General features: G+C 37.7%; 24 protein-coding genes and 6 pseudogenes across 34 annotated transcripts; 15 read left to right on the forward strand and 15 right to left on the reverse strand.

Moving 5' to 3' along the window:
- Window positions 1-3,436: 3,436 nt before the first annotated feature.
- LOC149010532 (uncharacterized) lies at window positions 3,437-4,030 on the forward strand. Its single transcript, XM_089162441.1, has one exon. The coding sequence runs from the start codon at window positions 3,437-3,439 to the stop codon at window positions 4,028-4,030; it is 594 nt and encodes a 197-aa protein (XP_089018567.1).
- Window positions 4,031-5,578: 1,548 nt separating this feature from the next.
- Window positions 5,579-7,691, reverse strand: LOC149010533 (putative indole-3-acetic acid-amido synthetase GH3.6). The gene is made up of 3 exons (XM_089163416.1): window positions 7,267-7,691; window positions 7,006-7,113; window positions 5,579-6,920 (listed from the first exon to the last, which is right to left on the reverse strand). The coding sequence occupies exons 1-3, from the start codon at window positions 7,593-7,595 to the stop codon at window positions 5,579-5,581; spliced, it is 1,779 nt and encodes a 592-aa protein (XP_089019542.1). The 5' UTR covers window positions 7,596-7,691.
- A 5,961-nt stretch (window positions 7,692-13,652) lies between these two features.
- On the forward strand, window positions 13,653-14,574 carry LOC149010534 (protein DMP2 pseudogene; annotated as a pseudogene).
- A 4,079-nt stretch (window positions 14,575-18,653) lies between these two features.
- Window positions 18,654-19,546, forward strand: LOC149010535 (protein DMP2 pseudogene; annotated as a pseudogene).
- A 5,441-nt stretch (window positions 19,547-24,987) lies between these two features.
- Window positions 24,988-25,893, forward strand: LOC149010536 (protein DMP2 pseudogene; annotated as a pseudogene).
- Window positions 25,894-30,527: 4,634 nt separating this feature from the next.
- On the forward strand, window positions 30,528-31,156 carry LOC149010537 (protein DMP2 pseudogene; annotated as a pseudogene).
- Window positions 31,157-32,202: 1,046 nt separating this feature from the next.
- LOC149010538 (protein DMP2 pseudogene) lies at window positions 32,203-33,227 on the forward strand (annotated as a pseudogene).
- A 3,754-nt stretch (window positions 33,228-36,981) lies between these two features.
- On the forward strand, window positions 36,982-37,671 carry LOC149010539 (protein DMP2-like). Its single transcript, XM_089162442.1, has one exon. The coding sequence runs from the start codon at window positions 36,982-36,984 to the stop codon at window positions 37,669-37,671; it is 690 nt and encodes a 229-aa protein (XP_089018568.1).
- Window positions 37,672-43,287: 5,616 nt separating this feature from the next.
- LOC149010540 (uncharacterized) lies at window positions 43,288-45,292 on the forward strand. Its single transcript, XM_089163283.1, has one exon. The coding sequence runs from the start codon at window positions 43,476-43,478 to the stop codon at window positions 44,520-44,522; it is 1,047 nt and encodes a 348-aa protein (XP_089019409.1). The 5' UTR covers window positions 43,288-43,475; the 3' UTR covers window positions 44,523-45,292.
- Window positions 45,293-45,352: 60 nt separating this feature from the next.
- On the reverse strand, window positions 45,353-48,423 carry LOC149010541 (uncharacterized). The gene is made up of 4 exons (XM_089163282.1): window positions 47,034-48,423; window positions 46,501-46,708; window positions 46,288-46,417; window positions 45,353-46,200 (listed from the first exon to the last, which is right to left on the reverse strand). Exons 1-4 carry the CDS (start codon window positions 47,942-47,944, stop codon window positions 45,962-45,964), a joined length of 1,488 nt encoding a protein of 495 aa, XP_089019408.1. The 5' UTR covers window positions 47,945-48,423; the 3' UTR covers window positions 45,353-45,961.
- A 3,288-nt stretch (window positions 48,424-51,711) lies between these two features.
- On the reverse strand, window positions 51,712-56,798 carry LOC149010542 (RING/U-box superfamily protein). 6 transcript variants are annotated; one of them, XM_089163293.1, is made up of 4 exons: window positions 56,626-56,798; window positions 56,256-56,293; window positions 53,833-56,094; window positions 51,712-53,201 (listed from the first exon to the last, which is right to left on the reverse strand). In XM_089163293.1, the coding sequence occupies exons 3-4, from the start codon at window positions 56,008-56,010 to the stop codon at window positions 52,662-52,664; spliced, it is 2,718 nt and encodes a 905-aa protein (XP_089019419.1). In that variant the 5' UTR covers window positions 56,011-56,094; window positions 56,256-56,293; window positions 56,626-56,798; the 3' UTR covers window positions 51,712-52,661. The 6 variants fall into 6 exon arrangements, with proteins under 6 accessions (XP_089019419.1, XP_089019422.1, XP_089019421.1 ...); XM_089163296.1 differs by having other exon boundaries at window positions 56,596-56,798; XM_089163295.1 differs by having other exon boundaries at window positions 56,550-56,798.
- A 2,797-nt stretch (window positions 56,799-59,595) lies between these two features.
- LOC149010543 (piezo-type mechanosensitive ion channel homolog) lies at window positions 59,596-130,032 on the reverse strand. Its single transcript, XM_089161559.1, has 21 exons — window positions 129,434-130,032; window positions 121,974-122,054; window positions 119,610-119,769; window positions 119,346-119,503; window positions 118,472-118,628; window positions 118,157-118,343; window positions 115,094-115,209; window positions 106,268-106,352; window positions 92,695-92,910; window positions 92,427-92,604; window positions 90,208-90,336; window positions 89,832-90,005; window positions 89,446-89,691; window positions 81,928-83,478; window positions 78,688-81,191; window positions 77,884-78,279; window positions 75,436-75,594; window positions 60,967-61,467; window positions 60,674-60,818; window positions 60,428-60,572; window positions 59,596-60,154 (listed from the first exon to the last, which is right to left on the reverse strand). The coding sequence occupies exons 1-21, from the start codon at window positions 129,480-129,482 to the stop codon at window positions 60,019-60,021; spliced, it is 7,473 nt and encodes a 2,490-aa protein (XP_089017685.1). The 5' UTR covers window positions 129,483-130,032; the 3' UTR covers window positions 59,596-60,018.
- A 3,964-nt stretch (window positions 130,033-133,996) lies between these two features.
- Window positions 133,997-137,857, forward strand: RPH1 (resistance to phytophthora 1). The gene is made up of 4 exons (XM_089162940.1): window positions 133,997-134,322; window positions 134,912-135,122; window positions 137,110-137,279; window positions 137,365-137,857. The coding sequence occupies exons 1-4, from the start codon at window positions 134,092-134,094 to the stop codon at window positions 137,389-137,391; spliced, it is 639 nt and encodes a 212-aa protein (XP_089019066.1). The 5' UTR covers window positions 133,997-134,091; the 3' UTR covers window positions 137,392-137,857.
- Window positions 137,858-138,147: 290 nt separating this feature from the next.
- Window positions 138,148-140,969, forward strand: LOC149010545 (phosphoglycerate mutase-like protein AT74). The gene is made up of 2 exons (XM_089162939.1): window positions 138,148-139,818; window positions 139,906-140,969. Exons 1-2 carry the CDS (start codon window positions 139,362-139,364, stop codon window positions 140,364-140,366), a joined length of 918 nt encoding a protein of 305 aa, XP_089019065.1. The 5' UTR covers window positions 138,148-139,361; the 3' UTR covers window positions 140,367-140,969.
- Window positions 140,970-144,195: 3,226 nt separating this feature from the next.
- On the reverse strand, window positions 144,196-144,893 carry LOC149010546 (uncharacterized). Its single transcript, XM_089162443.1, has 2 exons — window positions 144,597-144,893; window positions 144,196-144,375 (listed from the first exon to the last, which is right to left on the reverse strand). Exons 1-2 carry the CDS (start codon window positions 144,891-144,893, stop codon window positions 144,196-144,198), a joined length of 477 nt encoding a protein of 158 aa, XP_089018569.1.
- A 1,493-nt stretch (window positions 144,894-146,386) lies between these two features.
- LOC149010547 (uncharacterized) lies at window positions 146,387-146,929 on the reverse strand. Its single transcript, XM_089162444.1, has one exon. The coding sequence runs from the start codon at window positions 146,927-146,929 to the stop codon at window positions 146,387-146,389; it is 543 nt and encodes a 180-aa protein (XP_089018570.1).
- A 1,373-nt stretch (window positions 146,930-148,302) lies between these two features.
- On the forward strand, window positions 148,303-149,843 carry LOC149010548 (phosphoglycerate mutase-like protein AT74). The gene is made up of 2 exons (XM_089162239.1): window positions 148,303-148,975; window positions 149,071-149,843. The coding sequence occupies exons 1-2, from the start codon at window positions 148,534-148,536 to the stop codon at window positions 149,520-149,522; spliced, it is 894 nt and encodes a 297-aa protein (XP_089018365.1). The 5' UTR covers window positions 148,303-148,533; the 3' UTR covers window positions 149,523-149,843.
- Window positions 149,844-150,183: 340 nt separating this feature from the next.
- On the reverse strand, window positions 150,184-155,071 carry LOC149010549 (peptide methionine sulfoxide reductase B5-like). Its single transcript, XM_089162241.1, has 3 exons — window positions 154,814-155,071; window positions 150,759-150,915; window positions 150,184-150,661 (listed from the first exon to the last, which is right to left on the reverse strand). The coding sequence occupies exons 1-3, from the start codon at window positions 154,906-154,908 to the stop codon at window positions 150,509-150,511; spliced, it is 405 nt and encodes a 134-aa protein (XP_089018367.1). The 5' UTR covers window positions 154,909-155,071; the 3' UTR covers window positions 150,184-150,508.
- Window positions 155,072-155,379: 308 nt separating this feature from the next.
- LOC149010550 (putative protein phosphatase 2C 35) lies at window positions 155,380-162,199 on the reverse strand. Of its 3 annotated transcripts, XM_089163552.1 has the most exons (5): window positions 160,192-162,199; window positions 159,829-159,960; window positions 159,159-159,367; window positions 158,973-159,041; window positions 155,380-155,957 (listed from the first exon to the last, which is right to left on the reverse strand). In XM_089163552.1, exons 1-5 carry the CDS (start codon window positions 161,134-161,136, stop codon window positions 155,954-155,956), a joined length of 1,359 nt encoding a protein of 452 aa, XP_089019678.1. In that variant the 5' UTR covers window positions 161,137-162,199; the 3' UTR covers window positions 155,380-155,953. The 3 variants fall into 3 exon arrangements, 2 of the variants coding, with proteins under 2 accessions (XP_089019678.1, XP_089019677.1); XM_089163551.1 differs by lacking the exon at window positions 155,380-155,957 and having other exon boundaries at window positions 158,204-159,041; XR_016174652.1 differs by lacking the exons at window positions 155,380-155,957; window positions 158,973-159,041 and having other exon boundaries at window positions 159,279-159,363; window positions 159,748-159,960.
- A 2,225-nt stretch (window positions 162,200-164,424) lies between these two features.
- Window positions 164,425-168,273, reverse strand: LOC149010551 (uncharacterized). The gene is made up of 3 exons (XM_089163967.1): window positions 167,637-168,273; window positions 165,503-165,526; window positions 164,425-164,759 (listed from the first exon to the last, which is right to left on the reverse strand). The coding sequence occupies exons 1-3, from the start codon at window positions 167,845-167,847 to the stop codon at window positions 164,443-164,445; spliced, it is 552 nt and encodes a 183-aa protein (XP_089020093.1). The 5' UTR covers window positions 167,848-168,273; the 3' UTR covers window positions 164,425-164,442.
- Window positions 168,274-170,055: 1,782 nt separating this feature from the next.
- On the reverse strand, window positions 170,056-177,351 carry ABP1 (endoplasmic reticulum auxin binding protein 1). The gene is made up of 5 exons (XM_089162135.1): window positions 177,120-177,351; window positions 176,714-176,820; window positions 175,885-176,088; window positions 171,056-171,123; window positions 170,056-170,858 (listed from the first exon to the last, which is right to left on the reverse strand). Exons 1-5 carry the CDS (start codon window positions 177,199-177,201, stop codon window positions 170,756-170,758), a joined length of 564 nt encoding a protein of 187 aa, XP_089018261.1. The 5' UTR covers window positions 177,202-177,351; the 3' UTR covers window positions 170,056-170,755.
- An 899-nt stretch (window positions 177,352-178,250) lies between these two features.
- Window positions 178,251-178,592, forward strand: LOC149010553 (putative carboxylesterase 5). The gene has a single exon (XM_089162445.1). It carries the CDS (start codon window positions 178,251-178,253, stop codon window positions 178,590-178,592), a length of 342 nt encoding a protein of 113 aa, XP_089018571.1.
- A 3,279-nt stretch (window positions 178,593-181,871) lies between these two features.
- On the reverse strand, window positions 181,872-183,278 carry BUD2 (Adenosylmethionine decarboxylase family protein). Its single transcript, XM_089162136.1, has one exon. It carries the CDS (start codon window positions 183,218-183,220, stop codon window positions 182,192-182,194), a length of 1,029 nt encoding a protein of 342 aa, XP_089018262.1. The 5' UTR covers window positions 183,221-183,278; the 3' UTR covers window positions 181,872-182,191.
- A 10,650-nt stretch (window positions 183,279-193,928) lies between these two features.
- On the reverse strand, window positions 193,929-203,824 carry RRP4 (ribosomal RNA processing 4). 4 transcript variants are annotated; one of them, XM_089164475.1, is made up of 9 exons: window positions 203,565-203,824; window positions 203,326-203,482; window positions 202,883-203,171; window positions 202,684-202,785; window positions 202,498-202,543; window positions 199,757-199,846; window positions 196,448-196,513; window positions 195,173-195,241; window positions 193,929-194,876 (listed from the first exon to the last, which is right to left on the reverse strand). In XM_089164475.1, exons 3-9 carry the CDS (start codon window positions 203,044-203,046, stop codon window positions 194,415-194,417), a joined length of 999 nt encoding a protein of 332 aa, XP_089020601.1. In that variant the 5' UTR covers window positions 203,047-203,171; window positions 203,326-203,482; window positions 203,565-203,824; the 3' UTR covers window positions 193,929-194,414. The 4 variants fall into 4 exon arrangements, with proteins under 4 accessions (XP_089020601.1, XP_089020600.1, XP_089020598.1 ...); XM_089164474.1 differs by having other exon boundaries at window positions 202,883-203,174; XM_089164472.1 differs by having other exon boundaries at window positions 203,282-203,482.
- Window positions 203,825-209,703: 5,879 nt separating this feature from the next.
- On the forward strand, window positions 209,704-210,771 carry GATL4 (galacturonosyltransferase-like 4). The gene has a single exon (XM_089164476.1). The coding sequence runs from the start codon at window positions 209,704-209,706 to the stop codon at window positions 210,769-210,771; it is 1,068 nt and encodes a 355-aa protein (XP_089020602.1).
- A 782-nt stretch (window positions 210,772-211,553) lies between these two features.
- LOC149010557 (glutathione synthetase, chloroplastic-like) lies at window positions 211,554-217,940 on the reverse strand. Its single transcript, XM_089164477.1, has 12 exons — window positions 217,407-217,940; window positions 217,144-217,313; window positions 216,107-216,182; window positions 215,874-216,004; window positions 215,370-215,492; window positions 215,204-215,285; window positions 214,185-214,264; window positions 213,964-214,033; window positions 213,164-213,285; window positions 212,673-212,812; window positions 212,402-212,594; window positions 211,554-212,217 (listed from the first exon to the last, which is right to left on the reverse strand). The coding sequence occupies exons 1-12, from the start codon at window positions 217,770-217,772 to the stop codon at window positions 212,094-212,096; spliced, it is 1,677 nt and encodes a 558-aa protein (XP_089020603.1). The 5' UTR covers window positions 217,773-217,940; the 3' UTR covers window positions 211,554-212,093.
- A 20,396-nt stretch (window positions 217,941-238,336) lies between these two features.
- On the forward strand, window positions 238,337-248,873 carry LOC149010558 (uncharacterized). The gene is made up of 11 exons (XM_089161869.1): window positions 238,337-238,683; window positions 239,020-239,184; window positions 239,268-239,386; window positions 240,648-240,722; window positions 241,193-241,286; window positions 241,378-241,437; window positions 244,572-244,637; window positions 244,725-244,823; window positions 246,975-247,019; window positions 247,828-247,930; window positions 248,360-248,873. The coding sequence occupies exons 1-11, from the start codon at window positions 238,564-238,566 to the stop codon at window positions 248,446-248,448; spliced, it is 1,035 nt and encodes a 344-aa protein (XP_089017995.1). The 5' UTR covers window positions 238,337-238,563; the 3' UTR covers window positions 248,449-248,873.
- A 2,769-nt stretch (window positions 248,874-251,642) lies between these two features.
- On the forward strand, window positions 251,643-252,611 carry LOC149010559 (uncharacterized). The gene has a single exon (XM_089162446.1). The coding sequence runs from the start codon at window positions 251,643-251,645 to the stop codon at window positions 252,609-252,611; it is 969 nt and encodes a 322-aa protein (XP_089018572.1).
- A 3,192-nt stretch (window positions 252,612-255,803) lies between these two features.
- On the reverse strand, window positions 255,804-260,262 carry LOC149010560 (RNA demethylase ALKBH10B-like). Its single transcript, XM_089164212.1, has 7 exons — window positions 259,614-260,262; window positions 258,699-258,817; window positions 258,466-258,583; window positions 258,184-258,300; window positions 257,910-258,025; window positions 257,617-257,771; window positions 255,804-257,225 (listed from the first exon to the last, which is right to left on the reverse strand). The coding sequence occupies exons 1-7, from the start codon at window positions 260,167-260,169 to the stop codon at window positions 256,748-256,750; spliced, it is 1,659 nt and encodes a 552-aa protein (XP_089020338.1). The 5' UTR covers window positions 260,170-260,262; the 3' UTR covers window positions 255,804-256,747.
- A 10,470-nt stretch (window positions 260,263-270,732) lies between these two features.
- Window positions 270,733-272,179, reverse strand: LOC149010561 (BI1-like protein pseudogene; annotated as a pseudogene).
- Window positions 272,180-273,280: the final 1,101 nt, after the last annotated feature.

Genomic DNA, 273,280 nt, shown 5'->3' on the forward strand with positions numbered 1-273,280 from the left:
ATGGCATTGTTTGATCTTAAAGGAGATCTTCTATAATTTAATAATTTGACTTGTAAATGGACCTCAATCTTTTGATGTGATGTTGGAACACATGTCACACATCTACAAGAAGAAATTGACAGGATATTAATCTGAGAATCTCCGGGTTGAAACTACATCAGAATTGTTTATAAAATACAGTGGTTTTAGCCACCAAGTCTTGGAACCCCAGTTTACAAGAGTCAGTAGTTGAAATCTGCAAGAAGATTTTTAGACCTCTAGGTATACAGGATTTGAATAGAAGAAGAGAATGTAAAATTAGAGCTAATTTTGTTGAATAATTTAACAAAAAAAATTGTCATATAAAATAGAGTTTTTTACGTGTGTGTCTCTTTAGTGGATCATAAACTAATGTTAGATCTCCTTAATGCAATATGTTACGTGTGGGTCCCAAGCAGACTAACACCGTTAGTTGCCGTTAAGTATATTGAAATTTCAAACGTGAAAATACCAGAGTACCGCTCAAGTTATTTAATACATTATATTAATATATGGTTCTAAAAAAAGATAATTGATCATTAAGTGTTGATTATATGGTTATATATTAATAGTACAATGTATTTAGTAATCTTGAGGGTTATTTTGATATTTCCACGTTTGAAATTTAAAAATACTTAACGGTAACTAGCGGTGTTAGTTGATTAAGACCTACATATAATATATTGCAGTAAGAGGATCTAACATAATTTGTGGTCCATTAAGGAAATCTACACGTAAAAAACTTTATAAAATATGAAAGTAAAATCTTTAAGGAAAAAAATATTTATAAAATATAAAAAGAAAAAGCACGAACAAAAGCAACATGATGTTGAATTTAAGAAATGAAAATAAAATGAAGGAAAGAAAAAATTTTAAAGGAAAAAAGTGAGTATCCTTTTGGGAGAGTCATGATAATGTTGTCTTGGTACTTTACATTTTAAAAATAGAGGATTATTTTAGATAAATTTTAAGTTTAATAATACATTAAAATTTAAAAATATAATCAAAATTTGGGGTATCTTTCTACTTGCCCGTTGCCACTTCCTTTTTAAGGAAATCTGGAATGGGGGAGTCATTGAGCATTGAGCAATCATCATGCAAAGCTTCATGGAATATTTTGAATGGTTTTGTATTCTTATTTAAATTAATGACTTACAGCTAAGGTGCTCGACCGCTCCGGTCCAATTGGATCTGTAAATTGACATTTAATTTACATATAAAAGTTCCTCTAAGGATGTAGTCATGGTCTGCGTAAGCTGGTCCGGATGAACCTTTGATTAAATAAAATAAAAAAAAATCAAAATCAAAATCAAATCATTTAGAATCGGTCAAAATTAGATTCGTTTTTTATATTCAGTTCAGTATATTAGTTCTTACTTACTGTTCATTTGCTTCTAATTATAAAGATACTTTTTAGATTTTATTTCTTTTATTTATTATTTTTTTTCTTCATGTTTAAGTAGGGTAAAAACTCTTAATTGTTAACTAAAGTGCTGTCTACTCTATCTTTTTTAGAAATTATACGTTACCCACTCTTACATTTTAACGGTTAAGTTTTTGAACTTTAAATATTTTAAGACAAAATATTCTCACTTATTCAAATTACATTGTTGTCCTTGTAAGTCACTTCCCTCCCATCGTATCTTTCGTGGTTCGTGCGATACTGCGGTGATGGCTTCAGTCTTGGTGATAATAGCTTCGATAGGACTCCATTTCTAGTGGAGGTTTTGAAGCTCGAGTAATCGTGCTAGTTGTATTTCTCCAATTGCAATCATGAAGGAACAATTCAAGTTAGAATCTCAAATAAAATAGAAGAAGAAACTGAAATGGGGAATTGCGTTGGATGATAGATGTTCTTATTTGAATAATTTTAGGGCTTTTTTTTTCCTTCTTATTTCTTGATCGAGCCTCTCTGGTCTTTCAAAGGAGAAGAGCCATTGATCAGCCAACTGATTTGAAGCCATTGATGGTGATGGTATTCCGCTGTTCTTGAAATTAAGAGTCTTTTTAAGTCTTTAACCCTTGACGCAGGTTTGAGTTTCTCACATGAAGTTTGATATTCTTTTTAAATTTACCATTAGAATTATGGGTGATCCTACAAGCAGAAGCATCTAGTCTTACTATTTGATTAGTTTTTGTTCTCTGACCCGTTCATGTACCCAAAAATAATCTTATTACCTTCCATATATAATATTAACTTGTCACAATTCATTGATGCATTCATCTTTGACCCATAATTTATGGAAAGGGTTCCCCACCACATATACAGAGAATCTATTTTTATATGGTACGAATTGCAATGTGAAAAATGTAACAATCATATGAAACTGCATGATTGAAGCAAGAGAAAGAGAAGAAAATAAAATTTGACAATTTCAATTTTTTTCTTTTAAAAAAAAAAAAAAAGATTTCCATGATCCATAAGAATATCCTATCATATGACACCCGTGATTCTCTTCATTAAAACCAAACCAATTTCCCAACCCCTTTTTCTTTGGCTGGGAAATTGCACTCTAAAGTCATGGGGACCCACATCCACATATTATTGTAATTTGTAAATATAATAATAATAATTCAGAAAGAAGCAGACAAAGACGAATTTAAATATAGTGAAGACTGGGCAATTAGGTCAATAAAGAAAAAGATAGTGGCTCTTTTGTCATTTCGATAAAATCAGTAGGTGGCCAGAGCGTAGTTTCCGAGTAAACCCAACCCAAGCCAAACGAGCTTTCCCCGTCAGACTTGAGACCGAACCCCGCAGGGGCCCACACGAACGTGAATCGCACGTTGTTCATTAAATAAGATTTGATTCAACAAGAGATGTCGGACATGTGGGGTCTCTTTTAAACGTCAGATTGGAATCGACACTTGTATACGTGGACATGAACTATTGGCCAGGGGAAGCGTGGACCAGGGGTCCAGGACCACGTCCACGCTGCAGAGGTGAAAGATCCGGTCGGGTTCAGGTAGGCCGGTTCGCGTATCCGCGTTTGGAAAGTGACCCACGAGCAATCGGATCCAGGTTGGTTCCTGGTAAGTGACGTGGCCGGGCCAGGGACAAGGAGGGAGAAAGAGAAAGGGAAGGTAGGTTTGTAGCTTCCCTCGAAAATCTGACTCACATTTCTTCCCACCCACCCACCTTTCCAGGCTTTGCTTTCTCTTCCCAGTCTCCTATAAATAAACCAAGATCGAAGCTCTGTAATTGCAGAGTCGAGGAAAGAAGGTTTAAAGAACAGAAGAGAGAGGAGCGAAGAAATCCCTCCCGTAAAGGAGGAAGAAGGAGGAGGGCTCGGCAAGAAACTGGAGGAATCTTTGTTCCCCCTTCTCTGTTTTTTTGTAGTTTCTGCAAATAATTTTCAACTTACTCATCCCCTTCCCTCCTTCAGTTTTTAAGATTTGTTAGTAAGATTATCACCAAATGGGAACGGAGGTTCTTCGTCCCCAGGACTTTTTAATCGAAAGGTTCGGGGTAGGTGGCCCGGCTGTTTTCCCTCGCCGTAAGCCATTTTCCGCCGGTAATTCAAAACCTAGCCGGAAACCGGTTAACCGGCCAGAACCTAGAAAACGTTCCCCCACCAGATTAGAACCATCGGTTTCAAGAAAATTGAGCTCCGATGATTCTTCAAGATCTCCCAAAAATTTAGTTATGGGACAGGTGACGATCTTAAAGCGTGGAGAGCCTCTGGATTTCAAGAGGAAAAATGAATCTTCTTTGAAGAACAACCCTTGCGTACCTTCTTCATCCGCTCCAAGCGTGGATCCGCTCGTCTATGGGACGGAACGGTTGGGACCAGATCCAGAAATGGTTCCTAAACAGATCAGGATCGCGGATCTCAAGGCTGTTCTTTCTCCGGTGGCTGTTCGGGCTGATGTCTACGCCGGAGCTGCCTTCTCTCTCTCCCCTTCTCCAAGTAGCTTGCCGCTGCCGTCGTTTTTCAGAAAGAAAGACGGTTTCACCATCGTTGACGACTCCGCTACCAAAGATCTGAGGCGTCTGCTCCGGCTTGATTAATCTTTTGTACAAGATTAAACAGGGCATTTATAGATGCAGAACGAAGGTTAAAAAAGACTACTGCTTTCCACGGTTTAGCCTGCTGTCGTCGTCTCTTATATTCATCAGATCTGTTCTCGTGGCTTATTTTTTTTACTGCACACGAGATGAAGATCCGAATTTTGAGATGGAACGAAATGGTGAAGCTGAGAGATGGTATGTCTGACCTATCATCTGTCTATCTATTTATCGATATGTTCACCCATATAAAAATGGAGGTACTAGGATGGATCGGTTGAAGAGGGGTTCCTCTTGAGTGGAGAAAATCCTGAAGTTTCTTCTCTGTGAATCTGTAATATGTTGTTGGATTAATTGTTTTGGGTTGGGTGTTGGATATGAATCTTCTGCTCTGCTATTAGGGTTTTGTAATCTTCATCATCTGTAATATATATAAAGAGATGAGAGACAAGACGGGGACAAAAACTGGGAAGGGTTTACTCTCAGTTTATTCCCTATTTTAGCTTTTGAAATCCTAGATTTTTAGTTGTATTGGGTTCGGTGTTAAATTTTCTTATGTAGACGGAATCTCTTCCGCTAAATGTTCATAGATTTTAGGGGTTAGGCTTGTGTCAATGGCGATCATTGCTCTTACATGCTGTGCTTCTGGTAAATGCATATTCTAATTCAATTTTCTTATTGAAGACAATTTCTGGTACCCATTCTTGCAGATGATGATTGATAGAATTTTCAATATATTATTTCAGTCCTGTATTTTTTGATTGGATGGAGAATCAAGCTGAAAAGAATTGTAAAAAATTGCAAATTTTCGCACTTCACAGGATTATGATCAGATCTGTTTGGACTTTGGAGCATGGACTTGAATACCACCAATCACAAAACCAGAATATTATTAGGTTAGAGTTGGTATTCTACTTCTACAGATCTGTGTGGATGATGATGGTGATTTTGGGAGGGTTGGCGTGTCAGCACTCAACACAGCTCAGCTCTAACCCTAGTGAAAAGGATGGCTTTCTATCTTGTGGACCTCGTTCTGTTCGTCATAATATCCACAGAGCTATTGAGCACCACCGAAATCTGTGTGTGCATAAATTTCCAAATACCATTTTTGTTTGGTAGAAATTTTCCAAATACCATTTGCCCATTATAAATTCCAACAGATGTTTTAGCAAAGAGGATGTCTGATCAAGTATCATATCTTAATTCGTACATGATAATTTCATCAGTTGGGAGGTTGTCGAGATAGCCTAACACATTCATGGAATTACAAAATCACTTCCCAATAAATCCACTAGCTGAATTTCGGGTTTTAACATAGAACCAGACACTACTAATCCTGGCAAATGTTACAGATGATTTTGGTGGATTGGCCTTTATGATTCTTTCAGCCTATGGTGATATTGAGCGTCTGAAAGCTTAAAATGGTGTTGGATGATCGAGCTTTGATTTAAAAAGAAGAAGAAGAGAGGATTATGAATCAGGCTTAAGCTTCAGAGAAGCTGAGAAAGTAACATTAATGTATACGTATCAATGATTAGGGAACTGGATAATTTACTCAATGGTAGCGCGCAGAACAACAGAAGCTTCCATGAATTCGATCATCCAATGGTTTCGAATGATTTTGGGAGGTTTGTATTGATTTGCAGGTGCTCCTTTCTCCAAAGCAGCTTGTAGCAATCCGTCGAAGCTATTTGGTTTCACAATGGAGAGCACCAGAGGTCCAAGATCACCCCTTGTCCTCTGCGCCTTGTATATTCCTCCCAAGCACTCTTCAAGAAAGGAACACCACCTCCTTACAACATCAATAGACATCTCGTTCGGTAGGGACTTACCCTCTTCACCAAATTCGACAAAAATTGTTACATGCCTCGGATTCAATTCCAAGTTGGTGTAGCTTGCAAATTCTACAATCTCTCCTGTGCCTTCTTCTCTTAGCATGACCTGGAATTGGTCCACGGCAGACATTAAATCCCTCTCTGTTATGTCTTCAGCAGTAGATGCAGGAGCTCTCATGACAAACTCCAGTTGTGGGGATGAGTTATAGAAACCAACAACTCTCACAATGTCACCCAGACGATACCTATACAATCCTCTGTAAGTAGTCACAACCACTTCATATTCCTTCCCAATTTCTACTCCCGAGATATCTACAGTTTCGTCGCCTGCTAAACCAGTGTCTTTGCCATCCAGATCAAAGGGCAGGAACTCATAATAGGCCGCAGTGGGAAGGATCACGTATTTGGTCAGCTCAGGTGGTTGGGTACGATCCAAGTTGATACCCACAGGGCATTCTGAAGCGAAGTAGTCACTACCCAATACTGGTGTCTCTCCTGCATAGAACTTGAGCTTCTGATGATACTGCTTCATGCTTCCAGTGGCGACACACGAAACGTAGCGTGCATTAGGCCAGAGCTTGGCCAAAATCCCACCCCACTGCCTTGCTTCAAAAATGGTTCGAAATCGATTGGAAAGATGAGGTTTTGGGCCACCAAGAAGTCTACAGACGGCTTCTCTCATTGAAACATCAGTAATGTGGGGACTAACAGAACCGTGTTGGAGATCATCACAAAGCTGCTCCCACATTGATTCAAGAAGTCGAAATGCGCGTATTAAGCCAGCAGCATAGGGAGCTCGAATGGCCCTGATCGAATCGGGGTCTCGGAGTGCACAGAGGAGGTGGCAGTACGTTTGGTGGTGAGTTTCTGTGGTAGCTAAGATGACTTCTTGGGGGCTGGTGCACATAGAGAGTATAGGAGACGGTCTATTGCTATTGTTGAAGTGGAAGGGAAAGGCAGAAGCTGCCATTGTTTTAAATCCCCCTTTGGTTTCAGTGACACTACCAGCATATAGAAACCAGAGGATCTTTTCTCCAGAAGATTGTGGAGGAAACAACCTTAAGAAAATGTACAATTATTAGCATTATTCAAAGAGTAATAAAATTGAGAGCAAAAGGAGGGTCGAGGGAGTATATTTGTTACCTTTTGATGATAGCAGCACTTCCCTGGTGAGCTATAAAACTGGCAGCTCTAGCATGCGGTGAATCGAAGTAAGGGATCAATTTTGGTCTCATTGAACTCGTTCCTGAGCTGTCAAGATCAAGAACAGGTCCCAGTCAGGCACCAATTATAGCTTTTGTTTCTTCCCCTTTAAACCCTAAATTATAAAATGAATTGGGTCTGGAAGTCTGGAACAAAACAAAAAGCGAAAGAGTCTAAAAGTAAGTTAAAAGAGATGGGTACCTGTAGAAGAAACAGAGGAGAGGATCAAAGGAGAGGAAGGAAGGAGGTTGGTGCCCATCTGCCATGGCGTTGATATAAGGGGCATAATCTTTGTATGAAGAAAGCGAGACAAGGCGGCGGAAATTGTCTGTGTCGATGAGATCGCTTAGGGAGAGTTGCAGATGCTGTTGAAGGTAACCGACGCCGGAGTTACGTTCGAGGATGGATTGAAGGGTTTGGAGTTGGAGATGGTGGGCATCGCGGGTGCTATCATCCAGTTTCTTCAGTATTTCCTTGTCTACGTCCATCATCGTATTTCTTCCCTCATTCGTCTCCTTCTCACGATTCATTTTCAATGGCTTCTCAGAGAATTGAAAACAGAACAGCTAGCAGAGGCCTGCTTTTGACTTCTTGTGGATTTTAGGGGGTTTATTATATCGAAGTTGTTTGTTGAGTCAGATGCACGCCATGCAATGACCATGGAGAGGAACCCAAGTGTATAATATTCACATTTAAATCAAAATCTGATTCATATATATATATATATATATATATATATATATATATATATATATATATAATTTTTTTATTTGTAGAAAAATCTGATTCATTTAATCTTAGGGATGATGCGAAGCAGTACGCACCAAACACAAAATACAATTTTTTTTTTTTATATGTAGGGATTTTATTAAGTCGGAGATGGGATATTAAAATGCCTTAGAAAGAATTGAATCACGACCTTCACTAAGAGGTGTTGGTTTCAGCCATATTGAAACAGCTCTGCATTGGCAAATACAAAAATCAGGTAGCACATCACAGTTGATGTTCATGAGAGGCGTGATCAAGCTTCACACCAAATTGGATCGAACCTTCGATTCAATGGGTTTATAATCAAGTTGACAGCCGGGCCAATGGTCGTCAAATTTTATCCCAACACTCATTAAAAATGATATCTTTAGAGTTGGTTTGACATTAGATTATAATTTCATGTGTTGTATTAATTTGAAGTCCATATTTTACTCGAAAATGACACATTGAATTATCAAATCTTAGATAATCTTGATCTGAAGTCCTCCTTTACTTTTTAACTCATAAAAGGGTTAGGAATAAAGAGAAAGGCAATCCAAGTAAAACATAGAACCAAAGACCAAGTCCTAGGCATATCAAACTAAAACATAAAATACTCAAAAATCAAACATCAAAAATTTTCAAGCAGTATTCACGACTCGGGTCTTGGATGAGAGGGCCTAATCAATGTTCATATCAAATGGAACGTGGTATTTGAACAACAATGGTATGTGTATAACGATGCACCGTACACGTGTGATGTATTCTCGAATGTTATTTTTTAATTGGGATAATTACTATTGCTTCCTTGTACTTTGATTTTATTACTACTGTATCCCATGTACTTTCAAAATTACTAATCTAACCTTTAACTTTGTCTACAATTATTATTGCCCTCATACCATTAAGTTCTGTTAGTTTACTGATGATGTGACGTCTTTATATATATTTTCTCAAAAACCCTAAAATACCTTTATGCTTATCTCTTTACTTATTTACCCTTTAGTCAAGTTACAGTAGAACCCTTAATTAATTGTGGAGAAAAAAGTAACTATAATCCATTTTATTCTAAAAAAAAAAACACCAAATAAACAAGAGTAAATTGCATTGACACCCCAAAACGGAGGGGTAAAAGCACTGACACCCCATTTGTTAACATGGTTAGTTGTATAATCTTAAAGACTATTATACCCTCATGTATGTTAGCTAGGTTGATTGATCAAGGAGAAAGCGAAGAAAGATGTTTGATAAAATCTTCTCTGGTTTTTCTAAAATGAGAAAAAACCTAGCATATACCAAAGAACTTGAAGAGAAAGATCGATGTCGTAGCTACTTCTCTACTGGAATCTTGCCATACTTATCGAATCTGTAGATAAAAGAAGCTCTGTCAGTATCTGATTTTGGTCCGAAAATCACGATTAAGGTCGTAGAACGCTTGCAAGACGACATTTATGCCGGGAAGCTTAAATCTGGAACTAAAATTAGGGAAACCGGCTTTAATCATGGCATTTTGTTTCAATGGAGGCAGGAAGACAGCTTCTCTTAGGCTTGATTTTGATTCTTGGACGAATAGGAGCATCCAATGTCATAAGAACTTCCACTGCCAGTGATCTGCTGAAATCATTGAGTTTTGATAAGATTTTTGCTCTCTTGCATAATCCGATTTTGTTTGCAAGTAGCTTAGCCATCTCAATAGAATATAAATTTGGTGGTAGATTAGACTTGCCCATATCTCAAAAGAATTAAACTGCAGTTGATGAGGTACAGTGTTCGGATTCCATCTTTGAAGGGCCAATAAATGGTTCTTATTAACCAAGCTCCTTGTTGCAGGAATGGTGCCGAATCAGAAATAATTTTTGTCCAATCTGTTGCACTTCAGGTTCCTCTTGCAAATTCCAAGTGGGTATGAGGGATCTAGCCGTTGTGGTCGAGGTTATAGATTTATTTATCACCATTTTCCTCACTAGGACTCTGCTTTCATCAAATTCACCTTCTTCACTAGTGATCAGCTCGAAGTTTGGGCTGAAAGAACTGGTCCGAGATAGTCATTGGCGAAGGAGAGAAGGTCAAAGCATCATCGAGTCTACACACAAACTATAGCTTAATGGAAGAATTGATCGTGTGCAAGTAGGCCATTAGTAAAGTCATTCCTGGTGCAACAAATTGTATAGGTGAACTAAGAGGAAGAAAAGGATGACGCAGCTACCGCCAACAATTTCTCACCCGCGAACTTGGCGAGACGAGGCCAGCTCCTCCTTCAGCAGAGATTCCCGTAACACTTAGAACAGAGATCTAGGGTTGCGGGGCTTCCAAAGAAGCCGGTGTTGATACTAGAAAACGCAACACCGGATGTCAAACCCGGACTCGCAAGCGTGAACTCCACCAGATCTCGAACCAGACTCGCAAAGCAGGATTGCATAGTAAACGGAGACGAAGATATAGATCCCAACCGAGAAAGGCACGAATCAAAAAAGCCTTGACCCGATTTAAGAACAACAATCAAATTTTCAAACCAAAAATAACGAAGCAGCAGTAGATTCACTAAACAAAAATAGCAATTAGTAAGCAGAAACGAAGAACACAATCGCCGGTGAAGCCCTAGAAAGTAGAAACCAGGACCAAAACAAAGAACCTCATCTCCATTCTGATTTCAGATTTTGGCAAGGTTATTTTGGGAATTAAAAAACTATAAACAGAGACTTAACGGCCTTTGCTAACAGGTTGGACTAAAGTGTTTAATCAAAACTCAACATTGGGGTGTCTTTGTTTTTCAAACATAAAGTGGGGTGTCAGTGTTTTTAGGTCTCTATTTTGGGGTGTCAGTGTAATTTGCTCAATAAACAAAGGATGATTGAATAAAACTCAAATAAAAATTGAAAAAAAAGGAAAATCGAATTCAACTCAAATTGGAAACTAAATATCACCTAAAATATTATCAAAATAAATGAAGTTTAGTAAAGTTGGGAAACCAAAATAGATTTGGATTTTGCTCATTTCTTTAATTCAAAATAAATGAAGTTATGTGAATGTGGGAAACCAAATAGGATTTGGATTTTGCCCATTTCTTTAATTCAAAATAAATGAAGCTTAGTGAAGGCGGGAAACCAAATCAGATTTGGATTTTGCCTATTACTTTAATTCAAAATAAATGAAGTTTAGTAAAGGTGGGAAACCAAATCGGATTTGGTTTGCCCATTTCATTAATTCAAAATAAATGAAGTTTAGGGTAAAATTAACATTTAATCTGATTTTTATAAATGGGGTTGCATTATCTTTTGATTTCTTAATTTTAATGAAGGATAAATTAGACATTACATATTCAAATTTAACGGCTACTTAACACTGTTATAAAGAAGGGGGCAACAGTAATTTCGTAAAAAACATGATTTTATTAGTAATGAAATAAAACTACAGGGGGGGCAACAGTAATTATCTATGATATATAATCTTATGTAGCCATGATCATTTTTAAATTTTATTTTTGTACAATGCTTATTGAGCAAAGCATGTGTTTTTATTGCATTTTACTACTATTGATAAGTCACCTATTTGTCTTGGTCAACAAACATTGTATGAGTTTCTTATTAGGGTTTGTAATTGTATGTTTGTCTATGCTTTGGAGGAGCGTCCTTTACGTTTATGTCTTGTACATTTGTGTATGATAATATTGCCTATATTTAGTCTGTGGTTATTGAGTTTGTTCGTAGTACATTCTGCAGTAGTAGCAGTAGTAAGGAATGCTTAATTAAAGATGGATGAATGGTTAAACTAGAAAGGATAAAATAAAGAATGCTGATATTATAGCTAATTTGGACATAATCTAATAGGTGAGTAGATATGCATAACGCTTGAGGTGACATTAACGTGTTTAATAGAAACCTTTGGAAGCTGGGGTGAAGCTTGAAAAATCCATTACAGCTCTTGATATAGTCTTATTCATCTTCCGATTCTATTTCAAGAATTAGACTTCAATCATCGAATAATGAGATGATCACTACAAGAAAATAGACTAACAATGACAATTATAAGTGTAGTTGTAGCTTAAACAAATGTCGAATTATATATCTTTCATCATTTTCTCAAGTTCTTGCTGGAGAATATGAGGTTAGGAATTTTGCCATGAATTAGAAGATCGAGACTTCAATTTAAGTAGCCATTTTTTTCTAGTTAAATAAAACGATTCCACAATTTAAGAAGCCTTAAAAAGAAAATGTTAGATTTGAGATATGGATTTAGGGTTGATTGAAGTCATGGTCTCAAGGACTCCCGGCCTATTGTTAGTGACCAGATTCCATACACAGAAATATTAAATTTGAATGAAGAAGGGAAGTTTAAACATACAATCAAGCTTTCTACTTTCAACCTAAAGCGGCAACCGGATACTGTTCTTGGGGTGTTGGATGATTCAAGGGTTGTGAAAACTGTGCTATCCTCAATCCAAATTGACAATTGGTTTTGGGAATCATGGGAGAAGTTATACATATAGATTCAGGTTGTGTGAATGGTCATACTCCACCCATCAAATTGGATTAAAACTTTGGTTCAATGGGTTTATAATCAAGTTGACAGCCGGGCCAATGGTTGGCATATTTTATCCAACACTCATTAAAAATGATATCTTTAGAGTTGGTTTGACATTAGATTATAATTTCATGTGTTGTATTAATTTGAAGTCCATATTTTACTCCAAAATGACACATTGAATTATCAAATCTCAGATAATCTTGGTCTAAGATCCTCTTTTACTTTTAACTCAGAAAGGGTTAGGAATAAAGAGAAAGGCAATTAATCAAAGTAAAACATAGACCCAAAGACTGAGTCGTATTAATGCATAATTCTGATTACGTTTCAAACTAAAACACAAAATACCCAAAAATCAAACATCAGAATTTTCCAAGCAGTAATAAGGACTCGGGTCCTGGACAAGAGGGCCTAATTAATTAATGGTCATATCAAATGGAACATGCTATTGAAGAACAATGGATTGATATTAACATCAGCTTCAGTAATGTCCAATGCTGTATCAATGTATATAAAGTATCTTATTTAGCTATGGTCATTTTTAAATTTTATTTTTATACAATGCTTATTGTGCAAAACACGTTTTTATATTGCATTCTACTACAATTGATAAGTCACCCACTTGTCTTGGTCAACAAATACTATATGAGTTTCTTACCATGGTTTGTAAATTGTATGTTTGTCTATGCTTTAGGGGAGTGCCCTTGTATGTTTATGTCATATATGTTTATGTATGATAATATTTCATATATTTAGTTCATGGTTATTGAGTTTGTTCATTATCCATTTTATAGTAAGGAGTGCTTAATCTAAGATCGATGAGTGGTAAAACTATAAAGGATAACGTAAAGAATGCTCATACTATAGTTAATTTGGACGTCATCTAATAGGTGAGTAGATACGAAAAAAGCTTGAGGTGAGATGAAAATGTTTAATAGAGACCTTTGGAAGCTGCAGTGAAGCTTGAAAAATCCACTGCAGCCCCTCTTTATGGTCTTAATCATATTCCGATTCTGTTTCAAGAATCAGACTTCAATCATCCAATAATGAGATGATCAAAGATTCAAAATGGAAATGAATATTGAAGTTTATCCTATTAACAGGGTTCCTTGTAACTTAAGAACTCCTGAGCAAGGAAAAATATGAAGTTGATCGAGTTCGAGTATTCTTAGTTGAGGACTTGTTGAATTTACCAAGTCCATTCTCCTGATCTGCCGGCTGCTTTCAACAAATTAATCAACCACTTCTATGTCTGCTACAATCACTATATATACCTTAATAAGGTGGAGAACCTTTCATAATTGAGAAAAAAACAAACATATATACACCCATTTTGTCTTGTCTTTCCGCCTTAGCTACTAGATTCAAGAAGATTAGAAGAGAGTAAATAAGAGCCAGCTGCAGATCAGAGAAATGGCCACAGACATGAAGTCTTCAAGTTCTGTGAACACCAAACAGAAGGCAGGTCTAACAGGCATGGCATTCACAGGGGTGGCAAACCTCATTAAGCTTCTCCCTACCGGCACTGTCTTCTTGTTTCAATTTCTGAGTCCAGTCTTAACCAATAATGGAAAATGTCACCCTATCAACAAGTTACTAACCGGTATCCTCCTTGGTGTCTCTGGCTTGTCTTGCTTCTTTTCATGTTTCACGGATAGCTTCAAGGGAAGTGATGGATCGATTCATTATGGTTTTGTCACCATTAATGGGCTCTGGACATCTTCAGGAGACTCAAAATCAATGAACTTGTCATCTTACAAGCTTAGGGTTAGTGATTTCGCGCATGCCTTCGTGTCACTGATGGTGTTTGTTACGGTTGCTCTATTGGACTCCAACACCATGAGCTGCTACTATGACTCGTTTGAGTCCACACAACATATGCTAGTGACGGTGTTGCCTACCGTTGTTGGCACCATTGCTAGTGCAATGTTTGCTTTCTTCCCTACAGATCGTCATGGAATTGGGTACCCTTCAAGCGAAGCTTCTACTGCTCAAGACAGTTCTAGTGACCTTCCTTCTCCAAAAAAGAAAGAGTCGGTTTAATGATCAGCCTTCTTATTATTTGATATTTCCCATACAGAATTTTATGATGTTGTGTCATCTGTAACTACACCATGCAAATGTTTTAAACAGTGAATCTAGCAATTCCAGCCTTAACAGTCGAACTATAATTGTAATGAGTAGCAGGTTTCTTTCTTAACTTCTTGCGAAGCTGATCATTTGAATAAAGTCAAAAAATAGTATGTCACCACCAAAATTGTCATGCATGTTGAGATTAATTAATAAAGAGACGACAATTCTCCTATTACATATTTCTCCATATTCTCCATTGCATCGATCAGCTGTATCATATTAAAATAAGAATTGGAGAAGAGAGTCAAAGCACTCACCTTCCTCGCACAGTGAACTGGGGAAAAAGGAAGATTGAGGCGGCTACAACTTTGACCATATGCAGAATATATATATGGTTCAAACCAAAGGAAGACGGAGTCCATCTCTTTTAGGGCCTGTTTGGTTACTTGAGTCTGTAGATTTCAAAAATTTAGAGATTTCAAATCTACAGACTTCAAATCTCTAGAGTCATGGTTTGTAAAATTAACTGTTTGGTTAGTTTGAATTTTTGGAATGAAATTTCTAGATTTATCCTAAAAAAATATTTTTTGAATTATGGTTCAAATCTTTAACGCTTTGATAGTATGGGTGAAATCTCTGGATTTCACCTCATACCCATAAATCTACAGATTCACGTTTTTAGTGTAAAAATGTGAATCTCTAGATTTCATGAATCTAGAGATTCACACAACCAAACAGGTAAAAATCTCCCATTTGTGAATCCAGAGATTTCAAATCTCTAGATTCGCGTAACCAAACAGGCCCTTAGGTATTTATCAATATCTCAAAGGGTGAAAATTTTCCTGATCAAGAAATATATCCACCTAAGAGAATTGTGTTGATGAGTTTGAATCTTTAAAAATAAGCTGATGCTTCCAAAATCTGTCCTCAATCAGTTAAATGACCTATGCTCACAGAAGAGTCAGTGTGGTCGACTGACCTATGGTAGGATGGAGAACTACCTCCTACGATCAAGTTAGTCTAGACACAATAGTGAAGGCTTTGAGTAAGGTTCTTAATTAGAGCATAAGCAATAGTAGTAGAGAGTTGCCCATATCTGCTGAGACTTAAAGAACTTGGTTTATATAGGCATTACATTAAGTTGTTTAGTTCGTGTATCTCGCTCACTTGATGATCTGGACAGTCATATATGATCTTGGCTTTCTTTGTGAGCACGTCCCCACTTATGGGAAGTTCCCTACTTTGGCTCCAATTGAGTCGTTATTCCAAGAGTCACTCCCCATTATCTGGACATTATAAGCTGATTGGGCAGTTATTTCTTCAATTGTCTATTTGATTTAGACACTCCCCATTATAGGTACATATAGTTTTTTTGAGAAAATTACATATTGTACGCTTTAGTGGGGTTTAAACTTTGGGTTGCATGTATGTGCCCTAAATTATAAATTGCACACTTTCAAATTTACAAATGCAGACTCCTAACATTCCATCTAAGATTCTGTAACTCATGTGTGAAATGTCCATATTACCCTTATTAAAGTCAAGTGACATAAATACCCTTTTAAACCATCTCATACCCAACCCTTTAGGTGGTCAGGTGACCCATCTTCAACCTACACCTTGCCAGAAACCACCCCTTGCCGGAAAAATATTTTTGCCTGCCGTCCCCTGCTGTAAAATCACTCACTCTCTCTCTCTCTCTCTCTCTCTCTCTCTCTCTCTCTCTCTCTCTCTCTCTCTCTCTCTCTCTCTCTCTCTCTCTCTCTCTCTTATTCCATTCGAGCAATTATGCATCTCTCTCTCTCTCTCTCTCTCTCTCTCTCTCTCTCTCTCTTTATTCCATTCGAGCAATTATGCATGAATTCTCTCTCTCTTTTTATTCCATTCGAGCAATTATGCATGAATTTTTTTTTTCTGGGTTGAGTTCTAAATCTTCTTCTTCTTCCTCTTCTTTTGTGTTGAGTTCTAAATCAAAGGGAAAAGGAGAAGAATGAGTTCCGTGAACATGGGTTCATCGGTTCAAACTAGCTCAATACTCAGTTGTACAAGCATTAACAACAGATTCCTAGTTTGTTCGTTAGTTAACCTTTTTCCAGAGAAAACCCATGCCGCTCTTATTTTCTAGGGCTGATCAGGTCTTTGCCTTTTTCTCCGATTCATAAATCCTTGGATTCAGATAACCAAACAGGCTCTAAGAACATCCAAACCTCCAACCTAAGATATTGGAATAAAGTTTAAAATTGAGTAAGAGTCAACGGAATCTTTTTGTAAATTTTAAAACTTAAGATCCTTAAATATAAAAGATAAATTATATTTACCAGTGCATCATAGGCAAAATGACCATTTCAAAATTTTAAATTAACATAAAAGTTAACCGTAGGTAGCTTGAAATTTTGAGGAAAGTGACCTGTGGACGATTTGGAATTTTTTTAGTTAAGTAAACAATTAAGAATTTAAGCTCAACTTAAGTGGCACCAAGAAATTTTTTTTTAATCTTTTTTCTTGGTCTTACACGGAATTTTTTATTTTATTTTTTTTAATGAACTAGAATGTAAGAATCCATAAATCTAATAAAATAACTAAGATGTTTTTTTATGTTAGAAGATGATAATGAAAAATGATACTAAAACAGTTTAAGGAGTCTAATTTATTTCTAATTTTTTCCCCAAGAACTAGAGATACCTAATGAATAAATATCTTTTCTCTCTTTTTTTTTTGGGTAAACATTATCTTCGGTTGTCCCAATCTAGTCTTTCATTCCAATGTGGCGGACGAATCAGTCAAACCGAACTGATCGAAGTAATTGAGGCCGGGCCTCAAACACATGCTTTGGAAAGGAAACGAACTTGAGGACATATGTTGAGTCGAGATAAGGAACTCTGGCAGCCAAAAGATAGTCAATCCGGACCATTATCCTGTCCATTTCTTGTTGATATGTGACATGTGTCTCAACATTAAATCAAAATGTTCAGGTCCATTTATAAGTCACATCATTTTTTTAATGATGTGACTTGTAAATGGATTTCAACCATTTGATATGATGTTGGTACACATGTCATACATCTACACAGGGAAATGGATAGTCCATTTATTTACTGAACAAAATTACGAATGCTGCATGGAAAGCAGGATGTTTCAGCATGGAGGAAGTGGCCACAATGGAAATCTGAGAAATCCAAATAAAATCAACAGATACCCACAAGGAAAAGAATGATGCTGATTGGGAAGCATAATATAGAACTGTACCAACCCCAAAATGTACTCCGATATGTACAGATTGACAAGGTTAATCTGTATAAGACAAGGTTAATAAGATCGAACAACTGAAATAAGACAAGGTTAATCTGTATTAACCAGAAATCTACCCCAATGAAGGTACCTGGTTTTCACTCCAATGCTAGTGAATTCACCTTTTTGCCTCTGTAACTTCTCAGTTCAGAGTTAGTAATTCCATTCATTAGAAAAAGTGTTGCTCTTTTTGACTGAATTGATTGTTGTAGGCGATTTTCCAGTCTTTGAAATTATCCCCTCTCACTCTTTTGTCTCTGTGGATAGGTCGAAGCCAGTTTCAACAAGAAATTCACCATGATTCAATTCGCCCGGAGAGTTAGTCTGAGACCCAATTAACATCTTTCAACATAAGGTAACAAATTTTCAGGCTTCTAATGCCCAACTCAGACATGTTTGTTCTGAGATGCCATAAATTTCCTAAATAGATTTGAGGCCTACAATTGAGTTTTACAGAAAGAGTTTGAGATTACTTTTCCCAATCTTATGTTGTTTAAGCAGAATGGTTGTATACCCAACTATCTTTTTCCCAAATTAATAAAAATGAATGTGATACATATGATATATAAATAATGATGATCACGCTTCTTATGGATAGAACAATCCCTATATCTAAATATATAGAAGACAGGTTCCTAATAATATAAGGTAAGAAACAATTGATCAGATGTCTCAAATTGAATAAGATATTGTCCAAATCGTGATCCAGTACTTTTAAGGATATTTTGGAAAGAATTATTTACTTCTCTTCCAAGGGCTTCACATTTAAGAATATATGGTTGGAAAATATTATGGATATATAAACAAGAAGAAGCACACATCACATTGTCCAGCACTACAAGTAAACCAAAGTCCTCAGGTAAACTTAATTCTATTTGACGTGCAAGCTAGCTAGCTACCAAACTAGTTCTCTATCTCCCACTCTCGTGGCATACCCCTTCAGCTATTATATATACCTAATCAAGTTGAAGATCTTTCAAACTTGAGGAAGAAACAATCGCCCAGTATTGCACTTGAAGTCCTACAGAATTGAAGAAGAATGGCGAGTTACGAAGATCTTGAATCTTCTAGTTCTGTGAAGATCAAACCACAGGTAACCATGCTAGACAAGACAATGAAGGGGATGGGCAACCTTCTTAGGCTTCTGCCCACTGGGACTGTCTTCTTGTTTCAAGTCCTGAATCCACTCTTCACCCATAATGGAGAGTGTCATACTGTCAACAAGGTCTTTACCGCTTTTCTCCTTATCATCTGTGCCTTCTCCTGCTGCTTTTCATGTTTTACAGACAGTTACGTGGGCAGCGATGGAGTTGTTCATTATGGGATTGCAACCATTACTGGGCTCTGGCCATCACCATTTTCAGATTCCGTGAATATATCTTCATACAAGCTTAGATTTGGGGACTTCGTACATGCCTTCTGGACTCTGATTGTATTTACAGTGGTTGCGTTATTGGACCAAAACACCATGAAGTGTTACAACCCAGCCTTCACGATTGGTAACAAGGTTCTGTCGATGGTTTTACCACCCGTGGTCGGTTTCCTTGCTAGTGCAGTGTTCTTCTGCTTCCCCAGAAAACGTCATGGGATTGGGAACCCAGCAAGCTAGTTAATCAGACCATGCTTCTTTCACAATGTTATTGTTGTTTCTTATTTCAAGTTGATTTGTTCATCTTCTACTTCTTCTATCTCCCATTAGAGAACCTGGGTACATGCGTTTGCTTGCAGGGTTAAGTTTCTTTCTCATTTCTGTAAATATGATGATAACTTTCTTTTTCCAATGGCTTCCTTGAGCTCTCAACTCAATAAAATTTGTTATTTCTCAGTTCAATCTCTTACCCTGAAAGAATAGAAAGAAGTCGAGAGGAATATTCTTGTTAGAGACTCTCCCGTTACATAAAAAAATAACTCGACAAAAGATAATACATATATTTAACGTTGGTTTACACGTCAATATCTTATAATATGTTTGTGGGTGAAATTGAGTATGAACGTTGAAATAAGAGCAATTTTAATTATTTTTCTTAGTAAGTCAGAAATTTATGTAAAGTAAGCAAAGAGGAGAATCAGTAAAGTTCAATCAACCTCACGGCCAATTTTTGGGCTCAAAGGCAAAAGAGTCCTCTTGGCTAAGAAGTCTAAAGTCGGGATCATCTTCCCGTTGGGGGAGCACTCTGTGCTCTTCTATGGCTTTGTAACCACACTTTGTGCTCTTCCAACAGGGAGATGATCCGACTCAAGAAAGTCTATTACAAGATGAGACTTCCTAAACACATATTTCAGATAAAACCCTTTAAACTTAGAAGCTAGAAAATTTATAACCTAAAGATTGGTAGGATGTGAACGGGGTTGGGGAGGTCGCATTTTTAATGTACTAGGCCAATTGTTGGCAGTCATATTCCAGCTTTACAAACTCAAAGGAGTCTGTAAATGCCTCCAACAAACTAGGTATAAACACCGTTGTCTCCCCACAAGAGCCAAGCTAAACTTCCTTTGTTCCAATCTTGGCATCAGGAGAGTTCTTTCATAGTCTCTAATGATAATTCCCATCCCACATACTTTGGTCTTCTCCTTCCATGTTGCATTGAAGTTCAATTTTAATTGTTATAAAACTGAATAGAGTCCAAATTAATAATAACTAAATGGGGGGAAAATGGCTTCAAGTGTAGAAATTACTATCTAGCATTTTCTGAAATTAAAAGTTCCATCTATACTAATATTCCTATGCATATTCTCATTAGCAGTTGACCAAAACAAGGATCTCTTAGTTATTTATATCATCTATCTATTTCTCTAGTTCTAAGTCAACCATGGTAGGTTGCAGAAGTAATATAGCTTATTCCTTTCGTTGTACTTGTATGTTGCGTATCCTTACTAACGACCACCTGATTGTAAGAAAATCGATAGATTCCATGGCTTTCATGGATATATTTATATGCATTTCCATACTTTGTTAGCAGGATTGCACAAGTTAACCTTTTAAACTTTTCATCTATTAATAAGATTATCTATCTTGTACCCGAAGTCTTTTGAAGAAGGGTTTATATTCAATCACCATCTAATTTTTTTTGCTGTTACTTGGATAATTGAAATGTACAAATGGAATATTCACTTTTTTACAAAAGTTTTATTTATTTATTTTAATTGCATACTTCACGATTCTTTTTCCTTGTCTACCAATGAAGTAGCCACACAAATTTCGTCTTTTGATACCATTCCAAATGATTGGAATCTTGAATTATTTGATTATCACATCAGCTGCGTTGATCGCTATTGCAATGAATCCTTACCCAAAAAAAAAAAAAAAATTCCTATTGCATTTCTCGCCCAATTTTAGTTCAAGCTGAACAATTCAAAACTTATCCTTAAAACCTTAATGTTTGAGTGTAGGATTAAAGATGGCAATTTAAAATTAAAGTTTAAAGTTTGCCATTAGAAATTAATATTTGGCTTCTCTTCTTGGTGGAAATCTTTTGAAGAGTACCCAATCAATTATAGGATTTAATTATGCGTCAATGACACTTTGAATTTATCTTATTTTAGATTAGAATATTACATGTGACTATATCACATAATTCATTGGACACTAATTAGGAAAATCCCTCCGGTCGAAACCCAGAAATTATGTTGAGTTCTTTTTTTTTCAATTCTTTTTGGGTTGGGGGGTAAAGAATTATATTGAGTTGAAGTGCACACATAAGTTTGTAATCTCATCTGGTCTTAAGGTTGATATAAATCTGCTTTAACCGAATGAATGTTTGAATAATGTAAAGCTTAGGAACTTTCTCCATGACATTTAGGTACACTTTTGTTATTGGCATTTCCTAATTATTCATATATGCTTTTCTTAAGTGGAAAATTTTCAGTAGCATTCGATTGATACAAATATCTATAGTATTTTGGATAAGTAAGAAGTATGTTTTTTTGCAGCAGATAAATAGGAAGTCTAATAGCACATTTTTTTTGCTTAAAGATGTCTAAGCTGAAGCTTAATTTGTAAGACTTGATCAGTCACTTCACCAAAATTTCATGCAGACTCATATATTTTTGATTGAGAGTTACTCTTTGGATTATTTTTCTTAATCAAATTTAATATTTTTGATCAAAAGAAAAACTCTAAAATATATGAAATCAATTTTGAACATATAACTAGGTAGGAAAAAATGGCTTTCAAGTGTAGGATTACTAACATTTCCTGAAATTAAAAATTTCATGCATTCTAATATTCCAATGCATATTCTTATTAGCACCTGACAAGCAAACATCTCTTAATTATTTATACAATAACTCACAATTATGGTAGGCTGCGGAAGCTATATAACCTACTCGTAGTTGTTTGTTGCGTACCCCTTACTGACGATCACTTAATTGTGAGAATGTCAATAGATTCCGTGACTCTCATAGATACGTTTGCATATATTCTTGTTGATTCTTGCATTGTTAGAGGTCCCGTACAACTGCTTAACTTTTTAAACCTTTTATCACTTAATAAGATTATCCATATCTTGCACAACAACTCTTTGAGCATGGTTTTATATTCAAATACAAACCAATGGATAACAGAAAATTTAACCACAAAAAAGAAATTGGAATAATTAACTTTTCTAGGTACTTTCTGAAATTAATATCCTTCAAGGTTCTTTTCCTTGTCAACCAAAAAAGTATTGATTGGGAAATTTGAAGTATTGATTATCACATCAGCTGTTTTGTAATGAACCCACTTGCAATCTTTGCCAATTTTTAACTGAGGACGAACCATTCAAACATTATCTTTAAAACCTTAACTTAGAGTGTTGGACAAAAAATGCCAATTTAAAACCAACATGAAAAGCTTGCCATTAGAAATTAGTATTTGGCTTCTTTTCTTGGAAAAATCTCTCATCAATGAGTATCTAATCAATTAAAGGATTCAATTACATATAGTATTATCATTGGATTTATCCTAACTTTTGAATTAGAATCTTATATATGACTATATCTGTTGACCAAAATATATTATATATATATATATATATATATATATATATATATATATATATATATATATATATATATATATATATATATATATATATATATCTTCTAATTCATTAGACTCATTGAGAGAGTCCCAAAAAGAAAATCCAAAATCTAGACATTATGATGAGTTTTATTTTTTGGTAAAAATAATATTGACTTGAGCCGCAGGCTTGCGTTCAGTTTTAGTTTCAAATATACAATATGATCTGATCTTAAGGTAGATATAGTTAGTTTTAACTGAATCAATGTTTCACTAATGTAAAGCTTATGAATTTTCTACATGACATTTAGGTACAGAGTTGTTATTGGGATTTTCTTATTCATACTTTTTTTAAGTGTCAAGTTTTAGCAGCACGGTTTGGGCATCGGATGATATCTTACTAGACATCCCTAGTATTAGTATGTTTTTCAATTCAGTTTTTTTTTAGTTGGATGACTAGGAACTCTAATAGTACTATGGATTTTCTTCTGCTAAAGGAAAGCTAAAGCCATGTAAGACTCGATGAGTCACTCTACCAAAATTTCTTATAGACTCTTTCTCTTTTTGATCTAGGAGTTATTCCTTAGACTCTTTTTTTTTTTTAATGAAATTTAATGTTTTTTACCATCAAGAAAAATTGAAATTCATGAAATCAAATTTTAATATATTAATTTATAATTGAAGCATGAAAATGAGAAGAAGTTTAGAATTAACATTAAAAATCTCTCAAACAATGAAAATTGGTAAATTAATCATTGAAAGTGACTGTGTTTTTATTCTGGAACTCATAAGGTTTTTGGGATATTCCATTTTGAACTAGTAACTTTGTCATAATTTTGATCACATTAGAGCATCAATTTGGTTTAAAAAAATCAATTTCTTGATTGAATTAAATGAGTTGAAACGAACTGCAAATATTATAATACTTGAAAAATTAAAGATATTACTTAAATAGTCATTCCTGAAGATTAGCATATTGGATATTCTCCATCTAACTATGCATACTTAAGATACGTTAACGTATCACCTTGCAATGTAAACCATATAAAAGTATACAAAAGGTCAGGAGATCAAATTAATGCTTTGATTAAAAAACATTTGATTGAAAAGGATTTTAAATTTGGAACAATCAATCAATAAATAAATAAATAAATAAAACCAAAGTATTTGTAGATCAAGTAATTCCAAAAGCATATGAGATATTCTCCATGTTATGCATACTTAGAGAAATGTATCTCAATATGATATATACCATATAAAAGTGTTAAAAACTAATAAAAAATAAATAAAACTGATACCATTCATCATACTTAAGATTAATTTTCATCGTCATTGTATGAAATATAAAAACACATGTATGATTTGCATTGTGTTTATTTTTGTAATATACAAAATAAATAGATATAATTGCATTTCTAATGATGTATAAGATAACAACAATTTGGACAGATACCTATTAACTAAATTCACATAAAAATAAAATAATCATTCATTCAATTAATTCGAGTTTGATGAACACAAATAATTATTTTTGGTTGAAAGTCCTCATCAAAATCTATTTGACTGAGTAACTTTTTATATAAACAAAATCAAATCTGAGGACCCATATACTAAGTTATCTGATAAACATCATTTCTACTAGGAATTCATCATCAACAATAAAAAAAAGTGCATGGTCACTAAATTTTTGTTTTTATTTATTTTTATTTTTTATTTTTGCTGGAATGCATGGCATTATAATTTGTTTATTTTAATCCTCACACTCAAAAATTGGTTCGCTAACCTAGCATATGAATCTTACATAGAGTAAGAAGGCCATGGACAAACTATGTAACTACAGCTTAATATCTAATATATAATTTTCTTCTCTTTCATTTAAGAAAAACATAATTTCTCCTTCAATATCCATTTTATTTTCTACTTAACAGTATTATCTGCTGTGCTGACTTCTGTTTACTGGTAGCTGGGAGATTTCTCTTCCACGCAAATATTTTTCAAACTAATTTACCAAATCACTTATCTATATGTTAGACTATTAGTGCACCCAGAAAGGGATTGAGGATATAAAACTTGATTACCGTAGATAAGAAGAATTCTGATCCTCTTCGTTTAACTCTCTTGTCCATTGAATTGGTTTGATAATCATGTATGGACAAAGAGATGACAAGTATTAGATGCAAATAAAGATGGCTAAAGCTGACTAATTCAAGGAGATTACATCAACTTTAAGATTTTAAGTTAACCAATTCAAATAGTCAGCTTCCTTATTCCATTTTACGTGTAAGATAGAAATGCTCTTTCTCTTTCACTGCAAATGCTGCTTCTATAAATGGACCTAAATATGATTTGCAGCCTTATACGGCTAGTTTCTGTGACATCAAAGAGGAGCAGATTTTAGAGCAGAGAAAAAATGGCGAAAGACAAGAACCAATCTTCAACTTCCGAGCCGAGCAAAGAAGGCCTGAAAGACAAGGCATTTAAAGGGATGGGAAACCTCCTCAAGCTTCTACCAACTGGAACTGTCTTCTTGTTTCGATTCCTGAGCCCACTCTTAACTGACAACGGCCGTTGTCCTCACAAAATCAATAAATACCTAACTGGTATTCTTCTTATCGTCTGTGTTTTCACCTGCTGGTTCTCAACTTTTACAGATAGTTACAAGGGCAGTGACGGGTGGGTTCACTATGGAATTGCAACCTGGAATGCGATCTGGCCTTCACCAGCTTCAGACAAAGTGGATTTGAAGGCATACAAGCTTAGATTTACAGACTTTGTGCATGCATTCTGGACAGTGATTGTGTTTGCAGTTGTTTCTCTGTTGGACACAAACATCATGGAGTGCTATTATCCATCTTTTGAGTCTGCTCAGAAGGTGTTGGTGATGCTTTTGCCTCCTGTGGTTGGTTTCTTTGCCAGTGCAGTGTTCTTCATCTTCAAGAACAAACGTCACGGGATTGGGTATCCAGCAAGTTAGCGGACCGGTCCTCAACGTGTTTAGATCTTCTATCATATGGTAAGAAAAATTTCCAATCTATATATATGGTTGGAACTTGGCACTATCTAATCACAAAACAAGAATTCTTATTTTGGTAAGATGATTAATTCTAGCTTATCTAATTTCCACACCTAAAATAAATCTCACTTTGAGAATGTTGACGTGACAAGAATCCAATCAAATGGGTTGGAAAATTTTTTTTAGACTCGCCTTCAACTCAAAAAGATCGAGCCTGGTTCCCAAAAAATAAAACAAATCTAATAAGTCTGTGTTTGGTTTCTTTTTATTGTAATATGTTGCATCAGATGTTAGAATTCTCTTTTCTTTAAACAATTTCTTTGTGTTCTTCCCAGACAAAAAAAACAGACGAACGATTTCCTTGTATGCAAGTCGTAATTTGAATGGTTATTTCCGCCACGTTCCAATATTCTTTTAAACCGAAGGTATATTCTCTGTGTGTCATGCATAGAGCAAATACAAGTTTTTTCTTTCAATAGCCGGCCAAATGACTGCAGGATCATCAGTCTACTCTTCCTCAATCCACCGCCATTTCGATCAAATATATATAATATTGTAATTCTATAGACTAATGATAAAAAAATACTGCTACTATACAATACATACACAAAAATGAAAATTCAATATGGTTGATCAATTAAACTAACCATGAGTGACAGAGCAAATCCTAAGAGAAGGAAAATCAAATAATTCTTGTTGAAGTATATTGAATTATACCCAACTTATGTTTTAATATTATAGGTCATCAAATTGGTTATAATTCAATGATACAATGGGCCTCATGGGAGAATTCAATTAATCTATAGAATCTAGTGTTGTGTATAATAATAGCTAGAAGCAACGTACAATATCGATATTTCAAATTAGATACTCAAGATATAATGCTTTAAACAATCTTTGCTTAAACCCTAACTCTAACAATTCTATCATACTTGACATAAATAAGCTGATGGAGACATAACTATAAGAATAAAATTTCATGTAAAATTTCATGCAGACTCATCTCTTTTTGATTGTTGAGTCACTCCTTAGACTAATTTTTTCTTAATGAAATTTAATGTTTCTCAACAAAAGGAAAAGTCTAAAATATGTAAAATAAATTTTTAACATATAACTAGGTAGGAAAAATGGCTTCATGTGTAGAGATTATTAACATTTCCTGAAATTAAAAATTTAATCCATTCTAATATTCGTATGCATATTCTTATTAGCACCTGACCAAGCAAATATTTCTTAATTATATTCATAATATATTTATCTAATAAATCACAACCATACTAGGCTGCATAAGCTATATAACCTACTCGTAGGAGTTGTATGTTGCATACCCTTACTGATGATCACTTAATTGTGAGAATGTTAATAAGTTTCGTGACTCTCATAGATGCGTTTACTTATGTTATTGTTGATCCTTGCATTGTTAGAGGTCCCATAAAACTATTTGATTTTTTACACTTTTCATTACTTAATAAGATTACCCATATCTTGTACCAACAAGCTTTTTGAGCATAGTTTTATATTCAAATACGAACTATGGGTAACAGAAAATTTAACCCCAAAAAAAGAAAAAAATTTGGAATAATTAACTTTTTGCAAAAGTTCTGTGTACTTGTGAAGTTCATATCCTTCAAGATTTTTTTTTTTGGTAAACCAACATTCATTTCAAAGAACAAGGAAATGACAATGTGTCAGAATTACAAAGATCCAACAACCAAGTAATGGAATTTGGCCAGTTAGTCCTCCCTGTTAAGGTTCTTTTCTTGTTAACCAAAAACGTAGCAGCAAAAATTTTGTCCTTTCATGCCTCTCCAAATGATGGGAGGCTTGAAGTATTAATATCACATCAGCTCTTTTGCAATGATCGCTCTTGCAATCTTCATAAGTTTGACGCAAGATGAGCCATTCAAGCATTATCTTTAAAACCTAAACTTTGGAGTGTCGGACTAAAGGTGCCAATTTAAAATCAAAATTCAAAGCTCACCATTAGAAATTAGTATTTGACTTCTTTTCTTGGAGGAAATCTCTCAATGAGTATCCAATCAATTAATTATAGAATTCAATTACATATAATATTATCGTTGGATTTATCCTAACTTTTGAATTAGAATATTATATATAACAATATCCTATAACTCATTAGACATTCATTGAAAGAGTTCCTCCACAAAGATAATCTAAACCCTAGACATTATGATGAGTTTTATTTTTTGATAAATAATAATATTGACTTGAGCTCCACACATACGTTCGGTTTTAGTTTCAAATATACAATATGATTTGATCTTAAGGTTATTAGGCATGATAATGATGATTTTTCATCATTTCCCTAGTTGTCTCTAATTTGAATTCTTTCCATACAAACATTTCCATGTATTTTATTTCCATATTTTATATCTTTCTTTTATTGATCATAGTTACCTAACTAAATGGATGTATGCTGTCTATATATTTGAGGTTCTCTCATATGAAATCATTCAACCATTTTTCCCATTGAGGTTGTTTCTTAATAAAGGTAGATATAGTTAGTTTTAATTGAATCAATGTTTTACTAATATAAAGATTAGGAATTTTCTCCATGACATTTAGGTATAATGCTGTTATTTGGGATTTTCTTATTCATATTTTTTTAAGTATCAAGTTTTCAGTAGGGGTTTGGGCTCGGTTGATATCTTACAAGACATCCCTTGTATTAGTATGTTTTGTAGTTCAATTTTTTTTAGTTGGATAAGTAGGAACTCGGACATTTAACTTTTTTTTCTATTATCATTTGACATATTTCACTTTATATTATGATTCTGATAGTTTCTTCAATTCCATGGATTATACCTATTTGTACAAATACTTCGACGATTTTCGATTGTTAATACATAGAGTCCCATTATGTATGGATTTTTTTTGCTGAAAAAGGAAAGCTAAAGCCATGTAAGACTTGATGAGTCACTCCACCCAAATTCCTTATAAACTCTTTCTATTTTTGATCAAGGAGTTACTCCTTAGACTTTTTTTTAATGAAATTTAATGTTTTAGACAAAAAAAAAAAAAAACTTGAAATTCATGACATATTAATTCATAATTGAAGCATGAATGAGAGGGAGTTTAGAATTGATTTTAGAAACTCTCAAACAATGAAAATTGGTAAATTAATCATTTAAAAGCTTTATTTAAAGTGACTGCATTTCTATTCTGGAACTCATAAGGTTTTTGAGATAGTCCATTTTGAAGTAGTAATTTTGTTATAATTTTGATCACATTAGAGCAGTAATTTGATTTTTAAAAAAATCAATTTCTTGATTGAATTAAATGAGTTGAAAGGTACTGTAAATATTAGAATACTTAAAAAATCAAAGATATTGCTTAAATAATCATCCCCGAACATTAGCATATGGAATACTCTCCATCTAACTATGCATACTTGAGATATGTATCTTCACCAAAAAAAAAAAAAAAAAAAAAAAAAGAGATATGTATCACCTTGCGATCTGATCCATATAAAAGTATACAAAAGGTCAGGCGATCATATTAATGCTTTGATTAAAAAACATTTGCTTGATTGAAAATGATTTCAAATTTGCACCAATGAAAAAATAAATAAATAAACAAAACCAAAGTATTTGTAGATCAAATTATTCCAAAAGCATATGAGATATTCTCCATGTTATGCATATCTAGAGAAATGTATCACCGTATGATGTAGACCATATAAAAGTGTTAAAAAAAAATAAAAATAAATAAATAATAAATAAATAAAACTGATACAATTTCATCATACCTAAGATTGATTTGCATGGTCATTGTATGGTATATAATAACGCATGTAAGATTGCAATGTGTTTATTTTTCAAAAAATATAAAATAAATAGATATATAATTACATTTCTAAATAACAACAATTTGGACATGATACCTATTAACTAAGTTCACATAAAAATAAAATAATCGTTTATTCAATTAATTTTGAGTTTGATGGACAAAAATAATTATTTTTGGTTGAAAGTCCTCATAAAAATTTATTTGACTAACTTTTTATATAAACAAAATCAATCTGAAGGACCCATATACTAAGTTGATCTGATCAACGTCATTTCTACTAGGAATTCATAATCTACTTCATCAACCATAAAAAAAAGTGCATGGTCACTAATTTTTGATTTTTGATGGAATGCATGGCATTAAAATTTGTTTCTTTTAATCCCCACACTCAAAAATTGGTTCACTAACTTAGCATATGAATCCTTTAAGAAGGCCATGGACATAAACAAATAATGTTACTACAGCTTAATATCTAATATATAATTTTCTTCTCTTTCATTTGAAAAACCATAATTTCTCCTTCAATATGCATTTTATTTTCTACTTAACAGTATTATCTGCTGTGCTGACTTCTGTTTACTGGTAGTTGGGAGATTCCTCTTCCACGCAATACTTATTTTTTCAAACTAACTTACCAAATCACATATCTATATGTTAGACTATTGATGCACCCAGAAAGGGATTGAGGATATAAAACTTGATTACCGTGGATAGGAAGAATTCTGATCCTCTTCGTTTAAGTATCTAGTACATTCAATTGGTCTGATCAACATCAATATGTATGGACAAAGAAGATGAGAACTGTTAGATGCAAATAAAGATCGCTAAAGCTGACTAATTCAAGGAAAATACGTGAAGTTTAAGGTTTTAAGTTAACAAATTCATAGAATCAGCTTCCTTATTCCATTTTACGTGTAAGATAGAAATGCTCTTTCTCTCTTACTGCCAATGCTGCCACTATAAATGGACCTAAATATGATTTGAAGCCTTATACGGCTAGTTTCTGTGACATCAAAGAGGAGCAGATTTTAGAGCAGAGAAAAAATGGCGAAAGACAAGAACCAATCTTCAACTTCTGAGCCGAGCAAAGAAGGCCTGAAAGACAAGGCCTTTAAAGGGATGGGAAACCTCCTCAAGCTTCTACCAACTGGAACTGTCTTCTTGTTCCGATTCCTGAGCCCACTCTTAACTGACAACGGCCGTTGTCCTCACAAAATCAATAAATACCTAACTGGTATTCTGCTTATCGTCTGTGTTTTCGCCTGCTGGTTCTCAACTTTTACAGAGAGTTACACGGGCAGTGACGGGTGGGTTCACTATGGAATTGCAACCTGGAGTGCGATCTGGCCTTCACCAGCTTCAGACAAAGTGAATCTGAAGGCATACAAGCTTAGATTTACAGACTTTGTGCATGCATTCTGGACAGTGATTGTGTTTGCAGTTGTTTCTCTGTTGGACACAAACATCATGAAGTGCTATTATCCATCTCTTGAGTCTGCTCAGAAGGTGTTGGTGATGCTTTTGCCTCCTGTGGTTGGTTTCTTTGCCAGTGCAGTGTTCTTCATCTTCAAGAGCAAACGTCATGGGATTGGGTATCCAGCAAGTTAGCCGACCGGTCCCCAACGAGTTCAGATCCTCTATTGTGTGAGGAAATTTTCCAATCTATATGGTTGGATTCTTGACACTATCCAATCTCAAAACAAGAATTTTTATTTTGATAACCATGATGCTCTTACTTAGTTTCTACACAAAAAATTAAAAAAAAATCTTAATTTGAGATTGTCCACGTGACAAGAATTTGATCAAATGGGTTGGAAAATTTATTGGAAACTCATCTCCAACTCAAAAAGATCGGGTATGTTCCCAATAAATAAAACAAATCTAAAAAGTCTGTATTTGGTTTCCTTTTGTTGAATATGTTGCATCCGATGTTAGCATTTTCTTTTCTTTAAACAATTCTTTGTGTTATTCCCAGATAAAAATAGAAGAACGATTAATTTCCTTGAATTGTTATTTCCGCCTCATTCCGATATTCTTTTAAATAGAAGGAATATTCTATGTGCGTCATGCGTGGTTTTATATATATATCTTACAAAATAGAGTAAGCCTAATATTGTTATTTTATAGACTAACGATATGAGTGATAGAACAAAACCTAAGAAAGGGAAAATCAAATAATTCTTGTTGAAGTATATTGAATTATATTCAACTTATGTTTATAATATAGATGATCAAATTAGTTATGATTCAACAATAAATGAGTTTAATGGAGAGTCTAATTATATTTTGTATACAATATGGATATTCCAAACTAGATACTCAAAGTACAATGCTTTAAGCAACCTCTTGCTTTAAACCCTAATTCTAATACTTCTCAATACATCACATAAATAAGGTGACCGAGACATAACTATAAAAATGAATATCCTCAAAGCTTGGACAGCCCATCTGCCAGTCCCATTAGATGGGTGAGATATAATCTGCCCAGGTACCAGGCAGCCACGCGTCTCATCAAGGGGCAGACAGGATATGAATTCTAAATATAACAAGCGTGGAGATGGCAACAAGTTGAGAACTTCCTGAAACATGCAACATTATCTGCATCCCCACAGGATAAACCCTCTAAGAATGGAAGTGATAAGACGGCTCGGAAAACCTAAAATCGGTCATGTGTGCCTTTCTTCATCTAACGTTCTGCAGACTTGTGTTTACTGGTTGTTATGAATTATGTACTCTTCCACGCAAAGATGCAGGTGGTAGATGCAACCCAATGAAACTTTTCCAAAGGTCAGTTCAACACCATTTTACGTAACCATTAGAAACTCCCTCTCTCTCTCTCTCTCTTTGCTACTATAAATGTTCCTAGATAGAGCTGAGAATCTACCAAAGTTGTGGAAGCAACAACCATCCACTACACTTGCAGCACTATAGCTAGCTAGGGTTTGGAAGATCAGAGAGGAGCAGCTTTTGCAGCAGACAAATAATGGCGACAGACAAGAGTCCTTCTTCAACTTCTGGGACGACCAAAGAAGGCATGACAAACAAAGCCTTTAAAGGGATGGGAAATCTCCTCAAGCTTCTCCCCACTGGAACTGTCTTCTTGTTTCGATTTCTGAACCCAGTATTCACCAACAATGGCCGTTGTAATCACACCATCAACAGGTGTTTAACAGGGATTCTCCTTGTTGTCTGTGGCTTCTGCTGTTGCTTTTCAACTTTTACAGACAGTTACGTGGGCAGCGATGGGTTGGTTCATTATGCGATTGTAACCATTAATGGGCTCTGGCCAGCACCAGCTTCAAGCAAAGTGAATTTGAAGACGTACAAGCTTAGGTTTGGGGACTTCGTGCATGCCTTCTTGTCGCTGGTTGTATTTGCTGTGGTTTCTCTATTGGACACAAACACCATGAACTGCTACTACCCATCGTTGCTGTCTACTCAAAAGGTTTTGGTGATGGTTTTGCCTCCTGTGGTTGGTGCCTTCGCCAGTACTGTGTTCTTGTTCTTCCACAACACACGTCACGGAATTGGATATCCTGCAAGTTAACTAGTCACCCTCTTCAAAAATAATTCTCCTAGTAGCTACTGTAAGTATAAAATAAAATGAAAAAACCAACCAAACCGTCCCCATTGAATAAAACAAACCTAGTCTTTGTGAATTTCTCTTATTGGTTTTTCTTTCTTCCACTAGGGAAGTTTGAGTTTGGCTGCATAGTGGAATTTCTTGTTTTTCTGATATACATATCTCTTTCTTCACTGGCTTAAGTTGAACACAATCTAAGATTAGTGGCTCAATGAAGCCAAATATTCATAAGCAAAGTGAAACCCATTATAGGAATGAAGAGCTTGCGAGGAATAAGTAACATTCAGATTATTCAATGATAACAAGAAATTTGATCAGGGCTTTAGCTTAGAGTTCGATGATGCCATGAACTCTGGTGACCTGGATGTGACCTGTATTTGATCAGGCTTTTAGCATAAGAGATTACTTACCATTAATTTATTATTGTAGCTGGAGTTAGGGGTTAACTCTCTCACTTGAGTCCAACTTGGTTGCTGCGCATGAACCATGCTGGGTTCAGTAGACATCAAAACTGGAATTAGGATTAATTTCAATCTTCACTTTTTGTTTTGCCTAAGTGGTTCAAAGCAACTTTTGCGAAATCTCGACCGCGAGTTCAATCTCCACCATGTAAAGTATGTTAATGCACAGTACGTACCCATGCAATTCTAGTCTAACATGACTTAACCTAGCGCCATCATATTGTTTAGTGTAACAATGTCAAGGTCAAACTAAGATTTCAAGGTCACAGCGAGAGTCTGGCTTAAGGTCTAGAAAACCAACCCCAATCCGACCTATTGCAACATCCTTTTATTCAAGTGTGCTCATTAGATTTTCATCCCTCAAATCTACACTTAAAATTAAGGAATTTTCAAATTTGGGTTTTGAGTACTGACTAATAAAATAAATGAAAAAAAAAAAAAAGGAAGAATGTAAAATTAAATTTATTTCAACAACAAAAACAAATTTTCCCACAACAAATTTAAATAAAGACTGCGTTGTTTTGAATAGAATATCTGTACACACGAATGGGATTCAAAAGATGTATGTCAATGTAAAAAAAGTATTTAATTAAATTAGACATATGAGCTTTACCCAAAATAAAATTTTTAAAGGTATGATTAAAGTAAACCATGTCCTCCATGTCCAATAGTCAAATGAATACATCAGCCGTTCACATAGTAGAAAGTGTTCAGAAGATAAGTGTTCACAAATGAATCTCTTTTATCCGACCATAGTGGAATAAATCCCGTCCCAGGGTGACTTCAGTTGTTTGAAAACCAACCCCTTAGAGCATTGAAGGCTTGCTCAGTCTGTAATGACTAACATTTCTCAGTGACGAGGTCGTAAATTTGACACTCTAGTGGTATACCCCATTTACTAATATAAAGCTATCAATTAAAAAAAAAAGAAAAAAAAAAAGTTTGATTTGTTTTGTGGTCAAAGTAATATGTATATCCCAGTTGAATTCGTGAAAAATAATGATAATATTATTATGACAATAATATAATTAATAGTAGTACGGCAATAATATAATGCAATAGGAGCTTCCACGTCTACTTGAGTGTGAGATCAAACTTCGAAACTAAAATGGCAGCCTTTATGTCAGACATGGAATCGGTGAAACGAATACAAATCAAGAAGATATGGATTGAGTCGGTGTGACTGCGTAGCTATTGTAGTTCTGTCGTTTCAGGAAAAAGTTTTTCCATGGTGGATTCAGAAGCATTCGCCTGGAGAGGTCTTAGTGCATACTTTCTATTGAAGATATGGGTTTTGCTTCAGGAAAAAGCATTTGGATCCAGCAACGTTGACCTGGAGAGGTCTTAGTACATAGTTTCTATCATATGTTTGGAAAAACTCTCATTGCTATAGGAAGACAAATCCAATTGGCAGCTAGGCAAAAAAGTTTGATCATGGAAGTAACCTAGCCAGCATTGGGGATGGATGATCTTGCTTTGAGATTCTCTTATCGTCCAATATATCACTTCTGAAGTCTGATTATAGTAGAATATTCTCTTTATAAATCCTTTGATCAACTGTATCTTGTTCTTTTAGAGAATCAGTGAAGTTGGGTGTATTGGGAGTAATTGCTGTTACACGTTATGTGATTGTGGTTCCCTTTCACGGTGTATATATAACATGTCCTTTTTTTTTCTTTCTTTTTTTCTTTTTTTTTAATACAAATTAATGACCTTTTAGTGAAAAAAATAATTTACATTTTCATATTATTTCTTAAAATAAATATGAAAAACGAATAAAAGTCAGTTAGTACAACTCCAGACCAGCCAGACTAGAACCCAAATCTCCACAAATTCCGAACAGTTTCTAAGAAGTTTGGCTTCAGTTAAGACCAGCACATACATACAAAAAACCAAGCGAACCAGACCAACTCATTGACTTGCATTTTGGGATACAGTTGGTCTAACAATAATCATTTACAGTAGTGAAATGTGTAATCGCGTTTGGTTGCATGCTAGGAGAAAGTACCTTCCTTTCTTTGTTTTTATTCTAATTTCCTCCAGTTTTAGACTCCTGTAAGCAATTTAGGCCATTGTCTCTCAGAACAAGTAAATAGCTGGAGCCTGGAAACGCTTCTTCTTTTTTCCAGATGAGAAGCGTACAATGGCAATAACACTTCTTGAAATTTCTCATTTGGTGCCTGTCTCTGTGACATCACGGCAGTTTTATATATATCTTTTGTAACTGGGCCGAACTAGAAACTGATGTCAATATGCAATATATGAAGTCACCACAATTCAGGACAGAATCTCTACTGCAAATGGATGGGTTTAGGCAATTAGGCCAGTGTGTTTTTGTGTTAATGTTGCTTGTATGCCTATTTGTTTTTGGGCAACGTCGCTTCTATATATGCCTTAAGGAGTGATGTGAGGCATTAAAACATTCCCAAGAAAGAAAAAAGAAAAAATGCAGTTCAATGCGTGATGGCATGGAGATGTTGCTTCTTTGGTTATAGATCAGCTACCCCTCATCACTGGTTGCTTCTGTCTTGCTGTTTTATGACAATGGAAGTTTTGGCTTCTGATACGATGGATACCAAATGTTATGACTTTCTTTTGTTGGTGGGTAAGGGGAGGGGAAGTAGTTTCATGTATAGATGATGAATGGCAAGTATTGATACCTTGTTTTGTCAAATATATGTGCTAATGAAATTTGGTGGCCTCAAGAAATAGTCTTCCACAAATTATTCTTTTTCATTGATAATATAAAAAAAAATAAAAGGAAGACCAAGTAAATTTATAAATTTCTAGATATTTCTTGGTTTGGACTCTAGTATTTGTCACATCATAAGTTATATACATGAGGCGAAATTTTGGATGATACATAAATAGTAAAGCCTCCTTCCTATGTCAAGTTTTAACTAACACAAATGCTTATGTGAGACTATGCAAGACCAGTTAGGCCACACATCACTCATTTGCATCACATAAGTATGTACTTATATGAGATTATGTATTCTACTAGTACCTAGTATGAAATTAAAATGGAAGATTTGAGTAATTCGTGGTCAAGTGTGACCAAATACACTTCAAATGGATTAAGGTGTTAACATATATTTTCGTGTGGTGCATAAATTAGGCAGGCATAACTGCCTCTCTGAGTTAATACGGTCACGCTAGTGGCTAGTCACCCATGCATACAAAATGTACCACCCTCAAGCAAGTCTCTCCTTCCTCACCCACATGCAAGAATCCATCAAATTATTTGCTACGTATAAGCTTCGACTATATAAGCTTTCATACCCAACACCATTCCCTTCTCCACTCCAACCTTCCATCTCAATTCTCACAGGAAACCTCTCTCTCTCTCTCTCTCTCTCTCTCTCTCTCTCTCTCTCTCTCTCTCTCTTCAGTATTATCAATCAATTTCTCTGATAAAATGATGGCAGAATTATCAAGTGTATCTGTTTCAATTCCACCCCTACAAACAACAACCTCAAGAACACTACCATTGGTGGGTCAAAATCAAAACCCAGGTTCCCCAAGGAAGCAATTAGAACAACCAGCAATGAAGATGATGGTTGGCACATCACTCGGGCATGCAGCAAACCTAATAAAACCATTACCAGGTGTAACAGTGCTTGCCTTCCAAGCCCTTTCTTCATCCTTCTCCAACCGTGGTGCTTGTCATGATTCCAATAGGATTCTCACCGCCATTCTCGTCGGTCTCTGCACACTCTCCTGTTCCTTCTTTGCCTTCAGTGATAGCTATGTAGGGAAAGATGGTAAGGTGCATTATGGCATTGCAACACTCAAGGGTCTTTACGTCTTCAGCAGAATCAACAAGACTGACAGTGACGAGGAAGAAGAGGAGGTAGAAGAAGAAGAAGAAGAAAGAGATATGGGCAAGTATAAGATCTGTGTATTGGATTTTGTTCACGCCATCTTCTCAAGTTTGGTGTTCTTAGCTCTGGCGTTGAGTGATTCCAACGTCGTTGAATGCTTCTTTGCAAACAGTGGGGTTAATGTTCATGAATTAGTGTTGAATATTCCACTTGGGATGTCTTTCTTGTCTGGAATCGTCTTCATGGTCTTCCCTACATCCCGCAGAGGGATTGGCATCTCCAGATAAATTGGAATCTCCAGAAACCACCAGTTAAAAATCAAATCGGATTGAACAAATAGAATCATGCAGTTCGGTTTTCTTGATTTTAGGTTTTGGTTCAGTTTGGACCAAACCTACTAGGGTGTAAACAAATGACAAACTTCATCTAAACCACAACTGTATATCTGTGTGGGATCATGTGGGTTTCTTTCTTGCACATTGTGATCTTCATGTTGTAATATTCTTCACAAAATGTTTTTAATTAGTATGTTCATTGCTCTTAAATCAAATATCAATCAAAACATCAACCCATATATGAACTAAATGGATCCAAATAAATAAATTTTATAATGAGTAATAAACAAAAAAATCAGTAAAAAGACAAGTAAATGTGGTTCACCCAATATTTTTTTTGCTAAACAGATCATTATATTAAGCGAATAAGAAAAAGAAAAAAAATACATCAATTAGTACTTTTGAGGAACCAACCTCTCTTATCCACAACAACTGTTGTCCCCAATACACCCTTCCTCACTGATTCCTACTCAGATTAGTAAACTACAAACTCATAAAACGAAATCTAGGACGTCTAGAGGCATCCACATCAAGTTCATTAAGGATTGAAGCTGACCAATGAATGTTAATATCAGAAGTTCATGTCCTAACTGCCGAATTTGCCAAAAAATTTGCCGTTGTTGAAAATAATTTACTAGATAGTGAAAGAAAGTATAATGAAAATCCCTCAAGAACATGCACCAAGATTGGCAGTAGCATTAGTAACTCAAAGAATCACCAAAACTATTATTTATTTTATTGTTTGCACAAGACATATGAAAACATGTAAATACATATCCAAAGCCCTCGACCACAAATACGAACCTGGGTCCAAAAAATCTCATTTGGATTCAACATAGAAAATGTTCAAATCACTGAATCTCCTAAATTGGTACAAGAATGCAAACACATAATAAGATAAAATTAACCAAAATTGATTAGATTTGCTTTTGTTTAGGGATATGAAATTTATTTGGCTTCAATTTGTTCAGATAATATAAAATCCTCGGCCCCCATGATTTTTTTTTTCAAAGAAAACCAATTAATGATGCCCATGGCTTCTCAACACAACAAGTTTGGAAGTTTCTACATATGCTGGTCCAGGAAGTGCATTATGGTGTATATTTCCACCATATATTAATAAATATATTCGAGCTTTATATATTCCATACATAAATGATCATTTTTAAGATCCTTGGCTAGCAGGAAGCATTAGACAGTGATATGAGATGATTTCACCCGATTGGGAGTGGACCCGGCCATTGGTACCCTGTCGGGACATTGGCCCATAGAACGGATGGAAGGCTCCATCTATGCCGAACCTGTATGACAACACCGCCCAAAACAGAAGGTCAACTCCGAAGATGATTAGGCGGGACAACCGATGGAGGAGCCTGTCCAGGGCTGATTGGAGGCCACCGTCAGGGAAGCCTGTCAGCAATCGAAAAGGTAACCCGCATACTATTTAAACAAAGACTCACCCCTCTAGTAAGACACGAACTCATTATTAGCAAACTCCTGTGTAGCTCTTGCACGGGACCTTAACCTGATCACTATCTAACTTAGCCATCGGAGGCGGTTACCCGACATCCTAGCAGGCCCGCGTCTGACCTTTCTTGCAGGATTCATCGTCTTTGAGCACCGGAAGGCACTCAAATGTTAGTGCGACTTTGTTAGAACCAATATCAAAACTGAGACACATCATACACAATATTACATGTTTTTCTCTTTTCATCAAACATTATGGTAATGATTATGCACAAAATCTTTTGCCTAGATAAAAACATGTTTATTCAAAATCAAATAAAGTTAAATCAAGAATAGATAGATAGATGCTAAACTCTTTTCCATGAAATTAACATGCATCTCCATAAAACTAGGTTTCTATGAAGATGACAGATAACATACTTGATAGTACCCTTACCAATAATTTGTTGCGGATAATGAGATCAACTCTCCTAATTGGGAGCGGTTAGGTGGTTAATTTAGGAGTTTGTGGTTTGATGTAATTTGTTTTCCCAATTTTGGAAAAATGAAAAGTAGGCTGCTGATGACCCAATAGATACTATTAGGTAATTGAAATAATAAGAGTGCTGCTATGAACCAACTTTCTCCTTTAAATATTTCTTGTCTTCCTATTAATAACAATCATCCATCGATTGCTTTAAATTATTTTCTCAAAAGCTTTTAAAGAACTATTTACATTGACCTCATTTGATAGAAAACTTAGACATGTAATTAAAGAATTTCAACTCTCAGTTGACCTAGTATATTACTTGCATTTTTTTTTCGTCTAAGGTTCATCTGGGCCAGCTTGTGCACACCTCAAGTCATCTGCAAAGGTCGAACCCATGACCTCTCTACTAAGAAATTGAGGAGGTTCTTTCCTAGACACTTGTGAAGATATACAGGTCACCACATATGCTTCTTGAGTACATCACTTGCATATCTTTTTATCTTTGAGGACTCTTTAGGTGGACCATTACAAAGTAAAACTTCAGTTTTACCATCAAAGAGCTGGCTCAATTGGCAATGATCTGCTACATCAAGACTTAGTGAAGATGTCAAGGTTCAACTCTTTTTAATTATGTCTGTAATAGTCTCATAATCTCATCACCATGATCAAGACCTTTATGATCTATGATCAATGTCATGAAGAGCCTCATAACCAAGGTTATGAAAAGCCTCTTTTACTCATGGGTGCCTCATTACCACCCTTACCTCACGGGTCCCATACACTAACAAAACAATTAAAATAAAATAAATGCAAAAACTAATTTTGAAACTTATTATAGATTTTAATAAAAAAAACCTAACACACATCAATTGAAATAATGAGATCGTAAACTTGATCACTTCTTGTGATAGACCAGTTTATTGCATGATCCATAAGCCTGCGGTATTCATATTTATTCAATAACAATTTTACATCATTTTAAGTTCTTGGTTTTCCAAAGAAATCATATAAATACAAAACTCTTATCAATCAGTGATCTATTTTAAGCGGTTTAGATGAATCCCATGTAGATGAATTTGAAGAACAAGTCAACTGAATGACTACAAACTTTAAATATCTAAAGTGATGTAAGAGGGATTTGAATATAAGTAGTGGAATAAAGAAAAATTAGGTTAATCAAATTCATTTTTCCATTGATCCAACTACAATAAGAAAATCATACATGCGTCTCATAAAATGACAAGAAATTAAAGAAAAAGGAATAAAAATTCTAACAAGTCACAATTGCGTCTACTCTGCAAACCCAAAATATTTTAGAATTCACCAACGGCTTGAACATAAAATGAGAAGGTTTCAACTTTCACCACACAAATACCAGCACAGAACCCCTTCGTCGAAAAAGCTGAAGCCCATATCATCATCAGACTCCTCTTTCTCTTCAACCTTCTCATCCTTCCTTGGTTTTTCTGCAGAACCAACACCAGCACCACCGCTGGTAGCTATAGCAATTGCACCACCTCCGCTGGCAAGAACTGAAGACAACTTCTCTCCCTTCCAGATGCAATAAGCTTGAGAGGAAATTAAGCACTCTTTCAGAGTGAATTCCCCACTTGATCACACGTTGAAGCAGTGAATGGAGCGGCCGAAATCAAGAACACAGGGTCTCTCGATCTCGTCTCTCCCATAGTGGAATAAGAAATGTTTAACGTGAAATTTTTATAAAATAAAGTAAATTTACATTTTTATCTTCATTCATAACCATTAGTCATATGCTTTTAAGAATTAAGTACCACAGAAAAACAGATGAAATTGATTTTCATTAAGAAAAAAAAATCAAAAGCGAATTAAAACCTGTTTTTAACTTTTGATTTTTTGAACTCATTTTAAAAAGAAATAAGCTCTATAAATTGGAAAATTTATTAGGTACACTTCCTTCGTCCCTATAAATTGTACCGCATACTACCATTTATATTTAGTTGGTAAAAAATTAAAACTACAAATCATGTGAAACACAGCCTTAATTACTAATTAAGTTATAATAGTTGGAGTTAAGGGTGTCAATTGCGTATCGAAACCGTTAAACCGTATCGAATCACGCCGTCTAAAAACATACCCTATCGCACCGTTTAACGTACCAAAACCGATTTTTTTTTTTTTTTTTGAAATGAGGTTCATCCGGGCCAGCTTGTGCGCACCACGACTACATCCTCAAGGTACTTTTTATATAATTAATACAGACAGGGCTTCGCCCCTGGCCCCGAGGAGATTCGAACTCTAACCTCTTACACGTGGAAGCGTGAAAGTGTTGGACTTTGCCAACTGAGCCACCACTCGGGGTTACCAAAACTGAATTTCTTCGGTAAAGTTTCAATTTTAGGCATTCATACCGTCAATATAATCGAAATCGTACCAAATCATTTTTGGAAATACTGTACTGTAATCGTACCAAATTACCGTACCGATTGAAACGGTCAAGCAGGACAAAGTAATTATCCTCATTTTTCATCGAGAAAAACTGAAAAGCGTTCGTCACGCATATGTGGAAGTGTGGAACACTGTCTTCCGCTTGGCAAGAGGAGAGCCTCTCCTTCAACTCTGCGTATACTGGTATGCATAACTTTGGCTCTTTCACGCGAGTCTTGTCTTATCCACCTTCTTTGTCTAGTAGAATTAGAACGAAAATATCTTGTTTCGAAGTGATCTCTGGCTTTACAGTGTATATATGGATTTTTATTTATTTTTTAGTTCTGCACTTCTGCTACCATTTTGTTCTTATCTGGAGGTAACATTCAGTAATGAAGAATCTCATTGGTTTTTCTTTTCTTTCACTCTTATCAGTATGTAATTAAATACAGAAGCTCTTAATCTACTGAGCATGAAAGTTTCAAAATTAAATCACTAGCATTCTTGATTAAGAAGAAGAGGATTTTTTAACGAAGAGATAAAAAAGACGAATAAGGAAAAGATAAGGAAGAGAATTAACGGCACACCTAAAAACCAGAACCGAATTAACAATCCTTGTCGTTACTCTAGCGTTACCCCCAAGAAAAAAAAAATCTCTATTTTTGGAGGGGAATGAGATTCCAGAGCTCCACACAGATAAGATGGTTGTTTTAATGCCACACAGAAATCCCAGAATCAATGTGGACAGAAACCCAAACTGCCAGATTACATAATAAACATCATGAGGTGTCCCTTCTCTCCTCGGTGATCTGGAAATGGCAATTCCGAATATTACGAACTGTGGGTGGCTTTTATCGCCCTTTTATGGTGGAGAAGATGTTTAGATGGCTCATGGCCCCAAGGAAAGGGATCTCCATGACTCCACCGGCATATTCTATCAATCCAGATCATACACAAAGCTGGGAAATTTTTTGGGATCCGTGAGCAAAAGCTGGATATTTGCTATTAATAGAAGCAACCAAAGATGGAGAAATTGACAGAGGGAAGCTACCTGGTGGGTGGTAAAGATGGTTTTTTGTTGTAAACTTGTAATGCTGGCAATCATCTCTCTCCTTCTACACACCAGATCACCCAGAACCATGTATAGCAAATTCTCAACCCCAACCAAGTTGTCTTTTTTCTAATTTAATTTCTCTGCTCTGCCATACTATCACTTTTTGTTTCCGCGTAACTCAACTCTTATATTTGGCTTATATATCGAGGATAGTAGTTCTTCCAACCCAACTCTTCTGTTTTTGTCTTTACAATCAATCACCTTTTCTTATCTCTTCTATATAACAATCTTCCAGGCTCAAGGACTCTCAGAGAATATCTATCTCCTCTTGCATCTTTTCAGGAAGTGATTAAAGTTTACTTCATGATGAGTTTGTGCAAGAAGAATGTCCATTCATTCTTATCTCACTCCACACGCACCAGTGCTTACCCCTGCCACCACCATGGATGCCATTTTCCGTCCACCACTGGTTGCTTTGGCTTGCTTGCCGGAGAAACCCAAAACCCTCCAAATATATTCGTTCTAGAGTCTTCTGCAATTAAACCCACTCTCACCACCTCCGCCTGCAACAAGGATTCGACCAATTTCAAGCTCTACGACAGTGCATACAATGGGTCGTGCACAGAGAGCCTGGGCTTCGAAAGCTCTGATTACCCAATTGAGGAATCTTTGGAGGAGGAGGAGCTGTTGAGGTCCAGATCAATGGCTGCAAGATCCAGGTGGAAGTCGAATATTGTGAAGGCCAGAACGCAGGAAACCAAATTTCCCCCTCCTCTGCCTTCTCTGAACCAGAATGGCAAACCGCGTTTCTATCTTAAGCCTCTGAGGCGGAACGGGAGGCTGGAACTCACTGAGGTTAGGGTCGAACGTCCCGAGATCTTCAAGGCTTTCCGCCAAGATGGTAGACTGAGATTGCAACTTGTCAGATCAGAACCACAGATTCCCTCTCCAGCATATGAAGATTGTGACCAGGTGGAGGAACAAGAGTCACTGCCACTTCCTCGTCAACAAGAAGAGGAAGAAGAAATTATTGAAAACCAAGAAGTAGAAGAAGAAGAAGAAGAAGAAATTACAGAAAAACAAGAAGAAGAGGCGGAAGAAATTATAGGAAAACAAAAAGAAGAAGAAGAAGATGAGGAAGAAGAAATTACAGAAAAACAAGAAGAAGAGGTGGAAGAAATTTTAGGAAAACAAAAAGAAGAAGAAATTACAGAAAAACAAGAAGAAGAGCTGGAAGAAATTATAGAAAAACAAAAAGAAGAAGAAGAAGATGAAGAAATCAGTGAGGAGGAGAAGGAAGAAGAAGATAGGAGATTGAAGCAATGGAACTTAGAAGGAGTGAGGTGGAGGTGTCAGGAGGTGAATAACCACAGGCCACACCACCTGCTATACGGTGCCACCATTGTGTGAAACAGTGTCCATCCCCATGTGGTTGGAAGTCTGAAATTGTTTTGTGAAAGCTTTTGCATGTACATTTCTCTGTTGGAAGCAATTCCATTTTCCCATGTTTGGAGCAGGGCGAGATTATCTCGGTTGCTCTTGTGGAAATGGCGGATTTCTGTGTGGAAGAGACACTTCTGAAGGAAAAGGAAAGTGGGCAAAATGGGGAGGGTGGTTTACAGTTGAAGCATACATAATTGGCTTACTCAGAACTCGAATAATGGGAATAGAAATAAACTTTTCTTTGTTTATTCTGAGCTGAAATCAAGGTTGATTCATGATGACTTCATGATTGAGAGCTCCTAAAACCTCTTTTGGGTGGGGAGTGGAGAACTCAGTCATGGGAATAGAAGAAAATTTCCAAACTGGGAACGAGTAGGGTTAACCACCCCACCCCACCCCACCCCATCTCATACCGTCCATGGGTTGTGTGCTTGGTGCTTCGGTGGGACCATAACTCATGGATGCAGGTGATAGCCGTGGTGGGGAAGAGGATTAGAGTTTAGGGGTTTGTGCTGTAGCCTGCAGTTACATACCGAATGCAAGTTTTGTCTTTTGGGTAGGTTTTTTTGTACTCTTAGGGGCAACCGTGGTATTCTATGTTCTTTTTGATAAGTAAAGTTTGGGCAAATGACAATTATTTTTGAATGGCATTCTAGTCTTTTTCACAATATGATGATAGCAGTTACATCTTCTCTATCATTGAAAACATCACAATAAGGACCTTATCTTCAATTTTCTCACTTAGGTGGTATATTTGCTGTAAAATATTCTTTTGAAGCCTCAAAATACCCTTAGCTGATATGACAGTACTAACCTCAAACTACTCTTACTTATCCTAACAATTACCCTCATAGAGGTGGGCTTGGGTGGAATTCCTGGTACTTAAAGTTGACAACAAGGGGATTATTGTCTCCTTTTTCAGGTAAGAGGGGATATACTTATAATTAGCATATTAAGAGGGCGTCTAAGTGTGATTTAGCTAAGTAAGAAGGGAAGTAACTATCATTTACCCATGAAATTTTGGATTGTGGTCATGTAATACATATGGGTGTTGTGTTGAATAACAGAGACCACTGTGAAGGCATAAATTAAACAGAACATTATAAGAAGAATAGGACTGAAGAAAACCTGTGACAAAAAACTCTGGACTTTGAAGAATATTGTTCAGATTGACTTGAACCAGCCAAACTCAAACCACTGAGAAAAAGGAGCACTTCAAATCTTTTTCTTTTCTATTATTTCTTTCAAATCTCGTTTCAGATATACAAGATTATTAACATGATAAGGCATCTCTCAGGATGATGAAGCACTTCAAATTTCCTATACATTTTCCACCCCCAAGAAAAGAATACCAAAAATTTATAATTGTAAAAAAAGTAGCATAAGGAGAAGAATGAAGAATTCCCTTACCAGCAAGGATTTGTTATCTTTACAACCTTCTGTTTACATTTTTTTCTTCGCCGTGAAGCGACCTTTTGTTCATCGCTGTCATCAGCCCTTACCACATCAACCTTCACAATATGGTGATCAGATGTGCCTTTTGATGACATAACAGCATAAGACCCTGGAACAAACTTGTACATTGAGCCTGGAGATGACATTATGTAATCAACTCTAGTCCCATACTTGCATGTTCCCTGCACATCTGCATTGGTGGAATTCATATTACCATAAGCATTCAAGAAGTATGTTCTCCCCAATTTCACTGAACTTATAACCCATGAAATCTTACTTTGACCTTTGGCAATTATAACCACTGATTCACATTCCCCTGAAAAGTCCTTGGAATCCACATATTGCTTCCCCTTCAAGAACTTCATCACATCAGTCTTCGGTGTTGGCTTTCCAATCTCCTCATAGTACTGCAACATATTGTAGGCTTAATTAAGATTGGTCTAGTAGAGACAAATTGGTAACAGAGGTAATCAATATGAACTTCTTCTACCTTCTTAATATCTGACCATCTCTCTGCAGAGTAATCTGTTTCGTCAAGGGCATTGAGACCTCCGGCTAATATGTGATGCTGCTCACTTGATTGGATGATTGCATTTACCTGCTTCATCCTCCAGTTCTCATCCAAATGATCAAGATGAGTGCAATAGAAGTTCACTTCTCCTGCCTGGGGCACATCAATTGTTGCCTTCAGCACATTCCTATGTCCAATGTCAACATACCAAAATGGATTTTGAATTCATTTAAAATTTCAAGAATCATGAAAACCTACACTTTCTATGTGCTACAAACAGTGGAGACTGTAAAAGTGGAAGCCATATGTTTCTGATCACAATTCCTGAACTGGATAAGTCTAACAGAAGGCAAGTGGATGAGCTCAATAACAGAAAGGATTTCAAGTGGTCTAAGGAATGAGTTTCTCCTTTAACATAAAGAATCAACAATCTCCAACATAACTGTATCTGTTAAGTAAACAGAGGAAATGAATTGAAGGAGGACTACTTCAGGATAAGGATAAGGATTTACCTGAAGTCTGTATCGTCAAAAATTTTCTGAGCTTTCCATTTCTTAATCGGCCACTTGGACAGTATAGCGTTCCCATACTCTGGTGCCCAGCTCTCTGCAAATGCATATGTCATACCCAAGCCACTGGCCAGGTCTGATAGAGGTTTCATTGCTTTTGCTTCCTCCGCTTTAACATCTTGCAGAGCTATGATATCTGCGTCCACTTCCCTGAGGACTTCCAGAATGGATCGACGGTACCTCAGGCTCTCATCAACTCCATCAGTGATTATCATATTGGTGGAACTGGAGAAGCTGAAACTAGACCTTAGAGGAGTTTTGCCTTTCTGGTTCCTGCTTCTTGTCGTGTCTGACGAAGAAGGCCCCTCGCCGTTCCCTTCTGCAAAACTCGCCCGTCGACTGCGCACCAATGAGATTTCATTGTCAGGGAGGTTGATGGAGACCCTCAATTTTGATTTGGCGAAGTTCTGTTGCTTGGTAGCATGATCAGGACTGTTCATGGAGTCAGTATGGAGGGGAGATTGCTTTAGTATACTCTTGGGACGATCATTAACAGACTTGGTTCTGATATCAAAGTCTATGGAGCGCCTCATCTTGTGATAATCTACCTCCCCATAATCAAAGACAAGAGGGTTCTCAGAGTGGGGGATAGCAGGAGCCATGGAGAACAGAGCTGTATTGAAAGTGGCAACTCGAATTGGCCTCTCGAATTTATAAGTAGGAGTGCCTAATTGACCATTTTGATGGATGCCAGAACCGTTATTGGTGATGGGTTCTTCTACTTTTTCCTGAGAAGATTTTGAGTTGCACTTCCCAAACCTTCTGATGACAATTTTGATCCTGGAACGCCTCCGTATTGGCCAGTGTAGTCTTGAACACAGCCGCCCGAGTTTATGGCTGATGGTTCTCAGCATTTCAGAGAAGTGGGAATTGCAGGAAATTTCTTTGAATAGCCCCTCTTGATTGCATTACAAGAAGAAGATTGATGGTAACTTCTACTAACCTCACAACTAAATGTAAAAAATTAGTCTAGTTTGGTCGATTGTGGCTGGAAAGGAGTGGAAGGAGTCTTCTGAGAAATAAGGCTGGTCTACAATTGGCAGATAAAGAATGGTTCAAAAGGGTTGTGAGGTTTTCTGAGAAGTTGCTGTGGAGATAGAAAAGGAGTCAATAGAAAGAAAGAGAATCCCAACTGCCCCGGAGAAGATCTAACCACTCCCAATCAATATACACGGCCATGCAACTCAGATTCTTGTTTGGAACTCCGCGTCAGTCGAAACCCAGCACACCAAACTCCTGGATGCACTCTCTAGTGGAGTCCACCAACCCATCATGTCACCAGAAGATTACCTGATTCGAGTCATTTGTGCTTTCTCTCTCTCTCTCTCTCTCTCTCTCTCTCTCTCTCTCTCTCTCTCTCTCTCTCTCTCTCTCTCTGTGCATTCACATTCAATCTACCCATTTAAAAGCTTTAAAAAAGTTCTCGACATGACTTCCACGAATCCCTTTACTTCTCGTAAAGATTATACCTTGGTAAAGCTGTGACTTTTCCGCATATAGACATTTCCTAAAGTAAATTTGATGTCTCAGCATCCATGTAGGGTTATGACCTATGTGGTTTCAGTTTGGATTGCCTGAATGCTTCTCATTTTATGGCCTTTGAAGCAAAGATGGAAGAGCCTATCATGCTTGCTGTTTAGACAAATAATGGATGCAAAATAAAAATTTAGACAAGCAAACGTCAAAGCTCGACGAATATAATTTGGAAATATCCATGGTGGTTTCGTTGGAAAGTAAATTAAAGAGTACGAAAGTGTCTAGTTTGATTTTTTTTTCTTTTTCTTTTCTGTTATAGTGTAGGTTTGAGCTGGACTTGTTTCACAGAAAGAAGATGAGTAGATGACCAAAGCAAGGTTGGTTTTGAGACGTTGATTTCTCAGCAGAAGGCCACTGTTTCTGAGTTCTCTGGATGCTTCGTGTCGTTGGGTCCCTTCTTGTTTCATATTAAAAGTTAACCAAAGGGACAGGACTCTGTACTGTTCTGGAATATTAAAAAGGATATCTTAGATTATAAATATGTGAAAAGTAGAATGAGAGTAAGGTTACAGAAACAAGGTTCTGACTTCTGAAGAACAGAACCAGCGTGGCTGGTTTGCCAAAGGCAACACTGAAATGTTGTGTCTCAAGGAATCTCCATCATCAATTTGGCTGGCGGCACAGCTGAGGTGGTGTTGTCTTGCTGATGAAATGGGTTAACAGTATAACATTCACCACAGCATTGAAATTGAGCACCAGATTACTGAGCTTACTGAGCTAAGTCCCCAAGGAAACAAGAAAACCAGATGGCCAAGCTCAACTGGATGATGTTTAGAATCATCCTGTAAATCTATCAACCAGTTCTCCTAGATAATCTATAAAAAAACAAAACAAAACAAAGAGAGTGAGAACAGAGGATGGAGGAAAGCATAAAAGAATGCGTAAAACGTCGACAGCAGGGTTCGAATCTGCGCGGGCGAAGCCCAATTTCAAGTCTGTCTCCTTAACCACTCGGACATATCGACAGATGTTATGTCCACTGTGGTCACCCAAAATAACTTTCAATCAAACTATTTCATAACGACTACAGAAACGAATCTGGAATTGCATGAGGTCCTTTATTCTAAAAAAGTTGAAATAAAACAATTGTAACAACTTAACTTAGCATTTCTCAATCAATTAACTATTTGTATGGTTTTTTTTTTTTTTATGTCCTTCTATTCAACGGGAATTTGTTATTATCCCATACTACTATTTTCCAGCTAAATGGCAAAATACATACGAAAATCATCAAAAATTCATGGAATCTGAGATCACTCATCACTCTCATGTTTGTCAGAGATGTCTGGCACAACATCCGTACTTGGATGCACCGTTGAGACTGTTGTGGGATCATTTTTTTTTGCTAGAGATGTCATAGAAAGGATGCTTCGCAAATAGAGGTGGGAAGGAACAAATGAACCCTCCTTTTAACAACACCAACTAATTTCCAAGAAGGGATAGAAGATGAGAAATATAATGGAACAAAAATAGAGGACGGTGGTGGGAATCGATTAGAGCTAGAGGTTCTACAAGTATTCGAGACTTGCAGCTTTAGAAGAATAAGCGAAGAACTGATGAACGTGGCTAACGTTTCAATCTGTAGACTAAAAGAAGTGATGGTTATTTAGAGTGGGGCCCAAGCATTTATGACCGAATGAATGACTTGACCTCAACATTTTATCAATTAAATTAATACTGGGACCAGTCATTTTTGACCAATTGAGTGACTAGACCTCAATACTCCACCACCATCTCATGAATAAAATTAATAATGGCAAACTATCTTCTAAAATATCAGCGAGAAACCAGCAAAATTCGTCGGTTCGTTAGGTTTCGCCCCTTGGCAAATCGACAAATTCCGCCGAACTTTCATTCACTAGGTATCCCAAGTTACGTATTTCTTTATTATTATTATTTTGTAAATTGATCACATTTTTATTAAAGGGTGAGAATTATTATTATTATTATTATATATATATATCATAGGGAGAGTTGAACTGGTAACCTCTTCGCTATGAGGTGCTGGTCCTTAGCAACCGTTCGATGGCACCAACTCATGCATTTCTTTCTGCATTATTTTTCTTAAAATCATATTTTATTAACTTCTTCTAAGAATTTGAACAAGAAGACACTGTGATCCAGGAGGAAAGTTTCCATCTGTCTTGCAAGTTTCCATTGCTTGGTCACTGAAGAGTTTACGATATCGAAAGGAGGTCGAGAGCCAAGGAAGTAGCCAACAATGCAATGGGAAAAAAAGGAAGATTTCATCATCAAGCATACCTTCCAGACAAACAACAACTGGCTGGCCATCAACCAGCAAAGGGGGAAAAGGCGAAGGGGGAGGCCAGCATGAGGATTTGAGGAGGCAAAGAGTGAAGAGTAGGGGAGGGGATGTGAGGGATGAACAGAGGGGTGGAGGTGGAGGAGGCGTGGGGGAGGAGGGTCTGGAGGAAGGTTGGGGGGGGGGGGGGGCTCAGTGGGAGAGAACCCAGATTCCTTCCAACAGTTATATGTTACTGTAGTTGCTTTATTCAATTAAGATAGGCAAACATGGTTATTCAAGCACAGTTTTGTCTTGAGCATCTCCAGGATCAGAGTTCATCTCATGTTTCCAAAATGAAATATCACAGGGCTGCACATTTTATCAAATGCATCCTGATTTGTGAGTGAGAATCCAATATGGATCCTATAAAGGCTTGACAAGAAGAAATTGCCATTTCCCGTATGCGTATTTCATGTCTCTGAATTGGTGATTCTGCACCCCGACACTGGGTTGACCACTAATAGACAGATCCAGATTGGTGTCAACACAAAGGAATGAATGACTATGGATCGTAGGCAATTGCAGTAGTGCTTTGTTTCAGTAAACAATTATTTATTACTGAAAGATAAAGTCATCAACAGGGGAGGGCAGAGAAGAAACATATGAACATGAATGAGGTGTTCTGCAAACACCGGAAAACAGAGATTCAGCTTTCATGGTGGAAGGAAAGAGCATTTGATACCTAAGATGTGAAGCTAAGGTAACAGATGACGATTATAAAATGATATCCTAGAGACAGAGACAAGAAGAGGCACTATTAAGGTACAAAAATAGAGGTTAGAACTATATTGGTTAACCATACCGAAGATTCGTATGCCTGAGATTTTTTACTATCTATTTGAGGGGATGAAACTTAAATTCCTTATTTTCCTTTTCAATATTAAATGGAGTAACAACTCATTGGAAAGGTCAAAAGGCAAGAATCGTATAGGTAGGGAAACAAAGAATACCAAGAGGAATGATGAATGTGCCTGATTTTGATCAAAGCAATTGCAGTCATAGGGAAACATGAGGGATCTCACACAAGAGACCTGAACGAGGGCTGCATAAAAAGAACAGATGAACTTCAAGAATAGATAGATGGAGTAAATAACAACCATGAAAATGTCCAATTCTTTTTCCACCGGTAAATCCATCAAGAGCTCGAAGAAGACTATTCTGATCCAGTGCCCAAAAACCATCATTTAGGACAGAAAGGACATACCTGATGACAGGCCCCTGCTGAGGTCAATGCCCCTTAAACCAGCCGATTATATTTGCTTGCTTTCTCTCGAGGTGATAGGGTGACTCATAAAAGAAAACCAGTTGGCCTAACTAGAAAGAGAATTGGCCAATTGTATTCATAACAATACTACTATCTAGCCTCACTAGGTGAGACAGAAATTGACAAGGGGCAAACAAGATGGACTTAACAAAAGCATCCCCTATAACAGGAAGATTTAACACTGGGACCTCCCACACAAGTTGATGGCTGCTGGAAAACAATATTGTCGGGAACTGACAGAGAAAAACATCGTAAAATTTGTATTTAGGAATCCAAGCTGATGAAAATTTACCTGGCTAATATAGCACCCAACACAGGGAAATTTATAGAACACTCAGTAAAACTTCTTACTTTATAAGAAAACTTGACTGTCCAAACTCTTCAGATGCATTACTCATTTCCAAGGGTCAAAACAATTCGATATTCAGATGACCCAACATAGTTTTCTAAGGTAGGTGTATATAAGCTAAGAGTGAGCATAGCGTACACAAATACGCCGTTGGATGGGGGTCCTACAAGAAGGACAATCTTTCATACCCTGCTTCTCATGAAGCTCATTGCACTTGGTGCAAACAACCTGATGAGAACATGGAAGGAAAACCACAGACATTTCTTCAGATAAGCACATTACACACTCCCTTTCACGCTTCAGGCTTCCAGTTCCCAAGCAATCCTGGAAACTAGTCACGTCTGAGATAGACGGGGACTGGACGCCTGTGAGACCCAATGCACTTTTGCGATCTGTCAGACAGCTAGAATAGCTTCCATCAATGCCCCACCGTAGTGCAGCAATTTTTGAGGAGTCAACCTTCAATCTCAACTGAGATATCTCATTCTCGAGCTTCTCAATATCATCTTTATATTTCTGAAGATCATTATCTGCTTTCTGCCTGATCATGTCTTCCTCCTTTTCCAAAGAAGCTTCAATTTGCTCTCTTTCTTTCCTTATGGAAGTTGCCAATGTCAGATACTCCACCTTGGCTTTCTCTTCCTGTTTTCTTCTAGCCTGTAATTTTTCCATTCTCATCAGACAGCATCAAGAAAATAAAGAATCTAACAGTTAAACAAACTCAAGCAATGAAAGGAGAAGAAAATGTTAAGGCAAGATTCAATGCATCTGAAAAGCATGGTTGTTCAGTTAGAAATGCATGCAAATTCTTGAAGTTAGTTCTATTTTATATTTCATGGAGGCAAAGAGAGGGGGCGGGGGACTCTTTTGTTCATTTATTGACAACAGAAATAAGGTGGGGCAGATAAAAAAATATGCTTCCTGGTAGTATATATTTCAAACATGCTTCAAAGGATTGATTGCAATAGAAATTGTATATTTACTCATGGATGGGAGTTTAGGGCCCAGTGTTTGGTGATAACTTCAGCCTAATTGGATTCTACAGAAATTTTTCAGAAAGAGTTTCAAATTTCAACAATTTTCACCATCCAACAAATGCAGTAAATTGTATTGCTATAGCATCCAATCCGGTCAATTTGTCAGCACAATAAAGACCCTGATGTAGCACCAACAAGAGGCTGGTTGCACTCCCACCCACTCATCCTACTACACCTGTGCCATGCATGACATCATGTGTAAATGTTAGATCAAATTATACAGTTCAATTATCTGTCAAGCACATAGCTACCTCAATTTGTTCTTGCAATTCGTTAGCTTGTACTAGTTCCTGTTGCAGCTGAGTCAGCTTCCGCCTCTCAGTAACAAGTTCCTCCTGAAGCAACGCTTTCTGCCTCTCCCATGACTGGAACTTCTTCAGAGTCTTTGTTTCCCGTTTTGATACCTCCTGGCAGCTTGCAGCAGACTCTGCAGCACGTACTTTAGCAGCCTCCATCTCCTGCCTGAGCTCAGCATTCTCTACTTCAAGCCTGCGAACAGCTGTGTTAGCCCTCTCAACCTGGCCAGTAGCCTTACCCAGTGCATACTCCATCTCAGACAGTTTTTTCATGGTGTTCTCCTCAAGTGTTTGCTTTTCTTTCTTGAGACGCACTACCTCTTCTTTCTCTTGCCTCAGGCTCTTTAGTTCATCCCTGTCCTTGCTCAGCCTACGAGCAGCCTGCATGACCTTTTGATTGGCCCATTCAGTCCATTCATGGAGTTGGTTCTGCAGCTCTCTCACCCGGGGAACCAATCTAAGCACCATCTCATCCTTCTCATCCTGTGGAACCCACCTACCCAAGGTCTTGTCATAAGGAATTCCATATAAGCTGCCATCAGTATTGCAGCTGAGGGAAATTGGAGCAGTGTCGCTTCCCGATGGCAATGAGAGAGAGAGTTCGGTGTTTGCTGCTGGAAGTGACGACGAGTTATTTGCTGAAGGCACTGTAGATGGAGTATTGGATGTAGTAAATGCAGATGAGGCATTTTCTGTGGATAGCGGAGTATTGGCAGTTTTTGTGTTAAAAGGTGATTGTGTAGAGGATCCAGCATTAATTGACAGATTATGGATTCCATCAGTTTGAGACACATTCACTCCAACTGCTTTACTTGTCTTTGAGGATGAACTCTTCAGGTTTATGCTACTTGTATCAGTGACTGACTTCAGTTTTTTGTCCAAAATCAAACCACCCAAATTACTGAGCTTCCCTGTCCTCAGAGCCCCTTTAGAACCATATGCACGATAGTTTTTTTCCAGGTGAAGTGATTTCTGCCGCAGGACAGACTCTCTTTTGGAACTGTTTGAATGACCCTTTCTACTTCCTGCAGGTTTTTCCTCTAAAGCAGAAGACTTGGATTTGGTCTGGACATGGTCACCGGTAGCATTAGAGGGTTTCTCTGCATTATCAGATTGGGTAATCTGCCCTTCTTTCTCTGGCGGCCCTTCAAGTACAAGGGGGTTGCCAGGATTAGGTAAATTTGGAGAACCTGTCGCAGTTGGTGTTTCAGATTGAGATGTATGAGGACAAGCAAACAAGGGGCTTGGTTTGTTCTGATTTAGGAGATCGAGTGCAGAGCTGTTTGCTTCTGATTTCAATTGGGTAAGCGTAGAAACAGAGGAATTCACCCCAGAGGCCTCGTCACTGCCAAAATTACTCGAAGGATCGCCATCCATAGCACAAGCATGGGATACATTCATGTCACAAATCAACAAGCACCACATTGCATCTCCAACACTAAAGAATGGCCTAACTTCTCTGAGTACACAAACCATCTCCGCCAAAATATACTTCTCCAGCTGCTGCAAGTCTTCAAAGAAATTCTCTCTTGACGAGTCAATGTCTTGACCATTTCTCAAAAATGACAATGTGTAGTCAACAATGTTTGATACAGTATCCTTACAACCATAACAAAGGCCAGACCTTAACACAGCCTTTGTGGCTACCTCTTCACTGTACCCACACGCAGCAATCTTTTTAATGGCAGTCTTGAAAATCGTATCCAAATTCTCCAATACAAGTTCTTCAAGCTGGCTTTCTGTAAGATCATTCCAGTCAGCCTCTTGGAACTCCTCTGATTCTATTTCCTCTCTAGGGCGAGTGGATCTGAACTCAGATGACCCCAAGGCATCTGACAAGCTAACATCAGGTTTTAAAGCATTGGGTTGGTCCTGATTAAGGCCACAAAGCTCACAGACACATTTTTCATGACTAGGGTTCGGTGGTGATTTCTCAGCAGAGAATTCATAACCAAGACATTCTGAAGAAGGAAGCTTGTTTGGGTCAACTATAGGTGGATCAGCACGAAATTTTCTCTTGTTCCTACTTCCTTTCTCTTGGACTGATAACGAAACAGGCAACTGAGCACTGGGGTTACTGCTTTCAGTGCTACTGGTACCACTACCATTACCCCTAGCCACCATCGCGGCCATTCTGTAATGCACAATGCAAATTTCCTCTAGATCTCACGAAAACTTCTACCTATATATCCACAATGCAGCACCAATTTCCGGAAACTAGTACGAGAATACAAGAGAGGAGAGATGAAAAACGAATTATCACCATGAAATAAACAATAAATCGAACAATCAAGAAACAGTGCCATTAGACAATCAAATAAACAAAATCAAGAATCGATCATCGGAATCATCAAAAAGGATAAATCATAGAACTATACCTCAAAGGAACGGCAAGAAATGAAAAATATCCAATTTCCTGCATCGAAATATTCAAATTGATTAAAAAAACGGAGCTAAACCAGAACTTAAAAACTAAAAACCAACCCGTGAATAAGGAATATCCTGCAAATTATACGATAAAAACTTCGCACATGAAACACAACAAACCCACAATCAATCGTATCAAGAAAAGGAGATGGATAACAGAATATATTGATCAAAAATCTAACTGGAAACACGGAAGACGAAAGGGAGAAAAAACAGTAAACTCAAATGAATTTAACAAGGCTTACAAGAAAAAAGGATCCGTAACAGAAGAGAAAAATAATAGAACTGTACTTGTAAGGAACACCGATCAATCGAGATTACCCAAATCAGTCGATTGAATCCTGAGTCCAATATGATCAGAGACCGTAGAAAATCGACAAATTTTTTATTATTTTTTCCTCTTCTTCCTTTCTGTTCCTTTTACTTAGAGCATTGCATGAGCCTTCTGCCCTGCGCTTCTCTCTCTCTTCTCTCTCTTCTCTCTCTTCTCTTAAAATGTTTGTGGAAATGGAATGTTAAAAGGCTTTGAAGAAGGGAGAAATAATTTTAGGTGTTAACTGACCAAGTAACCATGGTTACTTATCCTTCTTATACTGGCTAACCATGGTTAAATACCATACATGCACTTTGTGTTCGAAATTTCTATAACTTTGCCCAAAGAAAAAGAAATTGCTAACCTATATGCCGCACCACATTTATTTTTCTGGGTACAATTATCTCACATGACATATTAATGACATAACTCCTCAATAATTTATGAAACAATAAGAAAAAAATACATAATTCCTATTATGTATAAATAACCTACCTAACATTGCTAGCATGTAGACTTTTGTCCGCTGCTATGCGAGAGATATTTGTGTGGCAGTAAAAACCTGACACATGAAGGGTGTTTCATCTAGATAGGATGTACGTTAACATCACGATTTACTGAAACACCTCCATGTTTCGAGTTTTCATCACCACGCGGATATCCCTGCATGACAGCAAACAAAAAAAACTGCAAACATTGCGGTAAGTTGACTGGTGGCATCAATAGGGGCATCGAAGGAAAACTCATATGATGCGAGAGGAATGTTTTTCCCCCATTATTTGGATGAGAGAGAGATTACCAACATCTATATCCTGTATCTCATCATTTTTGTAGAATACCCTGTATTTGACATGAGTTTAAGCTTTTTGCCTAACTATTTCCTAGGTCCATATTGATCATATAGCCACATGACTTAGGTCATATTGAATAAAAATTGTTCAACTTTCACTAAAAGTTGAGTGAAGGGTATTAAATACTTCCACCTGGGCAACCCCAGCTAAAGGCATATGTCAATAGGACCTTCGCTTTCTAAGGTAATCATCCCTCGTCAATTCGACTAACGTCTCTAGGCAAATATTTCATAAGATGGGAAAAGTGTATTTACTATGTTAAGACCGGCACTTTAATGACATGTGCATCTTCTTCCTGTGTTATTGAGAAATCTACAACTGTATAATTCTATTTTCAGTAGAAGATAGAAAGAAAAAAATTAAGATGATTCCTTAAAAAGAAAGAATATTTATCTCAAATATGATTTTAGATTAATAGGAATCTTTCATTTGTTAATTGAGGCAGGCAGGGAAACGAATGTTGTTTTCTTGTTGCATGGAGTGAGTGGTACATATTGATATAAAGATTAGCGGAAACATAAGTGTGAGACCAATACAGCTTTCACAAAAGGGCATATGCTCTTCCCACCATTTTGTCTTCCCCAGATTCTTGGTACACTATTAAAAAAAAAAAAATTATCATAATTATTTTGAATCATATAATATGTCTTATTCCTCAAATATTATTCTACATATATCTGTTGACAAGTGAGGAGTACATACAGTGACATGAGGCTTTATTGTTTATTGCGCAATGGCTGATGTAAATGTAAATCTGGAATCCGGATCCTCACCCCGAGTGCTATCCCGACGGGTTCCTGACCACACAAAATAGTGGGGCCCACAGATGAAATTTTAATTTTTTTTCTTGTTTTTTTCAAAATGTGTTTTTCACTATGGACCCCACTGTTTTATGTGGTCGGGAACCCGTCGGGTTTGTGCTCCCCGTGGGGGGAGCTGATCCGGACTCGTAAATCTGAATCATCTGATAGTGGGCCAAGTCTTTTTTCAGGGCCCACCCTATATACATGGTCGTGTTTAATTATTGTGTCTTAGTCCGGGCCTGGCCCATGCCCAGGCCCAGGAAACTTTCCCATTTTATGGGCTACAGCTTCTAACTCTTTCCTTTTTTACTTTTCTGGTTTGTCAGACGTGTTTGCACATGGAATTAGAAATGTTCGATATCTAGACTTTCATTTAGTAGATTTTAATTTTCTTGGAAGGATTGTTTAGTCTGTAATAATCAATACTTTTTAGTGAAAAATTTGTAAATTCGACTCTCCTTAATAGTTTTCACCCCCTAATGTAAAGCTACCAATTCTAAAACAAAGGAAAAAATTTCTTCGGAACTAGTGACAAAATACCGAGGTATATCTATATATGAAAAAAACCTACCCAAATAATATAGTTGTCTGCCTAAAGGAAAATCATGATTATTCATAAAGATTGAAATTTTCTTCAACCCGAAAAAGAAATATCTTCACCAACCTTTCTGGACCACACAGTCCCCGGGGTACAAAGGGTCTGTAAAGGACCACATATTAGTCTGTTCACAAATAAAATTTACTCTACTTTCAGTTACAGCCAGTTGTTTTATTTTATTTTGTATTTTTTGTGGGATCCAAGGCTGGAGTTTTGTTTCAGGGAAACCAGTTATCAAAATGTGTTTCTCCAACATTGAAGGTTCACAATGCTGATTCAAGTTGTCTATAAAGGTGAGATCATGTAATATTACAATGATATTTATGTTTCTAAACATGAGTTTTGTTTGCAGGAAAAATTGAGATATATTATTTAACAGAACAAACTTGTTTAAAAAGAATTTATAAATTTCCCTTCGAGAAAAAAAAATTTTCCCCAAAAGATTCATTTATGCCATTTCTACACTATTTAAAACTTCTGAAGAAAAATGATATATTAGATGTAAGGTATGATCCAGCAGTGCCAATTCACTCATTCTAAAAAACATATGGAAGTTTGTCAACAGGACATGGAATGGCAAAATCCTATTCATTAACAAGAAAGAACATTACAACGCCGGCCACAACATCCGTACATGAAGCCCACCTTGTCCTCCCCCCCCCCCCCCTTCCCAAAATAAAATAAAATAAAATAATAATGATAAATAAATAAAAATAAAAAAGAAGAGGAAGAAAAAAAATCATTTACATTTACTTAAAAGAAGATTGTTTCATTTACATATAAGAAAAATAATTTAATTTACATTTAACTCAGAAGAAAATAACAGAGCAGCGTGGGACATCCTCAACCGAAAGCTTGCAATCATCCAAGCTGATGCTATTGCTTTGGAGATAAAATGTAACATGCCATCAGACTTGATAAGAAGACTAACCTTAACTTAGAGACTCGTCCAGTGAATCATACATGTCGAGACATGCTCTGCAAACTCTTCGATGAGAGTCCACTTAATTGTTAAACCTTCAATTGGTAAATATGTCTCCTTCCAAAGGTTTTCCACAGACATTGTCATTCTATTGCTTCAGTGCTTGTCAAACTACTGTCAGCATAAGATCCCAATAAATTGCTCTAGGGCTCCACTGAGTTCAGAATCTAGTCAGGCTTGGTGTACTCAAGAAGCATATGTGGTGACCTGTATATCTTCACAAGTGTCCAGTAAAGAACCTCCTCAACTTCAAGTTCGCCCTCTGCTCTTGCAGCGTAGATATCCTCACAGATTGCTAGCAATCTAAGAGTGTCAAACATAAATGAAATTATTAGAGAGAAAGAAGGTGCAGGCCTTAGCAATGCATTCTCAAGCGCCTTCTGTTTCCCTCCCCCACCAGATTACTCTTCGCTGGTTTTTTTGTCCTTTTTTTTTTGGAGGGGGGGGGGGGTGGTTTGGAGGGGAAGGGTTGAGGTGGGAAGAACATAATTAATTAATTCAGATTTTTAACTTATATGTCCTATTTTAAGTTAAATAATAAAAGACAAAGGTTAAAGAAAGTAGAAGGTAGTGTACCTCTCACAGGAAGGGAGATTTTCAAACGGTATTCTCATCCGCAGGTTAGAGCATTGAATCCTGATGAACCGACCAACTGCTAGCACAAAGGTAATGTAGAGACCCCATATACTGAACTTGCTAAGAGTTTCACCAAGAATACCCTCTGCAGAAGTAGAGACAGTTGAAAGTGAAACCAAAAGAAATGTAAACCAAAATGATGTCAGCTTGTAGAAGTAGAAACTGAAATGCTCCTTGGCAACTTACGTGGTGTTTCCTCAGAAACAATAACAGCCATTGGTCCTCTCAATCCCTCACATACATTCAACTCGGACATACTGATATCATGGAAGGACCACCATTTAGGACTCCCACTGTTCATTAAAAGATCGCCACTGACTGAGTCATTAATCTGTATGATATTAATAGTTAGTGGTGTGTCCAACACAACATAATCATAATATTAAAGGAAGCCTATTGGATGGCCAGAAAAGGAGATGAGCTAAGTCATGGTATCTGTATTTGTATAAGGAAAATGAGATATTTTTACAGAATAACACCTGTTCTAAAAACCGTACTTCTCCAGAACCAGTAACACGGAAAAATCTTGGGTAAGCATTATATATCCTGAAGCTGTCAGTCACACCATCTAGTACTTCCTTGATTTCTGATGGTTTTGGAAGATTCTCATTTGTAACGCTAAATTCATACTTCACAACTTCCTTCCCTTTTGGTCTATCCCTGGTAAATACCCAGGAAAATGTAATATTCACGTATGTGTCAAGTGATTGAACAAATTTGGCCTGAACCACAGGGGGAACAAGCCACAAGGTGCTTGCATCACCTTGGCAGCAGATCAGTTGGATGTCATTCACGTCATATGAATCCAGATAACCCTGCTGATCCAGGTTAACAACATAATCTTGGTTGTCCCATGGAAGTGTTTCACAAAGGGTCGTTTGGTACAAGGTCAATCTTCCACCAGCTGTCTTAATGTCAATCTGAACACTTGCATCTTTAATAGGGTTTGCAATATTTGTTGGGTTACCACTGCTGTACATCTGCAAATAAAATAGAACAGCTCTTATCCATTAAAGTGTACCCCATTATCCACTTATGTGTATATAATAGAAGATGTCTCACACACATGTAAAAAAAAAAAGAATTGCCAGACATTAGCAAGAACTTTATTTAATCCTTGTCAGATGGTTTAAAGTAAAAGGGTTCCAGTTTTTATCAGATTCAGTTCTCCACTCTATATACATAGAGATTGTGGGGGTATGGAGTAATGACTTGTGTTGATCCTCTCATAGTCTTTATATTTATAATAATATAAGGAACATTCTAGAATAAGTTCACCTTAATGAAAAAACTAACCCTGAACCCATATTACAACACCCCTCCTCAAGTTGGTGCATAAATTTCAGACATGCCCATCTTGCCAATGATAGATCTAGAACTCTTATTATTAATTACCCAAGTGAGAATATCAGCTAATTGATCACTTGACTGAGTAAAGAGAATACAAGTTAATGACTCCTTGCACTAACTTCTCTGGATGAAATGCTAATCCACCTCAATGTGCTTGTTTGATTATGCAGGACTAGATTATGTGCAACACTTATTGCTGATTTCTGTCACAGAATTGGTGCATAGGCACTTCACTACCTACAAATAAATCTTGAAGGAGTCTCTTGAGCCACAGAAGTTCACATATCCCATGGGCCATTGCGCAAAATTCAGCTTCAGCACTAGTTTGTGCAACAACAGCCTGCTTCTTGCCATGCCAAGTTACTACATTGCCTCAAGAAAACATACAATAGCCTACATAGATCTCCTGTCATCAGGATTTCCTACCGAGTCAGCATCACTGAATGCCTCACCTTGTATAGCTGTAAAAGTACCTTCTCATATTTTAGCATACTTATTGCTTTCTATACTTTTGTGTATCTTTGGGTGCATTTGTTTTGTCCATGCTTTAAAGCCTGGAATTGAAAAACTCTCTCTCATGCTACCAAATGTAATTCTCTTGGGCACTCTCGCACATAGAAAGCTGACTGGTGCCTTTTTTGAGGATACACCATATTACTCTCCTTCCAAAGATTTCTCCAGTGTTTTTCCTGTCAACCAGGTTGTAGCCCATGTGAGCGGACTAGGAGTCAGGGTCACTGCTGGTATAGAGGAAGAGGCAGCACCTGAGCCCCCTCCAGTGCCTTATGACATTACAGCCTTGTACAAGTTCTTCCTGATCAGCTGACTAATTTTGCGGATTCACCAGACTTGCCAGTCGCTCTTCGTAAAGGTACTCCTTCATGCACATCAAAACCTTTTCTGCTCATTCAAATGCTAAATATATCTCTACTTCACATCTACCTTATATGCATAAGTCCTTTCTCACTTCCTTATCTACTGCTACCATTCCTAAAGCTCTTCATAAGGCACTAGTGCATTCTGGGTGGAAAGCTGTGAAGGCCATTGAGATGGACCAATGTAAACCCAGGTTTAGGGTTTGCTTCAAGGACCTTCAAATAGGGTTGCAGCAACTAAATAGGGTTTAGGGTGAGCTTAGGGTTTCAGTTAGGGCTGAAATTGGGACTAGGGCTGCTGGTTCTGTGGCCTTTAAGGGCTATTTGATGGTTTACTGTAGTTCAGAACTGAACTAAGAAGAAAGGGATGGGAATCGGGAGTTTCAGAATTTTCTGGTAATTTCGAAATTTTTACAACTCTTCAACGAAGAAGATGAAGTGCAGAAAATTCCAAACTCAGAAAAGAGGGGCTGGTTAGGGAAAAGGAGGTTAGGACTGGCTTCTACAGGCTACTGCCACTCTAGAGAGAGTAGTAAGGAGGGTTTGGGTTTGGGGTTGGGAATCAGCAAATCCTAAGTGGGTTAGGACTTACTGTCGCAGGGAAGAAGAAGGGTTGTAGGAAATTCTGGTTTTAGGGAAAGCGGGTTATTTGGGAAGGGAGCTGTAAGGGAACATTCTAAGGCCTGGTGTGACTCTAGGGAAGGGAACTGGGGTCTCAAGGGGCTGGGGGAAGTAGGGGAGGTGAGGGAAGGTTGCGGACAAAAGAGGGAGGGCTGGGATGGAGTGGGGATGCTTCTCTGACTTACCAGAAGACTTGAAGATGCTTGATTACTTGAAGGAGTGCTGCTGGAATGCTTTGAAGAACATGAACTTGCTGCTGGAGTTTCTAAACTTGAGAATTACTCTCCAGCCCAGGCCATAAGGGTTTCCTTCCCCACAGCCCAAGCCTCTCTTTATTCAAATCAACCAATCTACTTTCTTCAGAATTAAAGAGGCTATTTATAGCCTAAATACAAGACACTTTGACTCAATTGGGATTCCTTATTTGATAAGGATCCCACTGTTGAACTAACTCTTGAATTTGGACTCTAACTAAAAAGGAATTGGACTTAGGGTGGGTTTCCTATATAGTTTAGGATACCATCACCTTACGTAGGCTCTTACTTTATTAAAACTCTAAAAAAAAAAAGGAAATTACTACGAGATTGCAACTCTTAGATTGGATTCTTTTACAAACACTTATTTTAAAAAAATTAGGGACTTAACTAAAATAGAACTACTTTAAGATAAGGTTCCCTAAAATTAAGGAACCCTTTTTTAACAACTCAATGCTAACTTTAATGGACTTTAACTCCTGACTATTAACTTAAATATAAAAATGAATATAGATCCCTAACATTGGGATCATGGGGAGTAAAATAAGACCCATACTGGGAGCCAAAAGGGGGCTTGGAAAATGACCAAGATACCTCTTGGGTATTCGGCCAGCTTTAGGTGCACCTTTTGGGGTCTAATTTTTTGTCCAATTTTGGGGGGTACAACCCAAGATACATCGTGGACGCTTTGTTATCTAGACAAACTTGGTCTCTACTGGACTTACTTCTTGGTAAAAATCTTGTTTGGTGTTGCTAGATTCATATCATCAAATATCTTTTTGAGGGGTCCATCTAATGCCTTAAAGTCTTAAAGCACAGTTGGGCTATATGTAGACATATGGCGAGGACTACCTTGAGAAATTCTCCCCTATGGCTGGATTAAATTTCATTGGGTTCATCATTTCCTTGGCAGTCAATTTATATTGGCCACCCTACCAACTAGATGTCAAAAATGCTTCCCTACATGGTGATCTTCAAGAAGAGGTGTATATGGAGCAACCCTCGGGATTTGATGCTTATGGTAAGACATTAGGCAAGGTGCATAAACTTCACAAAGCAATTTATGGGCTAAACCGTTAGAGCTTAGTTTGACCAGTTTTTAGTTCTATCATCACTTAATCGGATTCTGTTAATGTTATGCTAATCATTCTATTTCTGTTCGTCGCATTGACAAGGATCTTAAGTAGCAATTCTTGTTGCGTATGTTGATATCATTATTCCTGGCAATGATATTAGAAGTATAGCTGAAGTAAAAACCTATCTTCACCAGCATTTTCACACTAAGGACTTGGGTCATCTCCAGTGTTTCTTGGGTATTGAAGTGCTTCGCATAAGAAGGGAACTAACTTGTCTCAATGGATTTATGTCGTTGATCTGTTGACTGATACTGGGTTACTTGCTGCTAAACCAATATAGACACCAATGGGACCTCATCAAAAGTTCAGTACTACTGAAAGTGTAGACTTTGATGATGCTAATTGAAATAGCAGTTAGCAGGAAAGCTGAACTATCTCACTATAAGAAGGCCTGAAATATCTTTTGCAATGGAATTGGTTAGCCATTTTAGGTAGTCTCCCAAGAAAATTCCAATGGAAGCTAGCATCCTTCATTATCTTAAGCAGCTCTAGGCAATGGGCTTTTCTATCATCCTTATCAAGACACTGAAATTATAGGATATTAGATGCTGATTGGGTAGGAGCTGATGGCAACAAACAATCAACCACTGGATATTGCCCTTCGTGGGAGGAAATCTTGTCACTTAGTAGAGCAAGAAACAGACTATTGTGGGAGCGTAATCTTCGGAGATGGACTTCTAAATCCCACTCTAAAGATATGATTTGGAATGCTGATAGAGCCCTGGGATCACAGTATTATGCTATATTGGGAGAGGAATGATTTGCTGAATATTTGGCGAACAACAGTTAGGGAAAGAAATCAGATCTGGTCCTAAGGAGGTTGCTGAATAAATAATGATTTGCATGATATTGCAGAATATTTACTATTGAATAAGAGGGATTTGGGGACAGAGAGAATATTGTGAATGATTTGCAGAATATTGCAGAATATTTACTACTGAATGAGAGAGATTTGGGAAGATTAGGGGTTATAAATAGGGTAAGATGTGAGTAGTAGTTAAGGATTCTTTATGTGAGATTTTGGGCAGCCGTAGGCTGAGGGGCAGCAATGTGCTGTGGGGGTGACTAGCACCATTGTAACTAGTTTATCATTGTTCTTCGTTATTCTATCAATTAAATAATATCAGTTTTGCATTTGATTCATGGGTTCTTATCAAATGCCATCTATTTTGATGTTCCTTCTAAACTTGTAGCTTCTCCCCACCCCCAGATTGATGATACCCCAAGGAACAGGCTTATTGTTGTCTCCTGAGGCCTTAACTCTTCTTTCCGGTCTTCCTCCTAAAGATCGTTTTTATTTGTTCCTCTTTCATTAATTATATTATTTATTCATCCAAAAAAAAAAAAAAAAAAAGAAACAAACTATTGTTTCTCGTTCTAAGTGTCAAAGTTGAATATAGAGATATGTCTCAAACCTCTTCTGAATTACTGTGGCTAAAATCCTTTCTCCTTGAGTTGAAAATTTCAGTCGATCCACCCACAAAAATGTTTTGGTGGCAATCAGGCTGCAGTCCACATTGCCAGTAATCTTGTGTTTCATGAATGCACCAAGCACATTGAGATTGACTGTCATTTTGTTTGTCCTCAAGAAGAGGATTGTCACACTGTATGTTCCTTCCTCAAATCAACTTGGTGACTTGTTGACCAAACCTTTATTTAGTCATACACTCATACTTTCAACAGTGGCTGTTGCAAGCTAGGCATGGGTGATTTATATGCTTTAGCTTGAGGGGGAGAGTGTTAAAACAGTAGCCATGTAAGGGTACATGACCCAGTGTACCTCCATGGTACACAAGGTCATGTAAACTTTAGTAGTTTAAGTGGTGTTTTCCCTTTTTTACCCTTGGATACTTGAGTCTAAGTATCCTATCACAGGCTCTATATTGTGAAATATTCTGTTCTGATTTATTTCCTTATTATTTAATATTTTGGGTCAGAAAACTTTTCCTAATTCCAGCTCTTATAAATAAAGCTTCTTTTTTTTGTGGGGGGGGGGGGGGGGGGAGTTTCTACTGCAGCTTGCACAATTCTCCCTCCACCTCTTTTCCTTCTATTATCCATCTCTTCCCCTCTTGCTCCTCCCCTTTTCAGGTCCTGGTTTCACAACTGTTCCCCTTTACAGTTACTATGATTCATTATTTGTCAACGTATTGTCATGGCATAGCTGTATATAGTGCATCCTTCAAAATCCTTTTTCGAATTCCTATGATATTTTGTTGATTTTGATCTTGCTAAAATTGTCAAAACTTACCATAATATTTTCCTCTAGATAACAAGTATAAAGAGCATGGCTTTGAGGGGTTGGGTCATGAATGGAAGAATCCCGCACCATTGATGAACCCCAGTGCCCCACCCATTTATTGTTTGTTAGGATTTCAAAGATGTTCTGTTTACTTCCAAAGAATATGGAATAACTTATTAAACAATTTTATTTATAAATGTAATGCTTTGTTTCATTTAATTGATATTTATAAATATGTTTATAAGTACTCTAGATAGTTCGGGTTTAATCTATGTATTTTATAGGTTTACCATTTTGTCTCAGCTAGATTTGCTACCTAAATGAAAATAATTCTTCGATTGATCAACAGCATTACTTCCCATATTAGAGGCAGGGGGTCAACGATTCAAATGAAGATACAAGGTACCCTTCTAGGTCTTCAAATCTGTACCCAAAAGGTATAAGGAACATCTCCATCAGCTCTGATTCAAAGTTGGCAACTGGTATAACCAATGATGATACTCAAGGGCCATGGGGGATTTAGGCAACAAAGGAAAGAATCAAGCAGGTAGCATTCCCTTATTAGAGGCAGGGGGTTAACTATACAAATGGAGATACAAGGTACCCTTCTAGGTCTTCAAATCTGTACCCAAAAGGTAGAAGGAACATCTCCATCAGCTCTGATTCAAAGTTTGCGACCAATATAACCAATGGTGATACTAAAGGGCCATGGGGGATTTAGGCAACAAAAGAAAGAATCAAGCAGGTACCAAGTGGCAACTATGCTACATGATAGGAATTTAAGCATGTTTGGAGAGAGAAAAACCAACTGGTAGATTACATGATGGCGATACAGGTGGGGCAAAATCAATTGCAATGGGAACCGCAAGATTTTTTTGGAGAACTTGAAGACCTAATTCAGAAGTAAGCAAAAGGAAATGTTTATTACAGAATGTAATTGGGCTTGTTTTGTAGTTTGGGATAATGGTTAGGAAGGAATGCCTTCCTAGGTTCTTCTCCTTAGGAGAAGGTCAATTTCTGTAGAATTCTTTCTTACTACCAAGCCCACTTATCAAAAAGGGAAGAAAAAAAAACAAGAAGAAGAGAGGAAATATAATTTAATTTAAGCTTTCACGAAGACCTCCTTCAATTTCCTTCAAGATTCATGTTAAAATATGTAACATGAAGGTAATCTGTCTTTCGACTAAGTGTTTTTGTTTTTATAGTTTACTTTATTTAGGCTGCGAGTAAGATTAGATTGGAATGATTCTCAGGACATCTTTCCTTAGTGGGTTTCAGATTATGTAAATACTCTGAGAATATATCAGAATATAACTTTCCTTATTTTGTAATATTCTGGGAGATCACCCCAGATCTATGAATAAAGTAACTAAGGAGAGTTGAAGCATCTTGTGCAACTCTCCCTCTTCCCAATTCTCTGCACCTCTTCCTTCTCTTCTTCAATCTTTCTACTATTGGCTGGTTATAGAATTTAGACTTCCAACATGGTGTTGGAGCAGGTTTAATCAGCACTTGTTTCTCTTTGTGATTGCCAGTTTGAGAGTCGTTTAAAGCTTCTAATTTGAAGAAAGAATTCCTATCTACTGCTATATGCTATGTTCTTTGTTGTTCAAGTACTACACCTTCTTTTAAACAAGTCATGAAGCTTTGAAGACTTGAAGTCTGGTTACATGAAGAACATGTCTGCTATTCCATATACCTGAATATCCTGCCAACAATTTGTTTTCTGGGCAGCACTCTCCAGAATTTCATGAAGCTTTTGTCTTGAACCATTGATCCAGTCGATGTTCATGATATTTTGGGGGTTTACTTTCAGCCGAACCAGATTGAAGAAGAAGTGAGTTGTTATAGTTGTTTAAATTTGTTACTAAAAGAGAAAGATCTCTGACAAGATTGAGCATGGCTGTTCTTCTGCTGGAAAAAGTTTGGTTCTTTCCTCTTGCTGCCAGTACATTGATTATGGTAGCTATTTGCTATCTATTGATCGTCCAGGGCTGTTGCTTTATTGGTCTCCTTATGGATGTAGGAGACAACTGCAGCAAGGTTTCCTTATTTTATCTTTTATTTTCTAGTTTTCCCTCTCGTTACATTCTTCTTCTTCTTCTTCTTCTTCTTCTTCTTCCTTTTGATTATCTTTACTACTCTTGAGTTTAGAGGTTGAAGACAATGGGATCCTCCTACTGCCATAGTTTCTATTTTGTTGGGTGTGTCACTTTCAAGAAGTTAAGCTGTCTCGATTTGACTTTCCTTTTTTCCCTCTTTTCATGGTTAGTTGATTTCCTGGTTGAGGTTTGACAAAATAACAAGTTTTGCTTTATTTGGTTTCCTTATTACTTCCAAATCTGTTTTCCATTATTACTCCATTCAACCACCTCTCTTTCCTTGATTAATGCTCTACCTATTGCCCCTTTTTCATCCTTAGTCGTCTTTCTTTCTTTATTTAACATTGATCATGCTTATGTCATGCTTATTGTCTCTCTTTGTTTAGATTCCTTTTTATTTCGGTTGTTTTTTATTTGGAAAGAAAAAGAGAGAAGAGGCTCACATTATGACTTTTCACTCTACTTTGCCATTATTTTGCATAGTTGATCCCTCTTTGTGGCCAGAATTTACAGAATTGCCATTGGGATTATTTTGCATGGTGGATCCCTCTTTGTGGTTAGAATTTACAGAATTGTCATTGGGCTTATATGTTAACCATTTTATATGGTGGACTCCTATTACATCAGCTCAAGAATCCAATTTTTTGAAGATCAGCACTAGTGCGGCCATTATTTTTTATCATGAAAGGTGCATTGGTAATTATTCGAATTTGGTTGTAGTGCTATTTTTTGTTATTATTTTGTCTAGTCCACACGTAATGCTACACTTGAGAGGGAGATTGTAGCAATTCAATATCTACGCAAGCTTTGTTGAAGAATATTATTCTCCTAAAATGGTATTCTACAACAATATCTACCTATTGGATCTGTAGTACTCTATACTACCTTTTACTACCTACTTGGTTTGCAATAATCCACATTACCTTTTCACAACCAACTTGGTCCGTAGTAACCCATACTACCCTTACCTACCTACTTGGTCCGTAGTAACCCATACTGGCTTTTATCCACCTACTTGGTTTGCAATAACCCATACTGTCTTTTACCTACCTACTTGGTTTGAAACTACCCATATTGTCCTTTACCTTACTTGGCTTGCAGTAACCCATATTGTCTTTTACCTACCCATACATTTAACTAGTACTTGCTTTGTGAAGAACTTATATGCAACATTGGAGATGTACGTTTTACCTACTTATGTGGACAATGGAACTACACATTTTCATTGTTTGGTTCATTTGACATTAAGATTTTTTTTCTTAAAAGTTGTTGTTGATTATCTCCTAGGTGTTTAGTGGTGTTATCTTGTGCAAAAGAGTGATGAAGTTTTATATATATATATATATATATATATATATATATATAAATTCTTGTTATTCCAAGCTGGAGCCTTTGACTTGTATGCTCTAGCTTTAGGGAGAGCATTAAAATATGTACCATGACGGGTAATCTATCTTTCTACTAAGTGCTCTTTCTTTTATAGTTCACTTAGGCTGTGATAGGGCCTTGGGGTACAGTATTATGCTACATTGAGGAGAGAGAGGGGAGATTAGGGTTGATTAGGGGTTATAAATAGGGGGAAGATGTGAGTAGTGGTTAAAAATTATTTATGTAAGTGTTTGGGCAGCCATAGGCTGAGGGGCAGCAATGTGCTGTGGGGGCGACTGGCACCATTGTAACCAGTTTGTCATTGTTCTTCATTATTCTATCAATTAAATAATATTAGTTTTGCATTCGATTTGTGGGTTCTTAATAGGCTGCAAGTAAGATTAGATTAGAATGATTCCGAGAACATCTTTCCTTATTTGGTTTTAGATTATGTAAATATTTTGAGAATATATTAGAACATATTTATAACTTTCCTTGTTTTGTAATATTCTGGGAGATCATCCTAGATCTATAAATAAAGTAACTTAGGGAGAGCTAGAGCATCTTGCGCAACTCTCCCTCTTCCCAATTCTCTTCACTTCTTCCTTCTCGTCTCTTGCTTTCTCTTCTTTGATCTTTCTACCATTGGCCAGTCACAGAGTTCACACTTCTAACATGGTATTAGAGCATGTTTGATTAGAATTCCCCTTCTTTTGCTTCTTCTTTAACCTTCTTCTTCTCCATCTCGTGGTCTATTCAACCTTCTTGTCTCTCTTCCCTACTTTTCTTCTCCCCCCTGAGATTTTTCTATCCCTTTTATTTATTCATCCCTACTTTTGCTGTCCCCTAATTTCTTTTTTTAGTGACTGTAATCAAAACATGCTGCAATAAACAGTCAAATCCTTTTTTTTTGTGAGGCCGATCATGAGGCGGACTTTTCTATGGAACTCGAGCACGAGCTTCCCCCCCCCCCTTCAAGTGAAGGAGAATTAATGCAAGACAACCATCGAGGAACCTATTCGAACCACCATTGAAGGCCACCTCAAAACGTGAAAAAGGGAGACGAAAATACGGATTTTTGTTCGCCCCTATGCGGATATCCTCCGCACAGGCATAATATTATAACACCTGGCGCATAGAAAAATGAATTGCTAGATGGACGGATAGTTTGGTAATTAGACTTATTAAGTTTAAAATCTTCTTAAAATTACAAAAACTAAACCTGATTGAGAAATTTACAAAAAGTGGGCTCATCTTTGGTGACGAGTTCATCCTCTCCGTCCCGGTTGCCTTTGATGCTTCAGTTATTTTCAGCAGTGGCCTTCTCAGTGGTACCTTGACGCCTTATATTCTGCCGGCAAGAAGCTTTGAATCTTTTCGTTGTTATGACAAAATACTGACTACACAGAGTCTCTCCACGTATCAGCAAAGTCTTTAATAAAATCGCTATTGTTCTTCAATTAAGGAGGTTGTTTATCCAATAATCATTATTGGATTCAGATTTTCACTTCTGATGTAATTGCACCTCCTGTTTTATTTATGTTTTTGGACTTCATAGAACTAATTTGGAGGGAAATTTATAACCCCTTTTTTTATGTTGCTCTTCTTCGTGTTCATGCTCTTGGCAGAATGGAGGCTAACATCCCAATTTAAATTATCCAATGACTAGTTTGAGTTGCCACTTTGTAGAAACTCTGGCTTGGACAATAATGCCCATATGAAGAGAAGTTCTGTAGAACTCATAGCTTTTGTAGAAACATCTGTTCTTCTCTCTTTTCTCCCCTCTGAGGAGATTGATTATCAACTCTTGATGCTGACGAAGAAAATGAAAGGAACTTCGATTTTCATGAAGGGTCATTTAACAAAGAAGGCAACAAGGTACGAAGAGGATGAACCCGTTCACCACCAGAAATGAGAAAACCAGGTAACAGGGGTTAGGGTTCCTTAGCAGCCCTCTTTCTTTAAATTTTGATTCAATCAAGGGTTAGTTTTTGTAATTCTAGGAAACTTTTAAACTTAGTAACTTTAATTACCAAACTACCCGTCCTCCAACCATTTAATTTTTCGTGCGCCAGACGTGCCTGCGAGGAGGATATCCGTGCAGGCACAAACAAAAATCCCCAAAATACTGTTCATAACACTGTATACGTGAACAGTATCACAGCCCATTATTTGGCATATTGAGAATATTTCATAGAGGATTTGTGGGGCCCAAAATCAGATAGCATGAAGATTTTATTCTTAGGAGATTTATGACCTTAGTTTAGTCTCTAATTTTAATTACTTCCTATTTCCATAATATTGAATTATCACTAATTACTAGGATATTAGTTTCTATTTTCAATCTACTAAGTTTCTATTTCTTGTAAAGCTTTAGCCAAGTTATAAATAGGCCCTTACCACATTGCAACAAAAAAGAAGACCTTTGGATAATAGAAAAAAATGGTTTGAAGCTTTAGCTTTGTGCATTGCAACCCCCTCTTACTCTCTCCTCTTTTCTTTTCCTTTTTATGAGTGTTCTTTTCCTTCTTCTCCTTCTTCCCGTTATTCAAGTTTGATTCTTCTCAGATTTCCCCTTCTTTCTCTTCTTCTTTAACCTTCTTTCTTCCCTATTCCTCCCCTCATTAGAAAGAGGAAAGAAAAGAGAAAGATCAAGAAAAAGTGCCCAAGAATTTTTCAATATCCACAAAAAACCTCCAATACCTAACCGCTAGCTTCCTTGATCACCCTAGGATAAATCCAGGTATCACTAAACACACCCCATACTTCATTGTTACAACCAAGGTATGACATTTTGACGAAACTTTGGGTCACCAAAACCCTGAAACTTTGGCAAAATTTCACCGACATTTGCAAATGTTTTGGTGGAATTTCGGCCCCCAATTTCAGGTGGTATTTAGGGACATTTTGGGTTGGTTTTTAGTGTCTAGCCTAATTTGAGGCCAATAAACATATTGGGAGTGTTAATTTTTCCTAAAACCTAACATAAATTGGTGTTCTTGATAGACACATGCTTAGCTGTATGTAGGCAAAACTAGAAGTTTGGGACAAGAATTTTAACCAATGTAACCATGAATATTATACAAGATAACACTAAGATTTTCATTAAAATGCTACAACACAAGCAACTAGTAGAATTCAATATACAAGATGTGTTGGGTTGGATCCATCCCTTGGGTGATGGAGGAGTACTTTGAATACGGGACATAAGCAATGCCATGACATGATATGGATAAAGTTATCCATATAGTTTGTCACTGGCATAACTAGTTGTGCTGGTCCTAAAGGATATCCAAAGATAGAGTCATAATGATGCATCCGATCCATCTCCATACTCATGGAAACATGCTACTACAATCAGAAAATGAACCACCATATGCTCCACTATATCCATATCCATCACCATAGGCCCAATATGCCCTTGGAATTTTCAAACTTTCATTGGAGTTTTTGAGATTTCAGTGAAATTTCCAAAATCTTCCCGAAATTTTGGCAAATTACTGCCGAAATTTCACTGAAATCTGAGACTTTCTGTTTCCGCCCCATGTTTCATGTCGCCAAGTAGCAACACAGTGAAATTTCACCCAGTTTAGGCGACATTTCATTGATATTTTGAAATTTCACTCAGTTTAGGTGACATTTCATTGATATTTCCTACCATACAACCCATAGTGATTTAGGAATCCCAAAACCAGCCCAAAAGAATTTGTTAAAACCCCAACATTCCCCAAAACCAACCCATACCAAATTTACCCATCTCAAACTATCTCAAACCATACCCATATAGACCCAAATACACCCCCATCCCTTCACCTACCAAACTTAGGGCATCCCACACCTCTCAACAAAACCTTAAACCTATCCCACATTTCTCTGGTAACCAAATTCTACAACCCATTAGATTTTTTCAATCCCCATCTTTACCCAAAACCCAAATTAACAATTTCGTCCATCCCATTCCTAGATTTGTTAATTAATTTGCTGGTCTCCAGAGGAAAGGATTATTGGCTAACCTTAATTCTAAGGAGACAATCTCAAAAACCTAACGCTAGAATTTGGTTACACCACACACACCAACTATCCATATCACCAAAGTTTATTCCTAAATTAATTTTTTCGGATGTCTTGTTCATATTAGATCCTGATTTATTGACTCCTAGTTAACCTCTTTAAATGTAGGACTACATCAGGAACCATAGTTTGTTTTCATGTTATTACCAACTAGGGCTTCATAGAGTATATATGGAAGTATAGGTTGCTATGAAACATGAATAAAATCCTCTATGAGGCCATCAAAAGAGATTGCAGAGGAAGAACCAAAGAACTACTTAAAAGACCTTTGAAACCAGATAGCGACAGAGAATCTTAGAATGAGTCACACAGCTATAACTCATAAGAAGGGAGGAAGGAAGGAAGGAAGGGAGAGAGAGACAGAGAGAGGGCAGAGGCTGCTAGAGCCACAAAAGGCTTTAGAATGATTATCATCGTGGCTTAGGCCCAGTACGTAAGATTAGAAAACCTTCGTTGAGTGAAATTACAAATAGAGACAAACTAAGCAAATACTAATGACCAAATACAAAATAACTCTCACAACTTAACAATGACTTCCCTTAAATGTACACTTCAACCATAATAAAAAAGTAGGATACCTGTCTATTAGGTTCACTATTTAACAAAAATATATGCAACTGCAGACTTAATAGGAAGACAGTACAACTTTGTAAGGTTTCTTGAGAAGTTATTCTTTAAGGTTGGAGTTTATGATTCACCAAGCATCAATTATCAGCACACAACCGTTAACAACATAAAAGCGTTTGATTTTGAAATGTGGAGTAAAAACTAATGTAAAAAGTTTCTTTTTCTTCTTGACACCTTGCTTTGTACAGTTCTTACAGACTCTGGTGGTATTATTTCTGGTTCCTGAACAAATCTCCTGATATTTAGCAAACTACTTTTATGAAAGATTACATTTGAAAAATATTAAGCTTTAAAGTTCTTACCAGCATAGGTGCCCAAATAACACAAATTAAAATAAAGAACAGACATATCCCACTGCAGAATTTAGTCATTTTCGTTTGCTTCTGTCCTTGTTGATGTCTAGCTCTATTCAAATCCACATCACATTTGACAAGATACAAGCTTGAATGTATATCCTCCAACTGGGGAAAATAAATAGATATCAGGCCTCAAAATAAATATTCACATAAAACAACCATTTTATGATAAGATAGTCAATTAGACAACGTAGGTTTTATTAGATTACAATCAAAAGTAAAAGTAATATACCAAGTTATTAATCTATGGGCTACGTGGTTTTTTGGATTCCAGAAATATTATTTTGGACATTGGCTTTGAAGCTCAACCACTGGCACACACAAGATAGAGACAAAATGCACACTTATCAACCACTATATGTTCTTAATAAAGAGGCAATTTGAAAAAAATAGATGAAAATATTGCAAAAGATACAACAACAATAAGCATTTTCCCAACTAAATGGGGTCGGCTACATGGATTCTTGCCATCCAATCAGTTTTGTTTGAGGTCAATGCTAGATTCAAGGCCCAAGCTATGCATATCCTTTCTCACCGCGTCTCTTTAGGTTATCTTAGTTCTGCCCCTAGCTTTCCTAGTTCCTTCAATTTGGATTATATCACTTCTCCGTACAGGGGCATTTAAAGGCCTCTGCTGAACATGACCATGCCACCTCAAATGACTTTCTCATAGCTTATCACTTATAAAAGCAACTCCCAAATCACCTCTAATATGATCATTCCTTATCTTATTCTTCTTATTTTTGCCACTCATCCATCTTAGCATTCCTCATTTCTGCTACACGGAGTTTATCTACATGATTAACAGCCCAACACTTTGCACCATATATCATAGCTGGTCAAACGACGGTCCTATAGAATTTTCCTTTAAACTTTAATTGAATGCGTCGATTACAGAAGACCCTGGATGCACCTCTCTACTTCATCCACCTTATTTTGATTCTTTGGGAAACATCATCTTCTGTATCACCTCTTTTATTTACAATTGAACCAAGGAACCTAAAACCTACCAAAAGAGATATTACCCACTTCTAACAAGAATCATGTGGAGTAAACCGACTTCCAACTTGGGCACAATAATTCAAACAAAAACCGAATATAAAATGAAAGGAGTCGTCCAGAAGCTTAGGTGGCTCAGGTAACTGCAGATTTATTCTTTGGAATTGTCACACAACTTAAGAGGCAAGTCATTCGCTTGTCAGCCTATGGAACAACAAATATCACCAGCAGGAATTATTACCAAGGGCTAATAAATAAGCATTTCCCGGCTCCAAATATTTTCATCTTTCAAATGATAAGGTCCATTAGTGTGTTATATCATCTCCCATGGGCTATGGATGGTCCAAGAGAACCACAGGTGTTGATCCAAAATAAGCAAAGGTTAAATTTTTTTTCTGCCACAATACAACATCCAGCCGAATCACAAATACATTTTTATTGAGTCTGGACCTGGGAAAGATTTAATTATCTGCGGGGCTGACAAATGCATCCATAAAAAATATTACATCCCATGGCTGCTGACCTTTGTGCAAATACAGTATCCAAAAATGAGCAGAAATTTACATATGCTGCTTGAGTGCACAGATGCCAGGAAACAGAGTGGTTCATCCTTTCTATCATTTGTTATGTGATATGTTTTGTGCTGTGGAGTATATATTCTAAAGCAACATAACGTTTCATTCTTGTGGTCAAATATTGCGATAAGACTGAACTTTAGACAAGATTATCAATATGGATTTTCAAGAAAATAAAAAAAGTCAAATAATGATCCCCGTTGTAGGATTTTATCAAACCATGAATTTTTTTTTTAATTAAATGAATTTCTGGGTCTTTTTTTTTTTTGGGGGGGGGGGGTGCATGGGAGGGGGAGGGAGCCTTACGAGCATAGTATTAAATCTTGTTTCAAAAGACCATTTCAGCCATGTTATGATTTTCAAGATATCAAAATTTCACTGGAACATTGTAATGTTTTTTTTTTTTTGAAATTTGCTTTGCCTTTTAGGGGTGCAACAGGCAAGATGCCAAAACAACAGAAAGATTTTTTTTCATTTTAAAGTACGATCTCATCTCAGTCATATGAAATGAGTTCTGTTAGTCAAGGCCAAGCTGGGAATTGATGGTATCCTGACTTGAGGGGAGGGTTGGGATAACATATACGGAATTTTTGGAAGATTTATGCAATGCATATCCATAAGAAGTCAAGATAATTAGTCCTTTCACAAGGGGGAAATGTAGGCAGTGGACCGAAAACCCCATCAAACCTACCAAAAGATTTGTGATAATCAGATGTGGTAATGACACATTAATGACAACTTTAGTAGCAGGCTAGCAGCAACATAGGATATATAAAGATATATAGTTTGAACACAGAAAAATAAGAATGTAATAGCTCACCTTCAGCCAGTCATACATTGTCAGAGATGTGGTTGTGCATGACCAATCAAGTACACATCGCAACTCATATAGGAAGGGCAGGGCACGGTAGAGTCGAAAGCCCAAGTAATAAACTTGAGAAACTTTACTTGTCAAGAACTGCTGATATAAAGTGCTTTTATGAGCAATTCCATACCGGATTTGTATGGCCTGCAGTGCCAGAGAAACTGCCTTTGTGAGATAAATAGCACGAAGTGCTAATCCTCCAGCACGTCGGTGTAAAGGCTCCATGTACCAAGCATACTCTGTGACCGAGTATGTAAAGAGCACAAGGTTGAAAAGATAGAATATAACTTTTCCAGTTGCAAATGAACAGAGGTAGATAATGCGATCAAGCACAATCAAGAAAAACAGAATCTGCAAGAAGAAACCAAATTATTCGATTATGGAACCTAGACAAGTTGAAGAAGTCATGATCCATGCACAGAACAAACTCAAACAATTGTTACAACAACTGGTCAATGAAATTAGGTGATGTTTGAATCACTAAATGTTCACAAATGTAAAAAATTTACTAATAACACTAGTAAATGAACAATGCAAGCATTCAGAAAGTACATAGAATCGAGCTCCTTTTACTTAGCCCAGTAACCTCGTCTTGCAAATTCCAATACTGTTAAGGCCCAGAAGTAAAGTCTGACTTAGCACAACCATGATAAGTCTGTTGCATTCTCCAGCTACTTATAGGAACTATATTAATGTCACACCAAATTCAAAATAATACAGTACAGAAACTCAAATCGATTGACAAAAAGAGAGATTTACCATCAAGATAAAGACAAACTCTTTTGGGAATTGATCGTCAAGCTGATACACCTCGAGAAATTGGCTGTTATTTTTTATGACAGAATGATAGAATATGGCAACCAAAAAGAAGACAGTCAAATCTGCACCAAATATGTAGGCATAGAGATCAATTTCTCTTTTTCCACCCCCAATCACAGAAACTATAGGGTAAGGAAATCCTATCCCTTCAACAAACCCTCGACGATTAGCTGCATCTATTTCCTTTGCTACATCGGATGCAGGAGTTAGAGATTTATACCACTCCTTCGGGTGGCACTCTGTCAAAGGGGAAGCATATACCACCTCGAAAACAGCCAGGGCCACATCTGGATTTTCTTGACTTCTTTCAATGCTTTGGACACGAACCCTGCTTGCAGAATGGCGAATATCTGGATTTGTTTCCTGGCATCTTTCACTATAAACATCCTTCAGCAACTTATTTATGCATGATTCAACCTTCTCTGGTTGAATGCCATCCTCCGGCCATGGTTTAACTTCCATTGAAAGCTGCACGAAGTAAGGAGGAGACTCTGCTCCTTGTGTTAGTGATTTCCAATATCTACAGAAACTTCTTATGATCATTCTCGTGACATTTTTTACTGGTAATAGTAATTGTTGAACTCTCCCCTTCCAGCCAGAAATCAAAAGAAACTCCCCCTGGTAAAGAATTCTCTTCTTAAAGGATTCCAATTCTGTAACCGACACCCATTCACCATCTTTTGCAGTTATTGAGCTCTGTAGAAGGGTAAATAAGTAGACCAAAAACAGAGGCCATGTGCTGACAACAAAAGACGACTTAATTTTTTCAGAGGGAAATCCTAATTCCAGCAATAGGTCCCACTGGATGGTCAACCCACAATGTTGAATGATAATTTGATAGAGGTACTGGAGTAAGATATAGAATTCTGTGTAGATCAGCATAATAACCCAGAAAATGTAACTTGGGTCAGTACTTATGCATAGTGCATATAAGAAAAGAGCTGCAAGGTAGACCATTGAAAGAATGCTGAAGTTCCAGAGGAATACAACAATAAAGCAACAGTAACACACAAGATCATTATTGGAACGAATCTGGGACCATATGTAGCGGAAGATTCTTCCTATTTGCAGGCTCGCAGCTTCAGTCGTTGTCTTCTCACTTCCAGATTGCATAGAAATTGTTCGGACCAAATGTTCGTGCCTCACACTCTGGCTCTCTATCTCATCATACAGACTATCCTCTGCAGAGGAATAGTGATCATTAGAATCTGAATCTTCAATGTTCAAGAAACTCACAAGGTTGGTCACTGCCTGATTTCCCAATGATTGTACCTGAGAAACACCGTCACCAATGAGCTGTACTGCAGATTTTAATGGGTTGTCCTTTGCTTGGCCTTTTCCATTCTCTCTTCCACCCAACTCAAAAAATGCACTACTAGCACCCTTCTCTTCAAGTTCAATGATTTCACAAGGAGGAGAATCCATTGAATTCTGAGTAAACTCAGACACCAAAAGACTTTCACTTTTTACACTTCTAGGAGAATCATGCATTTCAAAATGGAATAATGAATCTGTACTAGTATGCAAATCCTGCTTCTTCACGATACTCTCTTCATTATCTGGGGTTGCACTTCCTCTATTTGAACTTAGAGAACTAGTTTTCCTTCTTCTGAGGCCTTCATTTAAGGGATGTGTATTGTCATAATTAGTGGAGTTCATGTTTTGAAGCTGGATTTGTAGGTTAAGCATCTCAGACTTCATCTTTTCCACTTGCAAGTTGCGTTGACGTTTTTGCTCCTCACATTTACGAATATGCTGCAATTGTGCAGTCTTCCATGCTGCTTTCTTCTCCTGTTCACGGACTAAGGCTCCAATCTGCTCAGCTTCAAGGTATCTTGAAACATAATCAAACTCCTGGGAAGAAAACATGTATGATTGCAATGCTACCAGCATAAATATGACAATTTCAACCAGTGCAGATCTTGAAGTTATTTGAAAGACATAGCCACATTTGTAAAATCCAATGACCTCATATATGTAATCAACTGTTTCGCACTTGCCAGCACTGAAATCTCCTAAAAAAGGAGATTGATATGCCAGAGAAAGAACAATAAGAGAAAAATTGTACATTCTCAAGAACTTGAAGATTTTATTTCTCTTCTTCAGTATTTCAAGTCTCAATCGGAAAAAGAAGAGAGCAAAACCGAGATATCCAAGGTGCAAAATGTCATACTGAAGAGTTCCTGTCACCAGAATTAGAGCAAGAACAAGATCCAACAAATGACAGTAGCAGTAAAGCCTCAGATAGTCTAGAAATGTCCACAGGCTTTTAGTTTCAAATGATAGATCGCTCCAAAGAGAAGCATTACTACGTTGAGATACCATTTGATGGTATGTCTGTGATCCCGAGAAACCAGATAAATGATCAGAACGAAGTTTGAAACATGCAAGCATAAAAACCCCATAATAGCTGACAAGCATTTGCGGATCATCAACAACAATTCCTACGAAAAAAATATCAGATGAGATAATGTCAAAATATTTGGGGAAGAGGGCGGGAAAATCCTGACAATCAGACCAGTGGAATGGGGAAGTGAATTAAGCCCTGAATAAATATTGAACCCAGATGTCTCTGATGATTAAACAAGAATTGAACATGGTACTATGAATATGTTAAATAGGTCTAAATATGACCCAATCTCACCTACCTACCTACCACTTTAATGTAATCTCATCAAGATAAACATCCACTCAATCCATACGTCAAGGAAATATATACCAAAATAGGTTACCGGTTCAAGGTTTTTCTTATTCAAAATATTTGTAACCTGACTTCTAGGCCTTTTAGTATAACACCTTTTAATCTTCAATGAGGGAGAAATTTGTCATTTCACATGTATGCTCAAAATACATTCAAAACAATAACATGTTTTGATGATGATGTAATGATATATCACTTCTCAAAAAAAAAATTTGGAAACCCTTTTTTTATCTGTAACTTAGTGAACATCTATGAATAAGAGGTGGGGCAATCAAAAGGAGGTGTCAAATACTAAATACAGCTATAGAGGTATCATTTAGATAGGCACTTTTTAGATTCAATTATCTGCTGCTGTTGTGAGGATCCAGTCCAATTAAGGTTGACATTATAAATTTGATGTTCTGAATCAAAGACTGTACACGAAAAAGGAAGTACTAATTGCATGTTAGTATAGTTGTATGACAAAGAGAGAAACATACCTAGCCAACAGTCTTTGCAATAGTTGAAATAAACACTCGAGCTGCTGCTGCAGCAGTCATGACAACGGATCTTTTCCTCGTTGGGAACATGTCCATTTGAAGACACCAAATTTTTCCACACAGCGAAGTACTCAAGAGTCAGAATTGCAGCAAATGACAAAACAAACATGGGCCATAACTTCCGGATAATGCGCCTGTCCAAAAGGACACAAGCTGCCAGGGATGCAATATATAAAATAGATATGGCATTCAATACAGCAAAGCTTGCAAGAAGTAAAGCAATCATGTTAATCTCAAGCCCAAAGAGGTTGAATAAATTTTCTATCCAAAACTTCAAATATATTTGCAGGGTAACCTTCTGCATGTCAAACCTCTCCTTTCTCAGAAAAAGAATCCTCTTCTTATTCCACTTGTAACTTTCTCTAGAACTTCCCCAGGTACATTCAAATGAATATTTTCCTAGGCTACTGCCTTGCGGTTCTGTTTTAAAGGACACAGGAGCAGACCTTTGATGCATAACAGAGCTGAAAGATGGCCATGATTTGCTAGTTGTAGCTCTTTGTTTCATAGGTAAAAAGCCAGTACGTGATGATGGTTTACTTTCCTCTGAATGTACAGAAATGCAGGTTGGTTTGTCTTCTTTTGAGACAAAAAGTGGGCAAGGCTCTTCCCCTTTCCCTGTATTGACAAAAGCACTTGGCATCTTTTCCAACCAATGGAAGACATTGTACTGAAGTGCACAAGCGACTATAACAAGAACTTCCCCCCTCAATCCTGATTCCAGACCCCAAAATCCAGGCTTAAAGAGCTGAAAACCAATAAAAAAGGATAAAGAAAAATGCCTTTGACCAGGAAACATCTCAGCCAGTTTACCCCACATCTGGAAAAGATATTCAACTAGTACCAAGAGTCCAGCATAAACTAAAAATAATTTGGATGGAACCCTAGAATCTTTACGTAAAGTTGAACAGATGATCAGGCCAAGAAGGTAGAGAAAGCCAAATGCACTGATGGGAGATAATGATGCATAGAACAAGGAAAGATATAAGATCTTATCACCGTGCCAAATTAACAATCTTCTGAAAAAACTGAGGGCTCCATGTTCCAACTGATGGGCATCATCTACTCTGTTGTACACGCTTTGTCTCCTTTCATAGCTATAAAGTTGCATGACAACCAAAACAGCCAGGGATTCCCAAATGTTCTCCAATAATGAGGCTTCCGGGTTGTAGCCCATGTCAGGGTAAAGGTTAATCATTCCAGATAACCATGTCTCAAAGCTGGAGAAAATGCTCAAGCTATAGATGAAGATAAACACTATAAGCGAATACACTTTAAGGGGAAACCATAGGCGCTTTCTTGTCTTCTCCACAAGTTGTCTCCCAATGATCCAGAATACAAGAAAGAAAAGGTATCCGAAAGATATATAATTAGGTTCTACCAGATATACTGCAATGAGAATGGTAAGGAATGCTATGTAGGTTCCACATGACCGGTATACAGACTGAAACTTCTGCCCCATTCTGCTGAGATAAGTTGCTATCCTTCTCTCTGAAAGCACACACAAGTATGTGAGTGAAGCTACCAAAAAATCAAAACAGGAAAAGAAATAAAAAAATAAAAAATAAAAAGGTTGAAAAAGAGTATCATGAAATGTCAATAGAAGTTTGTGCCTATCACTCTCAGTACTGAAAACATTTAATCACTAGGTTCTCAGAGCCAGAGGAACACATTTTAAACCTGTTAAAACTGTTGAAGTATACGTAAATTTGGAGTTTACTGTTCACGTGAACAGTGTTTTTACTGTTCACGTGAACAGTATAAACAGCTTTTACTGTTCACGTGAACAGTATTTTGCTGTTGTTTTGATTATATTTTCTATTTCTAATGTGGGAATCTTGCTACATAAGTTTTGGGAGTTTTTTAGAAAGCATAGTTTCTATTTTGGCGGTAGTTTCTATTTTCAGAACTTTCTATTTTAGGAGTTAGGAAGTTACTAAAGCTGTAATATTTTGTTTCCTTCTTCTAGAGGACAATTACTTGTCTCTCAAGTTGTATTAGATTCATTAGAAGCTATAAATAAAAGTGCTCTGTGATTCTAGACTCTTTAGCTAAGAATCACAGGTCTTTTCTACTAGTTCTTCATCTCTCTTCTCTTCTTCTTCTTCTTCTTCTCTCTTTTCTTTGTTCAAGTTCAACTGCTATTTTGATTGTTTAAAGCTTGTTTTCTAACAAAAACCAATCTGGGGATTAACTGTAATTCAAATCAATATAATCAATCAACTGAACCAATTAGGAGGATTCCTTGATGAGAGTCTCATTACATGGACAACCATTTCCGTAAGTCCTACAGCTGTGTTACAATCAATTATTAAATTAAACCTTCCCATTAATTGAGACCCAACCTTCCACAATTTCTTTAAAAGAAAAGGGAAAACACAGGAAAGGCCCAATCCAATACAGATCAAGAAAGAAGACTTATACAATAGAAGAAAGATAAAGACCGTCCAGCGCTGACATATAGAGTGGTTTGCCAGCTACTTAAAAAACTCTCTGGTGATAGTCACTTTGAATAACCTGTGGAAGAAATGGCCAGCCTTGGCATCACCAAGAACATATTCAAGTTGACCAATATCCCAACACCTACCAAGTAGGGTGAGTATTCCCAGAAGCCTCCCAACTAACGGGAACTCCAAGCAACTGTAGTTTATGAGTCACCTTACATCATCAAGCAACATGATGCCCTGTACATGGAGAAACTCTAATCCTGGTTGGGTTCCTCCCCCCCCCCCCCCCCAAAAAAAAAAAATCAAACAAAAGCCAAAGATAGACATTAGTCTCTCTATGTTTGTTTCTGAAAATATCTCCCATCCCAAACGATCAAAGACCCCTCAGCAAACAATTCATCATATGTAACTTAATGGGTTTCCAAGGAGGAAGCAAGGCTCATTGTTGTCTCCCCTGGGGTCTCAGCTCCATATTCCGGCCCCCTACTTAGAGGCTGTTTCTGCCCCCCCCCCCCTCTTGTATCATTCTTTGTATCTTTCTTCATTCTTTCGGTTTAACATATTATTTACTCATCCCAAAAAAAAAAAAAAGGAGGAAGCAAGGCAAACTATCTCCAAAATAACAGGAGTGCAATCAGGCATGCAAGTCCTCCTGCTAATATTTCTTTCTCCCATTCTGTTTTTTCCCTGATGAGTATCACTCCCATATGATTTTAGATTCATCTAAGAATTTTATGGCACAAAATACATCATCTCAAATTTGACCAGATCTATAATCTACAGAATGACCCTAAAGTTCCTGGAGCTATGCTCCTGCATACTCAATAGGAGTTTGTGCTCTTTGTTATAAGCAAATTGATCCATGAGTAATCTCTACATCCAAAATGATGTTCATTCATTGGAAAATCAATGCTTACCCAAGAGATTTGAGATTGTGATTTCATAATTCACAATTCATAGTTTCATGCTAGTTATTAAGTAATAACCTAGTTATTGTTTTCCTTTATATTAAATGAAGGCATTTAGGGATGCTAGTGAGAGTTTCGGTCACTCCATGGCCATATCGGGACGGTAATCCACCCCTAGGGGTAAGTTAATTCATTATATTATTTAATTATTTATATTCTATATTTTCGTTACTTAAGTATTGACTTCAAGTCTATATTTGTTGCAGCTGAATGGTAGTTGCAATATGGCCATGACTCAACCCACATGAGTGCGATTGCATGTAGAGTGCTCTCCCAAACATGTCCTACCACTAGGTGTGAGCAGAATTGGAGTAGCTTTAGCTTCATCCACTCAAAGAGAAGTAACTGATTGGGTGTGAAACGTCTAGAAGACCTTGTTTATATACATTATAATATGAGACTGCGGGAGAATCATTTTAAACAAGGGATGGACAGAGAGTAACATGATCGAGTTGGCTGACATATTTGAGATGAATGATGATGATAACCCAGTAGTTGAGTGAATCAGGGATAGTGGAGAGCTGGATAAGGAGGGAGGTCGTCCCAGTAGACATACTGCAAAGCATATGGGGGATGATATGGATGACTTATTGGCTCAGGAGGGGAGTGCACATGCAATGCCTGCCCATCCCTTCGTGCCACACTACATCCACACAGATTGAGGATTTGATTGTGTGGTCAAAACACCGAGGATGATGCGACGACTCAAGCATACCCTCGCTTTAATGATGATGGAGGTGATAGAGGGGAGGATGATGATGTTGGACCTCGTGATTAGGATTCGGCTGATCCTAAGGAGAGACCACAACCACCAACACTAGCTGAGAGTCAGGGACGAGGAGGACAACCACCGAGGTTCACCACAGAGAGCAGTTTATCCATGCGACACAAGATTCAGACCATGGTGGAGCTGCATCTCGAGGTCCTACTGCTTCAACATATACTAGTAAGGGGAAGGGGAAGAGGAAAGAACACAGATATGGCACGGAGGAGACATCATCATATAGGCCTTACCGTCCGGTTGATGTAGGAAGCTTGGTGTGCTGTATGGGATCCATGAGCTTAGATGATTCCAGAGCCTGTACCTCCAGAGGATCAGGATGGTATAGACTCACCGATTCCCAGTCACATGATAGTGCTATTGAGAGTGTTGGTTCTGCTTCTGGTTCCAGTTATGGACCTTTTAGTCATAGACTTTACAGTGTCCCTCCTGGCTATCAAAGTCAAACACCAGTTGGACCTTATAGTTATGCTCATTATGGCATCCCTTCCGAATACCAATGCCAGGGCTCCTCGGGGTTACATTCATTTGTGAATCAAATCTTTGACATTCAGCCACCACCACCAGCCCCTCCAACAGCATTTGTTTATTCGAACTTCCCACCATCAAGACTTCTAACACATGTGGATGAGGCAACGTATAGAGCTGCAATTGTCAACCACCTTGACAACCATATGGTCCATATGTCATGGGATTGTATTGTGCTTGGTATGGGAGCAGACATTACAGCGACACATGTATTAGATGGGAGCAATCTATCCCTTTTGTTCATTTGTTGTCTATTTGTCTATGTACTTGTATTTCTTGAAACTTTGTAACTTGTTAGTTTTAAGTTATAACTTAAGTAACTTCTAACCATTACCATGCTATATAAATGTAAATTACGCAATACAGTTAGTACTTCTTGGTTCTTGTCATGTGGTAGTATATACTTGAATGTTAGCTTTTCAGTGGATTTTTGGGGAAAATAGTAGTTCCATTGTGTTTATTATGCTTTGAATAGATAGAAGACAAGAATTTAGACCATTTGGAGGTCATGTAAGGCCTAAAACCTAGGGTTGAAACTTTCAGATTAAGTACCAGGTTTCGACCAAAATGATTTCAGTCTGGGACTGGATCAAAACCTTGGTTTTGAACGAAATTTTCTCCATGATTAGGACTCCCTCTCACAACATGACAAAAAGAATAACACTAGTTTATGCAAATCCAATTCTAGGGTTAGGGTTTCTTGGAAGATTCCCTAGAATTTAGAATTTGCCCAGAATCTTCCCGCAAATTATTCCAATAATCTTAAGGAATCCTATGGGTAGGTGAAAATTGAAAGAAAACTAAAGAAACACAAATGGGTTGAAGAAGGGATCTTATGATGGGTATGGATTGAAGAGAAAATTTAGAAAACTTTGGAGGGAAAGCAATTCAAGATTTCTTGAGAAACTTAAGCAACTCAATTCTTTCTTTTCTTTTCTTTTTTTCTTCTTCTTTTTCTTTACTTCTTTTCTGTTTTCTGTTTTCTTTTTCTGCCGCAAGAAAGAGATGCACACACACACACACACAAAGAGAGAGAGAGAGAGAGAGAGAGAGAGAGAGAGAGAGAGGGTGAGTGGATTGGGAGGGGATGGGTTCCTAGGGAGGAGCAGGGAGAGGAAGGGGCTTAAAAGTGTTGTGGGAGGGCAAGAGAGGGAATGGGGGTGTCATAGGGGGGCTGGGTCGCTGCTGTTCTGGTGCGGCAGCCGGGGCAGGGGGTGGGAGATGTCACGCAGGACAGGGGAGCAGCAAGGGACACCTTTCAGGGGGGGAGGTTATGAAGGGGCTGGGGGCTTGCTGGGAACCTGTGAATGAAAGGGAAGAGAGAGAGAGAGAGGATGCAATCAGGTGGGGTGGGCTTTCTGGGTCTGCGCAAGGCAGAGGAGGGTGAGAGAGGGCTTGCACGAGAGAGGCAGGGGATGGGGTGGGGAAATTTTGTACTTGGTTGGCTGCTTCTGGAACTTTGGAAGAAGCTTACTTGAATGTCTATAGTTGCAGGAATGAAGAAGAAGAAGTTGAACTTGATGATAGATATGCTGATCCTTGAACAAACTCTTACTCAACCATGGCCTACTCAACTAGCAAACCATGATCCTCAAACTCAATCAATTTTATTCAAATAATCAGACTTGAAGAATTACAAAGAATACTAGGCTATTTATAGCCTTCAAAAGACCCTACGACTAAGTGGGAACAGATAAGGATCTCGCCACATAATCCTAACTTTTGATTTGGAATCTAAACAACTAAAGACATGTGCTGAAAAGAAAAGACCAAATAACTCAAGACTCTATCTAAGGAATTCCACTTGAAAAAGAATTCCCTAAGACACTCAATCACCAACTACTAAAAGACAACTTTTAACTAAAGGTTAACTCTTAAAAGATAAGATCCTCCTAGAAGATAGGAATCCTCTTTTTACAAAAGTCAAGTCTTATCCAAAACCTAACCAATTGAAACACAACTCAAATTAAGAAATAAAAACCAACATAAATCTAGAAAATACATCTGGAAATAATTCCAGCACCGAAAAGAGGGCTAAAATGCCGTAAATACCCCTACTAGGTAGTTCGGCCAGCTCATGGGGATTTCTTGGAGCCATCCTGGGGGTCCACCTAGGGTTTCGGCCAGGTGGGTCCCTGTGTTCACATCACTAGTACTGCTCATTTAGCCATTGCAACTAGTACTGCTCATTTAGCCATTACATTGACATGTGTCCGTCTCCACTGTAACCTAAATCTTACTGTCCTTATATCCCATCCTTGACCATGTATACTCCAGTGTGTCTTTATCAATTAGTTTCATCTGAATCAGGACTGACTCATAAGGTCACACTGTAACATAATATGTGTATGACTACATGTGACTATTAGTTGATATCTGGACAAACTACATACTTGATTTTAGAGAACATGGCTACAAGTTCATCAATGATTTTGTGACTATTAGTTAATATCTGGACAAACTACAAACTTGATTATAGAGAACATGGATACAAGTTCATGAACGATTTTACTATAAAAAATATACTTCCACTGGTAGTTTAAAATATGGCTTAAATATCAATCAAAGAGATCACACAGGATGAGACCGCTCTATAGAGTCCAGACTAAAGAAGATTGTGAATTTAATCTAGAACAGTTATTTTCCTATTCTTAATCAAACAGGAAGTGCAAAAAAATAAGGTAAATTAATCATTCTAAGATACAGTAAATCTGGAGAACAGTTGTAGTTATACCATAAGAAGGGTAATTGGAATGGCACTCTCCAGCAAATGAAGAAGAACAAACTGACACGAGAACTGATTTCAGTGATTTGTTCAAACCGGCACTCAAGATACTAAATCCAAATGGAGGGCAGGGAGTATGCTGCACAATTGCAGAGAATGAAAAGAGCACATCAAACCCATGGTTTTGAACTGCACAGAAACTTGCAAGTACAGCAATTTCGAAGAAATCCCAGAAAGTAACATGGTCCATGAGACCTGCATCAATACATTAGTTACAAAAATTGCCAATAGAAATAATAAAGCAAATCATGTCTTACAAATGTCATACACTAAAGATCAAGCTAAACAATCCATGACCAGAGAGTTAGGGGAACCAACTAAATCCACAGTCATACCTAACTGTGAGAGGACTTCCATGGTGAAAGAACCCTTTTGCTCCAAAGCATTGGAGATCAGATGAAGCTGAAGGATGTACAACAGAGCAAAGTGCACCTCACATAGAAGAATCAGAGATTGACGTAACTTTCGGCTCACAGTATGATTCAATAGGTACACCAAAAAGAATGCCACTGAAGTATTGAACAGGATTTGGCATTAATTAGTAAACTCCTTAATGATGTCACATAATTTCATTCAAGCCTCATGAGATGGCTCATTGGAGGATTACCAATCAACTTATGCTCACTATTAAACTTCTTAGATGTACTGTTAATGCAAAAAGAAGAAAAACTTAATTAAGCATAAGATGGAGAAATCAAATATTGAACATACTATATATGGCATGGATAAAGCCAGGCTTCATGGCAAGAAGAAGTATCAGAGCCAACGTAATAGCTCGAGAGCTTCTGCGTAGACCCCATGCTATTGTAGCTACAATCAATACTTTTGTTTCTTCCATCTCTGCAATTTAAGATAAAATGAAGCACATTTATGTGATGCTGAAGTACATTAAAAGTACTAACAATAGTAAATTAATAATTAAATGTAAGTAGAACTACAAAGTAATCAGACTCCATGCGAAAGATGCGAGTGTTCCTATCTAGACTTGTAAACGGATCAGATTCAACTTGAATACACCAACATCTGAATCCAAATCCAAATTTGAATCCGAATCCGATTAGCAAAACCGCTATTTGAATCTGAATCCGGCAGAAATTTAGAGAAGGCATCCAAATTCAAATCCGGAACTTTATCGGATATCCAATAATAATCCGATCCGATACACTATCCGATTATTGATTGGAGTTCGTCATTTTTTTTTATCTTTTATTTTCGATTTCCAATTTCCCAATCCAATTATTAGCCCCTTTTTTAGAGAAAAATGTTCAATACTTTACTCTAACCGGATAATTTCCGATTACCGGCTTCCAAATCCTATTATCATCCCTTTTTAGAGAAGAAAATGTTGAATACTTTACTCTATCCAAATATTATCTGATCCGATAAGCAATAATCCGAATCCGAATCCGCCCACTTAGTTGACAGATCTGAATATTTTTCAGTAAGAAAAATTACGGATATGGACACCCTTAAATGAATATGAATGCGAATTCGTCGGCGGATTTCAGCTTTCCATTTATAGGTCGAATCCTATCCCATTTTCTATGAGCAAAACAAGGCTTCAAACCTACTCACTAACATCTCCAGAATGGAGTTTAGGAAAGCTCCAACAAAGCCTTAAACTCATGACATTCCCACCCCCCCACCAAAAAAAAAAAGAGAGAAGAAAAACATTATTAAAAAAAACACCACGAAAGAAAAACTGCAGCTCAAATACAGATTGCCTCCTCTTCCATTTTTCCATACAACTTACTCATGTTTCTTAAGGCTTATCCCCCCCCCCCCCCCCCCCCTCCCTCGCCACTTACAGATGTGAGAAACTCTCTAGCGCTGCTATCCATAGAAAGCAAACACAAGGGGCTTGAAACTATTTGGCCCTATCTAGGGAGGCATTACCACCACCTTGAAGTATATTGAAAAATGACTTCCACCGAAAAGATTGCATTGCTACTACCAGCCCATACTTCTAGCGTCACATTCAGCTTTTCAACTCATCCGTTGTTCTTCCACTCTCCAGAACTTGCAAGTTACAAGAGCCCCACCACTCTCTCCATCTCATACAGTCATACTAGGCGCTCAATAATCAGTTTTGGTCTCAGTCTTGGTTGATGCTGACCTGAGTCGGCCCATATGTAAGGCAGGTGTGCAACATCCTTAATCCCATACAGGACCACTGACCAACTACAAGACAACTACCAACTACAGAACTAATACCTGTACAAGTCAAAAGGTAAAAAATTAGCCTTTGCTGCCACCATAAATCCATACATCCCTTATCAGTGTATGGACAGCTATCTCTCGAGCACAGATTTAGGTTCGGCCTCAATGGGAAAAAGGAGCACCTAACAACGCATCTTCACAGACCAAGAACTACGAGATCGCACTTAAATGGAGCAAGACCTCAGGAAATGTATCTCCAACTCCAGACCTTTCCGTCATATTTGGGACTCTGTAGCTGTGTTTTGTAATGTTCCCCCCAGTAATAGGCAAATCTTAGCCTCCGGAGGCATCTCCCACCCTCTCCCCTCCTTCGCACTGATGTGAGGCTTGTCTGCTGTTGTGCTTCTCTTTTCTGGAGCTTTTCTTCCTTCAATTATATTATTTCATTCACCATAAAAACATTGGTAGACAGTAGTTAGGGATATTTACAATTTTTCTCTAGAAATATCGAAGTTTTACTCTAGTACCTTTCTGAACCTGCCTAAAACCTAAAAGTAATGCTTTCCAATAAAACAGCTATTGTGCTGAACTGCTGATTAGATGAGTCATGAACATAGAAAAAGCAGCAGATATTAGTCTAAGCTTCTTTGACACACTACCCAAGAAAAATGCAACTTTAGAAACAACATGATCAGCTACCATTAGAAATAAACTTGTCACAGTAAACAATATTACTTTGCATAACTAATCATACAAATGCCTTCTCTCACCTTCTACAGTACGATCATCATTCAAGGATTGCCCTTCCGCATCAGATAAGTACAGAAAAACAGAATTATTCACAAGATTGCCCAGGGCAACAAGAATTCCAAGAGAAAATTGTGCAAGTAGATAGAATCCAGGAATAGGGTAATGCCACAACCCAATGGTTTCCCACATCTCTGTGTCCTGAAATTATATCCCACAAAAAATTATATTAGTCTACGACCTCCATGAAAACTGAGCAAAATTCTATGAAGTGACAAGGCATGGAATTACTTTGCGCAGCTTCTTGTTTAGGTAAGCAAATGCCACATTGAATATATACGTGCTGGCAGCCCACAAAAGAATAAACACAAGAACCAACCCATGCAACCGGTGCAAGCGGAAGAGAGAAGGGAAGGCATAGAGAATGTAGCCAACATAGACAAGCAGCCCAAATGCACATAAGCTTGCAAAATGGAAACTCCAAAATGAAAGAGCAAGCAAGGAAACCTGTCACATTCACCACTGAAAGTTTTACACATAAGATAAGAACACATTTCAACTGAATATCGAGATTGAATTTCAAAAGTACAGCCAACATTGGAAAAAATTACCAATAAAGTATGAACAAGGCATTTTTGTTGTAGAGAAAATCCAAAATATTTGAAAAAAGGGAGCACCCAGAGCATGAGACTCCTACAAGATTACTACTGCACGTATGGGGAGGGTCATAATGTACACAGCCTGTATCCAAACTCAAACACTAGACCACTTGGTCACACTGAATCAAAGCTTATTGTTGCACCAAAGGCCCATCTTCAGAGGGGAAAACCGTTCCCATCACTCAGTTTCCAAAAAATATCTAGTTATGGCATCATTTTCCTGCGTGAAATTTTTGTCGAGTGTCTAGGGGTAAATTAGTCTTATCTGCCGTGACACTGTTATGTGGACAGTGTGTACAGGTACAGGGCTAGTTCCATCCTTTCTGCTTCTGTAATCAGATCTCAGGATTTCTCCAGTAATTCTCTGCTAGTCCTATTTATTGGTTCTCCCAATGGTATGCAGCCGCCTAATGCTGCATACCTATAACTTAATCACTCCTTCCTTAATATATGGGGTAACAGAACCAGTATTTCTTCTAAAATGCTGCACCTAACTGCAATCTACATTGAATTCTACTTCTACCTTGACAGATTGAGTCCTCGCAAAACCTGGTGAAATCGACCTCTCTTTTGGCTGCTAGTTTTATATATATATATATATATATATATATATATATATATATATATATATATATATATATATATTAAATGAGACTTATGCATTCCTTGCTTCTTGTTGCTGAATCTAATTCAATCTACATTTTAATATCGTTGATGTTGATGAGGCCATCATCAATTTACTCCAGGTGTTCAACGTTTTTCCTGAATGAGTGGAATCTGTTTTTATACCTCAGGTTTGTGAGACCCATCAATTTTTCACTCCAGGTATTCGATATTTTGTCTGAACAACTGAAAGTTTGTCCTTCTATTCGATGTTTGGCTTGCCCCAATTACCTTGTTGGATTCTATTAGGAGTCCAATTAGAGTTTGTATAGGAGTTAAATTAGAGTTTGTATTCAAGTAAAATTCTATTCCTTGTAATAGTATACTTTCCACTTAATTATAAATAGAGGGCTTGAGATCATTGATCAATAAGCCATTCTACTAATATCGTGTTACTCAACATGGCATTAGAGCCTAAGTTCGATTAGGGAAGGGAAGAGAAGAAAAAAAAAATTCTCATTGAGGAAGACCTACCTCCATTACCGAGACATCTCTTCAGAACCCATCGCCTCTGCTATCGATTAGGGTTGAAACGGAGCCGTGCGAATTTAAATCGTTCGTTGTTGAGTTCGTGAGTTACAACGAGCATCTTTGACTCTGCTTTCGGTGATTTGAGAGATTTTTTTCAGATTCCATCTTCTTCTTCAACAAGAAAAACTAAACTGCAACTTCCGTCGCCTGCTTTCGTCACCTGCTTCCGCCAGACTCTACTTCCGTCACCTGCTTCAGTCGCCGTCGCCGTCGCCGCTTCAGTCGCCATCGCCTACTTCCGTTGCCATCACCGTCACCTTATTCCATCCCCATCGCCATCGTGTTTCACACGTAACATATGAATGATATGTTAATGTCAAAACCCATATTTTCATATCCCGCCTGATGAAATAGACCAGACCAGATTTTTTTTGTCTCTGTTTCTATTAGCCAAAAAAAGCCAATAAACCAGACCAGACCAGACCCATCCTTTGACCGAACCATATTTTGATGTCTCAAGGGTTGGTTTATTTGTAGTTTCTTTTATAACTTTTGCACCTTAAAAAAAAAAAAAGGTGTTCCTTATATGTATTTTTGAATTGTTTGGGCTGTTCGACTATTGCATTCTGTGACGTTTCTGTTACTTCAAAAGGGTGAAGACAGAAGAACAACAAACAATTTTGTCAACATGACAACCATTGATGGTACTCCTGCTCCCACTGGCTACGAACATTACCCCACTCTTCATTCTTTTTCCGTGAGATTTGATGGAACAAATTATTTGATCTGGTCTCGCTCTGCTTACCTGACTATTACTGGAAGAGGACTAGTTGGATACATTACGAGCACCACTATCAAACCCACTACCGCAGGTGTTTTACAGGATAAATGGATATCAAATGACTCTTTTATTATGTCATTCCTTTTAAATTCCATGCATCCAAATATTGCACGGGGTTACCTATTACTTAATACTGAAGCCCAAATCTGGAAAGCTACTACTGAAACCTATGGACAGTTGGGGAATGATGCACAGGTTTATGAGTTACGAAAGAAGCTCCATAAGACTACCCAAAAGGAACTGACTGTGGCCCACTATTATGCTGAGTTGCGCTCTCTTTGGCAGGAGTTGGATCATTATGGGGATTATCATCCCACTAACCCAGATGATGTGACTACTTATAGGAAGCACATTGATAAAATCCGGGTATATGACTTCTTAGCAGGTTTGAATGTGGAGTACAATCAGATCAGAATGCAAGTCTTAAGTCGTTCTCCCTTTCCTACACTAGAACAGTCTTATGCTCTTGTTCAGTGTGAGGAAAGTCGTCGATTAGTCATGCTTCATACTCCTATTATGGAGAAATCAGCCTTACAGTCTATTCACACTAAATCTGATTCGGCTAAGGAGATTGTCAAGTGTGAGCACTGTTACAAACCATATCATACCAAGGCAAATTGTTGGAAACTGCATGAGAAGCCTACTGATTTTGAGCAAAAACGAGCACAAAGAACGGGAAAACCAAAGGCTAATCTCTCTGAGACAGTTTCCACCACACCCTCTGCAGACGTTGGTTTTTCACAAGAGGAGTTTGCTACTCTGCGACGTATTATGCAGTCTTCTACTACTGGTAGAGCTTCGACCACTGCTTCCTCTACTAACCATACCAACTCCTACCTTGCTACTTCAGATAAAACTTTTACAGGCTTTCAAGCTTCTTCAGTTTCTACTCCTTGAATCATTGATACAGGAGCCACAGATCATATGACAGGTTTATCCACCTCTTTCTTACAATATTCTCCAACTTCTGTAAAGGATAAAGTTCGAATTGCTGATGGCTCCTTTTCTTCCATTACTAGAAAAGGGACCATTCAGCATTCTCCATCACTTTCTTTGTCTATAGTTTTACATGTTCCCTCTTTCTCTACTAACTTGCTCTCTATCAGTAGTCTTACACATGACTTGAATTGTAAAGTGACTTTTTTCCCATCTTACTGTGTCTTCTAGGATCTGGTCACGGAGAAGGAGATTGGATGTGGTAAACTAGACAATGGACTTTATTTGCTCGAGCCGATTGGAGAATATGCATCTGCTTTGACTACATCTTCTAATCCGGTCCATTCGGTAATATCAGACCTTCATCAGTGACACCGTAGGCTAGATCACCCCCCTCTAGGAACTCTTAAGAAAATATTTCCTGATTTGGTTTCTTCTTGTAATGAGGATAATTTTTTTTGTGAAGCTTGCATTTTTGCAAAGCAGACTCTTTCTACTTATTTACCTTCTCTTCATAATAGAAACCTATTCCTTTTATGCTAATTCATACTGATGTGTGGGGTCTCTGCCGACGTGTGTCTATTACTGGCCATAGGTACTTTGTTCCTTTTATTGATTGTCATTCTCATTCTACATGGATTTATCTTTTAAAACAAAAAAATGAGGTTTTCCGATGTTTTCGTGATTTTCAAAATATGATTAAATCTCAGTTCAATGCCATTGTGAAGACCCTTCGCAGTGACAATGGCACAGAGTATATTGATGGTGAATTTCAAAGATATCTCTCTAACTCTGGCATAATACATCAAACCAGTTGCGTTGATACGGCTGCCCAAAATGGGGTTGCCGAAAGGAAGAATCGGCATCTCTTAGAGATAGCCCATTCCATTATGATTGCTATGAATGTACCTGACCAATACTGGAGTGATGCTATACTCACTGCTTCTTACCTTATAAATGGATGCCCAGTAGGATACTTGGTTTTAAATGTCCTAATGAGATTCTTCAGGGAGCCTCTTCTTTTGTTATTCCACTAAAAGTTTTTGGATGTGTGTGTTATGCCAGAATCACAGCCCACCAGAGTAAGCTTGCTCCCCACGGCCTACGCTGCATATTTTTGGGGTATTCTGCTACTCAAAAAGGGTACAAATGTTATCATCCTCCTTCCAGGAAAACCATTGTATCTATGGATGTAATTTTTCATGAGTTTTGCCCTTACTATACACCTCTCCAGGGGGACAGTTCTAGAGGAGAGGTGTTCTTTCCGACTCTAGATCTTCCCATCACACACCAACACAACTTAAGAGTCCCAGAAGAGTTTCCTGACCAGGGGGAGACTTCGGCCAGTATACCTGAGGACTCTAATCCTCCCCCTTCAATTTCTGAACCATGTGAACAACCTAGCCAGGGGGAGACCACTCCTGTGAGACACGCTGTTGGGGTCTTTCAAAACCAAATTGACCAGAATAAGGAGGCACAGACTTATCAAAGGAATAAATACAACCGGCTAAAGCAGTGGAGAAAGGTGATAGGTTACCACTTTAGTCTCCTGCTCCAGAATTAGATTCGACTCTTCCCCTTAAGGTATCTTCTTCTAATCTTCCTATTACTGTTAGAAAAGGGGTCAGATCGTGTACTCAACATCCCATAGCTAAATATGTTTCTTATAACTCTTTGTCTGACTCCTACTGTGCTTTTATATCCTCTCTGTCATCTGTATCTGTTCCTAAAAGTTGGCAGGAAGCCTATGCTGATAAGAGATGGAAGGCAGCTATGGTAGAGAAAATGCAGACAATGAAGAAAAATGACACTTGGGAGCTGGTTACACTTCCTCCAGGAAAAAAACCAGTGGGCTGCAAATGGGTATTTGTGGTTAAACAAAATATGGATGGATCAGTCAACAAGTTGAAAGCTAGACTAGTTGTAAAGGGGTTTACCCAGACTTATGAGATTGATTATCAGGAGACCTTTGCCCCTGTTGCGAAACTAAACACTGTCAGAGTTCTGTTGTTTGTAGCTGTGAACAAAGACTGGAACTTGCACCAATTAGATGTAAAGAATGCCTTCTTACATGGGGAGTTAGCAGAAGAGGTCTATATAGAAATCCCACATGGTTTCTCCGATGACAATACTGCAGGGAAAGTTTGTCGGTTGAAGAGGTCAATTTATGGGTTAAAACAGTCTCCTAGATGCTGGTTTGGACGCCTCCTGAAGGCAATGACTTCTATTGGGTACAAGCAAAGCAATGCTGATCATACACTATTTGTCAAGAAGTCAGGTACTAACATCACACTTCTCATTGTCTATGTAGACGATATTGTCATCACAAGGAATGATGGTGAAGAAATTCAAAAGTTGAAGGACTTTCTTCGCAGAGAGTTTGAAATTAAAGATCTAGGGAAGTTACAATATTTCTTAGGGATTGAGGTGGCTCGATCAAAGAAAGGTAAATTCCTATCCCAAAGAAAGTATGTCCTAGATCTATTATCAGAAGTGGGAATGTTGGGGTGCAAAGCAGTTGATACCCCTATTGAAGTTGGAGCTAAACTTAAAGAAAAAGAGGGAGAACCAATGGACAAAGGAAGATACCAAAGGCTGGTAGGGAAGCTTATTTACTTGTCTCACACCAGGCCAGACATCGCTTATGCTGTAGGTATAGTGAGCCAATTCATGCATAATCCATATTTAGCTCATATAAAGGCTGTTATTAAAATACTATAGTATTTGAAGGGAACTCCTGGAAAAGGAATACTTTTGTCACCTACTGATAATCTAAAAGTAGAAGCATACACTGATGCAGACTTGGCTGGATCTCCAGACAGGAAGTCAATTTCAGGTTATTGTACCTTTGTTTGAGGTAATCTAGTTACTTGGAGAAGTAAGAAACAGAATGTGGTAGCTTTATCTAGTACTGAAGCTGAATATAGAGCTATGGTTCGTGGAGTTTGTGAGCTACTATGGTTGAAAGGCTTGCTGCAAGATATTGGAGTCCAAGTTCCAAACCCTATAATGTGTTATATTATGACAACAAGGCTGCTACTAGTATTGCTAATAATCCGGTGCAACATGATCGAACTAAGCACATTGAAATTGACAGGTTTTTTGTGAAAGGAAAGTTGGAACAAGGGCTTATCTGCATGCCTTTTGTAAGATCTGGAGACTAAGTAGCAAATGTTTTCACTAAGGGTTTGAAAGAAAGAGATTTCCTTCCTATTGTAGGCAAGTTGGGCATGACTAATATCTATACCTCAACTTGAGGGGGAGTGTTGGATTCTATTAGGAGTCCAATTAGAGTTTGTATAGGAGTTAAATTAGAGTTTGTATTCATGTAAAATTATATTCCTTGTAATAGTATACTTTCCACTTAATTATAAATAGAGGGCTAGGATCATTAATCAAAATTGATTTTTGATACTATCATGTTATCTTTGAAGAAGATAATCTTCTTTTGATGTAGCTGAGAACAAGAATACCATGAATAATGTTAAGTGTCCAGATTACTTCCATCAAGCTCAGAGGGATCCCCAGTTATATCATGACTAAGGGGAAGCCCAGTCATATCACTTCAAATCACCCTGCCTCGGATTCTAAAGGCTAAAATGCATGGTCAAAGACAACGCAATTATCCTCATCTGGTTATGGAATAGTGCATTAGTAGTATTTATTTTGCTACTAAGGGTAGAATTGTCTTGTTAGGTTATTATTTTCTTTGTAATATGCCCACAATGGGAAGATATGTTCTATTCTTAGTAAGTTTCCAAGTATAAATAAAAGACCTGCAGGATTGTTGTTTTCCAAATTACAACAAATAGTATGGAACCCGATATTGTTGCCAATGTCATATCTCACACTACTACAAAGCATAGTCCAAATATCGGTTGGGAGTCTTGAGACCACCAAAACTTCGACCGAAATTTCAGTTTTTTACCCAGCCAAGACAAAACCAGGGAGCGAACTTTACTTCCCTGGTTTCAACTGAGGTCTATGAAACCTGTTTAAAAATCCCAAATCTTGGTCAAGTTCTACGAAATTTTGCAAAACCCACAGGTCCTACACTCCTACCAATCAAAATCTCGAGGATTTCCCCCTTTTTATGCCATTTTTGCCTCTTTCAACCTCTTTTTCACTAAAAAATCATCACTCCTTTGTTTTCCTTCACCTTGTTCGTTGCTTGCTCCATGGTTGTAGTCCTTATGGAGTACATGGTAGAGCTGCTAGATATGGGGGTTCATCTACTAATGCTAGTAGTATATCTACATATGGATATGGGGATGAATCGGGATAAGGTGCATTATTTGTGGACTCCATATTTGGATACCCATCACACTTAGTTGGGCTAGTTTAGCCATCATCCTCTTACAGTCCATTCTCAGATGATACATTCCCTAGGTTGGGATATCTAGTTTATGCTAACGATGACACCTATAGATTCATAGTATAAGGCTGCCTGAATAAATATTCCAAGACCATGACATGAGAGTTTTTTGTCCAATATTCAGAGTGATGGATCAGATCTTACTAATATGAACACAGTGACTGCTGGCCCAACCCTAAAGCAGGGCCCAAAGGTCCACCAATCAAGCTGGCCAAACTGGCAAACTCTATAAAGGGGTATTTTGGGCAATTTAAGCCCTAGTTTATTGCTGGAATTAATTTCAGTTTAGTTTCAGTCCTTGAGTTTACTTCCTCAGTTTGAGTTATGTTTGAATTAGTCTGGTTGTGGATAAGATAAGAGTCCTTAAGTCATGAGTTTAGCACATATGACATGTCAATTAGAGTTCTAATTAATTAGAATTTAGCATGTGCTAATTAGAGTTTTAAGTTACTTAACGTTTGTTTAGTTGAGTCGTTGCTTATCCTAAATTGGCACATGTGATTAAGAGTTTTAATAAAAAGACAATTCAGCATGTGCTTACATAAGTTAAGAGTCTAATTTCAGCATGTGTCATTAAGTCAGTAGATTTCAATCCAAGGGTTTAGGTTAAGTGGTGGGATCCTTGTCTAAATAAGGATTCTCACATAGGTTCCAAGTCTTTAAAGGCTATAAATAGCCAAGTAGTCTTTGTAATTCTTCATTTTTTATGATTAATAAAGTTGATTGAGTTTGAGGATCAGGGTTTCCTAGTTGAGGGGGGGCCCTGGTTCAGTAGAGTTTGTTCAAATTCAGCTTCTTCTTCTTCATTCCAGCAGCCTACAAGCATTCCACAAGCAGCCACAATCGAATTATAGCAGCTTCAAGTAAGTAACAGAGATCCCCTACCCTTCCCCCCACCTGCCCTGTGCACATAAGAAGCCCCTTCCTTTTTTCTGCCGCACTTCAACAGCAGCCTTCCCTCACCCCTGTGACTCCCTTAACCATCCCCCCAAGCCCTACGACCCTCCCACCCCCTTCCCCCACTTCCCCTAGCACCTGCAGGTCCCCCCAACCCTTCCTCCTTCCCATGGCCAGCCCAAGGATCCCTCCCCTTTGAATTCCAAATCCCCAGCCCCTAACTCCTCTTTCTTCTCTCCCTAGGATCGCACATTCCCCCAGACCCTAGCCCTACTTTTAATTCCCCAATTAAACTGAGTTTCCTTAGTCTAGAAAAATTCTGCTTATCATCTTCTTCCTTAGAAACTTCTGCAGATCTCCAAACTTCTGAAATCTAAACTTGTTCACACTTCACACTTCGACAATACCCTATAGTCCAGACCTACAAAAATCAGTTCTGAAATTAAAAAAAAAAAAACAGCAAGTGCAGCCCTGTTCCTACCCTAGCCGAAACCCCCTCCTAGCTAATTCCTGGTTCTTTTACGCTTTTCAGATCTGGAATTCATAACACATTAAAATTCAGATCTGAGTTGGCCATTGCAGCAGGATTTTCAGAGCTATAAAATGCCACACATATCCTAGAATACTCTAACATCAAATTAAAAGATGTCAGCAAAAATTTCTTTTTGCTTATTTAATTTGTGGCTATTGTATTTATATGAAATATTTAAAGTACTTATGTTATTTGTTCAATTTTAAAGTCTTTGTATTTGTCAAAACCTCTCAAGTACACTACCACTTGAATGATAACTCTTCATTGGTGTTTTAGCAAAATACCTTTGCCGTTGTGTTCTTTATGTTTTAAATAGGTAGTATACAAGGATCCAAATAAAAGAACCATGAAAACAGGGTCAAAACCATCCATTGTGTTGTCCTCAGAAAATTTCCTGGCTTCATCTGAGATGGTCGAAATTTCGACCTCATATTGGTTTCAAGGCAGGTCGAAACTGGCCTCAAAACCAAAATTTTGGTCCTTGCTACAAATGGAATATGGATGATCTTAAGGAGACATTTTCTAATTTCTAGAGAAAAGAATATGACACAAATATATGACTTCTATGAGAAGTTGATCCAGTTTCAACAATCTGACGTCACTACAAGAGTGCTACGGTAGCACTGTCAAAAGAATTGTAGAAAAGCAGAATGTCTTTCAGCCACCTACTATAGATATTGAGAAGCTAGAAGCCCAATATAATGAATTTTCCATATCTAGATTTCTTGCTGGTCTGAACTCCACTATGAAGGCTGTAGAGGGTCATTTGCCTGCTGGTGAGACAGTTCCTACTCTCAGCAACACCTATTCCAGACTTCAGAGTATTGCATCTCCTTCCAAGCCTGAGTCCAACACTAAAGAAAATTCTGCATTCACTGCGGTCATGGCTGTCGTAGAGGTCATGATTCACGGAAAGCGCACCTAGAAGCCAATGCTCAGCAGCATTTCAAGTAGTTGAAGTCTACCGTACACTTAATTTTATTCAGTCTGTTAATTTTTGGCTAAGGATGACAAACTTGTGATTTCTGCCAAGTTCAAGTCAGGGGAAAGTGTCCTTCATTCCTTATTAATATGTTTTAGTACTTCTAACAGCCTCCACGACTTAGGGGAGTTATAAATGTTTTGAAGTGTCCAAGTCATAGTTCCACAGAGTCCTACATCAAATAGGTTTTCAAGTTTTAGGTCTTTTGGGATTTTACTACCTAGTTCTTTTACAAGCTGCAAGTCTGTTCAGCCATCTATACATACCCCCTTGAGGAGAACACAGCTACAGTTCAGCTCATGAGATTCAAGCTTTCACTTGGGTCTTGTTCCCTTTGTGAACTATTGATCTAGTGTTTAAACTCTTGATTGAAGTTTCTTGGTTTTAAAGTCCAGGTACGTGAGATCCTGTGTTTAAACTGCAAGGTGGTTAAGGTCATAGTTTGAAATCTCAACTCCTGTGAAACAAGATCAGAGGTGGAAATGAAATTCTACCAAATCAGACCAAATTTCGAGATATATTGAGATTTCGGAAATTCAAGAGTAAAATGTAAAAAATAAGAGACAACCAAGTCTCCTTGAGATTTCGACAGAGCCGTCATTTCATCTCTTGTTTCAACAATAAAACCAAATAAGTGTAGTTTTTGGACCATTTTGAGCAAAGCATACATCAAATCAAGAAGACTTGACAAAAATACTGGCAAACTCATGATTGCAGTGGATTGAAGTGTTTACTTCAGTTTGAGGTAACCCATTGATATGATGCGACATACATGTTTGTCGTGTCAGATTATGTTTGGCTCTTCTCAGAGTCTATGACGTGGGATTCGTATGTGTCACAATCAGAGAGCAATGCACATCATATCCAACGGACTTACAATGGGATTGAGCGAGCCGACATGGCAACTTCTGTAAGTCTATATTGTAGAGGAACTTCTTTGGTTATCTATCTCTTATGAGTTAAACTCTTGTTCCTGCATAGTTTGCACATGAGTTGTATTTGATATTTGGCTACTCATGGTGTTTCTGTGTATGTTTTAGTTATGAGTCACGCACATTTTAATGTAGGCTTATATTCCAAATTCGTTCTTTATATAACCTCCGCAAAAGAGAAGAGGCTCTTGGAAAGATCAAAGAAAGAACTTTTTCTTCCTCCATGAAGAATTCAGTTCAGTTCAGTTAGATGTGAAGAATGTTTTCCTCAATTGAATCTCCACTAGGAAGTCTATATGAAGCAACCTCCAGGGTTAGTTTGTGCAGGAGGAGAATGATTTGGTATGTTGTCTAAAGAAGTCACCACACGCATGGTTTGGTCAATTTACCTCAGTTGCGACTTATGATAGAGTTTGGTTTGACTCAGTGTGAGTCCGTGAGAGTGATCACTCAATGTTCTTCTGTAGCCAATACAAGGAGGATATTCTTGGTTGTGTATGTGGATAATATTATTATAATATTGCATATGATTCAGTCAGTATTGATGCATTGAAGAACCATTTTGCAGAAACAGACTCAGACTGAAGACTTGGTCAAGTATTTCTTGGGGATAGAAGTGGCTCAGTCAAGGAAGGGTATCTTTTTGTCTTAACGTAAATATGTGACTAACTTACGATCTTAAACAGGGATGCTTGGTTCAAAGCCTTTAACTACTCCGATAGATCTAAATATAAAACTCATGCCTGAAGATGGAGATGCTCTTGAAGATCCAGAGAAGTGTCTAAGGTTGGTTAGAAAGCTAAACTATTTGGTTGTGACTCGACCTAACATTGTCTTTCTAGTCATTGTGAGTCAATTTTTGTCTAGCCCTCCAACCACTCATTAGGATGCAACTACGCACATATTAAGGTATCTTAAGAGAGCTCCTGGACATGGACTCCTCTACACGGATCATGGCCATTGGAGAGTTGAGGAATTTTCTGTTGTAGATTGGGCTAGTTCACCAATTAATAGGAGGTCTACTACAGGTTATTACACCTTTGTTGGAGGAAATTTTGTGTCTTGGAAGAGTGAGAAGTAGATAGTGGTTGCTCGATCCAATGAAGAATCAGTCTACCGTCCCGTAGCACTTGGTGAGCAAGCTTCAAAAACTCATTTCTTTTTCATGTTTCGACCAGGTCAAGAGTCTCAAGACACCAAATTTTCAAAATTTCGACGCAACCCAATACAAGATGGTGCCAGGTTTCAGTTGATGGTTTTGGTGGGTTTTAAGACTAATTTTAACCTGCCTATTCTTTGGGCGAATAAACCCATTTCCAAGGTTTCTTTTTCCAGTAAAACATAATAGAAGTTGGTTTTCTTGATTTGCACACGCTCGGTTATATGCGGACAACACTGAATGTTGCATTTTCACAAATCCAAATATGGTTTAAGTATGAATTGACATAAATGAAAAGCTATTTCAATTGATAATCAAGAAAACATTGAAACTCCATTAAAATGTGCATGACAAACAAGTACGATATAAGCAGAACATCCTAGAAGTAGTCAAATCTCAATTACAATTACAACTCCTTGAAATTCTTGAAATTTCACCAAAATTTCAGTCAACTGACTCTTCTTCATTTCACATCAGGTTTCATTTCAGTAGCTTGAGGCGACCAAAAATTTCAGTGAAATTTTATGAAATTTAATACTATGCCTGTGAGTTGGTCGATTAAGCAGTTTTTTGGAGAGCTTGGCTTTGATCACAAGTCACCTATGTGTCTTTGATGTGATAATCAAGCAGCTATCCATATAGCACCAAATATGCTTTTTTTCACAAAAAAATGAAGCATATTGAAGTAGACTGTCACTTTGTCCGTGAGAAGCTACAGCAAGGACTGACGGTCATGGATCTCTGCTCATCATGTGTGAACCAGAGAACAACAGGCTGATTTATTCACCAAAACTTTGGGGGCAATGAGAGAAGAGTGTATTTGTAACAAGCTGGGAATGTTTGGTGCTTACTCTCCATCTTGAGGGGGAGTATTAGAAGGGTGTAATTGGAAAGCAAATACTCCACTCGAGATTTAGCGCAGGGCTAAATCTCAAGAGAAGAATCTGGCAGAAAATAGAGTTCAGATTGGACTCCATCGCAAGTTAGTAAGTTCCATTTTATGTATGCAGATTATTCTATAAAATAAAGTGATCAATTCTGAGGTTTCTCACATCGAGAGTGAGGCTTCCTTCATTCTTCTTCTTCTTCTTCCTCCTCTCATTCTCGTGCTCTGTTTTTCTCAGTTTTCTGATCCTTAACAACAGAAGGGGAGAGCAATGGTTTTCACTACCCCTAGTTTTGCTAGAATTGGTAGTGTTCCTCTCCCCCAATAAGAAAATCCAAGCTCCACCTCCGCCCATAAATCCATTAGTAATGGAAACCATACTTCATACGCTAACCAGAGAAAGGACACAAAATAATGAAATATAGTTGAGATCAAAATCTAATTCATCACAATAGCACATTAACATAATTAACTTACGAAAGAATGAAGTATCTGAAAAAAGAGGTGAAATAAATAGTGCAGACTGCCTACCGGGAAACCATAGGTGAAAAAATTGATGCTAAAAGTCCGGAAAACAGCTCCCCTCAATAAAAGATTGGTATGTCTTACACCAGATCTGCGAATCATCACATATTTCATCACAATTTTCACAGCAGCAGAACACCAAGTAACAGTGAAATCAGTAACTGCCATCTAGTAAACCCCCCCCCCCCCAAAAAAAAAAAAAAAAAACCCTTTCTATTATGAAATGGATGGGAAGTGCAATAAGAAATTATTTTTAAAAAAAAGTGGAGAAATTATTCCAGTAAGCTTTGCATTAGAAAGAGAAGAACTACACAATAGATAGCCTGGGACCCCAAACAATGTGAGGAAGGGGCTCCAAACTAGGAGGCATTTTAAGCATTGTCCCAAATTGGTAAAAACACCCAACTACACCCTGTAAAACACATGTATGTCTGCGTCCTCCTGATCAGCTCTAGGAGGTCAGTTGGTGGCTCCTCCGGTGTCCACACTAGCTTCTTATTATCCACTCTAACTACAGTCACTTAATATGCAAGCTGATTCCGTTCTCTCCACATATCTGCATTTTCATGTGCTTGCCAAATTTCTCACGTTATGCACTGTACCCCCCAAGGACCTTGAATCTTCCATTGATGTCAATTGCTTGGGAATCAGATCTAATCTTCCATTGATGTTATTATGTTAATTGCTTGGGAATCAGATCTAACTGAGGCCTCTATATAGCCCCTCTCAGTGACACAAGAAAAGAAGAGTTGGACATCTAGAAACAAATGGAGAAAGACATATCGACAATCCACAATATATAAGAAAAGTTAAGGATCATATGACAAAAGCATAAAGATCCAACTGAAGATCTTCTCACAAAAATTTAGACAAGCAATCTTGAAGGCAACATATATCAAGAGAATGCATTTAAGAATCTAACCAAAGGCTAAGGCCCCACACATAGACTAAGACACTTGGTGTGATGTGATTGCATAAAAATTCATATTCGTGTTTCAAAGATAGGAGTGTCCAATAAATGTGCATTAAAGGCCAAAAACACAGAAATACAGTCAAATTGGTCAAAATTGACCTAACAAAAAATACTGCTCGACATGCTAGTCGAGCAATATATCAGACTACTTCGACCAACAAAGTCAAAAACCTACAGACAGCAACCAATATGCAACTAGTTAACCAGTAGGCAACCATCTGGTCATAAGCCTCTAACAGCTATAATGGCTAGTTCTACTAGTGGACCAACATATACACTGATTGACCAACACGCCAAAAATATGACCATCTTCTATTAGTTGGAATACAAATTAATCCTACATTTTGCCTACAATTGGATGTTTTGATGACCCCTTAATGACCCAGTGGTTAGCCCATGATGTTAAGCTTGCCTCTTCCAAGCTTTGACTCCCTAGAAGTCCAAATTTACATCTTAAGTTCAATTACACACATTGAAGAGCTTGTTGTACAGAACTCAAGGCTTCATTCTTTTCTTCCTCAAAGCTTCATCAAGAGGAAAGAATCATTGGAAGAGACTATCGATGTACTAGACTTGCACTCATATCATTATGCATCATCAATCACTCAAAGGTTAATGTGTTACACCCTTTGCTAGATACTCTTCTATCTCAATTCAGACTAAGTACAAGGACTCTCGAAATCCTTAAGAGATTGAGTGCTCTTGCCGGAAGCAAGAAGGCAAATAGATAAGGCAATAATGGCTCCCCTTGCCTGATTCTCTTACCTCCTAAAAAAATATACCCTACAAGGCTCCCATTAACTAGGATACAAAACATAGAAGAATTTAAACATGCTTTCACCCATCCCAAGAACTTAGAAGGTAACTCCATCCTCTCCACAACACTAACAAGAACTTGCTACTAAGGAATAATAGACCTTTGTGCAAGTCAAGCTTAACACTGCCGATGGAGAGGTTGCCTTCTATTCAATATTTCAAGCTTTATTAACAAAACAACAGATCCCTCATGGTCGCAGCACATGCACCTTCTTGACAATGGCGTATTAATCTTTAAGTTCTTCTCGAAAGAAGCTAAGTCCCATTCGTCGAGTTTGTCAGCTAGCTCTACGATGATCTTTCTCGAATAGTGGAAATCTTAAATACCTCTAAATAAGTGGGCCTAAGCTCCATTTCTCTTTTCCCTTTTTGGCCCCGCGCCATTTATGACTCCTGTATCCCCAAATTCACCCCCTTGTCTACCTTCACTTCTGATGGCACCTAGTCCCCCTCCCCCCTCCCTAGTCTCACTCAGGTTTGGGATTCCCTCCCCTCTATTTCTCCAACAACACTACCATTCGGCTCCTTTCCCCTTCTAAAACCTTCACCACCTCTTCATCCTAGAACCTTCTCCGTGCCCATAACCTAAAGCCCCCTTGGCCTTCCCTAGTTTGGTTTAAAAATCACATCCCACGGCACTCTCTTACCCTTTGGAGGGCCATCAACTTTGCCCTTCCCACCCAATCCTTCCTTATTGGCTACCATATCCTTATTAACCCAAATTGCATCCTTTGTTGGAATGCCTCGGAGGACCTTGACCATCTCTTCTTTTCTTGCCCTTTTTCCAGATCTATCTGGGAAAAAGCCCTATCCTATATTTGGCCCCGTTCGAGGCGATCTTTTGGTTTTGCAAATGAGTGGTCTTGAATTCTGAGAAACTTTCCAAGCTCTTCCATTTGCAATCAGGTTGGTAACACGTGTTTAGTGCCACTGTCCATCATCTTTGGTGGAGCATAACCTTCGAAGATAGACCTCCAAATCCCACTCGAAAGATATGATTTGGAACGCCATCTTTTTTTATGTTTCTTCTAGGCTTGTTGCTTCTCCCCATCCCCGAATGGCTGATACCCAAGGAACAGGCTTGTTGTTGTCTCCTAGGGTCTCAACCTCTCTCCTCGGTCTTCCTCTTAAAAGGTTGCCTTGTACTTGTTTGTTTTCCATTTGTTAATTCAATTATTTATTCATCCAAAAAAAAAAACTCCCTCAAGTCAATCACCTCAATTATCGGTTGCCTCTGTACATGGGGACCGAAGCTCTCATAAGCTTGTATTTGTGTCGATGTCTTTGTTGACTCCCCTCCCCCTTTCCTCCATTTCTATTATGGATGAAGATGGCAATGGGTTTGATCAACCATCTAAGTATGACTTGATTCCAACCACCCCTCCCCCCCCCCCCCCCCAAAAAAAAAAAATTTTAAAAAAGGGCATAAAAAATGTATCCATTACACAAGTTTTGCAATCTTTCTAATGTCTATTCAGGTAAGAACCCCTTGATTCCAGGTTCTCTTGTGCATAGTTCAAGTTCTACCACGACCTCATTTTTTTGGGACTGCGAGACAAGATACAAGGCAAAATAAAAAAACTTCAAAATCTCGATCGAGATCTCGAGAGCTCAGTTCAACCAAGATTTCAGTCAAGCCACACCTTAAAAAATGCCTCTCGTTGGTCGAGATGAGTCGAGATATCTAGATCTCGACATGTCTTGCAGCCTTCTTCCACCATACTAGTTTTGGTGATTTAGCTGGATTTTTCACTGGAAACTTGGTCGGGTCTCTATCTAGGCTGCATCACAAGGTATTTAGTCCATATACAACAAAGATCCATTGATTTTGAAGCAAATCTTAAAGCAAGGTGAGTGTTCTTCCCAATTTCACCTCATTGATTTTACTCTTGTAATCTCGTGGTATAACTCATAAGTGCTCTAATGCTGTAATGTGAAATTGTGAACCACTAAACATGTTTTGCTGTATTGTTTGATTTTAGACCTTTATTTTTTATTTATATCAAGTAATGGTAGTGTACTTCATGTTTAATAAATATACATATTCACTCCTTCAGCATATCCATTTCAAAGTTAGGGTCAAGTTGGAACTCATACAGACACTTATTTTCTCACAAATCTAAGGCCATCACTATATTTATAAGGCCTAAAATAGGCAATCTACCCATTTCCATCCCAAACTAAGCACTATTACCGAACGAGATGGGCCCTAGTTAAGATAAACAAATCTCGGCTGAGATCTCAGTTTTTTTAGGGACCAAAATCCCTGTCAACATCGCGAAAGCATGCTACTATGACTGCCACCTCTATTGATGTATACACCTCTCTTCTCTCTTCCAACCTCCACCTCTAACTCCCTCCATTCCCCTGTTCCTACCCCTCATTGCCATAACTCTTCTTGTCCCTTCCACAAAATTCAGGCTACCCCTTATCCTTGCAAAACTGACTAGTCATCATTGTTCAACTATACTAGATCTCATCTATAAAACGATGCAGCTCCCAAAAGGCAAGCTACTTTCCAGTACTGGAACACTTGTACTAATCAAATCCGTTTTCCCATCCTCCTACACCTTTTAGAGTTGGTACCTAAACCTTCCCCAGATTCACTATCAAAACCTTGGAGTCACCTTTTCTATGATTTTTCTTTTGGAAGGGTCCTGAGACCTCCAAATTCCTCCAGCCCATCAATTGGCCTCCATTTAATTTTTCAAATCTAGAAGATGCCTTGGAATTTGTAGAATAATAGATTGGCCTTTTCAAGTTAATCTGGAATCTCCTCCGAATTATATTCCCTGTTGCCTAATGCCTATCCTAATCAACTTAAGTTTCATTCCATTTGGACTACTCCTAGTCTAACACCTTTTGGGTGTGGTGGAAAATTTTGGTTATCTACCTCTTGCTTATGGCATCGCCACCACCTTCCAAGTTGATGCCTAGCACCCCATGGGTATTCTTCTCAATCTCATTGGTGCCATGCATTACCCCCACTTCTAGGATCCCAAATGCTTCCCCCCTCCTCCATCTCCCATGGCTCTAGTCTCTAATGGCCCTATGATGTAGGAGAAACCCTAAAAACTAGGGGACCTACAAAGTGGGCTACTAAACTCTTAGAATTAAACACCTATTCTTGACAGATAGTAAAGAGAGGAATTTGCAACACTTGAACTCTGATTAATCATGCATGTAAGATAGCTAAAGTAGATAAATAAACACATTAAGTCCTACTAGTAAGCACAACTAAATAAGAATCAATAGGGAAACAAGGGGATGGGGATCTTGGCACCATAACACTAAATTGAATGCAAGGGAGTCTTAGGAAGTTTTTGTTTTAAACAAAACTACTGCCAAAGAATAAATGAGAAATATTTAGGGAAAGATAATGTTACCTGCTGATCCTGGCTACAAAACAGGGGTTAGAAAGCATTTAGGAACAGAAATAAGAGAAAGAAAAAATACTTTGAAGTAGTGGTGAATCTTAGGAAAGGAGAAAAAATATTTTGAAGTAATGGTGTATCCTAGGAAAGAGAGTAGGTGATAAGAGAGTGGGAGAGAAAGAAAAGAAACAAAGAGAAGGGAAGGGAGACTGACAAAAGAAAACTAGACTGCCGTATAAGGGAAAGAGGGAAGAAAAAAAAAGAACAAGGATTTTTTTTTGCAAGAAAAACAAAACAACCGTGGGGTTTAGGGAAGAAGAAGAAGATTTCCAGGAAAGAAACTAGGTCTTTTTTGAGAAAAAAAAGAGAGTATATCTTTGTAGAGGAGAGCAAGGGGAATTTTTCTAGTGGGAAATAAGGGTGAAAGGAGGAGAGAGAGATTACCTGGAGAGAGGGGGAAGAACTAGTACCGCCAGGAGAGAGAGAGAGAGCAGCGTGAGCTTCTTTTCTAATTCTTTCATTCACTCATTCATTCATCACCAAAAACGAATTCCATACAAGGTTTAAATAAAAAAAATTGATCCCTCACAACCCTACATGTTTAATTCCCAAAATAACCCCAACTTAAGTTGTATATATAACTCAAACTCAAACTCAAAATAATTCAAAATTGGGCCAAAATAGACTCTAGGCCCAACCCCTAAAGACTCAAACATTAAATTAAAATATTTCAATAGTAAACTACTACCCAACCCACTAAGACTAAGGAAAATAACATGACAAACTACCTATGAGCAGTGTTTCTCAACGAACCATATGATCCTAGCAATCCAATAATCTCCGAACTCATCATCCATCCATATAGATTCTGTCATGGGATGATCTCTACGTCGGCGTCGCCGGTAAACTCGGAACTGCTCACTGATGTCCTCATCACCCTGGTCCCCCACTTCTATTCTCCCAGATCTCACCCTAGTTTGGAATTCCCACCCACACCCAAAACAAAAAAGAAAAAAAATAATAAAATAAAATAAATGGCTCCCTAACTGGCTAGGTATTTTCACTTCCTTTTCTTGGAACTTCAGAGGCCAACCTCCCCTCCCCATCGCTTTGCTGTAGGACCCAAGTCCCACACCAAGTGGAAAGCTAAAGGTTAGGAGAAGGCCCCCAAGCTGCTGCACAGCAGCACACCAATAACTCCATCCTATACTAAGTTTTTTTCACTTTGGTTAGGAGGGACAGTACTAATTCTCCCTTAACCCATAAAGATAATTTTGTCCTTCTCAAATTAGGTCTTGGTAAATTCAGTTTTTTATTCAATGAAGGAGGCCACAGATTTGGTCCATAGTCCTTGTAGAGATCCAATTACAAGACCAAATTAGCTGCCATTTCTGATTCCTAGTCTGACTGTTTTGAACCCCTAATCAGAATAGGACTGGACTAATTATAAATAGTTCGACGGAGGCCCTGCAGTTCAGATCATAATTATTTCTCTCAAGCTTTGAGTGCTTCTTATGTGTGTTTTCTGTTGCAATTACCGGTTTTGCTCAAGTTGGACAAAGAAGGTCAAGATCAAGGAAACCCCAAGGGTCTAGGAGAAGACAAGCCAAGATCCTTGCTGTGGCTGAATTGACCGTCTCCAAAATCCATTGCCATCAATCTGAAACCCTACAAGGCCCCCCACCCAGGTATATGGCAGCCAACCCCATCCTGCTTCTTCTAACCCTATTAAACATATATTCATCCCCAAACCCTAAGTTCAATCCTTCTTTTCCCTCCATTATCAAGAGACATCATATCTCACAAACCTACACCAAGATCTAGCCCACATTACTCCCATCACAGTCCCTAACTTCAATCCAAGCTACAAACAAAATCTGACCATCAAACTGCCTGTTCTTGCAGACTTGAAACCCTAAAATCAAAATTCTTCATAACTTGAAAATTGACCATCCAAAATTGATGAGCATGCCAGCATGCTCTAGGTTCAATCAAGTTTCATCCAGTTCTAAGTGCATTAGGCCCCCTAAACCCATCTCAAGAAAATTTCCTTATATCTCCCGAATTTGACCACATATTCTGAAATCCCTCAAAACCTAACCTATTCACCCTAAAACCAAACCTAACCACCCCATATAAGTTCAATGGAATTTCCACATAAGCTAACTACATACTTTACCATAGCATAATCCCATCATAGCCCATATCACAAACCTACCCATGGGCATAACTGAACATAACCTAACCTACAACTTTTTGAGCCTTGAGTTCTACAAAAGTTCTTGGTTGATTAGCCTTCATTCAATTGAGGCTACATCACCCTTGGTCCAAACTTATCAGGTCCAAAGGTCATATCCCAATCCTTCACCACCTGGAGAACCATGAAACCATGTCTCCTTACTATATCTAGGACTCCCCTTCTTAAACCCTTTGATGGAATGGGTTTGAGAAATCAACCACTTCCTTTTGTCCTGCCCTTTTACCTGCATTATTTTGCAAAATGCCTTAGCCTCCACTTGCCCCATAGTAGACACTCCCTTCCCATTAACCATGAATGACACAGTTGACTTGTTCCTTCTTGGATTCTTCCATCCGTGACACAGTCTACAAACTAATTTTTTGGGCCGCTATTTCCCATGTTTCCACATAGGATCAATTTTTTGACTCGATTCGGAAGGCCATCTTCAATGATGTTACTTCTAGGTTTGCTTCCCCATAAACCATCTTTAGAATCCCCAAGGTTTTGTGGTGAAGACAAATTTCACCATCTAGAAGGATGCAGGCCTAAACCGGGGCCTAACCATGGCCAGAACACTCTAGAGTGGCATTGACCACCACCAAATAGGTAATGGATTGTATCCAGAATTTTGTGCTCTTAGAATTGACTGGTTGTGGGCCCAAATATGTTCGAAGGCCAGCCCTGTTTCTAATTTTTCTAATTTTAGGCATTTGTGGGGAAGGGGCTTCTGGTCTTTTTCTAAAAGGATGGCTAGTCATCTGTTTCTTTAAATGGTCTAAAATTGTGAGAGGGGGTAGAAAATGAATTCTAGGCCTGTACTCTGTTTCATCTTCATTTCATAGTGAAACCATCTTAGCTCGGCCATGTGCATAGCCTTCAGGTGACCCACGTAAACCTTGTCATGTGTCTATTGTTTTTTTCCATTTTCACAGCTTGGCTGTGTAGCCTTGCTAGCATAAGGAACAAGCACAATGAAGCTACCTAGGGTTTAGATTTGCCCTTCTGTTGACTCCTCAGTTTACCTCTTAGTCTTAGATTTGAGGTTTTCCCTTTGTTCAGCTCCCTCCAACCTGTTTTCCTTTCCCTAAGCTTACCAAACCCTGGCACCTCCCCCCCCTTAAAAAGAAAAAAGAAAAAAAAAAGCTTTTCTCATTCCTTTTTAGGGTCATTAATTTTTTTATTCATCCAAAGGTAGACCCTGGATTTATGTGAAACTTTTGCCAAATGGACAAAAAACCCTTGGAGTGGTCTATGATATCAGTATTTTATCAGATTACATAGCATGTGGATTCAGAATTTGAAGTAAATGAGTTTCGGTTGTCATTACTGGCATCCTATCAGGCAGCAACTTTTTTTATTTTAAAATTTAAAGTAAATTTAATACTCACAGAAGTTTTGAGTACAATGAAGAATACAGGCGTAAGGCTTACCTCGATTCACAAATGAAAAAAGAATGTCTTGATGGAAGAAGTGCTTCAGTTAAGTTGTTTTCTCTCATGGACATAAGAACATCCATTTCCTCCAAATCACATTTTGCAAAGGATAGCTGTTTGGAAATGAATAAAAAAAAGACATCATTCATACTAGTAACATGATCCAGTAAATATAGCACAGACTAAGAACAGCCTATTGATACCAGGTCAGAATCATATCTCAGAACTTCTATTTAAGCATAACTCAAGTTTTTATTTCCCAGTCTGCACTGTTTCATGGACATCTGTATATAATAATTAATAAGTATGTTGTTCTGATATATTGGAATTTCAGATTTGTCATATACTCTTGTATAAGCTATGGAGAAACACAAAATAACATGTATCATATAATAAGAAAGAGTAAAAGAAGGCAATTTCATTAAGTCAATCTATTCATAATGTCAACCCCATCCCCAAAAAAAAATTAAAATTGTCATCACTCCTCTACAAGGATTAGAACTAGTCTATTTCCATATTCATTAGTGGAATCTCTATTTCTTCATAAAAAATCAAAACCTACAAACAGGGATTATCTCCTTTTTATATTCTCTTTTGTTTCAACCTAGCCCAACTTAAAAGAAGTGATGACAATATTGAAATAAACCAGAATTTCGCGAGGGGTCAATGGTAAATAAAGGAAAGGAACGACAAATCTGTCAATATCGCATAACTGAAACAAGAATGGCATGAATGTAATTAGACTTTATATTTCAACCACATGCACGAATAACTAAAATAGAAATTACAGAAATAGAAAATCTCGCAAGCATAAAATCTTCACAAAATCTTATTTTGGGCCCCACAAAATCCTCCATGAAGGTCATGAGTCTCATGACACTGTTCACGTGAATAGTGACGTGAACAGTATTTTGGCCTCCTTTTTTCATGTGTTGAGGTGGCCTTCAACGCTGTTTCAAACAGGTTCCTGGTTGGTTGTCCTACATCAAAATAATTGGAGAACAAGGCTAGGCGATAGAATCTGTGTCTTCTATCATCCAGCAACCACATATTTAAAATAAACTGAAATAGAATTACAAAAGGAAATAACTCAAATATAACTCTTAACTCTTACCTAATTAAACCTAAACCTTAGTAGAAAACTCACTTAGACTAAGACACTAATGACCAAAGACCTAATAAGGAAACCACTAACACCATCGTGTTACATCATATTACCTCTCATTATCTCTAACAAGATCAACTAGATCTGATTTGCTACATGGAATGGATCCACTAATGGAATAGAAGGCAGACATCCCGATCTGATGGCCATATTTGGATCAAATCTGATAACAGATATAAAGGTCAGATTTAGTAAGTATTGATATGCATTGTTGTGTGCCTTTGTAATAACATGAGCTGTTGGGATAAGTAGCTTTACGCTGTAACATGGTATCAAATACAAGAGCTCAGTCTTCTCAGAGTATGTTGTGTTCATGTGCCCTGTATACTGGTGCCATTGTTGGGTTCACAGGCAGAGTCACATTTGTGGGCTAGAGAGGTTATTAACATACATTGTTTTTCTAACATGGTATCAATGCTCGTGGTCTGCAGTTGCCCCTCAGTGCCCTGTACCCTTAACAAGTGTAACCTGAAGTTGAGATCAAAGAGGAGAAACGTGCAAAATTTATGCAACACCCAATGTATTATTCCAATTCCGATGAAAAGGCTGTCATTTATATTTATAACAATAATAAAGCAAAACAAATTATAAACATTTCTTTTAGCCACATATGTCTCAACATAAGATTCTGGGAAACCTAAGGATGCGTTTGTTTGGCGGAATAAAATGGGGTGGACAAAAAGGGGCGGAGAAGTACATTGTTTCCAATGAAATCCCAAAAACATGGTTGGTTTGGTTCAATGGGGTGGGAAAATGAGCAGACACGCTTCCTCAAATTAAGGAAGCTTGTCTGCTAATGTGGCATCTCACTTTTCCCACCCATCTCTTTTAAAAGTCCTACATTTTTAGTGGAGACTTTGAGGGGAAGGGAGGGAAATGATAAAAGTGGGACCACGTTTTCAACTTTTCCACAAAACCCTTTCCTTTCCTATTCCCCCACCCCCCACTACCAGTGGGTCGGACCAGCTTATTTTTCCCACCCCATTTTATATTGCAAACAAACAACTGTAATTCAACTTACTAACAAGATAATGACTATACCTAAATCCCAAAACCTGGACCATTTGTATGGGACCCACAACTAGCCACTTACTAAACATGTACTAAATTTGGGCACCCATTTAGACAGAAGTTTTAAAACATAAACTGCATCCAATCACAGTTAATAACCAAATTAAATCCCAAACCAATATAGTACAAAAACTAGGACTATACTTCAACAAGACTGCATCAGAATGACATAAATCTTCGGCTCAAGCTATAGGATGACCGAAGAGTAAAATTTCTCTTGTCAGCCTTTGCATCTTTTGAGTGTATCAATCACATTATTATATGATATTTACTTTTTGTTCTCAAAGCAATAGAAATTCTAATTGTAGCCGAAAAATGGAAGAAATCATTACACTAATCTCTCATAAGTTGTCAGAATTCACAAGTCACAAAATCCTCATTCACTCCACTCATTCTATAGGCATGTTTATTTACGTGCAGCATTCTGCATTCTATGCATTACCCATTTGGCATTTATGATCCTATCCTCTTTATCAATCCTATAAAATCTCTCTTTAATTTTTTTTCTGCTACATACAAGACACAAAAGCATATCTCCACTTATCCGATCAACTTTAATTCCATAAGCAAGGTATTAAACAATTTACCAAACAATTTCCCACACCCAAAGTATAACTAAGGAAAAAGAGAATGGTAGTCCCAAATAAACAATAAAAGGTTTATCACAAAAGCATATCTCCACTTATCGGATCAACTTTAATTCCATAAGCAAGATACTAAACAATATACCAAACAATCTCCCACACCCAAAGTATAACTAAGGAAAAAGAGAATGGTAGTCCCAAAGAAACAATAAAAGGTTTAGGGGTAGAAATAATGTCTACCATGTAGTAGAAAATTAGAAGAGAAAGACCAGAACAGATTTCCGTCCACTCTGAGATGGAAGATATTTTATAGAAACCAATGAAATCCGCAGCTGTTTGGAACGTCTTCGGGAACACAATAGGGAGCTGATACACATAAAGCAGGACAATGTTGAAACCTGTGTACAATAGAAGAGGCCGCCACCACCTTCAAACCCATGAGTACAAAGTAAGCCACCAAGGAGAATGACAACTGGAAATTGAAATATGAAGTAAAATTGCCCCTGGGAGCAAGGAATGAGTGGAAAAAGAAATAATTAATTACCGAAAAGTTACCTGAAAAGGCCCAGAAAATTGCTTGTTAAAGACCAAGTAATAAGACCAATGCAGCTGCAAATAAAGAATGGTAGAGAAGCCCAAGAGGGACGACTAATTCCCACAATCAGCTGAATAGCCGGCAATAGCAAGCAGCTAGCAACTTTAAGATGGGAACCTTCCATGTAGCAAAACAAGAAAATAATTCAAAAGCAATTTAAAACATGGGAATATAATTACTTCAATAATATGTGAATAAGATTATCCAATGCTAAGGCATCATGAGATAAAACCAACAAAACAAATCAATAATATTTGGTGGCATAAAAGAGCTGCAGATGTTTAGTCAACTTAGACAAGCAATTGTCATTTGGTATTGTTTATCCAATTAAGCAACAAGCTGTAATACTGTCAAGCCAAAGTCAAGATAATTTGCACAGAATGGTTAAGTAAACTGATTGCAGACAACGGTAACCTCAATTTGTGCTATGCCACAAGAAAAGAGTAAAAATAAAATAGCAACTCATACAAGATTTTATGGTTTCATTTCCTATTATTCTGATAAATTTTACTGGTTTAAAAGAGCCATTCAATAACTCTTCTTTATCTTCCATTCAAGAAATAAGGGGTGGTTATCTGTCTAGGAGTGTGGCCTACATCAGCATCCCCACGTGTCTATCTCTTTCCTCCTCAAAACAAGGAGCAGAAGTGTCCTATTCATATGGTGAGGTAAGAGATACACTCATGGGTGTGCTGGTGTATGTCAAACTCTCAGACGGTTCTTTTTCCTCAAGAATAATTGAAGTTCATCATATGGTTCTGCACTGTGAAGAATAAAATACATAGGAATTTACAAAACAATCTGTTGAATACAACTTTTTTTCCTCCAACTAACCTAAACGCTCCATGGATGATAAGAAACGGACCCAAAAGGAGTCCTGCCTTGGAATCAGAAATAACCTATTCCCGTAGATTTCAACCAGAGCAACAACAGCTGTTAGTAGTTGGACGACCAAAAAATAAATGACAGATGGAGATCTTGACGACTGGACTCTGCAAGAGAGTTCAACATCAATAAGTACAGGAGAATCTAAGACCGTGGAAATTTATGGCATACAATCTAAACCAAAGAGTAAAATTATTGAACAAAAAATTTTACCTCACAAATCCGAGTAACTTTGCCCACCAAGAATCTATTTCACTCCAGTCATCACCCTCAATGGCCCAAGTAATATAGAATATCAATTGTGGGAGAATGGCCATTACGGAGAAGAAAACAATAAACCATGGCACCCAAGATTGCCTCCATAAATGAAATCCTGTTGAAAAAAAAACGTGTAACTATTTCTCTGGGCAGGAGAGAAAGTTTAACATATATTATAATCCACAAGCTAGAGGTTGCAATAATCTAACCATAAAAGATAAGACATCATATGAGAAAATGTGGTTTGGTCACTTTGATGCAGAACCACCCCCACTTTGAGCTTACTTTCCTTACAATAAATAGGCCTAGGATTGAGCCATACAAGTTATGGGCCTTTTATCAGAGAGGTTTAAAGTGAAATGGGCCTCTTTTATTGGCCTAGAATAAGGAAACAAAGGCTTAGCACGAATTTTATTTTAATGTGGTTTAATTTGAGGTCATGTGATCACTTAAGTTGTCACATGACTTGATAGTTGTTAATAACTAATTAACTAGCTAATAGGGCAGTTAGCTGGTTGGTAAGTAGTCAGTTAGGCTTTAGGAGACAGATTCCTGTTTTATTTGCATTCAGCTTTCCTCTTTGTATTTGGATGTTGACCCAAGCAATTCTTAGCCCCTATTTATACCATCCCCAATGGCAATGGGAAGAACAAAGTAAAATAAATTTTCCAGAGTACATTTGTGGCTGCTAGCCTGCTGCTGCCTTGTCTTGTCTAGTGTAGGCTGAAGCTTGGTGAGTCACATCCAAGTTGCATGCTCCTTGGTGTGTAATATCCAGACTGCTGGTAAGAGATTGGTGGGTAAAACTCAAACCCCTGAGCTGATAGTGCAATCAGTTTTCTATCATCATTCGGTTCCCCTTTGTCTCCCTTTCCTTTGATTTTGTTTTTGATCATCCATTAAAGTCCATTGAACCTCCAACTTCTCTACAGAATTTCCTAGAAGATACTTGCAAGGTGTTTTCAAGAGAATTTTCCCGTCTTATCCAACCATTAGACTCCCTCCACGAGTGCAGCTTTCAAGCCAATTTTCAGCCACATCAGATAGGTTACACCCTAACTTCTATTAAGCCTAACTTCCTTCTAAACCCTAAACCTGGACCTCTTATTTCTCTCATGCTACCCCTTAAAATTCATTCAAGTTTGATAGACAGCAACTTCATCAAAGCCCCTAGGCTCAATCCAAAACCCCGCCCAAAACTTCCATCCAAACCCCTTTGACCAGCAACCCCTAGATCTTCTCCATTGTCCTGGATTTTAGGGACTGAGATTCAGCCATCAGAATCATCCCAATTTTCGATCAAGACTTTCCCTCAGCCCCTCTCACACTCCAACCCAGTTATAGTCCAACACAGCAACAACAACAATAACCTTATCCCAATTAAATGGGTCGGCTACATGGATCGGTATGAGGCTTAGACATTAGCAGGAATAAGAGAAGTAAAAAGAAATAAAAAGGAGCCTGAAAAGCAGAGAAAGAAAAGAAGTAAAAGAAGACGACAAAAAAAAAGTAAAAGCGCCATCCTAGGAACATTACTGTACAACAAGATGACAACACAGGTCCTCATCATCCAAACGACTCCAAAATCATATTAGGATCAAGCCCTATGGCCCCCTACCATAACAATATCCTTTTTTTACTACTACACTAGTCAATTTAGGCTTGCCCTACCTCTTTTAGCTCCGTAAAACTGACTCTGGACACTATTTCTTACTCAAGCATACATCAGTCTACAACTACCCATTCAAGCCCTAAGTAACACAGCTTTCTTCCATCAGTTTCACCGATAAACCCAGCAAGCACCCCACAGCGAGGCCATCCAATTCTTATTACAGCCTTTCATTAACAGAACAACCTCTCTTAAAGCTCTAACGGCCTTAACCTGCTGTAGAATTGCTGATTATTTCCATGCCCATCAGAATTCGGTATCCTTCATATCATTCTAAAGGAATCACTTCCCTCCTACAGCACCCTCCTTCAATCCAAAACCCATCCCCAAAAGCCCATTGGAACCCCATTGACCTTTACTTACCTAAATTTTCTAAACTGCCCTAGAAGTAAGGGGATCACAACCAGCCATCAGAAATGATCCAGATTTAGATTAAATTTCCTTCCCAACCCCCTCATCACTGTTCTAAAGTTACTGCCCCAACTAAGACTCTAAAACTCATTCAAACCAAAACCCCAAAAACTGTGGGTGCTGACCTGAGATCTTGGCATTAGCACTCAATCAAATTGAACCTACATCACATAAAGACGGAAAGCTTTAAGAAACTTATCATGAAAGAGAGAAAGACAGAGAGAGAGCAAGCACCATACCAGTTTTTGGAGCACTAAATTGAATGAGAAGAAACAATAGCATATCAACTAGAGAAATCAAACTCCAATTGAGTAAAGCAGCTGCATGAAACAATAAGAAGAAAAGATCATCCAATTGAATACTAATGTAAATGGACATAGACAAACTTTGGACGTAAAACTGATAGATCTTATGGTGAAAATTCATATTAACAATTCAAAAGGTTTGGCTATCAAAAATGCTGATGAAGACCACAAATCACAACACAGAACTGCTAATGAGTACAAGACTACAAGTCAATGTCTTTTACATCCAGTGAGTATGCGACAATAAATTACCATGATTATACAAGGAAATAAGAAGAGTGGAACCACTAGTGACAGAATAGGCCAATAGTTGACACCAAAATTGGTTGTTAAACAATACTCTAAAATCATTAGGCATGGTTGGATGAAAAAGGCCAACGTCAGCACCTCGGTGCATGTTGTAAAGCAGTAGTAGTAGCATTTATTCTATTACTAAGGGTAGAATTGTGTTGTTAGGTTATTTTTATTATTCTCATTGTAATAATCCCGCATTGGGAAGATATGTTCCTATTTTAGTAAGTTTCTAATATAGATAAAGGCCCTGCTATGTCACTCAGACATAAGTTAGGATTTTCTCAAATCTTACAACATGGCATCAAAGCCACCTCCAATCTGAGAAACCCTAAACCTCCAGTGCAGAAGCAGCACCACCTACTGCCGCTTCCTTCTTTCTTCCTCTTTCCCATCACAAGCCATCATCACCACCAGTGCACTCTACGCCACCACTACCACCACGACAGCCCTCTATCCCTATTGCCTCCTTCCACCAGCCCTTTTAAGACCTGTGATAGCTCCTAGAGGTATTGCCTAGCTCCTGCTATCCCTCGAGGGCTGTCGTTAGCCCTTTCTAACCGCAACAGACCCTTAGACTCCTCCTAGGAGCGCCGCTCAGCACTTGATATCCTCCTAGGGGTGTTGCACCACCCATCTAGCCCCAAAAACACCCAATGATAGCCCTAGGAGTATTGCCTCCACCTTGTGACACTCCTAGAGTCATTGATCCTTGCCACTGCCACCTATTTCTAATGTTCTAAACCTCTTTTTGTTCTAAAAAATCCCTTCCGTGCCTTTTTTCCTTAGTAGTGAGCACGCTTCTCTTGCCGAAGGATCCTATTTTTTCCTTACTGTGTAATCTTTTTTTTATCAGTTTTTTTTCCATGCGATGACCTATTCAGCTACTTGCACCCCTTCTCGTACATCCAGTATAAAGGAGACTCATGTCTCTTCTATTTCTAAAGATCGTGATTCCTTCCCGTTTTAGACAACCACTATTAAACTTAATGGGACCAATTATCATCCCTGGTCTCAATGTATTTCTCTTGCAGTTGGTGCTTGTGGTCTTATTGGCCATCTTCACAGGACTTTTGTCAAGCCATCTTCTCCTAGTACAGCACAAGACAAGTGGGATTGGTAATAGGATTTCTTCTCAATTCCATTGAACCAAATATTGCAAAGAGTTATCTTCTTCTTTGCTACACTGCAACAATCTTGAAAGTTGCCAAGGAGATGTATTCAAAGGTTGGAAATGATGAACAACGTTTTGAGATTCGAAGGAAAGTTAATCAGCTGCAAAAAAAGGAGCTCACCTTATCTCAATATTACAATACACTTCAAGGATACTATCAGACCTAAATTCTACGGGTGTTTTACTCCGAACTATGCTACTGATTTTGCCGCTTATCAAAAGTGGGAGACAAGCTTCGAGTATATGATTTTCTGGCAAGTCTCAATATTGAGTATGATCAGATACATGCTCAGATTCTCTTACAGGTCCATCTCTAGAGCAAGCTTATGCTATGGCTGACATTAAGGATAGTCCCAGGATAGCTATGGTGCATACTCAGATATCTAATAGATTTGTCTTCATGGCTGGTATAGGTAATAATCAAAATCATTCAAGTGACTCTTCTCCCACACCAAGGGGGCTTTAACTGTTGGACAAGTCTCCAACAGCTTTTTCTACGGCCTCCAGTTTTGCTTCTCTTGCACTCTTTGCTCTATAATAATGGCATCGTTGTTTAGGCCACGTTCCCTTACCTATATTATCTAAGTTTTGTCCTGATTTGGTCAGACGTTGCAATTTGAATGATTTTCATTGTAATGCTTGTATTTAGCCAAGCAATTTAGACATGTTTGCCTAGTTTTAGATAATTGTAGCACTATTCCTATTGATTTTTTTTTTTTTTGGATGAATAATTAATCAATTAAAGACAAGACAATTACAAAGAAAGATCCACGGGCAAAGGATCAAGGGGAAGAATGGATTTGGGAGTTGAGGCCCCAGGCAACAACAATGAGTCTGTTCCTTGGGGAGTCAACAACCGGGGGGGGAGGGAAAAGCAGAAATTTTAGAGGATACATCAAAATAAATAGCATTCCAAATAGCATCAATGGATCGGGATTTAGAAGTCCAGCGCCGAAGGTTTCGCTCCCACCACAGATGGTGAACTGAAGCCCCAAAAACAAGCCTGCCTATTCGGTCACAAATAGAGGTACCTGAGAAGTTACTCAAAACCCAAGACCAGTCCCTAATGAACCCAAATGATCGACGACAGCGGGGCCAAATGAAGTTAAGGGCTTTTCTCCAAAGAGCACTGGAGAAAGGGCAAGAGAAAAACAAGTGTTCGATGTCCTCAGGGCTATTCCAGCAAAGAATGCAATTTAGGTTCACAGGGATGTGGCGGGTAGCAAGGAATGACTGGGTTGGTAAGGCAGTGTTTAGGGCTCTCCAAAGGGTAAGAGAGTGGCGAGGGATATGACCTTTGAACCAAACCAATGGGGGCCATAGAGGGGGAGGGGAGGGAGAACGAAACAAATTCCAAGCAGACTGAGTGGTGAATATTTTGGAAGAAGAGGGGATCCAAATAACTCTATCGTGGGGAAGGGAGAGGATAGGGGGGAGAGAATTCCAAACTTGCGTGAGACAATGGTGAGGGGGAAGGACCCAGGAACCACTAGAGATAAAATGTGAGAGAAGGGTATTTTTGGGAATGCGAGTCTCATATACCGTACGGGGAGAAAAGAGATTGAGAAGGATACCCATCGGATGCCAAGGATCAAGCCAGAAAGAAGTAGAGGAACCAGAGGAGATTTGGATGGTGATGGCAGGGAGAGCATGAGGTCTAAGGAGAAGCAATTTCCTCCATGACCAGGAAGGATTTGGAGGAATAGGGACAGTCCAGAAAGAGTCAGATTTGAGAAGATAAGATTGAACCCATTTAACCCAGATAGAGTCATGGTTTGTGACAATTTTCCAAATGAGTTTGAGCATCGCAGCAGAGTTGACATCTTGGATTCTGCGGATTCCAAGACCCCCTTCAGATTTGGGTCTACAAATGTTGGCCCAGCTGATGGGGCGAAGGAAACGCACAGATTCCTGGCCTTTCCATAGGAAAGCACAGAAGAGAGATTCCATTGCAGACGAGATGGCTTTGGGGATCGGGAAAATGCCACACCAATAAAGGTAGGAAGATTGGAGCACAGATTGAATGAGTTCAACCCTACCGGCAAACGAGAGTAGTCGGCTTTTGATGTTATTCACTCTAATAAGTGGGATCTGTCTAGGACTGTTTCTATTCCTAGCCATTGGTGGTTTCCTTTATTCATTGTTGCACTAAAACCACATGGGTCTACTTACTCCACCAAAAAAGTTATGTTTTTTCATGTTTTCAATTTTTTTATAAAATGGTTAGTACACAGTTTGGGGCCACAGTAAAAATCCTAAGCACAGATAATGGAACTGAGTATTTGGGTGGGGCATTACCCTTTTACCTAGCTGATTATGGCATTATACACCAAACCAGTCGTGTCGACACCCCTCCTCAAAATGGGATTGTCGAATGCAAAAATAAACATATTCTTAAGGTGGCACATTCCTAAATGTTAACTATGAATGTGCCTCCTCAGTTTTGGGGGGAAGTGGTCCTTACTACAACCTATCTGATTAACCGAATGTCATCCTAAGTTTTGCAACAGTGCTAACCCCTTGAGATTCTTTTAGGAACAGCAGCCTTTACTATACTAAGGTTTTTGGTTGTGTTGCCTTTGCCTGAAACCACTATCTACATGGCAAGTTGGATCCGCGTGGGTTAAGGTGTATTTTCCTTGGTCATCCTGTTACCCAGAAAGACTATAAGTGTTATCACCCTACTTCTTGTCGGTTCTTTGTCTCTATGGATGTTGTGTTCCATAAGCAAGTTCCTTTTCTGGCCCGACACCTTCTTAAGGGTAGAGTATTAGTGAAAAGTTCCAGTCCTTGTTTCTCCTTCAGATAATTCTCCTAAAATTCCTACTGATGATCCTCCCTTAGAAGATGGAGTGACCGGACAAGAACAGCTAGTAAATCAAAATACTGATCTACAGGGGGAGCAAAGACCTCTAAAAACTTATAAAATGTGATCCATGAGAGAAGATCCCCCTTCTGTACGGAGCTAGTTAAAAGCTCCTAATTCTAGCTCTGAGGTAAAGTTTTTGGTGAGTCTATTTCTAAACCATCAATTGATCCTACTTTGGACTTGCCAATTGCATTAAGAAAGCAGCCACGCACATGCACCAAACATCCTATTCCAATTTTGTTTTATATCAATCCCTATCCCCAAAATTTCAAAGCTTTGTATCCTCTTTGTCCTCTATTTCTATTCCTAACACATGGCAGGAAGCATTGTCTCACTCAAACTAAAAGAAAGCAATAGATGAGAAGATGCAAGCTCTGGAAAAAAGAAAAAAAGAGGATGTGGGAACTGGTGTCTTTGCCTTCAGGAAAGCGGACTGTTAGACACAAATGGGTGTTTGTCATCATGCACAAGACAGATGGGACCGTGGAGAGATACAAGGCAAGGTTGGTGGCCAAAGGCTTCACTCAAACTTATGGGATAGATTATCAAGAAACATTTGCCCCAGTTGCCAAAATTAATACAATTTGAGCAGTTCTCTCATGTGCAATAAATAAGGGATGGAACCTACAACAGCTAGCTACCTGAATATGCTACCACTTAGACTCATGGGAAGGTGTGCAAGCTAAAACAAGCATTTTATGGGTTGAAGCAATCTCCAAGGGCTTGGTTTGGGAAATTCCATAAGGCCATGATTTCCATTGGCTACAAGCAGAGTAATGCAGAGCATTCCTAATTCCCATCCTATTATACTTAGCATATGTAGATTACATTGTGATCAAATGTATTAGTGAGGAGGAGACTTCAACTTTGAAGACCTTTCTAGGAACCAAATTTGAGATCAAAGACATAAGGAAGCTTAAATACTTCATAGAACTAGAGTTGACATATTCGGCCAATGGTGTTTCACTCTCTCAAAGAAAATATACTTTGGACCTACCAAAAGAAATTGGGATATTAGGGTGTAAGCCAGCAAACACTCCAATTGAGCCCAACTTACACTTGAAGGCAAAAGAAGGAGAACTAGTGGACAAGACAAGCTATCAAAAATTGGTGGAAAAGTTGATTATCTATCTCATACTAAACCAGCTATCACATTTGCAATTAGTCTTGTTAGCCAGTATATGCATGATCCTTACACCTCACACTTTGATGCAGTATATCAGATTTTAAGGTACTTGACAGCTATTTCAGGAAAAAGAATTCTAATTTCAGCTCATAAACACTTAGAAAAATTGAGGCATACATAGATGCAGACTAGGCCGGGTGTCCCAATGATAGGAGATCTACCTCTAGTTACTATATGTATGTAGGAGGCAACCTGGTGGCTTAGAGGGGCAAAAAGCAGGCCGTGGTTGCAAGGTCTAGTGCAGAAGCTGAATTTAAGGCAATTGCCTAGGGTATTTGTGAGGTGTTATGGCTAAAGGGGCTGCTTCAAGAGTTTGGATCAGATTCAAAGATATCTATACAACTGTATTCAAATAGCAAATTAGCAATTAGCATAGTTCACAATCCAACACGGTATGACAGGACCAAGCATGTGGAGATTGGCAGACACTTTATCAAAACAAAAAACAAAAAAAGACTGAGGCTGGAGTGTTTTGTATTACTTTTGTACCTTTGACAATCAACTGAAGTTCTTACAAAGAGCTCGAGCACCAAGGCATTCAGTAATATCATTGGCAAATTGGGCATGAGAAATATCTACGCACTAACTCGAGGAGGAGTGTTGTAATGCAGCAGTAGTAGTAGTCATTTTATTACTAAGGGTAAAATTGTCTTGTTAGATTATTTTTATTGTTCTCATTGTAGTAATCCCACATTGGGGAAATGTTCCTATTTTGGTAAGTTTCTAATATAAATAAAGGCCCTGCGATCTCAGTCAAACATAAGTCAGGATTTTCTCAAATCTAACAATAGTCAAGTAACTTTAGCTAATTCATATCAGACAAATATTGATTCTGTTATCTCAATTGTAGGATAAATGAGGACAGAAGCTGCATTGACTACCAGCTGCATTTATTGGTTACGTTTATTTTCTGCCCAGTGGTATTCAAGTCATCCTTGATATTTTCTGCTCAATTGTGTGGGACAGTGTGTGATTAGGACTTGTCATTCAGAGAATTTTAGGATTTCTATTTCATACAGTTCAATAGCTAAAACAATGAGCATCATGAGTGAGGAGGTCATGTTTTCATCATCTCATCATATCAATGAACAAACGTTAGCAGCAGCAGCCAACATTGCAAAGTTGGTATCGACTGGTTCCTGGCAGTAGGCCTATTTTGACAGAGTACCCCTGAGGATATCTTGCCCCAGTTTGCTTTGTCCGTGCTCTTTAGATTTGCTAAATTTCGAGCTTGATGTATGTGTGTTTGTTCTTTTAATATATTTATTTATTCATCCAAAAAAAAAAGATAAAAGTAATAAAGGTGGATGGTGAAATTTTGTTGCCACATAATCAACATAGAGGGTTCATATCAAGCATGTTTGAAGATCCACATTTCACACACTTCTTTGGCATGAAAATACCACAACATCAACTCACCCATATCCCCACTAAACAGGGATGGCTGCATGGCCCTCAAAGCAGCTCTTACTTGGTATGATCATTGATCTAAAGCTTTCACTACATGTACTCATTTCGCTAACAATGAACAAAAGCTGTTTATAAAGTACTCAAAGACTAACTGATTTTATTATTTATCCAACTCGTTGTACTTCTATGGACAATCAAAGTTCAATTTATATCCATCTGTAAACTAAGACCTTCACAAGTATCCCTACTCAAAAACTCGTTTAAACCAGGAATTATCAAACTGGAACATACAGTTAGAATAAAAGACAACCAAAAACTAGAACCTGGTAATGTATCAACAAAATAATGAAACATAGTTTTACTCAGTTTTCCGGAAATCCGTTGACTAACCATAATCTTATAGAAAACGGTATGATGTATGAAATTTCCGGCGGAGTGTTCTTCCTAGAACCAAAATGGCATACCTGTTAAAAGCAGCAGAGGCAATACAAACTCGCCAAGGAAATTCCCCATCGTGAGACCACTTTGTCATACGATCACTTGATTTTCATTACAGTTGTCTTCCAGTAAAGAATTGCTGTGTGGGTTCTCCATCTTTGGGTAGATATACAAGAACTAGAGCGACGAAGTGAACTTAGACATGGAAGTTGTCTACCCAAACTATCACGTTCTGCCAATGTCCGATTAAAGAAACCCCAGGAATTCGTATAGGGGTTTCTTAATTCCTGACTACTAACAAAGAAATCTTTTCTCCATCACAAATTCAACTTACGAAATAGATAACAGAGAGGTAGAGGCTTTTTCATTTCTTCTATTTCTTTCTTTTTTGGTAAAGTCAACAACATCAACAACTGAATATCGCGGAAAAGAAAAAAAATTTCGAACTCCGAAGTCCAAACATAAATTAATATTATGATTTCGGAGCGCGAAGAACTAAAAATCAACCAAACAAACCTTTTGAGTTTGATATCTAAAAAGGTTGCATTTTACGTCAAGAACTCTTCGTGATAGAAACCTGTTTAGCAGTTTCTTCACGTTAACGGCCTCTGTGACTCTGTCACGTCAAGACATTGATCTGGTTAAAATGGCGAAGTAAAACCTTCAAGTGAGATTTATCCCCGCCCTTACTTTTTATTTTCTCAATTACAAAATTATGTTTTTTCCTTTTTCTTTTTTTTTCTCATCATTACATTTGAATCCCCTCTGGCTCTGGCTCTGTGATCGTAGGTTCCAGCTAACGGTGTTAACAATTAGCAGTTGACGACGTTTAAGGTGTAGCAGAAAGACCATTTTATCCTTACATACTGCCATTTCGTCCAGCAATCAAGTCTTTCACGTCAGACCAGAATAATGGCAAGTTGGCAACATTAACTTCACCCTATATTTTTTTACTGGAAAATCTGCCCCGATGAACTAACACGACTTCGAGAGTGAACCGTTGAAATTAGAATGTATTTTAGTCTTTAACTATGAAATCAAAATCAAGAGTCATGCCATTTTATTAAGGCGTCAATTGTGTATGGATATCCTACCGAACCACGCCGTTTAAACTGCACCATATCATATCATTTCCAAATTTAATATGGTATGTATCAAAACTATTTTTTGAAATTCGATACGGTATGTTTCGGCTTTAGGTAGCATACCGGCGGTATGTACCAAATCTCATACCGAATTGTCATATACTGAATTCATACTGTATACCAAATTTTCGTACCCAATTGACCCTTAATCTCAGTTGGGTTGGGCCCAATTTAAGGCCCAGTCCATCTTGACATTATTTCTAGGTATTCCTAATTTAAGGCCTAGTCCATCTTAACATTATTCTTAAAAAAATATAAATCCAATGTAATCCATGAGCTGAAAATCGTATTTCAATTACAAAATTTATTTCTTACCAACAAAAAGAAAAAAATTTCTCAAGTCACCACTCCCATCCTTTACTGTTTTGTAGTTGCTGGTTCTTGATAATGAAAAAAAATGTTTTAAAAATAACGGAGTGAAAGAAAAAAATGTATTGGAAAATAATAACGGTACTATGTTGTAGTCAATATATTAGCTTATTATCGGAACTTTAATAACGTTAATATGCTCTAGTCAATATATTAGCTTATTGTAGCAACATTACAAATTAGAAGATTAGAATAATGGGTTTTTTTTATACTGAAATTATATTGTACCGTTTTTCTCATACTGATTTTATACCGAAACCCTACCTAACCTTTTTTTTTTAAATATCATTTTCATATTGTACCGTACCGAATTGACACCTTACATTTTATAGCTGTTTAGTTCCTAAGCCGGGGAGGGATTCGCAAGAGGAAATAGAGTAGCCATTTGAGTTTGTGCGGAGGATTGCAGGACAGTTTTGATAGATGGAATAAGGCACCTTTGATTTGTACCTTATATCACTGGTTGGTTAAGAAGTCTACTTCCCAATTTCAAGTTGAACCTCTTTAGGATTTCACTACCCCTAGTGGGAAAACCATAAACAAGTTGGTATAAGAATTCTCTTACCGTAAGAAACTCTGCAGTCCACACTCTACATATGTTACTCAAATCATAATTATCTTCCTTCGAATCTTACCAAAATTTTTTTTATCTCCGTCCGAATTTTTCATATTCTTGCAAAATTTATTGAGAACTTTTCATGTTCTTACAAAATTTCTTGAGAACCAATTTTCATTTTGTCTGTGCCAAAATCTCTAAGTGGGAGCTTCTATCTCGGTTTCTCCCTACAACTGATCAACCTGTTGACCTTAAGACAAAGATACTCCCCACTCCACAGATTCTTTTGCTTCAGTCTCAGCTTAATCTTGTTGAGTAAGTTTTGCCTTCGAGGGGTTTATCATAGGACAATGTACACATATGCTTGTAAAGTTAGATAGCTATTTGTTGTAGCATGTTATGTCTACTTGTACAAATACAGGCTGTTCATGTACTTCGTTGTAGAGGTATCATTATCTACGTCTTAATCTAGGTTGTTAAATCATTCAAGTGTGCAATCTGATAATCTAGATTGAGCAATGTTGACCCAAAGTTAAAGTGTGATGCTTCGGCGAAATTTGTCGATTCGCACCTTGGTGAACCTTGCAAATTGGCGAATTTCCATTGAGATTTCGCTGATATTTAAGGGGATTTCAATCAAAGGTGAGGAAAGCTCCGTCTTCTTCTCCCTAGATCTCGATTGTAGGAGATTGATTGTCCTTCTACTAGAGAATAGGTGGAAGATGTTCCTACTGACAAGGAGGAGGAGGCACCAGATGTTGGGGTTAGGGTTGTTGATGAGACGCCATTGATGCTTGAGCTTGCTCCATCAAAAGGTTTGGAGAATTTCGCTAGTTCAAGTATCTCAAATTTGATGATGGCACTGTTGCTGTAGATAGTCGGAGAATTAAGGAAACTCGTCCACCAATGCTTGGTAGCAGTGCCATTTGAAATATTATAACATATAATTTTATCACTGTGAACCCTTCGAAACATAGTGACTTGAGTTGTAGAGTTCCGATAATATATAATGGCATTCAGGTATGTTACATGCTCACAGCACTATATCACCACCATACTCTACAAACACGGAATGCTCGAGTCATTTATTTTCACGTTAAATTCCCTTGTGTGCTTTGCTTGTGTTCTTCTTTGTTCGTGATTGTACATCCATTATCCCTAACAATCCGAACTTCATTGATTAAGATTCTAATCCCAACTTAAAAGTGGTTATTCAGTTGTTTATCACATTATATGTGGACCAACCAATTTTGATTGGACTGAATCGGTTTGTTTTATTCTACCCTCATCACCTGCAAACATGAAAATAGGATATCAATAGGATATCAAAAATGTACTTTCAATTATTTTCAGCCTGAGTCATAGTGATAATTTACAATCTAAATTATAATACATGGTTGACATTCTTACAAATATCTAATGAATTATGAGTTCAATAGAATTTTTTTACAGTGTCTGATTTCAATATTTTCAAGAACAAGACAAAAAAATATAATAAAATACATAACCTAATTACACGTGTTGGCTATCATTGCGTCCACTAAATTAATGGCATTTATATATTAAATTAGTTATGGATGGTATTTGTAATATAATTAAAAGGCGAGTTAGGAAGCACTGATATTGATAGCATGAATTTTCTTTTATATGTCGATTGTATATTCTGTCAAGTATATGGTATGAGTGTGATTATGAACGTATATGTTGTTTTTTGAATTATTTTTTATAAAAGATTATGAGGGTATATGTTAATATAATTGATTCTTATGAATGTGCTTCAACGTGGTGATACAGAGGGAATATATTAAGGGAGTCTCATATTCAAGCCTCTATCTTTCCACATATTTTCCTTCTTCTCTGATCCCAACTCTAAACTATTATTCAATAATTGGATTGTATATTTTTCTTTAAATAAAAAACAATTGTATTTTTTAAAGCATATTATTCTATTAGTTTTATCTGAAAAATTAAAATAATGGCATTATTATACTTTTATCCTTTTTATGGAGAAGTATTTCATGCCCCTCTTTTGATTATAACGGTTAATAAATAAGAAAAATAATAATATATTTTCAGTTGTGTCATTTTGTATCTTACAATGATGAACAAAAGAAAAAGAAGGAATTCATGGAGAAAGAGAGAAGCGTAGTATAAGATTTTATTTTCCCAGGGGCAATGTTGTAAAATAATAAAAGATGATGGGCAACGTAGAAAAAAATAGTTTAAGCATTGAAATTTACGATGGAGTACTGTTTTTTTTTTTAAACAAATTGTCTCGGCACTTCAAAATGAATTTAAGTAAAATAAATAATAATTTAATATTTTCATTGATAAATTAGATTAATATATCCAATAAAAATCTAATTCTGATAATTTTTTAAACATAAATTGAGTTATAGTATTTTAACACCTCCATTTTGCGATGTCAGTTCAATTTGCTCTTAAAGTAAATAAATAAATAAATAAATAAATAAATAAAAATCTCCTTATAATCCAAATCCAAGTACGAACCTCAATTTTCTCATCTACTCCCGGCTTTGTCTCTACACTGGCACGAGCTTCCTATGGCAATTCATTTTTAAGGGATTTGAATGAAGGAAAAACCAGAGTGAAAATGTACGCGTTACTCTCAACCAAAATTCCCTCAATCTTTCCGGCAAATGTGTCCGGCGCTACAAAGTGTTACAGAAGAAAACTCAAAATTGGGGCCAGTTCAGATGGCTTTGATACACAGACGGTTGAAGAACGTGGAGAAGACCAAAAATCAAGCAAAGAAACTAGTAGTGAGGTCTCTTCGTCTACTACCTCATCTGCTTCTCCGAAAATAGATAAAGACATTAAAAAGGTCAGTCTTATTTCTTGAAATCTGATCTCGTTTCGTTAGAACCTAAACAAAGAAGAGTTTCTGTCGATACCCATTAAGCAGTTCATATAATTTACGGTTAATCGTTATCTTTTATTATTTCCCGCCATCTTCTGTGTGCCTGTGTGTGTTTGTGGAAGTAGGGAATATAGTTCTAAAGCATCAAACAGGTAGGCTTAGGGTTTAAGCACTTGGTTTTTAGAGCGTTACAAGAGTATTAGTTTGGAATGTCTAGACTATTACTTCGACCTTGTATTTGTAGACAACATTAGGTTCTACAGTTAATGGATTCTTCTATCCGTTGGCCTACATTAGAACATCAGTTGGATAGATAACTCAAATACCTCAAAAAACAGAAAGCAATATTTTTTCTCATCCAGTCTCCATTAACATTGGAAGTATCCAGGAATAGCTTTAAGTGCTGGCTATGTGACTTATGGATGCTTCAGTTCTAACTTTAAATTTCTTACTTTTGCCATTATGGCTGTACGAGATTTGAAGTTGGGTCTTGTGAGAAGATCATATTTTTATTTTTCAAGTCAAATCTTCCTGATTTTGAGTTATGTATCAGGTTGTTCAAAAGACCGCTGCAACTTTTGCACCTAGGGCTTCCACTGCAACAAAGAACCCTGCTGTACCTGGGACTGCTCTGTACACTGTTTTTGAAGTTCAAGGCTATGCCTCAATGTTGCTTGGTGGGGCACTTGCATTCAATTTCATATTTCCATCAAATGAACCTGACATATGGAGATTGATGGGGATGTGGTCGATTTGGATGTTCAGTAAGTTATGCTTCATTGATTGTGCTCTTTACATTACACGTAAATTGGATAACCAACTTGCACTCTTTCCTGTCTTTGTTCTCTCCTATCATTTTGCTACTTTCAAAAGAGAACTACTTGTTGTTGGGACCTTTGGTCATCTTGAAACTTCTTAGTTTTTACGTTTGTCGACAATTTCTTGTCCATGATTACTGACCTGATTGTTTATATAATTCTTGTAAGCCCTATAAAGTTTCTTGGAATTTAGAATGTGGAAACTGTTGATTAAATGCTTTTCGATGTCCCTTTTCTGGTAAGGCTAGTTTCATTGCTGATGGTGGGCATCTGATTGTCTCAAGACTCTCAACCTAATTGAACTTTCCCTACCTAATTGAACTTTCCCTGATGGTTTTTTAGTTCTTATGTGCTTTTAACTTTTTGCTCCTGGAAAATAGTGAAATTTTATGGAGAGCTACACCATTGGCTTGTTTTGTGGTGCCTTTAGGAGTTGAGGGAAAATGAGATTGTTCCACAATGTACTTTCAGTGGAAAAGGTAGTCAGAGAGATCACTTGGAGAGATTGGGAAACTATCACTTCCAACAGCTAGGGGACTGAGAAGTGGAGGACCTCCTGCTTTTGATGTGGATAAGCTTAATGTCGACTGATGTTTATTGCGTATTTGAGGTTTAGGGTTTAATCAGGTTGAGAGCTGGTGCCATTGAAAGATTCTATTGGGACCAGTGGGAGTGGGAGGTTATCTACTACGACAACTGTCTGTCACTTAACATTGAGTGGGATTTTTGCCATCAAGGGAAGTTTTAATAACATTGAAGTGTGAGGGAAAACAACTAAATTTACTAGCTTGGGTTACAACTATTGAGGATCACCCTTGGAGATTTGCCAACATCGTAAAACACATAAAATCATTGATTTCACATGTGAACTGCTTGTTCCCAAAAAAAGTCGTTTTTTCACTAATGTTTTATAGACCTAATAACTGGTGTAGTGAGAGCTAGGTTGTGCTCAGGATATTCTTTTCTCTCTGGCATTTTTTGTGTGGCTATGTTTTTGGTCGTTCACGTTTTATTCTTGGGTGTTATATGTTTTTGCTTCAGTGTTATTGCGCTTTTTCTTTTCTTTGAAATTTAGCGAAGTTGCTGGCCTAGTCATAAAAATACATTGTTCTCCTGTGATGCATAATTGAACTTTTAATTCTGTACCTTTGGATCTCCATGACACAAAATTTTCACTAGAAAAGTAGTTGTCAGAGCTAAACAGGTCTCCCATTCACGGTTCTCTCTACTAGTGGTTTTGACTTATAGAAACAGCAGTTACTCTTTTTCTTAAAATAGCTTTTAATATGTTGCCAAGCCTGAGGTAAGGCATCATTTGTGTGATGCTCTGATGGGTAGAAAATACCAAGTACTTTTGTCTTCATAAACGTACAAAAAAATGGTTGGTTTTTGATCCTGATGTGTAATGTAAGGACGTCATCTTGGGTAGTAGTTCAGTTTCATTTTGTGTATGTTTTCCTTTTTATTTTACATTAAACTTCTATTCATTTGTGAGTTTGGATGCATGGTTTAGGTCTGAAACAACCTTCCATGGTTCCGCCCAGATGACTTTCAAAATACTGATTTCCCTCTGCCATCCATATGGACTTGCAGATAAAGCAGATATCTTTCTGCCGACTGCCATTTACAAAACATAGCATCCATTGGTTTAGTGGGTTTCTGTCTTTAAAAACATATTTTTAATTTTCCTACTGTGTATCCTTCATGCATGCATCTGTGTCTGCACATGTGCATGCATTTTTCTGTCCTTGCTGATTTTGTTAGATGAAAACAGAATACTTGGGCGTAGTAAATATGAAGCATTTCAATTTCCTGAGCATGCGAAAACTTGATATGTTGCTTGCTATTGATCATGATCCCTAAATATTCTGGGCTTTGAAGTTTAAATCAATTCTGTTTACGCATTTCCACTTATCTTTCGTGTTTTCTGCAGCAATACCGTCCCTTCGGGCTCGAGACTGCTCAAAGAATGAGAAAGAAGCTCTCAACTATCTTTTTCTTCTCATTCCACTACTTAATGTTGTTATTCCATTTTTTTGGAAGTCCTTTTCAGTTGTCTGGTCTGCAGATACCATAGCCTTCTTTGGGATGTATGCCTGGAAGGTACAATTCCGTTACTAGGTCTGATCACATTTTGATTGGTAATTACTTTTATTGCTGTTGCTTAAAGTATTTCTGCTGTTTACAGCTTGGCTGGTTACAAAAGGCAGAGTAGGTGCATATGATGCATTGAATGGCGTTCCTTGTCAAAAGGTGCTTCATCAATTGGGTCCTCTCCATCCATTGAGAGCCACTTTCATGATGTATAGCCAATGCGAAGTCGCTTAAGCAGGATAGGAGATGCAATGATCGTTATGACTGTATCTCCATATACTGTATCAAATTATCTGAAGGCATTTGGATGATCACACGTCTCTACTTCTGTGTAGGTCGGAAATAGAAGGTAGGTTTTTATAGTTCAATCCTTAATGGATAGGAAACCCAAGGTTCTTTGGTAGTCATAAAATTGCTTGGGTAATGGAGAGGCTGAAACAAGTGCTATTTGTAAGGTACAAGGGTTTTTCCCCTTTGCGTATCAGAATACAGTTGCAGATTCATCTTTACCAGTTGAATTTGTTTGAAATGGTAAACAAGTAACAGCCAAGTTTTGACTGTACAGAGGTAGCAGCATCATTCCTACCATCCATAAAACAGCCAAGTTCTGTTCATTGTTGAAAGTGTTTCTCTTTCCTAGTTTGTTCTTACAGTGAGGAGTCTTCTCTATACTTTGGTCCGACACCTAGAATAATTTTCGTGCTTAAAAAGGAAAAGCTAATAATAATGTCCAATTGCGAGGAAATCTTTATCCATTGACTTCCCCCTCTTAGTAAATAGGGTTTGCCAAATGAATGGTCATTCGTCATTGCGTACAGGAACGGAATATGAACTACATGACCTTGTTTCTTTGTCTTCTTTGCGTTTTGCGTTTTCTGCTTTGGGTTTTTCAGTGGAAGATTCGAGGAGGTTTGGTAACTCAAAGGCAAGGTACCTGTTTGGACTGAACTTGAATTGTTTGGCCTGGATTGTCAAAGATTCTCCTGAATAATTCATTTTCTAGTGCAATGAATTGAGGAATTTCTCGCCGTAAATGTGGACTGGACGGAGACAATCTCTGACAATCTCTTCTTCCACGAATGGAAAAGGAATCTCCATTACCAGTGCTTTCATGTATCACTCCTTGTCCTCTCCAGGGAACCCACTTCATATTCGAAATTTCAGACCGACTTCTTCTGAATCCAGAATCTAAAGGTGAGAAGCACTTCCCACTTCCCATTTATTTATGGCTTTGATCTGGGCTCCTTTTTTGCTGGAAGTGGGAGACCACAGATATTGTTGTTCGAATTCCCATTCTTAGTCCTGCTGTTTCAAATGTTTTTCTAGCTTCTTCAAACTGATCTGCTATATAATTCATTCTCCAGCTACTCCATACTTTGCAAATTCGGGTGGTTGCTTATGGTTCTGTATACAAGAGCCAATGTGCTGCAGAAGTTTAAAAATTAACATTTTAGGTTTTCCTTCTAACCTTTTAAAATTAACGACTTCAACTTGGAAGCCAATCCATTTCCAAATCTACAACTATGGAATATCGATCCTTCACCGAATCTGATGAACTTAGAACAAAGTGGGACTCAATTTGACCTAATTCTGTTCCCCACTCAATTTATATTCCCAATTTCGATATACAACCTTCCAGGTCGGCGACACGTATTGAGCACATCTCTTCAGGAGATTGTCTTGGGTTGGGTAAAGTAAAGAAATAGAATATAAGAATAAATCGTGTAGGAAATATGAATCGGATATTTATCATTAAAAAAAAGTGGTGACTCACAGACACAAAGAAGAAACGAAAGGATCTTTATTTGTTTGATACTGTTCTCTCATAAGTCATATCTGTTATACAGAGCAGATATATCTAGAAAGTTAGAACTTTGAACACGATTAGGTTGCGTTCAATTCTGGATTTCCGCCTGCTGGCTTATATAAATTTTCTTACACGGTTGGGTTGCGTTTTACATTGAGTTTGACATCCTCTAATTTTTCACGAAAGGAGTTTGTAGAGATATAGTCATATAGGGCAGGAGATTCGAATAATCATAACCAATTTAGCGATAGCAGTCGAAGAAGAAGAAGAAGAAGGGAGAAGGAATGGGGCATCAACCGTCGAATGACTATGTTCTACCGAAGAGAATAATCTTGGTGAGGCACGGCGAGAGCCAAGGCAACCTGGACGATTCCGCTTACACAACCACCCCAGATTACCAGATCCCACTCACCCCTAAGGGAATCGAACAAGCCCGTCTCGCCGGCGAATGCATCAGTCGCGTTGTGTCAGATGATGGCCGCTCTAACAACTGGAAGGTCTATTTCTATGTATCACCTTACCGACGAACTCTATCCACCCTCCGCGAGATCGGTAGATCCTTCACCAGAAATCGAATTCTTGGGGTTAGAGAAGAATGCAGGATTAGAGAACAGGATTTCGGAAATTTCCAGGTAGAAGAGCGGATGAAGGCCACCAAATCTGCCCGCGAGAAGTTTGGCCGCTTCTTCTTCCGGTTTCCTGAAGGCGAATCCGCTGCCGATGTCTTCGATCGCCTCTCTAGTATGTCATTCAGAAATTCTCTTCTCCTCTTAAATTTTAGAACACGCGCAAACTGAAAACTTCTTTTTTCTCTCTTGATGTTTGCAGGTTTCTTGGAGTCGTTGTGGAGGGACATAGACACGAAGAGAATTATCCACCATCAACGATGCGACGATGAGATAAACCTAGTAATCGTATCGCACGGGCTGGCATTACGGGTGTTCTTGATGAAATGGTTCAAGTGGACGGTGGAGCAATTCGAGAATCTAAACAATCTGCAAAACTGCGAATGCCGAGTCATTCAATTGGGTGCAGGTGGAGAGTACAGCCTTGCTATCCATCACTCTGAAGAGGAACTCGTCCAATGGGGACTTTCTAAGGAGATGATCGCCGACCAGAAGTGGCGCGCCAAAGCCAACAAGGGTGACTGGAATCAGAAGTGCTCTTATTATCTCGATTCCTTCTTCGATCATCTCCCCTGTAATTCCTCTTCTTCCGACTCTGAAGACAATGGTGTTGACCCCTGCAACCAAAATGGGAAGAAGGAAAACAACGGCATAATCGATTGATTGTAGTTTGAAACTTTGTTTCTAGTCAGTGTCCATGACTAACCATTCTTTTTTCTTGGAACTATTAATTATATAGATAGAGTTAGTCTCTAATCGATTGTTTATAGTTTGCAACTTGTTGTCGTTTGATATTGGTAAATATGGAAAAGATAATCATTGGGGTTATACAAATTGTATTTGGATATCCCTTTTCATGACGGTACTCTACTTCGTTCCTGCACAGAACAACTTACTGTGTTGGAGAAGAAGAATGACTGAAGGTGGATGCTTTGAAGGAGGTTTAAGGAGACATATTTCAATGTCAAACCCAGAAACTGTCAAAAAAGTTGCAGATACTATTAATGATGATCAAAATATTGAATTCTGAAGATCCCTTTGAGCCTTCAGGTTCTCTCGTCCTCTGACCCCAAAACCCCATACGTAGTTTTTACTCAGCCATTCTTTTCGTTCTGAAGAATCATTGAAACTCATCTATTGGTCTTGAAATCTTTCATTGCACTATTCTGTGACGGAATATAAAATATCTTGGTGAGAGGTTAAGAGGTTCTGAAGATATTTAAATTTATAGAAAATTGCACTGAAACTCGCAAATGGGTGCTTAAAGCACGGACAATACAAATACCCTCCTCTTTTACAAAAAAAGTTAAAAATAAAAATACAAATACCCTCAAATTAGATTTTTATTAGATACATTAGTCTAATTTATCATTAAATTATTTTTTCTTGGTATTTTGATAGGGATATTTTTGAATTTTTTTTTTTGGGTGGAAAGATTGACTAAGAAAAAAGAGGCACAGGGGCTGGAGAAGGAACATGCTCTTTGAACCAGCAAGTGGAAATGGGCCAATCCAACGCAGCCTCACGCGTTAGGGCCTTCCGGGCCAAGGAATGAGCCACCGAGTCGGCATTCCTTGGAATAAAAGAAAAAAACACATGTAATTGGAGCCAGAGCTAGTTGTCTGATATCTGATATTACATTCATCAGAGATGTAGGTACCTGGAGTGAAGGATTGTTCAGCATGCGCACCACAGCTAGGCAATCTGATTCAATATTCACATGAAGCCAGCCTTCTTCAATAGCTCACCACAAGCTAACCTTAATCCCTACCGCTTCTCCAACACTTGCTTCACCAAAGATTATAGGAATGGATCTGGCAACTACTGGATTTCCTTTCCAATCTCTTGCAATGAAGCCAATACCAGTCTTTGTGCTATTAGTGCATAAAGCTGCATCAGTGTTGATTTTGATTACTCCCCTAGCTGGCGGACTCCACGGTTGGTAACTCTGTTGTATGATGGATACCGAAGTGTGGATGGATTGCTGTGATGTGATAAACTCCTCCGCTGCCTTTGCTGCCATGTGAATCACATCTATAGGTAGCCATTTACCTGCATAAAAAATTTCTACATTGCGAGCTCTCCATAAGTACCATAGGATAAAGCCAATTGGGCTTCCACACCCTTGTAGTTATCCTTGTCCTCGTTTTTATATCGCCCCCAATCAACAATCCATTGAACCACCAAATGATCCATGTACTCGTGGAATGCAATCCTAAGTTAGAGCCCAGCCATACTGCCCTTGCAAATGAGCAATGAAAAAACAAGTGCTCTGTAGACTCTTTTTCCCCACATCTGCAGCATATCTCTTCCATTTGCATTCCCCTATGAGCACAATTAACCCCAGTTGAAAGAGCTTGGTTACAGGCTTTCCAGAGTAGAGCTCAGATCTTTGGTAAAGCATTCAAATGCCAAACCGACTTCCAAACTGATTTGTCGACTAAATCCCATTTCTTTCTTTGTGATGTAGAGGCTTGTCTCCTGTTGTCTTCCTCTTTTTCTTTAGACAACATGTGGTAAGCAGATTTCACAGAAAAGGATCCTTTTTTATCAGCATTCCACACAAGCTGGTCCTCCACTGGAAACATCGGAAGTTGAACTTTTAGAATTGCCAAGCAAACATCTGCCGGAAATAATGTGTTAAGCAATTCTTTATCCCATAAACCATTCTCATCTGTAAGCTCAGACACTTTTGTAGTACCATCTGAGACTGGAATTGAATCAGGTACCCGCCAATCCACCAAATCTGGGATCCATTTATCAGTCCATATGTTTACTTTGTCACCTTTGCCCACCTTCCACGCTAGTCCTTTTTTCAACACCTCTCTTCCGATCAAGACGCTGCGCCATCCCCATGAAGGAGAAGAGCCTGTTTTTGCTTCCAAAAAACTACATGTAGGGTAATATATACTTTTCATCACCTGGGCCCAATGTGAATATGGATTGGAGATTAACTTCTAAGCCAGTTTAGCAAGCATAACTTTGTTGTGTAAAGACCCTTCTCTAAATCCCAACCCTCCAGAGTCTTTTGATCTACAAAGTCTTTCCCACGACATCCAATGTGTTTTTTCACGATTCTCATGAGAACCCCAAAAGAATTGGCTGCCACTTGGGAGTTCTTTTGGTGGAACTTCTCAGGTAATTTAAAATGCCCAGCCGCATAGTTAGAGATGGATAGAGCTAAGCTTTTTAATAAAATTTCCTTACCTGCTGGAGTCAACAATTTCTGGGACCAGCCATGTATTCTCTTCTCCACTCTATCATTTATTTCATGAAAGACTTGGACCTTAGACAATCCAATTGTTGTGGGAAGACCTAGGTAAGTAGAAGGACCATCTCCATACTTAATTCTGAAAATCCGAGAGATCCATCTCTTGAATTTCTGATGGGTGTTGCTGCTGAAGCACAAGCTGGATTTTTTTTCATTCACTTGCTGCCCACTAGCCTTGCAGTATGTGTTGAAGATACCTTTAACTTGATGTAGAGCACTCAACTGAAGTTCAGAGAAAACTAGACAGTCATCAACAAATAAAATATGTGATAAATGTCTTCCCCTGTTTTTAATTTGAATTCCTTGGATATATCCTTCCACCTCTCCTTTTCTCATCAAAGCTGAAAAACCCTGAGTACACAAGACAAATATGGTTGGGGATAAGGGGTCCCCCTGTCTCAAGCCACAAGTGGGGGTAATGCAGCACCTGATAGACCCATTGATGAGAAGAGAATACTCCATTGATGTGATACACTCCATGATTAGCTTAACAAAATGGATAGGAAAATCAAGGTGCAAGAGGATTTTTTCAATGTACTTCCATTCCATTCTGTCGTAAGCACGCTTCATATCCATCTTCATGATTACCAACTTCTTCTTACCCATCTTTTTCTTTTTCACATAGTTAAACATTTCATGCGCTACCATCACATTATCAGATATGTCCCGGCCCTCCACAAACGCAGACTCTTCTGGATCAATTAGATCAGGTAAAACACATTTCAATCTTGATGCCAGGATCTTCGTTGCCACTTTCATATAGGTATTCACTAGATTGATTGGCTTGAAGTGATCAACCTCCTCCGGATTAGCCTTCTTTGGGATTAAGCTAATAATTGTTTCATTAGCCTGAGGGGGAAGAGTACCTGTTACAAAGAAAGACGTTAGAAAAACCATCAGTTCTGTTTTGATGAGTTCCCAGTATTTCTGTAGAAACAATGGAGGGAATCCATCAACACCCGGTGCTTTGAGGCGGTGTATCTTGAAGAGTATCAACTTGGTTTCCTCCTCAGTTGGGGGCAAACATAAGTTTTGTTTAGCCTGCTTCGGAGTACGTTTTTGAATTGCTCCCAAAAATTCATTAACTGCATCATTGTTCCAACCTTCAGCTGCAAATAAGTCCTGGTAATACTCCTTGAAAGTTTTGTAAATTGTATTTTCTGATTCTGTCCAAATACCAGTAGGGATTTTTAGCTTCATGATTCTGTTGTATTGCCTTCTTTAGGTGGTCATTGCATGAAAATAACTGGTATTTCTGTCACCAGATTGGAGCCATTCAATACGCGATTTTTGGGCCCAAAAATCCTCCTCTTGTAGCAGCAACTCCTCCATTCTTTGAATAAATTTCGCCTCCAGTTCATGATTTGCCTCTTCCACTGGTTTACTTTGAAGTATCTGTAACTGTTCCAAGGTAGATTTGATGTTGTTTTGTAGATTACCGAATACCTTATGATTCCATTCCACACATTCCATTTGACATTGACTTAGTTTTTCATTCATAATATTCTCAGGATCATCAACAGCTTCTTTCCCCCAAGCGGTGTGCACAACCGAGTTAAAGTCTGGGAGTCTTAGCCACATAGCTTGAAATCGGAAGGGGCGAGGACCATGCTTAGGCTTACCTTCAGTGTTAATATAATTGGGCTGTGATCAAATCCTACTGCAGCTTGAGTGAACACCAGAGCCTCCGGGAATTCAATACGCCAAGCCAAGTTAGCTAGAGCTCTGTCAAGTCTGATACGTATGCCATCTTTTCCTTTTCTTTTATTACTCCACGTATATGCAGGGCCCTGTGATTGCAAATCCAAAAGGCTACATTGATCCACCATCTCCCTAAAATGAGATACATCTCCACTTCCTTTACAAGTACCGCCTGATTTCTCCTGCCAGCTAAGGAAGGAATTGAAATCTCCTGCCATAATCCATCTCTGAGTTCTAATTTGTCCAAAATTCTTAATTATTTGCCAAAGTCCTCTTCTTTCAGATCGCACTGGATTCCCATAGACACCAATAAAGTAGAAACCCAAAGAATCTTAAGGTTGTATGAATACATCAATCAGATTTTGTAAGCAGCTCTGAATATCCACTTCATACTCCTTCTTCCATAATAAGCACAATCCACTAGCTAGGCCAATTGGCTTAACAATTTTCATCCCTTCCATCTTGAGCTTTTTCTGAATCCTTTCTAACGGCTGTTTTTGTGCTTTTGCTTCCATAAAAAAAATGATATCCACTTTATTTATCCTTGGGAGAGTGCATAGCTGACGAACTGTGAGAGTTCTCCCAATACCTCTACAGTTCCAGGTCATGATCTTCATTGGCTCCCGTGGGGATGGCAACCTGCATCCTCCACGGGTGTATAAGATAAAAAAAGTTCTCCATTAGCAAGCAGGTTACCTCTGAGCTTTTCAACACCGCGTTACTTCTTTGCCTTTGCTCGCGCCTTGAGACATTGGGTTGTTCTTGCCTTAGTCTCTTGTGAGTCTCTAATTCACAGTTAGGGAGTAGCTTCCACCATCGAGTCACTCTTTGGGCTCAAGTGCTCATGTTGTCTTACCATATGAGAGTCAGTTAGTGGGCTCAAAATTTGGGTTTGTGGATGGTTGCATCCTAACGTTGGGCTGGACAATGGTTGATTAATAGCATCAAGAGGCCCATCAGAGTTGTGGCCCATATGGAGGGAAGTGTGGGTCATTGGGTATTGGGAGACAGGTGGTGGGGGTGAAATAGAGTGGACTTTTTCAGACAAAGGATCGACCAGCAGGGTATCTTCAGTGGAGGAATCAACCACAGAGGGTGTAAGTGGTAAAAAAAACTGGGATTCGAATTGATTCGGCAAATGGGTTCCTGATCCCATGTCTGTAGTGTTGGGATGAGCGGGGTACGAAGTGGGTGTGTCTGTTGTGATCAGAACACTCTCTGCATGGGTAGTGGGATTAACATGGTTAATGGACACATTGGAAAGGTGGGATATAATGGAAAGTAATAGGTTAGACAATTCATGTTGAGTGGCCATTTGCAGAGGCGGTGTAGAAAAAGCTGTGTTTGGATCAAGTAATTGTGTAAAAAATGACTGGTTAATCCGTGGGTTTTGGGTTGCGGGGTTTATACTGGAGCTGCAAAGCGTTGTGGGATCAGGTGTCGTGTTGAAATGTTGCAGGCAGACTGGTGTTCTGACAGGCATGGGGTCCTCGACCAACTGCATGTCCTTGCTCAGACGTAGCAGGGTTCTGTCTAGAGGTATGACAGATAGGTCGGTCTGAGCTATAGTGCCCACTATGGTCGCAGGATCATCTTCCCCATCTCCGGTGAACCTTCTGTCATTGTGTTGACGGGCTTCTTGTTGTTGTTTGTGCTGGCGAAATGAGAATTTGGCAGCCTGGTCAATTAGCCTTTCCCCCGGAGTTGAACCTCAGATATCTACAGAAAACTGTCTAGCCTGATGGATTTCCTCCGCATCCCAGTCATACTCTCCTGACGCCCTACTATCGTAGATGAGTGTGCATCTAGATTCATCATGCCCCATTAGGCCACACAGATAACAAAACAGAGGAAGTCGCTTGTATTTGATGGCCACCTTTAGTCGATTTGCGCTTGTATTCACTGGGATTGTTGTCTTGAGGGGTTTACTAATGTTTACCCTAACTCTGCAACGGCAATAGGTAATTTGTTTTCCAAAGTGAAACCCCTGTATAAACATACCTTTAATCGGCTCACCCAACTTCTTTAAAACCTGATAGACATTTTCCTGGGTAGCATACTCAGACGGTAGATTGTGCAGTTGTATCCAGAAATCCACTTCTTCAAATTTCCATTTCTCTTCCAACCTCCATTTTTCCAGTATGATTAGAGTTCTTGAAACGGACCAAGGTCCTTCGGCCAGAACATTTGTCAAATCAGTTGGATGTTCAAATTGGAACAGGAATACATCAGTGTCGAATGGTATAACCTCCATTGGAAATTTCGTGTTTCAAGCTTTAGGCAAACAAAGCTTCCAAAACAGCCTGGCGTCGATAGGGCTTCCCTGCTAAGACCTTGCCGGCAAGTGTATTAACTGAGGTAAGGGTTCTGTTACTGGTAGGCTTTGCTGTCAATTGAATCTCTATACCCTCATCGGAAGTGATATCCACCGGAGCCCGTTCCTCTTCCGAGGAGTGTAGTTGGGGTGAAAAGTTCGGTTGCTGCTAAGAACTTTAGAGGGTTGGTAAGAGGAACAGGCGTCGAAGAAGATCTGGGAATCGGAGTTCTACCCCCTCGCGGCGGTGGGCCTCCTCGAGTGCCCTGGTGGAGCATCTTTCCAGGTAAAATATTGAGACATAACGTCTAAAGGAAGCGAGAAAACGCACTCACAAGGAGGAAAGAAATCACACTCACAAGGAGGAAAATGGAGCTCTTCTTGGGATATTTTTGAAATTGAAAGATAGTAAACAATGATTCAATGGCTTTCAATTTTAGGGTTTCTGTATTTTTCAAATATAAAGTGAGGGTATAAGTGCTTTACAGTCTTCATTTTGGGGTTTAAGTGTAATTTACGCTAATTTTAAATATTGCGGATAACATATATAATATTATCCCTTGTTTGCTAGATGACATGACGACTAAATTTAAAGTATACCCTGACAGAAACATACAAGTTATATATAAACGTGTTTTTTATTATAAGAGAAGGAAATATCCCTGACAGAAACATACAAGTTATATATAAACGTGTTTTTTATTATAAGAGAAGGAAATATTATATATGCTACCGGCAAGTTATATATAAACGTGTTTTTTATTATAAGAGAAGGAAATATTATATATGCTACCGGCAAGTTATATATAAACGTGTTTTTTATTATAAGAGAAGGAAATATTATATATGCTACCGGCCAGAGTTGAATTTACGCCATCTTCACTAATAGGAGTTGGTTTTACCAAGCGAGCAAGCAACCCTCCTTTGGCAACAAATCAATTACTCAATTACCGCTTTGTTTACCCAAAAAACTGAAGAAAGAACATTACAACTTGGATTTACCTAATAATATCCATCATTGTTTGCCAGCTGGATAGGGATACATATAATAATTAAGTTGACAATCAAAAGTATAGAAAATAACAGAGTTTACCAATAAGGATTAGCAATCCTTGGGGAGCATGGTTGATGGATGGATCCAAACAAAACATTTGATGTAAGCCCCATAGGAAAATCCATTTCACTGCTCTTCAGTCTTCATGACCGACCCATCAAGATGAGGTTGGATCTTTTCCTAGTCTTTTACCCTTTTGTAATAAAATTTGAACAACGCCTATTATCCACACATAGAGCATTAAAATTATCTGTGGGGTTTATCAATGACGAATCACATCATTGTCACTGACTCACTATGGGTATTCTTGGCAACAAAAATGACTAACCAACTTCAACTTTATTAAGACACGGAAGAAAGAAAGAAGCAGCAGCAGAGGAAGAAAAGCAGAAGCAGAAGCAGAGGAAGCAGAGGAAGCAAGGAAGAAGAAGCAGCAGAGGAAGAAAAGCAGAAGCAGAAGCAGAAGCAGCAGCAGTAGTAGCTAAACACGATGGGGAATCAAAATCTGCCGAAGAGAATAATCTTATTGAGACACGGAGAGAGCCAAGGCAATCAGAACGACACCGCCTACGCAACCATTCCTGACAGCCAGATCCCACTCACCCCTTTCGGAATCGAACAGTCCCGCCGTGCCGGCGATAGCATCCATAGCATTGTCTCCGACGATGGCCGCTCCCATAACTGGAAGGTTTATTTCTACGTATCACCCTATCAACGGACCCGCTCCACCCTCCGCGAGATCGGCAAATCCTTCCCCAGGGATCGAATTCTTGGGGTACGGGAGGAATGCAGGATTAGGGAACAGGATTTCGGAAATTTCCAGGAGGAGAAGCTGATGAAGGCATGCAAATGCGATCGATTGAAGTTCGGCCGTTTCTTCTTCCGCTTTCCGCAGGGAGAATCTGCCGCCGATGTCTTCGACCGCCTCTCCAGTATGTCTTCCCTGTTCTTCAATCTAGAACCAATCCCGAAACTGGCTTCTCTTTTCTTCTTCTTATTTCCCTTATTGGGTACCCGTGTTTTACAGCTTTCTTGGAGTCGTTGTGGAGGGATATAGACATGAAGAGGCTTGTGCACCATCAACTCTGCGATGATGAGATAAACCTGGTAATCGTATCGCATGGGCTGGCGTTGCGTGTGTTCTTAATGAAGTGGTTCAAGTGGACGACGGAGCAATTCGAGCTTCTATACAATCTGGACAACTGTGAATGCCGGGTTATTCAACTGGGTGCCGGTGGAAAGTACAGCCTTGCGATCCATCACTCGGAGGAGGAGCTTGTCAAATGGGGATTTTCTCGCGAGATGATTGACGACCAGAAGTGGCGTGCCAACGCCAACAAAGGGTACTGGAACCACAAGTACCTGGACACCTTCTTCGATCAACCTCCTTGTCACTCGTCTTCCTCTGATTCAGACGTCAATGTTTATGTTCCCCGCGACGAAGATGGAGAAGGCGAAAATAAAACAGTGAGAAATTGAAGTTGGAATTATCAGTGAAAACAGGGACGAAAGATATCAAAGCCAGAGTTGGGAACGGATGTGGAAAGGGAATGTCTTGAATTGAAGATTTTCTGGTCTGGAGCACTCCAAGGCAAGTCCAGTTTTCTGCTGAAGATCATCTATCAAGTTTGATCCTACAAATCCAGGAAAGGAAGCGAGAATTGTTGGAAACGTGCTATTGAGTCCATTTTTTGCTTTTCAAACCGTCTTTGTTTACATGATATTATGATAGTAACATCCTTAGGTTTTAATCTGAAAATTTGCAGCTCCCCCCAGTTTGTTATGGTTGTGATTTTGTGCGTTCCTAAAATGAAGATTCCATGTCACAAGTTAATGAATCACATGAAAATTTACAGAAGAATAATTCAGTTAAGCAAATTGAAGGGGCTGTAATAATTCCTCCCCATCAACCATGGTCACCTCCATTCAAGAGAAACTAAGGAGTTAATTAGGACAGGGTAGGGAGCTGGTATTGTTATTAGAAGCCATAAATACACTATCTTTTGCAGTGTCAAATCATCATGCAGCCACCGTTTAAGTTACAACCATCATTGAAGGCGAATTTTGGCATGTTCAATTCGACTATCATATAATATCTTCCATGGGTTGCAAACTTGCAGTTGCATGATCAAGCAAAAACGTTTAAGTAGCTTGGAGGATGGTGATTCATGCCAATACCAAAGCTTAACGTTCAATCAGATGTTAAACCACACCCACGGCAAAGATAATGAACTTCCATAGATCCATGATTTGATTGAACTAGAAGGAAAACATGTTAACTCAGGATCCCATAACATTCATCGTTGTCATTAAGACACCTAAAATATTTACTTTATTGGAAGTTCAACTCACACATCACTAATTGCTATACCAGCTTTTAATCAAATCTTGTGCCTAAAATAACTGAAGGTTCTAGGATTGGCACCATTCTTCCTTTAAGAACCACCGCCAGAATTGCTTGACCACTAGGATGATGCTGGAGTAAACTTGATGGAGACGCTGTTGACGCAGTGGCGTTCATCCGTTGGTGTTGCAAAACCCTCGCCTTTAAATACATGACCAAGGTGCCCGCCACAAGCAGCACATGTAATTTCAACTCGTCTACCATCTGGGTCAGACTGAAAATATGCACCCAAATTATAGTGTTCAAAATGAAGCCCCCAGAAAGAAGAAAGTTAAGGTACAGAAAATTAAATTTAGATTAGTGGAGCTCACAGTGCGATTTATGGCTCCAGGGAGACCTTCATAGAATGCTGGCCATCCACAGCCTGAATCAAATTTTGTAGTGGATCTATAAAGTGGAGTTCCACAACCTGCACAGCCGTATTCTCCCTCACCATAAAACTTGTTGTATTCCCCAGTGCCCGGACGCCTGCATATCATAAAAAATCTTTGTAATTACAAGCACCAAACCAGACCAAAAGCCAAGTATGATTTGTCAAACCACCTAGAATGAGCTACACTATTGCAGAACGTCGTTGAAAAAAAAAAATGCACTCTGCTGCATTACTATATCTACGATAAGTATTCTCCATGAAGTGGGAGCATAATCTTAGGAGATTGACTTCCAAATCAGATCTACCACTCCACACGATACCCCATAGGAGAATTCAGGAATGTAAGACCTTCATGGATACAAGACTGCTCATAGGCTGTCTGGGTAAGATCTGCTCACTTCCTTGAGCGGTCATTGTTCTGTGCCAAGTACCTTGCTACCCAACCAAGACTAGGGACACCTGTGAGATAGAGAGCAGTGTTTGAGGGTGAATCCGCTATCGGATAGTCCATATCATCCTCAGCACAGGTCATTACTGTTGGTTCAGAGTTCTCCAAAATCTTCAGTGGATGAGAAAACCAAGGAACTCATTACACCGAAGATACACTAAAATTCATACCCATATGTGCTGGCTTTTACTCATTTTTCTTTTTGGTAATACTGACCTAAGCTATTCACCCCACCCACCCCCCCACCCCAAAAAAAAAAAAAAAAAAAAATATTGAACTACGCTTACAATGCATTCCAATGGAGATCATTTCATACCATAAAAAAGAATAAGATAATGATGAAAATTTTTATCAGACTCAACCCAAGGAGATATAACCAAGGAGATATAAGGCCAACACTGGTGCAAATTGGTGAACATATTGCTGTAGATAAGTTGCCTAAAAGTTGGGGATATGTAGGTGCTGGGCTTTTGATCCCACAGGTCTATTTTGTAATTCACCCATTTAAGGATAAGAAGGGTAGAAAGTAGGAAATGATATTTCTTTCATTAGTAGTTAGAAACCTATGTTGAACTTGTTTATTTCTTGTTTTACTTACCTAATCAATTTAGTACTCCTTATTAATTGATATTTTGCTTAGGCCTTTCCTTTTTAGTGGCTAAGTCAATTTTTGAGTTTACTACATAAGTTGTACGGAAGCCAGTTTTAGACAGTGGTTTGATTAATGAAATATCAACTTGAGGCTTGGGCCTTTGTGAAAATCCTGAGATAGGAAAACAAGGGACCTAGGTGATATGTACATACCCTCCCTATCCCTTCCCATCGGTTCCTTAAGCCTAGTTCAGTTAAATCAAGTTTGGGATTGCTACAAGATGCTGGAGTTTCTCATCCTCAAGATAATTGCATTGTTGAAAATTTAAACATCAATACCATTGTTGCCAGGGTACATTTCCATCAACAAAAACAGTAGAGACAACCCTACCATGTCAAGGTTTCAAAACCTTGCAAACACTGATCTGAAGGATTCTATTAGTTATTTCTCTAGTTCACTTGTGGTTATGGGTTGGCCTTGATGCAAAGGTTAAAGGTTACTCCATTGTGAGAAAATGGCCATGCATTCAAGCCTGGAGACTGCCAAACCACAAAACATTGTGGTAAGGCTGCATATATTATCACCCTCCCTAAACCCTGCAGTGGCTGAAGCCTCATGACTGGGTAAGCCTTATCAATTTAAGATTTCATCATGCTCTTCCACTAAATTGAAGGGCCTATTGTTCTCATAGGTATCCTAGTGTTATCTGAAGTTTTTCTATTCTGCCTGGGATTAGACCTATTCTGGTTCTAGTCTAATATTAAATTTGGTGTTGGTACAGCTGATTGTGTCCATATCAGTCCAAATACCTGAGGACATTAATTATTGAATTCTTCCTTCTAATCTCAACCTATAGTCCATCCTTCTAAATATCTACTGATCTAATTAAACACAATATTGTTTTTCCTAATTCCCTAATTGTGATTTATTTCTTCTTGTTCCAATTTTGCAGTCTCCAGCACCTCCTAGATGAGTGAACCAATATAGCCAAGGAACTGTCAAATCTTTGAAGTATTTGGAACCTGGAATCCACACCCATAAGTCTAGACATACTACAAATTTAGGATCACAAAATGCATCCACATGTGGCAGTATTATACAACTCCTAGTATGCCAGCTCGTGAGAAACTTCCAAAGGGGCTCACTAGAATAATTTCCCACATGTAGATTGTTTCTGTCGATCCCTACAATTGTGAGTTCATCTGCAAGGATTTTAGTTGATTGAAATCTCAAAGAGAGCGAAATTTTCCTCACAAATAAATATCTGGGTTTCCTAATCAGTTGGTTCCGAGGACTTGTATCCCAGCTTATTGTAGCTACTATTTTCTACATGCTGTTTCATGCATTACTAGCTTCGTAGCATGCCACTCAAGAATTGGACTACGTTGAACATTATTGAGACATAGGCTTCCATATTTCCTATAACGACACCATCTCAACACACTAGTGACAATCACATATTCAAGAGAAGGCTGGTCTTGGGAAATAAAGGTCAAAAGTGTGGAAAGTGAGTTTGATAATTAACTAAATGAGTCCGTACCTGTATGGGCAGACTGGGCTTCATGGAAAACATGGGTTAGAGCCAAAGGACATGTGGAAGCAGCTGGTTGGGTGAGCAAGGATCTTTTCGTTGGAAATGTTCTTCAATTTAGATGGTGAAACCATTCCATTACTATCAACCCATAGAAATATGACCTCTCTGAGATATACAATACATGCCACAAAGGTACAGAGTTGGACTATCTTGGCAATGGTTTGGAAGGAGAAGTGATTTTGACTGAGGAACAGGAGAGAAAGGCAGCTTGAGAGTTTGAGTGAAGAGTTCGGCTGTCAGGTCACTGTTGGAATTGGGAGGACTTCCACCTCCGTTGCTTGAATTTGTATCTTTCAATTTCCAGCATTGTAATTTAGATTCCAAATTGAGTCTTGTAGCAGTTTTGCAACTAGAACTCTGTCAATTCAATTTAAATTTAAAGTCCAGCAGTACCTTCATTGCTTGAATTTTGTGTTCCTATTAGAGCAAAATTATATGAGCTATTGCGCCTAGGCTGAACTGTTAGAGAAATGTATAACTGAATCTAATATGGCAAGAGTGATCTCCTTAAATTCACCTTCAGTTATTCGTCACATATTGACAACTTATTATTCATTTGAAACACATTCACTGATCAGCTTGTGATCTAACCAATGCAAGTCATTATGTTAAAATATATAGAAATTCATCTTATAAATGAAACTTTAATTACAACAACATCAGAAGGAAGAGAAGCCGATTCCCCTGTATCAATGTCCATGTGTGCAACTCTCTTAAGTTAATAAACAGTCTCATTTGCTCCTCTATCTGGGTTTCGAAAAGGCTCCACAACAGAGATCAATGTCAGGTCTTCAAATTTTACCACTCCAATCAGGAAAAAAAGAGCCAATTTACGCAAGACGGTTTTCTTTTTGTAAGACACAGGGCAGTTCACTTTTGAAGAAACAAAGGTTTCTTGTCGCCACAAACAAAACAATTCTAGGGAACTAACTGAAAATTACTACACCAGCAAGCAAATAAATATTCCAAGGAAAGAACTGTTATTTCATCATATGAGGCCATTTAAAGTTCCAGTCTGAAACAATGCAAAACTAAGGGTAAAAAAAAAACCAACAAACACTTGCAGAATCCACACCTAAAGGCATAATGTAAACTTTCAAAAGCACACAGAGAATACTTTGCCTGACGCGAATTAAATCACACGGCAAACTCGGCAGTTAACAAGAATCTAGTCAACGGGAGCTCAAACAATCAATCATCGAGAGACAAATTTCACAATACAATGAAACATCAATTCAGATTCAAACAGAATTCCGCGGCAGATGTGTATTATAAAGCACAACAGAACAGGAAACATGTTATTAACCCATCCATAGAAATTTCCTGCTGAACAAATAGCTCAATTTACATGAGTCTTACTCGGTTCCTTTCTGCCGCAGAATACGGAATTGCTCCGGGGAGAGAACAGCTCGCCATTCCCCTTCTGGTTTCTGCACAGAACCAGGTCCAGCCATCCTCCTATATCGATAGAGGCAAACACCAAATCGAGCGCTGGAACTAGTCAGAGAAATTCTGGGTTTTAAAGAAGAATTGTGGTGGGTGGAACAGAAACGGATGAGATAAACAATAAAGATTACCAAGAAATATTGAATGTGGTCGAGGAATCGGGTTAGAGGGGCTGAAGATTTTTATGTTTATGTTTTTGGTCGAGTAGTTATTAAGTTTCTTAACCAATTATGCCTTAGATACATGGCAGACATGCTTGCTCCTAGCAACTCGACCCACATTGGTTTTCTTTTCCTTTTTTGGGTAAAACCCGGGTATTATCTCGGTTGAGTTACTCAATTGAGTTTACTTCCAGGTCAATTTACTCAAAAACTCAGCCCAACGCGTGCGCCCTACGCCTACTCTCAGACACCGAAAATATGAAATGACTACAGATTTCTAATGAAAGGTTAAAATTCCATTCAAACTCCATACATGCTTCAATAAACTCCCATTAGCCCCAAGCTGATGAACCATGGGGCTAACAGATCATGAGGAAACAACTGCAAGAGAAGGAAATTGAACTTTGGAGATTCATTTGCACTGTATATTTACAATTACATGACAAGTGAAATGAAATCTGAATACAATTGACTATTGGGTACTTCTCTCTACCACATGAACAAGTACTTCCACAAAGTTAGTGCAAAGAGGAAACATCATCACCTTCTCCATCTTCCCTATCCTATTGTTACACACAATCCCAGCTTCGTGGCTCTTCTCTAAATAGTTACCCTTTTGCGTATGCCTCTGCATGCTTCCCAGGCTAATATCCCCTTCTCCTTTCACATTGTCTGATGAGTTTCCAGTATGTACATGTAGCTGGGTAGTATTAAGTTACAGGAACACCAACTGTTGGCCGCGCAGAAACATGACCAATGCGCTCTCCATCATACAAACTACAAACCAACATGAAATTTTAGTCTGTGACAAGTATATGTGCAGATCTTGGATGGTACAACAATCAGGCTGTCAAATCATATTTCCCACCAGATCAAAAACCTGTTTGTCAAATTACCTGCCACCAATGATTCAGCATGTCAGTGTGGAAAAGAATTATTGCAAATAGATCAAAGTGTTAATTTTAATAGCTATGCTTTATATCAAATCTGCAACTCTTAGAAACAGTGGTGGTGAAACCTTAGTCAAAATTTAAAAAATCCATTACAATATCAAAAGTACACATTAAGAGGGAGAAATAATAACTACTGAAAGGAGAATGCAGCCTACAGCATCTCAACAGTAACCTGGACCAGAATCTAACTGATCCCAAGGATTTTCCGCAATTCATTGTCTCACAATAGTTCCATTAGAGAAGACAACAAAACTCTTTAGTCAAAAACTGTAGCGAGCTCTATGACCATAAGAATAACCTGGGAAACTCAAAGTCAGTTGTACAGCTATTAAAAAAAGGAATCAAAAACCAAAAGAGGAAACTGCAATTCTACAACATAAACATTTAGACCACTCTTCTTCAGTATTTTGTAATGACCCCTCTTCCGCTAATGCAGCTTGTGGTTGGTGCCCAGGTGCAAATGAGTGATGCATACAAGCACTACATGTTCACATCTCCAAGTTTTTACTCAGCATAACAACAACAATCAGTTATAGCCCTATGCGATGTGTTGATGTACACTAGCATATAGAACAGTGATATGCCAGATAAACTTGAAGGGAACCATGTCAAATTGGCCTCTTAAGTAGAACCCCAAGTCTGAACTCAATACAGTATGACCCCCATATTAGCTAAATTGAGTTGTTATAAGCAAACTTGAGTGTGTTGGGTGTGGCCTCCTAGTACAACCTTTATAAGGCCGCAGTAGCAACTAGCCACCAAGAGGAGAGGGTGTAAACACTTCTAGAAGAGAATGTCAGAGCCATGGGACAACCCTAAAATTTTGTCCAAAAGCACAGACACCCAATGAAAATGCAAAAATGGCACACGTCTCCTTTCCCATAACTACATGTTAGGTCTAAGCACAAAAAAGAACATTATGCACCTTCTTTGTTAGATTCTATCATCCATCTTCCCTTTCCCAAAGGTTAAAACCCTACCTTTCCCTCTCTATTCCCTTCCTTCTCTGATAGAGAACTCAAACTACAAAAATCTTCATGGATTTCTGCTTGCAAAGGGCATCTCCATGGTAGATCCCCTCAGAGGCCTTCACTGTTTGGGCCAATAAAGAACTCCAAATGAAAGAATGGTCTCTCTGTTCTTGCAACCCAATCTCTGTAACTGATCTGGAGTTCTTACCAGAGCAGTCTCAGGTGCTTCTAAGAAAGTGCAAGTGGGGATGTTTCAGGGTCGTCAACGACAGGATCTGGTCTTTGCTGTAATTGGAAATGAATCGGTGATCAGGTAACTCTTCAACCTCTCCAAGGAGATCAAACGCCAAAATACAGATCTGATCACCGACACTGGCAACTGGCCACCTTCAAGAGGGAAAGCCATGCAATGAACCATTCAGTTTGTGCTATATCATGTCTTGCCAAGCCACAGAAACCTTCTGTACTCAGCTGGGCACTTCTATGCAACAAAAGTACTCTCCTCTGTCCAATCCCAGTCTATTCATGCAAAGAGATGAAGAAAATTGAATCTAGCTGTACCTGGCAATCAACAAGAACATGTATTGTGCTCTAACAACTATTGCCTTCAACCATGAAGACTGTAAGGCTCATTCAAAGAAACCTGGGGCAATTCTAGGAGCTCAACCACAGGTCGTACAACTGCCAGGAGATAGAAGAAGCACCAGCCTCAAATGGCCAGCAGTAAACCAACAATAGGGCTGGAAGTAATTTTGGGTTGTTGGCAGTGACTTTAGCTTCAAGAAACCCTATACTCTCTGGGCTTCATCCAAGACCTATCTCATGCATCTTCAATCAATTCAATAGTAGCTTCTTCTATGGTTGTGCCCCAGGATTCCCAAAGAAGGTGGAAGACAAAAATAACTGAAATACAATTCTCAAACAACAGAGCTCTAATACCAAGTTTCAATTCAGGAGACGAAAATGAGAAAGAAAAAAAGAAGATGAGAGAAAACAAGGAAATGGAAGAAACTGAACTTCATGGAAAAGTTGAGAGGATGTTCTGAACTTTTTATGCAGTTAAGAATGTCCAAAAGGGTCAACTGAGCTTTGAAGTACTTAATTTTGGCCCATGGGAGGTTCTATGGACATTAAGGCTATTAGTTTTGGGTTTATTGATGTAATGGACCAAATTTATAAGCCAATAGTGTGTGTGTGTGGGGGGGGGGGGGGGGGTAGTGCTGGTACACGAGATTAGTTGTTAACTTATTATTTAAGTCAAAATTTGAGTTAAAATAGGATACGTAATAATTAGATAGAATTCTGTTTTGATTTTATTTACCTTTTGAGTCTTTTAGAGTGATTTGGAGTCAATTTTTTAGTCAAATTAGGAATTTTGGAAGGTCAATATATATGAAATGCATCCTGCCATCAATTATAGTTGACTAAATTCAATAATGACTAGAAAATGTTTTGGTGCTGTTTGGCAGTGCATATGGGATTGTTATCCCTTTCTTAGATATCTTCTCTTCTCTTCTCTTCTCTTTTTTCTCCCAACAGTTTTAATCTTTCAAGTTGCTATTCAAGAATATCTTCACCAACAGTAAGTTGAATTATCACCCCAATTCTTCTAATAATCTTCCTATTCTTTAATTCCCCTTCCATGAAAGCCCAGCATAGCAGTACAACTGCAGATCTGCATGACTCTCCCATATATTCATTCACAAATTACATTCTTACAAACCCTGCTAATACAAGATAGCCAGGGGAGGTAAAAGGAAAACGCATCATATCAAATTAAAACATTATAACATGTGCCAGAGTACCTTTGTTACTTCTACCATAGATGAACCACAACATCTAAACAATGCCAAAGTAGCTAGAAATGGGTCAATTATTTTTCTAAAAGACTGACTGTCCTTGAAAACCTTTTGACATATTGGACACAATAAAAAGCCATAATTGTGACTCAGATTTAGGCGAAAGATTTTGGAGAACAGTTTAGTACCTATAGAATGCTGGTGAAACATGATGAAGTGGAGAAACTTCCTTAGGTCCATCTAGCTTAAGACACTGCCTGAAAAAAGAAAAAGAAGAAACAAAGAAAAATGAAAACCAAACAGTGCCAAGTACAGAATATCATAGATATAATGAATTGCCAACCACAGCATGAGAAATGCATCATATCTAAGACCTGGAATGTGTTATTAAGGATGAAATAACAACACCATGACTCCGCTCTGTTTGGAAGTTGCTCTGACATGAGTGATATTCAGAAAAACTGCTTCTCACTGATTGGTACTTTTCGGATCCCCCAGACAGGCTAGCAGATCTGCTTCCTGTTGTCCATGGAGTTGTCTTCATATTGACTCCGTGATTTTCATTAGTAGTGCCAACACCTGACTAATGGAATTTAAAGAATGATCCATTAGCAATAATAATCATGCAATACGCTCTGGATAAACAATGACTCCAGCAGGTGGAGTTCTACGGTCAATCAAAGGTACAGGAAGCAAATGACAAGCACCCAGAGAGACATTTAGATTCTCCTATTCCCAACCTGAACCAAGCTAGATGAAAATTGTTTACCATTCTATTCCTGGATGGTTGAATAAGACTTGGGGAATTCGACAGAATGTCCTACAGACAACATGCTCAGATCATCCCTTCAGGTTTATTGTGGCAAAGAAATCCCAACAGAGATCCATTAACAGGTGGGTCACTCCTGTCAATTCTAACCACATATACGGCTATGCCATTGGTAGAGCATATTCACAATCTACCTGCCTAATGAAGATCTCTGACATCAGCTAGCATTAAGGGTAGCAATTTGGCATCCAGAGGAAGATTCAAATCATTCGTACATTTGATAGACCCTTGATATGTACAATGATGATTGTGATGTCGTCAGTTCTGGGTTCATGTTCTAACCATAGCCTGTAAGATTCTCCAGCAATGGCAGCACATGCATCTCTAGGATCTGTGTATCTCACCACCTACACGCGAAGGACAAAAATTGTAAGGACTAGGGGTTAGGCATCCGTATATAGAGTGACTACGTTCTTTTCCAGATGGGGTGGGTGAGATGAAAATAACAGCCTTCACAATATAAAAACCAAAAAGAAACTGCATGGGAATAGCATCAATAAGAAAACCCAACCCCCAAAAGAAAAAAAGAGAAAACAAAAATTCCTTTACTTCTATTATGAAGTGATCAAGGGGCTTACCATATTGACAACGGCTTGGCTAGAAAGGAACTCAAAAACTCCATCACTAGCAATTACAAAGAACAAATGATTAGGTGTGAGACTAACAACTGAGACCTCAGGATCAGCAATGACACCAATCTTCTGGGCTATACCATCACCAATGCTCCTTGTGAATGCGGTTCCAGGGTACAACCCGTTAGACATCCAAAGCCTTGGGGGATCAGGACCACAACTCTCTTCATCTCCCCAATTCTGAATTTCAGGATCAGCGTCACCTTCCAACTGAGACATACTCAGAACCCTAGCCCCACAAAGCTTCACCCTCTCACATTCATCTTTCCTGAAGGGCGTCTGGTCCCGAGACAGGTCTTCCGCTAGAACACGATTTCCACTCTTAACAGCAACTAAGGCCCGCGAATCACCCACATTTGCGACAAAGAGGGTGTCGCCACGGACAAGGACGGCAATTGCAGTGGTACCACTCGATGAATCGTCTATCCCACTCTCATTAAGTTTGGAATTTGTAGCTAGCATTGCAGAATTAAATGCTTTTACAGGATCTTCCGACAATGTTGAATCCTCAGAGAGGATCTGTATCAGCGTATCTCTAACAAAGCGAGAACATTGGGTGCCAAAGTGCCCGTGCCCATCGAAGACACCAAAGAAATGGAGATTTGGGTTACCTTGGACTTGGGTTTTGACGCAGAAGCTATCTTGGTTTTCTTTGTCAGGATGGTCTGGGTAGTAGCCTCGTTGCGTGAGTGCTGCATACTCTAATTGGAAGTTGTGAGAGGGCACAGTAGCAACCTCCAGTGATCTCTGGGTGAGTATGTGTCGATAATCCCCGAGGTCATGGACGCCGTTGCTACGGCAAGGGCCTGAATCACGAATATCTCGTGCGCGAGTATCGTCATGGGATGAAGATGAAAAGCATCCACAGCACTTACCGTGGACACAACCCATGTTTGCAGAAAAAAGATAAAATATCGGATCAGAGTTCCGAAAATAATGAGCGAAGCGAAGGGCAAGGACGGGCACTAAACCCTCTAATGATTGAAGTTATGAAAGGAGCGGTGAAACTGGTTCTTCTCCTCCCCAGATGGCAATGTAGCTTTCAAACTTCAAAGAACGTTCTTTTTCTTCTTAAGAAGAACACAACTGGCGAAAGAAGAAGGAGAGGAAATCGGCACCAAAGCGAGAAGAACAGAAAAGAAAAGGGAGACTAGAGATAGTTAGGCATCCGAGGACTATTGTGATCTTGGCTTTAACCGATACTTGGACGAAAGATATTCGCAGAAATTCCCCAAAACTGAGAGAACCCTAAACAGGAAGATTGAAAGGCTTTCACTGATCCAGTCACGACAGGTATCCACTAAGAAGAAACTTTGGAGTGCTTAAAGGTTTGAGCTTTCTTCCACGTAGGATCATGTCTAAAAGCAGAACGTTTGATGCCAAATTCAAGAAAACAAAAAGGATCTTATTCCGCAGCAACACGTCGAAAAGGATCGGATGATGACATGAAACACGCTGCAGAAAGCCCATGTTTCAAGAAACAAGAACAGTGCAGGAGAGAAAGACCCAGACAGTAAGCAAGGGACAAAGATATGAACATCTATCAACTTGATGCTTTCAGAATCGCTTTGTGTGTGATAACACTGTGATCCCAATTACCAAATGGAGCTTTTCTTTGATGGGAGGCTTTCACTTTTACTTTTAGTTCTCTGATCCAAAACATCCCATAAAAGATTTGAATACCGAGCAAGCAAGCTCTGGCGTGGTGTGTTTAATACACTGTGAACCGAAATGGAGTTTTTCTTTTTGTAATATCCCAAATGGGCTTCATCTTTGACCGGAAGTTTTTCACGCTCCATTTTGAATTCTCTCAACTGAAAACATAACAAATTTGACTGGCTAGCAACCAATGCTCTCAGAAGTCAGAACAACTTGGTGACTGCTTCGTGTGTCATAGACGTTACACTGTGATCCTTCCTGTTGTGGGTTTCCCAGAAACACTGTGAATTGTGAAATAAATGAGTTCTCAAAGATGGAAGGTTTTCAATTTTTATTTTCAATCACCTGAAGATTCAGAACTCAAACATCTACTGATTTTTATTAATGATGGGATAAAATAAAATGCCCTCGTTGGAATATTGAAGATGATAAATCTAATTTGATCAAAAGTGAGACAGATATTCTCTGCTTTTGTAATTGGTTAGAGATGGAGATTCTCTTAATTAAGTAAAACATTCTTCCCTAATCAAAGTTTCCAGCAATGTGTTGGCTTTTCTTTCCCCATCATTCTCTTTTTCTCTTCTTACAAGTTTTTATTTAAAACCGAATTCAATTATGGAAGAACCATACTATATTCAATTGCATCAATAATTTGAGAATGATTAGAGTTAAGTCTGGATAGCTTAACCACTAAAAAAAATTGATACCAAAATATTCTTATAATTATAATTTGTTCGACTAGATGTACACCAAACAAATTCCTGGAAAAGCATCAGAATGGATTAAATGATAGAAACATTCTCTTGAATGTATATGGAATTGAAAAACAAGAAAGAAAGGAAGAAAAAAAAAAGTGAAATCTTTGAAGAAAACAAGGAAGTCACTATTATGGAAGAAGAAAAAAAATTCTGTAAGAACTCCACTTTGTTGCCTTCTCTTTAATTCTCTTTTTCATCATTTGATAGATGATATGCTTTGCTTGATGCTTCGTCTAATTCTTATCTGAGCTTTACTTCCACAGTTAAAGAACACCTACTCGTAGCATATTTCTTCTACAACCTGATGATGATGCTGCTATAATGGAGGTCATGCAAGCAGCCATGGGGGTTGGGGAGTAATGATCAGGTCGTGCACGTGGAGTAGGACCCGTTTCATGAACGGACTATAATAGGCCACGTCATTGGCATCTTATTTTTCTGGCTTATCAGGTCCCTTTGATTAGAGTTTCTTGGGGTTCTGCCTTAAATCTAAACCCTAAAGTCTAAAGCTGGGCTTTAACGTTGTCTTCCTTTGCCTTTCTGGGTAAATGTGCTGTGCTGTCATCCACTATAAATCCATTTATGGCGAATAATTGGAAGGACACATTAATTGGAAGGACACATGCACGTGTGGTTATCTTTCTTTTCACTTTTTCTCTTTCTTTTTTTTTTTCTTCCTTGGCTTGGCTTTCCCTGTTGAGACGGTGGACCCACTTAACGAATAGGAAAAGAAAAAATGAAGTGTGTGCATATTTTCTTAGAAAGACTCAGAATTGTGCTTTCTTCACATTTCTGTATCATATATTTACGAGAGAATTCATCATTAAATACTAATTAAGTAGACCACAGACGAATTCTCCTCCTAAAATAAGTGGTTGAAAAGTATGAAAGGAATGTGATCGAAGATAAAAAATTCCAACTCTACTTTCTTACTCTACTTCTTATGCTTTGAACATATGTTTTTTACCTTTTCCTTGAGATGAAAGAAAGTTTGCAACTTATTAATAAGAAGTCACGCTTGTGTGATACATTAAACTAGGGCTTTACATGTAATCATTCTAGGTTCAGATATCTCCCCTTGATGAAATTTTATCTTTATGTGCGCCCCCCCTTTGTTTCCTTCTCCTGGGATTTCGCACTTCTTTAACTTGGTAGCTGATGCTTTAGCTGTGGTGGTTTGTCTTCTGGTTCCATATGTGTTTGGCCTATGAACTCTCCCTAGTTCATGAACTTATTGTCTTAGGAGCTTGGCTTGTATAATCACTATTCGTTCGAATAAAATGTGATTTGTCAAAAAAAAAAAAAAAACAGTTCCTTTAGAGATTTCCTTTTCTTTTTACTCTAGAGTAATCCATCAATATATATTCAACCATACAATACCTAAATTTTCCTTAACACCAATCATTTACAATTTGTGTGATGTGATACTATGATTGGATTTATAGTTCTTCATTCACTCCCACTCCCACATCTGTTGTTCAAAATCCCAAATTGCCCTTCTTCAATCCAACCTAAGTTTCAAATCAAGTAGGTGAAGAGATTCTATCTTCACCATGGGTGGAGAGAAATTAAGTCTAAAAGGTGTAAAAGATGAAAGAAGCCAAAGCTACTTCATATGCACAAAATTGATCCATGGGCCTCAAATATACATGCATACAGCAAATCTACCATCTAACAGGGGGGGGGGGGGGATTGTGGGAGGTTGGAGTGGCGGGGAGAGAGAAAAACCACAAATGACTTGTTCATGAGTGCACTTCCTCACCTATATTTCTCCCCAAGATTACAAGTATGGTCTTCTTTGTTCTTTCCACCCATATTGATGGGCTCGTCTCTCCCACATTTCTGATAGCTTACGCTCAGCTATGAGTTCTGCTTCAACCTTCTCTCTTGCTTCTTCACATGTTTCCACTCCTGCATTGCACTTCTCTGCTTCCTTTTGGTATTGAGAAGATGTCTTCCTTGCATCTAGTATCGTTGCTTTGGTATGTTCTATGTTATCAGAAGATACCTTACTTTGTAAAACTAGTTCCTCAGACAGCAAATCTGTAATGCCCTTCGCCATTTCTTCATTCATTTCAGGATCTTGTTTATCACAATCTGTCCAGAGAGTAATCACTAAGATTTCAAAAGATGGTACACAACTTGAAGTAAAGAAACTGATATTCCATTACAATCAAAGAGAAGCAAAAACTAAGTGATCAACTCTCGCATTCTTTCGAAACCAATTAATGAAGTGCATAGCTTAGTACAAATAGTATGACTTTGAATAAAGCTAGTTGAATGTGAAAGACCACGAGCTGACCCCATTTAACTGATATAATGCTTTGTTGAGTCAAGTTCCCCAAGGCCCAAAGATGGTGCATTACCATATTAATCAGGCAGCTGGCAGGTATTCTAGATGAAATATGGGAAATACATTTGAAAATCTTAGATGTATGGTGGACAAGAACAATGGACTAATGGGTCTCCTGATACTTCCCAAAAATAGACTGAACTTGTTATGTTCTGTTAATTTGATGATCATCATCAATGGTTTGTGATTTATCATGACATGCCCAATAAAGAAAAGAGGAGTTGTATACTATTGCTTTCCCTTACTGTTATATCATTGGTATTAGATTACATATTGAAAATTTCCACTTAATGACATATCTGTCTTCTGGTAAAATGAGAACGCTTCATTTTTGCATCATTTGAAGTATTTTATTTCACCTTCCATGTCAAGAAAGTTTATGTTCTTATTAACAATGGTTTTTCTACTTTACCAGTAATATAGCTATAACATAACAGGTACTCATACAAATTAAAAACAGATGTAAACTTGGAAAAAATGGACTGACCTGCTAAGGAGTTATTGAAAATCCCTGCAAGTGAAAATTAGCCCAATGTTAGTACTGAAAATAGGGAAGATCAGTCTTTGACAGTCAAATATGAATACAGAAGACATTACCAATATCCAAGAATGAAACGCCAAAAGCATAATTAAGCAGAACAGGATAATTGACATGCATCTATGGAAGTCCCGATGTCTATGTTTATTGAAACATTGTTTTATTTGATGCAATATAAACTACAAACTGGACTGAAGCACTTTCTGCAGCATGTATCCAGTATGCCATGAGATTCATGAGGATTATTGATGTAAGGTGCAAATACTACATCAATTTGTAAAGGTTCACTCCCTGTTTCAGAGTCAACAGAATGTCTGCGCCAAGAAACAAAATAACATTTCACTTAACTACATATGCCCACCTAATAATCCTTTGAAAAATATCCAAGTGATACACATAATGCGCACATAAGCCAGAAGGGTGTGTAGCCTAATCCCCATTCTATCCCATGCCCTTGGGAGAGCATGCTTTCTTGATAAAGATGCTTGCATCTGTTTCTCAGTAAGCTGAGCATCTTCCAAAAATGATTTTCAGAATAGGCTTCTATACTTGATTTCTAAAAGCAGATAAATTCATCCCAAAATGTTTTTGAACTCTGCTTTTGGCACTACAAATTTGGTGTCAGAATTCTTACAGAAGCAGAAGAATAATCACCTTAGGGATCATAAATATTGGATGAACAGAAACATACCCAAACACACAAATGATTTTTCTTTTTATCAACTTTGACCAGATCTACAATCCAATACCAGGTATTCCTACCTCACAAGAAGTTACTAATCACAGAAGGTTCTGATATCCATGATTTATAATCATGACATTTCCATCAATATCCTTGATTCTCCCTAAATGAATATATAGTATTTCTCCTTTGATACTTACATTAACCGATTTCGTAACATCCTTGTGATCTCGTTAAATGAACATCAGTATCTCCAAATGTAGGGGCTCACAACATTATTTAACTCACAAAAGAATGCTATGTCATCAAATGAAGTCCTCAATGCTCTCAGCACACTAGAACTCTTTGCACCTTCTCGGCATTAGTTTAAGAAAGCTCTATGAATTTCATTTGAGTCATGTATTTGTGAAGGTCCTGAAGACTTTATTAGGATCATAACCTGGGAACTCAGAATCAATCTAACAAGAATGCTCTTCTCCCCCATTTTAGGGTGGGGTTGGGGAGACGATACTTATTAATTTCTGTTCTTCCACAAGTAAAATCTTGACTCTACCTTCCTATGTTAAAGGAGGTAGTAACTTTCCTATGCATTAATTATTGGATAATTTGATTAATTTTCCCAAAAAAATATGAAGATAACAAATGGAATTCATCCTATTACATCACATGATTGCAATCTACTCTAAATGTGAGCCAGGGATACATCTCACTTCAGAAAGCAAGAAAACATTCAGGGAAGAAAATTACAGAAAAAAAAAATGAGCTGAACAGTATAAACCACAAATTAATCAGCTTGCCCTATTTGTATAAGCATCACAGGACATATAATAAATGACTGAACCTTTTCCATGAAGAGAATACTAACAGATAATATCCCCTAGAAAATCCATTGGTTCCAAGTTTCACAACAGACCAATCCAACTTCCTGATCTGTTCTCATTTGAAATTCTTATCTTGAATCTAATCTTCATCAAATCAGCATTAAAGCATCTTAGGAAATTATCACTCTTAATTAATAAATAAAAGTCATAAGCATCCAAGACAATCAAAAGGTGACCCTTGTCTGCACAATTCCTTTCAGGTATACTGATATGTAAACAAGAGAAGGAGCTGGGGAAAAGTAAAAAAGAAAACACACACACATACGCCAACAATAAAGCATCTGAAACAATTCCAGCAGAAAACCATTGTCAGAATCAGGTCCAATGGTTTTCATTGCATGCTTTTAATCTCTGGCATTGGTGGAGAATAAAGGCACAAATTTGCATGAGACACATGACTGCACAGATCCACTAGTAGCTCAAAAGGAAGAAATCCCCTTCTTTCCCAGATATCCCATGGGATCAGCACTTCCATAGATGATATATATGAAGACATAATAGAAAAAGAGTATGAGGGTACCAGTAGTTAGAGGTAAGATGGGCTCCGTCGGGCAGTCACAGATGCATTGAGCACATGAAGCTCGAGAAGCAGCAAATTTCCCCATCAAGAGCCAATAAAATGGAGGTCCTACAATGTAACAAACCAAACACACACTCACCACAAGTACGATCTTTCTGACCTTTCTCAGAGCAATAGGACTACGAAATCCATGGTGTGATTGATAAGCCATTGTACCCAACGAACCAATCCCCACTGATACAAGATCAGAAGAAGCGAAACCAATTCCTTTCTATGGAATTGTTAGAAATGATGAGCAGATCAGATGTTAAAGCAACCCCATTAAACAGCATCAGAGATCAGAAGATCAATCTGATGAACATCCCATTGTGAAGAATCTAACTTAAAGATACCACCCTGAGTTATCTGCTGAATCCACAGAGAAGCTTTTTTTTTATGGAATTCAATCATTAAAACCACCGCAAGAGTTACAAAACCCGAGAAAAGGAAAATATTTCTTCGCAGTGTAATCCTTCTAGAAAAGTAAAAGTGACCCAGATCCCAATAACAAGTAACAACATCAAACCGAAATTCATGTACATTCAAAGCTGTATATTTTACTGAAACGGCCGAAAGATGCGGCCAACGAAGCGCAATTCTGTTCTACACATGTTCCAGTTATTCGTAAATAAGTTGGAATTCCTATGCCTTTAAACATCCCTCCAATTCTAGTTTTTCACCGACCAACCCTCTTCAATTATAATCAAACGGTTTCTGGTGATTTCCACTCAAACAGTTTCGATTTGAATATTGAAGTTTCAACCAATCCAAAGTCTTGGGTAAATGCTGACTTGATAGAGACGTGAATACGTGATGCCAGAGAGCTTTTTTCTTTTTCCAAATTTTGGTAAAGGTGATGCCAAAGGGGTAGAGAGTCTAGAGACTAGAGAGTCTCACGTTGCACATTTTTCAGCTATTAAGAAAATCAATTTTTTTTCTATATTTTTTGGTGTGATATATATTTAATAGATTTTGTAAATTCAAAATGTGAGAAGTGGGAGTCACGTTTTCACTATCCTTTCTGATAGGGGAAGAATTATATCAAACAGGGTCTCCACTCGGTTCAGTTGTTAATTCCAGTCAAATGCGGCTCAACCATGATCGGATTCAGATATCCGGTCAGGATCGGTCCAGAGTTTGAATTAGACAATTATGTGAGAAAGAAGGAACCTTGCGGTTATGGAAATAAACGTGATCCTAAATAATTCAAAATAAATGATTAAATCATAACTAGTAACTACATCTAATATGAAGTGAAGGATCGTGCCAAGGAAGGTAAAACTCTAAAATCGAATGGTCATCAGAAGGAGGCATAAATGAATCCAACGATCGAAAATTAAAGGTAAAATCTATATAAACAAGGAACTTACTCACAATAAAGGTATTTGAGTCGTTTCCCTTCATTATTATACGCAATTCAAGCTCTGCAACTCATCAGAGCATTGTGATCTTAGGGTTTCAGTCGGTAATGATCAACACGTATTAGTGAAAAGATCATGAATTAGACTCTCCGTAACGGTATATGTAATAATAGTCTCACTCTTACATACAAAAAGCTACTAGTTTCAGAAAAAGGATTGGGTCTTCAATCTTCCTACCATCAAAGAGATAGCTTAGTAATGACTATGCCACTAGGTGAAGAGGTCAAATTTTGATTCTCCTTAATAGCATTAATAACCCAATCTCCAATATATATATATATATATATATATCAATTCCCAAAAGTAAAAAATAAAAATCAATTGCATCTTTCAAGTCCCATATGATAATCAAAGGAAACGAATAAATACTTGATTGCTGGATATTATATTTTTTTGATATTTTCTTGGGACCCACATTGATAAGGGACTATTTTGTTTTTGGTAAAAGATGAGAGACTACTTGACCTAGCAACAATCTACCCTATATAAGGGGTTATATCAATGGGTTATTACTATTTGATGACCCTAATAATGCCAACATGGAAATGACCCCATTGTTGACCTTTCACACCACCTTTGGAAGAAGGAAGAAGAAAATAAGAACACCGAAAGCTAAGACTACAATAGGGTTATGATTATTCAATAAAGAATCAATTATACATACATCCCTTGAAGTTGCCAATGATTACATTTTTTATGCCTACATGTTTGGATCAACAATTTTCTGTGTAGATTTATATTAAGCTGATGGTATATACTAATCTCATTTATTAGATGGCAGACATATGTTGTACAAATTTTTTTTTGGAAGTTGAAATTCTTTCCGACGAGCTTGCGCGCACCTTGATTACATCTTCAGGAAAGGAGACGCTGTCTGCAAGGACCGAACCCACCACCTCTCCACTGAGAAGCACCAGTTGGACATGTATAACAAGTAATAATAATAAATGAATTAATTAATTAAGGGATAACAGACATTATAAATGTAATGGGTTCATTTCTATGGGTTTACACGAATTTGCTCTTTTGATAAAAAAAATTTATTTGCTCATCAGATAAAATGAGGCTGTATCTAGAAAGGCAATAAGATCACTTCATACAAAGATGACAAAATAGAGAGGAAGCACAGCACATCCTCTCTGTAGCTCAGTGAGACTTCATTTCCTTCAAATTGCCCAAATGCATTACTTGATAAGGATTTGGCTCACCATCAAGATGATACACTATAGAATTCGCATAGAAACCCTTCGAATCACCACCTCCACTGAAATTTAAGCTTTGGGAAAGATATGAAAAAGAAAAAAAAAAAACGTATAATTCAGGTAGGTGATTATCTAGCTTGTACATCACAATCTGAAACCTGTTTATGGAATTGAGAAGACTCAGCAGCAGTACTCCATCAACCCCGACGGATAAAGAATTATATTCCCCTCAAACTATCCCCTCTATCCACACTAACAGAGAAAATTTAGAAGAAAAAAAAAACCTCTTCCTATTTCTCACAATTTTGTTCATATTAGTAGAATCTATAATATTGGTCGAAGAAGTATTCCTTTTCTCACTTGGTTGAAAGTCACCTCAAGCCTTGCTCATCATAAAGTGGAAGTATCAAAGGCCAAATCTGCATCCATGACACTGCTGGAGTTGCATGGAAGGCTACTACAGCTCATCTTTAGGTGATTCAAAGCATTCTTCGTCCCAGTAGTAGGGGAATTTCAATGTGGCTGCAGTGTGGGGCATGAACCAGTCCTTGTACATGAACCTGAACAGCAGATACGAAGACATTTTTAGCCCACTTCCCCGTGAGAAACTAGACATTGATTACCCAAATGTAACATCAAGAAGATTAACAAGCTATTACAATTATATAGAGATCATATAGCTAAGAAGCTGGCACGAGACAATCTGGGAGTAAAATATTAATGGCTACTAATAGAACACACATGGGAAAATACTCACACTTTAATTGGTGGACGAGATATAACAACTAGCACCTGCAAGTCCTCAGCGTCATTTGTATTCAGGATCTGCAATATATGAATCAGTAATCCTAGATAAGTATCACATGTCTAACCACTGAAGTTCAAGTAAGACATTGATCAGAGAAGCCAGAAACATACCCAAAATAGAACGAACTTGAATTTGTGTCATCACATGATGTAATGACCAATAGTGATGGTATTCTTTGCATTCCTACCACTAGACCCATATGGCAGTTGTTTCAGATTCAGGAGCAAGTCTTATGGCAGAAAGATTGAAGTGAAGAATTATAATTAAACCCTTCTATTCAGGTCTTCAGGTTGTCGGAGACTATGACACTATTAAACAAATAGGCTGGAAATACTCAAAACATGCAGCACAGAGACTGTCCAGTGCAGCTACCTGTTGGCTGATTGTAAGCTGTCCAGGTATATGCACTTGATTTTAAGTGACATCAATCATGGACGCTTTAAGACATCAATCACGGATGCTTTAAGCGTCAGTCTTAACAACTGGATGGTACAGTATTGATCTGAAAGATGGTAAGGATGGTCCTTGAGAATACGTACTTTTGTACGTGAAAAGATACATACATTCTTAGAAAAGCTCATGCACTTCAACAAAAAAATACAAGTATATAAACTATACTTAACTGGATTATCTACCAGCCTCTATTTAGAGCAACAAAGAATCTGATTTGGGATTTAAAGTTCCTAGCTTAAGTATTTCTTACTTAGGACATATTTCATCTCTTTCCAGGTGGTAGATGCATTACCACTGTAGTGCATGTCACTTTCATTTGTAGTCCTTCTCTGGCTGGGCCAACCAAGTTTGGTGTGAACAAACCTCATCTTTCGATCCTCAGGCAAAAACAACAACAGCAACAACAAGCCTTGTACCAACTAAATGCAGTCGGCTACATGGACTTTTTGCCTTACAATCAGTTCTGTTTGAGGCTATGCTAGATGCAAAGCCTAAGCTATGCATATCTTTTCTCACCATTTCTCTTAACGTTATCTTAGGTCTGCCCCTATAGCTCTTCTAGTTCCTTCAATCTGGATTATATCACTTCTTTGTACAGGGGCATTTATAGGCCTCCATTGAATGTGGCCGTGCCACCTCAAAGCAGAAATCCAATCATATAATACCTGGGCCATTTGTGCCATCACATGATTAGAGCTTTAGCTTTTGAACTTATGAGTGTCTCCCTGTCTTCTGCCGTATGCACCAGTGTCTCCAATAAAATTAGACCTCATGTACTCAAAGCTTTAATGAGTACCAGCAGACCTATTTTGAGCTCTAGCATCTTTAACTCTGTTATCCACTTATCAGTCTCACTCACCCTAATCTGTCCAATTTCAGATCTCATCCTACCATCAGATTAAGCTGATACTTAGAGGAAATCAGCAGCACCCTAGTCTTAACCTTCAATCCAAGTGGGATCACCCAATTCCCCAGCCTTTGATTCCCCTCAAATATCCCCTAACATTTGGGCAGCCTTAGAATTAGCTCAGGTTGTCAACAGTACTTCATTAGGATCTACACACCATTGTCGGAGTCACTTCTCCATCTGAGCTCTTAAGCTTCCTAAAAAACCCCCTTAGAGAACCAAAATTCCCTATTGAGGTTCTGTTTCTATTAAGAAACCGCAGCTTTGGCCCATGGTTAAACCATCAATTCAAGGCTACATTAACAACAGCTCCCCAGTAGGTACCTAGGGGAACCAGTTGAGAACATCATCAAGGCACGGGTCACATCCACAACGATTTTCAATTCAGGGATGCCATGCTGCTTTAGGGTCCAAACACAAGAGGTTTGGGAAAGAATTCCAGCGGAAAAGGTATACGGTAGAGAGATACCATCAATATAGACCATAACTCCTAAGAACCCAAATTGAGGAATTAAAGTGAGTGTGAAGCATGGCATGGAGACATTGAGAGCAATAAAAAGGATCATATTAATTAATGTTAGATGAGCACAATTATCAACATATGTAATAAATTAGCAAAAACCTGTGCAGTCAAATGTCCTAGAAGGGACCTAATTATTAGAAAAATAAATAAATAAAGGAACATCACTAATAGGATAAGAATGTCGAGTGTGTTTAGCAAATTCAACAAATCACAATTAGTTGTTCGAAGTCACAAGTTTAACCGAGTCTAGAAACACAACACGAAAATATTAAAAGAAGGGTGCCCCAAATGGTGATTTCAATGGTGAAACTTGATCAACACCACTATCATAATGAAGGGTGTGGACGGAAGACCAAGGTAGTGGTAAAGTTGATGTAAGGTTTTGTTAGCTAGTTTATTTACTTGTTGTCTTACATGTATTTGTCCAGTTTTACGTTTTATATCCCCAAAGAATTGTATGTAATTCCAAATATTATGTTAGTGAAGTGATATCAGGCCTGGTAGAGATCAATCTCGTAACATGTAACATTTGATGACAATTTCTAATCTTTTCTTTTATCTTCTCCCTATCTTTCCCCTCTTCAATCTTCTACCCACATCTTTCTCTCCTGCTCTCTTGTTCTCTTGTTCTCTTTAGATCAACTTGATACCAGAGTTTCACGGTTTAGGTTACAGAGTTGTGCTTCAAGTACTCTGCTCCCATTTACTGTCTTTGGAACCCTAGGTTATGAAGGGGCCCCAAGGAAGAGAATACCACATGAACGATTCAAACTAACCATGAGAACTATTTGGTAGATCGAACTAATGTAAAGCAAACATAAAGGATAACAATAACAACAACAACAATAAGCCTTGTCCCAACTAAATGGGGTCGGCTACATGGATTCTTGTCCTCCAATCAGTTCTGTTCGAGGCCATGCTAGATACAAGGTCTAAAGCTAACATCAAGGGTAACTTAGCCCCAAAAAAACCACAGACAGAGAAAAAGCATAAAAGACAAATAATCAGCGTGGGTTTAAGTGAAACTTGTGCGGTAGCAAGAAATTGTTGTGAATTTTGAATAATTCCAACAGTCAGATTGAGAGTTATGGCTTCAATCACCAAAACAGAAACTAAGTTCAGTGTAGAAACTTTTGGGCTGTAGCACAAACTGATCAATAGATGACTCTCAAACTTGGATTGAATGTAGTCCAAGTGAGAGGATGTTATACTTACAAATTTGAAGTGAATATGAGGGCTGATTCTCAGATATGGGAATGGATTGAAAATAGAAAGTTTAAGTTGAACAGTAGAATGAAGGAATGGATGGATGAAGTTGTGGATGCAATGAACAGGAATTTGAGGCTAGTAAATCCAGCAGGGTTTGTCAGATGGAGAGGATAAAGGATTATTCAACCAGCAAAATTTTCAAGCTACATGCCTGGTTCAATTGAAGGAGCAGCTACAGACTTCTAACAATAGAATAGAGAATGGGGATAGGTGGATTTAGCTCTCAACAGCAGGGCTTCTTCAGCCCTAAGTGTTCAGCTCTCAACGTCCTCACCCTTCTTATCACTCAAGCAAGGAGACAAGAAGAATAAACTCCAAGCAAAATTTCATTAAGTTCATCATATCTGTGGGCTGAGAACAGCCTATTATATATTTATAGAGTGCTAATACTTGCTCACCAATTTACATATAATATAGAAACTACTATACGACTTTGCTGAGCTAGCTAATATTTTCAGCAATCACAAGAAGAAAAAATAGAATTAAAAATTAGAAACTCAGCTTTATCAATCAGTGACATACTTGAATACTGAAATAGAAACTAATAAGTTAGAAACTCAAATCAGTCTTCACTCTTCCTGAAAGCTATGGACCCCACGAATTCTCAAAAAGTGCTTTCAAAGTAAGACAAAATAGGCTGTGAGACTGTTCATGTGAACAGTGTTTTGGCTCTTCTAGAAGCCCAACTATGCAACACTTGGCCCTATGGCCCAAGGGGTTGTTTCAAAGTGAACCAGCCCTATTCTTCTTAACTCTTCTATTGTTATTCTTGCCAAACAGCTTGGCATCTAGATCATGAACATCAAGAATAAGGCCTCAAATTAATAAATAGATCTTTTGAATCTCAAACCAAAAGTGAGACAGCATTGCCAGATTTTTCTTGATGAGTCTCTCCCATATCCATAGCCATTAAGGCTGGAACTGGATTCATATAGATCTCCCTAGGCCCTCCTTCTATCCTTTCTTTCCCTGGTTCATGGAAAGGAGGGGCGTCACGCATAAGGATCAAGATCTCAGTTCCAAGGTTGGTTTTGGCCAGCAAGAAACCGAGATATGGCTGTGATAGCTTGAAACCAGGGATTTTTGGCTAAAACTTGACATGTAATGGGCTCGTCAAAACTGCTTGCAACCATCAAAACTGGTCAACCTACCGAAACTCGTCGAAACTATTGAAATTGGGTTGGTTGGAATTGGTCATGGCTTAGCATTTATTGGTAAAAACAAGTGAAAAGCCTAGACAGGGTTTCACAACCTCAGGTTCATTGTAGTTCATTGGCTAACCTATGTTGTAAAGGGCCATGGCACATTTGAAGATCACCAAGGAAGACATAAAGTCAGGATGTCTGAATCCACTAAGAATTACAAACCATAGCTATATCAAGGTAATATTGGACCTTTGGAAGGCTTAGCAACTCCAATGAGGTTTGGCTGTCAGTTTCTTGGAATTAGATATCCATTGTAAAGTTCCATATTCATTTGTTCAAAAAGTCTTGTGTCTATAAAACATTTCCACTAATTATTAAATGATAGTAGTAGACTACAGAGTTTCAGTTATAACTAAGTGAATGAAGTTGCATAAGGAGCTACTACCACTATAACTAGAGATTGTATTCTAGAAAGGTGTACCTGATGAGCATCATTTACAGGGATATGAAATGTGCTATTTGAAAAGATGTGATATTCTTGTGGTTTTCCAGGATAACGCTCATGTGAACTTGAGGCAAGATAGAGAGTGCCACTCCCCTTTAGAACAATAAACACTTCTTCACAGGAGTGCCTATGAATTGGTGTTCCTGAACCTGGAGCAAAAGTTTGCAGCCATACCTCAACCTGGAACAGAGGCAGGAAATGTCAACTACTAGGAAAAATATAAAGTCGTGCCACAGATAAATTAAAACACAAAATCTACATTTAGTTCACTCAAAATGCCTCTGATGTAAGTAGACGCCAGTGCTTAGACCCCAGTGAGTAAGTGATTCTCAAATCTACCAAACATCGAAATTATACATAAAAGCAAAGAAATTACTTCATCCCCACACCATCCAATTCTGGAATTTAGCAAAAATGCATGGCTAAATTAGGTTTTATATTTTGATACAGGCATATGTTTGGAAAGGGTTTTGCCACTTCTTCAGTGGGGATATACCTAGATAAAATTGGAAAATGACACAACAGGATGCCACCACATTCTTCTCAGAATCACAGATAAACTTATTTAGAAATCCAATCTTGGACTTTGTCACAGCTCCAATAACTGAGATAAGCCATGTGTAATTTAAAGTTTCAGGTTCACAGGGTCACCTAGGCGCAAAATAATAACAGTAACCACGAATTTATGCGTGGAAGTAGCAATAACTCCCAAATAAGCTCCCACTAAAATAATCGAGAAGAAAGAAAATCCTTTTAAGATGAACATAGACAGATACAAAGAATTCAAAAGGAACCTCAAGTGTACCTCTTTGAACCCATGCATCATTGAGCCAGCAACTGTAACATGAGATAAACCTCCTCTGCCATAGTTACTCTGAGGAAGTTCACCGATGTTCCTCACAATAGGTATTCCTATAGCAACAAAATAATAAAGGAAACACTTAGGTGACCTTTTCATGTTCAAAGCGAGAACCTCTCCTTCTCTGGTTCAACGAGATTTCCCATTTTAAATCGAATCACGGAGATGCAATTTTAGCGATCAAATGTTCAGAATCAAAGCGAAATCAAAAGGTTAAACGGTCTTCTCTTTTTTTTTTTTTTTTGAATAATTTAAAATTTATTGATAATAACCATCCAGAGAATCTAAACAGGACATATTAGACAAAAACTTAAATCTGAAATTAGCAGTAAAGAGCAAAAGTAACACCCACGATTGGAGGAGCAGACGGAAGCTTCAACGACAAAGGAGGGGAGAAAACGAAAGAGGACGAGAACGAAGAACAGTCCATTCATTTTCCGCGACTAGTTTCTTGAATGTTCTGCTTGATTCTCAGTGACAATGCCTAGAACCTTTTTAAAGAATCGAAATTGGCTTAAACGGTAGTGGATTGCAAGTTTGGAGCCAATTTGATAAATTGATCAGTTCTAATCTTGAGCCCCCTTAGAACCAGTTACCCAAAATCAGACCGGCCGGTTCATACCATTGGGTGTGAAGTGCAAATTCCCCAGTGAACTGCCTATTTATGGACACCCTCGCCCGATTTATTTTTTTCATTTTTTGGTAGCAGTCAATTTTATGTATTGGGGACGGTGGGATACCTGATAGAGAGGCTATGCCCCTGGTATCAGAAAATTGAAACTTTCATCAACTCCCTGGTTATTTCTATCAACTGAGCCACCCCTTAGCTTTTGCTTGATTTATTTTTAACTATCAAAATAAAAAGAATTTTTTTTATGCGTAAGTCACTTAAGTGGGGCTAAAACTCTTGTTGTTTCACTTAAGTTAGAAAAATTATTTGTAACCATGGTCCCTCGTGTCGCGGAAAATCGACATGTCGCTGGGGGGCGACACGACACCCCCCAGAGACACCGAATTAACCAAGCGTCAGCGATTTTCTTGCTCTGTCAACGATTCATCTGCTTCGATTGCTCGAATCGCAGTGATCAGTCCCTCGAAGTTCCAAGCATCGCCGGATAAGATAGAAAATCCAACGATCGGTGCTGGAATACCGTCGGAGGTCGAAAAGCAGTCTGGACATTCCCATTGTACAGCAGATGCTAGGGTTTCTGGACGAACGGAAAGACAGTTGAGGTGCCAAGGAGTAGCACAGGTGTTGCAGAAGAGCTTATCGTCGTCTGAAGGCGATTTTCGACACAACATGCAGATGCCGTCACCGTTGCAGGGGAGTTGTCGAGACTGCGATTCAGCCATTGACGAAGCGAAAGAGAGACGGAGACAGCAAAATGTCCAGATTCCCCCACCGAGTTGAATCACTCCAAGCTTTTTTTCTTCCTTCTTCCTATCTCTCCCCCACTTCCTCTTTTGTGCCTGCAACTCTGTAATGGAATCAAGCGAGCCTGAGAACAAGGTAGACTATGAATACCTTCCACATATTCATGTATACAAAGGTGGCCGCGTAGAAAGGCTTGTATCTACTGATTTTGTTCCAGCCGCCGTCGATCCTCAAACTGGTGTTTCATGCAAAGATGTTGTATTACCAAACTCAGGTATTTCTGCTCGTCTCTTCCTCCCTAAACTCACTCAAATTGACAACAAGCTTCCCCTCCTCATCTACTTTCATGGCGGAGCCTTCATTGTTGGTTCTCCCTTCACTTCCAAATATCACCGTCTCTTAAACTCCATAGTTGCTGAAGGAAATGTTGTTGCTGTCTCTATGGAATAAGAAGAAGAAAAAACTTCGGGTATTTAAAGAGGAGAAACGGCGATGGCAACATGTCTAAACCAAAAGTCGCCCGAACATGCCGAACCTTGCTTGTAATTCACGCCAATTACAGATTCATTTAGTTTGAGTTAAGTTTCAAAATAAATGACCAAAATATCATCCTAATATCAATTTACTAAATTTCGCTTGTGTCTCATTCCATATCCAACTCTTAGGTAGGAACTTCACCCATCTTCTTCCTACACCTTACTAGAAATCACCCACTACCTTCCATGACTGCAACCTCCCTTGCATTTTGAGATTAACACATAAATGGAGAAATACCCGACTCTCTCTTCCTTTGTTGTTTAAAACATTCTCTCCATAAGCCTCTATACCCCCCCCCCTCCCATCATTGTTATTGTCGTTGCTATCTTGAGAGACCTCATCGACTACAATTGGGGGTTACTCCTGATTGAGAACTCCCCTTCATTTTTCAAACAACTCACCAAAGCAACAAAGCAAGAATTTCCAAAATCTACAGCCAACCTAAACTCATTGAAGACTCAGGGGTTGGGCTTGATTTGGCAATTTCCTTCTCTTTATCTCTAGGTTGTAGTGGGTTTTGTTGTTTCTTTGATTCATGACTAGTGGTCTCAAGTAGTGGAGGATTCTCAAGCCTTCGACTTCTAAGGCGTAAATAAAAAGCCCTAGAGTCAACCATCAATGCCATTGTTGATTGCTCAAGCCTCTACAAGGCTAGGGTTTTGGCTCTAGTCCGAACCCCCATAGTCTATACCTTGGTTTTAGAATGCTTCTCTTGTTACGTTCATTTTTTTTTTGGGGGCGGGGGGCTAATGTCGTCATCAAATGTAATCCCTTGGTAAATTGGGTCTAACCATGACTTGATGGGTTAACTCGTTCACAAGAGCAAACAATTCTATGCACCAATTAGGGTGGTTGAGAAGCCATCATTGACATTTAAGTCAAATTTAATAAAAACACCACCTGAAAGTTGGGGCTTTAGAGGTTCGAGTTGAATAGCTAGAATAATAGCAAGCATTATCATCCTGAGACAGGCACCGAATAAGTGCACCACTCGAAGCAAATATGGCGGCAGATCAACATATTACATCTTGTCAACCAGGGCACTGTGGGGAAATCCCAAGCATTGATAAGAATCCTACTTATTATACTGATCTGCCAAAAAATTTCGTCCAAATTTTTTTTTTTCTTGGTGCCCATTTGTTGGTTATCCTAGTCCACGACATTAACAGCACGAGCTTGTTCTTGACGTCCAACGTTGAGCCCCCGAGCCAACATCACTGGATCGAATAAGAACCATGAACTTGCCGAGCTTGTTCCTAGGCCCAAGGTTGAGCCTCTTGGACCAACATTCACCTGATCAAACACAAACCACCTGGTCCAATCGCTTGTCAAGATCAAGCTCCTGTACTAGGTAAAATTTGCTATAACAGGTAGGAAAAATAATCATTGTTAAGAAAAACTATCACAAGCAGTTCAGTATGTCTAACATAGTTCTAGAAGTCATGAATTAGTCAAAGGCCAAACAGTTCGTAACTAAAGCGACCACACAAATCTAGAGGCTTATTCACAACAACATTTAGTGGACCATGAGAAGTAACAAAAACTTTTTACCAAAAAAAAAAGAAGTAACTGAAACTAAATGAATCAAAGGAGTGCTTCAAATCTAAAGGTACAAAACTCACTTGCCAAGACATGTCAATCACAATTGAAATGCCAATAGTTTTCTTGAAAAGGCTGAGGATGTTAAGGTTAAAGTTCTACCCATTTAAGCTTGAGGAAGACTGATGTAGTTTGCTTGTACACTTTAGGCTAATTCTTGTGGTTCTCTCCCAACATCACCTCTCACCATTAGGGTTCAGTTCATAACTAGTTTTTTTGGTTGCAGGTTTCAAGGATGAGAGATGCAAGGCCCAGCCTCTGGAACCTAGCACGCATGTCTGAATCTCCAAGTCAAAGGCCTCAAAATAATTTATGGGCTTCATGTGTGCTTTGAAAACTAGCCCATAATAGGTTGGGTTTCTCTCAACTCTTGCTAGGGACAATGCAATGATCCCATAGTTGTTGAAGAGATTTATGACCCTATGGTTGCAAAAGGAAAATGCTTGAGAGCAGTGCTGCTCCAAGCAGTCCACGGTACGGATTCAAAGTTCGTCTTCACTTAATTTGGACCATTAATGTGAATGCTGGGAACGGCGCTACTCCCAAACAAGGTCCGGTTGGAAATAGGTGTTGTCTCATGGAATTTCATGAATGGAGATCCTCCATCCTTAACAGTAGAGGATGAGGAACCATATTCAAGTTTTATGTGGTCCTGTAAAAATACAGGGACCATGAATGCAATCAAAGGCATCAACAAGGGTGAAATTATTTTCACTTCAAAAGGATGAAAACATCTTTTCTGGTGGTCCTAAGTAAATACAGACTGCACACAAGCTGATGTTTGATGAAATCTCTCTCACATCAAACCAAAACCAATGGAGACATTCCCAGTGGTGTCGCATGTTTGTGTATGGGGTCTCATATGTTGGGTAGGAAAGAGTGCCTGAGAGACTCATGATATGGCTTAATGTTCATCATTTTTAACAAAATTATTTCCAGATATTAGAGGGCAACCCTTCGACAATGTCATTCATTAACAACTGTATCTGAAGCATAATCTAATCAACAAAATCTATATCTGTCTTGGAATTAGGAAACCACAAGCATGTTTAAGCATGGTTTATAATGCAAAGGCTGTAGTAATATCTAAGACCCACTTCTGGAAATGATTTCAAAATTCAAACCCAGTTCAGAGACTAATGATTCATAACAGGGAATCGAAGATTTGGTCAATTCCAATCCATCTTGAGATCTAGATCAGTTGGAAAGTGCCCAATTCCTCACAAAACCCAGAAATAGTTTTATGGATTGGCCAGAATCAGAATCAATCTCAAACAATTTCCATTTGATCCCAGTCTGGAAACCTTGAATGTGGTCCTTCCATATGATGAATCATGAGACCCAGAAGCAGAGATTGATTATGGTTTCAGAGTACTACTCCAGATTTGATCACCTAACAAGCGTGAAAGTTTTGAAAGAACATGAATGTGTGAGAGAGAAGAAAAATGACAAACAGAAGAGAACAAAAAAGAAACAGAGGAGTATACCATGTTTAACCTTTTTTATAAGACAAAAGAGATAAGGGAGGGAGTAAGAGGAAAGAAGAAAGAAAAAAAAGAAAGAAAAAAAAAGAAAAAATAAATAAAAACACCATTGAACAGCTGCACTTCCTCCCACTAAACATCTCTCTCTAAGTCCTCAAAAATCTCTGGCGTGACAGACCTAAGTGGGGTGCATTATCATGAAGAACCCACCTTGCTATTCCATTTTATCTTTCATGTCAAGCCATGATATCCATTCATGCCGTAACTCCACATCGTCGTCATCATCATCTGTCATCCATGATCTCACTCTTCCATCTTCATACCCAACAAGAATTTCACATCTAAACCCTAATGACCTACTCCCTCCTTTTTCTCCCTGAATTTCCATCCATCCACTATCTACCTTATACAATCACCATTTTTTCCGGCTTACTTCCGGCGAGACATATACGTTTGGAACACCACACTGCCAGCCGCCGGAAACTCGTCCACCACACAACCTCGACAACACAATCCAAGTGGTTCAAGAGCATTCTTGACACGTGTCCAGACGTCTTGGCTCGCACATGTGGTTATCGACACCGACATCGTCGCCGGCCGGAATATTTGTACCACCTTCTTCAACATTTCGCCGATTTCTTCCCTGTCATCGTCGGTGGACCCCACACACTCGAAGCTTGCATAGCTGTACCCATCCTCTGGTGTCACGTGTATCGTGGAATAGCGGGTCCCATCCATGCCATTCATGGAATACCCACATGGATCAAATGCGAAATCACACACAACCGCATCAGGGTTGATGTCTCCGATGCCTGTCAATGCAGTCATCTCTCTTCCGGCAATGTCGCCGGCGTTACCATCTCCAGATCGCCGGTAAAATTTCCTAGCAAGAACACGATCGAGCTCCGTCATGCACACCTCGATGGTGAACATCTCAGGCATTTGATCCACAATTACATGGTTTTCATCACTTGCAGAGTAAACATGCCAAGTGTACTGTGATGCAAGCTTAGAAGGCATAACACGAGCTTTTCTGTAACAGAGATTACTGGGCAAGCTCTGTTCTAAGTACATAACTTCATCTCTGAAGCTTGTGTGAGGAAATGGCTGGGCTTGAGGGAATATGAAGTTACCTCTAGAATATCTGCACCCACATAAACTGAGACCCATATGATGAGCATGAGACAAGAGTGGAAGGATTGATTTGAGAAGATGGGTGGTTCCACAGGTCTTGATGATGATCTTTGTAGGGTAAACGAATAAGCTTGATTCTGATAAGACATAGGCATCAAAGTAACGGTTACCAACAGCCGACACCACAGTGCATTGCACAGCGTCTAACACTTCCTCAAGTGATTCGAAATCGAGTCGTCGGAGTCCAAAACCTATCACAGGATCATCACCGGAAAACTGCAATTCTAAGCGTTTCTCAAAACCTTCAAACCCAGAAAGAGCCATGAAAGAACCCAAACAAGAGAGAACAGAAGAGTTACAGGAAGAAGATACTGAGAGCTTGTTGAGGAAGTGATGTCTAAGGTGGGAGAAGGGTGGAAGAGATTTATAAGGGAAGAGATGAAAGAGGCCAGAGAAGAGTGGTGAAGAGAGGAGAGAAGAGGGTTGGCATGCGTGTGAGGCAACCAAGAACAATGATTGCAAGCAAAATGAATGAGATGATGATTATTATTTTTGTGAGATCTTCATGAGACAGGAACGGGAAAACGGTAATTCATCCCCACGCGTATTCTAGTGGAAGCTTCAATATATTTTCTTTTGACAGATTAATTTTCTGTATATTATCACTGATCGAACACAGAAAGACAGAGACAATACGACCACAAACAATTCATTTGGAATTTTTTTTTTTCAGAGATTACTCGAAACAGAAGGAAGGATTAGAGAATTTGGACGTACCAACTTATTCCATATAGACGTGCCTTGTAATTAAGAAGGACTGTAGATTACCACTGGAGTATAGTTAGTACTAATTATAAGGATATGGATTTGTTAGGTGAATCACAGGCAAGCTGATCATACAAACTAATGTTGGTGGGTCCAAAGTGTTCCTAATTCTTGCCACATCAGCCTCTTTTGACATACTTTAAATGATTTATGACATTTGAATTTAGGGTTCTTCGATTGGACATGTTCAAAAATAATATGAAGGTAAATTTCGAATCACAGGCTCCTGCACAAGCAGAGCACGGGGCGGTTTTTCTACGCAGTTCTGGTTTATCGACTATTGTGTTAAGTCCGTTCTCGTAAAAGCAAAAAAACTTAAAAAAATACAAATATGGAAATATTCCTTTAACCATATATAACCATATATAGTAACGGAATAATTTTACAAGTTAAAAATAAGGATGGTGTACTATAAAAGTAATTACTCCAAAAATTATAAACATTGGTTTCAAAAAGGGATAGCAAGTGTGGCAGCCAAAACTCATGAGCATACAGTTGAATTATGAAGGCCCCTGTGTGAACTCAAAGGCATAGACATCACTTTCTCTTTGTATGTCTTGTTGTCTTTAGAGTAGGTGGAACTCTCATTGTGTCTTTTGTGTTTATCAGCATCTAGCTTTTATTGCAAACTTATTTTGTAAAAGATAGATTGTTACATCAGATGAATTTTTTTTTATAGGGTTGGTTATTTAAGAAATGTGTTTAAGAATGAAAAATTATTTTACGGATATACTTAATTGGCATATTCTCTCTAGTAGTGTACGGCGTTTGGATGTTTGAAAGATACAGAAGAACTTTCTAACAAGCAAAGGGAGATTGATAGAGATCGTATGTACACGTCTAGCTATATCTGTCTAATGCATATTTTTGGTAAATAGTTCTTTACCTATACAACTCTATAGTTCACATGAACATTGAATTAGAAGCGTCTGAAAATCATGAAGTAGAATTAGGTCAAACGGTAACAGGGTTAAGAATTAATAATTAAACATTTATCATATTAACATTAATATTTGCTACTATACTATATTTATCATTAATTTCGATTTATTGGACTTGTAATATTGATATTTCATTCAAGGAATATGAGACAAGGACCAGACAAATGTTGGTATTGGTTTTGATGGATACTTAAAATGCTATGTTGGAGACAAGCCTGTGAGTAACTTGTTCAAAAGGATTCCCACCAAAGTAATTATGATATTTTGAACTGCAAATGATAGATCATTAGATCCATTTCAATAACTACTGTGATCTATGTTTCAAAAAATACAAATTAAAAAAACATTTCCCATGAGAAGAGATATAAAACCCACAAAATGTTAGATTAAGAAGATGGTATAGTAAATATATGTAAAGTAAATAGTGAATAGACATTTCAGATGACGAAAGTAAAACTAAAGTTGCAATTTGACATGAAATAAACAAAACAAGAGCTGAAATGAAACCCTAGAATCCTACTCTCCCTCTATATAGCAAACATGGAATAGGCTAAGATTGCCAATTGTCAACCCAAAAGAGAACAAGCCAACAAGGTGATCGGGTATAAATGATGAGATGAACATTCTAAATGATATGAATCCATTTGACTCATGCTTCTCTAGAAATTTCCACCTACTTATGTTTCTTGTAGCATGAGAAACATTAACATCTGCACTTTATCAGGAGTTCCTCAATTCGAATCTTCTAATTTGTATCTTTCTATCCATAGAATGATGATATCTTTAATTGAAGAAAAAAATATATACCCATTGAGGAAGGGAAAAATGATGGTAAATTGTATGTTTAAGAGAAAAGAAACCAAAAAAAATTTATGGTAGGTATTTAAGCACAATGGAAATGATTTAGGATGTGGGTCATGAAATGTCATTATGAGTTCCTCTCCTCTTGGCTGCTTCATGCGCCCTGCGCATGCATCCAAACGACAGCATGGATTCCAGGCGTTCCCAAACACCAACCCCCCTTCCTTGCTAAGCCACACCCAGGGAGCAATGACAGATTGAAAGGAGGAAATTTTTAAAAGGGTTTCACTTCACTTACTGTCACCTTGTAATCTACCATTCTTATGCTGGTCAACCACTTCCAAATCTTAATTGAAAAAGTAACCTCTGTTTATCGAATCTAATCTTAATTAAAAGCCTCAAAACACTCAATCAAGGGAACAAAATCCCCATCCATGCTTTTACACCAAAAGTAACAAAATCAAAATCTCCCCCTACTATGTGATTCACTTTGCACCAATCAGTAATGGAAATAATAGTTTTTAAGAAGGGAAAAGACCATAAACAATGAATTGAATTAAGCTTCAACTGTAAATTTTAGTCATTGCACTAGTCTCCTTGGGAGGGTCAGATGTTACGGTTGACCGTTCAACAACATATGAGGTGGCGTCCGATGCCATATCAGCAGAGACCACTGGGACCATAGGAGGGACCACAACAACTGAACAGGTAGACAACCTTCACCAGACATAGCCTATTGGTCCAATTGTTGGAAGACCTCGCTGTGAGAAGAGGAGATTGATCAATTTGAAGGATTATATGTAGGGGAATCAGGGGGATAAATATCAATTTGAAGGATTATATGTAACCAGAGGAGAAATATCAATGAAATATTCAATCTCTATCTCTCTCTTGTTCTAGGAGGTGTCAATCCTCGAATCTGGACATTCATTTGAACACCGCTGGTGCAAGAGGCATTTGAGAAATTACAAGGGACACTAACATCGGCACCATTTCTAGCACTTCCAAACTTCTCCAAGGAATTCACCGTGGAAATATACACTTCCGGGGAAGGAATCGGGGCAGTCTTGTCTCAGAAAAAATACCGATTTCATTTTTAGCAAGAAGCTCCCTCCTAAAATGTTGCTAGCTTCAACATATGTCTATGAGATGTATGCCATCACTCAAGCAGTACACCGATGGAGGCAATACCTTTTATGCCAACGGTTCACCATACTTACCAATCAAAGGAGCTTGGAAGAACTTACTACTCAATTCATTTAAATGCCGGAACAGCAACATTGGTTTTCGAAGCTCCTAGGGTATGCATTTGATATTGTATACAAACTAGGGCGAGAGAACTTAGCTGCCGGCGTGCTATCCAGGTTGAATATCACATTAACCCTTTTTGCATTCTCCATACCTTCGTTTGATTTCCTCGACATCTTAAGGAGGGAAATCAACCAAGATGAGTGACTACATACCGTTCGGCAAAATCTTGTAGAAGAATCGACGGCAAGCCCAAGGTATTCCACACGACAGGGGGTCCTATTTTAACCGACTGGTAATTCTTGAAAAATCCACATTACGACAACGATTTCTCAACGAGTTCCATGCATCCCCAATCGGCGACCAAGCAAGTTCCATCGCACCTACCAACGTGTGGCATCAAATATGTTCTGGAAGAAGATGTGACAAGAGGTAAAAAGGTATGTTGCAGAATGCTTAGTGTGACAATAGATGAAGGCAACGACCATGGTTCCCGCAGGGCTTCTCTAGCCATTACCTAGTCCAACACGAGCACGGGAAGGCGTCTCTCTCGATTTCATTACCGCCTTACCCAATTCACAAGGGAAAACGGTCATCCTCATGATGGTAGTACACAAATTTTGTGCCATGCCAAGCCACATCACCAGCAAAAAGGTTGGTGGTATTCTTCTCTGAGATAATTTGGCTTCATGGGGTGCCTCGATCATTAGTGAGCGCAGAGACCCCTTGTTCGTTAGCACTTTTTGGCAGGAGCTTTTTCACCTACATGGAACAACTTTGGCGATGGGCAGCGCTTATCACCCACAATTGGACTGGCAAAACGGAGGCGATGAACAAATGTGTAGAGATGTACATCCGGTGTTATGTTGTTGATGATCCGAAATGATGGGCTAATTACCTTCCCTTGGCAGAGTTGTGGTACAACACAACATATCAAACATCCGTAATATGATGTCGTATGAGGCCCTATATGGCCGACGACCACCCACCTTGGCACAATACATCCCAGGTATGTCGTCAAACAGGCTATAGACTCAGAACTACAAGATCGTACTCAAATCCTCCAAACTCTAAAGGTGAATCTTCACCGAGCACAGGAGAGCATGAAACACTTCACTGATTGACGACGAAGAAACCTGGAGTTCACAAAAGGGAATTGGGTACTTGTTTTCCTCCGTCCATACCAATAGAGTACAATGGTGCTACAAGTTCACTAGAAACTAGGTCGAAAATACTTCGGGTCGTTCCAAGTTCAAGCGCGGATTGGCAATGTTGCTTATCGTTTGGAATTACCAGAGACCTCTCGAATTCACCCAGTCTTCCATGTCTCACTACTGAAGAGATTTGTGGGTGACTTGACATCCCTTGTATTGCCACCCCTTCCAACAGAAGATAAGGCACTACCACAGCCCTTGGCCATTCTCAATCAAAGGAAGCTCAAACAAGGAAATCAAGTCATCAGCTAGGTTTTAATTCAGTGGGAGGGTCTTCCACCTGAGGAAACGACATGGGAAGATACGGCAATACTCTGACAATTATTTCTGTCAATGAACCTTGAGGACAAGGTTCCTGTGGATCGAGAAGTTGATGTTACAGTTGACCGTTCAACAACAAATGAGGTGGCGCCTGATGCCATATCAGCAGGGACCACAACAACTAAACAGGTAGACAGCCTTCACCAGACACAACCTGCTACTCCAATCACCGGAAGACCTCGCCGTGAGAAGAGGAGACTGATCAATTTGCAGGATTATATGTAGGGGAATCAAGGGGATATATCCATTGGGATTAGAAAATGACTTTTTGGTTTGTTGCGGGGAAGAGTCTTAGAGGGCTATAAGAACTGTGTAACCAGAGGAAAAATCATCAATAAAATATTCAATCTCTATCTCTCTCTTGTTCTAGGAGGTGCCAATCCTCAAATCTGGCAATCATTCTTGACTCCTAACTTGTTCTCTTGGTTTATTATTTGGTCTTAGTCCATCTTGAACAAACGACAATTTCTTTGGATTGGACCAAAGTTTATATTATTAGACCATTAGTCCATTTCATCGGGTAATCTGTAATTTGGGGCTTTGATGCTTGTGATGTGCAAACTGGGGTTCTCTCTTACTCTAGGTTTTCTCTCTTGGTTGTCCAACGATTTTGATCTACTCTTTGTAGTTTCGAGGTCTCCATTAAGGGACCTACGTTTGAGTGAAGCTTTGGCAGGTATTTTCTATTGTTTGTACTCTCTTTTCATAGTGGATTGAGTTCTGGAGATGTAGGTTGTACATGACCAAACTCCGTTATCAAATCTCTCATTTCTTCTCTCCTTTGTGTGTGACTGATTTCAATCTTTCATTGGATTCACTCACCCAGTCACAACACTCCTCTACCCACACTTCCTCCACCTCTTCTAACGGCAGTAGTAGCCTTGAGATTTGGCCTTGAAAGCTCAAGGCTAGGCTTAACGCTACCATCAAGGCTAGTGTAGATCGTGACCATGGTCAGAACTAGTGTAAGCCATTTAGAGCCAAGTTTTTAAGAATCCTGATCAACTCGACTCTAATGTAGTACTGTTGAAATCCCTAAACTTGTTATCATATATAATTCCCTCTAATCAATCAATGCCACACTTCTCCTTAAAAAATAAAAAAGTCATCATTTTTTTGGGTACAAATGTGCTTTTTATATTATATGGGAGCTGAGAATATTACATTTGTTTCGACGAAAGTTGAACCCACCACCTCTTAGATCTTACCACTACAGCAACTCTGCATTGGCTAAGTCAAAACTATCATTAGTGAGCAATACTAAGCTTTTTGGCATATTCTACAAGAGGCTATTGAGCTTTGACCACATCAACAAGATTAGGTTTCAACCTTCAACAAAATTAGATTCCACTTCAATCTTCTCTTAATGTGGATTAGTTGACTCCAAATGAACTTAGAAAAAGGAACGAGGAAGCAAAGTGAAGAAAAGAAAAGTATCAAGCCTATCCCAATTTGGCCCTACAAAACTCACATTTACAACCCCACAATATAAGAATCCTGATCATCACCCCGTTAGGGGAGCACTGCTCCCCGACGGCTTTACCACCACAAATTCTATAAGACCCACAGGTTAAAAAAAAAAAAAAAAAAAAAAGATCCCATCACCCAACCCTTGGGTCCCCTGCATTTATGGTGGAAAAGTTGCTGGGGATCACAAAGTGCTCCCCCGACGGATAGCTGATCCGGACTCTAATGTTAGGATCGTTTAACATCATTTATTCTGGCAGCGTTAGGTTAAGGATTTTGCTCTCTCCACGTCCCTTCAGGAGATGGAGTCCGGATCAGCTCCCCCGACGGGGACGGGTTTCCGACCACACAAAACAGTGGGGCCCATGGTGAAAAATACTTTTTGAAAAAAAATAAAAAAAAAATTTAAAATTTCATCCGTGGGCCCCACTGTTTTGTGCGATCGAGAACCCGTCGGAGGTGCCCTAACTCCTTTGACACACATAAATGAATCTCCTCGACACACAATGAATGATTGAATTCGTTCGAAAGGCTTACGAGTGGGTTTCGCCGTCACACCTGCTTGGTCGCACGCGCGCACAATTCCGTGTTGAGTTGGGGATTACTTAACTATTTCGAACCTTCCTTACAGATAGAGATACTCACTAGTGCTATCTTACCTTCCGTAAGCACTACTACACAGTGTAGCACTAACATAGTAATATGTACATCTCAACTACTGTTGCCATGCGCACAATATATATGCATTTTTTCCCCACCAGTGGTCACCACCACACACAATTGCTCATCATCCACCTCTGCATTGGATTTTTTACATTCTTATAAATTTATATATGAGAGGTTTCTTATTACAATCTTACAATACCAACGAAGAGAAAGAATTAATCCCATGTCAAGTTAATGATAAAACTGTAATATTTGGATTACTTATAGATATATGGTATTTTGATTGAATGGAAATCGAGATAATTATATCTTAATGCTTCAATCAATACATTTAGAAGAAAAAGTCTATCTCTAAACATTATAAAGTAAACCCTTTTAAATATATGGTGATCAAAGGGTCACAGTCCAAGTTTGGCTCAGCCTGGTCTCGAGTCATGGGAAAAAAAGACTTTAGGGCCAAATTGGATTGACTCAATGGACCATAACCCAAAAAAGGTGTGTTTTTTTTTTTGGAGGGGGATGGAAGGAGATGTACGGTCGGATTGGATCAGAATTAATAGAAGAAGAGGAAAAGGGATAAGATCCATACTTCTCAGAATTAGTAAAGTGAACCCTTTAATGTAGGGTTGGTAGAGTGATAAGATCCATATTTCTTGGAAAGGTCATGGATTTGATCCTTACTAACGACAATACTCTTTCTGAGGATATAATCAAGTGCACACAAACTGGCTTGATGAATTTCATACAATGCTTATTAGTTTGGTATGATATGACAGAATTCTTGGGGTTAGGATACATTCAAAATTACAAATAAGCTGACATCATCCTTGAAAAGATGACATCATCGAACATCAGCCAAGTAGGCGGGAGTCTCCATCATCCTGTTCCTCGTATACCCCACACATGGACAAGTGGACAACAACAGGGGGCCCTTAAAATCTATTTCCTCCTTTTTGGTGGGTCCCCACTCCCCCACAACGAATATATTCTCTTAGAAAAAGGAAGGAAAAAAAAATCTAATATTTTCACCATCTCCCCGGTGTCAACAAAGATCCTTAAAAATGAATCTAGTCCTTCAGTTTGTGGGTCCCACAACAAAATCTATTCCAACCTTTATGGACCCCACAGTGAAATATTCTGACATGTGATCCAATCCAATCAAAAGCCTCGAGCCCCTCCCCTTAACTTTCTCCCTTGTTCCTGCTTGACAGTATGACACTCCATATCCACACCATTCCTCGTGCTTCTGAGTGACTATTAAGAGTAGCTACTATATTTTATACTGATTCTCTCTCTAGATCTCTCTCTCTCTCTCTCTCTCTCTCTCTCACCATGAGAAGGAACGAAGAAATGAGAGAAGAGGAGGGCATGAGTTATTTCTCTCTGTCCAAATCTCTCGATGTCCACACAGGCATCATTCTACGTGTCTTAATATGCATGCCATCCCTCATACATCATTCCTCCTTGGCTCTCTCGTAGCTCACAAGAGATCTCCATCATCATATCCCTCACTGCTCATACCCAGCTCCTTGCTACACACCCATCCATGATCATATCATTTTTATATATTCTGTCCCCTTTTGAGTGTTTATGAGTGTGTTTAAGAGGATTGCTAGAATGGGCACCAAGGGTTGGTGACTTGGTGCATATAGTAATAGTAATGTAGCTAGCCCTGTAGCTGTAGGGTCAGCACTGTGGAAGAGGCAAAGAGAATTTTGAGACTTCCAAGAGATTCATTCTCGCCTTTTGTCCCAATTTTTTGAAACTCAGAAACAACGAATAGTTGCTAGAGATGAACACTCAACATGGAGGCCATCATGTCCCCTCTGCTCCAAACCCTCTTTGTCCTCCTAAAGTAGGATTAGTTTAATAAGCAACTTTCCACAACTTGTGACTCATCTCCATTGATTGCAGAGACAAAACACAATTCAGAGAAGCAGGGCGCACCACCACTTTCCTTCCCCCCTCTCTCTCGATGCTCTTCTCATGTATCCAATAATTTAAAGACCTTTCTCTGCATTCTGCTTTCCCAATGAAGGAACTACGAATAAAAAGCGATTAATTAGGCTTTTCAAACACTCACCCAGACAGAATGTAGTTATGTGGACATTGGAACTCTTCTACTGCTGCTTTTTATGTGTAAGCTTAAAGGCACCAAAGTAGTATCTCATTGGCAGCAACTAGAAATGATTACAACGCAAGTTTAATATATGTGTGGGAGGGTTTCACGTCCATGAAAGTTGCAACTGCACTAATTCTAACGTCGACAAGAATTTTTATTTGCTAATGGCTTTGGTTTGCGGTCTCCAGTTACCTTAAACATTTTCAATTATGCAGAACTGGGGGAGGAACTTAGTTTTTCGCACCATTCTCACTGCAAAAGATAGCAATGGAAGTAGAAAACAAGACAAATAAAGGGTAGCACTTCGCAACGAATGTGAATAATGAGATCTTTTGAATGTAATAGTGGAACCTCTTTCTCTTTGGTGTACATAGGCATTTTTTATAAAACACAATAAATTCTTTACTGTTGTAAGTGTCTTTTGCTCGAATTCTTCGTTGTCCCCGTTGTGCATATGAAAGGTCATAAAACACCTAGTAAGATTGGGAAGGAACTTGATGATTATGTCCCTAACAAGAAAGTTAATTATACAGAAAAGCAAGCAGTGGGCACTCAGAAAATATTCTGTTGGGGTTGGGGAAAGTTCAGAATCTGGATTCCTACACACCCTAAGTATCACTTAGTATGTATGTGGGGCTGTTTATGATAAGATCATTGTTAGTCCATCCGTCGCTGTAGTGGTGTTTCTACTACAAGCATGATAAGTGGAAATTATATCTACTCAAGTTGGTTGCTGGTCCCAAACCTGAATACCTCTCATCTTTCTGAGGCTTGTGATGTTGTGAACCATGGAGAGCGACAGTTCATCAACTCATTCATAAAGTACCACATCATAGTCGACATAAGCTTTCTTTACCTTTTAGTTATATTCTTGATCCTTCTTCATATGGGCATTATGTCAAGCATTTGTTATGCAGACAGGTCATAAATCGCAATCCCTTCTGTGTCTACTTGGAGTCGGTTTTGTTGAATCACTGAACGCAACCAGGAATACTGTAATTAATCTTTTGTCGTCCAGGTCTCTTAGCTTTAACTGTTCAAGAACAAAAAAAGGAATTGGTTGGGCCCGTGGTGAAGAAATACAACCAAGCCCTAGTTTGAGATATTCATGTAGGAAGAAAAGGTTACGTTGGGTTACATGGAAATTAAATAGAAGGAAGTGAATTTCCAAACCCTAAAAGATATAAAGAAAATTCTTCTTTTGTGTGACTGCAAACTCAAATGGTTGTTTCACTAGCTGTAAATCCTAAAAATTTGGTTGTAGTTAACCTTTATTTTGCATCCAAAACCCTTGAATTTCAACATTAAAATCAAATTTAACTAGTAATGATGTTCAGCGACATACCATTTTAGGTTTGAAAGTTCTCTTACTTGAATTCAAATTCAAATTTGAAAGTTACCTTAGGACTAAGACTTCCTCTACCTCTCCTATAGTAGGGAATGTTGGTGTGGCCATAGGATTGCACAACCATGTCATATAACTCCCAGATCCCAATTGTACAAGATCCAAATTATTCCTCCCTTGCAAATGCAATGGTATCAATAGCCATGGTGAGGTGATTCCTCTTTACCACCAATGAAAGGATATTCAGCTAAAAATCTTACTCTATCTGGAATTAAATTTGCAAGTGAGCTCTTAATTTCTACACCCCTCCCCTTCCCCACTCATAAAGAAAAGGGAAAAGACAATTACCAGAAATGCAATCATCAAACATCTCTAGTGTTACTCTGAAGTGTACATCCATACTCTTTCACATCAAGGTGGTTTCACTGTGCCCTCAAAATCAGCAAAAACATAATGCACAGCTTTTCTTGAGAATAATTTTCCATACACATTTCGTAAAAATTAAGTAAACAAAATTACTCAATCTTGGGATAAACATTATCCAAGAAGTGAAACTCTTAACCAGCAATCACCCTCTCTTTTTGCCCGATGAGCTTCGCCGCTCGACTTCTCTCTCTGCAATCTGGACACAGAACTCTGCTCCAAGCATCTCGTGGATATCCATGTTCTGGGAGATGCTCAATTCAACTGTTTCCACGATTAATTCAACATTCAGACTAAAGCCCAAACTGGTCAAAACCCGAACTGCGTTTGCTATCCGACATATGCTCTGCCTTGTCTCTTGGGCAGTGTATGTCCTTTCTTGTTCTTCAAGCCCCATGGGTATTTTATTCAACTTGCTCTTCTGTTGTTCAGGATTGGTCTCTTGATCTTCCACCATATTATCCCTGGTTTCTACATGCTCACCAACCCAGATGAATCCATTACACCCAAGAATCAAGTCAACTGCAATCCTTTCAAGGTGATGGAAATGCTGTTTACGTCTCTTCACTAAATAAGGCGGGACTGTTAGCAGTTGTCCTCTCTCAAGCTGCAAATTAATTAGAGCCATAATATCAGGAACAACTACCATGCATTGAAATTAAACAATGTGGTTCACATGAAACATCATCAGACTGTCATGTAGACAAATTATGCCTGAGAAAAGGCATTATAAACAGAATTATGCTTATAGCATAACTTAAAATATATCAAGGAATTCAATTGTACTTGATTCATAAAACTCCAAAAGAAGCTTTTTATTTGCAGAATTTTAGAGACAGGAACTGTTGTCTTCTAGATACATGCCAGTACACAAATGAATAATAAATCCTAATTAGGTGATACCTTTCCATACTTTTGGCTTCTTGCTTGAAGGTGTAAACTACCATCATGCTGGAAACCACGGACTTCAGCCTGAAAATAGAAACAATAGGAATTTTATTTTATATGAACACAAGTTCCACAACTCCCACACACTTATCAGCATTTAGTCCACCTGTTGTACATCAGACACTAGTCCCAATCCAACTTAACTTGGTCTGAATCTCCCTGGAACACATTGACACTCCAAAGAATGTTTGCAACAACTTAGTTCATAACCATAAGAACCACACTCCCAAGGGTCATTGACAATTGATTCACCAGCCCTTTCCCAGAAGCTAGGTCTAAGGCTCTCTTTGGGAAGATTTCAGTTTCATAATTTCATGGATTGCTTGAAATAAGTCAAGAAATCCTTTCTTGGTCAATAAATTGAAATTGTTTGCAGCATCAATTAAAAAAAGTTCTTTTGGTAACTTCAATTTTTTGGAATAAAATTAATAACAATTTTCAACAAATAAGTTTTTGTCAATAACTTGAAATTGTCAGCAACATTAATTGGAAAATTTTTCACTTGGCAACTTTAATTGCTAGAATGGATTTTGTCACTTTTTTTTTCCACTGACCAGACATTCAAGTTCCTCGGACACATTCTGTCAATCTGTATACAGCTGGGTAACTTGGGGCTACAGCTCATATAAGCTGCAGATTGGGACTTGGCAGAAGAAGTCATTTTATGCAGCCCTGGAGCTTTGGCACATCACGAGTTAAGGGAATGTCAAGTCCTATCTCCACAAATTCAATAGTGAGACTGTACAGAGGCAGTGGGGTGAACACTACAGGACTAAGAAGAATAAAATAGAGAGAAAAAGGGGGGGGGGGGGTATTGAGCAGAAGCACTGAGATTAGGTGGTAATCCAGTAGAGTAATAACCTTCTTGAATGACAAGTCAGCAGTGACAGCTGTTGCAGTACCAATCTCGATGAAGAAATCAAGAAAATCAATTGGTATAGAAAGGTGAAGGCATGGTTGTGAGGTTAAAGTTAAATGGCCTCTTTGCAACAGTTGCAAACATGTGCTTATCAAGAAGTTTAGCATAAAGCAGTTTGAAAATTTTCTGAGATGTCTGAGAAACCTATTTTTGGCCAGGGTACAGATTGAGATGTCAAAGGTATGAATATTTCAAACTTTTGTTATCCAAGTTTTATAATAGATTAAAGCAAAGTTTTTCCACATTGTTCAAAAACAGTTAATGTTCAAGCTTCAAATTATATTGACAAAAGAAGAATGTAATGGACTTACGCATACAACATCATTCTCTTCAAAAATGCTGCGCATATTGAGCTCATCAATAGCAGTTCGCCGCCTCTAGCAATAAAAAAAAAAGTTTTGAGATGGTAGTAAAACATTACAAAGCTCTAAAATACAATGCAAATTAATCAAGGGAAAAACTAGGAGCTAAAAAACCAGCTTTCCAATACCTATCAAATTATCAACACAAGAAAAAGGTGTTCCTTGAGTGATAGCAATCGGTGCAAACCGACGGTACACTGGTTCATATATCTTATGGGGTCGAAGGAATAAGAGTCAATAATTGAAAGAAGAAGACAATGGCACATTCTAGCTCTTCACTGATGGTAACAATCATTTTTGCTCAGAAAAACCCCAGGCAACTGCAAGGGCACCTGTAAGCTCCTTGCTCTCTTCAAAGGTCCCCATCACACCAACAGCTAATCATCATGCAGGGTTAAGCCTGGATTAATCAATGAGTATACCTCAGACCATATACCATCCACCGCCCATAGAGTTTTCTACCCAGATTATAGCTCCTCCCAGGTTATCGTTAACCTCCCCTGTGGATTTCTCTACACATGAACTGCTTTGCCTTCTTCCAACTAATCCAATGAGGCATGTTCGACCACCCAAAACTCTGCTTGCAGTCCAGCTAGATGAAAGCTGCCTCATGGATCTTTGATCTAAATAGCTCTAAACTCTAAAGGTCACATTAGGCACAAGACCTCACAAGTTCTCCTAAGCTTTAGGCCTAACCGCCTAACCTAGTTCTTTTGGTTCTCCCAAATATGCCATTCCAACCAACAAAAAAAGGACAGTTATTCTAAAATGTATACATACTTTTGGGTGCTCTACCACTAACACATGCAGTTTGTGATCAATATTTTATTTCATAAAATATGGCTTTCTTGGAAACTGTTGCCCTGCAATCTCAATGGTGAAACCAAACAGAACTGCCGCAACCGCATTTCTTCACCAGAAAAGGGCTTGTAGTTTAATACATATCCTATGGTATGACTAAGAAATCATGGTGAAGTCTGGAGCTACTTCCCCAGCCAAACTGATGCTTGGCACGCTACTGGTGCCCACTCCATCTACCAGCCTTGACAGCAGCGACCTGCCATTGCTCTGGCGAGCGCTCCGGTAGGTCACAGTAGGGTTTGAAACTTGTTGGACCACTGTGCTAATCTTGCTACTGTCTATTTCAGGATGGGAATCCCTGACACCCCCGAAGCCTCCCCCCCCCTCCAGTCCCCTCCTTTTTTGCTACTCTGACTTTGCGAATTGCAGTTAGATCTCCCTCTCTCCTCCCATACTTGCCCCTCTATTCCCACCCCTATGGACCCCCATAGCGAACCCACTCCTTCAGCCCATTCGCCCAGCCCACCCTTCTTTATCCCTAATCCCTCCTCTCCACCTCCCTGCATCTTTTCCTGTTGGGCCTGGCCCATTCGCCTAGCCCAGGCCAGTGTCCTCCCGCCTTCTGGTTCCTTTTGGCCCAGCCCCACCCTTTTATCCCAACCTCAACAACCCTGCTTGCCCAGCCATCTAGCCCCTCTTTTCCTCTTGTCCCTATCCCACTTCTCTAACCCACCCTTCTCTCCAGCCCATTCCACTACTCCATCTACCCCCTATCCAGCCAAACCATAGTTGCAGTCCCTAACCCTTTGTCGGTCCCCAATTGTGAGGTTGTTGATGGTGCTACCGCACCAATTATGGGCAACCCAAATCAGCGAAGTCTTCATCATTGATTTTATGATGTCACATTTCTAGAAATTCTTTATTTTGGCGCAGCTTTGTACCCCTTATTTGCTTACCATTGTGCTCTTTAAGTGGTTACTAAATTTGTTGCCTATTTGGCTGCTTATTTGTTGCGCCCTGTGGCTCTTGTTGCTCGGGCTTTGCCCTTTGTGCTCTTGTACTTTTATCTTCTTGGTAATGAATTTATTTATTCATCCAAAACAAAAAAGAAATCATGGCTTCTTTTTTTTTTGGGGGAGGGGGGGGGTTGGGGGGGTGTCAGGAGGTGGGGTGCATTGGGATGAATAAGATTGTGGCTACTTATTGTTATATATTTGGGATTGAGCCCCAAGCATTTTATTGTGTCAGGTTATGGACAAATTTTGGTCTTCACTATGGGCAGAATATTTAAACCCAAAGAATGATTAAAAATAGAAATCAATCTTAATTTTTGCCCATCATAATGTTCATTAAGTATTTCAATGGGGAAGGTAATTTAGTGTGTCATCTCTCCCCTTCCCTCCGTCCCCCGAAGCCCAATGTGCCTGACTCCCTGAAAGACCTACAACTAATGGCAACTTTTTCCTTTATCTAGTTGTCAGCCTCCGCTACTTCTATTCATAACTGGTCTTACCTCTTCAAATAAAGTCGTTGCTTTTTTTCTTTTCTTTTTTCTAACTTCCCCTACCCATTTAGTACAAAGTTTGATTTACTGGTATTTCAAATAAGGGGTTCAATTTTCCTATGATCTCACAACGGTGTTTAGATTTCATATGTTTAATACTTACAAAGAGTTGGTCTGGGAGTTGCTCTGATAAGTGATAAGCTACGAGAAAGTCGTCTGAGGTGGCATAACCATTTTCAACAGAGGCCTGTAAATGCCCCTGTACAGAGACGTGATATAATCCAGATTGAAGGAAATACAAGAGCTAAGGGCAAACCTAAGATAACCTTAAGAGAAGTGGTGAGAAAGGATATGCATAACTGAGGCCTTGTATCTAGTATGGCCTCAAATAGAGCTAAGGGAAGGCAATAATCCATGTAGCCGACCCCATTTAGTTGGGACAAGGTTTGATGATGATAATGATGATGATGTTTAATACTTAGATAAATTCCATGGTTTGAGGTTTAGGGTTTCATAGACATATCCAACGATCAAACAGTTTTACAGCAAGGTTTTCATGGCTTTGCAGTTCACATTTACAGTTTCATGGTTTTGATGTGATTTCTTTGCTCTCCAGCAAAGTTTTATGCTTCAGCCACTAAGGGCCAAGGTTTTCACGGAATTTTCTAGCAGGTAAGAAAAACCGAACAGTTATCTTTCAGTTTGAAGAGCATATTGCACAAAATGAGACAAGTTAGTTTCACTCCTATTTGTAAGCAAGCATGGGTACAAGAACACACTTCTTTTACAGAATGGATAAAATCAGAAACTGTAACTTTGAGTTGCAAACACCATAATGCAAGACCGCAGCTCAAGCAACCATCCTCTAAAAAAGAATGAGGAACTGGACATTCCAAAAGGTTATAATCATAGCCATGTTTTAAGGAAAAAGCAGGAAATATTGATGTTCTTACTTGGATACCATCAGGCAAGTTCATCGAAGAAAGCATCAAGACTGCATCTTGACTAAAATTTATCTCTAGTCTCCAACGCTTTGGCGCAACCTGTAAAATAATTAGACAAGATCCAAATATAAGATTATCCAGCAAAGCCATTTATATTGATGTATATATCAGGAAAGTTTATTGATAAGTTAAAACTTATCTTCCACATTTCTATCAATTAATGAAAACAATAATCTTGATTGAATTTTCATGAAAGGCAAAACATATTCATCTTATTAAGAACATTATGCCTGTGCAGTTCTTACTTGCTGTTATCTCTTTATCCCTGATGCTCTTTGCATCTCCAGCTTAAGTCGAACAAACCTCCATTTACCAAATAAAACGAATAGAAATATAGAAAAAGGCACTAAATATAATTGTAACTCAACAAAGATCTTACTGTTAAAAACAGACATCCTAAAGCTTTCACAAACACATAAATGTATATGCACATAGAAGGCATGATTTAGTTAAGAATATATGGTATTTTTACTTGCAAACCACCACATTTCAAATAATGAAGCTTTTTGGAGCAGTAAAACATAAAATAATTCATAAGAAAAACAGTTCACAATACTGGTCCATGATAAGTCAAAGGTGGCATGCATGCAAGTGCCCAACAGAAATGTGGATACAACACTTGTTGATGTAGCCTCAAAGGGATTAGGACCAACAACCTAAGATCTTTCATGATGAGCAGTCTAATTAGGGTTTACAAACCCTGCGGCTAAGGGATCCAGGGGCTGTTTAGGGGTTTTGGGTCTGTTGGATGGGTGTAAAGGGTCTGAATTAGGGTTATGGGTCTAGGGTTTTCAAAAAAAGACGTCTGAATCTTATCGTTCACAGTTTTTCAAAAACAGAAATATGAATCTTATTCTTCAGATTCAAGTTTTTAAGTTTTAGGGTTTGCAAATTTAGAGTTTTCAGAAGGTAAATAGGGCAGGAACTAGGATGGAGTGTTAATGGGAGGTGAGGGGTTGTGGATCTAGAAGGAGGGGGAATTCTAATGGAGGGGTTGAGGGATATGAAATTTTAGGGTTTTGGGGAAGAAGAGGGATGGCCGAATGGGGTAGATAATGAAGAAACAGCAAGGCAAGATGGGGGGAAGGTGGAACAGAATAATATGAAGTGTTACTTACCAAGTCTAGCAGATGCGATGGAGATGGACTGAAGGAGTGGAGGCAGACCAGCAGTCTGCACAAGGAAAATTTCTTCAATCTAAAGCCAGATGCTCAACAACTTGATTCGTCTTGCAACAAAACTCTCAAGAATTGTATTCATCAAATCTCTCCTTTGTTACAACTTACAAGTATAGGCTGTCTATTTACAGCCTTAGTAAAGACTCCTAGCAGTATTTAACATAAAAATAGAATTCAAATAGGAGTTAAACTTATCTCAACCTAGACTAACTCAAATAATATCTTAAATAGGTTTGGACTCCTCACAAACTCCAGCAGGCCTCAAGTAGGACTGTCAAAATGACCAAACTACCCCTGCTGTCAATTGTGCATCTTATGCTGCTGGCAGCAGGCCTAGGACTTCTTTCAGCCTATGGGACTCTTCTTCGGGTAGGTTTGGAACCTACATCACTTGTAGTGGAGCCACTACTATCCTTTCATTCCTGATCATCTGTTCTTCTCAATCTACTAGCCTAGATATGTGGAAGACAAGGTACTTATATGGCATGGATGCATACTATAGGCTGAAAACTTGAGGTCCTTATGAAGTAAAAGGATAACGTCATCTATAGGATGGCCATAAGCAGAAATAACCTATTTCAGAAGTCGAGGTTTCATAATCAGCTGCCTAACAAGTTTTTGTGTTAAGAGAACCAATGTCTGTTACACACTGAAACTTAGGTCTGCTGCATAAGACTAATCCACATCCACATCAAATATCATTGTAAATAAGCTTCTTTATCCTAATATACCGAAGCTCCTAAATCAATGGTGACAATATAAATAGAAAGTTATCCAACCCACAAAGAGCCCTTTGCAGACTAAACTAACAAAAACAGCTTCTAACTAGCTGATGGGGACAACGGCATTCCTTTATTCCTTAAAAACATGTTCTTTGAATTACATCAAAACTCATTTAGAAAAAGATAAAAAGGTTCACAGGATGAAAATAATAGCAATGCCAGTACAATATATGAATGACATAAAATAGAGAACCAGGTGTTTATAAATATAATCAGTTCTCTTACAAAAAGATAGGTTAAATATGTTTCTCTTTTCTTAACCCCTCGACGAAAATTTTCCATCCACAGCTACAAAGCTTGTCCATTCCCCGAGTAAATTTTGGTGCTTAAGATGACTTATATTTACGGCCCAGTTACAATCACATTCATCTGAAGGGTCCAAGAAAACAATGGATATTGCCTCTTAATTCATCTCTGAGTAAGGTATGCATCTTCTTATACACACAGGGAAATAGACCTTAACAGGAAAATGAACAAGAAAATCAAGCTGTTATTTAACATTCTGTGACTTCAACAAAACTCAGAGGCAATCAAGATATATGCCATAGTTGTACTGCCTTTAACTCAAAATGTTTATGAGAAACATAAGGACAGTAGCCGACTGAGCATTAGGAATTGGAAATCATACTTCACTCAATGCTTTAAAAGTAAACAAAGGCTAAGGACGTCAAAATCAAGAAGGTATAAGAACTCCTTGGAGCTCGGAGTAGGAAGGGCATTTCCAACGTACTTCTGTAACACGTCCCACGATGATATCTCCAACTTCTGGCTTGTACCTATAAGAATTTCATTTGTAACCCTTATTAACCTATGGTTCCAAGAGTTTATATGGATGCAAAACAAAGAAGGAAAAGAGCAATACTGAAGATGTACTCTCACTGACCGACTGATAACTGATTCTAACGCAGAAAATTACCTGGCCCGCAAAGCACGGACATAGACCAGCTTGTTAACACGCTCCACTACACCGCATAGAGTTGCAACAACTTCGCCGTCAAGGTCAGCAGTTCCATGGCCCCTAAATCCAAAAACCGAATTCAAGATTAGATTAAAGAAATTGAAAAAGCGCAAAGGTAATGAAAGCGATAAGGGGAAGTAGGGTTTATAGAGGGCACTTGAGGACGCCGTCTTCGTGGTTAACAGGGATGGTATCGGCGACAGTGACAGAAGCAGTGGAGGTAACTTTAGAAGCTAATTCTTGAAGCTGTTCCAGAGCACTGCGTATTCTGATTTTCTGAGTTTGATTAAGCGGAAGCTGCAAATCTCTCAACACGCTCATCTCTTTCCCTCTTTGTTTCTCACAACATATCACAAATCGAACTCTTCTAGCGAGGGAAACGGAAAATGTTCTCCAACTTTGGTGCTCGCTGCTGGTGTGGGCTTCCGACTAGGTTTCGGAGGCAGCTGCTGCCGACGGCCCAGATTTGGTCATGTAATCAACAGTATATCAAACGGTTGTAAAAGAGAAAGGAAGGGTAAATATGTAAATATAACAAGTTATTATTTTATCTAACAGTTTAAAAGTTTCCCAAACCCTTTGTGCGTTCCGCCTCCTCACCTGCTCATCGTTCCACCGCCACCGCCACTTGCAGACGGCACCAACCAACTAAACTTTATCAAATGATTTTTTGTATTTGCCTTGGTGTTCTCTCTCTCTGGTTTCATATAGAATCTTTGAGAAAAGAAAGAGGGTCTTGATAATCTCTCGAATTGTTCTGCTCGTCGAATTGTTTGCAGCGACATCAGATTCCGAGTATCGATAAAAAGAGAGAAAGAGAGGTAGTAAGAGATGCAAACCTGATGGCCTACGACGGCAACGCAAGCGATCATCTTCTCCGTTCGAATTCACGACGAGTCCTCCTGCAGAATCTGTATATTTATGTTTCGATTCTCATCTTCGCTGATTTTGAGAAAATTTAGTTCAAGCAACCCTAAAAGAAGTCTTAAACAACCAGAATTTCTGGGTTGTTTTCTTTTCTAAAAATCCTTTTTCAAGGTCGTTCCTATCTGAAATTCTGTATAGAGGGTTAAGAAGAAACCAAACCATCCATCGATTACATGTGATTTTTGTAAATTTCAAAACTTTTAACCTTTTAATAAAATAATAATTTATTATATTTACATATATACCCTTCCTTTCTCTTTTACAACCGTTTGATATACTGTTGATTATGTGGCCAAATCTGGGCCGTCGGCAGCAGCAGGCAGCTGCTGCCGCAAATAAAAATCCCTAGGTTTCAAGGTCCTTCGCCAATTCCACCGGATTCAATCTACGGTTTAATCGGGTCGGTTTGTACGGGATCCGATAAGTCCTTTTTGTTTTTGAAAGTGAGATAGATTTATAAAAAGGGGGATTTATGCCCAGAAGTAAGGTATCGGTATCGATATCAAAATCAGGTATCGTATCAGTTTGGACACATCCAAATTCAAATTGCTACTTTGAAGGACAGACGTCTAAAGGTGCAAAGGGGACCATCCTCTGAGGAGAACCCGAGACTTGAAATTGAGATCCAAAGTAAAATTGAAGAGCAATTAGAGAGAGCAGATATTCTATGTCTTTATGGTTCCCCCAAGCCCATCGGCCTCTTTACCTAATGCACTCAAACCATGCAAAAGGATTAAGTGCCCTCCAAAGGAAGATGGAATGAGGTTCTTCAACCATTTTGCATTTGTTTGCTGGAATATTTGGTTGGCTCATAATGAAGTTACCTTTAGAGACAAGGGACCAAGGCTAGAAGGGATTGTTGCTAAGGCCCAAAAAGCCAATTCAGAGCTTTGGAAGGTAACCCAAGTAAACACCATTTTATCCATCACAGGGTTATTTGAGCTTGGAGGGTGATGTAGATGCTGGTGAATTGGACTTAATGGAAGTGTAGATTCTGTGTGATGCAACTTGCCCTATTGACAATTGCCATGGGGGCTTGGGGTTTATTACTCTAGATAGAGATAAGAGGACTCATGGAGCTATCTCAATCCCTTTTATCTTGGTGGACCATCTTCAAGCTGAAGCTATGGCAATTCTCTCTGCAACTCAATGGGCTGTGGCAGTAGGATTTTCCAATGTGATCATTAAGTCAGATTGTGCCTCCCTCATTAATAGCCTTATTTTGCCTTCTAGTGCTGATACAATGGAAGTACAATCTTTTGTTTCGGATGTACTCTTTGTATCTCAGTTTTTTACTTCTATTTATTTTGTCTTTGTTCCTAGATAGATGAATCAATGTGCTCACTCTCTAGCTAGGAAGGCTATATCTCTTCAAGGCAATACAATCTAAATAGGTTTGGACTTCTAACAAACTCCAGCAGGCCTCAAGTAGGACTGTCAAAATGACCAAACTACCCCTGCTGTTGATTGTGCATCTTATGCTGCTGGCAGCAGGCCTAGAACTTCTTTCAGGCTATGGGACTCTTATTGGGGTAGGTTTGGAACGTACATCACTTGTAGTGGAGCCACTAATATCCTTTCATTCCTGATCATCTGTTCTTCTCAATCTACTAGCCTAGATATGTGGAAGACAAGGTACTTATATGGCATGGATGCATATTATAGGCTGAAAACTCGAGGTCCTTATGAAGTAAAAGGATAGCGTCATCTATAGGATGGCCATAAGCAGAAATAACCTATTTCAGAAGTCGAGGTTTCATAATCACCGCCTAACAAGTTTTTGTGTTAAGAGAACCAATGTCTCATACACACCGAAACTTAGGTCTCGCTGCATAAGACTAATCCACATCCACATCAAATATCATTGTAAATAAGCTTCTTTATCCTAATATACCGAAGCTCCTAAATCAATGGTGACAATATAAATAGAAAGTTATCCAACCCACAAAGAGCCCTTCGCAGACTAAACTAACAAAAACAGCTTCTAACTAGCTGATGGGGACAACGGCATTCCTTTATTCCTTAAAAACATGTTCTTTGAATTACATCAAAACTCATTTAGAAAAAGATAAAAAGGTTCACAGGATGAAAATAATAGCAATGCCAAGACAATATATGAATGACATAAAATAGAGAACCAGGTGTTTATAAATATAATCAGTTCTCTTACAAAAAGATAGGTTAAATATGTTTCTCTTTTCTTAACCCCTCGACGAAAATTTTCCATCCACAGCTACAAGGCTTGTTCATCCCCCGAGTAAATTTTGGTGCTTAAGATGACTTATATTTACGGCCCGATTACAATCACATTCATCTCAAGGGTCCAAGAAAACAATGGATATTGCCTCTTAATTCATCTCTCGAGTAAGGTATGCATCTTCTTATACACACAGGGAAATAGGCCTTAACAGAAAATGAACAAGAAAATCAAGTCTGTTATTTAACATTCTGTGACTTCAACAAAACTCACAGGCAATCAAGATATATGCCATAGTAGTACTGCCTTTAACTCAAAACGTTATCGAGAAACATAAGGACAGTAGCCGACTGAGCATTAGAATTTGGAAATCATACTTCACTCAATGCTTTAAAAGTAAACAAAGGCTAAGGACGTCAAAATCAAGAAGGTATAAGAACTCCTTGGAGCTCGGAGTAGGAAGGGCATTTCCAACGTACTTCCGTAACACGTCCCACGATGATATCTCCAACTTCCGGCTTGTACCTATAAGAATTTCATTTGTAACCCTTATTAACCTATGGTTCCAAGAGTTTATATGGATGCAAAACAAAGAAGGAAAAGAGCAATACTGAAGATGTACTCTCACCGAGCGATCGATAACCGATTCTAATGCAGAAAATTACCTGGCCCGCAAAGCACGGACATAGACCAGCTTGTTAACACCCTCCACTACACCGCATAGAGTGGCAACAACTTCGCCGTCAAGGTCAGCAGTTCCATGGCCCCTAAATCCAAAAACCGAATTCAAGATTAGATTAAAGAAATTGAAAAAGCGCAAAGGTAATGAAAGCGATAAGGGGAAGTAGGGTTTATAGAGGGCACTTGAGGACGCCGTCTTCGTGGTTAACAGGGATGGTATCGGCGACAGTGACAGAAGCAGTGGAGGTAACTTTAGAAGCTAATTCTTGAAGCTGTTCCAGAGCACTGCGTAGTCTGATTTTCTAAGTTTGATTAAGCGGAAGCTGCAAATCTCTCAACACGCTCATCTCTTTCCCTCTCTGTTTCTCACAACATATCACAAATCGAACTCTTCTAGCGAGGGAAATGGAAAATGTTCTCCAACTTTGGTGCTCGCTGCTGGTGTGGGCTTCCGACTAGGTTTCAAGGTCCTTCGCCAATTCCACCGGATTCAATCTACGGTTTAATCGGGTCGGTTTGTACGGGATCCGATAAGTCCTTTTTGTTTTTGATAGATTTATAAAAAGGGGGATTTATGCCCATAAGTAAGGTATCGGTATCGATATCAGAATCAGGTATCGTATCAGTTTGGACACATCCAAATTCAAATTGCTACTTTGAAGGACAGACGTCTAAAGGTGCAAAGGGGACCATCCTCTGAGGAGAACCCGAGACTTGAAATTGAGATCCAAAGTAAAATTGAAGAGCAATTAGAGAGAGCAGATATTCTATGTCTTTATGGTTCCCCCAAGTCCATCGGCCTCTTTACCTAATGCACTCAAACCATGCAAAAGGATTAAGTGCCCTCCAAAGGAAGATGGAATGAGGTTCTTCAACCATTTTGCATTTGTTTGCTGGAATATTTGGTTGGCTCATAATGAAGTTACCTTTAGAGACAAGGGACCAAGGCTAGAAGGGATTGTTGCTAAGGCCCAAAAAGCCAATTCAGAGCTTTGGAAGGTAACCCAAGTAAACACCATTTTATCCATCACAGGGTTATTTGAGCTTGGAGGGTGATGTAGATGCTGGTGAATTGGACTTAATGGAAGTGTAGATTCTGTGTGATGCAACTTGCCCTATTGACAATTGCCATGGGGGCTTGGGGTTTATTACTCTAGATAGAGATAAAAGGACTCATGGAGCTATCTCAATCCCTTTTATCTTGGTGGACCATCTTCAAGCTGAAGCTATGGCAATTCTCTCTGCAACTCAATGGGCTGTGGCAGTAGGATTTTCCGATGTGATCATTAAGTCAGATTGTGCCTCCCTCATTAATAGCCTTATTTTGCCTTCTAGTGCTGATACAATGGAAGTACAATCTTTTGTTTCGGATGTACTCTTTGTATCTCAGCTTTTTACTTCTATTTATTTTGTCTTTGTTCCTAGATAGATGAATCAATGTGCTCACTCTCTAGCTAGGAAGGCTATATCTCTTCAAGGCAATACAGTCTAGCCATCTTATGCCATTTTATATTTATTATTACATTTAATATTTGGCATCTTATGCAACATCCAATAGATTATATACTTTGATATTAGAATGGGTTTCTATTTTTACAATAATTATGGATCATGGGATCCATGTTTGCTCTCAAGGTTTAAGATATGATCTTATAGATGATGAATCGATGATATGTGGGGTAAGATATTCTAAATAGCCTTCATTTTCTTACTCAATTTTTTTTTTTTTTTGGTAAGTTTCTTACTCAAATTTTACTCATTGCTGACATGGAGTTTTTAGTTTTTCGACTAGAATAAACAAGCCAATTAGCAATACTCAAAGTAATGAACCCTGGAATTAGCCAACCAAATAGTTTTTTCATCTTGTCCTCTAGCTAGCCTCCTTTTCTCTCTCTCTCTTGTAGTAACAGTTCCTCCATTTTCTAAATCTAACCATCTGTACCCTACTTCCTCCTAGGCTAGAGGGTCTTAGCTTGCCCTTTTAAATTCTTCTTCTCCATTTTTATGTTTTAGCCATATCATCAAAATAAAAATAAAAATTAAGTTTTACCGCCAAACAATTGTTGGAAAACCAATTCTAAAATTGGGAAAGGTCGCTCGAAACAAGTCAAAATTTTAAAATATGATCGAGAGCCATATAGACTTTTTTTTTGTGTGGGGTCAAAGAGAGCCATGTAGACTTGACCTAAATGAAAAATGGCATAAACCAGGTCTTAAATCATTCGAGTCAAATAAAGCTCACTATTGTAAATTATGATCTCATGACTCAAAAAAAAAAAAAGGAAGAAGAGTAAATTATGATCTCATTCTTTCTTTATTTTCATAGGGACATTCCCAACTATTTATCCGTAATAAGTAGCAGATGCATCGGATTATATGTTACTCATAGACGTAACATATCCTTTTATTTTATCGATACTATCATTTATTATTCTTATCTTGATATTTCACAACATTTTTCTCTATATAAATTTTTTTGATTTTCCAAGGTTTAAGTTGATGTCATACCCTACATTAGAAGAACCACCAACCTCTCTTACTTGCCTTGCAAACCTTAAAAACAAGCCACCAATCTCTCATGTCATTAAAACAAACTAGATAAGAATAAACAATTAAGATAAACTAAACTTGTTAGTCTTGTATTTAGCATTAAAGGTTGATGGAAAGCACTTAAAAGTTCCTCTTTCTAACAACTTCTTCCTTAAATAACCAATGACAACGAATCCCATTACCATGCACACATGATGTCCTCAAGGATTCAACACAAACAGCTCAATCTCTAAACCACCCCACAAGGTCCAAAGTCCAAACTACCTTGACTCAGCATTTTGACTCAAATATCATCTAAAACAAAAAGATAGAAAGATAAAGTTGTAATAAAGGAAGACAAAAAAATATTAATTTTCATTTAAGAGGAAAAAACTTTGATTTTCCAATATGGGTTAGGTCCAAAGTCATGAACTACAGAAGAAGCTCCGAGCTTTCTTCCCTTCCTCACAAAATTTGACAAGTAAGCCACCAAACTCTCTCCTTCGTTCCTTGCTTCCCATTTATCAAGCAAGCCAACTTTCAATACAAAGCCTTTCCATAACCATCATAGAATGGCTGTTTTCTCCCATTCTCTGATTTGAAAATCTTTAAACCCTCCCTCCCCATACCCAAGAGAGGGTAGGATGGCCTTCTCAAGCCCATCCCGTCTCCCTCTCCCTCTGCTAATTGGTGTCTTCTCTTTTTTATTCCTCCACCCTTTCACCACCACAACCTCTTCTACCGCCGGCATTCGCCTCGGCGTCATTCGTAAACCTTCTACATCCACAGATCACGTCCCCGTCTTCCGCGAAGCTCCTGCATTTAGGAATGGTGACTCCTGTGATACTAATACAATCCATGTAGCCATGACCCTCGATGCCAACTACCTTAGAGGTACCATGGCAGCTGTTCTTTCCATTCTTCAACACTCCACCTGCCCAGAAAATGTTGCCTTCCATTTCCTCTCAGCAAGATTTGATGTTGATGTCATTGCCAGCATACGTTCTACATTTCCTTACCTCAACTTCAAGGTCTACAGGTTTGACTCCAACAGGGTCCGTGGCAAGATCTCTAAATCCATCCGTCAAGCACTTGATCAACCATTGAATTATGCACGCATCTACCTTGCTGACATTATTCCAGCCGACGTTGCTCGGATAATCTACCTCGACTCCGACCTTGTCGTGGTAGATGACATTGCCAAGCTTTGGGGTGTTGATTTGGGTGACAAGGTAGTAGCTGCACCTGAATACTGTCATGCCAATTTCACAGAATACTTCACCAATACTTTCTGGTCTGACTCTGCATTTGGGTCGACGTTCCATGGGAGAACGCCTTGCTACTTCAATACTGGAGTAATGGTGGTGGATGTAGATAAATGGAGACAAGGTGGGTATACACTGAAGGTTGAAGATTGGATGGCTGTGCAGAAGCAGAAGAGAATATATCATTTGGGTTCTTTGCCACCTTTCTTGTTGGTCTTGGCAGGAAACATCAAAGCCATCGATCATAGATGGAACCAACATGGGCTGGGTGGTGATAACCTTAAAGGAAAATGTAGAAGCCTCCACCCAGGACCCATTAGCTTACTCCATTGGAGTGGCAAAGGTAAGCCTTGGTTGAGGTTAGACTCTAGAAAGCCATGCACTGTTGATCATCTCTGGGCTCCATATGACCTTTACCGTTCTTCAACCACCTTTCTGGAAGAATGATACAAGAAAAAACAGAATCCAATAGAGAGAGAAAGAGAGGCAGCCAAGGGAGGGAAGAGATGTTTCTGCAAAAGGAATGTTCACTGCGGAGGAGAGAGCAAGATACTGAGAAGACGCAGCATCGTTGACTTTTTGACTTTCAAATATATATCAATCAATCATCATCAATGGTTTTAAGGAAGAACAGAGTCTCTCAAGGCTCAAGTGAGCTTTGGAAAAAAGAAAAAAGAAAAAAAATTCAAATATATGAATTGGGTTTTGAGTGTAAGCAATGACGAGGGAACCCATAATCTTTTTTTTTTTTTTTTTTTTTTTTTTTTTTAATTTTCTTGGCCTTGGGAGTACAGGATGTCTGGAGTTCATATGTAGAAAATAGCAATAAGGGTAGGTTTTGGAGCTATGATCCTGCATCAGATTGATCTTGTTGATTTTTCCCTCCCACTGAGTTGTATATTAGGTATTAGCATGTATCTAAAACAGCAAATTGTTTTCTTTTATGGTCTAAATCTGTATATATTTGCTTTAGACATTTTATCTTTTATTTACATGCCGTTCCTCCTTGCTTTGAGGCTTAAATGTGATTACCCACGACCAGATTTTTCACAACCAACATTGATATCATGAGCCTCTAGCATTATGAAATTGAGCTGAAAATGATTTTTATTACAACTTTGGGTAAATACCATTTCAATTTTTAATATCATTTCTCCTAGTTTGGGATGAAAATTTGATCCATTATCAATCAATAAATTACACAAAAGATGGTTGCAGACACCTATACCCCCATTTTTCCAGCACATCTAAAATACAGGGCATCATTGTGTAATCTATAGGGATTTGGATGATGGTTTGGGAGACTAAAGCAGAATTTCCAAAATATAGGCTAGTGTTTGAGAATCCAATGCCAAAGAAAAACAAACTATTCAAAGCAAATTTTTAGCTGTTGTTGAAACCACTCCACTGGAATAAACTTCCATTCTTATGATCAGTATAACAAGAAAAGGAAACGCAGATGTATCTCTGTAATAAATAGTCATCAACATTGACAAAGACAGAATAAAAATGTACTAGCATTTCTTCCAAACCAGGCTGCCCCTTCCAGTACTTCATGGTACAGGAATTTTCCTTGCCTGCATCTGAAGAAACTTTAAGACTGAACAATTTAACTGCACGTTAGACTTGAGTTTAAGCTCTCGCCATTGTAGCCTTCATGCGTGCCAAGGAGTTCTCTCTCACCCCAACCCTCCAGATAGAGGACTGGCATGGTAACAATTTATTGTTCTAATTTAAGTTCCTTTTTCTGTCGAAGGATAGCGAGTCAATCATGTCAAGTATATACTATCCAAGACTGCAAATCCAGCAGCAACTCCCCCTTCATTAGACGATGAAACTTTTGTTCGCAACAGATAACCATTGAGATCATTTATTATGACATTATCTTTGTTCCTGTAAAACCCATCCCAACATGTCAAATGCAAGTGATGTTCAAATACTTCAGGTTCTTATAAATGAAATCCAGCTTTGAAAATACACCCTAAGGTCGTGGATTGTACCCATCTGTAAAGGTTCCTGTCCCAAAACATCCTATTCTGTGAACACTAGAATATATGAAAGAAACACCTTTTAATACCTTAGATAAGTACCATACGTCCCAAGTTCTGATATGGCATGGTTTTGATGACAAACACCCTGCTGGACCAGATATGCAGGAGAAGCACTAGGGAAAATCCTTTGCATAAGAATGTAGGCATCACGTTCTTCACTCTCTTCCTTCTCCATTTTCTGTAGTGTTTCTCTCAAATCATCACCATAGACATTGTTACCTGAAGTGGTTGGAATCATAATCAGAACAACAACAACAACAATAATAATAATAGCAATAAGTTCAGAAAGAGCCAGACCTCCTCCTTCTCGTTGGGGTTTGAGCACAAACAGATCAGGTCTTTCAATAGCACTTTTTAAAACATCAGCATCATCCAAACTCCATAACCCTGCAAAGCATTTGCGTAGTTTGGCAATATCACCCTCGTTCTCGAGAAATCTGGTCATATGTCAAGCAAAAGATCAACTGCAACTCTATGAAATCCAAGAATCAAACAACTAAATGTTTACCCAAAATTTTTTTAATTAATTAATCTATCCTGACATTAACCCAACTAGAATGGCAAAACATCATTGAAAACAGGGATCCAGAATATCAAAAGCTAATCAAATATGAGCTGAAGACTTGACAAGCATTTGTGGGATGTGACAGAATTGGATTTACTCAGTTTAGAAAACTTTGACATGTTTTGACATACACTGGAATTTGGAAGTAGAAATTTCAAGTTTGTCCTCAGAAATGAATAAAACAAACAAAAAGCCAGGTTCTGTATACAAACAGATTTGGTACCTTTCAAGTATACTGGGTTTTGCCAGCTCTTGCTGAACTTTCTTGGTTCCTGCTAAATGATAGGAAATGGATGGGCACTTGACTGCAGAAGACCGCTCCATCAACAATCTGGCTCTCCATTCCTAGCAAATCAGGAAGAATGTAAGCAATAAGGACAAACTATATACCGACCGTAACATTCACACAGCACAATTGACTTCAAACATCATATGACATAGGGGACATGGGTTTGGAACCCACAAGTTGACCAATTCCTCTTAGGAAATGCAGGCCATTATACTAACTCTTAGACAATTATTTTCCCACATTTTCCTCAATTAAGTTAAAAAACTGAAGTTTTGTATTTGTTTTGGCAATTAATGTTGCCGAGTAGATCAGTTTGACAAGCAGATAATAAAATCATCATGGTGGACTAGCCGAGCAACATGTATCATCCCATGACTTTGGAGTTTCAACCATTCATTTCTGAATGCCAACATGGATTATTGGTTTTTAATATATTTAAAAGGAATCTTCTTGATGTATATGAGGAGCTTTTTCACTCAAGGAGGCATCTATATTTTTCTTCTTTAGGGTTTCACTAGTATTTCTCGTTGACCAACTCAAGCTGAATCTCCATGGAGTTTGTCTATATGCCCTTTCAGCCCAACGTAGGGTTACAGAGTCTGCCCCATGGTTGGGCTTCCTGAACATTACATATTGCTTCTGCGCAGGAACCAATCACAGCCTCCACAAGGCTGAACAAGTATGAATAGAAGTATCAATGTTGAAGAGTAGAAGAATGAAGCTGCAATTCTTACCGATTCTGAAGGATAATCAGTTGGTGCATACCCAGCCCTGAAATAGATGACAGCAACTGGCTGACCAGCACTGCATAAGCATCAAAAGATGTCGAAGTTAAAACTAAAAGTTATCAAATGCTCAAATACTAAGAACTGTCACACATTCTTTTTTGTTGGGGGAAAGGGTGTCTAAAACTATCACATATTCAAGCATAACTAAATAGCAGAAAATTACATACACAACAAGTGTTCCATCTGGTTGAATCTCTCCTTCTTCATCTATTTCTGCCATCGTTTTACGAAGGGAAGGCACGTGATGTGTATAATAGAGTTAAGGATGAAAATTCATATAAAATCTCTAATAAAATCTTTTTGCTTTCAAAGGCAGTCACATATCTTGTCCTCACACTTTATTCAGACATGAACCATTATTGGCTTCAAAGAGCTCAAATTATGCCACTCATTACAGGCAAGAGAAGCGGAACTCTCACAAATTATGGGATTTCAGTCAAAATCTACTTAATCCAAAGTCTTCACTAGTTTCATAGAATTAAGTACTGATGCAGAACATTGAAATGTTAGCAGTGTCATTAAGGGTGCGTTTGGTAATGTTCTTAAGAAACATTTTTGGCGTTCTTTTGTTCTTTGGGAACGGAAGAACGCGTTAGAGGCATTTGTTAAAATGGTTCGCTCTTCTGTTATTTAAGAACGGACCGGTAAAAAAAGTGTTCTAAAGAACGCCTTTTGTAGAACATCAATAAGATGTTTTTACCAAAGAACAAAAATGGAGATCAAATTTGTCCAAATTGAAACCTTAGAATGAGTTTACCAAACACCAACATATTCTAATAGTGTTTGGGAAACATTTTCAAAACGGATTTATCAAACACCCATTTTCAAGCAAAGAACAATCTTTTAGCATAGAAACATTAAAAAATGATTTTGCATAAGAACTGGTCTCTCAGAATGGAAACGTTACCAAACGCATACTAAATATTTACAAATTTACTATATAATGATGCACAACTGGTAAAAGCCTAAGAGGTAGGATTAAAGCATGGCATCAACATAATAGATAAAATGCTCAGACATGTACCTATGTCCTGCAAAGAAAAGCTGCAACTTAGTAAACCAAAACAGTCCCTAAAGTATCTACGTCTGGTCATCTTAGGACATTGTAACTGTTTCTCTTTAGAAGCTCAGCAGAAATCATTAAGTGCATAATTATATTGGATAACGGGTGAAGGTGAAAAGGATATCTCTCCTTCAAAATTGTACTGAGCCAGTGTTGATCATACATGTTGCGCTCGACAGTTTGAACCACAAACAGAACTACAGCCCTGAACAAACATATTGGAAATTAGTGGCACCTTAGAATAACCATGCAAATTCATCAAGCAATACAGAGGATTTCATCACCCAACCTAGAATTATTATGCTCATTCCAAGCTTTAGCTAATGCCTCTGCAAACCCACTGACTGCATCATTTTTAGGGACCCTGGAGGGATCCAAACCAAGTTTCTTTCCATGGTGGTTGAGCAAATTCCTGCAAAAATGAAAATCTGCCATTTAGATATTCCACATTACTTCTTCTGGTCATATAGATCTGTCCATGTTACTGTCACACCAATGTGTCGTGGGAACAAAAGCAGTATGAAATAAGCTATACATAAAGGGATATGAGATATTGGATTTGAGGGTATAGGTTCAGTTTGTGAGAAACAGGTCAGATCAGAAAATGTAATAGTATCTTTTTCAGGAGTTGAATTGGTTCAGACTTCACCTACTCTGGATTGAAGATTTGTCTTTTTTTTTTTTAATACCTGTACTATGTTATTTGATTTGATACGTATGAAACTGAAACAACAAATCAAACAGATACTGAAAATGATTCAAGCTTTTGGAGGTTGATATGGATATAATTGACCTATGAAGCTCACTGACAACAGAACCAAGGCCAGCAAAAGAAGCTGAAATTGTATTGAGCTCGATTTGGAGAAGTGCATTAGTCTGAGCATCAAGCATATAGTCTGAACGATGAATCCCAAGACGTATTTCCTGTTAGAGCAATCGGAAAAAGATTAGTGGCATTATGAGAAGTACTTTAAGAAAATTTGTGTTTTACATAAATATTGGAGTAAGTTATATACAATGGCTCACCTCCTTTTTGTTCATTTCTAGCATCATGGAATGAATATCCAACAATCTACTAGTGAAAGCATCCACTTTTTTTGTCCTAAACCAATAGAACAGATATGGCTAACTCATATTTCCAATATATCAGATCAAAGTAGAAAGATATTTGAAATGAAATTCAAGATAGAGATGAAAGTAAGAGGCACCAAAACACTAAAAGCAACATCAGCCATAATCCCAGAACCAAAAGAGAACAGGTCAAATATATTATTAGCAAATATCAGAAGAGATATAGTCAGAAGCAAGATGAAGATGTTTTAGGCAAACAGAAAATTCCCTCCCACAGGATGACATATCTGACAATGCTAGACAGTTTTTATAATTTGAATCTAAAAGTAAATCTCTCTTCAGTGGATGTATCCTCAAAAAGCATCTCTTATCAGCACATCAGCCAACAGACTTGTGAGGAAAGAACCTTTTATTGGACGAAATGAATGTAACAAATTCATTAGACAAGACACATTCTTGATTCTTTGCATATAGAAACCTGTCAGTTGAGATATAATTTACCCCCAAAAGAGAGGTCTTAGATGATCTTATAATAAGTGAATCCAATGGAAAAAAAACCATTCAGTAATTCGCTATTCATTACTTTCACCTTCCCAAGAGGATAGATCATCTGGAATTGAAGGAAACTATAGAATATACTGAAATAGACACTGGTTGCAGAAAATTAAGAAAAGAGAAAACGACGGAAGGGGCAAAAGAACATGACTGTATAAAGATTCCTGGGTGCATGACACTTTACAAGGAAACTTTATACTTCTATCAGTTCATCAAGGAAGATGTCAACGTAGCTGAAAACCTAAAACTCCTGCAAAGCCACTAGCCACTGAGTGGCTCCACCAATTCACTAAGACATTTCACTAAAGTAGAATCTCCATCATTAACCCAAATCTTTCTTCTTTTTCAACATTAGAGTGCTAGACCTTGAAATTAATCAAAAACAAAACTAAGGTATCATGAGATGTGAGAACTGATGATAGACGAGTGTAAGGAACCTGGACAGTGTCTCCTGTAAAAATTGGCCATCCAAACTAACGCGATCAACAAGCTCATTGAACAGGGGAGCAAGCTCGCACGCTTGTTGCCAGTAAATATGAGGGAAGAACGTAGGCAATAAAGCAAACGGAGCATGTACAAGGCCTACACCAGGAACTGTTCCTGATCTCTGCAAATGAACTACCAGAATTTTAACAACAAAAAGTGGAAATCAACTATTCTAGGGATTCCATTAATTTGCAGAGAACACCGTTTAGCTAACCTGAACGTTTTTGTCACCAACAACAAACCCATGAAGAGAACTCCAAACCAAAGCATCATACACCATCTGTTGAAACAACTCCGGATTGACATCACGAAGATCAGAAATTAAGGGTGTCTCCTCTTCAACCTCAACTGAATCCAATTTTACAGATGAAGAAGAAGAAGAAGAAAGTGGATTCATTGCTAGGTGGGATTTTAGCAGAACGCCCCGAAACAGAATCTTGGAAGTGGGATTGGAGGTGAAGCTCCTGCTTGTTATAGAATTAAAGAGTACAGTGGGCGCATAACAGAGGACCCGATCTGGGAAAGGAAGACAAATGAAATTGGAGGAGGAAAAGGATGTGCAGAAGCAGCCAGACCCCATATATTACTATATCTCATTTACTTTTTCTGTAATGCTCTCTGATCGATCATGTACCATCGTTTTCTTTTTCTTTGTTGGTGTGCGCGAGTCAAATTTAAGGACTGACCCAGATAACGAAACTCATATTGAAATTTTTGATGCGTCGTTGCCGAACAAGATTCTCAAGATCGATTACCAAAAAAAAATTTATATATTCTCAGCCCTCCAGCAGGACCAAAACCAGTTAGAATGGGTTGGTGTCAGAATGGGAGTTGCATTCATTGTACAGTGTGGGGCGATATATATCGCCATGTCGCTGGGGCGACACAACTAGCCCGGCGACACGATTTTTACAATATATTGCCGAAATGTCAATATATCACCGCCGTAAAGTCGGTGATATATCGCTACATTCGCATATATAACAGTGTTTCATTCGTTTTTCGTCGATTTTTCGTTCGATTTTTATCAAAGTGATATAGGACCTCTACAGGCTCCGTGGGCACTGCCCCCACACACCGTCCGTGTCTGTAGACAACAATATGTGAAAGCATGAGCCATACTCAACATAATTGTATAATGAATTGTAAACTTTAGTACATCTATTTACTAGTTGTGTATTTGTATTCTGTTTACATATTTACATTAGTTTATATGAATTTTCCAAACTTCCAGTTTTGCCGCATATAGCCTGACATGTGCTAATTATAAACTTTAGATTAGGTGATTTTTAGGTCAAAATAACATTCTCAATGTGTTTATTGGCATCAAATTAGATTACACGTCAAATTTCAGGTCAAAATGACTTGAAATACCCTTCGAAACAAGGGTTCAATTTTTCATCGAACCCCAACCAAAAGTCGCCCGACTTTTGACGATATGTCGCTCGAGTTGCCATGTCGCCAGGGTCCGATACAGGCCGACATGTCGAACCTTGGTTGCATTTATGGTTTTTTTTTCTCCAAAAATTATGAATTTTACTAGTCGATCTAACTCTGCATTAGAGCATTAATATTTCACAAGATTAATGTTTATTTTGCCTACTAGGTGCATTGCACAGTAGTATTTGTCTCTTCTTCTCTTAATATACACCAGAAGAAAAAAATTATTAGATTTAATTTTTGACAAAATGACGCTTAGATGCAGTACCGTAATAATGTTTTATAATATTGTTAAAGTTTTACAAGATTCGTGAATAAATTGAAATCCACTAATCAAATAAGAAAAGTTCAATAAAATTTTATTTTATTTGTCCATGCATAGTGGGTTCTCACATGGGTGGAGAAAACTTTCTCCTATAATTTTTTATATAACTTTGTGCTATGATTAATAACTTTATCAAAAAAATAAACATAAAAAATATTTATGCATAGTGATCTAGATTCTAGAGAACGACTTATTAGCGACACTAATTTTTGTTTTTTGTCAAACGTTGACACATTATCAGTTCATAGTACTATTACATTGATCAATTCCTACTGCAGCCTTTGGTCCTTTTGAAAAGGATAAGGGGATCTGAACCTAAGAGCTTAGAAGTTAGATCAACCCCAATTTCTTGATGACATGTCAACTAACATTTGCTTCTACAAGTATATCAAGGAAACTTATAATCTATTAAATGCTTACCAAGTATTTCTGTTTTGAGGAACATCAAAAGCAATTTTAAGTGTTTCTTATCGTATTTGATAAAACTTACTTTTGGAAGTGGAAACAATATCAACAAGCGTTTTGATTATAATAACCAGAGATAGAGAAGATGGAAAAAAAACGGACCCCTTTTGCAAAGACGGGGACTTGGGTTTTATCGGAGATAGATAAAATGAAAAGGAACTTTGGTCGTTAAAGATAGAGAAATTGAATAATCGAACGAGTCCTGTCATTAGGATTGAAGAATCAACAAATGGAAGAATTTTATCGCAATAAGTTAGAATCAGAATACCAAAAGCACAATATAGACAGACCAATATTGGACAATAAGAAACAGACCACAATATAGACAGACCAATATTGGACAATAAGAAACAGACTCACAAGTTAATTTATACTCTTATGTCAAAAACACTTACCTGTATGAAATAGAAGAAGCGAAAAAAGAACAGCATGAACTAGAATAGGATGAGTTGAGGCGTATAAACAATACTTTTCCTTAAGGTATTTGAACGCCCCCTTAAGTGTAAATCGAATTTGACCTTAGCGTCTTCATCTCCAAGATACAATAACTCCTTTAGTTCTGATGGCTAGCATTCCAACAGATTCTATTTGCAGAGGAGATACGAAAGTAGTATACAACATAGGAAAGAAAAAAGCAAAACTGAAACTTTCTCACTTTTCAAAACACAAAAATTTTCTTACTAAAAACTAGAGAGAAAAATTAACTCTTGTCTTAATCTCTCATATATATTCATAAACGTGTATGGACACTTATATTAGAGAGTGACATCTCTACGTAAGGTCACCTCTGAAGGGAAAGAGTTTTGACAGATCATACAATCACCTTTCTAGACTAAAACCCAAAAATGGGTTCTTTGGATCATAATCCACAACCCATGTTCCATCATAGACATTTAATATTATTTAAATAAAATTATAATGTCCCATGGCCTAATCAAACTAGGGTCCACGGACCACGGCCGTAGCCATGTCCGACTTGGCCTAGCTCGGCACATGCGTTTGATACATATTTAACTCTCTACTGACAGTGGCGGAGCCACGTTGGGACCGGAGGGGGCCATGGCCCCCCGGATTTTTTGAAATTGGAAATATCGTTGTTTTTTTTCCTTATTTCTCTATTTTTAAATGTGAAATACCACTATTTGGCCCCCTCCAAAAATTAAAAATAAAAATTTAAGATAAAGATAATTGGTACAAATGTCATTCATAATCTCTATCTAATGGTTATCATTCAATCCCTAGTTTTAAAGAATAAAAGGTTAAATTCTAATTAAAAACTAACTCACGATCCATGAATTTCTCGTTATATATTCTCTCCTATTTTCATTTCTATTTATTCTCTCATGGATTTCGTCTTTTATTCCTATTTTTTATCTTTTTTTTCCTCACACGTCTCACAAAATTTTGAAGAAGTTAGCAAACTTTGGAATTTTCCTAAATCTTCTCCACATCAAGTATTCACTTTCTCTTTCTCAAATTATTCATTTCTCTTTCTCACACTCACAAATTTTCTATTAATTTACCTAATTTTTAATGTAGACTCTACATTAAAATATAATAATATATTATGAGATGGGACCTTATAGTGGGTCCCACATTGGCCCACATATATTCGGCCCCCCTCCATGTTCAATCCTGGCTCCGCCCCTGTCTACTGACATACACCCTACTTAGGAGCAATCAATGTATACATAATCAATATTATCATTAACTCCATCCGATGTGAGACTAAACAAATATGGTAAATTAGAATACCTTATATATGTTGAATTGCCAAAATGCTTAAATTGAAATATTTACATCCAGAAAAGTCATTTAGAGTAAGAATTGAACAAGAGTCTTAAAACAAAACTAGGGAAATAGAGTTTTAATGTTTTTAAAACTTTACTAAATATATATTATATTATATTATCTGTTTTTTTTGAAACCAAAATCCAACACAATATTAGAGGATTTTAGTAAGGCTTTTATGTTTATGATACCGAATTCTATGGATACCCCTCTCTAAAACTATTTCACTTAAATCCAACCTACCCAACTTTGTTTTGAGTAAAGAGTGTCAATAGTATTTTTCGGTAATAGAGTGTCAGTGGTATTTTTTTGAATAAGAAATTATCATTGGTTTTAGTTATATTGTAAAAATCACTGAAATAAAACAAATAAAATAGTTTTACCAAACAATTTTTAGCCAAATCTTTTGTTTCAGCCAAATATTGTGGTAAGACTGTAAGAAAACTGTGTAGTTTAGAAAATTCTACAATCATTTTGGTCCATTGTGGTTTCTTTTGCACCCAGTTATCAGTATTCCAATAAGAAAATTCCTTCATGCTTTATTAGATACCAAATCATCATAATGACATTTTGGAAAGTCACTCATGTAATGTTGATTTTATGGCTCACCTGTTTTAAGTCTTACATATTTAATAAAAATGAAACTAATAGTTGAAAATAAATATGTTAGTAAATGGATTTCTTTGAAATTTGAGATATTGGAGGTCACTAAAAACACAAAGCTAATTATGAAGTTGTATATACAGTTCTTGTATGAAGGAGAAGAATTAAGGAGAACAGTTAAAAGAAACCAAATGACATTCCTCTTTTTAGGATACTCTTACCACTCTTATAGTCTTATAGGCCAAAATGTGTTAGAGAGTTGAAAAATATGTATGAGTGATTCATTTTAATATAAATATAAGAAAACCTAAAAGAGATATCATAAGAATGTAGGGGCACTTTGCTAATACTGTGTTTATGGAACATAAGAAATTTCGGTTGTTTCGGTGAAAGGCAAACCGAAACATAAGTCGAAATTCGAAATTACAAAATATTGGTGAAATTACAAAAATTGCTTAAATTTTGGCAATATTTCTCGGTATATCGTCGAATTGACTGATATATGGACAAAATCTCGATTTTTTGCGATATTTTGACAATTTCTCTCGGGATTCGATAGCAGAATCTTCAAGATCAATGAACAATCTTATCAATTCTAATGATTTAAGACTTAAAGATAATGTGCCAAATGTGGTTAAGGAGGAGAATCTATATAGAATATTTTCTGAAAGTAATGCAAATTAGGAAAACATTTTATAGCAAAATCTTCAAGATTAATGAACAATCTTACCAATTATATTATAGTGATTTAGGTCTCAAAAGTCACGTGTCAATGTGGTTAGGGAATAGTATAAACATGAAAGAATTTATGAAAACAATTTAAATTATGAAGAGATTCTATAATGGAATCTTCAAAGTCAATGGAGAATTTTTTCAATTATGTCCAAATGATTTAGACTTCAGAAGGTAACATGTTAAATTTGACTAGGACGAAGAATTTACACGGAAGAATTTATAAGAAATAATTCAAATTTACTAAATATTGGTATCAAATGAGGGTAGACATTGAATTTGGGCTCAAAATGACCAAAAATACACTCAAAATGGAGGGTTGAAATCTGCGGAAACAAGGGCAAAATCTCGCCGAAATTTTAGTGAGATTTCCCTGGTTCACTTGGTTCGCCAGGTAACAAACTGGTGAAATCTACCAAAATTTCATGATCATCCCGTGGTAAATTTCCTAAAATCTACCAAAATTTCATGACTTAAATGATCTCTGAAACCAATCAGGTGGCTTTCTTCCTTCACTTAAGTTTGTTACAAATGTTTTATCATCTGTGTTAATCATTGATCACTTGCTTCTTTTGTTCCACCTGCTTGCTTAATCTTAATTGTTAATGATAACATTATTATAAATTACTCTTTGATTTCTTAAGAGGACTATAGGGTTGGAAGGTGAAATTTCAGAATGGCCAGCTGACCGGATTGATCATTAATTTCAAACTTACAATCAGAGTTCTGATTGGTTTTTATTGATTGCCATCTAGGTTAGGTTAGAAATAATACTAGAATATTTTATGTCCTTTTGATTCATTTTCTTCAATTTATAGAGATCTTAAATAGAGATACCAGGTATCAATAATTTTGTATTGTGGTAAGTTTCTAATTGAATATGGTTCTAGTTACAAAAAGAAAATAAAAAAATTTATAAAGGTATTTTGGTCATAAAAATAACAGTATGTTCTCGATTTTTTTGAAATCACCGAAGAGGCAAATGCAAAATGTCATTTTTTTTATACTAAAATTGACTTGAACTAAACTTCACGGTTTCAAATGAAAATTACCATTCTTTTATTATTTTTCATATATATTTTTTAAGAAGTTCAATGATATAAATGTAAGACATGTTTGATAATTCACCAAGTGTTTCTACTTTTAGAAACATGTGTTTTAAGTTCTTTTTAGGCAGTTGAAAAAACTTGCTTTTGGAAATATAAAATTTAAAAATTGTAGCTATTGTTATATTTAGAGTGTCAAATTCCATAAATATTCTTTTAAAACTGTCGCACTAAAACCCAATCGGTATCTGATTTTGCTTTAAGAAATAGACACAACAACTATTCTCAAAAGTGTTTCTTGAAGCTAAAATTTTCATAAATTTCAATTTATCATGTGAAATAAAACAGTTTTGTTAAATGATTTAAAAAAAATAATTTCTGCTTTTTAAAGAAAGAAACACCAAAAACTGTTTATCAATGAATTATGAAAAAGGCATGTAGAATAAATGAGATTTAAGCAACATGCATAAAGTAGTTTGAAAATTTCATGTTTCCTACACCTTACTATCATAATCACAGTATGAGAAGTCACTCAAGCATTGTTTATCGTTATGGCTCTCTTATTTTAAGTCTTATATATTTTGATAAAAATGATATCACACTTCAAAAGAAACACAAAATATGTCAGTGAATGGATTTTGTTTGTAATTTGAGACATTGGAGAACACTAAAGAGGTAGAGCTAACTAATGGATCATTTCAAAAACCATAGAAGCAAAATATGAGTTTCCAAACTGTGGTGGAGAATTGCACCTAAACAAAGCATGAACTTCAAAATTCTAGCAGGAAAACTGCACCTAAAGAAAACATGGGCTTCCAAACTGTGGCAGGAAAATTGTACTCAAATAACAAATGGCAATATTTAAATCTCCACCCTCATACAAACTCTAACTATGGACATACATACTAATAGGTTAGTTTCTATCCCTATCAATCCGGCCTTTGGGTCTATCCGGATGACAAGTTGTAAACCTGTAACCGTTCAAACTATCTTTAAGTAATTAATATATTTTTTTATGATAAATAAAAAATAACAAATGGTTTTGAGTTTTTATAGTATTATAACTGAAGGGGGCTTGAATCTTCTGCAACACTTAAAAGTAGCGGCCATTCAACAGCTGCCACGACTGAACACGTGACGGATAATAAAACCGCTTAGCCGACCTCAATGGTCAGCTCAATTCTTTAGCACATTTGACTATTTGAGGCTTTCTGAAAAGGATGTACAAGTAAAAAACTATAATTGATTCTAATACCATAAATAAAACAAATTAATTTAGGATAAATCTCCAAAACCCTGAAATCAATTGTTTTGTAATGCAATGGTAGATTAGTAGAGTGGTTAAAAGCTTGACTTCCCATGGGGAGATCCTAGGTTCACACCCATCCGGCAGCACCTATATTAGTAATATTCCCCCCACCCTATATATAAATGCTTTGGATTTAAAAAAAAAATGTTTCATTTTGTAATGAAGAAAAATCAAGCATGGTCACATTGATTAAGGGCCTGTTGGTTATGTGGGTATGAGGTGAAATCCAGAGATTTCAAAGTCAAAATGAACAAAAATTTAATATTGGATATTTTTGTAATATTTCAAGTTCAAAAAGTTAGGCTAATTGAAATATTTACCACTTAAATGGTCAAACAAGTGGGCCAACTTAGGCTCTTTTTGGTATCAATTATCATTGTCAATTATGAGAAATTTTCATTATTTTAAATTGTTTGGCATCTATTCTTAATTTTATTTTTATTTAAAATAATAGAAAAACCTCTAAAATCCATAATGAACTTTTTGTCCATTATGGATTATAATGAGAATTTCATTATTTTCATTTGTGTAAGTTTACTTAAAGTTTTATAAGGAAGATGAGGGTAAAATAGTCAATACACATTCTTTTATAACAACCATACTTTTTCCTTCTTTTCTCACTTGTTTACTATCATTTTTTAACAATTTTTTTTATCTTAACACCAAACTTATTTTTCATTTCATAATTTATTTTCGATAAAATTCACCAAACCATTTTTCATTCTTGACTAATAATGAATTCTTGTACTTATTTATTTTAAATAGGCATAATAGAGAATGAGAATTGATACCAAAAAGAGCCTTAAGTAAGGCAAAATAAAAATAAAATTCTAAAAATTTTCATAAATTTTAATTTATGTTTAAACGAAACAAAATAGGTTTGTCAAACGCTTTTTCTTTCTTCTTGAAACACCAAACAAACGTGTCCTAATTAAGAGGCTATTGCATTTTTTTATTTTATTTTATTTTTTATTTTTTTTGGAACTAAGGTTTATCCGGGCCAGCAAAGTTGGGTCTTTAACCACTTTAACATATCACATTTGGCTATTGCATTTTAAATCACTTCCCACCAATTGTTGATCCTCATGCCATTCAAATAAGAATCAGTCGATCACCACTTCCTACCAATTGTTGATCTCCAGTCCATTCAAATAAGAATCAGTCAATTTGACTAATGATTTTCAACCTGCACTTAAAAGACAAAAACATCAATATAGATTTTGATCCAACGTTGAAATCGATTTGAAAATCCCTAAAAATAGGTCTCAAATATAGAAACCCAATGCTCTACTCCCTATAACCTTAAAGTTAAGTAATTTTGAAACATCTGGAATCAAATAGGTAATGGTAGATTTGGATCCTACCAATAATCAATCCAAAGGCCTTAAACTTGGAATTCAAAGCAAATTTCTCCTTACAAATTGTAATATGAATTGGACATAATTAGAATTGACTGAAATCGATCCCCAAATCCTAGAATTATAATTACAACCCACAAATTACATTCCATTTAAAGTAATACACAAAGCTATTCATGCATGGCATTTACTTTATTTTGAATAGAGAGAGGGAGAGTACAATTGTAACCAACTTCGTTCCCGGGGAGATATGATATGTACAAAGGTGACTCCATGGTTGCAAGCTGCAGCAGAAAGCAGCAGCAACCCAGAACCATTGGATTATGTAAACCAGTAATAAGGTTATTCTCTTGGATCAGTGCTAGAGCTTGACCTACTTAGAGCTTCCTTCCTGCTTCGAATATAAGCATCAGATTTCTCATCTATGTTTGAGGTAACCCTAAGAATAGACCTCGGTGGTCTTGGAGGATCTGTGGGTTGTGTCAACTTTTCTTTTGATGTTTTCTTTTCTCTCCCTTTAGGCAATACCCTCACCTCTACTTTATCATTAAAACTCACAATCTTCCTTGGAATTTTGGCCTCAGAATTATTTGCAGTAGGTGGTGGTGGTGGTGACACTTCTGGGGTTCCATTGCTCATGCTGAAATCACCAACCTGATCAACGGCTTCAGCAGGTGGATGATCGGCTGTGGCAATAGAAGATGGCGAATCCTCAGAGCCCTCGTCCTTAGCTGATGAGTAAGTTCCAGCAAAAATGGGGATTTCAACCAAAGTTAAAACCTTTGGAGAACCCAAGGTGATACGCTTGAGGCCACGAGCAGCAATGCTGTTAAAAACAAAGTTGAAAAGCCTCTGACAGATTTCAAGTGCTGGGAATTGTTTGCCTTTTCTCTCCATTTTCTGGTGGTAAAGGAGAGAAGAATGGGTAAATGGGGGTGTCTCAGGAAGAGTTTTATTCTGTAACATGCGTAGATTCCATTCCTGGTGATTGGGTAACGTATAAGAAACAGTTTAATTGTTAGGACACATTCTTTTCTTGCCTTTTCAACACCGAAGGTTCTCATCATCTCCATCTTCTGCTACCATTAAAAGCAAAAGGAACCTGCAAAGATATCATGGTTTGGTCTATTGATGGTTGATTCCATGCATTGAGATTGAGTGGAGTAAATGGAATGTGTTTCTCCATTTCTTGAACCAGACCATATTCTCTTACATTGTGGTCCATGACCTCATACACATGAAATTTTTACCAACTGTAGCAAGATCTTCACCTAATTCATTCGGATCGATCGTGCTTGGGACTAGCGCTGCTCCAAGCAAAGCACGGTCCAGATTCAATTTGGGGTTGAGATCAAATCTGGACCGTTGAATGAACACTTCACTCAACGGTCTAGATTTGCTCAGAACTCCATAAGGCATCTGGGCCTTTGATTGCTTGGAGCAGCGCTGCTCCCAAGTAAAATCAAATTCATTCACCATTAATTTTACTCTTCAGCTCTTCAGAGGGACGAAGATAAAGAACCAAATAGTACTATTAAAAAAACTTATTTTTGGCAACGGTTTGCAACTAGTTGGACCTTCAGGGTTCATCACTCACTAATTCAATGGTTTGAATCTATATCAGCAATGCACATTTGTCGTGTTATTAGCTTTGACCTCCCCTGTGAGACTAAATTGAGTTTTCAGAAGGCATCAATCAGGGCACAAACTTTATTTATAGCTGGGGGGCAAATATCGCATTTTGTTCTTCTATCAGACAAGGCACAAGCATAATGCTCCTAGTCTTTCAAGAGTCTCAAAATGTAGCCTTTCCTTTTATAAGAGGAAAATGTAGCCTTTCCACTAAAGTAATAGTAAGGTGATCAAAAATGAGTCTAAAGGATTGTGTTCTCCTCATATTTTTCTATCACATGTTTAAGAAGGATGTGGTCCATTTCTATCTATATATAGTCTACTTTATTAATGTTCATAAATGAGTCTTTCTTCTAACCATGTAGGAGAAGGGCCTAGTATAGTCCACATAAACCCAGAAGTGATTCTATGCCCAGGTCAAAGAGTACACAACTGCCCAATGCTAGAAATAGAGGAGTAAAGAGATTCGAATCTGAGACATGAAGACTACCAAACTGCATGGGAGTGAGTTTGAAACCACTAAACCACTACCCTTGATAGTGACTAAGCAACATTTAGCTTGAGGCAAAAGCTGATAACTTAAGACATTATCTAAAGATACAGCAACAATAAAAATCATTACTTCATCTCAATTCAATGAGGTAGGTTACATATAAAAGAGACAAGAGAAGTATTAGTAGGAATATAAGCACAAATGAAGATATATAAGGTGTTGATATATAAACTGAAAAGTCCTCTACAGCCTAGAATTGAGCGGCAATCCAATGGCACTAATTGGTATATGAGTGCCACCTGCACTTCTATTCTTTTCCATCGTCGACAGATAATGCAAACCAATCTAATACAGGTTCATATTAATCTAGATCAAACCAAAGATTAAACCAAACCAAACCTTCTCTCATTCAATGTTCTTTTTCCGTCTTCCTTTTCATTTGCCGAAGTTACTGCTGAATTCTGAGCGGCCCTACTCAAATCTTCATTTTTCTTAGATTAGCATCGTTGGAAGGGGAATGTGAATTCTTGTTTATAAGAAATTTTCTTCCTTTTTAGATCTGCAATGTTGAACTAAACTACTTTAAAAGTTTTCCAATGACATTTTATCTTGTTCTATTGCCGTTTCTTAAATTCCCTCCTATGATTTAGGTTCGTTGAGTTTGGGACTTGAAGCACTGGTTATCTTTTCCACCCCTTAATGTCTTGTTCAATACACAATGCATTGAGAATTTGAGATTATGGAAACAACATGCAGCAGTTAACTTCGCAAAACAAAAAGGAAGACGGAGAAGAAGAACAGTGAAAGAGAGATGGTTCGGTTTAATCTTTGGTTTGATCTAAATTAATATGAGCCAATGATTAGATTGGTTTGAATTATGTAAAAAAATAAGTACAGGTGGCACTCATATATTGAAATTTTAGTCAATATCTATGAGTATTATAATTCAATTCATGCTACGTACAATTTTACCGTATTTTTAACTATCATAACTTGTTTGAAAGATTTATGCATTATGATGCATATGACATATACAATAATATTTTGTTGAATAATCAATTGTTTCAGCATACGATTGTTCTATGTATGATTTATGGGCATACATGCAAGTGTTTTTGAATTTTTGTTATGATTTAATAATCCAATGGATTCATTACCAAAAAAAAATATCCAATGGATTTCTTTAATTATGGATTTTCATTATTCTTGAATTTTTAATGATTAAATAAAAAGTTCAATAAATGTAAGACTGAAATTGAATAAAAGATATCTTACGAGCACTATCATTGTAAGTCCTGTTAGGCCTTGTGGCTAGAGTTAAAATGGAATGATTTGGTCTAAGCCAATTATAGTAGACTGTGAAGTGTACATGACATTGTGTCAAGAGAATAAAACCACTTCGGTGGTATAGCCACTTCAGTGGTGAAAAGGTGACCATTTAAGCCTTATTAGTGTGCAATATGCTATGCTCGAGATTGCTTCCTCCCCAAATGTTTCTAAATCCTCAATTTTCCCTGCAAGTGATGATATAGATCTTTCCAATGCTCTCTTTAGAGCAAACCCAATTATTATCACAACCATGGACCCAGCACTTACTACTGCCCCAGCTTCTTCTAGTGTTTGTGTTGTGGATATTACCTCTACCCAACAGGAACCTGATAGAAACTTGGATATCTCCCTCAAAAGGAAGGCTTCCTCCCCCTTTTAGGTTATTATAAAAGTGGGGCCCAACATCTTATTATTGCTTGAATCAAAACAACATGATGCTGCAATAAGGAGACTAAATAGAAATTTGGGTTTTGGAAATTACTTATGCTTGAATTCTATTGGCAACTCAGGAGGTGTTGCAGTAAAGTGGGGTGATAACATTACTACAACTTTTCTTTCATCTTCTCCTCATATAAATGATTTATTGATTCATGTTAATTCTTCTGATGTAGATTTTAGACTAACTTTTTTCTATGGACACCCACAGGTAGAACTTTGTGCTCTTATTTGGACAAATTAAATTCAGTTGGGAACCACTGTAAGTACCCCTTGGCTTCTATTGGGTGATTTTAATGAAATTCTTATCAATGATGTGAAACTAGGAGGTAGATCAAAACCCCAAGCCTAGATATACGGGGGCAAAATTGTCTTAGTCAAATAAGAGGAGAGGGAGTGACTTGAACAAAGAATACTTGGATGGAGTATTTGTTAATATGGATTGTTTCAATATATTTGGAAATATACAAGATCACAAGCTTGCCATGATAGGGTCTGACCATACTCCGATTGAGGTCAACCTTCTCTCACCACAAAAGAGACCAAGTTAAGTTTTATTATGAGACCAAATGGGAAGACCACCCCAACCTCCCTGATCAAATTATACAAGGTTGGCACACCTTGGGTTCTAGATCACCATCTTACCTTCTTCACCAAAAAATGAAAAATGTGGCTAGGTCTCTGAAATCTTGGAGCAAACCCACTTTTCAGGCTACTTCTAAGGAAATAGCTAGGCTGACCATGCTACTTGCGGAGTGCCAAAAACAACCCCTTCTTGATTCCCAAAGAGCATTCCCTTCGGGGCCAACTTGAAACCCAACTTTTGGCTGAGAAAAAATATTGGCATAAAAAAATCAAGAATACAGTGGCTAAATGAAGGTGACCAAACTACAAAATTCTATCATGCCTCAACAGCCCACCAGAGACAAAAGAATGTCATTCACAAACTTAAATCCTGGTATGGGAATGGCTCCATGATCTAGATCTGATCAAATCTGAGATCATTATTTATTTCTCTAACCTCTTCTCATCCACAAATCCTGCCCCCCCCCCCATCCACCAGGATTTTCTTGAGAGTATTATCCCATGTGTTGATATGTCCACTAATGATATCCTTTGCTCCTCTTTATCTACTGAGGAAATTTGCAAAGCTCTGTTTCAAATGAAAGGGAGTAAAGCCCCAGGAATTGATGGCCTAACTATGAGATTTTATCAAAGAAACTAAGACACAGTAGGTCAAGACCTAGTTCTTGGGGTACAACATTTCTTCACTAGGGGCGATATGCTTAAAAGTCTTAATCACATAGTAATATCCCTGATCCCAAAAAGAGCAAAGCCTCAGGAGGTTTCCCATCTTAGGCCAATTAGTCTTTGTATTATACCCTACAAGGTCATTGCCCAAATGTCTGGTTAGTAGACTCAAATTCATCTTAGGGAATTTTATTAGCCAAACCCCTAGTGTTTTTGTTCCTGGTAGGGCTATCACTGACAATGTTTATTTGGCCCATGAATATCTACATTTTTTGAAAAAATTAAAGGCAAAATCTTAGTATATGACACTCAAATTAGACTTGTGTAAAGCATATGACAAATTGGGGTGGTCCTTTATTGAGCATGCCCTAAGACATTTAGGCTTTGCTGAGAGATGGATCCAATGGATTATGCAATACATCACAACTGTCTGATACCACATTAAGATCAATAGTGACCTCACAGAGTACATCACACCTCAAGAGGGAATTCGCCAAGGATGTCCATTAAATCCATACATCTTTATTCTCTGTCAGGAGACCCTCACACATAGATTGACATCTGGTAGGGAATTTCCCATCCTCCCAAGGATTAAGCTTGCCCCTATGCACCCTCCATTAATCACTTTTTTTTTTTTTTTTTGCAGATGATTGTATGTCATTCTCACCAACTTCCATTCAGAATGCATCTATCATTAACATGCTATTGCAAGACTATGAGATTGTATTCGGTTTACACGTTAATACTTCTAAGCCCTCAGTCATGTTTAGTCCTAGGACATCCACTCAAATCTAATAGGATATTCTTGCTACTTTAGATATTCAGGAGGTGACTTCTCATGGAATCTATATTGGTTTACCTTCGTCCATAGGTAGAGCCAAGAAACAGACTTTCTCCTACATTCTTGATAAATTGAACAAAAAAAAAAAAAAAAAAAAAAAAACAAAGGTTGGAGATCAAAATTATTATCACTTGTAGGTAAAGAAATTTTGATTAAAGCAGTGGCGTTAGCATTACCAATTTATACAATGTCTTCTTTCCTGTTTCCTATGGATCTTTGTCATAAAGTTGAGCAACTAATCAGGGCCTTTTGGTGGAAGAATGATCAAAGTAAAGGTATTCATTGGGTAAACTGGGGAACATTATGCAAAAAAAAAAAAAAAAAAAAAAAAAAAAAAACTCAAGGGAGATTGGGCTTTCGAGATATACATTGTTTTAATGTGTACTTCTTGCCAAACAATGTTGTGCATTTTTACAAACCCACATTGCCTTTTGTCACAAGTGATGACTTGTAAATATCTTCAATCCCAATCAATTTTGATTGTGGAGGTCCCTAGAACCTGCTCATGAGGATGGCGCAGTGTACTTGCGGGTAGGGATCTCATATCCCAAGGTATAATTAGGTAAATAGAGAATGGTGACCACACTTTGATTTTTTTTGATCCATGGCTTCCTTCATATCCAGGCAGAAATGTTATGAGTGCTCCTATATCCAATGAAATAACCCGATTAAGTGATTTGATATCTTCGAGTGATATGCATTGGAAAACCTCCTTACTTCAATCTCTCTTCTCTTCTCAAGAGGTGGAGGCAATCTCAGCTATTCCTCTCTTGTCTCAAGAAACTCTTGGATTTGGGGGAGAACTTTACATGGAAGATTATAGTTAAATCTGCATATGCATTATGTGGTTGACCATCAAGGGAGTATATGTAATGCCCCGCATCTTTTTCTAGTATTATTTTATTATTGTGGGCGAACGTGTCATTGTGATCGAGGTCAGACATCGTTTGTGGGTCCCACAACAATGGAATTAGACTTAACTGAAAACGAGGAAATGATCGGCATGATTTTCGGAACTTAGAGCTACTGATATTAGCACCTCAGAGTGGGCCCTGCATAAGATATTACAGCGGGCCCACAAGCCCATAACAAAGCCCATTAGTCCTATAATTAAATATATATTATATGTATAATAATATATATTATATGTATAATTATATACGTATATATATATATATTATATATATTATATATCATATATATTAACCGACTTAAGAGGACCGACTTAAGAGAGATTAGAGGAGGAGGTGGCATTTAGGATAAGGTTGAGAAATCAGATGCAGAAAAGGAGAGGCAGTATGCGTGGAAACAGAGGAAGGTTAGTTGAGAGAGAAGAGTGGAGTGAAGAATAAAGAAGTTACAGAAGAGGAGAAAGAATTTTATTTGTACGTGGAAGGGAAGTGAAGGCAAGAAAATCAGAGGGAATAACGTAGAGAAGAGAGAGGAAGTAGAGGAGGAAAGAGCAAGGAAAGAGAAAGGGAAGTACTTGCAGTTGCAGTTGCAGAATGTATACAGGAAGGAGAGAGAAAGAATGAAGAATGAATAATAAGGCCATTAAATGAGAAAGATGGTAGAGTTGGAAGATTAATGGGAGTTGTTACTTGTCCGTGGGGTGAGATGAGTTGAGAGAACAGAGAAGAAGAGTTAAGGAGAGAGAAAATAAGTGGAGTGTTTAAGAAATTGAAGAAGAAAGAAGCCATTAAAGAATATTAAGAAGAGAAGAGAAGAGACAGAACGTGCAAGAGGAGAGAAAGAAAAGTGAGCTAGAGGAGAGAGAAGAAGTGGAAGTGAAGTGAAGCATAGAGGGAAATAGAGATAAAGGGCAGCCATTAAAGGCCTTAGAGGAGAACGTGGAGAAGAGGAGAGAGAAGGAGTGGAAGCAGAGGAGAGAGGAGAGAAATGAGAGAAATAGAGAAAGTGGAGGGAAGCCATTAAAGGAAGAGGAGAGAGGAGTGGGGAGAAGAGGAGAGAGAGAGGGAGTGGAGACAGAAGAGGAAGACAAGAAAGGAGAGAGAAGAAAACCGTGGGGAGGAGAGAGAAAGGAGGAGAGAGAGAGAAAGAAAATAATATAAAAAGGGGGGAAAATTCCCTGTTGGCCCCTGCGTTTTCGTAATTTTCGTTGATCGATCGAGATGCAAGGAGAGCGAATTATGATGGAACCAAGGTCAGGACACGCACGGAACAGGTAAGTAATATTGACCAACCTATGTATGATAAGTTGGTGTTTAAAGATATGTAACATGCACATGGCAACATAAAGTTTATGTTATTTATTCGATGATACAATTTGTGTATTGAACAAAAGATATATATGACTGTAGTGTATGATGTGAGGAGTATGACTTGCATGCATGACTGTAATGTATTAAGAATTATATCTTATGGATGAATGGTTCTTCAATGACTGAGATGAGGATATGAGCGACTGTATGATTGAACTGAATGAATGTAATAACTCTGTATTTAAGCTTATGACTGCATGCTGAGTAATAGTTTACATTACTTTGTCTATGCATGATTACATTTTGGTTTGAAATGTATATTTGTTGCAAACATAATGACAAATGATTGCTCATATGAAGAACTGTGTAAATGCTGGACTAAATTGGATGACAAGGCATCGTGCTGACAAGCACAACCCTTGTGGTTAGACTGTAAAGTGGAAAGACAGGGTTTGAGCCAATAACAGCAATCAATGAGATGTACATGGCTTTGTGCCTTGAGACTGAAAACCACTTTTGTGGTATGACTGAAACCACTTCGGTGGTATAGACAGATGTACATTCTCTATGATTCGCTTAGGCAAGAAGTGGAAGTGAAGTGAAGCATAGAGGGAAATAGAGATAAAGGGCAGCCATTAAAGGCCTTAGAGGAGAACGTGGAGAAGAGGAGAGAGAAGGAGTGGAAGCAGAGGAGAGAGGAGAGAAATGAGAGAAATAGAGAAAGTGGAGGGAAGCCATTAAAGGAAGAGGAGAGAGGAGTGGGGAGAAGAGGAGAGAGAGAGGGAGTGGAGACAGAAGAGGAAGACAAGAAAGGAGAGAGAAGAAAACCGTGGGGAGGAGAGAGAAAGGAGGAGAGAGAGAGAAAGAAAATAATATAAAAAGGGGGGAAAATTCCCTGTTGGCCCCTGCGTTTTCGTAATTTTCGTTGATCGATCGAGATGCAAGGAGAGCGAATTATGATGGAACCAAGGTCAGGACACGCACGGAACAGGTAAGTAATATTGACCAACCTATGTATGATAAGTTGGTGTTTAAAGATATGTAACATGCACATGGCAACATAAAGTTTATGTTATTTATTCGATGATGCAATTTGTGTATTGAACAAAATGCATGGAATTGGATGACAGTTCAATGATTAGATTGAATTGGTTGAAATGGAATGTGGATAGTGTGTTTGAACTGTTAATCATGAATTTGCAAGGATGTTTATGTATGTTAAATGTAATTATCATGTTTTCATATGTAAATGATGGAATGTCATGAACTGTGTTCAGATGAGATTGAATGATATCATGCTCTCATGTTTAAATGATTGAATTGTATGGAGTTGTGTCCAGCTTTACTCATATGATGTTAAATGATGATTGAAATGAAAAATGTATATTGAAATGGGCAGAGCATGGTAATGCAATACTGGAATTGAAGATGAAAAGTGTAAAAGAAAAATGAATAAAATGTAATGGCTTCTGTAAGTCCTGGTACTTATGTACCCAAATGGGAAGGCATGAAGCAAGACTGAAAAGTGAAAAGATTGAGTCTATGCTGATGGCAATCCACGAGGTGTACAAGGCCTTGTGCCTAGAAGCCACTTCGGTGGTGAAGAGACAGAAGCCACTTCGGTGGTGAAGAGACTGAAGCCACTTCGGTGGTGAAGAGACAGAAGCCACTTCGGTGGTGAAGAGACAGAAGCCACTTCGGTGGTGAAGAGACAGAAGCCACTTCGGTGGTGAAGAGACGAAGCCACTTCGGTGGTGAAGAGACGAAGCCACTTCGGTGGTGAAGAGACTGAAGCCACTTCGGTGGTGAAGAGACTGAAGCCACTTCGGTGGTGAAGAGATATGTGCATCCTCTGGATTTGCCTAGGCACAAGACTATAATGTCAGATAACTGAAATGCAAGTAAAAGAAAAGGGAAAAGGAAAAAGGAAAAAGGAAAAAGAAAAGAAAAAGAAAAATGAACAGGAAAAGGAAAAAGAAAGGAAAGTTTGGAATGTATGATGTTATATGATTTTGTTGACAGTGATGTGATGATTGATACATGATAAATTGCCTGACTTACTTACATGGTTGTCTTTATTGCTTACTGGGCCGCAAAGCTCATTATTGTAAATGTTGACAGGTACTCAGATTCATGATAAAGGCAAGGTGTTGCCATCTGTCAATGCCTTTAAAGTTGTAGATGTAATCTCATTCATTTCGTTACGTTTGATGTTTGTATAACTGGACAGTGAATGTATATATTTCTTTGAGACTGCATGTATTGATCTAGACACTGTTGAAAGGTCAAATGTAAATATAACCGGACTTTAGACTGTGTACATATATATGTTTATGAGGCAAATTGTCAACCAGGTTGTTTGTTTTTGAGAATGTTTTGTCTAGCATTTTGTTTTAATGATTATAAAGAGGTGTTAATGAAGAGGAGCTGTCACGTGCCCTAGTGGAATGTACATGATGTGGGCCCCACCAAGCCTGTGAAAACTGGGGTCGTGACAGTATACCTTCATTATCTCATATTATATCTTGTTGGAAACACTTGTGGCAAATCCCTACATTACCAAAAATCAAACATTTCCATCGAGGACATGTCTTGAGGCAATTGTAGTGGGTGAAAATTTGTGTGATCGTAATGTAATTTCCTCTCCTATTTGTATGATTTTTGTTCCAAAATTGAATTTGTTTGCCATTCACTCTTTTAGTGTGATTTTGCAAAGCAATGCTGGGGATTATCCCTTTGAGATTAGACACTTTAGCTTTTAATGGTTCCACAGTGATTGAATGGTTTTCTTTTATTCATGAACTTTTTGCAGATGCAAATGATCATAAGTATGTGGATATTTTGTGGTCCCCCTTATCTTGGAGCATTTGGAATACATGAAATGTTGCTCTTTTTAAAGGTTTACCAATACATATCTCATAGGTCCTATCTCGGTGTGCTTTCCAGGTTGCTGAAATATTATCCATTGATCGAAGAGATACTACTTTTCCACCTCTTTCTCCACACAATGCAGTCCACAAGAAGTAGATACCAATTGCTACATTAGTTTTTCAGATGGTGCTTGGAATTCTGTAGATAATAAGGGAGGCATAGCTGTGTTCTATGGGACTCGAATGGGTGTTTTGTGGCTGCTCAAGCGGGATCATGCTATGGCCCATCTTCACTTTCTATGGAGTTTGAAGGAATATGAGATGTACTTCTGCTCGCTAGGTTCATTCACATTCGAAGATTGAAAGTTTCATCTGATTCCAAGGTTGCCATTGATGCCTTGAATGGCCTCTCTTCTACACTTGATTGGGTGGGAGCCATCTTTTTACTATAAATTCAGAAAATCTCTATTGATTTTGAGTTTATTAGTTTTCAAGTTGTAAATAGAACTTTGAATGTCTCAGTTGATTTCATTGTCAAAGGAGCCAAGGTTTTAGGCTTACATCGAGTCCGGTGGCAGTCTCCACCTTTGTTTATAATTGATAACTCTGGTTTTATCTCCAACAACAATGTTTGCTTGGAGGCTTTTTCCTGAATGAAAATTTTCCTTTTGGGAAAAAAATAATTACTTTTTTGGAACACATGATTTTATACATTGAGATTACCTAAAAAGATTTTATACATTGGGTATATGGGTACTACATGATAGATAACCTAACCCTCTAGTCCCAAAGAGATTGGAATTCTGATGGCCTACTTGGAATTGTTGACTTTTTACCAACTTATCCATCTCTCAATTAGGTTCGAGTAAACTTTCGTTCAATCGATTTAGTCCATTTAAGTAACTTTGAACATGATGACTAATTGACTAGTATTTAAGATATACATTACAACATCTCGAAGCGATAGCCATGATTTCTCGTTCTCAATTATGTTTGATATACCTACAAAGTCAAGATTAACAAGCTTATGTATAGAATTATTGATGGGCTAGAGTCGTGGTAAGTATAAAATACCATCGAAGAAACACAAAACAATTGGAAAAGCCTTCGAAGATAAAGCGTTCCCTTAATTAATAGATCGGAACACATACGAAGCAAATAAAGAAGCAATCTTCGTGATCTGTAGAATTCTGAAGGTTCTGAGGGAAATTGCAAGTGGGTAGTTAATCATGTCATTTTATTTCTTCAAGCATAGACCCAAAACACCACCGGAGCTCGTCACATGTATCAGGGATAGCCTTCTCGCCCTTGACATGAAGACCGTGGTAGAAGTTAAAGCTCTTGAAAAGGTTGATTTTGTTCGTTTGCATTGATTTCCATTTCTAAACTTACGACTAGCACTGAGTGACACTTCGATTGACGGATTTTGTTTGATTTTCCATATGGGTCTTCATTTGCATTTTACCTAATTCGGCTTTGATGAACATGCATAATTGATTACTTTCACCTGGGTTTTGGTACCCCTTTAAAACGATCTCAATCTTCCCGGATTATTTTCAGTTTAGCCCTTCTGTGGATGGCTGTAGACCCATGATCTAGCTGCCCTTTTGCAGTAAAGGGTTATCTTCCTTTCATTTATAATCTGTCCACAGTGACATTCTTTCTTCCCCTCTGTTTCTTGGCAGGCTTTGGAAGAAGTTGAAAAGAATTTTGTTGCAATGAGGCAAATGCTTTCTGGAGATGGAGAAAGCGAACCTAACCCAGACAATGTCACACAATTTACAGTGGAAGTTTGTAAAGAGGATGTTATTGACCTTTTCGTCAACAAGTTACCAATTTTGGGATGGGAAGTAAGTCATGGTATTGTCTGCAGAAGCAGCACATATTTAATTCACAATTTTCTCTGAACTAATTCCAATTACTGATGGTGTAGGCAAGAAAAGATTTAGTGCACTGTTGGTCTATATTGCTGAGGCAGATGGTTGGCTCCAGTTATTGTTGCGTGAAATATATTGAGAATCATTTGGAACTGCTAGACTTCCTTGTTGTATCGTATGGTTCTGTCACTTGCAACATCCCATTTTTTTTTTTTGTTTTGGATGAATGCAGCATATTCCTATTTTGTTTTCTTGTTATTTTAATTTTTTATATTCTGTTGCGACTGCACTATACCTAATGGCTGTGGTTTGAGATAAACTTTGGTATTCATTGTGGCAAGAAGGCCGAGGGACTGCAGTCATCTATTGACGTTCACTGTGATAAATTGTAGGATCAGTATCGGACTGAATTGATCAAAGAGATGATAATGATTGTTGAGGGGAAATGTATTTAAAGAAAGATACCGGGGTTGAATTTTCATTCATCCTAAGTGCCATCTTAGGATGTTCTTGATTATGTTTTAAGTGATTTGCGTTCGGAATACCATCTATAGTAGCATTCTTGGTAAACTATCTTTAGCGTAATTTAAAGGAAACTGGAAAGGCATTTCCATCAAGTTTTATTACTTCTCTTGATTTTCAGTTGGGATTGGGATAATTAGGGAAAAGATACAAAGGCACTAGGTAGGGTTGTTGCTTTTGGAAATTCACTTATAGTTGACAGTTTTGAGGAGTTAGTCCATTTGCTGATGGAATTTCCTGTGGTTGAAGGAGAAAGATTGATAAAGTACATATTTGCCCATTGTTTCAATTTTATTGTGTTCAAATCGAGTAATGCCAAAGCCTGTTAAATACTAAATAGGTTATCATTTCTTACAAACATTCCCCTTCAGCACTTGCAAGAATATGTGGGAAATGCTGCCCTATGGATCAGCTAGGAATTGGAGGAAAATAAACTCCAGGATTTTCATGACTTTATCCTGCACCTTTTTAAGAATTCATAGATTTGGGCTCTTATCTCCTAGATTGGTGTTTGCCCTTAAAAAGTGTCAGAATGATATAGCATGTAGAGCATCTGGTTGGTGGAGTATTAAGGCATTGAGAAGGAATTGATGATTGACATAAACTTCACAATTAGGCATTATTTATGTCTTTTTCTTTATCATCATATGTTATAATCTACATTTTTTTGGGGTCAAAAGCTGAAATATTTCATTAGATAAAGCAATTAATTCACTATATATTATGTTTGGAACTTTATTCTTGTCTTCCGTGAGTGGCTATCTCGTTGAAGACACTATATGAATCGACATTCATATTTGCAACTACATATTTCTATTATACATTGATTTTTATCTATTTTTAAATTTTATCATAGTTTGTATGTGTGATATGATGTAAAAATCATGTAACTCGTTGTAGTCTTTCTTGAACAGCTATGATAACAAAGAAATTGCCCTGAATTGTGGAAGTATGTTGAGGGAGTGCATCAAATGTCCAACCCTAGCAAAGTAAGATGTTTAATTTTTCATTGACTCCATATGGTTTTTCAATTTTTCGCAGTCTGTTTTAAGTTTATTTTATTTTGAGGAAAGTAGCTTTCTTTTTCTTTTCTCATCGGTAAGTTGATGATTGTGTTGAAAAGGAAGACGATTTTAGCAAAAGAATCTCATACAAATCTTGGTATATCTTTTCTGTGTTCTTCCAATTTTGTTGCTGGATAGATGGCACTTCCAAGGACAAGTTCCACAATGATGTGAAAAATTGTAATGTTAAGCAACAAAATCTCACATGGTCGCCTTTGCCACAATGTAGTTGTATGTTAGTTGCTCTTCATTTCATTATTCAATTAGTACCTCTTTAAAGATGAAGATGGACATTGCCTTTCATCTTTTGGAGATTGTGGTCTTCCATGTGGAATCTTTCTTCAGAAAGTGAATTTTGATTTTCACGTGTTTAAATTTTTGTAGTGATCTTTCAGATACATATTGGAGTCTACTAGTTCTGAGTTGTTCTTCAAGTATGTGGAGCTTCCTAACTTTGATGTTGCCTCGGATGCTTTTGCCACCTTTAGGGTCAGTTCTTTTCTCTTGTTTAAGTGTCAAAGTTAAAGCCCTGCAATGTACCATTCCTTTGAGTTTGTTTCCTGAAATTGATGTCTGGCAGGATTTGCTTACAAAACATCCAGATGCAGTTTCTGAATTCTTGACTGCCCATTATGAAGAGGTTAGCTAACTTGTTATACTTCTAAATGTTGTCCAACTGTTAATTACAAAAGCCACCATAATTCTGACCAATGTTTAAGTTGCATAATTGCAACCATTAACTTGTGGGCTCAAAACTTGGAAATGACCTCTCCCACGAAGCTGGATTAATAAATTTGCCCCTCCCTGACCTTGCAGTAGAGGAGCCTTGTGTACTAGAATGCTGTTACTTTTTCCTTTACTGTAATTCTGACCACAATAAATGTTTATGATGGGATCAAAATTTGGTAAGAAAATCTTATATATATGGATATTTTTCTGTCCAGCAGTTATGCCAAATTATGGGAAGTTTATTGGCATGTCCCAAAATAACTGATGACCTGTGGAAATTAGAAACTGTATTACAAGAAAGCTGAATTTTTCCCTAGAACTTCAAGGATGCTAAAATTAGCAGGTCTGAACAGTAACAGTCGAAACACTACTGAAGGCAATATATTGTGAGCAAAAAATGTTTGTCCTTATTTGATTGACGTGGTCATAGTGTTGGTAATTTGTATACCTGCAATACAGCAGTTTCTTTGGTTGGTCATGCTTGTTTTTCTATCCAAAAATTGGGGATCACAAAATATTGGCATTTGGAGCACCACATTATGTAGATCAACTTGAGTGATTCTGATAAGATCCCTCAAATCCAATATGAAACTTAATATCAAAAAAAGGAAATTAACGAGATAAACTGGTTACAAGGGTGCTAGTCACCCCCAAAGCATATGTGCTGCCCCTCAGCCTATGGCTGCCCAAATACTCACATAAAACATCTCATAGCCTCTCAACATAATTTTCCCGTTATTTATAATCCCCCACTTAACAATAACCCTCCACATGGTGTAATCCTAGGGCCCTAACACTGCCAACCCCTCGAAATTCACCGTGTCCTCAAGGTGAAGGAAAGTCAGAAGCTTAGTCTTCACGTGTTTGCTGCACAACCATGCTAGTTCCGTATCTACAAAAATAAACCTCCTTGTTGTATGATAGTGAAAATCCCTTGTGTGAAAGAGAAGTTAAAAAATACGGCTCTGATACCAGTTGTTAAAACCCGAACTACTCCCTCAATCAGACCCTGCAACCAAGCTCCTTCATGATGCAATATACCTGCAAATACCACTCAGTCCACTTACAATTCACACACAATTCCTCAGAGTCCACACATACACATGCTGCAAATAAAATGAATACATGGGAAATGGAATGAGAGACACTTCAGTTGTTTCAGCACTGCAATTGACTTGATCAACTGTGACACAAGCATTCCCAAAACCCCTGAATATCCTATTCTACTTGCCCCAAATCCTGAAAGTCTTCCTCTCCCCTGCAAGCATAGCTTACCCCTCAATTTTCTCACTTCTTGCATTCACCAAAGTTGACTTTCAGAATTTCTTTGAGGCCTGCCTAGTCAAGCACTAGCCATTTCCTTTGGTAGAGCCACTTGAGGGCTTCTCCTTCTAGGTGTTGAAGAGCCACACTCAATTTCATTCCTCAATTTGGTGTAAAACTTCACGAAGGCATTTGTGCAAATCACCTTCGCCGGAAAACATGGATAATGCAATCTCCATATCTTCTGTTGGATCAAAACACACTTTGATACTAGTTGATAAGATCCCTCAAATCCAATATGAAATTTAATGTCAAACCAAGGAAGTTAACACGATAAACTGGTTACAATGGTGCCAGTCACCCCCGCAGCATACTTGCTGCCCCTCACCTATGGCTGCCCAAACACTCACATAAAACATCTCAGAACCTCTCATGACAATTTCCTCCCTATTTATAATCCCCCACTTAACAATAACCCTCTCTCTCTCTCTCTCCCTCCCTCCCTCCTCCACATGGTATTATCTTAGGGCCCTAACAGATTCATATAGAATGAGGATCAGCTTCCACAAAGCCACAGTCCCCCAATTTTGATATATACTTTTTTAAATTAAAAAAAAGGGGTTGCAAAAAGTTTGAAACAAAATTGGAAAAGCTTAAAAAGAATAGTGCACTGATCAGGTGGCTAGTGATAACATCAGATTGACCTGGTATATTGCTTTTATTGAATATTTTATCTGGGACTGACCTGTCTACTGGTCTTCATCAAGTGATCATGGTAGCCTGGAATAACTATTGGGGCCTTATTCTCATTTATGTGTCCTGTAGTCTAATTTTAGTTAGCCAAGACTTACCCTTCATAAAAGGGACTTCAAGAACTTAGTCGGAGAGAAAATTTATCTGAGTTAGGAATCTCCGTTTACACTTCATCTTGAGATCTGGCAGAATGTTGGAATGTTAATAATAGGTTAATAGTCATGGTAGATGTCCCAGAGTTTGTGTGGTGTTTTGTGACCCAACCCCTTTATATCTTTGTTATTTTGCTTCTGGTCTCTTCTAGGATCCATGTAGGCGACCCCATTAAATTGTGATAAGGCTTCTTCTTCTTGTTGTCATGGGGAGTATTGACCAGAACCTTAGGCTTTTGGTGCACTAAAATTTTGCCAGCATCTCTGAGAAATAACAAAATAAAAATATCTTTTAAACAGTTTAGGGGAAGTACTAATGATATTTTTTTTACAACTTTGAGATTTTACTAGATTATACCTTTCCTTACACCCCCGGCCCTCCCACCCTTCCCCATCCCCATCCCCCCAACCCCCCGCCCAAAAAAAAAAAAAGAAAGAAAGAAAGAAAGAGAACGAAGATGAAATTTAGTTTGCCAAAATCTAGAGATTCCATGAAATGTTGAACCATTTATGAAAGAGACTTCTTTCCTGCTTTTGCAACCTATCATGGATATCATTCAGGGGTACTGGGATCTGCATTCTTTGGGTCCCAACTGGAAGTTCTGTGGGAGTGTGGGACCAAAATTTCTGTTAGTTTCACTCTAACCATGGAAAAGAAAAGATCAAAAGGGTTTTCTTTTCGTCATTTATCCACGAACCAGAGAACCTAATTTTCCTGCAAATTGTTTGTGACTAATAAGTTTCAGTTGGACTGCTCTAAATTCTGGAATTAGGAGCACATGGTGTCTTTGATGTGTGGCTACTTGACATCCATTTTATATTCTTTGATTTTTTTTTTCCCTTCCAAATTTCATCTGATTGGATGATCTTGTTCCAGTTCTTTGAGCACTATGAGAAGCTCCTTACATCAGCGAATTATGTAACAAGAAGACAGTCGTTGAAGGTTTGTTTGTAGCTATTGTCTTATGTATTTTACTTTTTAAGTCACAGTTTCTAAAGGGTTAACTATAATGTGATTGTTGTATTTCAGCTTCTTTCAGAATTTCTTTTGGAGTCTCCAAGTACTCATATAATGAAACGATACATCGTAGAAGTTCGGCACTTGAAAGTCATGATGACACTGCTCAAGGTACTCAAAAATGCCTTCCCTTGCTACTCAGATTTTCTAAGCATTGTTCATTTGCTCAATGAGAGCACCTAATGTGTACATGAATCTGAAAATCATATGGCTAGTTGAATAGGCATTTAGGATTAAATCATGAGAAACGTTGGGTCTGCAAAAATATATGCACCAATATGAAATCAAAATGCTTGTATTAAGGTTTGTAGTTCTTGATTACTCCTTTTTCTTTTGTTGGGGGATTTTTTTTTGGGGGGGCGGGGGGTGTCAATGAACGTCACAATGTAGAGGCATGTTTGGTTCCATTATTACCCCAAGACAAACAAATCAGTGGAAGGCTTAATGCTACTGATGCATATGATTAGGGATCATGAAGGGGCAGGTTTGCCTATGCCCAACAACCCTAATTTCTTGTTGAGACATGCAAGGCACTCACTGATTTTACAAGGATAACAATGGGGAACCCCAGGTTTCTTAATGCTATATAGCCGGCCCTAAGCTGAAAAAGGATATCATAACAACTAAAAAGAGGGCAGAACCCATTCTACTGATATCCCTGTATTATCCTAGAATTTCAGTTTGTTCTTCTATCCTGTGCCATCTGTTGTCAAAATTATTTTGGAATTTCTGCTGCCTTTTTCATTTCTATTTGATATAGACGTTCAAATCATAATGGAGACATTTATAAGTATGACCTTTTAAGTCTGTAAATTTTCTTTGTACTATGTAAGACTAACACAGTTTTCTATTATACCTTGTGATGCCACTCCAATCAGTTGACATAGTCTGATTCTTTTGGGCATAAAGAGTGTTTTGTTACCATTTTTGCTTTTATAATAGCTTTTCTTTCATTATACAGCTATTATATTTACATTTCCTGTTGTATAATGAACCTTCTATTCTTTTGAGTGTTGAGCTCACTCTCATTGAATTCTGTAAGAATGTTTCTGACAACTACCTTTAGTATCCATCCATTGACTCATTTATGTTACTTGCATAGCATGCATTCTCGTGGATTTACAACATATGATTCTTTCAAAATGGAACCATGATAATATTCATTGATCAGCATCCCCAAAAATACAACTAGCATTGAACCTTCTATTCTTTTGAGTGTTGAGCTCACTCTCATTGAATTCTTTAAGAATGTTTCTGACAACTACCTTTAGTATCCATCCATTGACTCATTTATGTTACTTGCATAGCATGCATTCTCGTGGATTTACAACATATGATTCTATCAAAATGGAACCATGATAATATTCATTGATCAGCATCCCCAAAAATACAACTAGCATTGAACCAGCCTCTTGATATCCTTTTGTTCACTTTCATCTATTTTCATGGCCACCTGAATTATGGTCTTTGTGTCCGTACTGTATGTAAACCAATGACCTTGCATTTGCATGAGTCAAGCAAGCCTATTCTTGAGGTAGCCTAACTTCGCATTGTTGGTCTATTCTTCCTCATTCTGGTAGTCTCTGGTCATACATACTCTGTATACTCATTCTGTACTGTACCTACTATTACGCATGATTAAACTTGAGCGTAACCCCCTGAATGAGGGACCAGCTTTGACAAGAAAGAGAATTGATTGTGTGTCCTGCATAGGCCATGTGGACTTGGTAGAAATTGGTTGCTATGTCATGCAACTACGTTTTCTTGTGGTTGTCTCTCATTCTTTTCTCTTAATTTATTTGGTAGTTCCTATAATTTTTCCGTGCTAGGGTAAAGTTGTCATTTGAAAGTTCGTTTTGCAACTATTAAGAATCGGTGTTATCGAATCTCTATTATAAAATATTACTTCTCCTATTTGTTATGACAGTTTCACATGTGTTGTTGATCAGTTTCATTGAAATTATGAAGTTTTTTCATATTGTCTACTTTACTCCTGTTAAGTGTTTCTTATTTGTTGTTGTCATCTTTGAGTTTAGCTGGATTTCCAAGTAGGCATATCCTGGATCCTTGCTGTTCTTACAGCTTTTTGTGTGTGTGTGTCTATATATTCTTTTTGAGTTATGGGATTTCTCAGTTATCCTACATCACCCCTTCATATGGCAAGTTTTGTGTTCCTCACAGCATAGGTTTCAAAACTGAAAAAGCAGTTGCTTAATTACGCTTCCGTTTTCTTTATCATCTAAAATATGGTAATTCATGCAGGACTCAAGCAAAAATATAAAGATGTCTGCCTTCCACATCTTTAAGGTGTTGTGCTTTCTTACTTTTGCTCTAATTTTTCGATTTCTCTGTTCATTATAATTAGCTTGTGGTTTTCTAGAAGACTTTAAGACAGTTGGGCACTATAGAAATAAGTCTGTTGGGCAGGGAAGTATGATACTTTGGTTAGCCTTACAAGTCTCCCACAGCTAAAATGCAAAGCAGGTTACACAATTCTAGTTAAGTTAATTTATGGTAGTAGGACTTCTAAATGTGACCATTCATGCTGGATCCTAGAAGCTTTTATGATGATAAAGATCTCAGTCATATGAACCTGAGGCTTCAATATAACCCAGCCTAGCCTGGGCAAAACCAGATTAACCCAAATCAAGTTGTATCCCTAATGATCTTAAGTTCTTTTTCTTCCTCTTCCAAAGAGGAGCTGAAAAGCTAGTTAATGATGCAGGTTCAAACTTAAATGGATACAAAATATTACCATAGGCTTAATGAACTTCCATGGCCTTATTAAAAACCCAAAATTAAAAGGAATCTTATTGTCTTCATTGAAGTTGGGGACACAGGGTCGCTTCATTTATTTGGCCCATGTATTGTTAACAAGTAGCCATTGATAGTGGAAAACCCTTGAGTCTTGGGGTGCTGTCTGGTCAAATGCATCAAGAAGTATGCAAGGTTCCACAACTGTCATTGATATATTGATGACTTGGTCTGAACTCTTAAGATTCTTGCACTTGTTAGGGTTGGTTCTCCAGGAGATAAATTTTGTTCTAACATCCAAATGCTGTTGTAATCATAGTGTTTTTGTGTTGTCCTTATTTTTATTTTTTCTGTTTTACAGGTCTTTGTTGCTAATCCCAACAAGCCTCGAGATATTATCATCATCCTGGCCAAGAACCATGAAAGATTACTAGAACTGCTTCACAATCTTTCTGTTGGCAAAGGTAAATTTAATACTGGATGGTTGACATCTGGTAGTCTTCAGGTAGAACAAGAGATATTCTACCATGGGATGGGGATACATGCATATGGAGTGGATCCACTGAATCCGACTTGTTAGTTTACCTTAGACCTGGCAACCTTCTGATTTGATGATAACAATCATTTATTTGGAATATTTGTTTGAACAGTAGGAGAATTAAGACCTAATGCATGTTGATGACACATATGGTAGGATCATTCCCCTCCATCTTTGTGTTATGCACTTATACCCTTCATGTATGACATGTATGGTTGCATGGCTTGCTATATTTTCCAGTCAGTCTGTGCAGAGTGTTCATTTCCTTTCTGGGTTTTCTCCAATGCCCTCAAATGATTTTGCTGGGGTCAGTCTTCAATCTCTTTTATCTATTTTTTTTTGTCTCGCCTTGTAGGTAACGATGATGAGCAATTTGATGAGGAAAAGGATTTGGTCATCAAGGAAATTGAAAGAATATCTCGACTTCCTAATCTCACTGGTTGAATTCTGCTAATCTTAGTGAGCCCCCTTTTTACATCCAAACATGAGATATTAGGTTTTGGTGTGTCTGATATTATTCCTCATACATTGTTTGGCAATCCCATGCATGTAAAGGCCTTGCAAGAAGCGTCTAAGATATGTTGTGGGTAGGGCAAATACTTCCGGAGAATTTATTTGCTGAACAGAAGATGCCTGGTTTCTTGGATTGTGTTTTGGAATTGGAAAGCAGGTTGGATATGTTGCTCATGATTTTGTCCGTAAGTTATTTTTAGGTCATGTTTATTGTTTAATTGATTGTTTTGTGTGAGTGAACATGCTGTAACCTGATATTTGGATCAACTTTCCGGTTAATCTGACTTGACCCGTGGATTCTGTGTCAATCCTTTTGTGCATGGATATCTGTACTTTAAGTTGTTCATAACCAGATTTCCTTCCAAATACGAGGGAGCTTATGTTGCTGTTAGATTAAGAGGTACTCAGGGGTGCAAGTTTGGCCCTGACCCGCCCTATGCCCGAATAGGGCTTGAGCTCAAGACTTTGGTCTTGAGGGTGGGTTAGGGCCAAAATATTCTGGCCCTGCTTAGGGCCAAGGGTGGGTCTAAGATTATTTTTTGGCCTATCGGGCCTGTCCCGACCTGTCCCAGATTTTTTGCGTTGATCATGGCCCTGATTTTAGCTTGATTCTGGCCCTAATTTTGTTCCCGCTACTTGATCTCAATGAATTAGGAACAGGGACAAGGATAGGGACTATCAGGGCCAGGGCTAGGGACAAGGCCAAATATAGGGCCAATCAAGGTTAGGGCTAAGGATTTGGCCAATTAGGGCCAGGACAGGGCGAGAATGGGCTTGCTTTGGCGCTATAAGACTTGGGGTTAAGGGCAATAATCATTGATCCTGTATTAGAGTCGGGGCGGGAATTAGATTAGAATGTATAGGGTTGGGCTTGGGATTGCAAAAGTCTGGCCTAATTCGGCGTGGTTGCAGCCCTAAGAGGTACCCTACGGAGTATTTCTTAAGTGCATATATCTATCAAAGCATTGCTGTGGCGTCCAATTCCTTGATTGCTTGCAGTGCGTTGTTGGTTTTGTTGGTGTACATGACATCTTAGGAGCCAACCACAAGGAATCCAATGCCGCGAGAATGAAAACACTCGGCATTTTTGCCTTTACTCAATGCCACGGTCGCCTTGCAACTATGTTTAAAACGTGTGATCAGATTAACAAACGTACCTGATAATGCAATCAAGACTCTATTTTCTTGTCCACATTGATCTTATTGGTGTGGAATGTGGATTGGTTCTAGAGCTATGGCACTATAATTGTCTACTACCACAACGAGTCATGGAAGTTAAACCCCTCCTTGGTTCTTGATAGGGGTGTAAACGGATCGAATTCGGATCGGATAGTGATAATACCATATTCGTATCCTATTATATTTGGACGGATTCAATCGGATTTAGATGATAATCAGATAGTTATTTTCTTAAGTAGATACTTCTAAATGGGCATGAATACAGATCAAATATAAGTTTTCAACTACCTATTTACATCTTTACCATTTATTTTGTAAGGGCTAAATTTGAAATTTAAGAATTTAACAACTCTAGTAGCTATTTTAGTAGAAATCTAGAAAAATAGTCACATATCACAAGTAAAAAATTTATAAAAATAAGAAAAATAAATCTAAATAAGTAATCGAACAGATTCGGATACCCTTAAACAGATGCATATGCGAATTTGTAAGCGAATTTCGATTATTCATTTACACCCCTAGTTCTTGAGCTATAGCAGTGTCTCGCAGTCTGCAATGGTACTTTCTATGAGCCTTTAGTTTCTTTGGAAGCAATGAGGCGTTTCCAAGAACAAAACTCGTATCCCCATAGAGCAGCCTAGGCAAAGATGACAATTAGCACTAGGTTGAACCTGTTCGTTTGGTTAGAGTTGGCATAAAGTTGTTAGAGATAAGATAGGATTTAAATTCTATCCAGCAACATCATTGAGTTTGTATTTATCTAGACTCTCGTATTCACATGAAATTATGAATTCAAATTTGAAGCCAAATTCGAATTCAGATTTAAGTGACGGAGAATCTCTTCCACTTGGATTTAGGGCACGTTTGGTAATAATCTTTTCTGAAAAAAGTGTCCTTTCTAAATATTGTTTTCTAGGGTTTTTATCAAAGAACGGTGATATGAGCACAATTTTGATCCATGCTGAGAACACCTGAAGCAATGGAGATTTAAAAATAAATAAATAAAAATCTTATGAAGGCGGGAAGGAATTAGAAGTTGCATGTCAATGACTTGGATTGATACAATTTTGATCCATGCTGAGAACACCTGAGGCAATGGAGATTTAAAAAAATAAAAAATAATAAAAATCTTATGAAGGAAGAAATTGGACCGGTTTGTTTCCAAAAAAAATAAAATGAAAGAATGAGTTATTTTACCTGACGTTTTTTAGCATTCTTCAGGGTTGGTTTTTTTTACCTTAAGCCAATAACAAGAGTTAAACAACAACCAAGAGTCTTCCACCAACAACAGTTACACTCTTATGAAACCATTTTTCAAATTCAAAAGAGTTGTTAAACAACAAATAACTGTACCGATAAGGGTTCTGGTAGATCACATGTAATAAGAACCCTTGGATTACAAGGACTCTGTGTAAAGCAATCCTAAGATGTAAAATACCTCAAACAATGAAGAACTGAGAGAGAATTACTTCAAACAAAAATGATTTCAAAAATAGTTGTAAGTTGCACACTGAAACTGAACTACTATATATCTGTGTTTTTTGTATTTTTGGTTCATGTATTCTTCATCTTCTCTCTTAAATAGAACCAAAAACATAAAAAATCAACGGTTTGAATGTAAACTGAAACCAAATTGAACCGAAAAAATGGGACCCTTTTTGGGTTCGGCTTAGTTCCATTGGTTGTGTAGGACTCTAAAGCTTGTTTAGCGGGAAATTCGTCGCCTATAAATATTAGTTGGAGTTTTCGAAATTTCAAACGAAACTATAGTTAATCCGGAGAAGCAACTTAGTTCTATAAGTAACTTCCATCTTAGACTCAACAACTCTTTAACTTCTCCAATTAGAACTCCCAACTTCACAAAATACTTCTATTGCGGTCTATTGATTCTTTAGTTTAATCACAATCGCGTTCTGAGAGTGGGAATTCAATTCTTTTCGTCCAAGATGAATTCCTTCCAAGCTCTTCATGGTGAAGAACACTATCAGAGAGATTTTGACGTATCACTGGAACAACAAGAAGGAAACAATACTAACCCCATGTGGGGTTTTGGTGAGTTGATCAAAAACAGATTACAGACCTTCTTTAGGAGTTTTGAAGAAGTATGTGGTGATTTGAAAGAGATGGCGGAGGAGATGGGTGAAGTAGCCAGTCTGACCCTTGAACTTGGGGTAAGGGTAGCTCAGGAATCGCTTCAATCTGTTGGACAAGCAATTGAGGAATGTGGGAGTTTTGCCCGGAATGCGACGGCTAGAATCATCTCTTGCGGTGACTATGCTAATTTCGCTGGGGACTCTGAGAGTGATTCTTCTGATCATGATGCTGCTCAGTCAATTAAAACTGATATTCGAACTTACTACTCAGAGCCTGAGGATTTGAATGACTTCAATGAATGGAAATCTGGGTTTGTGCTCGAAGAGAAAACACAGGAGATTGAGGCTTTAATTGGTCACAATAAGTTAATGAATGTTGTTTATGGGAAGTTGGTTCCCAGAGATATTGATCGTGAGACTTTCTGGACTCGTTACTTTTACAGGTTTTACAAACTCGAACAAATGGAGAATGCTAGAGCTCTTCTTGTGAATAAAACTATTTCCGGGGTGGAAGAAGAAAAGTTGAGTTGGCAATCTTGGGATGCTGACAGTGATGATGAAACGATTGATTGTGGTAATGGGTCTGTATTGAATGCTGAACAGTCAGTTGCCGAATCTGAAGAGAATACATCTCCAGAAGGGAAGAGGGATGTTGATGAATCTGGCAGAAACAGTGATTTTTCAATTGTAAGTCATCCATCATTCACAGGGGAAGAAGATGACTTTGACTGGGATCAGCTTGAAGGTCTTAATGGCAATGAGAAGAAGAAAGAATCTGTGGATGAAGAAGAAGATGATTTGATTTTTCGGGTGAGTGTATAGCTTGTGAAACTTAGATATTCTTTTCCCCTCCCCTTATAATGTTTGCTGCTACTGTTTTTTTTGGTAATAGAGAATTTTATTCATATATTTTCTGGTATTGTTAATTGCATTATTGATTGGTTGATTTTCTTGGACTAATTTTATGTTAAATTTATAATTTTATATAAAATATATGTTTTAGTCGTGTCTTTTATCCTATGGGTTTATAATTCTATATGACTTGGGACTTGGTCATAGGCCTTGATTTGGAAGGCCTATTTTGTCATGGACCTTAATTCAGAAAGCCCACTGTTGGATGAAAAGGTAGAGATCCCATTAGAGAGGCATTTTCCTGTAAGGAGGTAGCTTCCTTACAGGGAGTTGAGCTAAATAAGTACCTTCGCAAAGAGATGTGACATTACCCTTTCACTCATAGCCTTTGGGGTTCTATATAAAACCTATTTTCGAGTTCATTCCTTATACTGAATTTCCTCATCCTCTCTCTCTCTCACCCTGTTGTTATTCTGTTAAGATGTGAACATAATCATATTACATCTTAAGTAACATTTTTGGGGTACAATCTTAAAGATTTGGGATGACTGATCTTAGGCTAAAGACACAATTAGAACTCATATTGCTATTTGGGGTGTCTAAATACCTTAAAGAAAATATCTCAGGTACGTTTCAGCTCTAAAGAAGTATTGTGATTACAACAACCCTTCAAGGGTTTGTGTAGATTCCTGAACAAAGTTCAACAATTTATAATGTAAATCTCTCTGTATTTTAGCATTTGAGTTTTATGGGTTTATAATTTAAATACTTAGCATTTGAGTTTAATGGGTTTATAATTTAAATACTCTTGTCTCTGTATCTCCTGAGGTCAAATTGAATCTAATACTACTATTATTTCTTTCCTTGTTCTTTCTCTTTTTATTAAATTATTATAAGTATCTTTTCTCTCTCTTGAAGTTTACAGTACTGGGATTCGATTTGTATCGAAAGAGTTATCCGAGAAATCCACTTAATTGATTTGGAGAAATATTTGATATGCTAAAGGTGGTATGTAAATGATCAATGTAAAGGATAAATCTCTGAATTCAAATTCAAAATTCTTCTTGATCGGTTGGAGATAAGATCAATCGAGGATAGAGCTAGTTACGGTGCATTTGAATTTGAATTTGAATTCAACTATCTGTTCTCAACCAATGACCTTGTGGGGGAGTATAAAGGATAAGTCTCTGAATTCAAATTCAAATAGACGACTGTAATTAGCTTTATCCTCGATTGATCTTATCTCCAACCGATCAAGAAGAAGTTTGAGTTATACATAGAGAAAACAAGTTGTAGTTCAAAATCAAATATTTGAATTCAGAGACTTATCCTTTACAATAAAAAATAGTAGATATATACAAAATATAACTTTGAAGCTTAACGCAACATAAATATGTGATATTTAAAGTCTATGCTATATAAAATAGACGACAAATACAATGAGAAAATGCATTTCAATTAGAAATATAATGGATGGCGTTTCTCACATTTGAATTTTTTTGAGTATCTTATCATGTTAATGCTTTAAAAGTACAATACAGATTAGTTTCTGAGATACTTAGAAAACTTTGATTATACTATTTCATCTTTGTATGTTACATCTTCTAATTTATTAACTACACTCTAAATCACTGCAGGGTCAGAACATAGACATTCATTACATTAAGTAGCTTCTCTGCATCCAGGCTCTCCATGAACTTCTCAAGTTTATGATGTTTATGGGAAGTGGTTTCTTATGGGTTGTGAATTTTTGACAATTTAGAGGTTTATTATTTCTCTTTTATTTTATATTCGATTTTTATTATGTTTTGTGGGGTGTTTTTAATATAGGCAGCATATTTTGATTGTATTTATTTATTCATTTTCAGACAATGGGAGATAGATTTTGAGAATGGTTTTTTAATTATAATGGCGATTTGTTATATTCTGCTTCATTAATGGACTTGGTTTGCTATCTAGAGTTGGTTCACAGCTGCTAGATTGCAACTTGGACCAAATTCAGCCCAAAATTCTTAACCTCTATCTAAGTAATGTTTGGAAAGGAGGGAACTGATAGAAAAGGAAGAAAACAAAATCCTTAATGTCAAAAATAGCATGAAGAGTTTTGTCTTTCTCTTCCATTTTCTTTTCTTTTTTTTTTTTTTTTTTCTTACATCCCAAATATAACAGTCATTTTTTTGGGTGTATGAAACTCATTCGTTCATGCAACTGAAACAAACACGTGGCTAGGACTGAAACAGGGTCGGGCTAAGCCGAGCTTTAGCAATCCCAAGCCTGCTCTATACATTCTTATCTAAGCCCATTTCCGCCTTAACCTTAATTCAGGGTGAAGAATTATTGTCCTCGACTCGAAGTCCTACAGGGCCAAGCCAAGCCCATTCTCACCTTGATTGGCTCTGTCTTTGGCCTTGGCCTTGATTGGCGCTGTCCCTAGCCTTGATTGAATTTTGTCTTTAGCCTTGGCCTTGGCCTTGTCCTTTGTTCTGTACTTGGCCCTAATTGACCCTATACTTGGCTTTGGCCTTTATTGACCATATCCTTGTCCATGTTTCTAATTCATTGAGCTCAAGCATCAAGGACAAAATTAAAGCCAGAATAAGGGCTAGAATCAGGGCCAAAATCAATACCAAGATCATGGCTAAAATCAAGAACGGGTCGAGATAGGCCTGGTGGACCAAAGAGTAATCCCAGTGCCGCCCTCAGGGCCAAAATTTTGAGCCCAAGCTCTGTTCGGGCTCAATGCGGGCTTTGGGTGGATCAGGACCGTCAGGGCCAAACTTGCACTTGATGTCACAAAGTCATCTAGCTACAGAGTGATAGTAGGCCATGATATCGAGCTCGGAATGTCGGTATGCCAAATTCCTTCCACTTGCTTGAGCAAGACCTGGTTTTTTTTCGTTTTTTCTTTACTTGCCGAAAGTGCTTGAGATTAAAGTACAAACAAATCACACAACAAACATGAGGCAAGATATACTTTAATTTGATACGGACACTTTAAACTTATAAATTATAACTTACAACCCAATCGAAAAATACTGATAGAGGATTTGTTATTAATAATTGAGACAATTTTAAAAAACTCTGAACGAGAATATTTTTAATGTTCATGTTCTTGTCCTTTCCACTGAAACTCAATCGTACTCTCAAGTCCGACCCATGCGTAAGATATCTAGTGCACAACATGTGAAAACTTTAGTTTTTATACTAAATTAATGTTACTAAATGTGGAAACAACTCATAGAGCACAACTCATATAATAGAGTATAATACGCCCTTTAATTAAGTTTGTTAGTTCATATTTTAAATGTAGAAACAACTAATACACAATTAAACCTACCTAACTATGTCACAACTATTAGATAATTAAATCTACCTAACTATTTCACAACTATTCGATAATTTTCATGAATCTTACAATCCAACCCTTATTAAGAAAATAGTTATGTAACTCTTTGGTCCTTCCCAATTTTGTAATTTTTATTGTAATTTTATATATTTACAATCCAAGTCAGGTTCTGTTCCTATACAGTGATTCTTCTTTTGGTAAGAGGAGACATAATGAACCTGGTTCCACCATTTCATCTTTTGGATTTTAATGTTCTTAGAAGAATGCAATATTAGGGTTCAACCAGAAAGGTTACAAAAGTAACTGTAGAGCTATAAGAGAAAATTCCACCTTCTTGTGTATGAAAGAAGAGAAAGAAAAAAAATGAGGCTAAAGAGAACATGAATCAATAGGAAAGACTCTCTACCAGGGTTAATTCACAAGACACTCACCCCTGATGACCCCGCAGGAACTAACACCAAATCATATCTAATCTTCCTAAAAAGGAAACGCTCAAAACAAGACCAAAAGGCTACAAACAACCTCTAAATCACCTACAAGGCCCCATTCCAATTCAAATAAACAAGAGGCCAAAGATAAAGGGGCTCTATGACATCAAATCTCCTCTCTCCACGGTTAGGGAGAACTGGGTAATATTTCCAACAATTTGTACAGCTTTGGCCTTGAATTCATCAGGTAATCCAAACTATCTTCTTATCTGAGTGAGGGAGGAACTGGAAAACCTGAAAAAGAGAGTAACCAAAAGTAGAACCTTGAGTGGTCATTCACTGGTGCCTGAATCTGATATGGGCTCTCCTGACTGTGTTTCTACAGAGGAAGGTAATGCAAGAAGCCTTGCCTTCTGAGCTCTTGGTGGAAGATGCCTAGGTGGTTTCTTGGACCCCATAGTCCAAGGCAAGAACACTCCAGTTCCACCACGAGGGATCCTTCTAGGGGTAATCACCATGGGTGGCACTGGTGTTAACATGACCATTGGGGCACGGATGACCCCCCATTTTGGAACCATTTCCATTGCTTCATAGCCATTGAATGTGCCATTTGCCATCATATAAGGCTGTGGAACTCCTGGCTGCCATATTGCCATGGTCCTTGTCAGAGGAGGGGTGGATGATGGCCTCATTTGGTTGTTGCCATCCAGCCGGACTTTGGAGAATGTGATGCTTACTCTCTTGTTTGAACTTGCACATATGACATGCCTTGCCATGTCAGCACTTTTTCCTCTCATGACTAGGAGTGACCTGCAAAGGTATATACACCATACTAGTTAATCAAGTGCAGAATTGACTAGGATACCATGTTCAATAAGGTGATGTAGCTAATAGAGTTCCCACTTGCAAGTCCAATCTAAAACTATATGAACTGAAATGAGACTGTATCTCACATCTGTGAACCCCAAACATCAGCAGCTCAGCAATTCTATAGAACATCTCCGAAGACCACTGGAGCCTGATGGTCTATTGTTAATCTCAATGTCTTTACCTTGGCACCATGTAGATAGGAAATTCTTACAATTCACCCCCCCCCCCCCCCACAAATGAATGTCCTTATGTCTATGGCCTAAGATTAGCATCATTGATTGTGTTTCTCTAGTTTTGTGCTCTCACTGAATAAGGAATCTTGAATGCTTACCCTTCTTTGAGAGAAAGCATGAGCGAACCTTTATAGTCGCCTTTGTGATCGCTCACGAGAACACGTCCAAAAGCCATTTTGGATTCAGAAAGAAGAAGTGTGGCTGTGGGTTGGTCCAAATGTGGTGGTTTCAGATAAGGTTGCGAGTATTCCCCCTGCACGAGAGATAAAGAACATGACTACATCTCCTAATTGTGTTAAAATTCAAGGCATCCATCACAGATCAAGAGAAAAAACACATGATGCTGCTGACAGAAATGACAGAAACAAATCTTTTGAATGAAGTAACTTACCTCATCAAAGAAGTTAATAATGCAACTGTTGGGTTTTCTACTCTCTGGTATCAGATGCCATTGAGCCAAGTGATCAATGACTGCTTGGAGAAAAGGTGGAATGGGTTCAATATTACCTACAGACAGAGAGAATGACGTCAACAGTAAGTCACTGAACACGAATACAGGAAGCACTAAAATTATTGAAAACGAAAAAGGGGCTTTCTGTAATGAGGAACAAACCACAAATTTATGGAAGCAAAGCAAAAATATCAACTACGGTGGTTCATCTTACTCCTTTGAGATTTGCTATTTGTTTCATCTTTAATCTGTCCAAAAATCGGAACCCCTAGCTGAATTAGCTCTCTCTCGTTACCCTTCAAATGCTTGTTAAATAAAATAAACGTCTCTCCTGTAATCAACACAGTTGCTTTAGTACCAGGACATGAAAAAGCTCAGAAGTACTATCAAGCATTTGGTGAAATTAAACTAAGTTTTGCCAAAACATAAATTTCATAGTTTCTAATGGGTCCTGTAAATCGCCAAGATTGTAGGAACCTCAAGAAAAGAAACCCACCTGAAAGTTCTCCATTGCGACCGGCCAGAAGGAGTTGATTTACAAACGAATTAAGCTTCGAGAGCTCAGCGTCGGTGAAGATCTCCTCGTACAGTTTTAGACCTTTAACTACATTGACCTATCAGGCGTAATCGATAGACAAAAACACAATTCAGGGCTCTTGGTCACACAGATTTTCATTTCTTTGTCTAATTTTTTATGTTCTATCTTTTCAATAGTCAGAAGGAACTAACCATATGTCCCTTAACAAGTTCTTTGGCCACGAATCCTTTGGTTATCTTGATCTGGGCTCGACGATTCTCACAATCTTCATGGTTGGAGCAAAGCTGTATGCTTTCTTCAGGTAGCTGCTCTGCTTGATAACATACAAACAGAAGCAAATTATCAGAACTACAAATGACAAAGTTACAGAGGAAGATTGAGTTGACTCGCTTAATTGGATGGGTTACCGAGTTAGAAGCATCGAAAAACCTCAAAGGGAATATTGAAAAAGAAAATAGGCAATTACGACAAATGACAAAGCTTGATCGAGATCAAACGGCTAAAATCAAATTTTCGTTTATGATGGATAATCATAATATGCTTCTGGAAGATGCTCTTCCGATTCCCGAAACAACCGTAATACCGTAAATATGGCTTTTTTTTCTTTTTTTTTTTTTGTTGAAGAAAAATATTTAACAAAATGACTTATATTAATATTAACAGAAAAATTAGTTGCTGTAAACATATTTAACAAATCATAAATCAAACCACGAACATCACGAACATCGGAAATTTGAAATGAAAATTAATTCAGTTTTTAATTTTTTCAAATCGAAAAAACAAATAATCTCATGTAATTCAATCTGATTTTCCAGGAGAAGTTAGTTCAATGCAGGAAAAATACTGTTATACATGATATGATGCTATCAGCGAAGGAATTCGCATTCGATCTTCCAAATGACAGTTAGGTGCAAAGTGCAAACTAGAAATTATGACTTAGATTTCGCTTTTGAGCATCATAGGAACCGGAAATGAGATTTCCTAATAAGAGATTGAAGTTCGAATTACTAAATAGAAGTTTTGATTTCCCCTCTCCTTATAGTTCGTATCAATATCTGATTCATAAATCAAAAGTTGCATTTTCTCACAAATAAAATTCTACTTACCTGCTCCATCATCAGTCTTACGATCCGATTGATCGTCACCGCAAGAAACCTCTTCCACCACCTCATCCATTCTTTCACTTTCACTCTCCTTTATCTCCTCTTCAGATGCACAATTCATGACCTCGACGCTCCCGCTGGAATCGTTGCTACTTTCGTCCCTTTCAGGATAAAATGCTCTTACTTCCTCAATTTTCTTTGTGTCACCTCCGTCTATCGCCATTTTCTTGGCCGCAGCTTTCTTAAGCTCCAAAGCAACATCTGCAATGGAGTAGTATTTCTGCATCTGGAGCACCGGAAACCAATTCAATCGTCTCCTGTGGATCGCAGCAAACACCGAATCGTACTTGGCACTACTCCCATCGAGTCCATCAAGTTGAGTCAGGTGATTACAGAGAGCGTCAATAATGGCGTTGGCTGCAGCGAATTCTCCCCTGAACCATGCGATAATGGCGTCTCTTGCGAACGCCTCTGATGGCATCTGCACTGCCGAGACGGGCATCGCAGAAGCCATCAGAGCTTTATCGGCCGGTGGTACAGGACAGGCGGCCGTCGGCATCTGAACAGATTTGGTTTTCTCCTATGGTACAGTATCGTGTTGTATCGGTTGACACGATTCGGAATATTATCGGGTCTTCTCGTGGACGCCGAGAGCGACTGAGCGAGAGTAGCGTGGAAGGAGTTGGACATTTATATAGAAGATTTGCGTTCCACACGAATGGGGCCTGCCGATGACGTGTCGATTAGATAGGTAATTTACGTGGCGAGTTGAAATGGATGTCTATTGGCTCAGAGCTCAAGAAGGAAAAGAAGTTGAAACCAGTGTTTGTCGGAGAGGCAACCCAAGGAACAGGGAAATTACGATTTCCCCACTTATTGTCCTAATCCAACGGTACTTCCTTTGACTACGTGTCAATATCGAGTGAAAGGACATTCAGAGTTGAAGTCACTATATCAGACGGTTAGGAACTTAACTGCTACACCTGGCAACATCTGGAGATCTAGGACCATCAATTTTTCTGATTTCAATAATAATAGAAAAACCTGCTGGCGTGGCTCACGGTTATTTGAGTAACAGTGAGCAGGTCCCATGCTAACTATGTATGTAGATCATCTCCCTTGACGGGGAGCACAGTGTGCTCTCCTCAACTGTGATGACTTTTGTAATTTGTGATCAATAGTTGTCGGAGAGCACTCTGTTAAAGGAGATGATCCAGACTTGCTAACGACTGGAGATTACAGAATAGCTATCTATTATTTATTATGGTTAAACTGAATTTGAAGCTCGACTCTATACCCAAAAATATAAAAAGAGAAAATAAAAAGAAATGGAGCTAAATCCAAAAATATATTAATTTCTCATTGAATGGGTGTACCTTGTATGCAACTATACATCATGCATTTTTTTTATTTTTTTTTTTTTGTGGTAATAATGCACATTTTCTCTAATGTTGTTGTTTTTGGCTTTCAAAATTGATTCTTTGGGGATTAACAACTGAAAAAATAATAATTTGATTCTCTGAGTGAACCAGGGATGGGCTTTGGAAATCAAGCCTAAACTTATTTAATAAGAAAAATATGAGAGTGGGGCAATCGTATTAGTCCTATAATTGTCTCTAACGACCAAATCACATGTTGAAGTAATACCTTTTCTCAATAGATGAGTTTTTTTGGGTAGAACCCAATAGATGAGTTACAAAGCCAAAGAACAAGAAGAATCTATGTGTATTATAGGTGGGGTAGTACCTCTAGTGGAAATAAGTTTATATTGGTTAACCTGTGAAAGTTTATGAGTCACAACACTGCACATTTATGTCAAATAACTTGGTTAAAAAAGTAAAGAAATTATAAGGTAATTTTGAACTTTTCAAATTTGAAATCAATACTTAAATGTGCATTGTTATACACAGTAGAAGAATTTTCCCCTTATCTCGACAATCTAGCTTCCGTAGAACCCTATGGTGTTCCCAAGTTTTGGTCTTTCATATTCTGATGGTGTCGATTCATTCTTGACCTTACACTACCTTTACCCGAGGACCCAAGGTTGAGCTCCCCGGTCAACTTGGTTGATTTATCTGGTTGGTCCATCGATTTGGGGATCGGGCTTGAATCTATATAACATGAGCCCCTCAATCTATTAGGTCACTGTCTCTTGGTCAGGCTAATGGAATGCTTCCGATAAGTGAGCGTCCCTAAATGTGGTTCAATTGGTATTATTTGTTTGGAGAACATCACCTCCATAGCCTCTTGAGCCATTAGTTCACTCCTTGAAACCATAATCTAGTATTGTGTTAGCATGCCTTCATCATGGTGCCTTGATTACTCGCTAGACTGTTTCTACAAGCTCGATCTTGGTCGTTGATTTGTTTGAGTCATGCGCTTTTAATTAAGTATATTTTTATATTCTTAAAGAAAATTTATTCACATTTGATTTTAATGAAAGTATTAATCACACATTTAATAATTCGATTTGGAATGTTTAGGATTTAAATATTTACTGACTGCATTTATGTTATCACCGCATAGAAACTAAGTTATAATCTTAAATTTTCTTTCTCTTATCCTTAAAAGTTATTTTATGCATATTTATGTTTTAATGCCCGCTTTCTTTTCTTTGTGTGTTGGCTACGTTCATGTACCCAAAAAAAAAAAAAAAAAGGGTTAGAATGCCCACATCGCTTCATATGTTCTTATAAATTATGAACATCTTGCTCACTCCAAATTGCCATAACTGTTTTTATTTTTCAACCTTAAATCCCAATATCTTAAAATATTAAATACCAATGTTCTGGTGATAGACAATTGTGTTGACATACATTTAAGGAGTAGGCACTGTGGTCCTAGGAAGCCATCGAATCAATGATTTATTTTTCTAAGTTAAATGAGATCAAATATGATATGATATGAAAGAAGGTGCTTCAAACAAAGCATCATAGAAGAATAATATAACAATGAATGTACTAAAACGTTTTTATACTTGAAACAGTTCGATTGCCCTAATTCCATGGTACATGTCATTCCTAAGAAGTCAAATGTCATAGAATAGTGTATGATATTTGTTAAAATATTTGAAACTTTCATAAAATACTTCAAACCAATGCAAAGAAATAACTGAATAGACTAATTAAATTTTAAAAATTAGTTAGTTTAAATAATGATCTCTATAGCCATGGTAAGAGTAACTACATTTGATTACAGAATAAGGTATTTAAATATTTTCTTGAAACATTTTTCCTCGAAAGAAACAGATGCACCAAAGCACCCAAATTTTCAATCAGTAACTTGCATTTGTAACAATCACTTGTTTATTTGTATGTGTTTCTTTATTGTCTTTATTATTATTATTTTCTTTAAATATGTATATTTTTTTTATAATTCTTTCATAATATTATTTCTTCCACAAAATAAATAAATAAAAAAAAAAACTGTATAAGATCTAGATCTCTTTGCATATTCAAATGTTTTAGGGGAGGATATGGTAGCATAAAGGAAGAGGAAAATAATAAATGTTAAATTTTTATTTATTTATAAGATTATTTCTAATTTCTTTTTTCAATTTAGTCAACTCATAAGTAGGAAGTTGATATGAATTTTTTTGGTGCAATTAGTACATAAAAAACAGATGAAAATTACACTCAGCTTAGAAAACACTAAATCAGAGGCATTCAAAAATTTTAAATAATATTTAAAATCAATACCATCATAATAAAAATAAATAATTAAATGTCTTTATAGTGGTTGACATTAGAATGTAACTAGACAAAGGTATTAAAAAAGCAAGGAGTGTGAAAATAAAAAAAATATTAAATTGCAAACTAGTAGTACATATATTTTTTTACTATGATAAAATTAAATATTATCCAAGTAGAGTCAAAATTTATTCCATTGTCATGTAAAAAAAGTAGGTAAAAGTAGAAATGATGTAATTGGTCAAAAATCATTCGTATAAAAAAAAAGATTACCATCTGTATTTAAATTAATCATGATGAATTTAGTGAATTTACTTGTCTTGACGAATAATAATACCTATTTCTTTAGTAACTAAGTTGAGTAAAATAGTAAATTTATATTTCGAAACAAGAAACCCTCAAGGCCTCAACTACGCAATTCCCTTCTCTTGTTCATATGTAATTTCTATATCTCATCTGATTCTTTTAGAAAGACGACTCATTTTGACTAGGCTTGATAATGCATAGTTCCAAACTTACAAGCTCGAACGATTTAAAAAAAACTAGTTTCCATTATCAAAATGTGCCCATCAATTAAATGAAGATAATTGTCACACCATTTGATTTGATTTGGTAGTAAAGTTATGGATATATCTTTGTGACCCATCATGTGGAGTTGGAACAAAAGAATAAAGTGAAACTTTTTCTTCATTTGCTAGAGCAAAAGAGTGGCATAAGTTTTTTGGGAGGTGGTTTTCTTATTTCAATGACACTCTTTATGTTATAATGCTCTTTCTTTACAAATGGATTGATTCTAGAACCACATACATCTCCTTCACCGTGGTGGGAAATTTCCCCTCTACTTCCCCCCCTCTTTCTCTCGGGGATTCTAAGGAGTTCAGAAAGCCGTATGATTTCTACTTTGGATAATGTAAAATTTGACTTCTCTAATGAATTTTTCTTCATAAAGGAACTTGTCAAAGAAATTCTAGGATTAGATGAACAAAAAGAATGAAATGAAAATTATAAAAACACAATCAAAGTACCAAGATTCTTAAATGCTTTATCCAAAAGTTCTTTACAAATCTATTTCCTAAAGACATTGCTAGGTTGGTTGATGCCATTTCACTTTTGGTATAATTTGGATAGTTGTGATCTTTTATGAAGGCCTAAAGTTATTAAGACCTATCAATTTAGTACCCAGCATAGAAAAGTCGCAGTGTTACATTAGTAAAGCGAGATTTCAAAATCGATAGATACTTGCATGGAACATGCTTTACAAAAATGAGCAAAAGTTGGATTCTATGCTTTTTTTTCTTCTTTTTCTTTCAAATTTAATTTGATTTCAATTTAATTCAAAACTAAAGAATGAAAATGAAAGGCCCATCTTGATAGGGTAAAATGGATGTGAATATGACCTAACTAAGAAGATTTTCTAACATCACAAAATTCAAAATGAGAATTTTAATGATACAATTAACTCTCATCTCTAAAAAACCTATATAATATATAGACCATCCATCACACTCATTGATATTTTAAGATTGAACAATAATTTTTGAACCTCTAACAACTTTTTTTTTTTCTCATTGATTAAATATTCGATGATTTGGTGTTTATTTAATTTTAAAACCTTTAAGAAAGTTCTTGTTGTGTATTAATTATTTTGTTCATGGCTGATGTAGACCACTTGTGGTAATTCGCTGGTTATTTTGTTGCTTTCATGTTATTTATTTGGATTCTTTTAGTATTAAAATCTTCCAACAAGAGAGAGAGGCTTGAAAGAGTTGTCATTTTAAATATCAATAAAATTTTCTTTTAAGAAAGTATTAGTTAAGAACATAAGGTCATGTTTCATGCTAGATTGACAATCAAAAAACCCCCCATTAGATTCCATTTAACAATGAATGGTCGACCTAGTTTTTATTAAACTTTGAAGAGAAGATAATATTTTAATCCATATATTTTGGGATCGAGCCCATCTTGCAGGAAGATTTAGGCTTGGAGTGGAATTTCTTGGTTATAACATAGGTGTGAAAGAACCCATGGAACCAATCTATTTAATGGGATTTGCTTTATAACATGAATTGAATTGTAATTCAAAACAAGAAATCCTATCTATTTTTCAAGAATGAAAAGCTCTTTTGAACAACAGGTACTGGAAAAATAGTGACAATGAATGACTAGTGAGATAGACAAATTCCGTTGAATTGAGTTGATAAAGACCGACCAGGTTCAATACGGTTCGATCAAGTCCTGTTCGGACCATGAACGACCGAAGGTGCTTTCCTTCAGTAACGTTTGCCTTTTGAATAGCAACCATCTCACTTAAAATTAGGGATGAGAATCCTAATCAAGGCAGGAAGATCGAATTGTTCTCATAGTCTAGGTCGGATTCAACAATCATAATGCCAGTTAAATACTCTATCTCAACGAACGAGACTTACTTATAGAGTTCAGGTCGAACTCAATCGCTACATAGCCAAGGTAATCCCAAATTATAAATATCACACCCTCACTAGTTCTCTTGTACACTTTTAGAATTGTTGTGGGGAAGGTCAGTTTTCTAGATCGATCTCGGTCCTTCAACGATCCTGGTTCTCCTTAGTTTCCTGATTACAAAACAAAGGTGAGAGTGGGCCGCCTTTGAGGACGGGAAGCCACCTCCAATGATTAAGTCAGTATTAATGAAGAAGCGGAGAATCAACACTAGTTGAATGAATGCTGGGAGTAAAGGATGGAATGTTTCTCAAGGAGTTACGGAAGAGAGTAATGGCTGGAGAGCTGCCTAGTTATACCTGAGGACCTTGCCTTTATTTATAACGAACCTATAACCTTGTTACCCACCATCGTCGACTGACTCTTCATCACATGGTTTAACGGTGGAGATGACTTCTGAAGTTTGGAGACGTCACCTTCTAACGATTGCAGGCCCAGGGCTGCAGCGAACACTTTTATATTCGGAGGGTCAACTCAAGTACCAGCTTGATTATGACCCTGGTTCATGGTTGAGGAGACAAAAAGAGGTGTCGCAGTCTTTACAGCAGTCTTAAGGCGAATGTTGGGCTCTCAAGTTGTCCCTTGTCACTGCACGGGCTTTGAGACATTAATTACTGAAATTAATGCTATGAGGCATCATAAACGAGGAGATATCAAGGATTCCTTAAAAGCTATTGGCCCCTCTGAAAAGCTATGGAGTGTCTGGACTTGTCAGCGAACTTCTCCAACGTCACCTTTCGTTCAACCGAGAAGTCTCCTGTCCCAGCTGGCGAGCAATATCTCCTCGGGCCGTTGGATCGCTTGGTCGGTTCTGCTCGAACCTTTCTTAATTGGTGGTTTGCTTTGGGCTATCCATAACAAGAATCATACTAACTAGTGATCTACCTTCTACAACTTGCTTCTTTCATTTAAGAATTGTGTATTTGATTAACTCGATTGTCGGAGGCGATATTTGACTAACCTGATTGAATATATTTTTTTGCAGATTTACTTGTTTATGCGATTGAGCAGGATTTAGCAGCAACAACTAGATTAACTTCTTATTTAAAAAATAGATGAAAGAAAGTGGAAAAGAGTGCTTAAATACTGAGTGTTGAGATGGATTTGAAATAGTTCTAGTGCTTGTCATGCTTAGACTACATTTGGAAGCAAAGAAAGAAAAGAAAAAAAAACTACAAGCCATAAATTGGAACATTTTCTCTCTCAAATAATTTTCAAAAAGAATTCTTTATTCTTTTCGTAGCTTTCAAACATAGCCTTACCAATTGCAAATACAATACAAAATGGTTGACTTAAAAGTGATGGTGCGGCTTTTATCCCAACTTCGTAATGAAGAATGAGAAAATCATTATGTCCAACACTTAGAATAACTGATGTGGCTCATGGCTCATGGCTTTCACTTTTTCTTTTCTTTTCCACTGTTTTGTTTAATTTGTCGAAAATAAATTTATTCAAAAGCAACGTTGTGGAAAATAGATCACATAGGTCTATCAACAAATAAATGGAAATGCACAAATTAGTAAATGGACGCCCACTAAGATCATGGAAAAAACAGAAAAGGCCCATGAAGAATTTAATAACTCATTAAGGCCCAACACTTAGGCCCAGGTGAACAACAGGAGAATGTGGGCTTGATAATAATCTAATCAGATCTGATAAACTATTCGATTATTGATTGGTAATTGTCATTTTTTATTTTTTATTTACAATTTTCGGTTACTGATACCGGTTTTCCAATCCGATTATCATCCATTTTTTTAAAGATTTTTATAATATTTTTACTCTAACTGAATAATTTCCGATTTCCGATTATCCAGTTACCAATTATTGATTATCATTTCTTTTCAAAGAAAAAAATGTTCACTACTTTACTCTATCCGGATATTACCCGATTTGATAAGGAATTATCCGAATCCGGTTGCTTAGCGGACAGACGGATACGGATATTTTTCGGTAAGAAAAATTCAGGATACAGGCACCTTTAAAGAATACGAATGCAGATTCAAAGGCGGATTTTGGCTATCCATTTACCCGTCTAATTTGACCCAACTACGAAAACCCCATCCAATGGAAGACCTTTTTGAGGAAATGCTTCAATAGCTAGCCCACTTCAACAACGTAATTCTCTTAGTATGGGATTGGTAATGTTTCTGTTCTCAGAGCCTAGTTCTTATGCAAAACTATTTTTTGGTGTTTTTGTGCTAAAAGATTATCTTTACTTGGAAATGGGTGTTTGATAAATCCATTCTGAAAATGTTTACAGAACACTATTAAAATAAGTTGGTGTTTGATAAACTTGTTTTAAGGTTTCAATCGGGGCCAATTTTCTCACTTTCATTTATGCTCGTTGGTAAAAATATATTTTTGATGTTCTGTAAAATGTGTTATTCAGACCACTTTTTTGACTTGTCCGTTCTTAAAGAACAGAAGAACGAACCGTTTTAACCAACGCCTCTAACCTGTTCTTCCGTTCCGAAAGAACAGAAGAATGCTAAAACGTTTTTTAAGAACGTTACCAAACACGCTCTTACATTCTTAGAGCTGCCAATATACTGGTAGATACTCTAGGTAAGAAGGTATTATCATTGAAGGGATGATTGACTGGTTTTTTTTTCTACTATCTAGTTTCAAACTTCTTGTACATCTAACACTTCAACTTCTACCTCTAATGAATGAAAGCTTGACTATCAAGTACCAAACAAAAAAAAAATCCATTACTTAAACAAACTGACCCGTTTGTAGCCTAGTTAAAAATCAATTCTTATTCTCATTCTTTTTGATAGCTTTCTTGTGTGTTTGGAATATTATGGAACTAATTTTATTTAAAAATTAAAAATTAAAAAAAAAATTCATCCATTTCATTTTTAGAATAATTTTAATAAGTATAAGACAAGGGTAAAAACATCATTTACACTAAAATATTAGAGTATCATATCCCTCCTCATCTATTTTCTTTTAAATTCCTTAACTAGTTTGCATCATATTTTAGAGAATATTATAAAACATAAATATGGGTGAGCTACTGTGCAAATAAATTATACCATTAAATCTATTGAATTAAATCTGAACCGTTTATGATGGACGAGTAAGATTTAATTCTACCAAATTTTATGGTAGGATTTTTAGGACCGTTTAGCCAAGCAATTTACACGACCATTCAGCCACACCTTCCTATACTATAAATTATTTATATCTACTCACTTACGAAACATATTTTTCATTCCATAATATATTATGGATAATAATTATCAACTAAAATATCATTTTTCATCAAAAAAGGTTTTCAGTAATGATTTTTTTTTAATAAAGTAAAAATAGGAATGAAAATTTATACAAAAAAGAGCATGTAACCAAGTGCGGACTTCCGGTAAATTCGTCGGTTTGCCCTTGGTGAAACTAGCGAACCGGCAAATTTCGGGCAAAATTTTGCTAGGTTTGCGCCAAATTTCAACCCCCTTCCCCCCATTTCGAGGGTGTTTTAGGTCATTTGGGCCCAAATTAAGTGTCTAGCTTAATTTGATGCCAATAAACACACTAGGACTTGACAATTTTAAATTATTTTTAATAAATTCTTCCATGCAAATTCTCCTCCCTAGCCACATTTGGTGATTCTGCTACCGAATTCCTTGCAATTTGAATGATTTCAAAAATTCTTCCATACATATTCTGATCCCTAATCATATTTGACACGTTGCATTTTGAGCCCCAAAATCAGTGGGATATAATTGATAAGATTGCTCGTTGATCTTGAAGATTCCACTACAAAATGCCTTCCTAATTTGAATTATTTTCAGAAACTATTCCATGTAGATTCCCCTCCCTAACCACATTTGGCACGTTGCATTTTGAGGCCTGAATCATCGGGATATAATTGAAAAGATTGCCATTGACCTTAAAGATTTCGCCACAGAATTTTTTTGTATTTCCAAATTTTCAGAGAATTTCCAAGATTATCGCCAAATTTATCTCAAGAAATCACCGAAAATATCGCTAGAAATTGCCAAAAATCGCAATATATTGTAAATGTCATTCCGCTCCCTATTTCGATTTGTTATTCACAGAAATATGGCAATGTTTTGGCAACATTTCGTCAATATTTCCTTCCATGCGTATAACCAAATAGAACCAAGTGCTTTCGATAGGGGGAGGGGTGAGGGGGAATCACAAGGGAGTCTTGATCTTCTTCCATGACCACACACACACGCACTCAAAATAGAAAAGTACACTAAAACTAATATCCCACCAATTCACCAAGTGGTATGGTAATCAGATCCATGGATGATGAGAAATTAACCCTAATAATTAAACGTCATTGGACAAGATCCAGATTGTAAGACAAAGTCATGAAACCAATTTGCCATATTGTCCACCAAACTTTTTATTTTTTGTACCTTCTCCTCATTGGAATTTGGTAGGTAGCAATTCTCTGCACATCCATAACTCAAGAAAGCATGACAAAATGATATATATAAACAACCCATGATATATATAAACAACCCATCTGACAATGGAAACTAAATGATCAAGAGTTAGCATAGTTTATACACCAACATGTGCTATGTCCATACCCAAAGCTGAAAAAATATTCATCTTTAATATAATGGAGCTCTTGAAAACACCTAAAAACGACAACAAAGCCTTCATAAAAAAAACCCAAGTTGAAAATCCCAAACTTCATTGTGACTTTAAAAGAGAATGGTAAGGTACATGACTTAGAATAATAATGAATTCCGAGAAGAATAAATAATGGAGAACTTCCATTCAGGTAAAAGGAAGGAAAAGATCTTCATGTTCAAAACAATCTCTTTTGAGAACCAAAATTTTAAACTAGAACTAATGCCATATCTACACCAAATCTGGGAACTTGTTTCCATCACAACCCAGCATAAACAAAACCATTAAAAAGATGCGAGCTTCAGTGCAACACCTGATTGGTTCATGGCACCCATCAGAATTCATGTACACCTGAGCACCCTCAAGATGGAAAGGAACAAATAGACAATATCCCAGTAGAGTAATGCAGAAGCCCATATGTACTGATCATAACTGCATCTCCTAATCAAGTTATCTGTGTAATAAACAACATAACCTGAGAAAACCATGGCACCAAAGCCAAACACTGCTAATGTTGGCCCAAGTGAAGGCAAGATGAGTGACTGCAAGAAGAAAAGAAAAAGGATAAAAAGGCCCCAAAATAAGACTGGTTCAAAAAAATTGAAATCTTGATTTCTCTTCACTGAAGCCCAGAAAGTGAAACAAGTCAAGGTAGAAACCACAGCTGAGGTTAAAATTGATGCTTCAGTAACCAGCTTTCCTGCGAATATTTTTCATCACTGATCAGTAACATGGATAGTATACACCATCAAACAGAAGGAAAAGGATAATATGCAATGACCAACCTTGTGTACTAGCAGATTCTACTTCAACTGCTACACTGAGAGAAGCAGCAAATAGCCCAAGGAAGACGAAGTTTAATGGATGTTTCTGATGAAAAATGTATAAAGGACAAAAAACTGATGCTGAGTGAGATTCAGGCTCAACCAAGTCAAGCAACATATGTAGGTTTAGTTCAGGAATAAAATTTTATGAATTCTTGGTTCTTAATGACAATTGGTGTAGCATGCTCATTAAACCATGGAGTGGAAACTGAACCCTTTTCGAAGAGAATCCATCACCTATTTTTCATATGAATTTGAACTAGATATCGACTTGTATCATAGGAATCACCATAATGACTGGAAGATTAACTCATTGTAGCGAGAATGGAGATGAAAATTTTGATGTCAAGTTCAATAATTAAAAAGAAAAAAAAAAAAAATTATGATCACTGACCAAATATTTGAACATTAAGGATTAAGATAAGTTCCATTTCATGTATCTTGGTATTGGACTTGTATTATCTAGGGCACAAAAGGTGTATTACACAAATCCAGGTGTTTAGGGTTAATTACGCGTGAGTTTTTCTTTAATCTAATCTTGTTTGTTGGCATTATGGTTTGAGCAACTGGTATTCAGATTAAAAAAAATAAACATACTTGTTATTTTCAAAGGTAAATCTGTCTAATCGAGACTGAAAAGTGGCCAGTCAGGCGATTACCTCCACATTGGCATTCTTTGGAATAAAATAGTTAAAACTAGACATGCAAGATAAAATGAAAACTAAAACACAGAGAGTGAGAGAAGGAGAGAAGAAAGATTACAAATTGTGGGGAGGCACGCAAAGAAGAAGAAGAAGAAGAGTCCGGAGATTCTTCCCCTGAGGAGTTGATTGATGATGGGAGAGTACAAGAAGGTCAACAACAAAGAGACGATAATGGTGAAGCACATCTGGGCAGCGAGGATTCCATACACTTTCTTTATAAAATCCCATCGAAGCTCATTCAACCCTTCTGGGCATACCATCTTTTCCTTCCTCCTCTAGTTTGGTCTATCTTCCATTCCGCATCTCTCTGCACTTCACTCCATTGTACGGTTTAGCATTTGTTAAGGATTTCAAGTTTTAAACCCTCTGACTGATCCATTTATACACTTTTAGCTAAAAAAATAAAAATAATGTTTTATTTATTCATAGTACGGACATAAAATTACTTAATTGCCCTGTCAAGTTCCGACACACATGGATGTCGAGTCTTTAGCTCCTCTAAAGCTTTTGAATCACACATTAGGGATAAGGCCCACATGAAACATATTGAAAAAATTTTAGTTCTGATTCTTTTTTCAATAGTTATAGATGTGTTCTACCATTATTGTGGTGAGAAACGTCAAGAGAACACTCGTTAATGTCCGATTTTCTAAATAGATTATGTTCTTAGACAAGATTTACTTATCCCCTCCCTCCAAAAAAAAAAAAAAAAATCTTGGAGAATGGTTTTGCCTCTTTCTTTTTTTTTTTTTTTTTTTTTTTTTTTCAAACAACCAATATAGGGGTAGGTCTTTGTTAAAGTGGGTCCTCTTTTGTACTTTGAGAAATAACCAATGAGAAAAGTTAGGTAATGATATTAATACCAACTCTTGGAGCTTTTGCTCCAATGCAGCGGCTGCACTTATAGCCAACGGCTGGAGCAAAAGCGGAACACTCACCTTAATCCGAGACGTTTAATTCAACGGCTCAGATGTTGGATGGGTGTACGGCTGCCAATCCAACCGTTGGCAGCAGGTGTAGCCACTGCACCCAAGCAAAGCCGAACTTTTGGTAGGACCATAGTAGATCCCTTCAATACCTACAAAAGCCTACCTCAAGAACTGTAGAGGAATTCCAGCATCAAACGGGTCTCCCAAACAGTATAAGATGGCAAATGAAACATCCGACTCCTAGAATCTTTAGTACTCCCTACTCATTTTGCATATGAGATTGTGAAATTCAGGATATCTGATGAAGAAGTAAGTGAACTTACTCCTTTCTCCATGGCACCAAGTTCTCTACAAGTAAAGCTGCTTTATCACTTTCTTCCTCGTCCTCATATCCTTGGAGTCTAAAATGGTGGTCGTTTTTTCATAAAATTT

The sequence above is a fragment of the Hakea prostrata genome, chromosome 7 (assembly GCF_041222555.1).
Source record: "Hakea prostrata isolate BN-2017 chromosome 7, UWA_Hpros_2, whole genome shotgun sequence".
NCBI classification, from domain to species: domain Eukaryota; kingdom Viridiplantae; phylum Streptophyta; class Magnoliopsida; order Proteales; family Proteaceae; genus Hakea; species Hakea prostrata.

Excerpts from the sequence above, each read along its gene's own strand:
- LOC149010532 (XM_089162441.1), top strand. The coding sequence starts at position 3,437 with ATGGGAACGGAGGTTCTTCGTCCCCAGGACTTTTTAATCGAAAGGTTC.
- LOC149010533 (XM_089163416.1), bottom strand. The coding sequence starts at position 7,595 with ATGAATCGTGAGAAGGAGACGAATGAGGGAAGAAATACGATGATGGAC. Across the intron at positions 7,114-7,266 it reads CTCCTCTGTTTCTTCTACAG|CTCAGGAACGAGTTCAATGA; the intron begins GTACCCATCTCT and ends TGATCTTGACAG. Across the intron at positions 6,921-7,005 it reads AGTGCTGCTATCATCAAAAG|GTTGTTTCCTCCACAATCTT; the intron begins GTAACAAATATA and ends CATTTTCTTAAG.
- LOC149010539 (XM_089162442.1), top strand. The coding sequence starts at position 36,982 with ATGGCAGAATTATCAAGTGTATCTGTTTCAATTCCACCCCTACAAACA.
- LOC149010540 (XM_089163283.1), top strand. The coding sequence starts at position 43,476 with ATGATGAGTTTGTGCAAGAAGAATGTCCATTCATTCTTATCTCACTCC.
- LOC149010541 (XM_089163282.1), bottom strand. The coding sequence starts at position 47,944 with ATGCTGAGAACCATCAGCCATAAACTCGGGCGGCTGTGTTCAAGACTA. Across the intron at positions 46,709-47,033 it reads TTTGACGATACAGACTTCAG|GAATGTGCTGAAGGCAACAA; the intron begins GTAAATCCTTAT and ends CATTGGACATAG. Across the intron at positions 46,201-46,287 it reads TATAATTGCCAAAGGTCAAA|ATGTGCAGGGAACATGCAAG; the intron begins GTAAGATTTCAT and ends CCACCAATGCAG.
- LOC149010542 (XM_089163293.1), bottom strand. The coding sequence starts at position 56,010 with ATGGCCGCGATGGTGGCTAGGGGTAATGGTAGTGGTACCAGTAGCACT. Across the intron at positions 53,202-53,832 it reads AATTGCAAGAACAAATTGAG|GCTAGAAGAAAACAGGAAGA; the intron begins GTAGCTATGTGC and ends GAAAAATTACAG.
- LOC149010543 (XM_089161559.1), bottom strand. The coding sequence starts at position 129,482 with ATGGGGAATTTCCTTGGCGAGTTTGTATTGCCTCTGCTGCTTTTAACA. Across the intron at positions 115,210-118,156 it reads TTCTAATTTTCTACTACATG|CTATCCTTTGCAAAATGTGA; the intron begins GTAGACATTATT and ends ATTTCCAAACAG. Across the intron at positions 75,595-77,883 it reads CAATGTATGACTGGCTGAAG|TTGGAGGATATACATTCAAG; the intron begins GTGAGCTATTAC and ends TATTTTCCCCAG.
- RPH1 (XM_089162940.1), top strand. The coding sequence starts at position 134,092 with ATGTACGCGTTACTCTCAACCAAAATTCCCTCAATCTTTCCGGCAAAT. Across the intron at positions 135,123-137,109 it reads GTGGTCGATTTGGATGTTCA|CAATACCGTCCCTTCGGGCT; the intron begins GTAAGTTATGCT and ends TGTTTTCTGCAG. Across the intron at positions 137,280-137,364 it reads TTGGGATGTATGCCTGGAAG|CTTGGCTGGTTACAAAAGGC; the intron begins GTACAATTCCGT and ends TGCTGTTTACAG.
- LOC149010545 (XM_089162939.1), top strand. The coding sequence starts at position 139,362 with ATGGGGCATCAACCGTCGAATGACTATGTTCTACCGAAGAGAATAATC. Across the intron at positions 139,819-139,905 it reads TGTCTTCGATCGCCTCTCTA|GTTTCTTGGAGTCGTTGTGG; the intron begins GTATGTCATTCA and ends TGATGTTTGCAG.
- LOC149010546 (XM_089162443.1), bottom strand. The coding sequence starts at position 144,893 with ATGGCAGGAGATTTCAATTCCTTCCTTAGCTGGCAGGAGAAATCAGGC. Across the intron at positions 144,376-144,596 it reads CAATTATATTAACACTGAAG|TTACAGATACTTCAAAGTAA; the intron begins GTAAGCCTAAGC and ends ACCTTGGAACAG.
- LOC149010547 (XM_089162444.1), bottom strand. The coding sequence starts at position 146,929 with ATGGAGGTTATACCATTCGACACTGATGTATTCCTGTTCCAATTTGAA.
- LOC149010548 (XM_089162239.1), top strand. The coding sequence starts at position 148,534 with ATGGGGAATCAAAATCTGCCGAAGAGAATAATCTTATTGAGACACGGA. Across the intron at positions 148,976-149,070 it reads TGTCTTCGACCGCCTCTCCA|CTTTCTTGGAGTCGTTGTGG; the intron begins GTATGTCTTCCC and ends CGTGTTTTACAG.
- LOC149010549 (XM_089162241.1), bottom strand. The coding sequence starts at position 154,908 with ATGGCTGGACCTGGTTCTGTGCAGAAACCAGAAGGGGAATGGCGAGCT. Across the intron at positions 150,916-154,813 it reads CTGCGGCAGAAAGGAACCGA|GCGTCCGGGCACTGGGGAAT; the intron begins GTAAGACTCATG and ends TATGATATGCAG. Across the intron at positions 150,662-150,758 it reads CTGGAGCCATAAATCGCACT|TCTGACCCAGATGGTAGACG; the intron begins GTGAGCTCCACT and ends GCATATTTTCAG.
- LOC149010550 (XM_089163551.1), bottom strand. The coding sequence starts at position 161,136 with ATGGGTTGTGTCCACGGTAAGTGCTGTGGATGCTTTTCATCTTCATCC. Across the intron at positions 159,961-160,191 it reads GCCAAGCCGTTGTCAATATG|GTGGTGAGATACACAGATCC; the intron begins GTAAGCCCCTTG and ends CTTCGCGTGTAG. Across the intron at positions 159,042-159,158 it reads TCCTTAATAACACATTCCAG|GCAGTGTCTTAAGCTAGATG; the intron begins GTCTTAGATATG and ends TTCTTTTTTCAG.
- LOC149010551 (XM_089163967.1), bottom strand. The coding sequence starts at position 167,847 with ATGGCTTATCAATCACACCATGGATTTCGTAGTCCTATTGCTCTGAGA. Across the intron at positions 165,527-167,636 it reads CATCTTACCTCTAACTACTG|GGATTTTCAATAACTCCTTA; the intron begins GTACCCTCATAC and ends TTTCACTTGCAG. Across the intron at positions 164,760-165,502 it reads TTTCAATAACTCCTTAGCAG|ATTGTGATAAACAAGATCCT; the intron begins GTCAGTCCATTT and ends CTCTCTGGACAG.
- ABP1 (XM_089162135.1), bottom strand. The coding sequence starts at position 177,201 with ATGAATGGACTGTTCTTCGTTCTCGTCCTCTTTCGTTTTCTCCCCTCC. Across the intron at positions 176,821-177,119 it reads TTCCGTCTGCTCCTCCAATC|GAATACCTATTGTGAGGAAC; the intron begins GTGGGTGTTACT and ends TTGTTGCTATAG. Across the intron at positions 176,089-176,713 it reads TGATGCATGGGTTCAAAGAG|GTTGAGGTATGGCTGCAAAC; the intron begins GTACACTTGAGG and ends CCTCTGTTCCAG.
- LOC149010553 (XM_089162445.1), top strand. The coding sequence starts at position 178,251 with ATGGAATCAAGCGAGCCTGAGAACAAGGTAGACTATGAATACCTTCCA.
- BUD2 (XM_089162136.1), bottom strand. The coding sequence starts at position 183,220 with ATGGCTCTTTCTGGGTTTGAAGGTTTTGAGAAACGCTTAGAATTGCAG.
- RRP4 (XM_089164475.1), bottom strand. The coding sequence starts at position 203,046 with ATGAGCGTGTTGAGAGATTTGCAGCTTCCGCTTAATCAAACTCAGAAA. Across the intron at positions 199,847-202,497 it reads TCGTGGGACGTGTTACAGAA|GTTGCGCCAAAGCGTTGGAG; the intron begins GTACGTTGGAAA and ends ATTATTTTACAG. Across the intron at positions 195,242-196,447 it reads AAGAGAATGATGTTGTATGC|GCTGAAGTCCGTGGTTTCCA; the intron begins GTAAGTCCATTA and ends TTCTATTTTCAG.
- GATL4 (XM_089164476.1), top strand. The coding sequence starts at position 209,704 with ATGGCCTTCTCAAGCCCATCCCGTCTCCCTCTCCCTCTGCTAATTGGT.
- LOC149010557 (XM_089164477.1), bottom strand. The coding sequence starts at position 217,772 with ATGGGGTCTGGCTGCTTCTGCACATCCTTTTCCTCCTCCAATTTCATT. Across the intron at positions 215,493-215,873 it reads GTTGTCAGTGAGCTTCATAG|GAATTTGCTCAACCACCATG; the intron begins GTCAATTATATC and ends TCATTTTTGCAG. Across the intron at positions 212,595-212,672 it reads ACCCCAACGAGAAGGAGGAG|GTAACAATGTCTATGGTGAT; the intron begins GTCTGGCTCTTT and ends CAACCACTTCAG.
- LOC149010558 (XM_089161869.1), top strand. The coding sequence starts at position 238,564 with ATGTCATTTTATTTCTTCAAGCATAGACCCAAAACACCACCGGAGCTC. Across the intron at positions 239,185-239,267 it reads TACCAATTTTGGGATGGGAA|GCAAGAAAAGATTTAGTGCA; the intron begins GTAAGTCATGGT and ends CTGATGGTGTAG. Across the intron at positions 247,020-247,827 it reads CTGCCTTCCACATCTTTAAG|GTCTTTGTTGCTAATCCCAA; the intron begins GTGTTGTGCTTT and ends TCTGTTTTACAG.
- LOC149010559 (XM_089162446.1), top strand. The coding sequence starts at position 251,643 with ATGAATTCCTTCCAAGCTCTTCATGGTGAAGAACACTATCAGAGAGAT.
- LOC149010560 (XM_089164212.1), bottom strand. The coding sequence starts at position 260,169 with ATGCCGACGGCCGCCTGTCCTGTACCACCGGCCGATAAAGCTCTGATG. Across the intron at positions 258,584-258,698 it reads AACTTGTTAAGGGACATATG|GTCAATGTAGTTAAAGGTCT; the intron begins GTTAGTTCCTTC and ends TACGCCTGATAG. Across the intron at positions 257,226-257,616 it reads ATGCTTTCTCTCAAAGAAGG|GTCACTCCTAGTCATGAGAG; the intron begins GTAAGCATTCAA and ends ATACCTTTGCAG.